Here is a 243,793-nt window from a genome sequence, read left to right on the forward strand (position 1 = left end):
TACTGAAGATATGGGCTGTGAGTCAGCAAGGTATTTAAGCTCTTGTATAAAATTAGGCACTTCAGGAGGCACCAGGCCAATGGAACTATTAAGTCTGTTCCTGAATTGGGGGCTCATACTCAGGAAAATACTTTCAAGTACTCAAAACTGATGTAGGAATAACAGGTAAAATCCAAGCCCCAGTGAAGTCAATAGGAGTTTTACCATTGACTTCACTGGGACCAGGATTTCATCCAACATGTATTTCAAGCTCATCTTTAATTGAATCAGGATTTTGTCCATTTTTCCAGGACACCACAAATCTCAAATCTAGAAATGTTTAAGCATAATCAGAAATTAAAATCCATAAACACATATTTGACTTTACCTAGAAGAACATGAACCTTAAGAGGACAAAGAGCAGCAATAGTATTCCTAATTCAAGAAATAACCTTGTTATTATTAATGTTGTTAATATCGTTCATTTATTTTTCACTTCCCAAATGCATGTTAGATATTTTGAATAACTACAGTATCGTCTCTTATGGAGTTTGGGATAAGGCCCAGAAAAGAACATGAACCAAATCCTGATCGCCTGACTCATGAGTCATGTGAGCAGATACTAACCTTAGGCTGGTTTGTCTCGCCTGGAACACAAGCATCTTTCACTTCACAAGTACTCAAACCCTGTTTTTATCACAGAAAGATGAAGATATTATGTTCAGGAATTGAGAGTCTCCTGTGCTATCCCAGAATTTTTTCTCAGTCAAATTCAGTTGTGGGATTCAAGAAAGAGCAGAAAGTCTAGATACATTTTCAGTAAAGACCAGAGTATCAAAAGTTGTTTTCATTATTTGTTTGAAGTGTTGCTGTAGCCATGTTGGTCCCAGAATATCAGAGAAAGAAGGTGGGTAAGGTAATATCTTTTGGTGGACCAACTTCTGCTGGTGAGAGAGACAAGCTCTCGAGGTACACAGAGGTCTTCTTCAGGGACCTGTGTAGCTCGAGAGCTTGTCTCTTTCACGAGCAGAAGTTGGTCCACCAAAAGATAAGTCTCAGAGTAACAGCCGTGTTAGTCTGTATTCACAAAAAGAAAAGGAGTACTTGTGGCACCTTAGAGACTAACCAATTTATCTCTAAGGTGCCACAAGTACTCCTTTTCTTTTCACCAAAAGATATTACCTCACCCACCTTCTCTTTTTAATAATTTTTTCAGTTATAACCAATTATCTGAAAATAGTCTCAGCTCTTTCAATTCCCTCCTCAACCTCAAAACTCTGATTATTAATAACGTGTTTGATTTTCTAAAATTCCTACTTTTGTAGGCAAAAATTTTTGGTAAGAAATACTAAGGATGAATCTGACTTAACTGACTAAATTTCAGATTTAAAGCTCTCTGGGGTGGTATTCACTCATAAATTATCCTGCACTGTCTCAAATGCTGTTTCCAGTATAGCCAACCTGCGGCCATATGCTTCAGTCTTGGCATCCAACAGGATCCCCATGGAGTTGATTGCAAACAGAATAGTTTTCATGGAGATCTGAATTTCTAAAATTCCAGCAGTAGCAAGTTCTAAACGGATAGCAGAGCAGGTAGGGCTAAGTCATTATTTAAACGTATGGTTTAGCAGCTACCACAGATGAACTACTATCTGTAACTGCTTCTCCAATAGTGTTGGACCCTGTCCTAAAACAGAGTTCCCGGGAGCAGTGTCTCTGCCAAGGCTTCTCTAGAGACATTCATCTATAGATAGCATAAAGGTAATTGGCTGATTTGTCTCTCTCACACAATGGATTTATATCAGCATAACTCCAATGACTTCAATATACTTAGTCCTCAGTTAAACCAGAGTAATAAAAGTCAAGGCCAATGGGTATTGCAGAGCTCAAAGGCAATTTCCACAAGTGTCCCAGTAGCAGAACAGGACTAATAGGCCACAGGCTGCAAATCCACAGCCTAATGGAACACTTACAGCCTCTTTAAACCCTCTTCCTAATACAAGTGGCCTGATTTCTGATTTCATACTGATATAAATCCAGAGTAATTCTATTAGAAGTACATTGGTGTAAAGCTGGTCTAAATGACATCAGGACCAGGCCCATAATACCCAGCATGCAGCTCTCTCCCATCGGTGAGCCAGAAACAGCCAATGCCCTAAGGCCGTCCCGCCACTGCTTCCCTTGAGCAAAGAAGCTGGTTTTATACAGCCTCTGGAGTAATAGCAATAACAAGTGTTTCTCATGGAAACTTGTTGGTCCCAATGGCAACTTAATTTGTGCATCTTGTTTTCAAAGGAAAACGGACAGGCGCAGAAAGCTGCCAGCTATTTGGAATCTATGATAATAATAATGAAGGAGTGGAAGAGTGTTTGCCAACCCCTCATCTTATGTCCTCTTAGTTTTTGTTGTTAAAGTTTAGAAATAAGGTGGTTGGCACAAACATACAACCTAGATGGAACTGTATAAGGTGGGTGTGTAACCGTTTGGAAAATTGTTCCCAGAGAGTAGTTATCAGTGGGTCACACTCAGGCTGGAGGGGCATATGAAGTGGGGTCCCGCAGGGTTCAGTTCTGGGTCTGGTTCTGTTCAATATCTTCATCAATAGACTTGGAGTTCAGAAAAGCAGACTTTGACTACATCAATGGACTTCAGAAAAGCAGACTTTGACTCCCTCAGGGAACTGATGGGCAGGATCCCCTGGGAGAATAACATGAGGGGGAAATGAGTCCAGGAAAGCTGGCTGTATTTTAAAGAATCCTTATTGAGGTTACAGGGACAAACCATCCCAATGTGTAGAAAGAATAGTAAATATGGCAGGCGACCAGCTTGGCTTAACAGTGAAATCCTTGCTGATCTTAAACACAAAAAAGAAGCTTACAAGAAGTGGAAGATTGGACAAATGACCAGGGATGAGTATAAAAATATTGTTCGGGCATGCAGGAGTGAAATCAGGAAGGCCAAATCACACCTGGAGTTGCAGCTAGCAAGAGATGTTAAGAGTAACAAGAAGGGTTTCTTCAGGTATGTTAGCAACAAGAAGAAAGTCAAGGAAAGTGTGGGCCCCATACTGAATGAGGAAGGCAACCTAGTGACAGAGGATGTGGAAAAAGCAAATGTACTCAATGCTTTTTTTGCCTCTGTCTTCACGAACAAGGTCAGCTCCCAGACTGCTGCACCGGGCAGCACAGCATTGGGAGGAGGTGACCAGCCCTCTGTGGAGAAAGAAATGGTTTGGGACTATTTAGAAAAGCTGGACCTGCACAAGTCCATGGGGCTGGATGTGTTGCATCCGAGAGCGCTAAAGGAGTTGGCGGATGTGATTGCAGAGCCATTGGCCATTATCTTTGAAAACTCATGGTGATCCGGGGAAGTCCCGGACGACTGGAAAAAGGCTAATGTAGTGCCCATCTTTAAAAAAGGGAAGAAGAAGGATCCTGGGAACTACAGGCCAGTCAGCCTCATCTCAGTCCCTGGAAAAATCATGGAGCAGGTCCTCAAGGAATCAATTCTGAAGCACTTAGAGGAGAAGAAAGTGATCAGGAACAGTCAGCACGGGTTCACCAAGGGCAAGTCATGCCTGACTAATCTAATTGCCTTCTATGATGAGATAACTGGCTCTGTGGATGAGAGGAAAGCAGTGGACGTGTTGTTCCTTGACTTTCGCAAAGCTTTTGACATGGTCTCCCACAGTATTCTTGTCAGCAAGTTAAAGAAGTATGGGCTGGATGAATGGACTATAAGGGGGATAGAAAGTTGGCTAGATTGTCGGGCTCAACGGGTAGCGATCAATGGCTCCATGTCTAGTTGGCAGCCGGTATCAAGTGGAGTGTCCCAAGGGTCAGTCCTCGGGCCGGTTTTGTTCAATTCATTCATTTATTCATTCATTAATGATCTGGAGGATGGTGTGGATTGCACCTTCAGCAAGTTTGCAGATGACACTAAACTAGGAGGAGAGGTAGATACGCTGGAGGGTAGGGATAGGATACAGAGGGCCCTAAACAAATTAGAGGATTGGGCCAAAAGAAATCGGATGAGGTTCAACAAGGACAAGTGCAGAGTCCTGCACTTAGGACGGAAGAATCCCATGCACTGCTACAGACTAGGGACCGAATGGCTCGGCAGCAGTTCGGCAGAAAAGGACTTAGGGGTTACAGTGGACAAGAAGCTGGATATGAGTCAACAGTGTACCCTTGTTGCCAAGAAGGCCAATGGCATTTTGGGATGTATATGTAGGGGCATTGCCAGCAGATCGAGGGACGTGATCGTTCCCCTCTATTTGACATTGGTGACGCCTCATCTGGAGTACTGTGTCCAGTTTTGGGCCCCACGCTACAAGAAGGATGTGGAAAAATTGGAAAGAGTCCAGCGGAGGGCAACAAAAATTATTAGGGGACTGGAACACATGACTTATGAGGAGAGGCTGAGGGAACTGGGATTGTTTAGTCTGCGGAAGAGAAGAATGAGGGGGGATTTGATAGCTGCTTTCAACTACCTGAAAGGGGGTTCCAAAGAGGATGGATCTAGACTGTTCTCAGTGATAGCTGATGACAGAACAAGGACTAATGGTCTTAAGTTGCAGTGCGGGAGGTTTAGGTTGGATATTAGGAAAAACTTTTTCATTAGGAGGGTGGTGAAACACTGGAATGCCTTACCTAGAGAGGTGGTGGAATCTCCTTCCTTAGATATTTTTAAGGTCAGGCTTGACAAAGCCCTGGTTGGGATGATTTTGTTGGGGATTGGTCCTACTTTGAGCAGGGGGTTGGACTAGATGACCTCCTGAGGTCCCTTCCAACCCTGATATTCTATGATTCTATGATTCTATGATCAATGATTTAGATGATGGCATAGAGAGTACACTTATAAAATTTGCGGACGATATCAAGCTGGGAGGGGTTGCAAGTGCTTAGGAGGACAGGATTAAAATTCAAAATGATCTGGACAAACTGGAGAAATGGTCTGAAGTAAACAGGATGAAATTCAATAAGGTCAAATGCAAAGTACTCCAAACTTAGGAAGGAACAATCAGTTGTGCACATACAAAATGGGAAATGACTGCCTAGGAAAGAGTATTGCAGAAAGGGATCTGGGGGTCTGTAGCAGGGCGGTCACCCCGCTCCAGCTCTGAAAGGGTTAAAAGCCAGTCCTTGGAGAGGGCTGGGGCTGAGAGCCAACCAGGAAGAGGTGGGAGGCAGTCAATCAGAGCTGGCCAAGCTGGTATAAAAGAAGGCAGACTAGAAGGGGTAGTCAGTTTCTCTCCAGCCTTGGAGAGAGAGGGACCTGCCTGCCTGAAAGAGTACCTTGGACGGTGCAGTGCTGGGGTAGGGCAGGAGGAGCTGGGGGAGCCTCAGCCTGTCAAACCCCCAGGCAGAGGCCTTGCTGTCAGGGCCAGAAGAGGTATTGGGGCTCTGGGGAGGCAGCCAGAGGAGAAAGAGGCAAACAGGTCCAACCCGCTGGCCAATGATGCTTGGCCACTTCAGACTGCAGTTTGCCCTTGAAGGAAAGAGCTAGATGAAGACTGGAAGTGGGTCACTGAGGCAAGGTGGGTTTAGGGGATTAGGGTTCCCCAGAGAGGGGAAGACCCTGAGTCTGAGGGCACTGCTGCGGGGCAGTACCCATGAGAAGGGGCCCCATGGGCCAGTGAGGGACGTGGGGCCTGAAGTACAGTGGTGGAGATTGACTAGGAAGCAGGTACTGGTAGGTAGACACTGGCCAGCAGAAGGCACTGTGAGGCTGGGATGAGCTAATTCCCGAGGTAACGAGCAGGAGGTGCCACAGTGTTACAAGGTCATAGTGGATCACAAGCTAAATATGAGTTAACAGTGTAACGCTGTTGCAAAAAAAGCAAACATAATTCTGGAATGTATCGGCAGGAGTATTGTAAGCAAGACATGAGAAGTAATTCTTCCGCTCTACTCCGTACTGATTAGGCCTCAGCTGGAGTATTGTGGGCAGTTCTGGGTGCCACAATACAGGAAAGATGTGGACAAATTGGAGAAAGTCCAGAGAAGAGCAACAAAAATTATTAAAGGTCTAGAACAGTGGTTCTCAAAGCCGGTCCTCCACTTGTTCAGGGAAAGCCCCTGGCTGGCTGGACCAGTTTGTTTACCTGCCGCATCCGCAGGTTCAGCCGATCGCGGCTCCCACTGACCGCGGTTTGCCGCTCCAGGCCAATGAGGGCTGCAGGAAGGGCGGCCAGCATGTCCCTTGGCCCGCGCCACTTCCCGCATCCCCCATTGTCCTGGAGCGGCGAACCACGGCCAGTGGAAGCCGCAGTCGGCCGAACCTGCGGACGTGGCAGGTAAACAAATCAGTCCGGCTTTCCCTGAACAAGCAGTGGAGCGGCTTTGAGAACCACTGATCTAGAAAACATGACCTATGAGGGAAGATTGAAAAAATTGGGTTTGTTTAGTCTGGAAAAGAGAAGACTGAGAGGGGACATGATAACAGTTTTAAGTACATAAAAGGTTGTTACAAGGAGGAGGAAGAAAATTGTTCTTCGTAACCAGTGAGGACAGAACACGAAGAAATGGGCTTAAATTGCAGCAAGGGCAGTTTAGGTTGGACATTAGGAAAAACTTTCTGTCAGAGCGGTTAAGCACTGGAATAAATTGCCTTGGGAGGTGGTGGAATCTGCATCATTGGGGATTTTTAAGAGCAGGTTGGACAAACACCGGTCAGGGATGGTCTAGATAATACTTAGTCCTGCCTTGAGTGCAGGGGACCGGAATAGATGACCTCTCGAGGGTCCTTCCAGTTCAATGATTCTATGACTCTGTTTGCGTGCCCAATTCTGAGATTTTTGTATGTGTGAAAATTTGGACGTCAGACAATTATTCGTGCACAATTGTACTTGCATCTTTACAAGCTACTGTTTGAAAATTTGACCCAAATGGTCTGGAAGGAGAAAAACAAGTGGAGCAAGAAACACAGAAGCTTAAAATAAGCTTGGAGACATAAAAAATAACTCTTGTCGCCTAGAATAGGAAGCTGGTGGGTGAAATCCTAGCACCCTGAAATCAATGGGAAAACTTCCACTTGACTTCAGTGAGGCCAGGTTTTCACCCAGGATGTTTTATCAAAAATCCTAATTTGTCCCAGATATCTGTTTAAACTACTGACTCTGTACAGTGGCCAGCAGCTTGTCTAGTCAGGGCTGAAGATGACTACTGTAACTCGGATCAGTCTACATACTTACAATATACCTTTTCTGTTGCAAAGAGATACAAGGAAATTGAGCTGCTGGGATCATTTGGGCAGCCACCAGGAAGAAAAGTTTTTCTTTTTAAATAAATGAAAAAAAAAAAGCACTAAATGTATTATGATTGGCAAACAGGAGCCGCCAATCTGATATTTTTAGAAACAACAGTAAGAAAAAGACTTTAGCTGCACGGATCCCATTAAGAAACCAACTAAAATCTGAGATGGGGGGCAAAGAAACAGGAACTGTACGGGGCAATTATGGATCCGGCAAGTTTTGTCCTGCTGTTTTCAACACCTTTTGTAAAGAGATTACGGCCCAAATTCAGCAAGGCACTTGAGCCCTTCCCTAACTTTGAGCATGTGAATAGAACTAGTGATATCACTGCTTGCATGCTTCAAGTGAGGCACATGTTCAAGTATCTTGCTGAAGGGAGGGCCAAAACAGCAAGTATTTTAGTTCCTCCTTGTTACTTAATGCAGTATCACACTTGCGTAGAATGTAGGCCCCTAGTCTGTACTCCTTACTCATTTTGATGGGAGTTTTGCTTGGGTGAGGAGTGCTGAATAGGGCCCTTAAATCTTAAAACCGAGTCAGTACACTTAGGATTCTTTACTGAACGCACATTAGAACTGGTTGAAAAATGAAAAGCCATTTTTGCAAAAATGTTTGACATTTTGAAAATCCAGGAAATTTTGTTGGGATTTAAAAAAATTGAAATAGTCTAGTTTATAAATTGAAAAATTACATTCTCCAAAAGACTTATTTGCAAAATCTGGAAAACAAAATACCACCCACCATTTCCATTCTTTAACCTAATAGTGTTTTACTGGTAATTTGCTTAGGAAAAATAAAACTCTTAGCCAGACTGTGGTCCACCACTCGTGCTGCACAAAGGAGAGTAGAGAAGTTCACTAACAGGGCAATTGGAGTCTCCCCTTGCGTAGGTGAATCCAGGGGTGGCATAAGGGCCATTTATTTGGCTCTACCCCACTTGCTTCTGGCCCCACCAATGTAGGGGGTGGGTGTTAGGAGTCAAAGAGAGTGTGGCCAGAGACTGCAGTGCTCCAGTAATCCTGAACTGGTGGAAGAGCCTCTGTTGCAAGAGTGTCTGTAACTGTACATATGTAAATAGTTAATAGTTCAAATGCTGACAGGTTCCACTCAAGAGCATGTACTATATTTCCTAGATTTCATAGGACCAAAAACATATCGTTGTACAATGTAAATAGCTTCCTCTTTTCAGCTCTTTCCATGAAGCCTTTTGCAGCCCCTACAGGACATTCCATCTCAAACTAGAACGCCCCCGAGGCTGAACCAGTTCCCAACTGCTCTAAGGACTGGGGAAGGCAGAAAGGTGGTGGAAAGCCCTAAATGCTGCTCCACCTACCCTTTCTGCCACTTGGCAGGGCTCAGACACACCTGGAAATGTAGTACAATCTGTGAAATTGTGGTGGCTTCCTCCTCTCTGCCACAAGTTTGGTGAATCTGAGCCAAGGAAGGTATAATTTGTGCAAGACGTTGTGAGAGCTGCCATGAAAACCACACATTGTCCCAGATTTGAATCCTTTTGGTGATACTAAACATTTGGAAACAACAGTGGAGGTCCAGAAGAATTCTACTTGGAAAACATTTAAAAGTTAACCTACCCCTCAGCCTATTGAGCGTGGATGTAAATTAGTCATTCCGATACAGGAGTAACAAGGATGGCTTTCACACTGGAAAAGAAACAAGTCTTCAGTGCCCAGATCAAACAACAAGCCCAGTGATCCGGCTGACTCGAGCTGATAAAACTCAGAGCTGAGTTGCGAAATGGCCAAAATTCCTCATGTCTTCTTGTGACTAGTACTTGGAAAAGCTGGGCAAAGCACTATAACCAGAAACCTTAGTAATGTAACAAAAAAGGGGGGTCAGGAGGACCCTGTCACTAAAAATAACAAGCAGTTAAAGAAAGTGTTAATACCGTGACCAAAGTTTGATGTTAGATGTTTCTTAGCTGGAGTTACAAAGAAGTGCAGTAAAAACCATTGACTGGAATTTATATAATCCAACAATAATGAAACTGGTAATTTTAAAGAGTAATCTTTCCATTAAAAAGGAAAAGACAGGGTTTAATGTAAATGGGTTATAGTGCTCACATGGAACATGCATAAGTATGGAAGCCTGGAGGTAAAAAGCAGGAGAACCCATGGCTAATTATCTGGTTCTCAAAAGAAATGCTAATGTATCTTCAAAGACGATGATTAAGACACTCAAGATGAAATTACATCAAGGGAAAACTGTTCCAGTCTATACTCAGTAATCCTCTCCCCTAAGCCCTGCAGGCACAGAGGCACAGGCAGTGGAACTGGTGCAGTTTTGCTGGGTGGAGGGACCAGGATGCAGGAAACCCAGATGGTGCTGTGCTTTGCAGGGCCTTCATCTCTCAAACAGTAGGTGGGGTGTGGTGTAAGGCCAGAGTGGGGATGGAAGTTTGTCTGATGGACCTTTAACAATGTGGATACATTGTGCAACCCGGTGTGTGAGTGAGAGGTTCACAGCTGCTCGGGGGGTTGCTGCAGCCATGACAATCTTTTTGTTGGTGCTCCACAGTTGACTTCAATGGGAACAGAGTTAGGCCAGGGCTGTGTTCTTTTGAAAATCTCACCTCAGTGTTAAGAAAGTACTCACTGGGGAAATGTGAGCTTTAGATATTAAATTATTATTCCCACTGTTATTTCCAGTGTGAAAAGATTAGCAGTATCCATTGGCACCACCCAATTCTGCAGCTGCAAACCTACAAAATAAGGCCCAAGATCTAGTCACAATTGCACACTTACAGCTTCCTGTGCAATTGCCACATACGCACACACAGCTAGCTGGTGCCTAAATGGACAATTACACTTGCAGTTGACCAGTTTGTCTGCTCACTAGCAGTAACTGCATGAACAAACGTGGGTGTATAAACTCATGTCTCCTTTGTCTTGGACTTCAGGCCTTTTTTATCTTGACAGTTTGTCCAAAGCAACTCAGCATCTGAAGTTCTCTCTGCTGGAATTAGTGAGGGCCCCATGAATGATTATGATGTTGGACTAGAACTACGCATATTCATTGCACTGTTCTACAGCCCCCTGTCAAACTGCTCACAAAGTAGTATCCCCAAGGCATTTATGAATTTACATTAAGAAGCATGTTTTATTCAACTTACTAACTGATAATCTGCAGAAAATGACCTAAATGGAACTTGGCTTGTCATTGACTAGCCTTTTAAACAGTGGTGACTTTAGGCATAGGTTCTAGTCATCCCCCACACTTCCTCATTGCCTGTCTTCATGCCTGTGGCCAGTACTGGCCAGTTGGAAGACATCTTTCACTCCTCCAGCCTGAAAGTATAATCTGTTTCTGCCTGCAGAGAGGCACTATGCAATGCTGGGTGGTTCTTGCTCAGCCCTTATGCTACAGACCCAGGCAAGAAGAATTAGGGGCGATGAAGGGGATTTGAAAAGTGGGAAAAGGACAAAGAAACCTGGAAGGGGTTCCTCAGGGTAATGGGGAATCTTGGAAATGTATGCCTGGTTCTGAGTTTCATCACAAACGTTTTGAGCAGAGCATCTGCAGATTCCCCGGTAACATGCTGCCAAGAGCATATTGGAGGGAGGGTTGCTTTATCTTTTATCTTAACACATAGGATTGACTTTCCGTTGGTTATAGGACTTGGGGGATTTTTATGTTTTGCTTCAACACCTAGAGGGTATTTTTTTCCCCAAATGACAAAAAAGGAAGTTGCTTGAATTTGCTTGACAGTGACACTGAACTTGGCTACAGATTAGAAGCCTTTGGCAGCTTCACTGAAATTAGCAACATTAACAACATAAAAAAATGTTTGATAGATGGATATGACAAGACCTCCCCCATCCCTGTACATTTTTGTTGAAGTAGCTTCAATTTGGTTAGTGAAAGAGCATGTTGGGAAGTAAAGAAAAGAGACTATTTTCTTAGATTCATAGTTTCAGGCCAGATGGGCCCATTAGATCATCTAGTCTGAGCTCCTATATCTCACAAACCATTACCCTTTGCCCAGTCTGCATGCATAGTCTGTGATGGGGTGTTTATCCCACACTTGCCCTGGAAGAGTTAATGCAGACTGAGAAAGGGGCTAAGTTACCCAACAAGCTGCAGCTGAGGGGAATCAGGTAGCTCAATAATCCCCTGATTGAATGAGGGAGCCCAGCTGAGGAGGAACAAGCTGGGTTGGATTTACAAAGGCAGGAAATTAGTAGCAGAAAGGAGGCTGCTAGGAAAGCTGATAGTCATGCCCTGGGAGGAGAGTTTAGGGACTGCAGAGATGTATAGCCTGCCATTACTTCCTAGGAGGAGGGAGCAGTGAAGTTGGCAAATCCAAAGAGAGAGGGAGTGCCAGATGGTAAGGAAAAGGCTCCAGGAAAGGCAGTAAGGTCCAGGAGGAAACAGACCTTGACTTCTGGCGAGAGGGTCCCTGAGCCAGAATCTGGATTAGGGGCTGGGCCTGGGTTCCCCTGCTAGCCCCCGAGGAAGTGGCGTTATGAGGCAGTGAGTGAAAAGATTGCCTGGGACTGTGGAAGAAACCCTTTGGTACTGCAGAAGGGGAAAAGTGACCTGACTGGAGGGCTGACTCACAAAGAGGTAGCTCCTGGAATGAGAGAGAGGCTGTAGTAAGAGAGAAGGATGGAGAAATGGTGTGCAACTATGGGATGGGTTGTTGACCTCATGAAGCTAATCCCCAGAATGGCAAGAAGGAGCCACCATCCTAACAGTGAGTAAAGCACCCTATCACAAAGCCCAGTAACTCGTGTTTTTGACTAAAGCATAATTTATGCCTAGCTAAAGCATCTCTTCTGTAAATGCACACAGTCTTGATCTGAAAACTTCAAGAGATGCAGGATTCACTACTTCCCTTGGTAGTTTGTTCCAATGGTTAATCACCCTCACTGTTATGAATTTGTCCTTAATTTCTAAAGTGACTTTGTCTGGTTTCAACTTCCAGTCACTGCTTCTAATTTATGGGAATTAGAATCTTCTTTATAATTTTCTTCCTTCCAGTGTATGTTCTGGATTTTTAGCTTTAGGATATTTCAAAGGACATAGTCAATGTATTTAATAACTTCACACCAATATTTTCTCCCTATTTGAATATCTCTTTGGAAGTTTGCAATACATTTCCTCGCTATTCTCTCCTCTTCTCTGCCCATTTATCAGTCATGCACACTAGTTTGTTTTAGGGCTTCTCACAAGCACAGAACTGCTTCCGCTGATTTCATCGCTTAGAGTAAAAAGCGAACAATCATTCATTTTTGAAAATAAAAACGTTAAAAATGACTGCTTTTGCGAGGAAGAAAAGGCATATCCCATTTTAAACCTTGACAAAATCCCTTTCAGCTTGTGATGCTATAGTTACATGAAAATGAATTCCATGTTACAGATACATATTTAACCCAAACAACTAAAAAACCCTTCACTTTTTAAAAGTATTTTTGGCAGTGCTCAATATTAAATTATTGAGATCACTTTGCAAAGCAATGACTTTGGAATCAGATAGCGGGTATTATTTGCACTAAGCAACACCAGAGCTGGTGTACAAGGGGTAAAACCAAGGAATGGGTTGACCTAGTACTCAGTGGAGTGTTATGCCATACCAGCACAAATCTGTTCTTTCAGAATGTAGGTTTAAACATCTATCCTTTCAAACGTGAATGAATGACCATATAGTATTGCCTTATTGAGTCTATAAGCAGACAGATTGAAACAGCCCCCAGAGAGGTGTGAACTGCTGTATTCCTCTCACTATGTTGCTCTCTCTGAAACCTAATTATGACAATTTAAATATCAGCATGTCTAGCTGTTTCATTGCTGACCATTTGAGGAGAAACAGCTGCTGAATGAGGGACACCTGCAACTATGGATCGAGTCTGGGTTTGTGGGAGTAGAATGCTGCCACTTTATTTGCCCTGTGTTGTCCCCTGTGTAAAGTGCTTATTCATCAACTGATATTGACATGTAGCGTTTAGAACTCGGAGGTCTCTCTCTGCCTACTCTGGGACAAGCTGAGAATGGCGGGCAGGAATCCTTCCTTTGAATTAGGAATTGTTCACAGAGCAGTCCTATGTCACTCTTCAGAACCAGTGATGATAGTGTCTTATCTATTGCAGTTAGCGCTAGAAGCTTTATGCTGTTCTTTTGATTTCTCTACTAACTAGCGTTGGCCTTTATCTTTGTCAAAGGGAAGTGTTGTCTAATGGTTAGAGCAAGACTCGCTCGCACATGCGTGCGTGCGCGCGCGCTCTCTCTCATATGCACTTACATACCCCACCCCCCTGGCTGAGAACACTGCCTCCACAGTACTGGTGCTGCTAGACCACTTCGGACCAAGAGTTCTACTAGTTGTAAGATGACCAAAGGCAAAAGAGATCCATAGAGTTCCATCAGTTTCTCCTGCCCTTCAGCCTTAGAAAAATGTTAGTGTTCTTAAAGGAACACACACCCCATCTACATATATGCAAAATTTCTGGGGTTACACCTTGTGAAACATAAATGTAATGGTATATTTTTTTTTCCAGTTTGTAGAATAAACACACAGGGCCATATTAAGGCCAGGTTCACATTTATTTCCACTAGTGGAATGCCAGGAGCAGGGCCCTGGAGGCAGAATGTCAGGCAGTGGCCGAAGGCAGCTACAACCTGCTCTCCACTTTTTTTTTTTTTTTGGGTGGGGGGAAGTGCACATAAACCAGAATGTCAAATGCACTGGAGGGGGAGTAGACACAGCTAGGGTAGCTGGGGATTATGCTGATTCAGCACATCCCATAAGGATCCCCCTCTCCCACCTCCCGCTGATTCTAGAAGTGCCTTTTCCCAGTAAAAAAGACCTACAGGGAGGGCAGGTATCAAACTCCCTCTTCTGCCTGTCCAACTCCCACATACATCAGTCTGGCTAGTTTGGTAGCTGAGGTGTAAGTTACCTCTCTCCCCCAGCTTCAGTAATATGGCCTGCCATATAGAATATTTTATTATCCTTATCTGTTGCTTTGAAGCTTCCCACTTTTTCACTGTAGTTTCTGTAATTGATTCCATCAATTTTGTTCAAGTTCCTTCAGGTTCCATTAGCATTTGCCCTTGGAAATATAATTTTTATGAATAGATCTCTGCATACATCTTACATTGGATTATGCTTGATCGCTGGTCCCTAAAAGTTTACCACAGTTACATTCATTTACTAAATCTGGTTTGTTCCTTTGGATTAAGTCAAAATAGTTTCTAACTTCATTGGTTGCTCAAAAATCTATAAAAGAAAATAGTCTTGCATACGTGCAGAAATATGGTTGCTTCATTTGTCATTTTGTGGTTTTTAATGCAGTCAGATTCGGGATCATTGAATTCTCCAAAGACTAGTGAGTCTGGTTCTCTTCTCCCCCCCCCCCCCCCACGCCCCACTCCCCTTTTAGGAAACGTTTACATATTCTCTTATGCTTTTTGCCAAGCTATACTTGCATATATATTTAGTATGCATATAAAATGTGCACATACAATATATTTGTGTATACATGGGTATACACTTATGTATTGTACGTAGGTATATATAAAATGTATATTACATGCACGTGTGTCTGTGTTCTATATAAACACACACACACACATACGCATTTATTTTTATATATATATATATGAAACATTTGACTTCAGTGCAAACTGACATAGCAGGAGTAAATATGTGATAGATATCTGAAGTGATGAGTCATCCCTGAACTAAAGCCTGATTAAGCCACATGCATTGATGAAAGAAGAGGAGTACTTGTGGCACCTTAGAGACTAACAAATTTATTTGAGCATAAGCTTTCGTGAGCTACAGCTCACTTCATCGGATCCATTCAGTGGAAAATACAGTGGGGAGATTTATATACACAGAGAACATGAAACAATGGGTATTACCATACATACGCATCCGATGAAGTGAGCTGTAGCTCACGAGAGCTTATGCTCTAATAAATTTGTTAGTTTCTAAGGTGCCACAAATACTCCTTTTCTTTTTACGGATACAGACTAACAGGGCTGCTACTCTGAAAACTGTAACGAGAGTGATCAGGTAAGGTGAGCTATTACCAGCAGGGGAGAGAAAAAACCTTTTGTAGTGATGATCAAGGTGAGCCATTTCCAGCAATTAACAAGAAAGTGTGAGGAACAGTGGGGGGCAGGCGATAGCCCACCTTGATTATCACTACAAAAGGTTCCCCCCCACGCTCTCCTGCTGGTAATAGCTCACCTTACCTGATCAGTCTTGTTACAGTGTGTATAGTAACACCCATTGTTTCATGTTCTCTGTGTATATAAATCTCCCCACTGTATTTTCCACTGAATGCATCTGATGAAGTGAGCTGTAGCTCACGAAAGCTTATGCTCAAATAAATTTGTTAGTCTCTAAGATGCCACAAGTCCTCCTTTTCTTTTTGTGGATACAGACTAACATGGCTGCTACTCTGAAACCATGCATTGATGAGTCATTCTTGTGCTAGACTCCAGGCAATCCACAAACCAGGAGCTGGTCTGGTGATTATCAGGGCATGCCTATAAACTTCACAGGAGAAAGAGCCACTCAGTCTGCCCAAGATTACTTCATGGCTTGGAACTCTTCCCTGCCTGACAGTGATGACAGACTCCACAGGCCTGTTCCAACTCTAGCCTGGTTCCCAGCCCTGCCCTGGCTCCCAGACCCATTCTTGCTTTGTTCCAAACCTGCTCTTGACTCCTGATTCTGGGTTTGACCTTTGGTATGGTAGCAGCCAGGCCAGGAACCAAAGCCAATCACTAGACCTGATTGCCACTGCTCCAACCACTAGGTCTGACCCTCCATGTCTGTTTCTTTTAAACTTTATTTTTATATAAAATATAAACACCTAATGAAACAAAACCTATAAATCCATGCACAGATAGAAATAGCATATAAATAGCAAATTTCAATATATATTTTTTTGTAAAAGAATAAAAAACAAAAAAAACCTGAACCTGTAGAGGCCATGCAGGACCTCAATCAAAGTGACTGAATAGATAAATGAGAACATAACCTATGAGTATTGGACTAATCTATAATAAATTGCAAATGTCTCAGTACTTTCACGTGTGACCAGCCACCCTCCTTTTTCCAGGAGTGTCTATTCGGCAGACTCATTTTTTCATTAATGCAGCAGTGGAGAGCTCACTAAGCCAATTTGTGTATGAGGGAGAAATTGCAGATTCCCAGTTGCTCAGAATAACTAATTTAATGGCCAAAAGAATTATTGCCATCTTAATGTTAACTGGCAATACCAACTCATGCAGCACCCCTGAAATACACACCCTTGTAGAAGAAGGGAAAAAAACAAGAAACACTCTGTTTTTTAGAGCATTGACTATGCACATTTGAGAGTACATGGATTGTTTGACAGATATAGAGGATGTGTGAAAGATTGGCACATGGCTGTTTTAGAAACACAGTGAATGTTCAAAATGCAATCTAGCCTTAAAAGTTCTGGAGTCCAGTAATACCTGTTTAAGAACTGGAAATTTCTTTCACGTTAAGCCAGATGTCCTCCCAGCTTTCTGTTGTGATAGTAAGGAAAAGTTCTTTTCCCCATTTTTCTTTGAGACTGAGATTGAGGGGGTAATACAGAGCATTAAACCACCTGCAAGTAATTCCTACAAAGTGACTCTTGTTTCCATATTTCTTAACATGCTCTTCTAGAGGTGAGAGAGTTGAAACAGACCAGTTGTCCTCTATCCTTGCATGAATCCTTGAGCATAGCTGCTGAAAGAAGGAACTGTGAAGCAATGGTAGCTGATATTTGTTACACTGGCCTCCTTCGATTACAGGTATATCATCTGGTATTATAGCTTTAATTTTTAATTCTTTTTTCTGTTCAAATTGTCTTATGGAGTTGTCCTTGATCGTGAGGCATGGGTTATCCTATAGTGGTGCCAGAAGAGAATTCGTAGAATTGGCTGTTGTAATCATTTTAACATGTTGCAGGATGCCCCATGTATATGCAAAAATTGGCTTTTTTCCTTAAGTTTGTGGATAGCCTCTTAAACTTATCAGTTACTGATAATTACATGTCCACAATTCCAACAATTGTGAGATTACACTCAGCTGAATAAGATGGTCTACTTTTGATCCTATCTTCTTACATCCTAATAATTTACTGACGCATTTTCATACAGTGAGGTCCAAAATCTGTGTGGCTTTTTATGTATGCATTTGTAGGGCTACTTCTCTGTGCATAGATAGGATATTTGCGTGCATAAACAATAGTCAAGCACCTAAATGTCCATTTGCTACTGTAAATGCAGTACAGGCCCAGGCACGCAAATGCATACTCAAAACGTCATGTTCTTTAGTTCTCGCTTTGTCCATAATGTCTGTCCATTATGTTTAGACAAATGGCAGTTACCTCCCTTCTTTCTTTTTCTTTAAATGCTGTATGTTTATATTCCTTTAATTTATGTAGCTGAAACAATCGGTGAATAATGCCTTGTAATGCTTTGCAAAGAGATTGAGTGTTGAAGGAGGGGTCATCTCACAAGTTCTGTAGTAGAAGGAATTTTTTCCTTCACCCCCGCAAAAAGGAGTGGGGTCAGCTTATATCCATTAGTCTGTCTCTAGACCCACAGAGAGCCCTCTGCAGGCCCAGTGGCCCACATGTTGGGAGGGAACAGAAGAGGTAGGAGAGGGGGATCATTCCCATCTCCAGCAGTCAGCTAGGATTCTGGGCAAAAAGGAATATAACCCCGGTCTGTGTTACATTTTGTGGGCCCCTCTCTATACTGTGAAGTTCAGCTGAACAATAATAGCAAAACTAGGGTGCTGTGATGCGTGGTTTGTCAGGCTGGTATTATTCCTTGCATTTGTGTAACATGGTCTAAAATCTTAGACCGCTTGTCTGCTTTACCCTCTAAGACCATCTGTCCTTTCTTTATGCTGCATAAATCCTACAGAATTAATACAGTGTTGCAATATGAAATTACTGTACTAGTTGATGCCCAGATACCACAATGATGGGCAGACTAGAAATATATAGATACGGTGTTGTAAATCTGTCCCTGTTGCATACATAATTCTATAATGTATAGTACGTGTTTGTACATTGAGTTTTATTCCCCACCACACTGTACTTAGTATATTCATTTCCACTTGTACAGAGTGGGTGCTAAAATGATTCCAGATCAGAGTAGTAGCATTTTATGTCCACTCTGTTTTAGGAGTAAACCAGTACATTGTGGAACATCAAGAATCCAGGCCTATATTTTTTCTTTATCTTCCTTACCTTCTGGAGTTTTGTAAAAAGTGAGAATTTCCCTATTTATTGTATTTCAATACCTCTTAAATATGGCTGTAAATCATCCACCTCAAGGCTGTCAGTCATGCTTGTTATGGAAGATGAAGCACTTACGGGTTGCAAGCGATGTCTTTTGAGACCTTACTCTTTCAGAATTGCTACCCCAGTATTTCCTAACTGTAAAAATAACTCACCCAGACCACACTTGCAGATGGTTCACACAACTTTATCAGAGCCTCACACAGATTTATTCAGTTATTCCTCTTATGATAGTCTCTGTAATGGAAATAACTTTCAGTAATGAATTGCTTTCATCAGTACCATCAACACTGCATGAAGCTGTTTAAAATAAAATCCAGTTAAGCTTGTACAGCAGGCTCCAAAATATTCAGTTTCAACTAGTGCCCTGGGAGTGAGTATTGTAATATACTGTATATGGAGAAGACATCAAAGAGCCTGATCAGATTTTACAGTAAACAAAACAATTAAAAATAAAAATTAGTTACCAGGCTAATGTCTGTCAAACAGATGAACGCTTACACTTCTCCATGACATTATATCCCCACACATTACAAAAGAAACGAAATTTCAGTTCTAATCCAGAACAAGTACCAAAATCTAGCATAACTGTAATTTGTGGGATAGCAGAAGGAATGAAGGGCCACCATATTCTCTAAAAATCCAACAACCTTTCATAGCACCAGAGCCACACCACTCACCAAAAGGACTTTTGGTTTCAATTCTGTGATTCCCCCCCCCCCCCCCCGCCTCTCTCAGACCACAGCCACCAGCAGTCCATCTACTGAGGGAGGGGAAGCCCATTATACAGCTTCCCCACCGCCTGCCCAAGAAACATTCAATCCTGACCACAGTGCTGTCCGCCCACAAGAGAGGCAGTAGTTAGTTCTATGGTAGGCAGGCCACTTAGGGTATATCTACACTGCAGCTGGGAGCCATCCTCCCAGCCTGGCTAGACAGACACACACTAGCATGCTAAAAATAGCAGTGTGGACATTTTGACACTGGCAGAGGCTTGGGCTAGCCACCTGAGCTCAAGCCCACTCTGCCTCCAGAGTCTGAGCTCAGGCAGCTAGCCCAAGCCTCCGCTGGTGCTGCAACATCCCCACTGATCACTAGTGTGATTTCCCCACTACCCCAAGTCTGTCAACCCAGACGCAGGGTAGCTCTACCTTTAGAATCCAAGCAACATGGGCATGTCCTGGGTGGCCAGCAGATCCTTTGGAGTCATCCTGAGGGCTGTGAATTGCTCACTGGGTGTACATTTGCCTCACACTGGATTCCTTGAAGGCCTGCTCCATTACCCACTCAGACACAGCTGGTGCCTTACAGAATCCTATTGGCGTTGCAGTGAACTGCCACAAGCCCCGCCCCTTGGTAAAGGCAGTCTGCGCACAGCGTGATGCTTCTACCTCAGCTTACCAGCACCGATTCTGGAGACTCAGCCAAGTGAACCATTGGGAGCTACTCATGCCTCCAGCCTACTGTCAGTGCATGGGATTGGGTGCGAATCCTTGTGGGTCACATCATTCAAGTGTTGGTGAATGACACTGAGCCATGTCATACCTTCCTTCTTGCCTGGCAGTACCCTGGGGGATGCCCAGGGACTGCAGGATGGTTCAGTAACTCCCGAAATTGCCATCCAACAAACCTTCTGTTTGGCCTCCTCTCTGTGGAGCAGGCACATGTGACATGGGACTTGCTTAATACGCTAGGTATTACCTGTGCTGATCTCACATTTAACCAGGCTAGGTTGCCCCAAATCATCTGGCTGCTGGGAGAATGCCTCTCAACTCCACAACAACTGCTATAAAATCATTCTTTGACCTTGTCTGCTGAGTTGCTGCATGCTGATGTATCTCCATTGAGCCTGCCAGAACCCATGTGCCCTCTGTTTTGAAATGGGACTGCACTATCAGCAGACAGACGTCCCTTCTGACCATTATCACCAAAACATAAGTAGGTTCTGCAACAGCATGAAACAGCTAATAAGTTAATTTTTATTTGTTTGTTTTTGCCTGTTGAAAGTCTTTTGTGTTTAAAACACAAAAGACTGTTGCCAAGCAAGTGATTGGGCAGAAACAAGCAAAACTATCAATGTAAAAAATATGGAAGGAAATATTTCCCTAAAGCAGTGAGAGCACAGAGAAAATGCAGAAATGCAGCCTAAAGCACTGAAACTTAGGCAATTAAGCAGAGACGAAACTAGGGAACAAAAATTCACTGAGAAGATTTCCCAAGAAATAATGATAGAGGGCTTTTTTCTTTGTAAGCAATTCCCATCAGTGGCTATTAAGAGCTTCCTACTCAAAATAAGTCTCACTTAGAATCCTAGCAATGAAAAGATAGTTGATGTGTTTTCATACATGAACTAGTTTCCATAATTTCTGTATTTTATTCCCTTTAGCTCACAGCTGAGTAAACTCTTTTATCAGCATAACATTTTCCTAGTAGAGTAGTAGAACTGGTCTAACTTTTCTTTTGTCAGTTGAAATTCACTTATGAAGTCTATAGCTGGATCTCTTTTCCCTCTGTTTTATCCAACCTGACCCTCTCCTGTGCTATTCACCAGCGCAGAGTCATAAATTTATAGGATCCATACAGCAGAACTCCCCATTGATTTCAATCTCCTAGACCACTCCAAGCTCTCAAAACCCTTTCCCCTCTGTGAAATGTATCACCCGTTTGTCAACTCAGAGCTGGTCGCCCTACTCAATTTCAATTTAGTCAATTATCTCATACCCCTTAAATTACTTGACCACCATCTTGCTCACATTTGCCCTTAGAAGCATATTTTTTGACACAGCTGTGTGTGAAGAGAGCTTTCTCTGTACCTGAGATCTGAACACCAAGGCAGTTACTTATTCCATACTCTGCATCCTTAAAATTGGAGTGCACATTTTAGTCAAAAGCAGGGACAGCAACTGTCCCAGATCACAGCCAGATACCATTTCCGCTTGGCTTAAAGAAAAGGGACAAATCCTGTCCTTGGTATTCCTGTGCCATAAAGCCTGGCTCCCACAGATTATTTTATCTTGTAACAAAATGTAATTTTTCAAGCTTCAGACATATGTCATGACTCATTCTTGATCCCATGTGGAGCCCAAAGTTACAAAAAACCCTCTGGGAAAGTCCTATGCGATGTAATAAGGAAGAAAACATATAAATTACTCTCTTGAACTTCATAGAGAATGGTGTCCTTTCTAAAGGGCTTTTAAAAACAATTCTATAGAATTCTGTAAAAGGAATCTCATTTTATGATGAGATTACTGGTTCTGTGGATGAAGGGAAAGCAATGGATGTATTGTTTCTTGACTTTAGCAAAGCTTTTGACACGGTCTCCCATAGTATTCTTGTCAGCAAGTTAAGGAAGTATGGGCTGGATGAATGCACTATAAGGTGGGTAGAAAGCTGGCTAAATTGTCGGGCTCAATGGGTAGTGATCAATGGCTCCATGTCTAGTTGGCAGCCGGTATCAAGTGGAGTGCCCCAAGGGTCGGTCCTGGGGCCGGTTTTATTCAATATCTTCATAAATGATCTGGAGGATGGTGTGGATTGCACTTTCAGCAAATTTGCGGATGATACTAAACTGGGAGGAGTGGTAGATATGCTGGAGGGGAGGGATAGGATACAGAAGGACCTAGACCAATTGGAAGATTGGGCCAAAAGGAATCTGATGAGGTTCAATAAGGATAAGTGCAGGGTCCTGCACTTAGGACGGAAGAACCCAATGCACAGCTACAGACTAGGGACCGAATGGCTAGGCAGCAGTTCTGCGGAAAAGGACCTAGGGGTGACAGTGGACGAGAAGCTGGATATGAGTCAGCAGTGTGCCCTTGTTGCCAAGAAGGCCAATGGCATTTTGGGATGTATAAGTAGGGGCATAGCGAGCAGATCGAGGGATGTGATCGTTCTCCTCTATTCGACATTGGTGAGGCCTCATCTGGAGTACTGTGTCCAGTTTTGGGCCCCACACTTCAAGAAGGATGTGGATAAATTGGAGAGAGTCCAGCAAAGGGCAACAAAAATGATTAGGGGACTGGAACACATGAGTTATGAGGAGAGGCTGAGGGAGCTGGGATTGTTTAGCCTGCAGAAGAGAAGAATGAGGGGGGATTTGATAGCTGCTTTCAACTACCTGAAAGGGGGTTCCAAAGAGGATGGATCTAGACTGTTCTCAATGGTAGCAGATGACAGAACGAGGAGTAATGGTCTCAAGTTGCAGTGGGGGAGGTTTAGATTGGATATTAGGAAAAACTTTTTCACTAAGAGGGTGGTGAAACACTGGAATGCGTTACCTAGGGAGGTGGTAGAATCTCCTTCCTTAGAGGTTTTTAAAGTCAGGCTTGACAAAGCCCTGGCTGGGATGATTTAACTGGGAATTGGTCCTGCTTTGAGCGGGGGGTTGGACTGGGTGGCCTTCTGGGGTCCCTTCCAACCCTGATATTCTATGATTCTATGAATTTCTTCTCCAATTCTACAGGGTGGCTTAAAGAAAAAAAAAGTCCTATGGAAAGATTATATTTTCCCCTTCATGGGACTTTCCCATATAAAACAATTCTGGGGAAAATAATAGAATCTGACAGTAGAGTACACTGAATTGTGAAGGATTTTTTTTAATCTGAAGCAGATGGAGTTCATAGGTAGCTAAGGCAGTGGTCCCCAAACTTTTTCCATCTTGCAGCCCCCTTCCCCCATAATGTAACGTGTCCACACCTGTGGTCGGGAGCCATGGGACCTGGTTGGGGAGCTGGGGGTGGGGCCAGAGCAGAACTGGAGCCAGAGTGGGAGTTGGGTGGTGCTCCCTCCCTGCCCCCCAAGGGGGCTGGCCCAGATCCTGCCAAGTCCCTCTGAATGTTCCTCTGCATCCCTCTAGGGAGGCCCATCCCACAGTTTGGGGACCACTGAGCTAAGGCATTTAATACTCAAAAAATTATCAGAAAGCTTATTCTTATCTATAAAGTTGGGAAATCTAAGAATTCTATCATCACAGGTTTTCACTAAGTTTTCCGTAACCTCAGGCTTACTGTGTACTAAATTCAACCTGAGTTCTCAACTTGAGGGTTTTGAACAGGTCCCCAGAGGTGGCAATCATCCCCCTTTTCTTGATAGCTAGATGAGAGAGGAGATGGGTCCCAAAATCTTTTTTCTGATGTACTGGGGGAGTCCCAGAACACAAGGATAAAAAACATTATTTTTGGTTGCTGATTCTGTTTGCTGTTCAAGATTTCTCATTTTTAGGAGAAACCAAATCTAGTCTTAACCCAAAGGACCTACTTTGCAGTGATTGAATCCAGAAAAATTATTTTCCAGGGAAACTTTTGACAGCAGCTATATATATATCTTCCTAGAACCTCAAAACTCCTGTCTGCTAACTTGCCTAGGGCATTGCAGCCTATGAGACAATGAGAGAGACTGGTGCTGGTGTGGGGCAGGACTATGACATGCTTCTCTGTCCCCTTTATGGTGACATGCACTCCAAAGGGCAGGGAAGCCCTTGTGCAGTTGCTCAAAGGGTCTCTGGTGCACCCCATCACCCTTGTGCAGACTCTCACAATGGCCACTCACAATCTGGTCCTCAGCTTTTCTTGCACCCATTTGAGAATCGGAACCCAATCTGGTCAACTACACAAAAGGTTGTTTGCATGTTGAATTGAGTTGAGACATCCATGTTGTGTCATTTTCTATAACAGGAGTTGTGAAGGCCCCAGGCTGGACAGCCAAAGAAAAACAATTATGGTACATATTGCATAAATCTCTTGCCCTTTATCACATTACATTATACTGTGTATTGATTGTATAATTTATAACATAGGGTGACATGTTTTATGCACTGTACATCATACAAGGTTTTTGACTGGTCATCTTACTGTCTAGCCTAGGGTCTCCCTAGCATAATGAGAACACATGTGACATGGATGATTTCATCCACTCAGATGCACTGCAATAGACTGCAGAGATGATTGAAGATTACAGTGGTAGTTGCATATATTGTATGCTTCTCAAACAGGCCCCACTGTGCAAAGCCAGGCTGAGGCATTCATTACTCTCCAGTGATCTTTTTTTTTTTTTTCCAACGTTGTGCAATCCATTGTAAAGCACCAGCAGCTTGTGGAAATGCTTGGGATTTGGTGGGTCTCCTATCTGCTTTCAACATGGGCTATTTACAGAGAAGATTCCACTATGAACAACTAACTATCCTGTGAACTCCTGCTGCTTTTCAAAGGATTACATTAGTTTAATGTCTGTCTGATGCTATTCTGACATGCTATGGCATGGCATGTTACACACTACCTCTACTGACATCGCATGAACTATGTAAAAATAATAAGAGAAACGAAGAGAGAATTTTCAAAACAAAACTTTCATTGTGAAGCAAAGTTTTGAAATTTCTCCAAAACTACATTGTTGGAAACAATACTTTTATTAATTTCAAAACCAATTGTTTTCCATGGGAAATTTTGTCAAAATGTATACGATTTCAGGACAAAAACTGGTTTCTTCAGAATGGTATTTTCCGATGGAAAACTGTTATGAAAATTTTCTGAACAGCTCTTACTGTAAATTCAAACCCTACCCTTGGGAGCAATCTGAGAATGATCTGCAGGCAAGTTGTTACTGTCTACCTATCCGTCATAAATATAAAGGGAAGGGTAAACACCTTTAAAATCCCTCCTGACCAGAGGAAAAACACTTTCACCTGTAAAGGGTTAAGAAGCTAGGATAACCTCGCTGGCACCTGACCAAAATAACCAATGAGGAGACAAGATACTTTCAAAAGCTGGAGGGGGGGAGAAACAAAGGCTCTCTCTGTCTGTGTGATGCTTTTGCTGGGGACAGAACAGGAATGGAGTCTCAGTACTTAAGTAATCTAGCTAGATATGTGTTAAATTCTGATTTCTTTAAATGGTTGACAAAATAAGCTGTGCTGAATGGAATGGATATTCCTGTGGATATTTGTGTCTTTTTGTAACTTAAGGTTTTGCCTAGAGGGATTCTCTGTTTTGAATCTAATTACCCTGTAAGGTATTTACCATCCTGATTTCAGAGGGGTGATTCTTTTTACCTTCTATTAAAATTCTTTTTAAGCATCTGAATGCCTTTTTTCATTGTTCTTAAGATCCAAGGGTTTGGGGTCTGTGGTCACCTATGCAAATTGGTGAGGATTTTTATCAAGCCTTCCCCAGGAAAGGGGGGTGTAGGGTTTGGGAGGATTTTGGAGGGGGGGAAGATGTTTCCAAAAAGACTCTTTCCTAATAAAATACCAGTTAGACGTTTGATGGTGGCAGCGAAAGAGTTTTACCAACTTAGGTTAAAACTTTCCCAAGGTACAAAGTAAGCTTAGGAGGTTTTCATGCAGGTCCCCACATCTGTACCCTAGAGTTCAGAGTGGGGAAGGAACCTTGACACTATCTAAGAGGGTATTTTTAATTTTTGGGAAATGTGCCCTCCTAATTTGTACAGCTAAATTAAGAGGAGCTCACTCTTTTTGAAAAGATAATTTATACATGCTCTGTGTAGATATTTGAGAATGATAGTGGAGCATGTTGTTAGTTTTCCACCTGTAGGGGGGATTATTACAACACACAGCCACCATTGATTAGTCAATTAGCATTGATTAACTAGAGGGAAGTTGAAAGACAGGATAATATAATCTTATTTCCAGTGTGCTGATGATCAAGGAGTTCCTGATCTGCAGCCCCTAGTATGAGCTTATAACTTTTATGGTGCAGAGCTAGGGAATATGGGAGATTGGAGCAGTGAGGGGGCATGTGGGAGCAATGCTGGGGGGGATTGCGAGAGTTCAAGGAAGGGAGGGGATTAGAGGGTGGAATAGATGAGGCAGTTCAGCTGTAGAAAGGGGAGAGGGGATTAGGAGAAGTGGATAAATGGGGATGGGTTGTAGGGGAGAGGTCGAGGGGCTCAGGCAATGGGGAGAGAATTAGGAGAGTGGTGGGACACTGGGTGTGGGGACATGGGGGAGTGACAGAGGGAGGTGATTGGTTCAGGGGTGCCTGTCAGCTCCACATTTTCTCATCCCACGTATATGCTGGAAACTGATAGGGCTCTGAGCCTCTCTCCCTGCTCTTCCATGTGAGTTGGCGCCCGAGGAAGCCCTGCCCCTCTGGGGGTGGGGTCTGAGCCCCCCTCCCTAATCTCTTGTGTGAATACAGCTGGAGTGCATGAGGAGAATTCCAGTGGCTATTGCCAGCTCGAGGAGGCAGAGTTAAAGTTATGTTAGCATGTACCTTAACTCTGTAATTCCTGGTTCTCATAGGTTTAAGTTTAACTGAACTGAACATTCTGGAAGGGCACAAAATACCAACAGGCAACCTTAACTCTGCTCTTAAGGTGTGTTTTTGTGGGGGTGGGGGACTGGTGAAGAGTATATATTGTCAAATCTGCCACTTAAAAAGGTTTATATCCTTACTATTATGTCAATATTTAAGTACTCCTAAAGCCAACATTTATTTAGCTAATTAACATATGTATATTAGAGGCTCTATTATTCTGTCGCTAGCTTGCTGTTTTGTTCTACTTGTGTCATTTCAGCAGAGGAATTGCAGTGTACTGTAGTACTGGGGTTCTCTTCTGGAAAAAAAAATGTCCCAGGTGTCCACAATCATGTTAAAGTATCTCAGTGGGATTTCTCTCTCTAGCTAGGTATTGATGCTGTGCTCATCACTTTAGTATGTCAGCATCAATGTTTTCATTACATATCCACAAAATGGAGAATGGATTTTAAGGGAGTAAAAAATATTGTAGGGAGCATTACTGGATGTTTGCCCATCTCACAGAAGTTTACATTGTGGGAGGAGGGGAGGGAGAGAAACTGCATAGATATCAGAATGGTAAGTAATTCTGTAATGCACATGAGCACTGAATTTACAAAAGTCACCTGGTGGTCGTTACATGTCTTGCAGTGTAACAAATCTTGGGGAAACCACAAGCTGAAGTTTCTCAAACACCTGCACAAAATTAATCTCTTTTCTGTCCATTTAGATTAAAGTATAGCTGTGGGGGATGGGGAAAAAGTTGGTCATATGGAAGGGATAATTTATTTGGTCTTTAGGAAAAAGATGCATGAAATTCATGATTACGGGACCCTGTACTCCTGGGACTAGTGAGGTGATGTCTGCCTTAGCAAAGCATTAAAGGAAAATTGTATCAATTCAGATCCTCATAGCCTTTTCTTCAGATAAAGATACAAGGAAACAGACCCAAGATTACTAATCTTGTTACAGGTAAACATTTGCCCTCTGTGCAATTTAACAGTTAATATTTGTATAGTAAAGTATGATCTAGTGGTTAATGCACAGGACTGGGAGTCAGGAGATTCTATTTCTAGCTGTGCCATAGACTTCCTATGCAACCATGGTCAAGTCACTTAATCTCTCTGTGCCTTTAATTCTCTATTTGAAAACTGAAGATAATTACCTACCTCACATAAATGTTGAGAGACTTAATTCATCAAGGTTTTAGAAAGTGCTTTGACATTCTCAGATGAAAGTTACTATGAACCTATCATTAACAATTATAATTGTCAATTGTCATTATTGTAAATTCACTGATATCCTTCTAGTGCCTGTGGTAAGGAAGCTCATGACAAGGCTGAACAGACTTTAAGAAATCATTATATGCAGGCTTGATTGGATTCCTCTGAATCTTGGAGGTGTATATATTTCACTACTTGATCATAGAGAAATCTGAAAATTGAAGGCATTTGTATTGCTTTTTAATGTTGTCACTTTTAAAACTTGTCCCTAATCATTAATGAATTAAATCTTAGAGCTATTGTGTTGCCATGGTACCTGATTTTCAATATTTCTTATGTCTGTCTCATACTCTTCAGTCAAAGTCAAATTAATTTTCTTTCCTAGTATCCGTTAGAACCCCTGTATCCCTATAATCAGAAACTGCAGTACAGAGATAGCAAGTTATTACTGTATTATGGAGATATTGCTACGATTGTAGAACTATAGGCAGACAGACTGCTACAAGAGGCTGCATTAAGTTTGCTTAAGATACGATGGGTTTACATCTATTTGACAATCTTAAAAATATGAATCCTTTAGAAGGTTCTAAATGAGGTGACCTGTGTCGTTTTACCGAAGGAGGTACACTGGTGTCTTTGCTAGCTAGTACTGTGGTAGGGTATGTTTAGACCAGGATAAAAGATGTTGGCTAACACTTTCACCAACAATTTTTAAAACCCTGGTGTACATAGGGGTGTACATTCCCATCGGGGAATCCAAGGGTTCATCTTGACCAGCTAATACATGTTAAAATACAACTTGTGCTGTCTACACTAGGGTTTCAAAATGTATTAACTAACATGTCTTTTTAAAACACCTTTTATCCTATTTTAGACATACCTGAGCTTCTGTAGCGGTATGAAAATAATCTATAGGTCTGTACAGACAAGAATATTGAAGAAAGTCCCTTTATATGACTGTTTGCTGCAGGTGTTTCACATGAATTGTGCAAAACTCAACTGATAAACTGTAACTGTCAAGAAAATCTGTGATATAGCTTGTCAGCTGGCAGTATCTGATAGGACAATATCAATTTTAAACATAGCCATGTGATGTTCGGGTACCGGATTGCAAAACAAGATAAACTTTCTGTGGGAAATATTTGACACAAGTGTCAGTCCAAACAGCACTGATAAAATTGTCTTTTCAAAATTCACATTGGCTTCACCATGCTTTCCAGCCTCCTGTGCAAAACCACAGTGAACCTTCAGTATAATTAGGAAAGTGATGTAGCTCGGATTTAAGTCTCTGATCATAAAGAACCTGGATGGTTGGGTAGCAAGTTATGGATGTCAGGACTTTGAATCTTAGTAGATGCAGTTAAGAAGGCAATTCTTATTTATAAATAGAAATTGGCCAGACTTGAGGTAGTATTGTTTGAGTTGGCATGACGACTAATTTATTAACAATAAGCCTGTGATGCTTTGAGGGCCCACCCAGACCAGTAAGGGGTTCTGTCACCATCTTCCCTGTAAACCTGGTTGGTCCTGTGCTGTGCAGCTTTGGCTCCGAACCCTGATACCGGCAGCCTGCTTATACCTCAATGGCCTCACTCTGGTTTGCACCATTCTGGTTACTCATAAGAACATAAGAATGGCCATACTGGGTCAGACCAAAAGTCCATCCAGCCCAGTATCCTGTCTACCAACAGTGGCCAATGCCAGGTGCCCCAGAGGGAGTGAACCTAACAGGTAATGATCAAGTGATCTCTCTTCTGCCTTCCATCTCCACCCTCTGACAAATGGAGGCTAAGGACACCATTCCTTACCCATCCTGGCTAATAGCCACTAATGGACTTAACTGCCATGAATTTATCCCGTTCTCTTTTAAACCCTGTTATAGTCCTAGCCTTCACAATCTCCTCAGGCAAGGAGTTCCACAGGTTAACTGCACTGTGTAAAGAAGAATTTCCTTTTATTTGTTTTAAACCTGCTACCCATTAAGTTCATTTGATGGCCCCTGGTTCTTATATTATGGGAACAAGTAAATAACTTTTTCCTTATTCACTTTCTCCACACCACTCATGATTTTATACAGCTATCATATCCCCCCTTAGTCTCCTCTTTTCCAAGCTGAAAAGTCCTAGCCTCTTTAATCTCTCCTCATATGGAACCTGTTCCAAACCCCTAATCATTTCCAGTTGCCCCTTTTCTGAACCTTATCTCAAAAAAAGATATACTGGCATCAGAAGAGGGGACCACATCTGTACGCAGTATTCAAGATATGGGCGTACTATGGATTTATATAAGGGCAGTAAGATATTCTCCGTTTTGTTCTCTATTCCTTTTTTTAATGATTCCTAACATCCTGTTTGCTTTTTTGACTGCCGCTGCACACTGCACTACTCCTTGAGGGTGACCCCAACAGCCCTTCCAGTCCCGAGTCTCCCCTGCAGTGTCTAGTCCCTCTCACTGGACTCTGACAGAAGTTATCAAGTTTGCTGCCTCCAAAGGAAAAGCACACACCAGCCTGTTAGTTTGCCTTGAGGATTTTACCCTTCAGTTTGAAGCAAAGGGCTGAGAAGTTTTTGTAGTAAAACAAGATTGTTTATTAACAAAGAACAGATTTAAGTGATAAGTGAGAATAGGAGACAGGAAAGCTTACAAATAAAGCAAACACAACTTGCTTTCTAGTGAATAAAACTTTATTCTAGCAATTTACAACCTTTGCCAAAGCAATTTCCTTACTTCCATCCAGTTTTCAGCATCCTTATTCTGCCAGACTAGGGGAGCCATCTTTCATAGGCTTGAAGGTTGCTGCATCCTATCATCCCCTAAGTGATGAATACCCCAAAGTCAGTTAGCAGTTCCTTATGTCCCCACAGTTCATCTTTGTTTTCAAAGTCAGGCAGACCTCCTCCTGTTTGATTTCCCATCCTCCTGCTGATTTGATATAAATGTGGATTCCATTGTTTGGATTCCACAATGCTTAATTTACACTGGAGACAAGTAGATGGCTACCTTCCCTCCTGCCTGTGAGAGAACCTGTTTTCACCCTTTATTTAGTCACAGACTTTAAAGCATAATATCAAGGAATATCCATAATTCCTCATGTGTGTCAATACCCACACATTTCGCAATATCATTGATCATCCATGTCACCTGCTTAAATAAAAGACACTTCATACAATATTACTTTACTGTAAAAATCTCAGTTGATTCACTTGCATATTCTTTAGGGTTCAGACCCTCTGTTCTCCTGCTGGATGTCTGGATCCTGACTGCCAAAGACAATATTAAGTCCATAGTCTTGTCCCAAGGTCAGATTACTTGTAGGGCTGATAGTTCAGTATTCCTCAGACCGAGGAGCTGCCCACTTTTTATAGCTTCCAGCTAGAGGGCCCTTCTCTTAAGACTGATATTCCTGGCAGGTACTGAAGTACAGGGCTGACTTCCACCTGTGTCTGCAAGAAATCATAGATCCCTTCCTGCCTTCAACCAGTGGTGGTGGTGGGTTTTTTCCACCACCCCCATCATTTACATTTTTTGCATGACCATAGTATCCTGGTGCAGAACTTCAGTATGGAGACTGCTGCTATCTCCTCCCACATATATATTGTTCCACTTTGCGTTGAGAAATAAGATTCTCCAGCATCAGAATGGGGTTCATCGGCAATTGAATAAATCCTTTGGTATTTGTGAGAGAGGTGTATCCCCAAAAACTAAAAATGCAGTGAAATATATACATATTTTTACACAACATTCATTACATTTAAATTCAAGAACACATATCCCCCATGAAATGTTTACTCATCTGAAGATAAAATAGTTGATAACCAAGGAATAACTATAAACAAATCACTATGAAAGAAACAAGTGAATATGGAAAGAATACTTTCATCTTGCTTTTTTAAAAAAAAAATCTTTATTTTGGTCTTTGTGCTTTTAACTGGCTTTTTGAGTCATCTAATATAACTGACATCCTCAGGCACAAGTGATACAACTTTTCATTTTCTTAACATTTTATTAACTTCAGTTTTTTTCTCTTCTCAGATTAGTGTTCTGAAACAAAATTAAAAACATGATGGAAAGGCAATCATGAGGCTGGCAGAAAGGAGACGACAACAGAGACACAGGCCTTGCCTATATACAAAAGCTGCATTCGTTTAATTAAATCAACTAAACTGGTGCAAACACAATATAGGTGCACTTAAACCTGGTCAACCCATGTGTATATTTGTTTAGCTTACATAGGTAATTTACTGACTCAAGGTAAACTAGTTTAAGTGAACTTACATTAGGATTTTAACATGGTTTAAGTAAATTAATTTTAAACTGTTGCAACTTTCGTGTACGGACAAGGCTACGCACACTCGAGCCACAGACACAAGCTTAATGTAGGCGAATGCTAAAGATTGCAATGTTAGAATTACACTTATTTTAACATGCACAATGGAGCAAACCCTGCCCTTGCTTTTGTCAGCGTGGAAAGTCTTCTGGTAGTGGAATTGGTGATCTGCTCTGCATGAGTGGGTAAAGTCAGTAGAAGCTGTGCATGCATTCATGCCCACACAAACCTTTAGCTTCAGGCTGTCTTCCCTTAGTTTACTTGCCCCAAATTCCACTTTAACATTACATGCATTCCTTAGTGGCTTCCCTCTTGGGACCCTGCTGCATGCCCATTCAAGAGAAGCGCCCAGTGACAGGACGAGCAGTAGGGTATGGAAGAGTTAGCACAGCAAAGGAGGTTCTTCCATTGGCTGTGTGCAATGAGTGTGCAAGTGGCGGCTACAATCAGCCACAAGACGCTGATCGCTAGCTGCACAGTGACAGGATAAGCCTGTGTCTCTTGCTGTGCAGCCAAAGCTCCTAGTTGTCCAGGGCCTGCTCAAAGTCCTATAGTGTGTGCTTCTAGGCCCCCGGTGCCCAGTTGTATTGAGAGAATGTAAACCTAAAACAACAAAAGATCATGGGCAACTAGGCCGCAATGTGCAATGCAGTGGGACGATCTGACAACTGCTGTTCCACTTGCAGTTGCCAGTGCTTCAGCTTGAGCTCTGGCTAAACCATGGAGTGTGAAATCTTGAGACCCAGGACCTAATACAGATATCTGTGCCACCTCTGGAGGTGGAGCCAGAGTTTTTATGTCCCTGGCCCCTTCCTTTCTTTTCTCACTCCGTGTGTGTGTGAGAGAGAGAGAGAGAGAGTGTGCAGAATTCAACCTGGTGATTGGAGTCTGTTTTAACTCCAGAGAAGTTGTATAAACTGAAAGGAAAATGTCTAGCACGTAAGGCTAACAGACTCTTGAAAACATTAAGAAAACTCAGCTGAATCCAAAAGAGAAATGCACTGGCCAAGTAAAAAATGAAAAGACAGAGAGCATTGATTTGAGTGTCAGAACAAAAAAGCATATCCCTTCAAAACATCAAGTGGAACAGGCTGATAGATTTAAATGGAAAAAATATCCTGTAAAAACTACTTGAATGGATGACATGACAATCCAGTACTTCCCCATTTCCTAGACATTTTAGTAGAGAAGACCTGCAATGATTTTTATTCTACACTCCCACTTAGTCAAGGAAACACCTGAGGTTAATATTCATCATTGTTTCCAATACCAAGCTAAAGACCTTCACAGTTGCCCTCTTCAATACTTTCCCTCATGTTGAGAGCTCAGCCATGTGGCAGCGTGCCCTGAGCTCACTTGGGAAAATGTCTCTTCTGTTAGCTTTTGTTTTTCATTACTGCTAGTGCAGCAGGGCCTGAACTCTCAATGCCAAAACATCAGCTTGGGAAAAGGGGAGACCTTTTGCCATTTAAAAGTAAAAATGATACCCCATGAATTTATGGAGCTCAGTACCTGCAAGGAGATTGTGGCCATGAGTGCACTGTCCAGACCTTCGCAGGCACACCTCTAGTTTAGCTGAGCTTTACTCAGCACAATACCAATTTCTGGCCCCTCAGTACTCGTTCAGTCAGCATTGGACCAATCTCCCAGTAGAGCTCATTGCTGCCTGATATCTGCTCTAAACTACCCAGGCTGCCAAGAGCCCCTGGGGCTGCCTGGCAGCTGGGAATCACAGTCACACCCACAGTCCACCTTCTTTTCAGCAGGGAGGCTGGAGGGGGGTAGTGTAGTAGTCACTAAGGCAGCTGAAAATGACCTGGTGATCCCCCCCCCCCTCACAAGTGATATCCTCCACAGGCTGGATCCTTCCTCTTTAGGGCAGTTTCACACCAGGATGCCAGAACAAACCTATCCGAATTGACTGTCTAATCTAATTCTTTGTCATTAATTATTGCCTTTATGTGAGTAAGGGAGTACAGCACCCAACGTTTCTGACATGTACAATGCACATAATTAGGTAGTGCAGAGATTACAGTAGTGTTAGCACTAAATTCTGCCCTCATATACATGTCTTACTCTATTGAAGTCTGAGAGAATTTGACAGTCAGTGATGCACCGGAGGGGGTCTCCTATTCACACAGCAGAGCTAGTTCAGCTATAGAGGAGAGACCGGGCCTCCGTTCAGCCTTGCGCATCATCAGGGGGCTGTGTCAAGGTTCCTCCCCCACTCTGAACTCTAGGGTATAGATGTGGGGACCTGCATGAAAAACCTCCTAAGCTTATCTTTACCAGCTTAGGTCAAAACTTCCCCAAGGTACAAAATATTACACCCGTTATCCTTGGACTGGCCGCTACCACCACCAAACTAATACTGGTTACTGGGGAAGAGCTGTTTGGACGCGTCCTTCCCCCCAAAATACTTCCCAAAACCTTGCACCCCACTTCCTGGACAAGGTTTGGTAAAAAGCCTCACCAATTTGCCTAGGTGACTACAGACCCAGACCCTTGGATCTTAAGAACAATGAACAATCCTCCCAACACTTGCACCCCCCCTTTCCTGGGAAATGTTGGATAAAAAGCCTCACCAATTTGCATAGGTGACCACAGACCCAAACCCTTGGATCTGAGAACAATGAAAAAGCATTCAGTGTTTTACAAGAAGACTTTTAATAAAAAAATAGAAGTAAATAGAAATAAAGAAATCCCCCCTGTAAAATCAGGATGGTAGATATCTTACAGGGTAATTAGATTCAAAAACATAGAGAACCCCTCTAGGCAAAACCTTAAGTTACAAAAAAGATACACAGACAGAAATAGTTATTCTATTCAGCACAATTCTTTTCTCAGCCATTTAAAGAAATCATAATCTAACACATACCTAGCTAGATTACTTACTAAAAGTTCTAAGACTCCATTCCTGTTCTGTCCCTGGCCAAGACGACTACAGACAGATCCAGACCCTTTGTTTCTCTCCCTCCTCCCAGCTTTTGAAAGTATCTTGTCTCCTCATTGGTCATTTTGGTCAGGTGCCAGCGAGGTTACCTTTAGCTTCTTAAGGCTTTACAGGTGAGAGGAGCTTTCCCCTGGCCAGGAGGGATTTCAAAGGGGTTTACCCTTCCCTTTCTATGCACAATAAAGATGCTGTTCATACAGCCTGTCATAAATATAAAGAAAAGGCCACTGTTTGTCTTTCAGAGCCCAGATGAGTATGAAACGTTGGTAGTTACAAGGCAAAAATGCTTTTTTTTTTTTTTTTTCTTTTAAAGCTGAGCAGATCTTCTATGGAAGTCCATTGAGAGCATACTTATGACAATATTTTATAACCACTTATCTAAGTAAAAGCTGACTTTTATAGACTTCATGAAAATAATAGCGCATGGAACACTGTAGCAACAAAATTAACTATGGACATTTCCAACTGCTCCAGGCTTTTTGTATAGAAATGTAAATGTAAGAAGAGCCGAGGAAAAGAATGTACAACTCTAACCATTTACTTGAATTAGATTCTTAATAGATGGTCATGAAAGTATGCAAACTGGCTCATGCATAAAATTGCTATCACCCAGAGGTTTAGTTAAACTATAACCTGCTCGCCTTGGGACATCAGTAAGGTCTCAGATCAGATTTCTTTTAGGGATTTGTTAGTCAAAGTTCAAGGAGGTGGTTAGAAAGAAAAACAAAAAGGATTTAACTGTGGAGTGATTTTGCTTTTTCTTGTGAACTGCAATTTTTACGCTATAATTATAGGAAAAGGGGGAGTGCTGAGTTGTACAGAGTTGCCCATCTGCTTATGTCCATGAGAAGAGGTCATGTTTGTATTCCCGTAGCGCATAGGAGCCCTAGCCATGGACCAGGAGTCCAAAAGTAGCATCTAAACAAACACCACTATCCTACTACTAGAAACCTTGGGGGGAAGAAAAAACAGGTGCAGGCGAGGGTTTTTCCTGGGCGTTCATGTTTACAACACAAAAACAAACGACATCCATTTATTCAGAAAGATGATAGAGAAATTCTGCAGCATAGGATTCAAGCTAGTCTCCACAAGTATGGAGCCCTAGCTCTCTGCTCCCTTTTGTTTCCCGAACAGTTCTCTCTAGCCTTTCGCCTAAACGCTACAAGGGGAGCTGGAGTTAATGCCTTTCTCTGGAGCCTGGGTAGCACCAGTACACCAGGAACATGCTGTATTTTATACTAATTAAGGGATTTGTGATTAAACTTGTAATTTAAAAAAACAGTTTAGAAAGCAATTAAGATGAATATTGATTTTTTGCACCAGATTTCTCCAGGATCATAAATGTGTAACTGATTGTACAAGCAATTATTGTCCAAAGCAATTATTGTCCATTAGTAAAATGTAATTTTGATTAACTGAATTTTGCATATTAATGGTATAATTAGAATAATTACACTTACAAGTATTCTGATATTAAGTGATAGGGAAAAAACTATGCAAGTCAGAGCCCAGAACAGAGCTGGGGAAACTAAATTTAGAAGGCCAAGAGGCAGTGAGGTAGGGTACAGATGACCCAGTCTTTTTGTAACCAAGAATCATATCTATGGCTTGCAAGGCCAAGTAAAATATGTGCACCAGATGCAAGCAGCTCAAAACTCTGGGTACCCAAGTGGAGTGTCGCAAGGCTGTGATTGCTGACAGGGAAGATGCACAGCTGTACAGTGAGGGAATCTGTGGGTATCCTAGAGGAACTCGTGGACAGAACTGGATGCCATAGTTCCTCAGATGAGTGAACCAGAAACTTATTTTATTTAAACAATCAACAAAAATCTTATTGGTTCTTCAAAAGATTTTGTGCAATCTTAAATATAGCAGTTTAGCTAAGGGCCAAATCCTCCTTCCCTAGCTCCTGGAAAGTCTCACTGAAGTCATTTGCACTGTTCGACTGAGCAAATGTGTAAATTTCTTTTACACCCATAATTGCTCTGCCGTTCAGTCAAATGATTGTTTCAAATGGAAAGAAACAACATGTGAGGAATACAGTTCCTGAGGTTTTGAGATCAAAATGCAGTGTAAGTCAATGGGTATAGAAGATAAATGTGAATGTTTTTAATTATTGAACTATTTTTTCAATTAGAAACATAAGAGAAATATATTGATACACTAGAACATTTATAGCTCAATGCCATAAGTTGGCAAATCATTGTTAATGTTTCTATTTATTCTGTGAATGAAGATAGTTTAGTCTTCTGACTTTGTTTCTGGTGTTCTGCCAATTATATTTTGTTTTCCACTGACCAGTTAAATTCTGTAATATCTTCCGATCTGTTTTATGCCTACTTTGCCAGAAACTTCGCAGCAAGTGATAAAATGTTTTCAAAATAGGAATCCTAGCAACCCTGTGAGCTAATCTTCATAAATAATCTCCTAAACCAATTGAGACAGAAGGAAGATGTTCTAGCTGAAATTGACTGGCTGTAAGTAATAGACAAAAATAAAATTTCATTTTTTACGTCATTATTTCAACTGCTCTTCAAAGGATCTGTCAGACAAGTCAACTAGTTCCAGGTCAAGAGTGCAATAAAAAACAACAACCCAGGTCTGTTGTTAAGAAACAGGTTATCCCTGGCATATTTTGTCTGTATCTTTATAGCTCAGCCTGTGCACTGGCTGCAATGCAGAGCCTTAATCTGACCACTTGACTCCTCCTGTCTGGTGTACCATTTAATTGCAGAGTTATTGGGACATAAAATGCAGTCCTATTACAGAAGCTTCGGAAAATATTGCTGTACCTATAGGTCTGTATCATTGCCAGCATTGATGCATTAGGAGTGCATAAGACATAGGAGTTTGCTGAACTGGAGATTTTATTGGTTTAAAAGAACAAAAAAAGCTTGGTGGGGGTGCGAGGAAGGTTTGTTGAATTTTACAAATCATTTGCCAAATTCTGTTTCCACCAAAGTCAGTGTAGCAAAATTGCCATTCAGTGGTATCAGAAGCATTAGCGTGCGTTGAAAAATCTACCGAGCAAATTTGCTAACGTTTTATCACAATTTTTAATATATGTGTCAATATATAACAATTACCATTTATAATTGCATGCCCCTCCCCACCGCCTTTGTCTCTTTTCTGTGTCTGGATTGCAAGCTCTCAGGCTGGGGACTCTGACATTTAATAACCTACGCCTTTGTAGCACAGTTGCCAACTTTCACAGGGTAAATAAGCATCCCAACCTTCACAATAAGCCAAAAATCAAGCTAATCCCATTTCAAAACAAGCTAATCTCTAAGAACCCCAACACCCTATGTGACTAGATTCTCCCCAGTGTGCAGTCTGGGACTGTGGTGGGCCCACTGTGAACACTTGACTCTCTCTCCTCCTTGCCCCTGCTTGCTGGGAACTGATCTCCCCTCTGCTGCCCCCCCACCCCAAAAAAAGGCGAGAAGCCAAAAACTAGCCAACAAGCAACTCCCAAGACAATTAAGCCAAAAACAAGCCCAATTTTTGCATTGGAAAAAACAAACACACACATGGGTTTGGCATGTCTGCTTTGTAGTTGTGATGGGTCAATAAACTTCCTATCTGTCTGAGCTACATAATATACTTTATATGTAGGGGAGAAGCTGTGGAAATTACCCCTATACTCCAACTATACGTGGTCTCTTCCATTACTCAAAGGGCTTCCTTCTGCAGCCCATACTTGGGGAAACCTCTGACATGCATAGGAGTTGTGAGTCAGAAGGCATCTGGCCTTAAATGTTCATTCAGTTCCCACCCAGAATCCATCTATTTCTCTCTGTTTCTGAGGTTTGCATTACAGTTTACTGAGTACATTGCACACTATTTACTCAGTACTCTTCTGGTATTTGTGCAGTATTCTCCTCTGTACAAGGGACCTGAAGAAAGTCTAATCTGATTCAGAAAGGATAAGTAACACACAGTCTTGCCCAGATAGAATCCCTCTGTGGGGGGGTTGTTTTTTTTTTTTTTAAACCTCTACTATATTTCTCTTCAGGATTTACTTTTACCTTGTGTTAACAACTCTTAGCTTGATGGCAAGGGAGGACATTCAAAACGTGTTTTTGAAGACTTTGATGAGAAGATTTGAAATGACACATAAATTTGAACAGTCAGACTTCTTAGCACTTAAGAGAGGAGAGAAACACCTTTAGATCTTTAAGGATAAAGATAAATATGGGATAAATCTTTAGCTTCTCTAGCCTGCAGGTTCATCATATTGCTCCTTTTCTCTCTGGCTCCCAGAACATAGACTGGCTTGGCAATCAAAGAAAATCTTGTTCCATCCATGTCCGAAGGTTTTTGCTTCAACCCAGCTCCATTGATTTTTCACCTGCAGCTGGTGGTAGCATGTGGCAAGAAGAATACAACTAGAATACATTTTCCAGTGATGCAGGCAGATGTGAATGTGGTCTATAGGAAAGCCTTAGCAGCTTGAGATACAGAATAGGACACCCAAATGTTCCTCTGTTACAGCTGCATGTGCCATCTAGGACTTGAAGCATAAATAGGGGGATTGGATTGGATTTAAAGAGGGAGTTCCACTTCTGCTAGTGATGGGAGCCCTGCTGGGAGGATGATGAGGTTGAATAACACTTGACTGTTCATTTCAGACATATATGGAATATATTTAACTTAGACGAATGTGATTTAACAATTTAATATCTTTAACTTTCCTTCCTTGTCTTAAAGTGCTTCCCTGACACCTTTGTATTTAATCAAGCAGAATATTGTCTCTGAGAGTTAGTCATAGTCTTCTGATTACATCATTGTATTACCAAGTGTTTTTTTCAAGTAAAGCTAACTTAACTTCTCTCTGGGTCAACTTAAACCAGAGTAAGTGTATTGTTACAGCTGGCAGCTTTTTGACTGAAGTGGTGCAAAATGTCATGGTCCACAGCATCCACAGAAGGCATCCGGTTTTGATTGCGCACAGTGCAATATGACTTGAACCAAGTGCTCTTGAAAGGCCTGTGGATTTTTGTGCCTATCTTACAATGCTCAGCCCAGCTCCCTGCAGTAAGTGTGTGATATGTATGCTATTTAGCATGCACTTGCATTTTTAACTTGATCTGTCTGCCTAGTTTGAACAGTCCTGTCCTGCACATACATTGTAAGAGGCAGGGGCTAGACCCTCACTATTCCAGGTACCATGGCTGAGAGTTGGCAGCTTCCTCCATAGCTTGGATCCTACGGGAGGGTTTTTATAGTGAGCACCACCACTTTTGGGTGGTGAAGGTCAAGAACTTCCCACTTCAGTTGCTTTTGGGACACCCCTAACAGGGGTGTTGCGCGGGGGGGAGAACCAAGGTCAACCATGTGTGATCTCAGCTGCTTTGAGGTAGCCTGTTGTTGGGCCTTCATGGAAACACTTGACAAAGAATGTGCTCTCAGCTGTCATCACTTATGGGTGGCCATACAAGAGCATGATAGGATTGCAGAGGGAGGGCTAATTGAACCAGTGCTGCTGCTCTGCCATAACTTGCTGCCTACACTAACACTCCACCTGCTGATTAGCCTTGTTGAGCACAGGGGCAATCCAATCAGTGAAGCAAATATTTGTGCACCATTGGTGTGACTACTTTGTGTGGGGACATATAGTGTTTTACAGGCATGATGGGGGTCCAGACAATGATTAGCATGCGTCTTTGGTTGGGGTGTCATTCTCAGCTTTGAACCTGGGACCTGTAACACTCGTACACAAATCTCTACTGCTTGAGCTAACAGAGCAAGTCTTTTTAAAAAGGACAATATCAGATGACTATAGCTATCCTCTGAATTGGCCACAGAGGAGGACACACACATTGTCCGATGTATAACATGCTTGCCCTGTTCAAGGAGGTTAGTCTCAAGCTTTTGAAGTCTACAGCAGATCAAATCCCTGTATGTGCTGCTAATTGTAATGGAGTGCACCTGCACCCACCCCCACCCCAGGTCAGTGGGAATTGAACCAGGAATATCTAGTTTGTTTCTGATGCAAGGAGTTTCCTTAGAAAAAGAAGAAAATGGGTTAATCCTTTGCTGGTGTAAAGTGGCTTAGATATATCCACTTCAGTGGGGGCTCTGCCAATTTATACCATGTGGGGATTTGGCCCAATGAATTTAGTTTTGAGACAGATGTAGATTCACAGGCACACTGGAGGTGTCTGCACTAGGCTTTTGGTATGTCTACACTTACCGAGTTTTTGCACTGTAAGTTTCACCGGTGATAGGGAACCAGTGAAAGAAAAGCGCTGGTTTGTGTACTCACTCAATTCCTCCGGCGTCCAAGAGTGTTTACACTACCAGCATTTCTATTGCGGATAAGAGCAGCGTTGTAGGGCAGTTATCTCACAGTGCAGCTCTCTCAATAGGTCTTGTGGGAAGAGGTGAGTGAGCAGAAGGCACTCTGGGTCTCAGTTCGGTGCCCCGTGCTGCCCTGCTTCATGTCCCAGCAGCCCCATTACTTCCTGGTTTCTTCGTGGCTTTTTTTTTTTTTTTTAAAACCTCCTGCTGTCTGGCTGCTTTCCCAGCCACAGCTACAAACAAAGGGAATGGGAACTTCAAACTTCCCTGGGCTTACAGGGTGAGGGGCGGACATCCATGTGTCAGAGCAGTGGAGATGCTGGCCAGAGTGGTCACTTCTGGAACGTGGGATATCCTCCGGAGGCCAAAGGGTGTTTATACTGTTTATACTTTCACAGCAGTGCAAAAAGAACAGCGGTAAGAGGTGTATGCCTCTCATGAAGGTGGTTTTCTTTTTGTGGTGAAACTTCCGAGTTTCATTGCAAAAAGTCATTGGTAAGTGTAGATGCTCCCACGGTTTTAGCACAGAAAGGATTTTTTTTTTGTCCTTTAAATGGTAAGTGTAGACATACCCTTTTTGTTAAAACATTCTGCTTCTATCACTGGTTCAGCTCCATTGGGGTGGATAGCACAAATAAGGCATCTGACCAAGTATGCATATAACATACATTGTTTGAGAGACCCAAGATGGGTGAGGTAATATCCTTTATTGAACCAACATCTGTTAGTGAGAGAGACAAGCTTCTGAGCAACACACAACTCTTCTCCTGGGACCAACACAGCTACAACTACACAGCATACATTGTAAGAGAGACCTTTGGGGGAAAAAATGTTTAATTTGGTACATTCATGAATCATGCCAAGAAACCTATTCCTTCTGCTGTGGTGCAGATAGGCTTGTCAATAGCTTCTGTTGTAGAAGTTTATGGATTAGAGCTAATAAAATTAGAATGGCAGCAAATGACTGGGTTTACAAAGTTTTCTCAGCATGTTAAAAGATCATGACCAGCCAGGTTCAGGCAGGTAACAAAGTGATGATTGGTTATCTCACAGAGGTGCAGGGTTCCATGTCCCATAGATAAACAAAAGAGAACCACAGTGAGATACAGGGAAAGGCAATTAGCCTGGCAAGACAGTTTCTTCAAAGGCAGAGCATGGTGGCCTCAGCCTATTCTCCTTTTTTGCCTCCCAACTTGGAGTCAGATTCTGCCACCCTTAGGGTATTGTTTACACTGGATCTGGAAGATGCCACTTTAAACTCAAAAAGATGTACCTGCACTCATTTTGATTGCACTAGCAGCTAAAATGCCAGTCTCATTGTGGAAGTGAGCGTGGTGGGACGGGCTACTCTCAGTACGTACTAGCCACTCCAACCACTCGCAGCTACACTTACGTTTTTAGCACACTTGCTCGATCAGCGCTAATGTAGGTATACTCAAGCTGCAAATTAAACCTTCCAGCTCCAGTGTTGCACTGAATGGTAGCTTACAATGCAATCAGTAGTATAGAAATCAATACAAGTATCTATGGAGCAAGGCGCTACTCAAGGTGAATAGGGAGAGCAGAATTTGGCCCTTAAATATTATTCAGCTTAACATTACTAGTAACAATATGACTTTTCATTTAATATCCATTGTAGATTTTGTTTTTGTTTTTAAAACTAGTCATGTGATATTCAGATAAACAATCTCTCTCTCCCTCTCTTATTTATTCTTGGTATTGTGGTAGCACGTAGGGACTCCAGTCATGTACCATGACCCCATAGTGCTAGGAACTGAATTATTTTCAGTTATTTCTGTATTTGTACAAACTAGTTTCTGTTCAATTTCCCTTTTCGACTACTGATTGAAGACTTGGTTTTCTTTCTTCTGAACTGATCAAAGGCAGCATCTTGATATGCAGATATTCCTGTTGAGAGACTCTATTTGTTACAAGATTAGTGCTTGTGTTTTAAAACAAATACAAGTAGATTTAATACATTGGTTGATCATGTAGAGTGAGCAATATCAGGGGGTTTGGCAAAACAATGGCCCTCTTGGGTCATCTCACATTATTTAATAATACATAATAAACAATAGCCCTGGAATGGAGGGAATACTGACGGCTGCCTCTCTGTTAGTACTAAAGTATTATGGCAGAGAATTCGCAGTCTTCACTGTCTCTCTTCAGAGAGAGCTAGGTAAAGATCTTGCTCTTTGTTGAAAGTCAATAGGACAAAAGCTGCTTTCAGTAGTCCTCACATTGGGAGGGAAATGGACCTGTTAGCTGTATTTCTCCACCAGAGCAGAATGACTATAAAGTAATGAATTAATGATGGCTCATTTGATATCACCACATCAGTACCTCTGCCCTCAAATAAAAATATTAAAGTGATGAACAATGATGGTGTCACTGTTTTAGTGTTCCCATTTACAGTAATTCAAGGGTCAAACACAGTCTTTACCAGACTGACAAACACACCTCTGAATTTTTTGTCAGACATTTGTAAAGAAGGTACTGAAAAAAAAACCCAAACCTGAACAACCCCAGACTGTAGGGAAGTTCAGATCTGATTACAAACTGAAGTTGTATATAAAAGTCTGTGTTAACATCTTATAGGAAATTGACAAGATATGCAGCAAGGATCAACAGCAATGAGAAACTCCCATTGACTACAATGGAGATTTTTTCCCCCCCGGTAGTCTGTCCATTTGTCTAACAGTGCAAGTATTGTTGTACACAATACAAGTATTGTACACTGCTGCTGAAGAAGCATAAAAATGGAAAATGGAAAATCTCCTAAGAGGAAGAGCCACTTAGCCAGATGGACAGATTATTTTTGCATGCCCCATTTCCTTTTTCTAGGGTATCTTCTGGTTTCAACCTGTGCATGAGAGTTCTCACAAAAGGTAAACTGAAACAAATGAGCTTCCCAATTGAAATAGTCAGCATTCATTAGGATTTAAATGAACAAAATATTGTCCCAGTAGAACAAAAACAGTTGTCATACCGCAAAAGACCCCTTCAGCTCAGTAGTCCACTTCTATCACTGGTTCAGCTCCATTGGGGTGGATAGCACAAATAAGGCATCTGACCAAGTATGCATATAACATATGCATATACATATAACTCACAATCAATGGGAATAGTATTATCAGAAAGCTAGCTAGACTGTGTCATGGAAATTCCAAGCTGTTACAGAGTTATGATCTTCTGCATTTTTTGGTATCTTTAACATTTTCTCCAGTACTGTATCTAAACTTTTCTTTTTTTTTTTTTTTTCAGAGGTGCTGAGCCCCAGCAGCATTTATTGGCTTAAAGTAAAGTTCTGGATGCTCAGCCCTTCTGAAAATCAGGCCTTAAGTTTCTAACCTCTACTTGTGAAAATATTGTTTTAGATGTGAAACCTGTGTGTCTTCTAATTGAATGGGACTGTGATAAGATATAAGCCCCATAATGGCAAATAAATGGTTAACATGGAGTCTGAGGGACCAGTTAGCCCATTCTGTGTCACCTGGAGGGGAGATTTCTAATTAAGGCTTAGATCCAGCTGGGGAGAACCAGATTGGGTGGGTCTTATAAAGAAAGGACTTCAGGCCCAGTGGGAGAGAACTGAAAGAGGACAGCTGTGGTAGGGATGTTATACCTTGAGGCTGGTCCTGAAGATAGAGGACACCAAAGGTGAAGGGGTTTCAGGTAGCTGCCAGAGAGGCTAAGATATGCCCAGAGGAAGCTCCTTAGCAACAGACTGGGAAAAGCTGTACAGAGACATGAAACTCCAGGGAGAGGGGACTAGAGAGTGAAGCTCCATGACAGATGCCTGCAAGCAGGTGATGGTAGGAGGAATATGCAGTAAAGACGCTGTGTAGTGCAACTGATATACTATAGGGTGCAGCTCACTTGTCTACCGCTGGGGACTCCTGGCCCTGCCGCACACAGATTGCAGGCCTCAGTAAGAGGAAGGGTAGAGGATGAGGAAATGCAAACCTTTTAGGTGCTAACTCAGATTTCCCCCACTGAGGCAAAGAACGGATTCCTCCACATGCTCCCTGGAGCCCCTGAGGCGCACAAAGAAGGGATAGAAATTAAAATTCAACCAGAACACCCCAAGCAAGACAGTATAGGTTTCTGTGCACCTGCTCCCCCAGTTCTTCCCTTCCACCTCTGCCCCTGATTCTCCAGCCCTCAAAGTAGGGCTTAAACTGGATGTAAGTGGTGCAGAGGAGGAGTGCTGGCCCTCTGTTCAGTGGTGAATTTCAGCCATGTTTTGGGGAAATGTCCTCACAGATTACAATGCTTTTGTAATGGCTCTTCAGTGTTCTCTCAGCTATTTGTGGGGTATCATACACCAGGACCAAACTCTAAACCACCTAGGAATACAATGGAGCATTTCAGATATGCAACTACAAATGAGTAGAGCTGGTAATTATCAGCACAAACTCACAGTACTGCTGTACAGTAGGAAAAATCCTGTTCAGTCTGAACAAACAGGGTAGGTAAACTGACTGTTAATTGTCAAGTAAGTGAAAATGTAGTTTATAAATCCAGTAACCGATGGTAGGTTCATTATAGTCCTTGGTTTTTTTTAAATAGGATTTATTACCAGAGATGCTTCTGTCGATCAGCCTTCTGCCAATAATCGCAGCAGATCTTTATTTGAATGTATATAGAGAAGAGCTGGGCTTGATGCCCTGAATCCAAATCAGCTCACTGCTGGTTTAGTAAATATGATCCTATGTACTTATCCTTAATGCACAGTACTGGACCGAAAGTTGCAATGGTATGAAAATAATACTCATGGAAATGATCTATCTAGTCAGATGTTCATATCTTGACCATCACCGTGAAGACTTTGCATCTCTATGGAAAGGGTTAAAAGCTGCTACTGGCCGTCCAATACGTTAAATGTTGGATTAACAGCCAACAGCTTAAGCCCCCTTGGGATGGATTGGTAGATATGAAACTAATTTTAGTTGCCATTCCACCTTTTTTCTGTCCATTTCTCTCCCACTTCTCCCATCAGCTAGCCAACTAACAGATTAGAGAGGCACAAATGAAAAATAATACTTGCCATAAACATACTCTGTTCTGCCAAATAGAGTGCAGTCAAGGCTGCTTTTAATTCCTGGAGAGGAGGAACTTATCACCATGGTTTGGGACTAGGCTGCAGTCCCTTCCTAACGTGGCATCAATTGAGCATCAAAATCAGGACCATAGAAAAGAAGAGTAGGAGGTGTTTTCATTTTCTTTCTCAAACATTCTGCAGCTTAACAGGTCTGGGACTGAGAGCTCCATTTCTCTTAAAGAAGACTTAAAGCCAGGTAATGTCTGACTTTAGGTGCTGCTGCTGTACTAAATTTTGAAAGACCTGCAGAACACACAACTTTTCTTCATGCACTAACCAATTTCATGCAGCTAGGTGCTTGTGCAGTTGCTGGAAGAGAGCAGAGCCTGTTCTGGGTGTCAGAGTAGCAGCTGTGTTAGTCTATATCTGCAAAAAGGAGTACTTGTGGCACCTTAGACTAACAAATTTATTAGAGCATAAGCTTTCGTGGGCCATAGCCCACTTCATCAGTAAGAAGATATATACACACATACAGATAAGTTGGAAGTTGCCATACAAACTGTGAGAGGCTAATTAGTTAAGATGAGCTATTATCAGCAGGAGGGGAAAAAAAACTTCTGTAGTGATAATCAAGATGGCCCATTTAGACAGTTGACAAGAAGGTGTGAGGATACTTAACTTAAGGAAATAGATTCAATATGTGTAATGACCCATCCACTCCCAGTCTCTATTCAAACTCAAGTTAATGGTATCTAGTTTGCATATTAATTTAAGCTCAGCAGTTTCTCATTGGAGTCTGTTTTTGAAGCTTTTTCTGTTGTGAAATTGCCACCCTTAAATCTTTTACTGAGTGGCCAGAGAGATTGAAGTGTTCTCCTACTGGATTTCAAATGTTATGATTCCTGATGTCAGATTTGTGTCCATTTATTCTTTTGCGTAGAGACTGTCCGGTTTGGCCAATGTACATGGCAGAGGGGCACTGCTGGCACATGATGGCATATATCACATTGGTAGATGTGCACGTGAACGAGCCCCTGATGGCATGGCTAATGTGATTAGGTCCTATGATGGTGTCACTTGAATAAATGTGTGGACAGAGTTGGCATCGGGCTTTGTTGCAAGGATAGGTTCCTAAACTGCTACATGCCACAAGGAGCCACAACAGTAGTTCCCTTAACCCACCCAACAATATTGTTAATCTTTCCAGCTATACTCTTAGCCCAGCAGGAGAATCTGTCCTATCTCGGGGCCTCTCCTTCTGCCCCTCCACTCCCACGAACATGATACAGTTCTGTGGTGACCTAGAATCCTACTTTCGACATCTGACTCAAAGAATATTTCCAACACGCCTCTGAACAACATACTAACCCACAGAATCCTTCTTACCAACACTACAAAAAGAAGGATTCTGCGTGGACTCCTCCTGAAGGTCAAAACAACAGACTAGACTTCTACATAGAGTGCTTCCGTTGACGTGCACGGGCTGAAATTGTGGAAAAGCAGCATCACTTGCCCCATAACCTCAGCCGTGCTGAACACAGCACCATCCACAGCCTCAGAAATAACTCTGACATCATAATCAAAAAGGCTGACAAAGGAGGTGCTGTTGTCGTCATCATGAATAAGTTGGAAAACGAACAAGAGTCTGCTAGGCAGCTCTCTAACTCCACATTCTACAGGCCATAATCCTCTGATCTCATGAAGGATTACCAAAAGAAACTACACCATTTGCTCAAGAAACTCCCTGAAAAAGCACGGGAACAGATCTGTGCAGACACATGCCCAGAACCCTGACCAGGGATATTCTATCTGCTTCCCAATATCCATAAACCTGGGAATCCTGGATGCCCCATCATCTCAGGCATTGGCACCCTGACAGCAGGATTGTCTGGCTATGTAGACTCTCTCCTCAGGCCCTACGCCTATCTTCGAAACACCACTGACTTCCTGAGGAAACTACAATCCATCTGTGATCTTCCAGAAAACACCCTTCTGGCCACTGTGGATGTAGAAGCCCTCTACACCAACATTCCACACAAAGATGGACTACAAGTCGTCAGGAACAGTATCCCCAATAATGTCATGGCAAACCTGGTGGCTGAACTTTGTGACTTTGTCCTCACCCACAGCTATTTCACATTTGGGGACAATGTATACCTTCAAATCAATGGCACTGCTATGGGTACCTGCATGGCCCCACAGTATGCTAACATTTTTATGGCTGACTTAGAACAATGCTTCCTCAGCTCTCGTCCCCTAATGCCCCTACTCTACTTGCACTACACTGATATCTTCATCTTCTGGACCCATGGAAAAGAAGCCCTTGAGGAATTCCATCATGATTTCAACAATTTCCATCCCACCATCAACCTCAGCCTATACCAATCCACACAAGCGGTCCATTTCCTGGACACTACTGTGCTAATAAGCAATGGTCACATGAACACCACCCTATACCGGAAACCTACTGACCGCTATGCCTACCTATATGCGTCCAGCTTCCATCAAGGACACATCACACGATCCATTGTCTATAGGCAAGCTCTAAGATACAACAGCATTTGCTCCAACCCCTCAGACAGAGACAAACACCTACAAGATCTCTATCAAGCATTCTTAAAACTACAATACCCACCTGCTGAAGTGAAGATACAGATGGACAGAGCCAGAAGAGTACCCAGAAGCCACCTACTACAGGACAGGTCCAACAAAGAAAATAACAAACGCCACTAGCTGTCACCTTCAGCCCCCAACTAAAAACCTCTCCAACACATCAAAGATTTACAACCTATCCTGAAAAATGATCCCTCACTCTCACAGATCTTGGGAGACAGACCAGTCCTTGCTTACAGACAGCCCCCCAACCTGAAGCAAATACTCACCAGCAACCACACACCACACAACAAAAACACAAACCCAGGAACCTATCCTTGCAACAAACCCTGGTGCCAACTCTGTCCACACATTTATTCAAGTGACCCCATCATAGGACCTAATCACATTAGCCACGCCATCAGGGGCTCGTTCACCTGCACATCTATCAATGTGATATATGCCATCATGTGCCAGCAATCCCCCTCTGCCATGTACATTGGCCAAACCAGACAGTCTCTATGCAAAAGAATAAATGGACACAAATCTGACATCAGGAATCATAACCTTCAAAAACCAGTAGGAGAAGATGTCAACCTCTGTGGACCCTCAATAAAAGATCTAAGGGTGGCAATTTTGCAACAGAAAAGCTTCAAAAACAGACTCCAAGGAGAAACTGCTGAGCTTGAATTAATATGCAAACTAGATACCATTAACTTGGGTTTGAATAGAGACTGGGAGTGGCTGGGTCATTACACATATTGAATCTATTTCCCTAAGTTAAGTATCCTCACACCTTTTTGTCAACTGTCTAAATGGGCCACCTTGATTATCACTAAAGGTTTTTTTCTCCTGCTGATAATAGCTCATCTTAACTAATTAGCCTCTCACAGTTTGTATGGCAACTTCCAACTTATCTGTGTGTGTCATCTCTTCTTACTATACGTTCCATTCTGTGCATCCGATGAAGTGGGCTGTAGCCCACGAAAGCTTATGCTCTAATAAATTTGTTAGTCTGTATGGTGCCACAAGTACTCCTGTTCCTTTTGTTCTGGGTGAGTTTGGTCTTTGAGTAGGTTCCTAAGACTGGGAAGGGGGTCCTTTTGATCTCCCAGTGCCTAGTGTTCACGCATGTACTTGCTTGTTCATACCGGGGCTGGCTACCATCTGAATAAACCGTCATGGGATGTGGTGAGAGCCATGTTAATCCTGGGGTTGGTAGTGAGGAGTGGAAGGTGGAGCTGGCCTGCTGAATAGTAGGTCAGAGGGAGAAAAAAATAAAACAAAGTATTTTAACAAAATCCCTGAAGGAAGCAAGTGTGTTCTTCATTTATTGGTGTTTAATATTGTACTTCTATCGATTACTTTTAAAAAAAAGTCTGAGACTTCTGGATAGCCATGAATGCTTACAAATCAGAGAAAGCTTTTGTTTATTTCAACAGAGAAATGAACACATCAGTCATGGGGAGAGACACTTGATAGACTATTACTGACTGACCAAAGCCATATATTCTTTACACACACACAGTTATAGCCAGTAAAAACCAATAAATTCCCTCTTCTAGGGGAGGTAAGAGACATTTATTACATTTGGTATTTAAAAGAGCTAATGTCTCAGTCTGTCTCTCTCTCCCTATCAGGAAACACAAAAGGCAAGATTTACTGGCCAACAGGGCTACTCCTCACACTGAGATGATTAACAACCAAGCAGGGAGAGGGAAGTGAGGTTGTAAATGTGGCAACAGTGGAGTCATAAAAGGTAGATCAAAGGAGAAAAACCATGAAATAGAAAGTACTTGGTGTGCCAGTAGCATTATCAGACTAAGGACTCGGGAGTCCCCAAAAACTCAATCAGCAGCACCAGGATGTGTATAAGGTTTGTTCTTTTTATCTTATGAAATTTCAATAAAGATAGCTTTATAAATTTTACAATTACAGAGGTGGAAGTACTCTTGCTTAGGGGAGACTTGCTATGGTGAAGCTTAAGAAACCCTGTATTAGCTTGTGGAACAGTGCAGTGGTAAAAGGATTTTTATCAAAATTAATTAAAATGCCAGTGCAGGAGCAACTCGATATATTTACCTTCAGCTCTAAATACATTTTTCCATGTTGAAGTTTTCAGAGGGAAACCAGTCCAATGTGTTTTTTATGGATTTATTAAAAGGATATGACACTAAGCAAATATCTCATGAACCAATCTACTTCTAATTTCTCTAATCCAATATAATGCAATGATCAAATTAGGGTTGTAATTGAAATTAAATCAATAGATCAATGGTTCAATTTATCTGGCTGACCAATTACTACAATGAGTAGTGACATCAATTTATTAGGTTAACACAAGAATTACTTCAATGCTTCACATGAAAGGTAAGAAAGAATGCCTTTATTTTAGTCTAATCAATTGGGCTAAGAGTCTGCAAAAAGCAGTTGCTGACTCTCCCCTTTGTTTTAAGGAAGGCTAACAGATTTCTTTATAGCTTACCACTTCCGTGTTCCAGCTGAGGCTGTGTCTACACTGCACACCTTACGATGGCACAGCTGTGCCACAACAGCCATGCCATTGTAAAGTATGCAGTGTAGCCGCTCTTTGTCAGCAGGAGAGAGCTCTCCTGGCAACAAAATAAAACCACCCCCAATGAGAGGTGGTAGCTTTGGCAATGGAAGAATCTCCCACTAATAAAGTGGTGCCCACCCCGGTGCTTTTCATTGTTAAAACTTTTGTCATTCTGGGGGGGTGTTTCTTTCATGCTCCTGAGTGACAAAAGTTTTAACGATGAAAATGAAGTGTAGACGTAGCCTTAGGGTCAAGCAGTCTCCATTGTCTATGCTCTCTCTCTGAGAAGCTTTCTGGGATGGCCAGTGGGAGAGTGGATTCCCTTTAACGGGCCATCAGCGCGCCTGGCTATTCTGTTGTACCTGAAAGGCTGGTTGTAGGTGTTCCCAACTTCACAACATATTACACCCACCCACCCACACCAAAACTGCATAACTCCACATATGATAACATATACAATCCAATAGGATATTAATGTTCAACAGATAGACTTTTTAAAATGATACCTCACAAGGCATAGTTTGTGTAAAAAATAATAATATATAAAATATAGACAGTGGTAAATATGGGTGTTCTAGGGTGCTGCTTTGAAGTAGAGAGTCACAAAGCTATTAACTGTCTTTACCTTGCAGGTAGAGAATAGGTGCACCCCAGTCCAAGAGTGCCTTTGGAGCATTCCCCTGTGATATCCAGACCCTGACACTGGCTACTCTCAGAAATCCCAGCTCCTCTGCCCCAAAGGAGTAAGGTACCCCTGTTTTACTTTAAATCACTGCTCCTGTACAACGCACAACACCAGAGGTGGATTTACAGTGAAACACAGGGTGCCCTGGCATGGGGACTCAGGGCTGGGCAGCTGTGGGGGCAGAAGTTTAGTCCTGCTGGCTCCTGGGGCTCCTGCTTCAGGCTCAGCAACCAAGCTTCCCCACCTTCTCCCCTGACCATGCCGCGTTCCCGCCCCTCCTCCTCCCTCCCAGTGCTGCCCCCGTCATTGAACAGCTGTTTGCCAGTGCTCCGTGTGCTACGGGGGGAGGAGCAGAGCTACAGTGCACTCCAGGGAGGAGGCGGAGAAGAGCAGGGGTGTGGCCTTGGGGAACGGGGTGGAATCAGGGCAGAGCAAAGTGGGGCCCCCACACTCCCCCTACACATACCTGCCCCCTCCCCCAGCCATAAGCCACTCAGGGCAGGGGGATGGGATCACCCCCATGACCACAGCCCCCTGCCCTGACTCCTGCAACCCCACCACACACCCCTCGCACCAAATGGAAGCTCCTGCACCCCCCCCCATTCATTCATTCATTCATTCCCACCTGCACCTCTCCAACCAAATAGGAGCTGCCCCAGGTAATCGCTCCACACCCCAATCTCATGCCCCTAACTCCCTCCCAGATCCTGCACCCCTAGCCCTGATTCCTGCACGCGCCCCTCCCCACCCACACACATCCCCACCTGCACCCCTCGCACCAAACAGGAGCTGCCCCAGGTAAGCACGCCACACCTCAACCCCCGTCCCAGCCCTGAGACTCCTCCCACACCGTAACTCCTAGCCATGAGCAGAGGGTCCCAAAACCTCCAATTGCCAGAAGCTGGGATTGGACTACAAGGCATGGATCACTTGATTGCCCTGTTCTGTTGATTCCATCTGAAATGTCTGACATTGGCTGTTGGAAGACAGGATACTGGGCTAGATGGATTACTGGTCTGACCCAACATGGCAATTCTTATGTTAATCCCCAGGAACTGGTTTTGCTCTGAATGCAAAATCAAAAAATTAGAGAAACTACATTTGGAAAGGCCTGCTTGGTCATCCAAAAACTATATTCCCTGCCAGTGCTGGATTTTTATATTTTGTACAGAATTTGTACATTTTGTGCTGAACAGAGACCCATTGCACTGGTTTGTCACATAGATCTCTGTTAACTTTAGTGTTCTGATGATGATTCTAATGACAATACATTCCCTTTGTGTGCCACCATTGCTGTTTGATCTTGATTTTCTATTTTGTTGGGGGCAAGTTCAAACTCCTTTATCTTTGTAAATGTTTTATTTCTTGTCAAAGACCTCTTTTTTTTTATAAGCACATAATTAATTGAATACTTTTGATTTTAAGGTGCATTTGTTATCTTTTACCCTCTGTTAGACATTGAATTCTAGAGACCAGTGAGAGTAGTTTCTTAGGATTCTTCTGTGTATCAAATAAGTTATAATTAGTGATTTAATTCAAATCTTTATATATGTGGAGAATGTTATCAAAAGAAAATATCAAGGTAAAAATACCCTTTCCCTTTAAACCACTCTGACAGGTACTTTTATCTACAGGTACTGCCACCATGCAAACAATGGGGTGTGAAATGCGAAGTGCACCAAAGAGTTGCACTGTAACTGCCCCATGTGGACATTACTGGCACAAGCTAAAAGCTACCTTGGTTTTTTGTCAACATAGTCCTCTTTCAAACAGGACTGCATTAATGTGACCAAAGTATCTAGATGAATAGAGAAGAGTTGCAGCATGCTCTGAAGATCACCGTAGTTAGGCTTCCTTAGACAAGGGGTTGGTGGGGAAACTATTTCTGGACTCAACAGCCATCTGTTGAGAATGCCTTGTGCCCAGTGCCCTGTTGTACAAATTGGCAGCCTGTCAGCTCCTGTTCCCCAACTCTAAACCATTGCATAAGAGGATGGAGATGCACCTACCTCCCTGTAGCAATATAGTCATATCAAACCATCTATATTTCACATAGAAAAAGTCATTACCCCATTTTATAGTTGGGGAAAATGTAGGCAAAGAGAAGTTAAGGTCTATGTTTTGAAACGAGTTTGCTAATTTTGGATGCCCAAATTGAGACATCAAGGAGTCTGAGTTTTGAGAATGGCTGAGCACCTACAACATACATTTGAAGAAAAAAAAACAAGTTGTGAATTCTCAGATCTCTAAAGCTGACTCTAAAGGCTAGACACACAAAAGTACTTAGGTGCCCAGCTGCTGCTTTAGGTGCATAAATTCCAGAATTAGGCACCACTGGTATTCACAAAACCCCCACTCAGATGCCACCAAATGCTGTAGGCACCTAAACTTGCTATGTGCCTAAGTTTTTTTTTTTTTTGCCAAGGCCTCAGTGCCCATGTTTCTACCTCTGAGCAGGTCTACTACTGCCTCACTCTAGGTGTGCAGATACTAAGCCCCAGTGTGATCCCCAAACTGGGGATAAGATAGGCATTCCCCTGCTTAACTCATCTGTGGACACCAAGCTTGTAAGTATGCGCAGAGCAAGCTCATACAAAAGGGAGCAGCAAGCCCCCTCATAACTTTTCGCCCAATGGCTAGGGTACTCACCTGGAATGTGGGAGATCAACAGTTCAAATCCCCCTCCTCCTCTCTGTCTGAAAGGGGAGAAAGAATTTGAACAGGGAATCTACTGCCTCTCAGGTGAGTGCCCCAGCCACTGGGCTATGGGATATTCTGTTGCTGGGCTTCTCCAGCCTCTCCTGTAAAAGTTGTTGCACTGTGGATAAATAATTGAAGCAAGAGCACTGAATCGTGGATCTCCTACATTTTGGGTAATTACCAGGCAATAGCGTTCTTCTCATTCTTGTGTGAGCTTTCACTTTTTGTCTAGTCCAGTGACTCTGTATTTATCCATATTGGAACAGCTTCAACTGGAGATTGAGGGACTAAAAGGGAGAATGAGGGGCTAAAAATCATGAGGGAGATCTCTTCCCCTCTCCCCCAGAGTTGCAGTGCCTAAGTTCCTTTGTGAATCTAGTCCTAGGTGTCTCAAATTAGGCACCTAAATTAGTGAGTATTCCTGAAAGTGTATCTGTAAATTACTTAGGATGCATTGTGATCTTGTGGCTACCTGTAAAAATGGAAGTCAAGAGGCCTGTGTCCAAATCCTCGTTCTGACAGTGATTTAATGTGTGACATTGGGCATTTCAGTAAACTTATCTTCGCTTCAGTTCCCCCATTTGTAAAACAGAAGAAAATATTTACCTCTTTGACATTGGCAATTTGAGGCCCAATGAGAGAAAATACTTTGCTGTTATATAGGAATATTAGAGCAATGGCAGAAGAGAGAAGATTGGGGGGAGAAGAACTCTAGTCTCTCTGCTTATTCACCTCTCTACCACAAGGCTTTTGGGGCAACTCCCTCTTTTCCTCCAATTTTTCAAAACTCCTATGTTCAAATTTTCACACACAAGTAGCTCTTCAACTTTTTTGTATATTTCACTGAAAACAAGTTTTATAAAAATCTGAAATGTCATGGGTGAAAAATCAAAAGTGCAATAAAGTATCACAAAAAATTTCATTAGTTTTTTGTTGGTTTGTTTGCCATTTTCACCTGGGTATACTCTTCTGGTATATTTCAAATTATAATGTGTATAGATAATAATTCAAACAATTCTTTATTATTTCTACTCTGTACTTCAGTGCTGCATATATAAGCTGAGTCTCCCCAACAGATAAAGGGTTTGCTTTCTGAGACCTCCAGATCACTCCATAATTTTCTTCTATCTCTTGTGCTTGATTCCAAACAGGGGAGGCAATGGATCACAAAATTTTAGCAATCTACAAATTAATATATTCTCTGAATCATGAATGAGAAATACTGAATAGTACTGTTCCTACTACTGATTTTGTTGAACCCTATTTCTTTACCTCTTTCCAGTTTGATGTACTTTGACCAGTTATTCTGAGTTCATGGAAACCAAGTCAACTGATCTTGTACCTAAACTATAGAAGCAAGAGAACATGTTTATGATTTCCCTATTTTCATGTAGATTTTTTAACGAAATTCTGAAAATATGGGAGGAGAGGTACCTAGCTGGTGACTGGTAAAAAGCAAGCCAAGTTTTAGGCATATTCAAGGCTTAAGCTGAGGTTCAGGCCCATCTTTACTTTGTCTGAACCAGTTCACCTCTGTTTGTCTACTCTCTTTCCTGTTTTTAGTAGAAACTGAAGGAAAGCAGTTATTGAATACTTCACCAACACCAGTGTCCGCCAGTTTTTGTTTCCACTCATTATTCCACTCATTAACAATTATTTCTTCCTCATAGACACGTCCCCTAAGAGCGGAACCATCATGTTCATCATTGATCCCATCATGATTGAACATTTTACATGCAAGTTCAAAGCTTAAACTGATAAAGCTTAAGCAACAGCTACTGAGTTCCATGTTCTATCCTGGGGATTAATGACTGGTGGTGAGATGTTGATGGCCCATAGAGAAGTTGAGGGTCATTAACCCTACCCTCCCTATTAATTTCCAGGAAATGTACTTCATGGAAGTCCATTAAAAGTATTAAGAACAAAAGTTCTACACTATCATTTTTGGTGGGCTTTATATTGTTGCTTGCTTATAACATATTGAGCATTATGGGATGCCTAGTTTTCTGGGCACTATTACAGAATTAATTGTTCAATGCACCAGTCAATCTGCTTGTATGAGTTGTTTGCTGTTCATTCATAATTTTTTTTCCAAAACAAGTCATAAAATTAATGTTAACCAATAAATCTTTCTGCACAAAATGTATCATTTCAATCTACACGCTAATGAACAGACTTGAAAAATTATATGTTCCAGTAAGAAAATAAATTGCCCTATTAAAGGCTTAATATCATTCATCAATATTTGATTTGTAGCAACCATCAATAATAAATGTCAGCACAGTCCAGTGATTTAAAATAATTCCTCAGTAATTTCTTACATTTTTACTCAAATAATCATTATTTCCGCATCCTTAGTTCTTAGACTCTTTAAACTTCTTTTCTAAGATGAGAAGAATCCCAACCAATGCAAGAAACTGCTTTCCCTCTATATAGTTTTGGGACCTCATTGTCTTTGACACCCAACCCCAATGCATCATCATCATTGCTTTGTCAGTAGAGGTGCTATTGATTACAGTCTGTTGGTGTGTGTTCTGCTAGGCTTGAGTCAGGGCATTCATAATGGAGGGTGACTGACAGTGGAACTCACTCCCTCCGCTGGTCTGTTAGCACCTACGGCTTTTTGCAGTGTGATGAAAAGTTCGTTTTCAGCCAAGCCTTTGCCAGATGGGTCTAAACTAATGTCTACACATAAATAACAATAGCAGCATAGCTGCAGCGCTCAGTGCAGACACTACCTATGTCAGTTGAGGGATTCTCCCATTGGCATAGGGAATCCACCTCCCCAAGAGGTGGTAGCTATGTTGATGGGCAAATTCTCTTGTTGATCTAGCGCTGTCTACACTGGGATTAGGTCGCCAGAGCTATATCTCTCAGAGATATGGCTTTTTCACAGTCTTGAGACATGTAGCTATGCTGATGTAAGTTCCCAGCATAGTCTAGCCCTTAGGCAATGTCTTCTGATCTCTCATTTGCTTGGTGTCTGATTATGTGGAGCAAAGTTAGTACTGACAGCCATTATGTTTGCCTTATGTAAGATACTCCTGGATGCACTGTGGGCCTCAACATGTTTCCGCTGAATTCAAGTAAGGAAAGGGAAAGAAGATAATAGAAAGAGATTTAATAGAGAAGGGAGAAGTTTGACAAAGGGCAAAAGCAAAAATAAAACCAAGCAAAACACCAAATTGGAAAGGGAGAAAATATGGAACCTAAATAAGAAATTAGGAGTGTATAAAAATGGAAGAAAATATCGGAAAGGAAAATAGGACCTTGAAGGTAGAGCAGATATAAGGAAAGTCTTTGAGGGGGACAAAAAGAAATTTAGAAAAATGTTAAAACAGAAAAATTACTGAGGTAAAACAGATTCTAGAGAGGATGGAGGTAAAGATGCACCAAAATATACTTTTAAAATTAAAAAAAGAAAGAAGGACAAAACCCAATGGAAACGGAGCCAAATTCTTTACTTATCTTCATCCGTGCAACCCTATGGAATGCTATGGATTTGTCTAGGTGCAACTGAAAGCAGAATTTGTCCTTCTGAGTTTATTTTATAAAGGTATATCACAAAATGTTGTCAAAACACACATTGGCTTTTACATACTAGAACATGAGGACATGGAGGAGGAGGAGGAGGGGCTAGTGAGATCAAGTGTGGGGTTGTTGAGGGCACATGAGGACAGGAGTTCAGTCTTCCTTCTCTTTAAGGCCGAATAACCAATCTAACTATTTCTGTCTATTTAGGTTCTTTTAACGATTTTAAGGCTGATTCCCAAGGGTCCTGGAGGGACAGAATTTTTGATAGTAGGCCTTTACCTCTGGAATTAAGAACTGCAAGAAATTCATTTAGGCCTGAACCTACCTACATTCAGGTAAATTACTTGCTCCAGGTTTTAAATAAAATCCCTCATTTTCCTCCTCATATTGTTAAAAGGTCTTCCTTTTCCTGTCCTTTTTAAAGTGCTTTAGGAAGTAGTTAGATGTTAATTTTTATATGAAGGAAATGTTTTAAACTTAATCTAAGCCATGTATGGTGCCCCCAGATACTGCCTGACTTAGTGCTGTATAAAAGCTTGCGATGAATTATTTTTGATTGTAAAGTACAAACAATTCCTACCATTTATCCTCTGATCAGGGCAAGTAAGGAGAATCAAGCATCTTTATCATGGAGTATCTCTGCGGAAATATAGATGTCGTGTTACTTAGGGTTCAAATACACGAAGATTCAATTGCTTCACTTTTTCCTCATTAATTACAACATTTAAAATGTGGTGTAGCATGCTAATTTATAACAAAATAGGTAAGTAACATGTGCCTCCCTGGAAAGAATAACAAAGTTAACGCAGAAATCAATAAACCGTCATTTCCTAGAATGTCAGTGATGTTAATAGTCCAATTAAAAGGAAAAAGATTTCCAATGCCTCTTAAAGCAACCTATTGGGACACAGCTAGGGATCTTGGAATTCTGCAGTAAAGAGGAGGGAATACTGTGGCCGATATTTGGTGCAATGATAATGAGAAACCCGAGGATCAACTGTTCGCTGAAGAATGGCAGCTCACCTGAAACAAGTGAGTGCCTACTAATTTATTATTATTATTATTATTAATTGTTTGTCTTCTGGTAGCACCTACAAACCCCAGTCATGGACCAGGACCCCACTGTACCCCAAAGAGCTTGCAATCTAAGTAAATTATAGTGGACAAGAGGATCATGCACACTATCATTAAGACCAAGTGCCAGGGGTTCCCTATATTAAAAACCCTGCTACTCAACCTTAGTTACATGCACACAGCCTACTGAAATTCCTTTTCTATGCATAATTAGTTTTCTGTTTACATAATGTCCTTTACCTGTCTGGCCTTTAGAACAGATACAGAAGATAGACATAATTAAAACTAGCTTTTATACAAGTTTTAGAACAAGCATTCCAAGTGTTTTACAAAAGGGCAAAATCACAGAGCCAAGTTGGCCAACTGAAAAGCTTTAGGAAATGAACATCTTCATTACAAGTCTACTTATAAAACAAAAGATAGTCCAGTGCCATTGAGCAGGGAACTCAAAAATCTTAGTCTAAAAGGTTTAGGCTCTGATAAACTGAAGTTCATATTTAAGAACCATAGAGATGATCAAATATTATGGTCATGGAAGCCATCTAGACAGATTGATAATAGATACAAAACTAAGGGGAACAAATCATTCATTGTAGATCTCACTGCAAAACACATTTTAGATGAACATATCACAAAAAGATTACTTTGTATATCTGTGAGATGAAGTCAGAGGCATCATACTATGATTATTCATAGTATACTTCCCATTATTAGACATGAGTGTGGGAGGTTCTTTTGAATGTAACAGGATATTTGAACACAGCATCATCTTAGAAAAACAAAGCACTAACACACACTTATGTTTCTTCTGATATACTGTAAAATTACAAATTCTAAACTCTTCACTATCATAATCCTATCGATATTGTGGAATTCTAGTTTCAGAGCTATAGACTGGAGATAACTGGCTCAACCTCCAGATGATAAATGTTAACATTTTCAAATAGTGACAATCTTTTATTTCCTCAGTCGAAAGCAAGGTGTGATTGGAGATGTCATGCTTTGAGTGTAAATGAACAAGAGTGCCATCATGAGACATTCCTAATTATTTATTTGATTATTGAAACTGAAAACATGTACTTAAACATGCTGATTTTAGAGTAACTGCTAAATATCTAAATGACTTTTACTTGCAAATTGATTACTGTTACATATTGAGGGTTATTTAGTTTTATAAAGTACAGTGCCTTTGAACATACTGTACACCGTAGAGAGGGAATTCAGAAATATGCTAACGGAGTCCATTGAAATAATGTGAAACAAACATAATATGCACCTGACAGTACTCACTAGAAATCCCTGCAAAATAATTATTATTCATGCAGAAAATTCTTGACCGGCGGTGTGTTCGTTTAAATTTTCATTGAGATAGGTACCTATCTCAATCTTCAAACATCATCTCCTGACTTCTGAATTGGTTGAAAATAATGCAGTTTTTCAAGATGTGCATAGCTGCATTTCTTGTAAACATCCTACCTGGCCAAGGTGATTTGTCCTTTGTTTTCTAAACACAACATGTAAAAGGAGAAATTATGCTTAAACCTGTGGTGTTTTAAAACAGAAAATAGTTTGAATAGTTTTCTTTGTCAGTCAAATGACTTATTCATTCTCTCTACTTTTTCTATTTATTTGACGTTTGTCAGATACAGGATCAAATTCATTAGACATATGTATAAACACTGATTAAAAAGTAAATTGATTTAATGATTCTATAAACTCAAAGCAATTTCCAGTTTGACAGGCATAATTCATTTAATTTACATGTATCTCAGCTTAGAAGCAACTGAAACTGATATGATCTGCTCTCCGAGGCTGTTTCTATAATGGAGAAGAAGATAGTGGTAAAAACATCGGAATTTACTGGAGTCTTGTATAAATTAAAGCTCCCACAACTAGGAATTTTTGAGCAGAGCTGGTCAGAAATCTTGGGGGAGGGTGGTTTGTGAAAAATCTTCATTCCCATATTTGTTAAAATTTCATTTTTAGGAATTTTCCAACAAGGTCTACAGCTAAGTAACAACTGGCAGTCCACAGATGCTTTTGTCTCTTATTGATCAAGAAGCTCAATCTATAAAAATTTAATGAGACTCCCCTTTACCAAAGATGATATTACCCTTTAATCCTCTCATTGCAACAAACACGTTTAGGTTCTTACAAACAGATGTTTCACAGGAGACAACCTGGACAATTAGATCCAACCATATTTTAGAATAGTCTCTGAGAAAGTTATTTCCTTGCCATCTGCTAATATAACTTCTTCCTTTCTGTTGTCTCTGCTGTTATCCTTTCCAGTCTTATCTCTAGGGTACCACATGAGGCAGGAGCTCCTCTAGCTCCTGTGTGGGAGAGAGATAGCAAAGCCAGGTTTCCCACATAATTCCTGCAGACCCAGCACATCGTCCTAGCAGTCCACCCCCAATTTTGGGGGTACCACCTGGGGTGGGAGCCCTAATCTTATTGGGGGAAAAGAAGGCCAGGTCAAGCTCCCCCTAATCACTGTCTGGACCCAAGCCATAGCAGTTGTGGCCCATTTAACATGGGATTACAGCCTTCCCCAGGTGCTAGTGAATTTAGTAGTTCAAATGAGAAATTAGTAGCAAAGTGCTGAAAGTTCAGGGTTCAAACCGTGCTGATGACGCGTGATGGGGTTTGTTACAGTTCTAAATGATATGATTTGTACAAATTTCCTTTTTTTTAAAAGGAAAGGAACCTAGTAAATTACATACAAAAATATCCTGCATTAAATAAACACACATTATTTGTGTTGCAAAGACAAGCACTCAAAAGGTAGGAAATGCCAGATTCCGAGTTGACCATGCAGCCTTACTTCAGTCCCTGCATGCAACTACATTATAATACAGTGTTTTTAATTCCATGATCCTGTCCTATTTTTGTCCAGTGGACCACTGCTTCATTCAGTGCACAGGTGGACCACAAGGGGGCAGAATAAAGGTACACAGGCAACCATAATTCTGATATTTCCTAACTTTCAAGTGCTTGACTTTACAACCTAAATGTTTTTAACAGTGTTTTTGTATGTCATACGTGTGTGTGTGTGTGTATATATGTGTATGTATATATATATATATAAAATATAAATCACATTCTTTTAAAATGCCTTAAAGAACATTTGGTGAATATAGGCAGAGTACACTCTCATTTTTCTACTGGGATTATCCCAAGGTCTAAGCGTTCTGAAGTCTACCATCTTTTGGGAAGATCCCTACTTCTTGCTGGAGGGTGCATAGTGCATTGCTACCTCTGCTCCACATGTCTCTCGATTAGGTCTTACATGGCCTGCATCACCATAGTATCTGAGCACCTCACAATCTTTAATGTATTTATCCTTACAACGCCCCTGTGAGGTAGGGAAGTATTATCCCTGTTCTACAGATGGAGAACTAAAGTACACAGAGACAGGTTGCACAGGAAGTCTTTGGCGGATAAGGGAATTGGACCTGTCTCCTGACTTTCTTGTGAATGCCTTACATGCTGAACCATCCCTCTTTACATGAATCTCTGCCATACGCAGCGTCTTTTGCAGGGGTTGAGCTCTGGGGTAGAAATGATCCTACTCAGATGGCTCTTTCCACTTCCACGCAGGGTGGGAGATACCCATACACAGGTGGTCTGTTGCCTACACTCAGGTGAAATGATCATGCCCTGGATTGATTACTTCTGCATGCTCTTACGCTATCGGACAGAGTGATATACATCAATGATGCATACGTTTGCATGGAAGGTTGAGATAGAAGTGGAAGGCAAACCTGCTGAAAGTCTCTAGGAAAGAATAAAAGGGGTAAAAAATAAGCCTGATGTCATGGTGGGTGTCTACTACAGACCACCTAACCAGGAAGAAGAGGTGGATGAGGCGCTTTTTAAACAGTCAACAAAATCATCCAAAACAGAGGCCTTGGTGATGATGGGGGACTTCAACTGCCCAGACGTAACAGCAGGACACAGATTATCCAAGAGGTTCTTAGAATGCATTGGGGATAGCTCTTTATTACAGAAGGTGGATAAAGTGACTAGGGGAGAGGCTATTCTGAGAAATCTATCCTAGATGAACCTCATATAAATGGAAAAGGAGTACTTGTGGCACCTTAGAGACTAACCAATTTATTTGAGCATGAGCTTTCGTGAGCTACAGCTCACTTCGTCGGTATGCATCTGATGAAGTGAGCTGTAGCTCACGAAAGCTTATGCTCAAATAAATTGGTTAGTATCTAAGGTGCCACAAGTACTCCTTTTCTTTTTGCGAATACAGACTAACATGGCTGTTCATAGAATATCATAGAATATCAGGGTTGGAAGGGACCCCAGAAGGTCATCTAGTCCAACCCCCTGCTCGAAGCAGGACCAATTCCCAGTTAAATCATCCCAGCCAGGGCTTTGTCAAGCCTGACCTTAAAAACCTCTAAGGAAGGAGATTCTACCACCTCCCTAGGTAACGCATTCCAGTGGTTCACCACCCTCTTAGTGAAAAAGTTTTTCCTAATATCCAATCTAAACCTAAACCTCCCCCACTGCAACTTGAGACCATTACTCCTCGTAAAGCAGCTATCAAATCCCCCCTCATTCTTCTCTTCTGCAGGCTAAACAATCCCAGCTCCCTCAGCCTCTCCTCATAACTCATGTGTTCCAGTCCCCTAATCATTTTTGTTGCCCTTCGCTGGACTCTCTCCAATTTATCCACATCCTTCTTGTAGTGTGGGGCCCAAAACTGGACACAGTACTCCAGATGAGGCCTCACCAATGTCGAATAGAGGGGAACGATCACGTCCCTCGGTCTGCTCGCTATGCCCCTACTTATACATCCTAAAATGCCATTGGCCTTTGTCAAGGTTCCTCCCCCACTCTGAACTCTAGGGTACAGATGTGGGGACCTGCATGAAAAACCTCCTAAGCCTATCTTTACCAGCTTAGGTCAAAACTTCCCCAAGGTACAAAATATTACACCCGTTATCCTTGGACTGGCCGCTACCACCACCAAACTAATACTGGTTACTGGGGAAGAGCTGTTTGGACGCGTCCTTCCCCCCAAAATACTTCCCAAAACCTTGCACCCCACTTCCTGGACAAGGTTTGGTAAAAAGCCTCACCAATTTGCCTAGGTGACTACAGACCCAGACCCTTGGATCTTAAGAACAATGAACAATCCTCCCAACACATGCACCCCCCCTTTCCTGGGAAATGTTGTATAAAAAGCCTCACCAATTTGCATAGGTAACCACAGACCCAAACCCTTGGATCTGAGAACAATGAAAAAGCATTCAGTGTTTTACAAGAAGACTTTTAATAAAAAAATAGAAGTAAATAGAAATAAAGAAATCCCCCCCTGTAAAATCAGGATGGTAGATATCTTACAGGGTAATTAGATTCAAAAACATAGAGAACCCCTCTAGGCAAAACCTTAAGTTACAAAAAAGATACACAGACAGAAATAGTTATTCTATTCAGCACAATTCTTTTCTCAGCCATTTAAAGAAATCATAATCTAACACATACCTAGCTAGATTACTTACTAAAAGTTCTAAGGCTCCATTCCTGGTCTATCCCTGGCAGAAACCAGCATACAGACAGACACAGACCCTTTGTTTCTCTCCCTCCTCCCAGCTTTTGAAAGTATCTTGTCTCCTCATTAGTCATTTTGGTCAGGTGCCAGCGAGGTTACCTTTAGCTTCTTAACCCTTTACAGGTGAGAGGAGCTTTCCCCTGGCCAGGAGGGATTTCAAAGGGGTTTACCCTTCCCTTTATATTTATGACCGCCTTCTTGGCAACAAGGGCACACTGCTGACTCATATCCAGCTTCTCATCCACTGTCACCCCTAAGTCCTTTTCCGCAGAACTGCTGCCTAGCCATTCGGTCCCTATTCTGTAGCGGTGCATTGGATTCTTCCATCCTAAGTGCAGGACCCTGCACTTATCCTTGTTGAACCTCATCAGATTTCTTTTGGCCCAATCCTCCAATTTGTCTAGGTCCTTCTGTATCCTATCCCTCCCCTCCAGCGTATCTACCACTCCTCCCAGTTTAGTATCATCCGCAAATTTGCTGAGAGTGCAATCCACACCATCCTCCAGATCATTTATGAAGATATTGAACAAAACCGGCCCCAGGACCAACCCTTGGGGCACTCCACTTGATACCGGCTGCCAACTAGACATGGAGCCATTGATCACTACCCGTTGAGCCCAACAATCTAGCCAGCTTTCTACCCACCTTATAGTGCATTCATCCAGCCCATACTTCCTTAACTTGCTGACAAGAATACTGTGGGAGACCGTGTCAAAAGCTTTGCTAAAGTCAAGAAACAATACATCCATTGCTTTCCCTTCATCCACAGAACCAGGCTGTTACTCTGAAACCTCTCATATAAATGGGGTGCGCAACTGACTGGAAGGCAATACTCAGAGTAATTATCAATGGTTCACAATAGAGCTGGAAGGGCATATCAAATGGGGTCCTGCAGAGATCTGTCTTGGATCCGATTCTATTCAATATCTTCATAAATCATTTGTACAATGGCAGAGAGAGTGTATACGTATAATGTTTGCAGATATCCAGTTAGGAGGGGTTGCAGGAGCTTTGGAGGACAGGATTAGAATTCAAAATGATGTTGACAAACTGGAGAAATGGTCTGAAGTAAATAGGATGGAATTCAATAAGGACAAATCCAAAGTACTACACTTTGAAAGGAATAATCAATTGCACAAATACAAAATGGGAAATGATTGCCTATGAAGGAGTACTGCAGAAAAAGATCTGGGGGGTGTAGTGGATCACAAACTAAGCATGTGTCAACAATGTAATACTGTTGCAAAAAAAGGAAACCTCATTCTGGAGAACATCATAACAGGAAAATTTGTAAACAAGACACAAGAAGTAATTCTTCCATTCTGCTCAGCACTGATAAGGCCTGAACTAGAGTATTGTGTCCAGCTCTGGGCATCACACTTCAAGAAAGATGCAGACAAATTGAAGAAAGTCCAGAGAAGAGCAATAAAAATTATTAAAGATCTAGATTGGAAAAAATTGGGTTTGTATAGTCTGGAGAAGAGAAGACTGAGGGGGGTCATAAGTCTTCAAGTACGTAAAAGGTTGTTAGAAAGAAGAAGGTGATAAATTAGTCTCCTTAACCACTGAGGACAGGACAAGAAGTTAAATTCCAGTAAGGGAGATATTGGGGTAAACTTCCTAAATGTAAGGGTAATTAAGCATTGGAACAAATTATCTAGGGCGGTTGTGGGTGAAATTTCTGTCACTGGAGGTTTTGAAGAATACATTGGACAAACACCTGTCACAGATGGTCTGGCTAATACATAGTTTTATCTCTGTGCAGGGGACTGGACTAGATGATTTATTATGGTCCCTCACAGTCTTACACTTCTAAGATTCTGTATGTAACCTGGATGCAGAAGTTCTGAAAGTACATGTACTCAACAGGGAACTACAACTATGGCTAAAGTAAATGTATGTATTTTCAATATTAAAGGACCAATAATAGTATGTCAGAGTAGGCAGCTAGGTCCCCCTTTCCTTGAGCATTAAAGTAGTGCAGCCAGGCAAAAATCTTAATCCTAACAAGTTTTGCATTCCTAAGGGAGTAAGAAATATTTAGTAACACACAGAAAAAATAATTACTAGCTATAACCAATTTTGTCTACTGTGCCTCTCTGTGGAGGCAAAAACCAGAGTTTGATAACTTTGCACAGTAAAAGCTGTTTTTATCTGCATGTTGGGGGAATGGGAGTGCCGGTAAGTGAAAAATGCCAGTTAACTAAGAGGGAGCGAGTTTGGGTGCTGGAGAGGGCTCGGGGTTGGTTCACAGGAGGGGGCTCAGGGTGGCAGATCTGGGGGCACTCACCTCGCGTGGCTCCCTCCAAGCGGAGACCTGTCCCGGCTGCTTCTAGTTGGAGGTATGGTAGATGGCTCTGCATGTTGGCCCTGCCCAGAGCGCTGGCTCTGCAGCTCCCATTGGCTGGGAAACACGGCCAATGGGAGCTACAGGGGTGGCGCCTGTGGGTGGAGGCAACGCACAGACACACCTGCTATGCCTCTACATAGGAGCAGCTGGGACAGGTCGCCACTTGTGGGGAGCTGCCTAAGGTGAGCACTCCCGGATCTGGCACCCTGAGCCCCCTCCCACGAACCAACCACTTGCTAGCCCTGTGCCAACCAGGCTATAAACCGGACTTTCAATGGTGATCAGAAATGCCAGTGTCTAGAGCTTTCTGGTTGGTTAAAAGAAAATGGGTTAACTTCAAATCATTTAATTAATTAGCAGGTTGATTAAATCATCTAAATAATATGTAATAATATGCAAAGGCAACAATCTTGTTTAGTTAAGAATCCCAAAAGTAATAGGATATTACCAATTTAAAAGCAAGTTCCTATATTTAGAATCCAGCCAAATAACTGACACAGTTAAGATCAAATAACTCAGAGGTTAAGCTAATTTTGAGATTACAGCTGTGATGCCAATTAAGGCAGCCTGTCCAAATAACTGATGGTTAGAGAATAGCCAATCTCTTCTCCCCCAACATGGAGTTCAGTGAAACAGTCCAATACAATTCAACTTGTTACAATAATGTGCAAATGAAAAATTTAGGTGAAAATAACATTAAACGTACCCATAAAATATATATGTGATCTTTTGGAGAGCAAAGTTGTTTAACTTTGAACTGCTTTAGGTATTTGAAGAACTATTTTATAGGTGCCTTTCTCACATAAATCCTGTGGGTTTGAGAAACGTTCTCTCTCTCAGCCACCTGCTGGAGTCAAGAACAAATGTAAGAATGCTGGTGTGTGTTATTTGCAGCGGCAGGAAGGAGCAGCACTGCTGCACATCGACCTACTGGTTTGGTCCCACGGTCCCTTCAGTGAATTGTGATGAGGGGCCTGCTGGAACAAAACTGCGTGAGGGGCATTGTAACCCCTACTTGCAGAGGAGGAATGCAGCACCACTCACTTAATTTTGGCCCCACGGCCGTTAGGACAGATGTGCTTTGGAGGCAAGCCTGAGTGAGCATACTAGACAGTGGGGAGGTAGGGGGCAGTGCTGCTGCTTTTCGTTACTGCCATAAGGCTGACTCCTGCCCAGGAACCTGCCTGGCTTTGCCCCACTTCCAGTAGCCCGGGTCCTCTCTTAGGGGTGGGGAATGATACTGCATCTGGGCAGACTGGACTGGAAGGTGGGGACTGAGCATGCCCTGGACTTGAGGCGCTGGGGCCAGTGACTGCAAGCAGGGATGGCTCTATTTGGATTGATGGTGGGTATCATTGGAAAAATCCAGAGGGCATCCCTGGTTGATCATGCTTCCATGGCTACACTACTATTTTTTGCACACTAGTTTGATGAGAGCTAACATGAGTACTGTATTTCTCCTCGAGTTTAGAATCCCATTCCCAGCTCCACAGTCAGACATACCCAGAGGGACATTCCTCTTTTACAGACAGATGCTTAAATCTTCCCCTTTATATTTTGCTACTCAGCAGTTCAACTTTGAACAAAACTTTCTCTCTCTCACTCACACACACACACACAAAATCTGGGAGAAAGGCCTGCAATTTTCAGGTTGATCTGATTGTGCGTGGAAATGAAATGAAGGCAAATGTTTTGTTAAATAAGCTGAAGACCATCCCTTTTCTGTACAGAAAAGACTACAGATATTTGGAGTTAAATCCAAATCTAATTTGGCAGGGTAATTATATTACTATGCAATTCTGGAAAGCATGATCTCCCAGGGAAGGGGAGGAAATTACGTTTTGCTACAATTCGCTTTGTAACCAGAAACGTTCCTAAACTGATGAGTCAAAAGTGAAAATTAGGTATGCTTTCCAAGAGGTAATGAAATGCACACAGATTATCATTGACACAGAGTAAAATATGATATTTATTAACCCAGAACATAATTCCTATCTCTCAAGCCTAACTGCAGTAAGTAACCACTCAACAGTAATAGTTAAAGTGCTTAGATATTGTGAGGGGGCCCTAGAAGTTCCTACCTAATAATAAGAAGATAAGCAAGCATCATTGCCTACTATTATTAAATTTGGTTGGGGTTGGTCCTGCACTGAGCAGGGGGTTGGATTAGATAACTTCCTGAGGTCTCTTCCAACCCTAATCTTCTATGATTCTGTGATACCTAGCTCTATGTGGAAAAGAGAAATCAGAAAGATTTAGGCTAGAATTTTCAAAGGGGCCTACATGAGACAGGCACCCAACTTGATCTGAGCCTTGTAAATTTAAACCAGTTTAGTTAAACAAGTGCAAACCCCTGTGTTAACACACTAGGATTTCAGTTGGAGAGAGGCGTATTTTGGTTTAGGTTAAATTGATTCGGAATAGATTTAGGCTACACAATAGATTTAGGCTACATCCAGACTTCTCAAGTTGCAGTGGGGGAGGTTTAGATTGGATATTAGGAAAAACTTTTTCACTAAGAGGGTGGTGAAACACTGGAATGCGTTACCTAGGGAGGTGGTAGAATCTCCTTCCTTAGAGGTTTTTAAGGTCAGGCTTGACAAAGCCCTGGCTGGGATGATTTAACTGGGAATTGGTCCTGCTTTGAGCAGGGGGTTGGACTAGATGACCTTCTGGGGTCCCTTCCAACCCTGATATTCTATGATACACCTAGAGCTAGTTGAAATTTTATTGATGATACAGTTTTCCTGCAGAAAATGCTGATTGTTCAGAATCAAAACATTCCCTGGGATGTGTTAATTTATATTGAAACTTTTGATGGAAACCAGCCCGGATGGCTGCCTGCCTATCTGCCTGGTTTCCTGCCAATTCACACACCACTTCCAGCTTCTCTGCAGCTTGCCTGGAAGGCTGTGGGGAGTCCAGACTTCCAGGTTCCCCAGCTCCCAGAGTGACCAGCTCCATGGCTAGTGGGATCCTTGGCTCCACAGCTGGTAGGATCCCAGGGCTCCCCAAACTGCCCTCTTGGCAGACTGCCAAGCTCCCTGAGTGGCCAGCTTTCCCAGCTGGGGAAGCAAATAGTGCATGCATACGCACTCACCAGGCAAGCAACCAGCAAACCAAAAATGTCCGTTTCAGTTATCCCCAATTCAGAACAAAAATCTTGAATATTTTGTGGAACAGAAAACCCTCCTGTCCGCACAGCTCGAGCTAAACCAAAATAAGCTACTCTGAAACCAAAATAAGAGTGTCCACACAGGGATTTAACTAAATGAGTGCATGTTGTGTGTGTAGACAAGGCCACGGTGTGCCTTAGAACAGCACGTTGGCTCCCCACAAGATCAGATTTCTGGTGACCTAGTGATCAGACTTGTTGCCTAAAATTCACCACCTGGCCTGAATCATTCATTACAATTAACACCCTTTCCAATAATTGGCCAAGATTTTGACCAAATCTTCTATTTTTATTCTGCTTTGAACAGTGATACGGCATAACTAAACTAGCGTTATGGGAGATTGATTTACAGAAAAGGAAAACAAACAGTGACGCTGTTGATCACTTTTAAACAAGGAGCTAACTTAAGCTCTGCTTTACCAATGTTAAAGATTACTGTTTCCTCCAAGGGAACCAAGCATGCTGGGCCACCCACAGTAGACTCCTATAGCATGCACCCGCAGTAAATTCTTCCCACCCTGCCCCCGCCCTCTCTTTCAAAGCCCTGCACAACTTCAACTCAAGCCTATATCTTTATTTCTTATCATGTCCTTCCTCACTCCTTCTGCTCCCTCTGTGATGCAAGTCACACAGCCCCCTTCATTTCTTTTTCCCATTGCCGTCTGCATGGCTCTTCCCCCAGGGTCATCAAATCCCAGTATTCTATGTAGGGCCCCACCCTTTCCTTATTCCTTCCACAATGCCTACAACCACTAACCTATTAATTGTTGCAAGGAAAGGGGAGGGAGAGATGAAAACAAAGAAACACACAGACAACTACAAAACAATTAGCAAAATAATAAAATTTCCAAATGCGCTCCACTCCCATTCATCCAGTATCTCACTGGAGTGGACCCTAAACTAATTACAAAAACAGGTGTAGCCTGGTCTTTAATTAACTCCTCCTCATTTTTCTATTTGAGTTCTTGTTTCTCTCTCCTCTTTAAAGAAACTAGTGAGACCCTCTCCTTAAGTGCCTGTTAACCCCCAGCAGTTCAGCTCTCATATATTTCTTTTGTATACTGCTTCTTTCAGTTTTACTTTTTAATATATTGTACATTATTTAAAATTATTCCAAAATAATCCTCTCCAGCTTCTATGGACAATGACTATTCAATCATGTCAGAGCCAAAACATCTTTCAGTTATTTTAGTGAGCAACCAATGTGCTTTACGGAGCAACGCAGAAGCAATTAGCACAGCATCCCAACAGTAATCATCACTCTAGACTCACAAAGGACCCTGATGATCCTTCTTTTCGGAAATAAAAGAGACAGCTTTTGTGAAGAGGGAGTAATAGCTCGTTGACTGAGATGCAATGAGATGGAAAAAATGGTTTCGGAGCTAGCTCATTTTCAAAGAAGTTACCATGCTGTTTAATTTCTGTGACGTTTGAGTTCACAAACTCAATAATGTCTGTGATGTCTTTCCTCTAAGCTGCAATAGCTGAAAGCAGGGCTATTCTGGTAGATCTACGCTGTGGTGTTGCTCAATATTTAAAGCACAATAGTGTCCAAAGGCTCTAATGAGGATTGGGGCCCCATGTGCTAGGAACTGAACAAATATATACAAAACAATTGTCTCTGCCCCAAGAAGCTTCCAATCTACATAGTTATGTTGTTACCAGAAATCTTGTCAGAATCACAAGGTGGCAGATAGCACTGTCAGTTTTTATCTGTAATTTAAACAATGGTCTTCACATATTGCAGCAGCAGAAATTTCCCCAAAAGTTCAAGAAAGTAAGAACTCAGAAAACTGACACTGTGTAATGTTGTGTAAACTGTGACTTGTTCCCAGCTGGGAGTATTAACTGTCCAATATGAGTAAATGTGACCAAAGGCTATCTTGACCTGTCAACACATTATATAAAATTGTTTTATAAAAATGAGCACAGGTTATAGTTAAAGAAATTATTTGGAAACAGAAATGAGAGAAATTGTCTAAAAGGTGAAAGTAAGGCAGCCTCTTCCTTCAGCACAGAAGCATCACCATGAACGAGGCTGCCAAAGGGCTCTACTCTAATACGAGGAAGGAGCCCTGAGCCTCAGCCCTGCTCCTCCAGCGTTCGCCACCACTTGCTGATCAGGAGGCCACTTTATAACTCCCTTCTCTCCACCTCTCTTCCAAAGCAGGAAAGGGCGACAGGGCCATCATGACCAGACAGACTACTTATTTGAAGGAAGTGGATGTCTGATGCCACTGATATTTCCTCCTGCTGGACTCAACCCTACCTGCTATTGTTGTCATTGCTGTTACTATTTCCATTGCTGGTAAGCTCATCTGTTCAGGAGACAGAACTTTCTTGGGTGCCAGGCCAAAATCGTGGAATGAATTTCTCCAGGAACTAAAGACCCTCACAAACCTCACAAAGTGCAAGGCTTATGTCTTTGACCTTGCCACCTTTTCATAAATACATAGCAATGTGACTTTTGAGACACCACAACCACAAACAAACAAAAAATTCCCCCACCAAACCATACCAAAATAAGACACTGTACTGCACACACTTCTCCCCCTGGAGAGAGGATAGTAAACCAATACATGACAGATGTTTAATCATGTTGCTTAACACGCTACTGGAAATCGCTCGGCTCCTACAGTGATGAGTGTGGTGGTATAAGAACCTATATAGAATAGAATGTACTCTGGATGGGTTTGAAGTGAAGACCTGGGATTAGGAGTTTCAAAAGCTCCTGGTAAAGTCACAGAAGTGTTATAACAGGCCAAAATGTTATTGAGATGTAAGGAAGTTCCCATATATGGATGTTTGGTTTTGGTTGTCTAATTTCAATGAGACAAAGTTGTCCCCACTTTTTGAACAGTTTTTTTTCTCCAGATAGCACTTGGCAACTTGGTTGGGAAGGAGGAGAGGAAGAAGAAAAGTGCAACTTTGTAACACCAAGCTTCACCATCATAGTCCTCACTTGCTGAGACCCTAGGCTTTGCCATCTCACCATGTTCCTGATCCTGAGAAATGTCCAGACCACTCTAGGTGAGAAGGGAGCCAGCTGATAGCACCTTCTCCATTGAATCAAATGAACCTTGAGCGACACCTGGGATGTGAACCTGAGGTTGCTCCTTGTGGATGTCTGGCCATCACTTCAAGCTCAACATGGCTAAAACAAAGCTCTTAAACTTTCCTCTGCCCAAGCCCTCCCTGCTATCTCTTTCCTCAGTCACTGAGGACAACCCCTACCCTCCTGCCTGTCACTTACCCCGGTAATATGGGTATCACTTTCTACTCAGACCTTTCTGTAGGGCTTCACATCCAGGCTAAATCTTGCCAATTTTGTTTGCATAACATCTCTAAAATATGGCCTTTCCTATACTTCCGCATAGCTAAAGCTCTTGCCCAGGCTTTCATCATCTTACATCTCAATTACTAGAAAATCTTTTCTCTGGCCTTGTCAAATCAGTCTTGCCCCATTGATATCCATTCAGAATGCTGCTGTAAAGATCATTTCCCCAGCTAGTCACTTTGACCCTGTCACCCCTTGTCTGGCTTCCCCCACACCCTACTGCATCAAACATTAAGCTACTTATATTCATTTTTAAGGCTCTTCACAGCCTATCCCCATCATACCTATCATCGCTCATTCACTATCAGGATAGCAGCTCCTGCCTCCAATCGACCCATTTTGCCAGCCTCCATCTCTCACTTGCAATTTTCCAAACAAGCACCTTTGTGCTTTCTCCCAGGCTGCCTCTCATTTTCCTCTTCCAAATCCCTTGTTAAAACTCTCCTGTGCTGTGATGCCTATTAAAAAAAAAACTCAAATGGTTAGGCTGCTGGTATGCGGAGATGAATGCTTATCATACTGACAAATACTGTTTCCTTGTACTCCCCCATTGGTCTGTCTGTCCGTCTGTCGGTTGTCTCTTGGCTTAAACTTAGTCCCTGCCACAAAGAGCTTACAATCTATCTTTTCATTCTGTTTGTACAGCACCTAACATAATGGGGTCCTGGTATATAATTAGTGCTCCTAGATGCTACAGTAGGACAAATACTATACAATAATCATATTATTTTCTCTCTCATAAACCTCTTTCTTCTGATGCCTCTCTCCAATCTTTGGCTCCTGGCTGATAAAAGCTTGGCTTAGCCAGTCTGGACAATTCTCCTGCTATGACCAGAAAAGCAAACTAAAAAATGTCTTAATCACCTGCTTGAGTTTGCCAAGTTCCGGTGTGACTACTGCAATTGTGCATAGGATTCTCTAGCAGCGTGAGATTGTGAAAATGAATAATCTTTTTTGATTTGAGTGACTTGCCAAATTCAGATTCTTGTATTTTTTTTCTAGTTTGAAGGAGAGATGATGGAATCTGGTACCTTTTGATGCAATCGTGTTTGTTTACAAAAAATGTACAAAGTCTTGTTTTCCTGAGGACAGCTGGAACCAAAATAAGGGGAGATTGTTTCTTTGCTTACAGCCCCAACACACACGCTTACCCAAACAATGCCCAGCCAATTTCCTCTTCCTTCATGGTTCAAATTCCTGGGTGGTCTCATATATGCCATTTTTTTAGATGGCCGCTTAACTCTCACACAGCTATCTTAAATGAAGGGTAGCTGCCATACCCACCAGCTTCAAGGATGCTTCACTGAACCCACAACATTACAATTAATACACTATCTCCTGTTTTACTTATTTAGGCCATGTCTACACTAGTGAGCTTTCAGCAACACAACTGTAGTGGTGCAGCTGTGCCGCTGTAAGATTGCTCGTGTAGCCGCTCTTTGCCAATGGGAGAGAGCTCTCCTGTTGACATAATAAAACCACTTCTATGAGCGGCAGTAGCTGCATTGGTGGGAGAAGCTGTCCCACCAACATAGTGCTGTCCATACCTGCACTTCTGTCGGTGTAAGTAATGTTGCTCAGGGGTGTGTTTTTTCACACCCCTGAGCGACATAAGTTATACTGACAAAAGTGGTAGTGTAGACATGGCTTTAGATTTCAAATTCCTCACGAGGAGAGAGGTGGGAGGCAGTTTGCCATTGGGAAAAGCACAAGCTAGATATTTCTTGCTAAAATTATGAGTAGTGAAATAGTTAAATGTTGAGATTTAAAGTGTTTTTAGCTTGCAGAGTTGGTAACCTATTGTGATGAATGGGGATAGCTCACACCACTGAACTATAGTTTCAGTGTTTGTGAGATTACAGGAAAATAACAATGCATCAATTTTTCATGTTCATGTTTTCAAGATTTTTCTCCACAATCAGAAGGGCCATGAACATTTTAAAAAAACTAGAAGCTTAGCTTCAGGATCAGTCTTCTACAGGGAAGGGAAGAATTCCATGGCAATTGTCATAAATATAAAGGGAAGGGTAAACCCCTTTAAAATCCCTCCTGGCCAGAGGAAAAATCCTCTCACCTGTAAAGGGTTAAGAAGCTAAAAATAACCTCGCTGGCACCTGACCAAAATGACCAATGAGGAGACAAGATACTTTCAAAAGCTGGGGGGAGGGAGAGAAACAAAGGGTCTGTGTCTGTCGGTATGCTGCTTTTGCCGGGGATAGACCAGGAATGGAGTCTTAGAACTTTTAGTAAGTAATCTAGCTAGGTATGTATTAGATTATGATTTCTTTAAATGGCTGAGAAAAGAACTGTGCTGAATAGAATGACTATTTCTGTCTCTTTTTTGTAACTTAAGGTTTTGCCTAGAGGGATTCTCTATGTTTTGAATCTAATTACCCTGTAAGGTATCTACCATCCTGATTTTACAGAGGTGATTCCTTTATTTCTATTTACTTCTATTTCTGTTAAAAGTCTTCTTGTAAGAAAACTGAATGCTTTTTCATTGTTCTCAGATCCAAGGGTTTGGGTCTGTGGTCACCTATGCAAATTGGTGAGGATTTTTACCAAACCTTTCCCAGGAAGTGGGGTGCAAGGGTTGGGAGGATTTTGGGGGGAAAGACGTGTCCAAACTACGTTTCCCAGTAAACCCAGTTAGAGTTTGGTGGTGGCAGTGGATATTCCAAGGACAAAGGATAAAATTAATTTGTACCTTGGGGAAGTTTTAACCTAGCTGCTAAAAGTAAACTTAGGAGGTTTTCATGCAGGTCCCCACATCTGTACCCTAGAGTTCAGAGTGGGGAAGGAAACTTGACAGCAATTTTACAACTCTAGAATATATTGGCCTCTTTTTATAACTCATTAACCAGCCATAGAATATCTATGATGGGAGTTTGCAACATCAGAAAGTCGATGCATACCCCCCTCCACTGGAGGGGGCTCTGAGTATTCAGCACAACCCCAAAATGTTAGTGGAATTTTTCAAGGATGAGGGATGTAGCAAGGGCAGCTGATGAACATGCTGGTTGACTGGATCTGCATGACAATCCATCAGTGAGGTTCCTAGTCTCCAGAGAGTCATACAGCCACAATCTCGAAGGGAGGGCAGTGTAGTGATGGAAACCACCTATCTGGAGTGCAAGAAGTAAGACTGGCAGAAGGAGTTGGAAACTGGGTCTTCTTTACAAATTGGAACTTTCCAGCCTCAGGTCCTATTCTACCCCACCCTTCCTTGCATCAGGGAAAAATGATAGGTAACTATATATTTAAATATTTACCAGCAGACCACTCTATCCTACAACGGGAAACGGATGACTTCATCTTTAAAAGAGGATTTTTTTACATAAACCCCTGTGTGGGAAGTGACTTTACCTTATAGCACTGTAAAAAGATGCCAGGTTTGATCATTAACAAGTTTTTAAAGATGTTGGGGACACTGGGGCATGGCCACTAGGTAACTTGAGGGGATGGAAGACCACGAGTGTCGATGAAGCCCCCTCGCACTAGGCCCAAGTGTCCTTGGCCCCCACTCCCGCTGGAGGCACTCGCAGCAGCTCTGTGTACTGGGCCCAAGTGTCCTTGGCCCCCCCGCCTGGAGGCACACACAGCAGTTATGCTGAGAATCTGCAACAATATACTGCAGAGTCAGACTGCCTGAAACTAAGCAAGGCCAAACAGGGCAGATATGGAAGAACAATGCTGAATAAAGGAGATTTATGTATGGTTTAAGAAATGATACAGAGCACAAGGGCACTAGCTGGGAACTGGATTGGCTGGCTATATGGATACTAAAGGCAGCTTGCTATTGGATAAGTATGCTGGGAAAAAGGATGTATAAAAGCCTGTGTAACTTCCTGCTCTGTGAGCAGGATTTGAGATTTTATTCTCCCTGTACCTTTTTGCAGCTGCAAATAAACTTTTCTGCTTCTCCACCCCGTTGTGATTATTGGGTGTAGCACACCAGGCAGCGAACCAACTTCAGCTGTTGTTTAGCCTCTCGGCACTGGGTGCTGGCAACAAAGACGAAAAAAATAGAAGTAGCTTGCAAAATATCTGTACAGACACTGAATGTATAGTCCAGGATGAATGCAAACTCAGGGAGATTAAAATAATTGAGACAGGGATGGAGTAAGGACTTCTATAAACTCAGGTTCATGATTTAGGATTTAAGCTATAAATATTTTTTGAACAATAGATGATAACAGCTGTTAGGATATAGATATTCAGGCCTGTCTGTAAAGGCCTATACTCTAAGAATTTAGGTGTATTCTTATCACTTGGCTAGTTATAGAGGTATAAAAGAATCAAAATCATGATCTGCTGGTGTAAGAGCCTTCTCTTACTGTGATAGTCTGAGGCCCTGTTCTTAGGCTAAGGCCTTTGGCTAAGCAGCAGAGGTAGCCATAAACTGGGAAGCGAATGGTCACATCCTCACATTCCAAGCTAGTCACATTCAAATAAGGTGCTATTGGGCTGTTAGGAATACCATCCTGTCCTGATAATGCCTATCGCCTCCAGAGAAAGGGAAGTGCCTAGAAGATGTAAAAGGAAACTTAGTTTGATAGCATCCTGTCTGGCAAGAACTCACTTATCAATAGCTGGGATGTGAAATCCTCTCTCTGTGTATATATAAAGTCTGCTGCAGTTTCCACGGTATGCATCCGATGAAGTGAGCTGTAGCTCACGAAAGCTCATCCTCAAATAAATTGGTTAGTCTCTAAGGTGCCACAAGTACTCCTTTTCTTTTTGCGAATACAGACTAACACGGCTGCTACTCTGAAACCTCATTTCTGTGTTTGTTCTATCACTGTAGTCCCCATTTCCCTATTGTCTCTATAATCTCTGTCTGGTTCTGTGATGGTTTCTGTCTGCTGTATAATTAATTTTGCTGGGTGTAAACTAATTAAGGTGGTGGGATATAATTGGTTACATAATCATGCTACAATACGTTAGGATTGGTTAGTTAAATTTCAGGAAAATGTTTGGTTAAGGTATAGCTAAGCAGAACTCAAGTTTTACTATATAGTCTGGTTTCAGAGTAACAGCCGTGTTAGTCTGTATTCGCAAAAAGAAAAGGAGTACTTGTAGCACCTGAGGGTATGTCTACACTACGGAATAAGGTCGAATTTATAGAAGTCTTTTTTTTAGAAATCGGTTTTATATATTCGAGTGTGTGTGTCCCCACAGAAAATGCTCTAAGTGCATTAAGTGCATTAACTCGGCGGAGTGCTTCCACAGTACGGAGGCTAGAGTCGACTTCCGGAGCGTTGCACTGTGGGTAGCTATCCCACAGTTCCCGCAGTCTCCGCTGCCCATTGGAATTCTGGGTTGAGATCCCAATGCCTGATGGGGCTAAAACATTGTCGCGGGTGGTTCTGGGTACATATCGTCAGGCCCCCGTTCCCTCCCTCCCTCCGTGAAAGCAAGGGCAGACAATCATTTCGCGCCTTTTTTCCTGAGTTACCTGTGCAGACGCCATACCACGGCAAGCATGGAGCCCACTCAGGTAACCGTCACCCTATGTCTCCTGGGTGCTGGCAGACGCGGTACGGCTTTGCTGAGCAGTAGCAGCAACCCATTGCCTTCTGGCAGCAGACGGTGCAATATGACTGGTAGTCGTCCTCATCGTGTCCAAGGTGCTCCTGGCCACATCGGCTGGGAGCGCCTGGGCAGACATGGGCGCAGGGACTAAATTTGGAGTGACTTGACCAGGTCATTCTCTTTAGGCCTGCAGTCAGTCCTATTGAACCGTCTTATGGTGAGCGGGCAGGCGATACGGACTGCTAGCAGTCGTACTGTACCATCTTCTGCCGAGCAGCCATGAGATGTGGATGGCATGCAGTCCTTCTGCACCGTCTGCTGCCAGCCAAAGATGTAAAAGATAGATGGAGTGGGTCAAAACAAGAAATAGACCAGATTTGTTTTGTACTCATTTGCCTCCTCCCCGTCTAGGGGACTCATTCCTCTAGGTCACACTGCAGTCACTCACAGAGAAGGTGCAGCGAGGTAAATCTAGCCATGTATCAATCAGAGGCCAGGCTAACCTCCTTGTTCCAATTAGAACGATAACTTAGGTGCACCATTTCTTATTGGAACCCTCCGTGAAGTCCTGCCTGAAATACTCCTTGATGTAAAGCCACCCCCTTTGTTGATTTTAGCTCCCTGAAGCCAGCCCTGTAAGCCGTGTCGTCAGTCGCCCCTCCCTCCATCAGAGCAACGGCAGACAATCGTTCCGCGCCTTTTTTCTGTGCGGACGCCATACCAAGGCAAGCATGGAGGCCGCTCAGCTCACTTTGGCAATTAGGAGCACATTAAACACCACACGCATTATCCAGCAGTATATGCAGCACCAGAACCTGGCAAAGCGATACCGGGCGAGGAGGCGACGTCAGCGCGGTCACGTGAGTGATCAGGACATGGACACAGATTTCTCTGAAAGCATGGGCCCTGCCAATGCATGCATCATGGTGCTAATGGGGCAGGTTCATGCTGTGGAACGCCGATTCTGGGCTCGGGAAACAAGCACAGACTGGTGGGACCGCATAGTGTTGCAGTGTTGGAAAAGAATAGAGTGTGATCATGTAATTAAGGACTCTTTCATAACAAAGGGGGCCAAATTAAAATTGCACAGGCAACCTTAATTCTCATATTTCCTAACTTCTGAGTGTTTGACTTTGCACCTTTAATTTTCTTTTAATGTAGTTTTGTGTGTGTAATATCAAACACTCTTAGCTGTTTATGACAAAGTGCTAAAATCCAATAAAATTCTCCCCAAAATGAAGGAAGCTATCAATACTGATGGAGTCCCAAAATCAGATAGGATAATCAGAAAAAGAAAACCATAGGCCAATATCACTGCTTATAATTATCTATTAAATAAATTCCACAATATTAGCTACTAAACTCAAAGTAGTAACTCAAAGAGGATACCCCGGATGAAGTAATCTCTTGATAAAAGTTGTCAGAGATTATTTCTAGACGATATATGAACAGTTAAAGACTCAGAAGAGCCAAAGGCTATCTTTTCACTAGATTTATAAAAGGCTTTAGATTAGCAGGAATGGATCTATTTTCTATTTGCTATTCACTCCCCAATACAGACATCAGGGCAAGATTTTAAAAAAATCAAAATCTCTCCTAAAACCCCATGCTAGAGTTTTCACAAATTATATCTATCCCTCTTCAATCCCGTTCTGTGGACGAATGCCACTCCTTTGTTAACAGCAGGATTAGAACTACTAGCCACAGTAATCAATCCCAACAAAAAACTAAAGGGCCACATGATTAGCTGATGTAAATTGGCATAGCTCTCTTTAAATAAATGGAGCTGCTCTGCTTTATAATTGTGGATGATCAGGCCCAAGGTAAATAAATTCATATATAGCAGTCTAGGAACACAAGATTCTGTTTCTATATATTAGTATATATGCAAATAAATAAACACAATAATAAATGCTATACATCAATGGCACCTTAATACGACGGCTCTCAACCTTTCCAGACTGCTGTACCCCTCTGAGGAGTCTGATTTGTCTTGCGTACCCCCAAGTTTCACCTCACCTAAAAATTACTTGCTTACAAAATCAGACATAAAAATGCAAAGAAGTGTCACAGCACATTACTACTGAAAAATTGCTTATTTTCTCATTTTTATCATTTAATTATAAAATAAATCAATTGGAATATAAATATTGTACTTCCATTTCAGTGTATAGTATATAGAGCAGGATAAACAAGTCATTGTCTGTATGAAATTTTAGTTTGTACTAACATTGCTAGTGCGTTTTATGTAGCCTGTTGTAAAACTAGGCAAATATCTAGATGAGTTGATTACCCTGGAAGACCTCTCCCTACCCCCAGGAGTACATGTATCCCTGGTTGAGAACCACTGCCTTAATGCACGTTATTGACTCAAGAACCAGCCCCCTTATACAAGATACCAGAAGTATATCCATCTGATACATCAGAAATGCTGCCCTGACTAATGCCTGCTGCCCCTCTTTATTCTCCAAATAAAATATCAAATGCTATGTTTATAAATCCAGGAACCTAACTTTTCTATTGCACATTTTACCCAGTCTGGAAGAGCTTCCAAGTTTATGTGCCATATATTGCAAGTATATTGAGAAGCAGCTGAATAATGTGATTTCTGTTAAATAAAGACACATTATACTGTTAATCAACATTCACCTATGTATTTGTTTCTTAGAATAGAGCTTTTAGAATCAAATACAAAGGAAATTATTAGAAAATTAGGTACGGGAGATAACAACTGTTTAAAAAAATAAAGCACTTCATGGCCCGATTAATTTAGTTACTAACAAACTGCTAAATCCATAGATCCTGGTGCACCCACTAAACTTGTAATCAGGTAACTGCTTTAAGTAACAGTGTGCTTCTGGTTCTGCAGACAGTAGACAGATTCTCTGACATGTATTCCTTCGTACCATAGAGAAAATATAAATAGCTTTTTTTGATCTGGCAGAACAATGTTTGACCTTGTCTACACTACAACCAAGCATATTAGGACACTAATTTTAAAAATAGTTTCTCTGCCAGGGCAACTTCTGTCTTATATATTTATATTTCTTTCTTTCTTTCTTTCGTCTGTTCCAGAATAGGCCACTGCATAATCTTAAAAGTAGTTTTAAAATTATTTTTCTAAAATGCTGGTTATTGTAGTATAGACCAAAGTATATTACTGTGTTACTATGGTAATAATGTGAACAACCAAAAAGAAGAAACAAAATTGTAATGAACAAGTGTTTGTAACTAAAAATATTTCCAGACAGCAACAGAGCCTCAAAACTGTTAAAGTTTTACTAATGCACTTTAAGTAATTATAATCATCCACCCACCTTTCATTCTGAAGTTGCTGGATATAGGACTAAGCCATTGCAGCATGTATAAGGTATGAAACTCAGCAGGACAGATATAGTTCTACTGCGCTGGAAATAGGGGAAGGGAGGAAGTACCACAAACATGGCAAATGGATTCCTTACAGTCAGATCCTCTGTCCATTAGTGGAGGAGCTCCAGAAACTACAAAAGTTGCTTTGCTAATGCACTGCTGACTGGAAAGAATAGATTCTGGCTTCTTCCTGAGGTCCACTGAGAAGATCTGCACAAAGTCAATTTACTCCAGTTTTGCACTAGAGTCAGGATGTCTATCTAAATGTTTATATCATGTTCATCAACTTGGTATCTGGTCTCAACATTTGTTCCTAAAGTTTCCACCTCTCCAAGTCTTCTTTACTTATTATTTAGCTGCCATTATGTGTTCCACCATGAGTTTGAAGTGAATGCTTTCTCTCAGGGTATGTCTACACTACGGAATAAAGTCGAATTTATAGAAGTCGTTTTTTTAGAAATCGGTTTTATATATTCGAGTGTGTGTGTCCCCACAGAAAATGCTCTAAGTGCATTAAGTGCATTAACTCGGCGGAGCGCTTCCACAGTACCGAGGCTAGAGTCGACTTCCGGAGCGTTGCACTGTGGGTAGCTATCCCACAGTTCCCGCAGTCTCCGTTGCCCATTGGAATTCTGGGTTGAGATCCCAATGCCTGATGGGGCTAAAACATTGTCGCGGGTGGTTCTGGGTACATATCGTCAGGCCCCCGTTCCCTCCCTCCCTCCGTGAAAGCCAGGGCAGACAATCATTTCGCGCCTTTTTTCCTGAGTTACCTGTGCAGACGCCATACCACGGCAAGCATGGAGCCCGCTCAGGTAACCGTCACCCTATGTCTCCTGGGTGCTGGCAGACGCGGTACGGCATTGCTACACAGTAGCAGCAACCCCTTGCCTTGTGGCAGCAGACGGTACAGTACGACTGGTAGCCGTCATCGTCATGTCCAAGGTGCTCCTGGCCACGTCGGCTGGGAGCGCCTGGGCAGACATGGGCGCAGGGACTAAATTTGGAGTGACTTGACCAGGTCATTCTCTTTAGTCCTGCAGTCAGTCCTATTGAACCGTCTTATGGTGAGCGGGCAGGCGATACGGACTGCTAGCAGTCGTACTGTACCATCTTCTGCCGAGCAGCCATGAGATGTGGATGGCATGCAGTCCTTCTGCACCGTCTGCTGCCAGCCAAAGATGTAAAAGATAGATGGAGTGGGTCAAAACAAGAAATAGACCAGATTTGTTTTGTACTCATTTGCCTCCTCCCCGTCTAGGGGACTCATTCCTCTAGGTCACACTGCAGTCACTCACAGAGAAGGTGCAGCGAGGTAAATCTAGCCATGTATCAATCAGAGGCCAGGCTAACCTCCTTGTTCCAATTAGAACGATAACTTAGGTGCACCATTTCTTATAGGAACCCTCCGTGAAGTCCTGCCTGAAATACTCCTTGATGTATAGGCACCCCCTTTGTTGATTTTAGCTCCATGAAGCCAACCCTGTAAGCCGTGTCGTCAGTCGCCCCTCCCTCCGTCAGAGCAACGGCAGACAATCGTTCCGCGCCTTTTTTCTGTGCGGACGCCATACCAAGGCAAGCATGGAGGCCGCTCAGCTCACTTTGGCAATTAGGAGCACATTAAACACCACACGCATTATCCAGCAGTATATGCAGCACCAGAACCTGGCAAAGCGATACCGGGTGAGGAGGCGACGTCAGTGTGGTCACGTGAGTGATCAGGACATGGACACAGATTTCTCTGAAAGCATGGGCCCTGCCAATGCATGCATCATGGTGCTAATGGGGCAGGTTCATGCTGTGGAACGCCGATTCTGGGCTCGGGAAACAAGCACAGACTGGTGGGACCGCATAGTGTTGCAGGTCTGGGACGATTCCCAGGGGCTGCGAAACTTTTGCATGCGTAAGGGCACTTTCATGGAACTTTGTGACTTGCTTTCCCCTGCCCTGAGGTGCATGAATACCAAGATGAGAGCAGCCCTCACAGTTGAGAAGCGAGTGGCGATAGCCCTGTGGAAGCTTGCAACGCCAGACAGCTACCGGTCAGTTGGGAATCAATTTGGAGTGGGCAAATCTACTGTGGGGGCTGCTGTGATGCAAGTAGCCCACGCAATCAAAGATCTGCTGATATCAAGGGTAGTGACCCTGGGAAATGTGCAGGTCATACTGGACGGCTTTGCTGCAATGGGATTCCCTAACTGTGGTGGGGCTATAGACGGAACCCATATCCCTATCTTGGCACCGGAGCACCAAGCCGCCGAGTACATAAACCGCAAGGGGTACTTTTCGATAGTGCTGCAAGCTCTGGTGGATCACAAGGGACGTTTCACCAACATCAGCGTGGGATGGCCGGGAAAGGTGCATGATGCTCGCATCTTCAGGAACTCTGGTCTGTTTCAAAAGCTGCAGGAAGGGACTTTATTCCCAGACCAGAAAATAACTGTTGGGGATGTTGAAATGCCTATATGTATCCTTGGGGACCCAGCCTACCCCTTAATGCCATGGCTCACGAAGCCGTACACAGGCAGCCTGGACAGTAGTCAGGAGCTGTTCAACTACAGGCTGAGCAAGTGCAGAATGGTGGTAGAATGTGCATTTGGACGTTTAAAGGCGCGCTGGCGCAGTTTACTGACTCGCTTAGACCTCAGGGAAACCAATATTCCCACTGTTATTACTGCTTGCTGTGTGCTCCACAATATCTGTGAGAGTAAGGGGGAGATGTTTATGGCGGGGTGGGAGGTTGAGGCAAATCGCCTGGCTGCTGGTTACGCGCAGCCAGACACCAGGGCGGTTAGAAGAGCACAGGAGGGCGCGGTACGCATCAGAGAAGCTTTGAAAACCAGTTTCATGACTGGCCAGGCTACGGTGTGAAAGTTCTGTTTGTTTCTCCTTGATGAAACCCCCGCCCCTTGGTTCACTCTACTTCCCTGTAAGCTAACCACCCGCCCCTCCTCCCTTCAATCACCGCTTGCAGAGGCAATAAAGTCATTGTTGCTTCACATTCATGCATTCTTTATTCATTCATCACACAAATAGGGGGATGACTACCAAGGTAGCCCAGGAGGGGTGGTGGAGGAGGGAAGGAAAATGCCACACAGCACTTTAAGCACAGCACTTTAAAAGTTTACAACTTTAAAATTTATTGAATGACAGCCTTCTTTTTTTTGGGCAATCCTCTGTGGTGGAGTGGCTGGTTGGCCGGAGGCCCCCCCACCGCGTTCTTGGGCGTCTGGGTGTGGAGGCTATGGAACTTGGGGAGGAGGGCGGTTGGTTACAGAGGGGCTGCAGTGGCAGTCTGTGCTCCAGCTGCCTTTGCTGCAGCTCAACCATACAGTGGAGCATACTGGTTTGGTCCTGCAGCAGCCTCAGCATTGAATCCTGCCTCCTCTCATCACGCTGCCGCCACATTTGAGCTTCAGCTCTGTCTTCAGCCCTCCACTTACTCTCTTCAGCCCGCCACCTCTCCTCCCGGTCATTTTGTGCTTTCCTGCAGTCTGACATTATTTGCCTCCACGCATTCGTCTGTGCTCTGTCAGTGTGGGAGGACAGCATGAGCTCGGAGAACATTTCATCGCGAGTGCGGTTTTTTTTCTTTTCTTTCTAAGCTTCACTAGCCTCTGGGAAGGAGAAGATCCTGTGATCATTGAAACACATGCAGCTGGTGGAGAAAAAAAAAGGGACAGCGGTATTTAAAAAGACACATTTTATAAAACAGTGGCTACACTCTTTCAGGGTAAACCTTACCCTGTTAACATTACATACATAGCACATGTGCTTTCGTTACAAGGTCGCATTTTGCCTCCTCCCACCGCGTGACTACCCCTTCAACCTTCCCCCCTCCCTGTGGCTAACAGCAGGGAACATTTCTGTTTAGCCACAGGCAAACAGCCCAGCAGGAATGGGCTCCTCTGAGTGTCCCCTGAAGAAAAGCACTCTATTTCAACCAGGTGACCATGAATTATATCTCACTCTCCTGAGGATAACACAGAGAGATAAAGAACGGATGTTGTTTGAATGCCAGCAAACATACACTGCAATGCTTTGTTCTACAATGATTCCCGAGTACGTGTTACTGGCCTGGAGTGGTAAAGTGTCCTACCATGAAGGACGCAATAAGGCTGCCCTCCCCAGAAACCTTTTGCAAAGGCTTTAGGACTACATCTAGGAGAACCGCAAATGCCAGGGCAAAGTAATCCTTTCACATGCTTGCTTTTAAACCATGTATAGTATTTTAAAAGGTACACTCACCAGAGGTCCCTTCTCCACCTGCTGGGTCCAGGAGGCAGCCTTGGGTGGGTTCGGGGGGTACTGGCTCCAGGTCTAGGGTGAGAAACAGTTCCTGGCTGTCGGGAAAACCGGTTTCTCCGCTTGCTTGCTGTGAGCTATCTACAACCTCCTCATCATCATCTTCTTCTTCTTCGTCCCCAAAACCTGCTTCCGTATTGCCTCCATCTCCATTGAAGGAGTCAAACAACATGGCTGGGGTAGTGGTGGCTGAACCCCCTATGATGAGCTGCATGCCATTTTAGAAGTGGTATGTTTGGGGCTCTGACCCAGAGCGGCTGTTCGCCTCTCTGGTTTTCTGGTAGGCTTGCCTCAGCTCCTTCAGTTTCACGCGGCACTGCTTCGGGTCCCTGTTATGGCCTCTGTCCTTCATGCCCTGGGAGATTTTCACAAAGGTTTTGGCATTTCGAAAACTGGAACGGAGTTCTGATAGCACGGATTCCTCTCCCCAAACAGCGATCAGATCCTGTACCTCCCGTTCGGTCCATGCTGGAGCTCTTTTGCGATTCTGGGACTCCATCATGGTCACCTCTGCTGATGAGCTCTGCATGGTCACCTGCAGCTTGCCACGCTGGCCAAACAGGAAATGAGATTCAAAAGTTCGCGGTTCTTTTCCTGTCTACCTGGCCAGTGCATCTGAGTTGAGAGTGCTGTCCAGAGCAGTCATAATGGAGCACTCTGGGATAGCTCCCGGAGGCCAATACCATCGAATTGTGTCCACAGTACCCCAAATTCGAGCCGGCAACATCGATTTAAGCGCTAATCCACTTGTCGGGGTGGAGTAAGGAAATCGATTTTAAGAGCCCTTTAAGTCAAAATAAAGGGCTTCATTGTGTGGACGGGTGCAGGTTTACATCGATTTAACGCTGCTAAATTCGACCTAAAGTCCTAGTGTAGACCAGGGCTGAGAGACTAACCAATTTATTTGAGCATAAGCTTTCGTGAGCTACAGCTCACTTCATCGGATGCATCCGATGAAGTGAGCTGTAGCTCACGAAAGCTTATGCTCAAATAAACTATATAGTCTGCAGTCAGTCAGGAAGTGAGTGTGTGGGTGGGTGGGGGGAAATGGGAACAGGGAATGCGGAAATTGGAATCATGTTTTGCTAAAGGGGAAAATGGGAACAGGGAATGGGTGTGGGGAAATTGGAATCATGTTTAGCTAAGGGCAGGAATTGGAACAGGGACACAAGTGGGGCTCTGTGGTGTCAGAGCTGGAAATGGGGACACTAAGGAAGGAAACTGGAATCATGCTTGCTGGAAGTTCACCACAATAAACCTCGAATTGTTTGCACCTTTGGACTTCGGGTATTGTTGCTCTCTGTTCATGCGAGAAGGACCAGGGAAGTAAGTGGGTGAAGGAATAAGCCCCCTAACATCTTGGTGCCGGTGACTTGGATGCATCGCATCGGTTAGGTGAGTGGCAGCCTGTAAATCCCCCTCCCCAACAGTCCATGCAGCTGCTTGGAGGGGGTATAGCAAAGTCTCATGATGATAGTTGCAGGTTCTGGCAAGCCAGGGTAAAGGATTTTTTGGATAAACGGATAAGGAAGAAGCAGGGCCCATACCAGGTGCAGGGGTCAATCTGGGATGAGATTAAAAAGGAAATGGAGGAAGTGTTAGGGGACTCAGAGGGATGGGGGGTGGCTGAGAAGCCCACCCTCCTTTTGGTATATGGGTAGTGGAAGAAGGTCCCTGCCCACTGGGACTGAATGCCTTCCAGGGAAAGGAGGCCCTTCAGTCTGCTTGTGAGAGGTTTGAAGTAAGGACAGCATTATGGGAAGCTGCCAGTAATCTTTCAAGTTTGGTGCTGCTTCAGCAAGGGCTGCTGAAGGGTTGTAAATTAGTTAGGGGTAGTTTAAAGATGATTTGGCACAATGGGGTTTAAAGTCAAAAGCAGAGTTAACAAACTACCTTTAGAGACTGGAGCTGGGACTTGGTCCTGAGGGAGTGGAGAGAAAGAAGGGGAAGGGGGAAAAAAAAAGTTTCAAAGTGCAAAATGGCAGGGTTTGCAGGAGCAGATAACAACCCTCACTCTTCTCCCGGAGCTAGAATGAGAACCTGGGGATACGGGTTCCCAACTGTTTCAACCCAGGGAACCTACTCTTGGCTCAGAGCTAGCTATGTCCTTTTCTTCTTTTCCGTCTTCTTTTTCTCTGTTTACTTAATTTGCTGCTGGTAGCCTATACTTTAAACTGACCTGACAGGCTTAATTCGTTTCTTTCCACCTCTCCCCCTGCCTTTCCACACTTGTGTTTTTCTGGCGTTTTAATGGAGAGTACTTTTGGATACTTATGTGAAATGTTTTTGGTTATTTTGGACAAAGTATGATGGAGGTCTGCTGTATTCCACTGGAATTTTTGGAGTAAAAGATCCATGGGCATCCATGGAGACAAATGTTTTACTGCTTCTTTGAACAGTCTCAAGGTAAAGACAAAAAGAAAAAGGAGTACTTGTGGCACCTTAGAGACTAACCAATTTATTTGAGCATGAGCTTTCGTGAGCTACAGCTCACTTCATCGGATGCATGCCGTGGAAACTGCAGCAGACTTTATTTATACACAGAGAATATGAAAAAATACCTCCTCCCACCCCACTGTCCTGCTGGTAATAGCTTATCTAAAGTGATCATCAGGTGGGCCATTTCCAGCACAAATCCAGGTTTTCTCACCCTCCACCCCCACACAAATTCACTCTCCTGCTGGTGATAGCCCATCTAGAGTGACAACTCTTTACCCACCTGCTGAAGTAAAGAAACAGATTGATAGAGCCAGAAGAGTTCCCAGAAGTTACCTACTACAGGACAGGTCTAACAAAGAAAATAACAGAACGCCACTAGCCGTCACCTTCAGTCCCCAACTAAAACCCCTCCAACGCATTATTAAGGATCTACAACCTATCCTAAAGGATGACCCAACACTCACAAATCTTGGGAGACAGGCCAGTCCTTGCCTACAGACAGCCCCGCAACCTGAAGCAAATACTCACCAACAACCACATACCACACAACAGAACCACTAACCCAGGAACTTATCCTTGCAACAAAGCCCGTTGCCAATTGGGCCCACATATCTATTCAGGGGACACCATCACAGGGCCTAATAACATCAGCCACACTATCAGAGGCTCGTATACCTGCACATCCACCAATGTGATATATGCCATCATGTGCCAGCAATGCCCCTCTGCCATGTACATTGGTCAAACTGGACAGTCTCTACGTAAAAGAATAAATGGACACAAATCAGATGTCAAGAATTATAACATTCATAAACCAGTCGGAGAACACTTCAATCTCTTTGGTCACTCGGTTACAGACATGAAGGTCGCTATCTTAAAACAAAAAAACTTCAAATCCAGACTCCAGCGAGAAACTGCTGAATTGGAATTCATTTGCAAATTGGATACTATGAATTTAGGCTTAAATAGAGACTGGGAGTGGCTAAGTCATTATGCAAGGTAGCCTATTTCCTCTTGTTTTTTCCTACCCCCCCCCCCCCAGATGTTCTGGTTTAACTTGGATTTAAACTTGGAGAGTGGTCAGTTTGGATGAGCTATTACCAGCAGGAGAGTGAGTTTGTGTGTGTATGGGGGTGGGGGGGATGTGAGAAAACCTGGATTTGTGCTGGAAATGGCCCACCTTAATTATGCACATTGTAGGGAGAATGGTCACTTTGGATGAGCTATTACCAGCAGGATAGTGAGTTTGTGTGTGTGGTTTTTGGGAGGGAGGTGAGGGGGTGAGAGAACCTGGATTTGTGCAGGAAATGGCCCAACTTTATTATCATGCACATTGTGTAAAGAGTTGTCACTTTGGATGGGCTATCACCAGCAGGAGAGTGAATTTGTGTGGGGGGGTGGAGGGTGAGAAAACCTGGATTTGTGCTGGAAATGGCCCACCTGATGATCACTTTAGATAAGCTATTACCAGCAGGACAGTGGGGTGGGAGGAGGTATTTTTTCATATTCTCTGTATATAAATAAAGTCTGCTGCAGTTTCCACGGCATGCATCCGATGAAGTGAGCTGTAGCTCACGAAAGCTCATGCTCAAATAAATTGGTTAGTCTCTAAGGTGCCACAAGTACTCCTTTTTCTTTTTGCGAATACAGACTAACACGGCTGTTACTCTGAAACCTGTCAATTTATTTGAGCATAAGCTGTAGCTCACGAAAGCTCATGCTTATGCTTAAATAAATTGGTTAGTCTTTAAGGTGCCACAAGTATTCCTTTTCTTTTTGCGAATACAGACTAACACGGCTGCTACTCTGAAACAGTAAGAAAAGGCTCTTACACCGCCAGACTGTGATTTTTATTCTTTCTTTTTATACCTCTATAACTAGCCAAGTGATAAGAATACACCTAAGTTCTTAGAGTATAGGCCTTTACACACAGGCCTGAATATCTATATCCTAACAACAGCAAGTTTGGGTGCAAGATAAAGGCAAATTTGGTATACATTGAGTTGATGTAGACCAAGGAAAGAAATATAGGCACTAGGAATATACTACCGATCACTTTGCCAGGATGATGACCGTGATTGTGAAATGCCCAGGGAGCTTAGAGAGACTACAAAAATAGAAAATTCAATAATAATGGGGGATTTCAACTATCTCATATTGAATGGGAACATGAACCTGAGGATGAGAGGCAGAGATAAAATTTCTAGACACTGTTATTGACTGATTTTTGGAGCAGCTAGTCCAGGAACCCACCAGGGAGAGGCAATTCTTGATTTAGTCCTAAGTGCCCCCACAGGATCTGTTCCAAGAGGCGAATGTAGCTGAAGTGCTTGGTAATAGAGATCATAATGAAATTAAATGTAACATCCTTGTAGGGGGGGAAATGCCAAAGAAACCTACCAGAGTCTTATTTAATTTCAAAAGGGGGAACTACACAAAAATGAGGCTAGTTAAACAGAAATTAAAAAGGAAGAGTTACAAGAGTGAAATGCGTCTAAGCTGCATGGAACTTTTTAAAAACACCATAATAGAGGTTCAAACTATATCTATCTATCTATATATATCCCCCAAATTAAAAAAACAGTAAGAGGACCAAAAAATGCCACTATGGTTAAACAGAGTAAAAGAGGTGGTTAGAAACAAAATGACATATTTTAAAAATTGGAAGCATGGGCAGCGGGTGAAGCCCCACTTTGGGGAGGCTAGCCCCCAGCTCCACCCCTACTGCTCACACCCCCCCCCCAAACTGGAGGAGCCTGAGGCTGGCCAGAGGCCTGAGCTGCCCTGCCCCGAGGTGCCCTGAGCCACCAACACTGTGCCTCCCCAGACCCCAAGCTGCTGTGAGGGGAAAGCATCTTGGACTCTCCTCGGAAGAAGCTTTTGCTATGCCCCAGGCAGGTTCCAGGGCAGCTGAGGAGGAGGTATTTGCTACGCAGCTTCCTGGGTTCATCAGTAATCTCTCTGGAGGCCAGGGAGATAACTGATGAGCCCAGGAAGCTGAATAGCACATACCGCCTCCTCAGCCACCCCAGAACCTGCCTGGGGCATAATAAAACAAAAACTTCCCCTGCCAAACCTTGCAACCAGGAGTCAGGCAGCCGCTGCGGTGCTGGGGAAGCAGAGTCTCCCCTGGCCTATTATACCCACCGCCCATGATTGGAAGTCAAATCCTACTGAGGAAAACAGAAAGGAGCATAAACTCTGGCAAGTCAAGTGTAAAAGGGCAGACAGAAATGATTCGGGGTATGGAACAGCTTCCATACAAGGAGAAATTAAAAAGACTGGGACTGTTCAGTTTAGAAAAGAGATGACTCTACTGCGGGTGGCATAGAGGTCTATAAAATCATGAATGATTTGGAGAAAGTGAATAATGAAATGTTATTTATCCCTTAACGTGAAAACCAAAGGTCACCCAATGAAATTATTAGGCAGCAGGTTTAAATCGAACATAAGGAAGTACTTCTTTACATACTGCACAGTCAACCTGTGGAATGTATTGCCAGGGCATGGTGTGAAGGCCAAAAGTATAACTGGGTTCAAAAGAATTAGATAAGTTAATGAGGATAGGGCCATCAATGGCTACTAGCCAAGATGGTCAGGGATGTAACCCTATTATCTGGGTGTCCCTAAACCTGTGACTGCCACAAAGCAGGACTGGATGACAGGAAATGGATCACTTGCTAATTGTCCTGTTCTGTTCATTCCCTCTGAAGCATCTGGCATTGGATACTGTGAGAAGACAGGATACTGGGGTAGCTGAACCATTGATCTGACCGTAGAGCCATTCTTATGTTATACTCTAAATGGATGTGAGACTTGGACAAGCTGAATGAGGAAGATTTGTTTAAAAAGCCTGATGGGAAAGTTCAAATGTCCCATTGAAACAGCAGTATTTTTGCTGTATGTTTATTGTGAATTATTGAGATATTTGGTGTTATACTTAAAACCCCAGCTCCTGGAATCCTGTGATTACATGAGACTCTGCTTTCATTAAAAAAGTATCTAGCTCTAGTAGTTTTGAAGAAAAGCTTGGAAACATGACTCTGGTGCACCCTGATGGCTCAAAAACTTGAAGGTAAATAAAATGAACCTAAAAGTTATTACTATTACAAATCTCATGTGTTTTATGCCAATCATGATTTTTTTTTTGGAGCCTGCCTGATGATTGGCAACACAACTCAGAGCCAGTTTCTAATAGGGGATGTTTATATGGGATGATTCCTACAAAAAACTTGACTGACGGTTAGACTGCTGTTGTGCTGTGATTCCTGCCTGTCACTGATAATGTCTCTTTGTTTTCTTGTACACCCGGCTGCGTCTAGCCATCTGTTGTCTCCTGTGGTATAGTCTGTAAGATGTGTAGGGATTGTGTGTTTGTACAGCGCCTAGCCTAATGGGGTCTGGTCCTTGACAGGGGCTGTGGGACACCAACATTAGAGTGCCTTCATCTGCTCCTCCATCCAAATGGCCGTTAAACGTGCAGCTGACCCCAGGGAAAGGATCTAGACCCCAGCCCTAAAACCTATGCCCAGTCCAGCTGAGTGAAGGGCCATCTTGCGCTGCCCTGTTGTCTCCCCCTCACCCCACGAGGCGCGCGGAGTGGGGGGGGGGTTTCACACACTGGAGCCCCCACCCCGTCTCCCAGCCCCCGCACTCCCCGGTGCAGCAGCGGCAGGAGAAAGGGCAGCAGCCTCTGCCCCAGCCCCGGCCCGCCCCACATCCCGCGTGGGTTGGGGAGCTCCCCGCCGAGCAGCGCTCGCGCTCGCCCTCCCCCCCGGCCAGGACTCCGACCGGCACGGAGCGCTTTTCGTTGCTGTTTGTCTCCCGTCTCTTCCCGTCGGCAGCTGTTGCGCTCACCCGGGATCTCCGCCAGTACTCGGCCCCGCGCCTGCTCGAGCGGCCGGACCGACGGACACCCCCGCCCGGCGAGCCGCGAGCGGTAAGCGGGGGCTCTGCTAGCTCCGGCTGGCCGGCTGCCCCGGAGTCGGGGAGGCCGCGCCAGCCGGGACACAGCCGCCCGCAGCCCTGCGGGGCAGGCCCCTCCTGGGGGGGACGTGCGTTGGGTCCGTTTCTGGGTGCGGCGCTCCGTGGGGCGGGGAGGGTTTGGCCGCCAAACCGGCGGGAGTTTGCCGAGGCCGCTGCTGCTGGGTCACCGCCCCCGGGGAGACGAGCCACAGGTTGCTTGTGTGGTTGGGGAGGGAAAACCCGCCTGTGGCTCCTCTCCCCTTATCCCCCCACCCCCGGTCTGGTCACCCTACCCCCGGGGCTGTGCCTCAGGGAGCTGGTTGGCGTTCGTGATCTCACCGCTTTGTGCAATGAAGAAATAGCTCAGCTGTCAGTGGGTCCCCGAGGCCAGCGTGAGCGACCCCCGGGATCCCTCGCCAGCGCTGCTGGTATCCGCAGGCTTGGCGAGCTCTATGGGTTTCGGGTTCCCTTCTGACCAAATGCAATTCAAATGTTTTATGCCTTCCTGCTGCCTAGAAGAAGGGTGGTAAAGACCAGAGAGTTGGGGCTTGTCTAGCGCTACAGCTGCACCGCTGCTGTGCTTAAGGACAGGACTACATTTGCCATTGAAAGCGGAGAAAGTCTCTCTTTTGCACAAAAACCGTGGGAGCATCTACACTTGCCAATGACTTTTTGCAGTGAAACTCAGAAGTTTCACCACAAAAAGAAAACCACCTCCATGAGAGGTGTACAGCTCTTACTGGTAATGCTTTTGCGGTGATGTGCAAGTGAAAACACATTATTCCTGTTTACACAGCTTTTAGCCTCCGCAGGATATCCCACAGTGCCTAGGTGACCACTCTGGGTAGCTGCTCTGCACCAGGTAAACAGACATCCACCCCTCCCCTTGTAAAGCCCCAAAGACTTTGAAACTCCCCCTCCTGTTGTCTTGGGTAGTACTCACTTATCCGGCCAGGTGACAATGCCTGCTCCAGGGAGCAAAGGATCCCCTCCTTGGAGCAATGCTGAGCTACTGGAGCTGATCAGTGTTTGGGGAAAGGAGGCTGTGGATTTCTCCATTCCACCTGTGTAACAGTATTATAATATTTTCAGGGATGTCTTCACTGAGCTGTCCACAATGCTTACAACTCGTTTAAGAGAAATTAAACTAATTCAGAATGTACTCTGGTGTATATTAGTTGTTAAATTATGCTTTCCAATTTGAATTATTTTGCACTTGTCTATGTTGAATTTCATCTTCCATTGTATTGCCTAGTTACCTAGTCTTCTCTGGTCCTTCTGAAGGTCCTCATGGTCATTACAAGTCTTGACTAAGCTAAAAAGTTACTGGCAAATATTGTCTCCTTGCTATTCACTCCACCTTCTAGGTTGCTAGTTACCTACATTGAACAATAGTGCGAACACTGATTCTTGGGGTACCTCACTACTAACCTCTCTGCATATAGGGGTGGCTTGAATTCATATTCTGGCTATGATTAGCCTTTTAAGTTCACAGTGCTCTTCAGCTAAAAGTTTCTGAACATATGAGACAATGATTTAAATGTGAAGTTCTACATCCTGTTATTAATTTTAGTCAGCTATTATAGTACAGCACTGTACAATTAAAATTGCTATGGTACTGCTGTGGAAGTACTTAATAAAGAAGCAGTCACCCTAAACACTACTCATTTTAGTATAGACTCACTGCAAAAGAACAAAGTAATCTATTGTTAAGACTGTACCTGTTTTTCCCTTTATCCACTTCTGTAAGAATTCATATTCTGCTTCTGCAAAATACAAACCCCACAGACACATTTGTGCCAAGTCTAGCACTAATGAAGAAGAGGTCATTATGGAAGATTATATGCAGGCATTTACTTTAAAAAAAACCCAACACCGTTTGTTACACAGATCTTTATTTGCAACAAATTGGGTTATAGGTTGTCTGTTTCCTCCATAGTGAGAACTGAAGAAAAGCACAGGTGTGCAGAACTTTAATAGACCTTCAGGAATGTTCTCATTAAAAACAACTGCTAGGGCAAAATACTGCAAACTGCTGTAATCTGTTCCTCCAAGTTCAGAGGGAAGCCACCCTGGCTCCCTACAAAAATAGACAAGAAAGACTATCATCAGTCAAATAGATCAAAGCTAATTTTGTAATGCATACTTTGGAATTACATTTTCACAATGCATTTAAGGTGTGTTCAAAATTATATTTGTAGCAGCACTCCCTGAGTGGTATTATTCATTACATTTCAAAACCTGCGTTTGAATTGAATACTTTCTTGAGAGAGACATTTAACATTTGTATACCCTTTAACTGCTGCTTTCAAATATGTCATATGCTGATGGGCTACTAAAATAACTGTGCTGACTGTAACTGTGTAAGCAAAACTCAAGATACAGGGATGTTCTGTGTAGTTCAAAGCATTTGCATTTTTCAAATTCTTGCCATGTGCAAGACAAGGTCTTGAATGTGAATATTTTCTTTTTGCTTAAATGCATCTACCATGATCTTTCATTCAACTAATATTGATCTGAAGCTCCTACTTACTACTAATACTAGTCTATTAGTTTGTCTAGAAATAAAAGAATACTGGAGTTTTAACATAAATTCATACTTTACCTGTGAATTGAAAGCTGCAAAAAAATATGAAAAGCACTTAAGCGATCTGTCTTATTTCAGTGTCTGAGCATGGGTTGTTTTTTTAATAGTCTGGTTGTATGTTATAATCATAGTTACCATTTAAGTAAACAGAATACTGTTGTAACTAAAGCTTTGGTAAGAGAGCAGAAGCCTAGTTTACTGTGGAGGAAAAAGCAAAATGAAGAGCAAGTACTTTCTGCTGAAACAAGTACTCAGTTTTTGACATAAATATGTGGATCATTTCATCGCTTTTCCTTTAATCAGATGATCTTTCTTCAGAAACCAAGCAGATAGATGACATGTAGCCTAGGCTATTGCTTGTTAGAGAGAAATGCAAAGGAAGGCAATAGGCTGTTCAAACAATTTCTTAGATATCTCCAAGTTTGTATTAGTGAAAAGTCAATAGAAATAAGCGTGAAATGGTTGACTCCATTGCAAATTAATCTTGCAGGAACACACAGAATCCTTCTGTGATCTTTTGCCAATAATTTTAAATGCCGATTTTAATTGCAATGTAATCTTTCAATGCTTAGAGTAGGGATGGCCAGAGCACCATGATCCAAGGGACCCTTTACACATACATTTTAGGTTTAATTTTCAAGTAGCTGGCCCAAGGAAGTCAGAAAAAGTAGGGGACTGGAACCGGAGGTGGATTTCTGGGAGGACAGGGGAAAGGGAGAGTTTTATGAGGTCCCTGACAGAAAGATTGAAAGAGAAATTGGGATGGGGAAGAGTCTTCGGGGAAGGATCAAAGAAAATTATGGACTACAGTGGTGAGCAAAGACCGAATATCAACTGTCATCTCTCTCTGTTTGGTGGTGTCTTAATGTAAGTCTCTGTCTTGCAAGTGGGCTGACCCTTGGGCCGGAGTGATGTCCCTGTTCACTGTAGTGGTTGGGATCCTCTCACATAGAGTAACTTGCAGGATCAGAGCTTTAGATAGTAAACTCATTAGGGAAGGGACCTTGTCTTTTTGGTATTCTAAAAAACCGTGCAGATATATGGTGCTATATAACTGTTTACTCCCGGGGGAAATCTGCAATATTGCACAATCTTGCAGAAATTAATGTGCATGCTGAATTTCCTTTCCCTCACAGAAATGGGCTGCAGTGCTGCTGGCCCCCACTCAGGGCCTCTGGACCCAGCAGAGCCCAGCTCGCATATAGAAGACACTGCCAGGGGGAGGGGGAAGGAGCTAAAGGCAGCTGCAGTTCCCCACATGCCCTGAGGGAAGGAGACAGTGACATACAGGAAACCCCACACAAGCTTGGGACCAAGCATCAGTCTATTTCTTCCTCTGGATCCCTGGGCTCTGAGGGGTAGGGGGGCGGGTGTCTGGGCTGAGGAGCTCTGCGGCTGGGCTCTGGGAGGTAGGGGGTTTGGGTGTATTGGCTGGGGGGGGTCCCATAGCCAGATTCTGGGAGGGAGGGGTTATAGGTGTCTGGCCCCCCCGACTGAGCTCTGGGGGAGGGAGGAGGGAAAGATACAGGAACTGGGCTGTCGTAGAGGTGTCTTTAACACTCTTCTCCTGGTGGAATTTTTGTGAGTGTCTGTATTGTTACAGACATACTTGCTGACAGGTATTTTGAAATAAATTACTGAAATAATTGAAACTGGTGTGATTATGTAGTGTTATTTTGACACATGAAATTTGCAGAATTTTTAAATATTGTGCTCAGAATTTTTATGTTTTTGATGCAGAATTCCTCCAGGAGTAATTAACAAACTGAATGAAGGGTACTATATAAAATCAAAATAGTAGTAGTATTTGTTGCTAGTGTGATTAGGGACTGCTCATGTGACTAAGAATCGTAGGCTGACGCCCTCTGTAATTTGAACAGATTACAGGTGCTTAAGAAAATTATACATTTTTACTGTCTTTATAGCTTTAACAGATAAACAATTGAAGAACCAGAAGTTAAAATGAATACCCTAGAAGATGGCATGCTTCGTTGCTGGAAGTGTAGAAAATACATAGCAAATTCTGATTGCATCATAAAATGTAATGGAAAACAACTATCTGAAGTAAGTATAGCTTCTTTATTTTTCCATTGTCCTTGATTTAGTATCTACATATAAAAAGATTCCAGGAATGTCTCTGTGTGTCACTCTGCAGTCAAATTGTCTGTACAGTCAGTGTGAAGTGATGAAAACAGCAGCAAGCATGGTTCAGGGCTCTTTCTGTTCAGAATATCACCAGGTTGAATCATCACTGGGTTTTGTTGTCTGTTACCATCCAGATTTTATGTTCTTAGCCATTTTGATTTAACAAATTACTCCTGTGTGGTGTACAGCTACAGTAAGGAATGTATCTATGCCATGCCAAGAGTTTTAGACCAATGCAATGTCAGAGGCAGCTTAACCACCGCCCTTACTCTGCAGCTAATTTGCATACATCAGTTTCATTGGTAGTATGAGGGAGACTGCACAGATGGTAGACTACTTGACCCAAGTGCCACCTGCATAAATCAACACAACTCTCCCAGAGCATAACACCCCCCCCAAGACACAACAATCCAACCCAAGCACAATAACACACACACTTACCCCAAATACACATAGCCCCTCACCACAGCACACACCCCTCATTTGCGACCTACAGAAATCAATACAATTATCTGTCAACCTGGGCTGGGACGCTCGCTCCTGCAGGCGGTGTAGACATACCTTTTGTAGCTTTGCCCATTTCCTCCACATTTCACTCTTGGCTAGCTTAGGCAGCTCTCTATTCAGTTTTCTGGCTTCTGAGAATCCCTTTCTAAGGGTATGTCTACACTTGCAGAGTTTTTGCGCTGTAAGTTTCACTAGTGATAGGGAACCGGTGAGTGTAAAACGCTGGTTTGTGTATTTACAGGGATGGGGTGGATGTGTCTTTACTTGGCATCAGAGCTGCTGGCCAGAACGGTCACCTAGGCACTGTGGGATATCCTCCAGAGGCTAAAAGCTCTGTAAACAGGAAGAACGTGTCTTTACTTGCACATCACCACAAATGCATCACCGGTAAGAGCTGTACGCCTCTCGTGGAGGTGGTTTTCTTTTTGCAGTGAAACTTCTGAGTTTCACCGCAAGAAGTCACTGGCAAATATAGACACTTGTATGGTTTTTGCACAAAAAGGGACTTTTTCCACTTTAAATGGCAAGTGTAGACATGCCCTTAGGCTCCTAACTCTCCCCATATAATGCATGGGGGGTCTGGGGATCTAACTTGGGACTGTGAATTGTATTGGGCAGCAGGGAAACTAGGAGTTAGGTGTTGCAATGCATAAGTTCCCTTTGTGACTCTAGACCTTAGTTATTACCTTTGTTCTGTGGCATGATGAGGGTTGATATGCCTTATACCAGAGATCGGCAACCCTTTGCACGCGGCCCGCCAGGGTAAGTCCCCCGGAGGGCCGGGCCAGTTTGTTTATCTGCTGCATCTGCAGGTTCGGCCGATCGTGGCTCCCATTGCCCACGGTTTGCCGCTCCAGGCCAAAGGGGGCTGTGGGAAGCAGCGGCCAGCACATCCCTCGCCCCGCGCCACTTCCCGCAGCCACCATTGGCCTGGAGCGGCAAACTGTGGCCAGTGAGAGCCGTGATTGGCCGAATCTGCAGACGCGGCAGGTAAACAAAGTGGCCCAGTCCGCCGGGGGCTTACCCTGGTGGGCCGCGTGCCAAAGGTTGCTGATCCCTGCCTTATACATTTGTATGCTAGCTTGTGTAAATGTAGATATTTTTATTATTCATGTAAAAGTCCAAACCTTTTTTAGAATCCCGATAAACTCGTTGCCTTAATATATCGTAACAGCGAGTTTTTTGGTGTCATAAAATATAAAGGGAAGGGTAAACACCTTTAAATCCCTCCTGGCCAGAGGAAAAACCCTTTCACCTGTAAAGGGTTAAGAAGCTAGGATAACCTCACTGGCACCTGACCAAAATAACCAATGAGGAGACGAGATACTTTCAAAGCTGGAGGGGGGGAGAAACTAAGGTTCCGTCTGTCTGTGTGTTGCTTTTGCTGGGACCAGAGCAGGAATGCAGGTCAGAACTCCTGGCGAGGAGGGATTTAAAGGTGTTTACCCTTCCCTTTGTATTTATGACAGTGGGTTTCATACTGACATGCATTTTAAGTAAAGTTAAATTATATATGCCAGATACTTCTACGTGTCAGATTGACTGCTGCTATTTACTTTAAAAAGGTGAGGCATAGAAGATGTGATTTAAAAAAATATCGTAACTCACCAGAGCTGATGTCTCTTACAACAGAATTCACAACATCTTAATTAAAAATAATCATACAGAAAACAATGAATGAGCACCTCCTGCTGCTTTACAACAGCAGTTAATTATCAAGCTGTCTTTCCCAAGATATTCACCATCCCGCTGACATCTTTTTGATGTTGGATCAAAGAGAAAAGTTAACAAAATACACTATATTGATTTTCTGATGTACCAGAAACACTCCAAAATGCCAGGCTTGCCAGTGGAGAAGGATGTAATGAGTAGGGATTGAAATTAATTTTCATTCTTTTAAGAGAATAATATAAACAGTATAGCATTAAATATTGCTTTACAACCAGTCAGTGATCAGTGATTTTATACAGTTACAAACTCACAAATGCATATTGGTTTCCATAACTACACTATTTAAAGCCCTAGAGTCTCATAGGCTATTGTTCTCAGAACTCATCATTCATATGTCCATAAAAATATGGCTGTCTCAATATATCGATTTTTTTCCCAACATTATTTTTATCTCAATTGGTAGGCCCAAGTTCTGGCCTGACGCATATCTGCAAAATGGAGCCCAAACACTTCTGCAACCACAGAATCAAATGGGAATGCTGAGAAGGGGTAGCGTTGCTAGGTGTCCAATTTTGACCGGAATGCCCGGTCGAAAAGGGACCCTGGCAGCTCCGGTCAGCACAGCAGAGCAGGCCATTAAAAGTCCAGTCAGAGGCGCAGTGGGGCTAAGGCAGGCTCTCTGCCAGCCATGGCTCCATGCGGCTCCCGGAAGCAGCGGCATGTCCCCAGTCCGGCTCCTATGTGTAGGGGCAGCCAGGGAGCTCTGCATGGTGCCCCCACCACAAGCGCCAGCTTCGTAGCTCGCATTGGCCAGAAACCGCGGCCAATGGGAGCTGCGGGGGCGGTGCCTGCGGACGGGACAGCGCGCAAAGCCACCTGGCCGTGCCTTTGTGTAGGAGCCAGAAGGGGGACATGGGACATGCCACTGCTACCGGGAGCTGCTTGAGGTAAGCGCTGCCTGGAGCCTGCAATCCTTATCCCTGACTATGCCCCAACCCCCTGCCCCAGCCCTGATCCCCTCTCGCCCTCCAAACCCCTTGATCCCAGCCCGGAGCACCCTCCTACACCCAAAACCTCTCATCCTCAGCCCCACCCCAGAGTATGCACCTGCAGCTGGAGCCCTTACACCCCAACCCCCTGCCCCAGCTCAGAGCCCCCTCCCACACCTGAACCCCTCATTTATGGCCCCACCCCAGAACCCACACCCTAAGCCCAGAACCCATACCCCCTCCCACATCCCAACCGCCTGCCTCAGCCCAGACCCCCCTCCCATACTCTGAATCCCTTGGCTCCTTCCCCAGCACAGAGCCCCTCCTGCACCCCAAACCGCTCATCCCTGACCCCACCCTGGAGCTCTCATCCCCTTCCTCAGCCCAGAGCCCACTCCCGCACCCTGAGCTTCTCATTTCTGGCCCCACCCTGGAGCCCGCACCCCTAGCCAGAGCCCTCACCCACTCCTGCACTCACCCCGCTGAGTCAGCCTGGTGAAAATGAGAAAGTGAGCAACGGGGGGGAATGGAGTGATTGAGGAGCGGGGCCTCAGAGAGGAGACGGGGCAAGAACGGGGGCAAGGGTGTTCAGTTTTGTGCAAGTAGAAAGTTGGTGACTCTAAGAAGGGTGAAACCCTCTAAAGGTAGCTAAGTAGCCCCAATAGCAGCCACTCCATCCCATGTCCTCTCCCAGGATGGAGTCACAGATTCTGTGCCCACAGTTAAGATACGACAATCAAGGTGATGAGGAGCGATGTCACGGGAGACAGGGCTTTGCTGGCTTGCCAGCATATGAGGCTGGAAATTCTCACCAGTTGTCTCACAACTGGGGAAAGTGAGCAGGCCTCCGCATCCCAAATGTTCCTGGCAAACTTGGCAGCCAGTAAGTGAACATGGAGCTATTGGGCCAAGAACTTACCAACTATCCCCATGGGTCCTGGTGGTAGTGGGAAGGCTGAGAGCCTGATTTTTCATTTATGATAATGCCACTTTACATGCATCTAATCATGTGAAGGGGCCCTAATGTGTGTGTGAATATTGTGTGCTCCCTCTTTAAGGCTGCTTGACATGGCCAGAGCTGTGTAAAGTGGCCTTAGTGTAAATGAAATTAACCCTGACTGTATTGTTACAGATGTTGGGGGGAAGGAGGGGGGCGTGGGTTGTTAATTTTTTCTGTTTGACGGCTTTCAAACAAAAGGGGATCTCTCTGATTTAGGATTAGATTAAAATGGATTGTTGGAAGGACTTTTAATATAGAAACTTGTCAGAGTAGGGTCCACTATTTTTTCAAAAGAAATAGTTTAAAACTACTGTAGCACTAAAGGGATTATTAAGTACAAAACAGCAGTTAGAATCCTTTTTTTTTGCTGTAGGATTTTTAATAGCTTTTGAAGCATGCTTAGTTATTGGGTTAGAAAAGTAGTATGTGAATAAACCTGTTCACTGTTTCACAAGAAGATTAGATAAGAATATATTATTTCCTCAACAAATCCATGTAACTCTCATTGAGGAGAATGGAAGTTATGGTAGGTGGTTACATTAAGAATTTATTCTGTCCTATACTGTATCATTGGGACTACATAAGAACGGCCATATTGGGTCAGACCAAAAGTCCATCCAGCCCAGTATCCTGTCTACTGACAGTGGCCAATGCCAGGTGCTCCAGAGGGAGTGAACCCAACAGGAAATGATCAAGTGATCTCTCTCCTGCCATCCATCTCCACCCTCTGACATACAGAGGCTAGGGACACCATTTCTTACCCATCCTGGCTAATAGCCATTAGTGGACTTTACCTTCACGAATTTATCCAGTTCTCTTTTAAACCCTGTTATAGTCCTGACCTTCCCAACCTCCTCAGACAAGGAGGTTCCACTGGAGTTCCACAGGTTCCACACTTCAATTTATGATAAAATGATATGTTCCAAGTTTTCCCAATTAGAAAATGTCTTTCATAGTACATTAAGTACTGCATCTCAGAATGCCACTTTTGTTGTTTCTCATGTTCTGAAGACATTTTTGTGTTGCCTTTGTATATTCTGTGTTCTTTAATTCTTTAGTTAAATTATTTTTAAAGTCCTTTGTAATGATTTGGTGAGGATCTATGATCCCCAAAGAGTGTAAAGAAATGCACTATATCTAAAATTCCCAAACTGCTTTTGTGTGTGTGTGTATAAGTAAAATATAGTGTGGGCTGCAAGACAGATGGCCATATTTTTAAAGGTATGATGCAGATAAGCACGTAGTAGGATTTTCAAAAGTACCTGGGCACCTAACTAATTTCAGTGGGAGATAGATGCTTTTGAAAATCTCACTAGGTGCTTATCTGCATAATTGGGCACCTAATACTTCTTAAGATCTGACCGTGAGGTCTTAGTAGCAACTCTTATTTGGTGAGAACACCTTAAGTAAATTGGCTTTGTTTAGAGAAGTGGTTTCCAACCTTTTTATGCCCAAGATCACTTTTGAATTTAAGAGCAACCCTACCCTGCCTCTTCCCCAAAGCCCCACTCCACTCACTCCAGTCCTCCCCCATCACTCGTTCGCCCCCACCCTCACTCACTTTCACCAGGCTGGGGTAGGGGTTTGCGGTTTGGGAGGGGTGCGAGCTCTGGGCTGGGGCCGATGGGTTCGCGGTGTGGGAGGGGGCTCTGGGCAGAGTCTGGGGAAGGGTATTGGGGTGCAGGAGGCGGCTCTGGGCTGGGGCAGAGTATTGGGGTGCAGAAGGGGGTGTGGACTCTGGGAGGGAGTTTGGGTGCAGAGTGCAGGAGGGGGCTCCAGGCTGGGGCAGAGTGTTGGGATGCAGGAGGGGGTACAGGGTGCTGGCTCTGGGAGGGGGGTGAGGGCTGTGGCTTGGTGTGCAGGAAGGGGTTCGGGGTGCTGGCTCCGAGAGGGGGCTGGGGGTTGGGGTGTGGCCTCCATCCGGGCAGCACTTACCTCCAGTGGCTCCCAGTCGGCAGCACAGTGAAGCTAAGGCAGGCTCCCTGCCTACACTGGACCCACGCCGCTCCCAGAAGAGGCCAACGTGCCCCTGCGGCCCCTGGGAGGGGACAGGTGGCCCATGGCTCTATGCGCTGCCCCTCTCTGCAAGCACTGTCTCTAGCTCCCATTGGCCACAGTTCCCCATTCCCAGCCAATGGGAGCTATGGGGGCAGTGTCTGCAGGCAGGAGCAGGGTACAGAGGGAGATCTGGGGCCGCGGGGCGTGCTGGCTGCTTCTGGGAGCGGTGTGGGGTCTGGGCAGCCCTGCTGCACCACCTGAGATTGCAATCGAATAGGAGATCCTCTAGAGGATTGACTGGTTGGTGACCACTGATATAGAAAGATGTAGGGGGAAACACATCCTTAGACCCTAGCTCTGTGCCTCTCCAATGTAGGAATTTTGTCCAGTGCCACTGTTTAGTAGCATATCCACCACCAGGCCCAAAAACTGTCCTCCAAGCTATGGTGGACCAAGGCCCACCCACAAGACTGTACTCCAATATGTTCTGGGGTCTGTGTCCCTTTCACATACTGCATTCCTCCCTCCTCCAGCCTAGCAGAACTGCACTTGTTCCACTGCATTCCAGTCGTTCTGTGATCCTTACTTGGACTGGAGGTTGTGCCTACTATAGTGGTCGAAGGGCTTTGGATTTTTTGGTGTTGGGGGCATTGCTAATAGAGAGTTGGCACTATACCTGCTATTTATGGCAACCAGTTTTCATGGACTCCACTTAACCCTCCTAGTCAACAGCTAAACAACTTATTCCATGTTCTTACTTCATATTTAAATATTTAAATTTAGGTAGCCTCTAATTAGCTTTGAAAACTTATAATTTGAAGGTGATATACATCTCTGAGTAGAAAAGCTTATTGTTAGCTTATAGAAATAGAAAACTCTTCAATGTTCCTTTAACTTTCATTAGAATATTTCTTGCTATGCCTTTAGGCTATAGAGTACATATGTAAAAGATTTACTCTTTGTTAAATCTGTTTTTAAAGGTCTTTGTTTTATAGACTAATTTACAGGGGAGAGGGCAAGAGAGGGAGACAGCCTTTTGAATGAAAAATTGTTTCTAGTAGAAGAGTATGTACAAGTTAGTGTACAAGGCTTGGAAACTTTTTTTAACATATTTAGGATTTAGGGCTTTTTTCATTTTTTTTCAAACTTGGAAATTCCTACTACCTTTCTTCATGAGTAAGGTAGATTTTTTCCCCCATGTATGATTTTTGTTGTGAGTTTCAGTGAGGCTTCATGCCTGACCATGCTGCCATTTGATTTTTCCTTTTTATTTACCAAAAAATCCCCAAATAAAATCCAGTCCTCTGCACAAAATGAGGAGTTTCTCTCACATAAGGGGAAGCTAAAGTTTTAAAACTGCGTTATAATAATTATATGGCAAAATAAGAATATTTCAGAAAGTTGAAATTCTTTCCAAAGTCAGCACTATTTGAGAATTTAGTTTGAGTCCTTCCAGATGGCAGTCATGGGCATCACATAAACACCTAGAGAGATAAAAAATGATAGTATTAGCTGTCAAGAATAACTTTTATATTTTCTTACCAAAGCCTTTTAATCTTTGCAACTATTCTTTTAATGCAACTGTTTGAATTTGTTCTGAAATGCTATAGCACTAGCATTCTCTCAGCTCTCTCTACAGTATAAACCTTTGCAGTAATTTAGGAGATTATGAAAGCTATTTGATTCCTAATATTTTAATAATAAAGGAATACAATAAATGAAATATGAATGCTTTCTATTGTTGTCATCTTAGAAAGAAAAATAAAATGCTAACAGAGGGAAAATGTACTACAATTATGTACAGCAGATGTACTTCTTATTTTCTCTGTATAAAAATTCCACCAGAAGAGTTACTCTGCAGACTGCATAGTTGATAAAATAACTCCTCTAAAAAGAAAGCATTATTGTTATTTTTAAAAATCAACAATTAAAGCTGCTATTTAAAAAAAATGTTTTAGCTATAGATTTATTTTATCCTTTGAAATATTTCTGTAGCAGACAAAAACTTGACACAACCAAAAGATAAATGACTATCTAGTAGTGTATCCCGTTACTGGTGTTAAAAAGGAATGTGTATATATAAATTGTAATTACTTAACATTAATCGGTGAGTTAAACAATGTAATTAACTTTTCAAGAGTTACTGAAATGACATAGTAATCTTCTCTGGATGGTGCGCTAAAATCTCCCCCCAAAATAATCAGAACTGTTTTGAGTGAATTTGTATGTTAAAGACATAATGCACATAACTTGTTCAAATATGCCATAGTACATTCCTGTATGAACCTTTTTGCTATGCACATTTTTGATAGTCATTTAGGAATAATCTTTCTTTATACCAATCTTTTCTCAGAACAGTTAGGGCCAAATTCTGCTTTCAGTAAGATTAGAGTAAATTCAGAAGTACTCCTTTGAAAGCCGTGGAGTTATTCTGGATATGCACAGTTGTAACTGAAATTGGAAGGCTCGATTATCACCACATGAAAACCAGGAAATTTAATAAGAAAACCTCAGTCTTGTTAGACTTCTTCAGCCTGGCCAGCATCCCATCTCTGAGGCCTTAGCTGTCTGAGGTAGACATAGCTCCCATTTACACTTAATGTGTTATAGAAAGTTTGTTTGGAGCAAGGGAATCCAGACTTTTCCACCATATAGCTATCTTATTTTTGGCATATCTTTTCTTCTGGTGTATGTTTTAAGAGATGTGTTCTTTCTTTATCAAAAACATCAATATTTATTGAATGTATTCCTTCACTCAAAAATCTCCTGTCTGTCTGCTGTTAAGTACATTAACCTTGTTTGCAGTTCCTACTTCCTGTTGCATGGTTTTCTTACATTGATGCCTTGTTTTATAGAGACATCCTTGGAACTTTTTAGTTTCCAAAGACTAGGGTTATATATCTTCAGAAAAGAGAGACTTAATTGTCTATTGCTGTCCTTTAAGTTACTGCACGTTATAAGAGATTACCTCTCTCCCTCCACTACAGAGTTTGAGGTTTTGAAATATTTTTGTTAGTTTATAATTCAGGTATTTTTAATATTGTGGGAGTAGTTTCACCTCCTCTGGGAAAAGAACTTGTGGTCAGAGCACTAGGGGGCATCAGTATTCCATTGGCGCATGCTGGATGCTTTAGAAATTAGTGCTTAGGGAACTCCATTTTCATCATTCATAGGAATATGGAATTGAAACTAGTGCTCTGCTGTGACATGTCAACCGAGGACAATTAAAAGTAAATAATTTTCCCGGGACATTGAAAAGCGAGTACTGCACTGAAATAATAAGTTCATCAGCTACAGGTTGTCAGCCAAACTGTTCTTTAAGTACCCAGGCTAAGCCCTGGTCTACACTAGGACTTTAGGTCGAATTTAGCAGCGTTAAATCGATGTAAACCTGCACCCGTCCACACAATGAAGCCCTTTATTTCGACTTAAAGGGCTCTTAAAATCGATTTCCTTACTCCACCCCTGACAAGTGGATTAGCGCTTAAATCGACGTTGCCGGCTCGAATTTGGGGTACTGTGGACACAATTCGATGGTATTGGCCTCCGGGAGCTATCCCAGAGTGCTCCATTCTGACCGCTCTGGACAGCACTCTCAACTCAGATGCACTGGCCAGGTAGACAGGAAAAGAACCGCGAACTTTTGAATCTCATTTCCTGTTTGGCCAGCATGGCAAGCTGTAGGTGACCATGCAGAGCTCATCAGCAGAGGTGACCATGATGGAGTCCCAGAATCGCAAAAGAGCTCCAGCATGGACCGAATGGGAGGTACGGGATCTGATCGCTGTTTGGGGAGAGGAATCCGTGCTATCAGAACTCCGTTCCAGTTTTCGAAATGCCAAAACCTTTGTGAAAATCTCCCAGGGCATGAAGGACAGAGGCCATAACAGGGACCCGAAGCAGTGCCGCGTGAAACTGAAGGAGCTGAGGCAAGCCTACCAGAAAACCAGAGAGGCGAACAGAGAGGAGGAGTGGTAGATACGCTGGAGGGGAGGGATAGGATACAGAAGGACCTAGACCAATTGGAAGATTGGGCCAAAAGGAATCTGATGAGGTTCAATAAGGATAAGTGCAGGGTCCTGCACTTAGGACGGAAGAACCCAATGCACAGCTACAGACTAGGGACCGAATGGCTAGGCAGCAGTTCTGCGGAAAAGGACCTAGGGGTGACAGTGGACGAGAAGCTGGATATGAGTCAGCAGTGTGCCCTTGTTGCCAAGAGGGCCAATGGCATTTTGGGATGTATAAGTAGGGGCATAGCGAGCAGATCGAGGGACGTGATCGTTCCCCTCTATTCGACATTGGTGAGGCCTCATCTGGAGTACTGTGTCCAGTTTTGGGCCCCACACTTCAAGAAGAATGTGGATAAATTGGAGAGAGTCCAGCGAAGGGCAACAAAAATGATTAGGGGACTGGAACACATGAGTTATGAGGAGAGGCTGAGGGAGCTGGGATTGTTTAGCCTGCAGAAGAGAAGAATGAGGGGGGATTTGATAGCTGCTTTCAACTACCTGAAAGGGGGTTCCAAAGAGGATGGCTCTAGACTGTTCTCAATGGTAGCAGATGACAGAACGAGGAGTAATGGTCTCAAGTTGCAGTGGGGGAGGTTTAGATTGGATATTAGGAAAAACTTTTTCACTAAGAGGGTGGTGAAACACTGGAATGCGTTACCTAGGGAGGTGGTAGAATCTCCTTCCTTAGAGGTTTTTAAGGTCAGGCTTGACAAAGCCCTGGCTGGGATGATTTAACTGGGAATTGGTCCTGCTTTGAGCAGGGGGTTGGACTAGATGACCTTCTGGGGTCCCTTCCAACCCTGGTATTCTATGATTCTATGAACAGCCGCTCTGGGTCAGAGCCCCAAACATGCCGCTTCTATGATGAGCTGCATGCCATTTTAGGGGGTTCAGCCATCACTACCCCAGCCGTGTTGTTTGACTCCTTCAATGGAGATGGAGGCAATACGGAAGCAGGTTTTGGGGACGAAGAAGATGAGGAGGAGGAGGAGGAGGAGGAGGTTGTAGATAGCTCACAGCAAGCAAGCGGAGAAACCGGTTTTCCCGACAGCCAGGAACTGTTTCTCACCCTAGACCTGGAGCCAGTACCCCCCGAACCCACCCAAGGCTGCCTCCTGGACCCAGCAGGCGGAGAAGGGACCTCTGGTGAGTGTACCTTTTAAAATACTATACATGGTTTAAAAGCAAGCATGTGAAAGGATTACTTTGCCCTGGCATTTGCGGTTCTCCTAGATGTAGTCCTAAAGCCTTTGCAAAAGGTTTCTGAGGAGAGCAGCCTTATTGCGTCCTTCATGGTAGGACACTTTACCACTCCAGGCCAGTAACACGTACTCAGGAATCATTGTAGAACAAAGCATTGCAGTGTATGTTTGCTGGCATTCAAACAACATCCGTTCTTTATCTTTCTGTGTTATCCTCAGGAGAGTGAGATATAATTCATGGTCACCTGGTTGAAATAGAGTGCTTTTCTTCAGGGGACACTCAAAGGAGCCCATTCCTGCTGGGCTGTTTGCCTGTGGCTAAACAGAAATGTTCCCCGCTGTTAGCCACAGGGAGGGGGGAAGGTTGAGGGGGTAGTCACGCGGTGGGAGGAGGCAAAATGCGACCTTGTAACGAAAGCACATGTGCTATGTATGTAATGTTAACAGGGTAAGGTTTACCCTGAAAGAGTGTAGCCACTGTTTTATAAAATGTGTCTTTTTAAATACCGCTGTCCCTTTTTTTTTCTCCACCAGCTGCATGTGTTTCAATGATCACAGGATCTTCTCCTTCCCAGAGGCTAGTGAAGCTTAGAAAGAAAAAAAACCGCACTCGCGATGAAATGTTCTCCGAGCTCATGCTGTCCTCCCACACTGACAGAGCACAGACGAATGCGTGGAGGCAAATAATGTCAGAGTTCAGGAAAGCACAAAATGACCGGGAGGAGAGGTGGCGGGCTGAAGAGAGTAAGTGGCGGGCTGAAGAGAGTAAGTGGCGGGCTGAAGACAGAGCTGAAGCTCAAATGTGGCGGCAGCGTGATAAGAGGAGGCAGGATTCAATGCTGAGGCTGCTGCAGGACCAAACCAGTATGCTCCAGTGTATGGTTGAGCTGCAGCAAAGGCAGCTGGAGCACAGACTGCCACTGCAGCCCCTCTGTAACCAACCGCTCTCCTCCCCAAGTTCCATAGCCTCCACACCCAGACGCCCAAGAACGCGGTGGGGGGGCCTCCGGCCAACCAGCCACTCCACCACAGAGGATTGCCCAAAAAAAAGAAGGCTGTCATTCAATAAATTTTAAAGTTGTAAACTTTTAAAGTGCTGTGCTTAAAGTGCTGTGTGGCATTTTCCTTCCCTCCTCCACCACCCCTCCTGGGCTACCTTGGTAGTCATCCCCCTATTTGTGTGATGAATGAATAAAGAATGCATGAATGTGAAGCAACAATGACTTTATTGCCTCTGCAAGCGGTGATTGAAGGGAGGAGGGGCGGGTGGTTAGCTTACAGGGAAGTAGAGTGAACCAAGGGGCGGGGGGTTTCATCAAGGAGAAACAAACAGAACTTTCACACCGTAGCCTGGCCAGTCATGAAACTGGTTTTCAAAGCTTCTCTGATGCGTACCGCGCCCTCCTGTGCTCTTCTAACCGCCCTGGTGTCTGGCTGCGCGTAACCAGCAGCCAGGCGATTTGCCTCAACCTCCCACCCCGCCATAAACATCTCCCCCTTACTCTCTCAGATATTGTGGAGCACACAGCAAGCAGTAATAACAGTGGGAATATTGGTTTCCCTGAGGTCTAAGCGAGTCAGTTAACTGCGCCAGCGCGCCTTTAAACGTCCAAATGCACATTCTACCACCATTCTGCACTTGCTCAGCCTGTAGTTGAACAGCTCCTGACTACTGTCCAGGCTGCCTGTGTACGGCTTCATGAGCCATGGCATTAAGGGGTAGGCTGGGTCCCCAAGGATACATATAGGCATTTCAACATCCCCAACAGTTATTTTCTGGTCTGGGAATAAAGTCCCTTCCTGCAGCTTTTGAAACAGACCAGAGTTCCTGAAGATGCGAGCATCATGCACCTTTCCCGGCCATCCCACGTTGATGTTGGTGAAACGTCCCTTGTGATCCACCAGAGCTTGCAGCACTATCGAAAAGTACCCCTTGCGGTTTATGTACTCGGCGGCTTGGTGCTCCGGTGCCAAGATAGGGATATGGGTTCCGTCTATAGCCCCACCACAGTTAGGGAATCCCATTGCAGCAAAGCCATCCAGTATGACCTGCACGTTTCCCAGGGTCACTACCCTTGATATCAGCAGATCTTTGATTGCGTGGGCTACTTGCATCACAGCAGCCCCCACAGTAGATTTGCCCACTCCAAATTGATTCCCAACTGACCGGTAGCTGTCTGGCGTTGCAAGCTTCCACAGGGCTATCGCCACTCGCTTCTCAACTGTGAGGGCTGCTCTCATCTTGGTATTCATGCGCCTCAGGGCAGGGGAAAGCAAGTCACAAAGTTCCATGAAATTGCCCTTACGCATGCGAAAGTTTCGCAGCCACTGGGAATCGTCCCAGACCTGCAACACTATGCGGTCCCACCAGTCTGTGCTTGTTTCCCGAGCCCAGAATCGGCGTTCCACCACATGAACCTGCCCCATTAGCACCATGATGCATGCATTGGCAGGGCCCATGCTTTCAGAGAAATCTGTGTCCATGTCCTGATCACTCACGTGACCACGCTGACGTCGCCTCCTCGCTCGGTATCGCTTTGCCAGGTTCTGGTGCTGCATATACTGCTGGATAATGCGTGTGGTGTTTAATGTGCTCCTAATTGCCAAAGTGAGCTGAGCGGCCTCCATGCTTGCCTTGGTATGGCGTCCGCACAGAAAAAAGGCGCGGAACGATTGTCTGCCGTTGCTCTGGCGGAGGGAGGTGCGACTGATGACACGGCTTACAGGGTTGGCTTCAGGGAGCTAAAATCAACAAAGGGGGTGCCTATACATCAAGGAGTATTTCAGGCAGGACTTCACGGAGGCTTCCAATAAGAAATGGTGCACCTAAGTTATCATTCTTATTGGAACAAGGAGGTTAGCCTGGCCTCTGACTGATACATGGCTAGATTTACCTCGCTGCACCTTCTCTGTGAGTGACTGCATTGTGACTTTATGGAATGAGTCCCCTAGACGGGGAGGAGGCAAATGAGTACAAAACAAATCTGGTCTATTTCTTGTTTTGACCCACTCCATCTATCTTTTACATCTTTGGCTAGCAGCAGACGGTGCAGAAGGACTGCATGCCATCCACATCTCATGGCTGCTCGGCAGAAGATGGTACAGTACGACTGCTAGCCATCCTCATCTCTTGCCTGCCTGGCAGAAGATGGTACAGTACGACTACTAGCCATCCTCATCTCTTGCCTGCCTGGCAGAAGATGGTACAGTACGACTGCTAGCAGTCCGTATCGCCTGCCCGCTCACCATAAGACGGTTCAATAGGACTGACTGCAGGCCTAAAGAGAATGACCTGGTCAAGTCACTCCAAATTTAGTCCCTGCGCCCATGTCTGCCCAGGCGCTCCCAGCCGACGTGGCCAGGAGCACCTCGGACACGACGAGGACGACTACCAGTCGTATTGCACCGTCTGCTGCCAGAAGGCAATGGGTTGCTGCTACTGCTCAGCAAAGCCGTACCGCGTCTGCCAGCACCCAGGAGACATAGGGTGACGGTTACCTGAGTGGGCTCCATGCTTGCCGTGGTATGGCGTCTGCACAGGTAACGCAGGAAAAAAGGCGCGAAATGATTGTCTGCCCTTGCTTTCACGGAGGGAGGGAAGGAACGGGGGCCTGACGATACGTACCCAGAACCACCCGCGACAATGTTTTAGCCCTATCAGAGTGCTCCATTGTGACTGCTCTGGACAGCACTCTCAGATGCCCGATTGTTTGCCGTTGCTCTGACGCCAGGAGGGGCGACTGAGGACACGGCTTACAGGGCTGGCTTCAGGGAGCTAAAATCAACAAAGGGGGTGGCTTTACATCAAGGAGTATTTCAGGCAGGACTTCACGGAGGGTTCCGATAAGAAATGGTGCACCTAAGTTATCGTTCTTATTGGAACAAGGAGGTTAGCCTGGCCTCTTATTGATACATGGCTAGATTTACCTCGCTGCACCTTCTCTGTGAGTGACTGCAGTGTGACCTAGAAGAATGAGTCCCCTAGACAGGGGAGGGGGGGAAGCAAATGAGTACAAAACAAATCTGGTCTATTTCTTGTTTTGATCCACTCCATCTATCTTTTACATCTTTGGCTGGCAGCAGACGGTGCAGATGGACTGCATGCCATCCACATCTCATGGCTGCTCGGCAGAAGATGGTACAGTACGACTGCTAGCAGTCCGTATCGCCTGCCCGCTCACCATAAGACGGTTCAATAGGACTGACTGCAAGACTAAAGAGAATGACCTGGTCAAGTCACTCCAAATTTAGTCCCTGCGCCCATGTCTGCCCAGGCGCTCCCAGCCGACGTGGCCAGGAGCACCTCGGACATGACGATGACGGCTACCAGTCGTACTGTACCGTCTGCTGCCACAAGGCAAGGGGTTGCTGCTACTGTGTAGCAATGCCGTACCGTGTCTGCCAGCACCCAGGAGACATAGGGTGACGGTTACCTGAGCGGGCTCCATGCTTGCCGTGGTATGGCGTCTGCACAGGTAACTCAGGAAAAAAGGCGCGAAATGATTGTCTGCCCTTGCTTTCACGGAGGGAGGGAGGGAACGGGGGCCTGCCGATATGTACCCAGAACCACCTGCGACAATGTTTTAGCCCCATCAGGCATTGGGATCTCAACCCAGAATTCCAATGGGCAACGGAGACTGCGGGAACTGTGGGATAGCTACCCACAGTGCAACGCTCCGGAAGTCGACTCTAGCCTCGGTACTGTGGAAGCGCTCCGCCGAGTTAATGCACTTAATGCACTTAGAGCATTTTCTGTGGGGACACACACACTCGAATATATAAAACCGATTTCTAAAAAAACGACTTCTATAAATTCGACTTTATTCCGTAGTGTAGACATACCCTGAGAGAAAGCATTCACTTCAAACTCATGGTGGAACACATAATGGCAGCTAAATAATAAGTAAAGAAGACTTGGAGAGGTGGAAACTTTAGGAACAAATGTTGAGACCAGATACCAAGTTGATGAACATGATATAAACATTTAGATAGACATCCTGACTCTTGTGCAAAACTGGAGTAAATTGACTTTGTGCAGATCTTCTCAGTGGACCTCAGGAAGAAGCCAGAATCTATTCTTTCCAGTCAGCAGTGCATTAGCAAAGCAACTTTTGTAGTTTCCGGAGCTCCTCCACTAATGGACAGAGGATCTGAGTGTAAGGAATCCATTTGCCATGTTTGTGGTACTTCCTCCCTTCCCCTATTTCCAGTGCAGTAGAACTATACCTGTCCTGCTGAGTTTCATACCTTATACATGCTGCAATGGCTTAGTCCTATATCCAGCAACTTCAGAATGAAAGGTGGGTGGATGATTATAATTACTTAAAGTGCATTAGTAAAACTTTAACAGTTTTGAGGCTCTGTTGCTGTCTGGAAATATTTTTAGTTACAAACACTTGTTCATTACAATTTTGTTTCTTCTTTTTGGTTGTTCACATTATTACCATAGTAACACAGTAATATACTTTGGTCTATACTACAATAACCAGCATTTTAGAAAAATAATTTTAAAACTACTTTTAAGATTATGCAGTGGCCTATTCTGGAACAGACGAAAGAAAGAAATATAAATATATAAGACAGAAGTTGCCCTGGCAGAGAAACTATTTTTAAAATTAGTGTCCTAATATGCTTGGTTGTAGTGTAGACAAGGTCAAACATTGTTCTGCCAGATCAAAAAAAGGCAAAACTAGCTATTTATATTTTCTCTATGGTACGAAGGAATACGTGTCAGAGAATCTGTCTACTGTCTGCAGAACCAGAAGCACACTGTTACTTAAAGCAGTTACCTGATTACAAGTTCAGTGGGTGCACCAGGATCTATGGAGTTAGCAGTTTGTTAGTAACTAAATTAATCGGGCCATGAAGTGCTTTATTTTTTTAAACAGTTATTATCTCCCGTACCTAATTTTCTAATAATTTCCTTTGTATTTGATTCTAAAAGCTCTATTCTAAGAAACAAATACATAGGTGAATGTTGATTAACAATATAATGTGTCTTTATTTAACAGAAATCACATTATTCAGCTGCTTCTCAATATACTTGCAATATATGGCACATAAACTTGGAAGCTCTTCCAGACTGGGTAAAATGTGCAATAGAAAAGGTAGGTTCCTGGATTTATAAACATAGCATTTGATATTTTATTTGGAGAATAAAGAGGGGCAGCAGGCATTAGTCAGGGCAGCATTTCTGATGTATCAGATGGATATACTTCTGGTATCTTGTATAAGGGGGCTGGTTCTTGAGTCAATAACGTGCATTAAGGCAGTGGTTCTCAACCAGGGATACATGTACTCCTGGGGGTATGGAGAGGTCTTCCAGGGTAATCAACTCATCTAGTTATTTGCCTAGTTTTACAACAGGCTACATAAAACGCACTAGCAATGTTAGTACAAACTAAAATTTCATACAGACAATGACTTGTTTATCCTGCTCTATATACTGAAATGGAAGTACAATATTTATATTCCAATTGATTTATTTTATAATTAAATGATAAAAATGAGAAAATAAGCAATTTTTCAGTAGTAATGTGCTGTGACACTTCTTTGCATTTTTATGTCTGATTTTGTAAGCAAGTAATTTTTAGGTGAGGTGAAACTTGGGGGTACGCAAGACAAATCAGACTCCTCAGAGGGGTACAGCAGTCTGGAAAGGTTGAGAGCCGTCGTATTAAGGTGCCATTGATGTATAGCATTTATTATTGTGTTTATTTATTTGCATATATACTAATATATAGAAACAGAATCTTGTGTTCCTAGACTGCTATATATGAATTTATTTACCTTGGGCCTGATCATCCACAATTATAAAGCAGAGCAGCTCCATTTATTTAAAGAGAGCTATGCCAATTTACATCAGCTAATCATGTGGCCCTTTAGTTTTTTGTTGGGATTGATTACTGTGGCTAGTAGTTCTAATCCTGCTGTTAACAAGGAGTGGCATTCGTCCACAGAACGGGATTGAAGAGGGATAGATATAATTTGTGAAAACTCTAGCATGGGGTTTTAGGAGAGATTTTGATTTTTTTAAAATCTTGCCCTGATGTCTGTATTGGGGAGTGAATAGCAAATAGAAAATAGATCCATTCCTGCTAATCTAAAGCCTTTTATAAATCTAGTGAAAAGATAGTCTTTGGCTCTTCTGAGTCTTTAACTGTTCATATATCGTCTAGAAATAATCTCTGACAACTTTTATCAAGAGATTACTTCATCCGGGGTATCCTCTTTGAGTTACTACTTTGAGTTTAGTAGCTAATATTGTGGAATTTATTTAATAGATAATTATAAGCAGTGATATTGGCCTATGGTTTTCTTTTTCTGATTATCCTATCTGATTTTGGGACTCCATCAGTATTGATAGCTTCCTTCATTTTGGGGAGAATTTTATTGGATTTTAGCACTTTGTCATAAACAGCTAAGAGTGTTTGATATTACACACACAAAACTACATTAAAAGAAAATTAAAGGTGCAAAGTCAAACACTCAGAAGTTAGGAAATATGAGAATTAAGGTTGCCTGTGCAATTTTAATTTGGCCCCCTTTGTTATGAAAGAGTCCTTAATTACATGATCACACTCTATTCTTTTCCACAAGACCCTGACTCATTCAGTGCACAGGATAGACTTGTTCTGGGGATGAATCTGGATTGTGAAGTGAAGGAGATTAGTGGCTGGAGGACCCCTGCCTCATTTGTTGCAAAAGTCTGAATGTAGTGAATGAGGCAAGGGATTGCAGGAAGAGAAGGGCGGGTCTCATGGTTAAGGTAGTTGAATTGCATTCTATCCCTGTCTCTGCCACAGAGTTCCTATGTGATATTAGGCAAGTCACTTAAACCAAACTTTTCACAGGTGGCCACTGTTTCCTCATTTTCTGGATGCCTGACTTGAGACTCTTGGTCTGATTTGCAGAAGTGCTGAGCACTCACAGCTGCAGTTGGGCTCAATAGGAGCTGTGCTTTGAACATATGAAGTACTGTATCATGCTAAGTACTCTGAAAAATCAGGCCATACATGTCTCAAATTGAGCGTCCAAAATTAGTGGATACTTTTGACCTTAATCTCTGTGTGCCTGAGTCCGCCATCTGTGAAATGGGGCAATAACCTCTCATCTCACAAAGGTGTTATGACAATAAATTCATTAAAGTTCGTGAAGCATTCTGATACCGTAGTGTTGCACAGTATAAGGAAACCTATGAGGAAATTAATAATTCTGTCTTCAGAGCAGGGTTTGGATAGTGTTCAACAAATAAGGCAATGAGGCCACACATTGAACAATGAGGAGGAAACAAAATATTAAATAGGTACTTATTAAGTGAGTACCGTCCAGTCTATTGCACTGAATGAGACATGGGTCTTATGAAAACAATAGTATGTGATCATGTAATTAAAGAGTGTTTCATAATATATGTGCATAAGGGGAACAAATTAAGGTTGCACAGTCATTTCCTAATTTTGAGTGTTTGACTTTGTAACCTTAATGATGATCTTTTAACAGGTTTTTGTGTTTGTAATCTCCTAGGTTTTAAAAAAAGTAGACGGAAAAATCAATAATTCCATCATGTGGCATCATACTGACACTCACAAGATTAATCAACGGGGTTGGAACCTTTAGTTCTTCTTCAAGTGCTTGCTTATGTTGATTCCATTCTAGGTGTGTGCATGCCACATGCACAGTTGTCAGAGACTTTTGTCTTAGCGGGATCAGTAGAGTTGGCTGTGGCACCCCTGTTACCAGATGTTACTTTGGGGTATGCTCATTTATTAGGGTTACTCTTCTCGGGGGTCTGTAATTCTGTTAATGTACTGCTTATGCCACTTGTGTGTTCATATGGAGCTCTACTCTTTCCTTCTGCAAGTCTCTGCCCAATGGAGCAATCCTACAGGACCTAGGTTTCCCAGGACTGGGTTCCTCCAGCCCTGGAACTGTGTGTGTGTGTGTGTGGGCGTGCGCGCACACATACACACGTCTGAGCGGACTGGGCAATCAGCACTCTTAAGCTGATCCCCTCATATGTCCTTGTACGCAATGGGCTGGGTTAAGCAAGCTGTCACTCTTATGTGCCCCTGGTCTCAATAGGCTGGGCTGAGCAGCACTTTCAGCTGCCCCAACTCTTATGTGCCACAGGTTTAACACGTCCGTATTCCGTTTTCATGTTACAATTGTACTGGTAGTAACCCACTTGATGAGCAAACCCCACAGTATTTTTGGGCGCTACAGGCATCTTTAGCTTAGGTAAAAGAAGCATTGCTGCAGAGAAAATGCGGGAAGCTAAAAACACAAAAGAGTAAAGTTCAGAGAGAGAGAAGCAACCAGCTTAACCATAAAAGTTATTTATTGAATAATAGTGATAACTACACAAGGAGGGCTAAACCAACGTACCATACATTATTAAAGGTTAATACCTGAGGTAGAAAGGAAAACAGAGAGAGAGAAAGAGAGGGATCTCAGCCACTCCACGAGGCTTGAACTGGTCGGGGTTCCCAGATGATGGTGGTAGCTCAGGGTCCTGAGTGCTGGAGACAGGCAGAGCCCCCAGCACAATCAGTCAGGAGAAGATGGACTCTCAGTGGAACTGATGCATAGTTTGAATCTAAGCATCAGACCACGAACTGGAAGGTAAGTAGGGATTTTTGTAGAGAAAATACAATGGTTCAAGGGAGAACACTAGATTTGTTTATAGGTAAACTGATGACTTAAGGGTTTTCTTTAGGCTAGACAATAGGAACTGATCACTCTTGGCTGTGGGTGGTGCTTTCTTCCAGGGAGCTCACAATACAACTAGGCTGCTTCAGTATTTTGGATATCAATCAAGGATTTATTACTAGAATTGATCTGATAATTGCTGAGCTCCGTGTGTGCAGGCATAGGTTCATTAACATCTGGAGCAGAGATTCCCATGATGCCATGCTTCCCTGTTTTTCTGATCCCAGAGTTCAGTGCGGTTCTCTGTTCTCCATTCTGTATGCAAATTGAGAGGTCTCCCTGTCCCATCTTTCACGCAGATGAGGCTAGGGGAGTTGTCTCTGTTTTCTATTCTGCATGCTAATGGAGATGTCTTAATCTTGTCACCCTTGTCAGGAGGGGTCTAGGTGTGTCTCCCAACGCTCTTCACTGCTCTCTGCAAGCCTTTTCTCTGATCGATTTTGGTTCAAGAAGACACTGGTCGGGGGTGTGTGTCTTTCATGAGTCCGACAGGCTAGAAACTGCGCCCTGGTTCCCCAAAAACACAGAGCTGACTGGTATCACCCCCTTGAGTGCTGCACTCATGCATTGGTATATTAGGTGCCACTGACCCTACCCTCTCTCAGTTCCTTCTTACTGCCTGTGATGGTTGGTTGGAGCTCCCTGTGTTGCAGATCGCAAGAGCATTAGCGGTTCTTTACAGCCTTTGTTATCTTCTTTGTATATACTTTGTAGGTACTTAGTTAGCCATTAAGTTAAGAGTTAGGTTAGTTGGTAGTTAGAGTCCCGGCTGGGACTTCGTCCCAGAACGAGACATGCCCCGCTTTCCCGTCTTCAAACCATGCTCGCCATGCAGCAGGCCGATGCCTATCAGTGCCCCCCATGACAGCTGCTTGAAGTGTTTGGGGGAATCCCATAGAAAAGACAAGTGTCGAATCTGTAAAAACTTTCGACCTATAACCCAAAAGGAGTGGGATATCCACTTGAAGGCCCTCCTCCTGGAGGTTGAGCTTCATCCTGCAGTGCAGCACTCCCACTCGGACACCATGCCGAGAACTTTGGCATCAGTGCAGAGTGCACCACTGGCAGCAGGTTGCGCCGGTCCCCGTACCATTGGTACTGGCAAGCTTCCCATCAGAGATCGCTGTTGCCCAGGTCACCTTTGCCCAGACGGCCTCCCAAATGTTGGTCCCTGCCTGGGTGGGGCCGCTCCTTGTGACGGCACTGGTCCCCTTCCCCTGTACCATTCATCAGGCAGGTGTCATTCCTCACCCTCACCTTGCTGGTTGCAGACCAGAGTCAATCAGCAGACTCAGGCCTCGATGACTCTGCCCTGGTTGCTGGAAGGGCAGTGGTCCGAGATGGACTGGGAGTTCAGCTCCTTGTCAAGAAGAGGTGATTGGCCACTGACTCATGAGACCAGTGCGTCACCTGCAGTGACAACATGGCAGCAGGAACAGTGGCCTGCTCAATGGCCATATTGGTAGCCGTGGGGCGTGCCAGTAATGCCAGTCCTGTGTTCCCACCAGCCCTCCTGGCTGCTTCGGAGAGGGAGGGGGAACCTGCTCCTCCACAGGTGGTGCAGTCGTCATCCTTGGACCTTGCGGTGGCAGGTCCCTCCCAAACGGGCAGTCCCCCCGATGACTTCAAGTGGCACTGGGCCCTCCTTCAAAGGATGCCTGCTAACTTGAACCTACAGATTGAGGAGGTCACGTAGGAGTCTGACGACCTCTTTAACATTATATCCTCCTCCACGCTGGCCCAGGTTGCGCTGCGTGTCCACCCAGGGATCCTTAAAATGGCCAAATCACTGTGGCAAACCCTCTCTTCCATTCCGCTGACATCTAAGAAGACGGAAAAGAAGTATTAGGTCCCTGCAAAAGAGTTCGAATACTTCTACATGTACTCTCCAGTGGTGTCACTGGTCATGTCCGCTGTGAACGAAAGGGACAGGCAGGGCCATGTTAGTGGTACATCAAAGAACAAAGATGTCAAGAGACTTGATTTATATGTCAGATTTATTCAACGTTCAGCCTGCAGTTCAGGGTATCTAACCACCAGGCCTTGTTAGGCAGATACAGTTTTAACCTGTGGGACTCCTTTAACAAGTTCAAAGGGGCCCTCCCACAAGATCGAGCCCAGGAGTTTGCTGCTTTGGTGGACAAGGGCACAGCGGGCGGGAGCCCTCCAAATGGCCTGGGATGCTACTGGCTCCGTGGCCAGGGTGGTCACCTCCGTGGTGGCCATGAGGTGCAGCTCCTGGTTGCAGTCCTTTGGGTTGTCCCAGGAGATGCAGGCCACTATTCAGGACCTCCCACTTGAGGGGACGGAGCTTTTCTCCAAGCTCATGGACTCAAGGCTCCATGTCCTTAAAGACTCCCATGCCTCCCTCTGCTCCTTGGGCCTTCACATTCCTCAGCAGGCCAGGAAGCCATTCCGTCCTCTGCCTCCTCCACCCCCACAGTCTAGGTCCTGGGGAACTCCCCGATTGGGTTCCTACAGGAGAAAGGACAAAGGCAGAGGCAAGGGGTCTACGCGGTGACACCCATCATCTTCCTGCTCATCTGCTCAGCCTGACCCTCTTAGAAACTGGGAAGGCCAGATGCAGTCATTTTGAGGGTGCGCTCAAGGATGATGCCCCAGTCACTTCACTGGATCCACCCTCCCTCTCTTTCCTTGACCGCCCCTTCCCTTCTGATCGGCCTGGTCTCGGCTAACCTTGGACCGTTGGGTTACACCCTGCAATTTGTAGCCGACCCTCCTCTCGCCCCCCTCCCCGTCCCTCTGGAAGGTCGCGTTCCTGATTGCAGTAACATCTGCCCTCTGGGACTCTCAGATTGGGGCATTCACCTCGGAACTGCCTTATATGGTCTTTTACAAAGACACAGTCCAGCTGAGGCCATACCTGGCTTTCCTGCCCAAGGTGGTCTCTCAGTTTCATAGAAGCCAGGACATTTTCTTACCTGTCTTTTTTCCAAAGCCGCATAAGTCGGAGGAGGGGGTGCATAGGCTGCATTCCCTAGTTGTCAGGAGGATGTTCGCTTCTGCATGGAAAGAACCAAGCCATTCTGCAAGTTGACGCAATTGTTCGCCGTGGTGTCCGACAGTATGAAAGGTCGCCCAGTGTCCACTCAAAGAATTTCTTCTGGGATCACCACCTGCATTCACTACTGCTATGATCAGGTGAAAGTGCCACCCCCGGCAGTTGCAACCACTCACTCGATCAGGGCCCAGGCCTCTTCAGCAGCTTTTCTGGCTCAAGTGCCTATCCAGGACATCTTTAGGGTGGCTACCTGGTCATTCGTCCACACGTTCATGTCCCATTACACACCTACCCAGCAGGCCCGGGACAATGCTGGCTTTGGTAGGGCAGTATTACAAGCCACTAAGCTGTTAACTCCAAGCCCACCTCCTAGGATACTGCTTGTGAGTCACCTAGAATGGCATTGATATGAGCAAGCACTCAAAGAAGAAAAAACGGTTACCTACCTTTTGTAACTGTTGTTCTTTGAGATGTGTTGCTCATGTCCACTCCATTACCCGCCGTCCTACCCCTCTGTTGGAGTTGCCAGCAAGAAGAAACTGAGAGGGTGTAGGGTCGGCGGCACCTAACATACCGATGCATGAGCTCAGCACTCAAGAGAGTACCACAGCTGACTCTACGGATACCACTAAGGCACAAGTCTCTGACAACTTTTGCACGTGTGCATGCACACACCTAGAAAGGAATGGACCTGAGCAACACATCTTGAAGAACAACATTTACAAAAAATAGGTAACCATTTTATCTATTGCACAGACCTCTGTCACTTCAGCTAACCAAAACTCACAGCAGCAGTAGGTTTTCATCATCCACATGGACTGGCAGTACAGGGGATGAGTCAAACACTTTGTCACTGATTTTCACAGATATTTCTTTATTTGGGACAGCAGAGAAATGATGAACTCTGGGATCTTGGGTTCCCTTCCACACTCTACAGAGAAGTGTGTTCTAGTGGACACAGACCCTTCTGTCTGCTCCCTAAGCTTGACCGCTTTTGCCTGGTCACCACCAACCTGTTTCTGTCCCAGTCCCCTCTCTTCCTCAGCCCTGGTTCCAATCCCATGCTCTCTTGCCTCACCAGTCTGTCTCCATTCTTCAGGCTTCTCAACACTGTTCCAGTCTCTTTGCTCAGCCAGTCCTACTCTCCCCTTGAGTCCCATCTGAGTTCCAGTCTACCCCCACTCTCCCAGTCTGTCACCTTTCCTCCATTCCTGGTTCCTCATCCAAACTCTCTCCTCTCCCCCCTGGACTCCAGTTGTTTTCCCCCTCCCTGACTTCTTTTCTTAGTTTCTTTGTCCAGCTAGTTCCAGTTGTCCCTCTGCAGCCTAGCTCCTTATCAAAATCTGTCTCTCCTTTCACCCGCTCCCCAATTCTCAGTCCTAATCTCTTTGCTCTCACTACTCTAAAGCATGGAGGCACTAGAGCTTGTTAAAGAAAAGGTCTCCAGAAAAATTTTTAACATTGTAAAACAATTTATTTTTCCTTAACCTTGTTCCCTGAAAGGGCATACCTTTTTGGCTGGAACTTCCCAAAACAATTCAGCCTGAGGCAGAAACTTTCTGCCCAAAGTTTGTCAAAGTTATAAGCAACAGGCTGAATAATGGGAAGTGTCAGGCAACCTTAATAATAGGCAGTGCTACCAGCTCCTCCTATAATATAACTTTAGGTTCCTAAGTTAGAAATATCTAGCTTATGTCTATAATATTGTCTAATCACTTGGGCCTTAATTCTGCAAACACTAAAACGTATGTTACAAATAGCTCCATTGAATAAATTAATATATTGATTTGAACTACTCCATTCGTAAGTAATGAATGTGCATGAGTGTTTGCAGGATTGGAGCTTTGGTATGTATTTCCCTTAAAAAAGGAAGCCGTGACGTAATAATGATAAAATATTATTGATAATTTCACTTAATAACTTCATGTTAAAACTCACTGCTTAGAGAATGTGTTTTAGTACCTACAGTGTTCAGCTTACCTTTACTGATGCCAGTTCTGGTATGGATTTCTCATTTTTAGTGTATGTGCTTGTACCTTACATTGTCACTTAAAGTACAAAATAACTCTCTTGAATTTCTATGATATGTGCAGCTTTATTCATTTTTGTGGGAAATCTCTTCCCACTGTGTTTGGTATGCAATAGGTATATCAACACCCAGAAAACTTAACTGTGAAATTATACCTGCTAAATCACAATTAGCTTTGTGGACTGATTTAATCATTTTAAAGAATCTAATGTTTTATTAATGATACAGTACCATCCTCACTCTATCCACAAAATTTCTAGAAATATTTAAGAATATTTTTAAGCAGCTATATTTTGAAATGTGTTGTCTTTCTAGAGGTTTTGTTTCTCGCCCTCTCCCCCTCCCCCATTTATAAAGGACCATTTTCAAAGGTCTAGTTTGATTTATGTTTGGTTTTGTTTTTACTGTGCAGTCTGTTTTTTGTCACTTGCAAAATAAAAAGTGGACCCCTTTATTGGAGGAAAAATAATCTATCAGTTTTTCTTTTTTATTTACAATTAATTCATTTTTTTTCTTTCTTCTATAGGCAGAGTGGATGATTGGAAAACTGAACTGCCCATTCTGTGGAGCCCGTTTGGGAGGGTTTAACTTTGTCAGCCATACAAGATGTTCTTGTGGCCTGTTGGCAAATATACATCTCTGCAAGAGTCGGATTGATTATCAGCCAGCTTGTTCAGTTAGATTAGCGAGATCATCAGTAAAACAGATGTCACTTTACAAATTTCCATCTGGTTCTAATAACAAAATACAGCACTGCGTGACAGGTGGAATTTTGGGACCCAGAAATCAAGGGCTTTCATACATGGCCAAAAACACGAATGGTACTGGAAGATTAACAGAAGCACTTTGCCTGGAGGTGAGATCAACCAGCTTTGAGATGAACAATAAAAAACTGCACTTGAAAGTGTTTAATAAAAAAAAAAGTCGTTCTGCTTCATGGCCTGTGAATGAGAGATGCACTAGAAAAACTTGTCATAGAAAAACACATAGTTTGGATTTGAATATCAGAGAGAGACTTGTCTTGTTGCCTAGTTTGTATGGAGTTTCCAGTAAGGGGCCTATTTACCACAGGCAAAATGAAACACAATCCATTTACTCAAGAGGTAGCTTGCAATTAGAGTCCAGTAGAAATAATAATTCCTTTCAGGGCCTGTGTAATTCTGATACTGATGAGCTACCAAAAGAGTTTTCAGTTACTTCCTGCAATACATTAACCTGTAGAGAGACAGCATGTGACTGCTGTTTTGAAGCTTCTGATCAATGTTCTGGGAGTGCCACTGCTGACCAACTGCCTTTCATGATGGACCTCTCTTCATCTGTGACTGCTGTAGAAGAGGACATTGGACAGCAACACATCACATCTGTTGATTTTGTGCAGCCTGCCAATTTTTCCTTGGTTGCTGTCAATCAAAAGCTAAGCAAAAGAGAGAGAAGCAAGTTGAAGAATTTGAGGAAAAAACAAAGAAAGCGAGAAAGGTGGCTTCAGAAGCAGGTGAGTGTATGAAAAATGACCCATAGCTTTGCTTGTACAATTTGGTGCGTCAGTAAGAGAGGAGCTTTAAGAGATGTTGTTTTTTTTAATTTTGCCTTTTAGTGCCTGTGAAAGATTAATAGTACACAACTACACCGATATAACGCGGTCCTCGAGAACCAAAAAAATCTTACCGTCTTATAGGTGAGACCACGTTATATCGAGGTAGGGAGAGGAACCGCTCCCTGCCCCAGCTCACGTCTGCTCTGCCTCCGCCTCTGAGAGCGCCAACGCCGCTCCGCTTCTCCCCCCCTCCCTTCTAGCCTTGCCGCGCCAATCAGCTGTTTGGCGCGGGAAGCCTGGAAGGAAGGAAGTGGGGGGGGAGAAGTGGAGGGGTGGCAGTGTGCTAAGGGGAGGAGGCGGAGCAGAGGTGAGCTGGGGCAGCGAGCGGTTCCTCTGCGCCCTTCTCCCACCCAGTTGCTTGCTGTGGCCCTCCCCGCGCCCTCCCCGCACCTCAGCTCACCTCCGCTTCGCCTCTATCTCCTCCCCTGAGCATGCCGCCACCACTCCGCTTCTCCCTTTCTCCCTCCAAGCCTTGCTGTGAATCAGCTGTTTGGTGCGGCAAGCCTGGGGCAGGGGGTTGCAGCAAGTAAGGGGGGATGCAGAGGAACCACTTGCGGTAACATGAATTCAGATATAACGAGGTAAAGCAGCCCCACTCCCAGAGCGCTGCTTTACAGCGTTCTATCCGAATTCGCGTTCTATCGGACCGCGTTATATCGGGTAGAGGTGTGCTGTCCACAGCCAGGCACCATGAAAACAAGAGTTGTGGAACCTTCATACATACTTGGTTTTTCCAGTTCAATTTTCTCTCTGCCTGCAGCAGGACTGCTTTTTGACTACAGAACCACATTTTCATGAATGGAGATTGCTAGTCTAGTCAGTTTCTGTCACATTTCTTGTAGTTTTATGATGTAAAAACAAATCTGCAGTAGGATTCTAATACCACAAAACTTACTTGATGTGACCAAAGCAAACTTGAACCCAGTTCTTATAAACTGAAAGCACTGACTCTCAGGATTTCCTGGCTACAACGTTAGCTTGACCCACTTTTTCACAAAAGTAAAGACCAGACAGGTAAAATTTGTAAAAGCTGTGTCAGAAGACTTACATTTAACTATTACTTCTTATAAGATTATATATAACAATAGTAACAGATTATTTTTAATATAAGAGATAACAGCCTTTAAGAATTTTTAAAAATTAAAGGTGTCTGATTCTCTGCTGCCTTGCAGCTTTTGTGATATTTACCCATGTGCAAAGGGGGGTGAAATCTTACCATTGATATCTGATAACATTTTACACTTGCTTTACACAGGTATGAAAGACTACATAATGTGAAAATCAATAGAGAATTAGCCCCAAGAAGTTTGTTTTCATGTGTAATCTTTACATTCTAGCTATTTTTCCCTTGAAAATATCTCACTGATGAATAAAGTGTCCAGCTACACTAAACTCTTTCTGGTTAATTTTTTTTTAAATTATGTAATAGCAGTGTGATTGCGATTATAGTTTTCCATTTACTGAAACTATAAAAGGAAAAAACAGAATTAAAAGGTGAAACTATTTTTGTTGTGCCAGGGATGGGCGTGAGATGTTTTACAAAGTGACCAGGAGCAGGTATTCTAACAAACAACAAAGTTATTGCTAGGTCCGAGGAAATGAAGGAATGAGATTAATTATAATCTACTGTGTGATACAAATATTAATAGAATGTCCTCATTGTAAAATTCAGGCAGGATTTCTAAAACTTCCAGCAGTAAAATAGCACATGCCTGGTAAGAGGTAAATATAGATATTGTTCAGGTCAGAGAAATAGTATCTACTCAAGAAATCACTGCTGTGTTTATGGGGGTATGTAATTTTAACAACGCTAGGTAGCAACACCATGCCACTATATTTCAGCTATGGAATGTAAAGCTACTGAAAACCCAATATTTCAGGAGTTATAATTGTTTGGTTTAAACTTCATAATGCTTAAATTTGGTACACTATATATACCATAATTTTACACTCAAAACAAACTATTTGAATTGGCAGTACTCTTTTAGTAGTAGATATCAAAACGTAATATTAATTTTAGTAGTTTCAGATTTTTTTGTGTTGATTTTCATTTAAGACAATACTATACTCTGGAGTGAAATTCACCTCTTTGCCAGATGCCAGCACAAGGCCTAAGCACCACTCAGGCCCTACTCATGGGGACTTAAGTGGTATATAGGCCTTGCACTAATCCTCTGCACAAAGTGTAATTCACCCTTAATATATACCATTGTATAGGCATAATTTCATTCCAGGTGGATTAGGTCCATGAGTCATTTGGACTCATTACAATGCAATGTAAATGAAGCCACTAAAATACCACAAAAACTCATATTAAAATCAATTAATTGATTTCAAAATTGATACACAGTGGAAAAAATCATTCTGGACAAATGACTATGCAGGTGCCCCTGCTGTGTTTCTAAATTAAATACAATGTTCCAACTTGTATCTGTGGTGGGCCGTGGGACAAATCACACAATTATGCACTGTCCCATGAGACCTGTCATATTGCAGCTGCAATTTTATATTTCTTGCCATTATGTGATATTTTAAAATTTTTGTTTTGGCTTTAAAATGCCTCTGTAAAATGAAGAGAAAAAAAAGCTTTTAAAACTTTGAGTGGGATTTTCAAAGCTAACTGAGGAGATTTGGGTGTCCATTTCCCATTAACTTACATGTAGGTTAGGTATCCAAGTCCCTGAGGTAACTTTAAAAATCTCAGCCTTAATTGCTACTGTGGAAGGAGTCCAAAATGGCAGCTACAAGGACATTTTATGTGTGGAATTTCACAGGTTCCAGAGTGCAAAACCACATAAGACCTACACAGCCACCACACTTTTTAAAAGTGATTTCTGTTAAGTTTCTCTCTGCAATGATTTGTTGTTGTTTTTTTCTACTTTGAGGGCTTGAAGGAGAAATACATTTACAAAATTATCTTTCCTTTTTTAACCCTCACCTCCCCAATTCCTCTCTATTTATATATTTGATGCATCAGATGATGTAGTTACACATGATAAATCTACTTATTGAATGTACAAATTCAGAAGAAGGTATTTAGCGATATATGTAATCATGTTTACTTTAACTGAGCTGGTATTAGTCATATTTTGTTATGTTTGTTTTTTGCATGGCATTGGTCCTCAATTATAGCCAAAACTTGATTTAGTATTTTAATTTTAATCTTAATATTTAACATTTTACAGTGTGATGCAGTGAAAACACCAGTTTTTATTTTTAAAGGATTATCTGTATTATGGAAGCCTGACTGAAGCCTAGATTATCACACCTCTGAGGGAAAAAATAGTGGGTGCTCATCACTCAGTGGCAGCCCCACTGATCAGTTCCTCCCCCGTCCCTCCCCAGCGCCTCCCACCAGCCAGTGATCAGCTGTTCAGCAATGTGCAGGAGGCCCTGGGGGAAGAGGGGGAGGAATGGGGGCTGGAAGAGGCAGAGCAAGGGTGGGGCGTGCTTGGGAGAAGAGATAGAACAGGGTGGGGGCAGAATGGAGGCAACAAGGGCCTGGGCAGAGCAGGGGTCAAGCACCCTCAGGGACACCAGAAAGTTGGGGGTCTGCATCTCATGGTGTCATTGTAGCCACATAAATGGAAGCAGATTCAGTAAGCATCAGGATAAATATTAATTGGGAAGTTATGTCCAGTATAATCTGGGAAAAACCTAAATTGTAATGTCCTTGAATAAATTATTTGTTAGTTACCAGATGTAGGCCTTGCTGGAGCCGCTGACATGACTATAAGTATGAACAAAAGTAGACTGTAAACCAAAGTAGGCCTTATTAGAATAGTAACACCAGCTGACCAAGCAAACATATTTCTGAGAGGATGTTGCAAGAACACACAGACCCCTCGCAAAGATAATGCTGGGATGTCAGGATAATGGATGAGGATGTTTTGGTCAAACTATGAGTTACACAGTACAAGGATGGTAACTAATATGGAATGTAATATGTAACTTGTTTGTATCAATGTATAAAAGGAGAGTGGAAGAAGATGCATCTTTGTATTGGTTAGGGGACATTACGTTGAATGAGCTGATACCTTGTCACAGGCATACAGGCATTTGTGTGCTTATAACCAGTGAACCGTGGTACTGATACCGTGTTTTGTTGACAATAAACTTGTCCGAGTCTTTGCCACTGAACCAAGCCTGTGGTCTTTCTGTATGATTAACATCGAAGTCTTCTGAATCAGCAAGTGCAAGCTGCGCTAATGCAGATAATACTGGAGCTCCAGAAATAGCACAGGAGCAACAGACACAAGAATAACACCAGAAAACAAATTGTTTCGTTTTATATATACAGTAAGGCTAATTTTCTTATTTAAGCTGGCACACCTTTTATGTGAGTTTAGCAGGAGAGGCCATTTAAAATGTGTACTCTAGATACTCAGGATGAAATTCTGGTCCCATTGAAGTCAATGGCAAAACTCCAGTTGACGTCAGTGGAGCCGGGATTTCACCCTCGGTGCTCTAGTTTTCTCGAAAGATACAAGCAATGTTCACTTCTTTGTTTTAACATAACAGCTTTGAGAAAGTGATGCCTAGTATTAGTTTTTAACCTGTAATAATAGAGTTTACCGGCTGGGTCTTCAGATCTTTGATGTGAATGTGAAAGAAAGAGGGATGGAATTATTTTGTTTCAGAAAGTGTGGGAATTATTATTGAAATCTGATCACTAACATCGCTGAGGATATTTCTTTTCAGTAACTTGTCTGTAGATACTGTCATTCCACTGAAATCGCTTATCTCAGAAATGCCTCACTTGAACACCCTCACATTTGGGCAGGAATCTTCTACTGCTACAGGTTAAACAATCAAAACTTGAAATGGAAATTGCTATTTTTTAGAGATTTTAGAAGCAGACAAGATTGGGCTAAAAAAGGAATGCAAATCTGGTTTTTTAGTTGGAGAAGCTACCACCTATCCATAGTTCTATTTTTTCATTCATTTATAATTAGAATGGACAAAAAGTTTGGCTGAAACAAAAACAAAATTTTGACATTTTCCAAATGAAACATTTTAATTTGAAATGAGTTGACTTTTCTAAATTTACGCTGATTTCATTAAAATATTAAGACTTTTTTAAATTGTACACAATGTTTCATTCAACCCCAAATGAAAGGTATATCTGCTGAATGGGAGAACTAAAAATTAGATTTCAATCTTAGCTCTAAGAACGAGGAGTACTTGTGGCACCTTAGAGAGTAACAAATTTATTTGGGCATAAGCTTTCGTGGGCTAAAACCCACTTCGTCAGATGCATGCAGTGGAAAATACAGTAGGAAGATATATACAGACAACATGAAAAAATGAAGTTTTTTTGTTGAAGAATTGTGACTTTTAGGTCTTTAATTGAGTGTCCAGGGAGGCTGAAGTGTTCTCCGACTGGTTTTTGAATGTTATAATTCTTGACATCTGATTTGTGTCCATTCTTTTGCATAGCGACTGTCTGGTTTGGCCAATGTACATGGCAGAGGTGTATTGCTGGCACATGATGGCATATATCACATTGGTAGATGTGCAGGTGAACGAGCCCTTGATAGTATGGCTGATGTGGTTAGGTCCTATGGTGGTGTCCCTTGAATAGATATGTGGACAGAGTTGGCAATGGGCTTTGCTGGAAGGATAGGTTCCTGGGTTAGTGTTTTTGTTGTGTGGTGTGTGGTTGCTGGTGAGTATTTGCTTCGGGTTGATGGGCTGTCTGTAAGCGAGGACTGGCCTGTCTGTGAGAGTGAGGGATCGTCCTTCAGGATAGGTTGTAGATCCTTGATGATGCCCTGGAGAGGTTTTAGTTGGGGGCTGAAGATGACGGCTAGTGGCGTTCTGTTATTTTCTTTGTTGGGCCTGTCCTGTAGTAGGTGACTTCTGGGTACTCTTCTGGCTCTGTCAATCTGTATCTTCACTTCAGCAGGTGGGTAATGTAGTTTTAAGAATGCTTGATAAAGATCTTGTAGGTGTTTGTCTCTGTCTGAGGGGTTGGAGCAAATGCGGCTGTATCTTGGAGCTTGGCTGTAGACAATGGATCGTGTGATGTAGTCTGGATGAAAGCTGGAGGCATGTAGGTAAGTATAGCGGTCAGTAGGTTTCCAGTATAGGGTGGTGTTTATGTGACCATCGCTTATTAGCACTGTAGTGTCCAGGAAGTGGATCTCTTGTGTGGACTGGTCCAGGCTGAGGTTGATGGTGGGATGGAAATTGTTGAAATCCTGGTGGAATTCCTTAAGGTCTTCTTTTCCATGGGTCCAGATGTTGAAGATGTCATCAGTGTAGCGCAAGTAGAGTAGGGGTGTTAGGGGACGAGAGCTAAGGAAGCGTTTTTCTAAGTCAGTCATAAAAATGTTGGCATACTGTGGGGCTATGCGGGTACCCATAGCAGTGCCGTTGACTTGAAGGTATACATTGTCCCCAAATGTGAAATAGTTATGGGTGAGGTCAAAGTCACAAAGTTCAGCCACCAGGTTTGCTGTGACAGTATCCCCGATAATGGATCTACAACCTATCCTGAAGGAAACCTGTCCTGAAAAACGATCCCTCACTCTCACAGATCTTGGAAGACAGGTCAGTCCTCGCTTACAGACAGCCCCCCAACCTGAAGCAAATATTCACCAGCAACCACACACAGGGGCAGCCCTAGACTAGCTGCCAGCAACTGGTGCCCTCGGCAAACCATGCAATCGGCGCTCCCACCCCCAAACCTCAAGGGCAGATATAGGCTGAGGTTTTTGGTAAACTGGGAAACATTTTACCCCTTTTTTCCTTTTAATGTTTTTTAAGCGTTTTGGTTTTTTTTAAACAGAGACTTAATTATTCGGTTTGTCCACCCGTCTGTCCAACCAATGTTTCTGAGATCAGATAAAATAGAAACGCGAAATTTTCAGAATAGATTTGTACACGACAGTTAGTTGATATTTTAATCCGATTTCAAATAAAAATGCATTAAAAATGTTAATTATAATTTTTATTACTACAAATCCAAAATAATCCATTACGCTATCCTGCTTTAACTGCCATTACCACCACATCCAATATGGAAAGAAATAAGAAAAAACTCTTCAATGAACTTTAACCTGTATTTACAAAACACTCTGAATAAAAAACACTCTGTGCTCTTAAAACATGACTTTTCTTGCTTTAAGTTTTGAAAATTCAGTCACTAGTTCTTTTAGATCCAGTTTTCGAGCTATTTCATGCTCTATTGACATTGTGGCAAATCCAACAAGTCTCTGTTGCACCATTGTTGAACGCAGATACGTTTTTATCAATTTTAACTTTGAGAAGCTATGTTCCCCACTAGCAACGGAAACTGGCAAAGTTAAAAGAATGAGTAGAGCTATAAAAATGTTTGGAAAACTGTCTGTGAGTTTATTTTCACAAACAAACTTCAGTACTTCTTCAGGAGTGGAATGTTTCTTAAGTCGTCTTGAGAAAGCCTAAAGCTCACTACACAAATCTGTAGTCAATGCCGACTCTCTGCTCTACATGAATTTCCGGCTATGTGACCTTGATGTACATTCGAGTTAGGTGTCACTAGCATTGCAGCTCTTGCTGCTGGCGGATATGTTTCATTGTGGCTGAGTTATTGCTTATCAAAATTGCAGAGTGGGTCATCTTGACCCTATGTCGCAAACTGAAAATTTTTTTTTGCTAAAATATTATTTATTTTGCAGTAAATAAAAGATTTGACATTAATAAATTCTGATAAATGTAAAGAAACTAAGTATAATTCATTCCCTCCAAACGTGCATGGGAATTGAAATAATGACATCTTCGTTATTTTATTTGTGTTTTTTCATCTCTTTCAATTTTTTTCCATTTTTTTTTTAAATTAGATTTTTTTCCACTAATTTGGCGCCCCATTTAACTTGGTTCCTTATGCAACCGCCTAGTTTGCCTATATGGATGGGCCGCCCTTGACCAAACAACAAAAACGCTAACCCAGGAGCCTGTCCTTGCAACAAAGCCCGTTGCCAACTCTGTCCACATATCCATTCAGGGGACACCATCATAGGATCTAATCACATCAGCCACACTATCAGGGGCTCATTCACCTGCACATCTACCAGTGTAATGTATGCCATCATGTGCCAGCAATGCCCCTCTGCCACGTACATTGGCCAAACCGGACAGTCGCTACGCAAAAGAATAAATAGACACAAATCAGACATCAAGAATTAGAACCTTTAAAAAAGCAGTCTGAGAATACTTCAACCTCCCTGGACACTCAATTACAGACCTAAAAGTCACAATTCTTCAACAAAAAAACTTCAGAAACAGACTCCAACAAGAAACTGCAGAACTGGAATTAATTTGCAAACTGGACACCATTAAATTAGGCTTGAATAAAGACTGGGAGTGGATGGGTCATTACACAAACTAAAAACTATTTCCCCATGCTAATTTATTCCCTACTGGTCCTCATACCTTCTTGTCAACTGTTTGAAATGGGCCGTCCTGATTATCACTACAAAAGTTTTTTTCTCCTGCTTTAGCCCACCTTAATTGATTAGTCTCATTAGAGTTGGTATGGCACCCCCCATTTTCATGTTGTCTGTATGTGTGTGTGTGTATGTGTATATATATATATATATACACACACACACACACACACACACACACCTTCCTACTGTATTTTCCATAGCATGCATCTGATGAAGTGGGGTTTAGCCCACAAAAGCTTATGCCCAAATAAATTGGTTACTCTCTAAGGTGCCACAAGTACTCCTCATTCTTTTTGCTGATACACACTAACACGCCTACCACTCTGAAATCTTAGTTCTGTATTTTCTGACTTCAGAGTGCTTGATTTCTCAACCTTAATGTTGCATTAAGGCTAGTCTTATGTGTGGAATATTTAAACTATCATTTATAAAATGTGCTTTTCAGGTTCTCTAAGCACATATGGAAAGCTGTGCAGTCATCACACCCCTGCCCCTGTGATATCACCTTCCCATAAGAGTATGGACGCAGAAGTGCAAACCACACTTACAGAAGTACATGACCTAGTCCGACGTGTCACAAAAGAAAATCCTCCCTCCTTACCACCAGACCTCTTTCCATGACACCCCCTACCCCCAGTTAATCTGGGAACCTGGCCTTTCTTCCTAGGCTTCCTTCACTGACCCTACCATGTCACTCCACTTTGTACCATCCTAGTTAGGACCAGAGAATGTGTGTAGTGTCACAAGTGGACTGGTGTTTTGAACAATGAATTGTTCTGTGGTGTCTCAGTGCCATGATTTTCAGCTTGCTTGTCACCACACACTTAGCAATCAGATGATAAAAATTCACAAAAATGAAAGTGCATAAGCTTATAGGGGGTTGATTGAAAGAGATTAGATCGGGAACATCTCACTGCAGTGCTCTTTGTGGGAGTCTCTGTGTAGGACTTTTTCCTGATGTGAGGTGAATTTATCCTAATCCTTCTCTATACAAGTATATTGTGTGTTTCATTTTTATTTATTTTTAATTCAACCTTTCCCTCCCACTATCAGCTTGAGAGAGAGAGAGAGAGAGAGAGGATATATTTTCAGACTTTGGACAAATTCATCTGTAAATGCAGAGGTTTAGTCTCTGGGTTTAGCCTATTGAAGGCAAGTGAATTTTTCCTGTGGTACACTGTGTCAGTCCCTGTGGAGCCATCCCCACTGCAGCCGCTGGCCCCAGCACCTCGCCTCTCTGATCCTTGCCACACTCAGCCCCTGCCTTCCAGCCCATCCTACCCAGGTGCCGTGTCACTCCTCATTCCGGAGAAGGCCACAGGTTGCTGAAAGCGGGGCAAGGCTGGGTAGGCCTCCAGGAGAGAGCCCTCATGCAGAAGCTGGCCCCACAGCTGTGGTGAAAAGTAGCAGTGCTGGCTGCCCTACTGCCAGTGTGCCCGCTCAGGTTTAACCCTGTGGCTGCAGGGCCAGACCTGAACAATGCTGACACCCTTCTTCCCCCTACCCCACCGTGAATACAGGGGTTCCAATGCTACTCACTCAGTTTTGGTCCCATGACAGAGGGACTGCAGGGCCAAACCTGAGTGGTACGTAATGTGCATACGGCTTGGAGGTATCACTGCCAGCTATTGTGGTAAGACAGACTATATCAGTACATATTGTGTGTTATAACAAGGTACATGTTACAGTGTTTATAATTGTGTTAAAATTCATCAGCCTTAAATCATAAGTAGTCTGTATAGAGAGTTCTATAGAGGACTGCATGGAATGAGATGTAATGGCTAAACTGTGTTTTTTAACAGCAGGGGGCACCAAACTTCCTCTAACTGCAAAATGATGGAAAACTGTTAACTTCTATCAAAGAACAGCATACAGTATAGTTCAGGAAACAGCTTTGGTACAGTACTATATATTGTTAGAAAGGTGATAGAGTACAACAGTTAGTATTTACTTCTAACAATCGTATGTTTTAAGAATAACGGTGGTGCTTCTTATAGCCAAGAATCTGCCAGCATTTCTATTATAAGATGTCTTTAGTAAGGATCTTGTTACATATGTACTTATACTGAAAGTGTGCCCTGGCCTGAAGCTTGTGATAAAATAGTTAAAAGGGCTGAGCCAGGGGAGTGTCTTTTTGCCTTTCTTTAAATTTGGTTTTATTTGGTTTTACAGTTCTTTAGTTACAGAAAGAATATATGGCTTGTTTAGAATTTACAGCTTCTCATTGGAAAGGATCATTGAAACTCAGGTCACGGAAGAGTGTTGGGCTCTTGGCTTTAATTTATAACTTGACAACTGATGTGTGTTTTTGTATCTCTTCGATAATATATAGAAGCTAAAAAGTATCTGTCTTACAAAGATACATGATGATCACTTTTTAAAAGGTTAATTTTCATTATGCTACTAATGTTCATTTAAACTCAGATTAAACAGGTAGATGAGAAATTATGACAGCTTTTAAAATGCAAACCTCGGCAAGATGGTCTTGTAGTTAAGATGTTGGACTGGGACTCAGGATGACAATCCAAAAATTTGGTCATTTTGGATGAACCAGAATCACTTCTACTGATGGGTACTGAAAGACTCTTGGTATTGGACTCTCGTTTCTTGCTGGTACTGAACCATTCCCTGACACACATGCTTTCTGGTGCCCACTCAAATGGGTAGACTCCCTGTCCCAAATTCATGATCGTCTGCCCTCTCCGTCATCAGATTACAATAAGGGAGCTCCTCTGACTGCCAGATTTCTGCTCAGGAGTCACTCGATTACCGGTCCAGAGCTGCCTCTCCCAACACCCTCTCCATAAGGGAATCCTCAAGGCACAGGCCACCCCTTACTCCTCCTGGTCTGAGCATTCCTGTGTGCCCCTCCCTTCCCATATGAACCTATGATTGGTCATTCTGGGTTGCATGGGCTATCTGTAGGGAACAGTTCTCCTGAGCTTCTAGCTACACTCACAGGGAGCCTCAGAGGCACCAGATCTCTGCTATCGGTCACCTCCTCAAAAGGAATCTTGTGAGGGTCAGGAGATAGATGTAGCTTTTTATCAGCCTCTGACACTAATCTCTTTCTCCTCACCTGATGATGCTGTGATGCCACGATCCCACTCAGACATGCATGATTTTAAGCAATATCAGGATCTCATGATATTGCAGATTCTCTCCAGATCTTGTTGGAAGAGATTAATAAGTTTCAGCATAAACTGATTAACATCCTTCACACTGCCTCCACTGGTAAGATAACTCTGCCTACAAACAAGGTTCTGCTTGAACTTGAAAAGACAATTTGACAGAGTCCAGCTACCATACCCTCGACTGCAAGAGAGCTAATAAAAACTACTGTGTTTCCCTTAAGGGATCAGAGTTCCTGTATTCAACCTCATGCTTCTTGGTAGTTAATGCAGTCAATGAATGTAATGGGCAACAGCACTCTAAGATTCACCTCTCATGATAAGGACCAAAAGAGGTTAGATTTGTTTGGCCACAAAAGTTATTCTTCTGCTTCACTACAATTTAGAATCACCAAGTATCAATTCCTGATTACAAAATACAACTACACCAACTATGGGAACCTTTATTGACCGTCTGCCACAAGAACAACTGGAGCAATTTCAGGCTATCATCAGTCCGGGCCAGTTGTTAGTGAGGACTTCTCTTCCAGCATCCCTGGAAGCAGCTTACATTGCAGCATGCTCAGTGTCAACAGCAATTGTTATGTGCTGTGTTTCTCGATGTCAGTCATTGGGGATCCTGAGAGAGTCCACAATACTGTTGGGATCTCTCCTTTGACAGATCCAAACTATTCAATGAATCCACTGATGAGTCCTTGCACTCTTAAAAAAGATTCCAGGACTTCCCTCCAATCTCTTGGTATTTGCACTCCTGCAAAAAGGAGAAAATTTAGCAAGTGACAAACAGCATAGATGTCTCATCCCATTCACTTCCCAGTTGCCATGGCCAACATGCCTTGGACCTGGGTCCGTAGGATTTATGGGAGCAGCCACACTCCAACCCTCCACCTGGCAGCCTTTTGACAGTTGCTTACCTGGGACCTACAAAGCCCAGCCCCAGGGTGAGGTCTGCCCTTGATATCCAGTTGGCAGAGTCCCAGAGCAGCGGATTGGCTGCTGGCTGTACTTAAGCCTGCAGCAAAAGCAGGAAGCTGTCTGGACAACTGGGCTACACCCTGCTCTGGACTGTGCTTTGTGCATCCGGCTCCTGCAGCTTGATTTCCTGGCATCCCGACTGAGCATGAACCCTGGCATCTGACATGTGGTTCTCATCTCCACTTTCTCTTATGTCAGACTGCCCGGTATCCTGACCCAGCCAGTTCTTGACTCATGATTCTGGCTCTGACTACTAGGTCTGGTCGACTGCGACCCAGTGACAGCTTTTTAGGACCACAATAACTCTGCAGGGCTGAGCCTGGTACAAGAAGGATAGACCCAGCAGCACCACTGCGGCCATCAGAAACTTCAGACTCTCCTAAATGGGCCCTCAGCCTTCAAGTGGATAATCAAGCACTGCAGGCCCAAGTTGTGCAGCTGACCTCTGACAACCAGCAGCTGCAGGAGAAAATGGGGCAGTTCTGTATTGAGAATACTGTGCTTCAAACACAGCCTGCAGAATCTTGCCCAAATAGTTCGAAGGGACTGCCAGCAGTTCCCGGTTTCATGAACCAATGTCACTTTCTGTTTCTCATGTGTTCCCAAGGTGGCCTTGGTAATCAGCCTGCCTATAGGAGATGCATTAGACTGGGCCTCCTTCTTGCTGGAAGGCCATATCTCAGCACTGTTGAACTGCGATGCTTTTCTTCAGTCAAAGTCAGCCATCTTCGATGACCCACACTGAGCTTGAATGGCCAAGGCTGCCCTCACAGCAGATACAAAGTGGAACCAAGAAGTGCAGGTGTACCTGTTCTGATGGGGCTTACAGGAAGAAATCAAAGATGAACTGGCCTCGTAGAGATTCCTACAGGGCTAGACACTTTTGTGGACCTTACCATCCACATAGATAATCAGCTGCAAGAATGAAGGGAGTTAGCCAGGAGCACTTTCAATATCAATTGTTCCCCCTTTGCACTCTCCACCACCCCCAGCAACTTTACAAAAGTTTTAGCGGTTGTAGCTGCTCAGCAACGTCAATGGAGAATAGTTGTCTTCCCCTGTCTTGACGATTGATTTCTCAAGGCCCCCTCTTACAGCAAACTGACAGGTTTCAGAGTAACAGCCGTGTTAGTCTGTATTCGCAAAAAGAAAAGGAGTACTTGTGGCACCTTAGAGACTAACCAATTTATTTGAGCATGAGCTTTCGTGAGCTACAGCTTACTTCATCGGATGCATACCGTGGAAACTGCAGCAGACTTTATATACACACAGAGAATATGAAACAATACCTCCTCCCACCCCACTGTCCTGCTGGTAATAGCTTATCTAAAGTGATCATCAAGTTGGGCCATTTCCAGCACAAATCCAGGTTTTCTCGCCCTCCACCCCCCCACACAAATTCACTCTCCTGCTGGTGATAGCCCATCCAAAGTGACAACACTCCACACAATGTGCATGACAATCAAGTTGGGCCATTTCCTGCACAAATCCAGGTTCTCTCACCCCCCCCTCCCAAAAACCACACACACAAACTCACTATCCCGCTGGCAATAGCTCATCCAAAGTGACCACTCTCCCCACAATGCGCATGATAATCAAGGTGGGCCACCCCCAGCACAAATCCAGGCCTTCTCACCCCCCCCCACCCCCATACACACACAAACTCACTTTCCTGCTGGCAATAGCTTATCCAAACTGACCACTCTCAAAGTTTAAATCCAAGTTAAACCAGAACATCCGTGGGGGGGGAGGTGAACAGCAAAGTTCACATTGCAGTGAGAAAGGCCATAACTCTATTTGACATGCTGGGACTTCAGCTTTACAGAAAAAAGTCCACTTTGCACCAGTCCAATGTATAGTTCATTGGAGCTGTCATAGACTCCACAATATTCAGGACTTACTTACCGATGGACTGGTTTATAGCACTAACAGACCTCATTTCTTGGGTTGAAATGAGTCCTCAGACAACAGCCAGAATGTATTTGCCACTCCTAGGCCATATGGCAGCATGTACCTTTGACACTACACACCAGGTTACACCTTCATCTCTTCCAGGTTTGGCTCAGGACTGTTTACAGCCCCAGTAAACACCATCATGGCAAGTTAGTATTGATTCTACAGGAGGATCTAGGTTCCCTCAGTTAGTGAAAGAACCCAGTCAAAGTATGTTCCAGACTTTCCTTCACTCCCCCATCTCCCTCTGGACAAGTGACAGACGTGTCTCTTGTAGGATGGGGAGCTCATTGTCAAAGTGCAATTGTCCACTCAGTAATCCATTCTTCACATCAACTTACTGGAACTCAGAGCAGTCAGATAGGTCTGTAAACAGTTCCTACCTGTGATCAAAGGCCGATCTGTAAGAATATTGACAGACACCAGAGCCCCCAAATACTATATAAATTGCCGGGGAAAAGCAAGATCAATTTTTGCTCAGCATTAGAAAATAAGCAACTGGAAAGACATACCTGCAAAAGTGGAAGAGGTTCCATCACTGATGTTTTGAACAACACCTCTCTCCTGTTGACTCTCCCTATCTGATGTATTGGATTACCTTCTGAATTTGAAGAACTCTGGGCTGTCTCTGAGTTCTGTTAGAGTTCATCCAGCAGCAATTACAGCTTTCCACTCCATAGTCATAGGGCTCTCAGTCTTCGTGCACCCCACCGCCTCTCAATTTATTAAAGGATTATCAAACCTTTTCTTCCATTCTAGACAACCTTAGTCTGTCATGGGATTTACATTTGGTCCTTAATTCCCTGATAAGGCCTCCCTTCGAACCTCTTGTTAAGTGTGTCCACTTCTATACCTCTCCATGAAAATTGCATTCTTAGAGCCTATCACCTCTGCTAGGAGATTTCGAGAATCAGGAGCTTTAATGGCTGACCCTCCCTACGCCACCTTTTATAATGAAAATGTATCTTTCTGGACATAGCCCTGCCTTTTACCTACGGTCACCTCAGACTTCCACATTAACCAGGTTGCTAAGCTTCCAGTTTGTACCAGAAACATCTCCAAATTAGGGAGGAAGCTGCTTGTCCTACCCTAGATGTCAGAAGAGTCTTTTATTTAGAAAGGACACAACCCTTTAGGACCTCCCCCAAACTGTTCATCTTTCACAAATAGAGTTAGAGGGTAGTATTCTGGTATATTTTATACACGCTTGTTTAAAAGTCAAACATGGACCCGGGAAAATTCCCTTTTTCAAACATTGTTTGGGATTAGGCCATGGTATAAAATTTGGCAAAATATTCTAATCTTATGTGGTGCTGAGCATCCTCAACTCCTATTGAAGTAAATGGGAGTTGGGACACTTGGCACTTCATAGGAGTGGGCTTCAAAAGAAGCAGCTTGATTTTAAAAAGGGACTTGCAAACTTTAAGAGCATACATTTTTGGTCAGTAATAGTTTTCTCTTTGGCTCTGGGAATAGGTTCTTTTTTCTATGACCCTTTATAATTTAGGAGGCACTGCACGCTTCTTGCATATAGAACAGAGTTGTTATAAGTGGAGAAAAGAGCTCAACAGATGGTAAAAAGAAAATCTGCAGTACTAAATGAATTTTGTAGAAAGAGTGTTTTTGCAGAAGTACTTGTAATTTGATTGTGTGCCAACTAATGAATGTTACTGTTCTCAGTAGTATATAATTTATGAGAAATCATTTTGAATAATTTTTCTTTGTTTTGAGGCTTGGTTTTCAGATCTGGGCTCTGTTTTTGTAGGCATAATTTTGTACACACAATTCATGTATACTTTCTCCAAACAAGTCACAAGTGTGTATGCATAATATTTCATAAACAAAATTCCATTCACAAAAATGAAGCCATGGCTTGAAATCCTTGAGGTAAGTGGAACATTCAAAGACTGAGATAATATGTCTTTGAATACATACATGTGTGGCTTCTTTGTATCTCTTGTTTTTGTTTTTTTGATGTGAGATTCTGAAGTTAAACTGCAGTATTCTCAAGAGTTACTTTTTCAAATGGTGGGCCAAATGAACCCCTGGTGTAATTCCAATTATAAGCTTTGTTATATTTCTTATTTATATATTTTCAGTAGTTGTGCAGGTGGTATGGAGTCTCGCCATTAGAGCAGGAGCTCTGAAAGGCATTTTTGTGTAGTGTATGCTCACCTCTTGGGGGGTTGCACTGTGTGCTCCTCGCTGTGGCAGGCCACATTTGCTGTCTGCAATGGCCCTGTTTCCTTGCTGCCGCTTTCTGGGCTAGTTTAGCATTGCTAACACGCTGCTGCTCTTGTCACCAGAATAGCACAAATATTGCAGTTGTGGCCAGCACTGCACAGGTTGGGTAGAAGACTCCATCATCTACCACCTTTCCCATCCTTGGAGAGCCTGAGATCTTGCTGGACATAAATGAGTCAAGGAAGAAACTAAGATTTTTTGGGGCCTTACCAAAGTTCTTTGATATCAGCATATATTTCATGAATGGCAGTCAGCTTTGAAGTCAGGCAGTTTATGAGTGACATATTTGCTGACTCATTGCTGTTTGTCCAAGATAGTGTTGATGAAGAGTTTAGGGCAGTGGCTGTCAACATTTCCAGACTACTGTAGCCCTTTCAGGAGTCTGATTTGTCTTGTGTGCCCCAAGTTTCACCTCATTTAAAAACTACTTGCTTACAAACTTAGACATAAAAATACAAAAGTGTCACAGCACACTGTTACTGACAAATTGCTCACTGTCTCATTTTTACAATATAATTATAAAATAAACCAATTGGACTATAAATATTATACCTACATTTCAGTGTATTGTGTATATAGAGCAGTATAAACAAATCATTGTATGAAATTTTAGTTTGTACTGACTTCACTAGTGCTTTTTATGTAGCCTGTTGTAAAAGTAGGCAACCATTTAGATGAGTTGATGTACCCCCTAGAAGACCTCTGCAAACCCTCAGGGGTATGTCTATCCCTGGTTGAGAACCACTGGTTTAGGGTTCAAGAAATGTTTTAAGTGAATACTGTATACCTCTGACTTGTGGAAGCATTAAGTATTGGAAACAATTATTTTATGTTTTTAAGCAGAAAATAAGCAACTAATGTATTTTAGAGTTTTAATACTTTTTAGTAACATGGTAGGTACTGAATAAATGTAACAGGGGCCTTCAGAGCTAAAATCTGGACTGCATAGGAGTGTAATAGAGAGCAGGAACTCAGTAGCAATACTGCATGAACATGAAGGAAGTCCTTAGAAAATTTGTTGAGATCTTTAATTCTTGTAGTGGTCAGGAGATACCTTCCTCCCCAGCAAAAAACAATTTTGTTTTACGTTTGGAGAGCCAAGTTGAGCTTAGAATGTCCACACCGCTCAGTCATGTGGGGAATGTTGTCTGGCTTGCCAGGGAAATGGGTATACCTCCTAAAGGGGTAGAGAAGCACAGAGGTTGCTGCACACACTGTGGGTGAATGTGGGGATGCTCACTCATACCCCAGGTGACCAGAAGAAAGGGAAGATTATATAGGTGCAAGCTGGGCGGGAGAAGCCCTCTTTCACCCAGACCAAGCAGAGCAGCAGCATGGAGCAGCAAGGACTCCAGCTCTGCAGCGTGCATGATGCTGCGTGGGAACAGGACGTTGAGAGTGGGGAAAGGGGATGGAATTCCCCTCCCCCCCTCCGCCTCCAGACCACAGAGGGCAAAGCGGGTGGGAACAGAAGGGGAAGAGGAGTCAGTTAGTGAAAGAGCTCAGAGCTGTATCAGATCAGCAGGGACGGGGAAAGGACCCCAACCCAGCCCATGGCGGCTGTAGCAGGCAGGCTGTGGGAGGTGAGAGGGATTGGGTTTCAGGCTTTGCTTCAAGCCAGAGCAAGGGGTAGGATGGCTTCCCCCTTCCAGCTAGGCATAGCAGAAGTGCTAGAACAGGGAGGGGAGGGATTTGCAAACCCAGCACAGGATAAACTGAGTGGGGCTAGAGAGGCCATGGAGGACCAGGCGGTGGGATCCTCACCCCTTGGGCAAGGGCTAGACTGAGGTTGGAGGATCTCAGGGTGGTCTGTTGGTTTTTCAAAGGGAGTCCCCTCCAGGAGAAACAAACACGCTTGTGGGTGAGCTGACTGTGTTTGCAGGTGGGACAGGCACCAGAGAATTGATCCCAGGCAGTTGCTTTTCAGATTGTTTCCTCAGCACTGCAGGGCTTGCTGGGTGTAGTGAGTTGCCCAAGAGCCAGCACATTCGGTTCAACAAATTGCAGGAGAGACGGGCACTACTGGTGGCAGAGGCGAGTTTGATCAGCACCAGATGGAGCTTGTACGGGCAGGGTGTGTAGGTGAGCCGTTGCCACCCAATGCGGCAATGGGTGTCTGTAGGGGGGACCTCAGTGGGGTTCAGGGATCTGGCTCACTTTCCCCCTTGGGGCACTTATGTGGGGAAGAGGAGGTTGGACTTAGCAGAGAAATAAATAGGCCTGGGGAGGATTGGGAATCCTTAGAGCTGTCTGGGGTACACACACCTTTTGTGGATGCTAATGATATTACACAGCTGCTGCAAGCTAACCTGCAGTTATTGCAGCAGCTGGGAGCACCCGTGGGTGTGGGGTCGGGAAGGGGGAGCCCAGTAATGGAAGCCCAGCACATTCCCGAGTTTGGGAGACATGTGATAGGTGGCATCGACCCCTCGCTAGAGGATGGGAGCCCCTAATGGGGAGAGATTTCTGGGCATCTTTCGATTCACCCATTAACAGAGACTGTACATTTTTGAGATAGAGTTGCTGCCCCAACGGTTACTGCAGGGGGAGGCAACAAGGCCCTGAGGGTTCCCCAACAGTCAGTCATCAGTATGATAGGGTTGCTGGCCTAATGGGAGTTCACCTGGTCAGTAGCACTAGGGATAAAATTTTGAGAGGTGATTATGTAGACATATTATCATTGTTGCACAGGGAGATGCTAACAGACAGTAAGCCAGGACAGAGCAAGCAGGACAATGAAATGCCTGAGCAGCCAAGGGTAGCTAGAGCATGGGGAAAGTTGGGAGGCTGCCTTCCTGATCTATACAGGAGTTATTGCAGCGGCTTACCCAGACAGAAGCCCAGCATTGTTTATATATATGGTTATAATCAGATAATTATATATAATATATTGGGGGCGTATCTTGGTTTAATTATGAGGAACAGTTTAGATTGAGGGCGACAACACAAACTGGGATCCGGTGGGACATACCACATCATACGCTGGGGTTGGAATGGATAACACCACGAGGACCCAGAGTCCAGTGGCCTGTTCATTCCACAGCAAGCCCAGCAGAGGCCTGAGGCGCACAATGACATTTGCTGGGCATTCAATGAAAGTGGTTGTTTTCATAGCATCTGCAAATTCAGACATGCTTGCAAAATGTGCTTTGGGACCCATATAGCCCATTTTTGACAGAGCAATAAGGGAAGATCGTAGTGGGGGAATGAGCCAGGAGATAGGTCAGGTGCCACCCACAGGTCCATGGGGGCATGAGCAGAGTATGGGGGACAAAACACAGGGAGGAGTGGGGGGTGAGCTGAAAGCAATGAGCTGGACAAGGGCACCATCCTCAGTTAAGACGGAGGTGTTAAGGCTGCTCCTTTGGGATTACCCTAACAAAGTAGGTGGGGCATATTTGTGGGATGGGTTTATTGCATGATTTAGGATCCTCTTTATGGGGAAAAGGAGTCATGTGATGTCTAAAAATTTGAAGTCCTTGGTGGGGATGTGCCATATTGTAAAGAAAAAGATTACACAGGAATTAAATGAGAACAGTGTAGCAGGGCCATTCAATCAATTATGTATACAGAATGTATGGGTTTGCCCCCCTTGGCTTGGTCCAGGTGAATATCAATTAATTCATTACCTGTCATACGCACGGGGATAGCTCAGTTAACAATGGAACAGATCCAGCTTTGTGTTCTGTGTGCTATTCTTCTATTGATGAGGTCGTGCACATGGTTAGGTCTTGAGGCCCAGGGGCAATGATGGCTAAATGTGATATCAGTTATGCTTTTTGACTGCTGCTAGTGCATCCATCAGACTTCAATCTTTTGGGTTTCTCTTTTAAGGGACAATTTTTATTTTCATAAAGCTATGCCCCCTGTTGGATGTGCAATATCCTGTTTAGCATTCGTCATAAATATAAAGGGAAGGGTAACCACCTTTCTGTATACAGAACTATAAAATCCTTCCTGGCCAGAGACAAAACCCTTTCACCTGTAAAGGGTTAACAAGCTAGGATAACCTCGCTGGCACCTGACCAAAATGACCAATGAGGAGACAAGTTACTTTCGGAACTGGAGGGGGGGAAACAAAGGGTCTGTCTATCTGTCTGTGTGATGCTTTTGCTGGGACCAGAGCAGGAATGCAGGTCAGAACTCCTGTAAAGAGTTAGTAAGCAATCTAGTTAAATATGTGTTAAATTTCTGTTTTGTTTAAATGGCTGGTAAATAAGTTGTGCTGAATGGGATGTATATTCCTGTTTTTGTGTCTTTTTGTAACTTAAGGTTTTGCCTAGAGGGATTCTCTATGTTTTGAATCTGACTACTCTGTAAGGTATTTCCCTTCCTAATTTTACAAAGGTTTTTCGTTTACTTTTTCTTTAATTAAAATTCTCTTTTAAGAACCTGATTGCTTTTTCATTGCCCTTAAAATCTAAGGGTTTGGGTCTGTGTTCACCTATGCAAATTGGTAAGGATTTTTATCAAGCCTTCCCCAGGAAAGGGGGTGTAGGGCTTGGGGGGATATTTTGGGGGGCAGACGTCTCCAAGTGGGCTCTTTCCCTGTTCTTTGTTTAACACGCTTGGTGATGGCAGCATAAGGTTCAAGAACAAAAGGTAAAAGTTTGTACCTTGGGGAAGTTTTAACCTAAGCTGGTAAGAATAAGCTTAGGGGGTCTTTCATGCAGGTCCCCACATCTGTACCCTAGAGTTCAGAGTGGGGAAGGAACCTTGACAGCATTTGAAAAATTTAGTACATTGCTACACTTAACAAAAAATGGTCTAAAATGTACTATTTGCTGTACATTTTTTAGACTATATTTTACTCACATGCAGGGCGAAGTTGGAGAAGTGTGTTAACATGTTGGACACCTTTCAGGCCTTTGCTAAAAAATTGGGGGGTATTCCTATCAGAGTTAAAACCAGAGGGACCTTCCATTACACTAACCTACCTGTGAAACGAGATACAAAGGCTGCCATGTTGTGGCTCCCTCAGGATAAGCTTCAGGAGCTATTGAGCTTGCTTAGGAGAGGTATAGTGGGCCAAGAAAGTTACACTTGGTGAGCTACAATCTGTTACTGCGCACTTTAACTTAGCCTGCCGGGTGGTGGCCCAGAACAGACATTCTGTGCCTGGCTGGCAGTGGCCACTACAGGCATAGCAAGATCTCACCATTTTATGAGAGTTACTAGAGAAAGGAAAGAGGATTTGGAGGTGTGGAAACAGTTTGAGCCATTTTAACGGTGTGTTGTTATGGAGAGAGGAATGGTTACTGGAGGCTGATTTAAAATCAGCGCGGGTGCTTTGGGAGTTGTGTTTTGGGGTATTTTACCAAGGCAGGTGGTGGACCTACCAATGGTCCTCCACTTGAATGCAAAAAGAGAGAGTCAGGGCATGATGTTTCTGGATTTTTTTCCCATTTTGGTTGCAGTGGTTATTTGGGGGACCAGAGTTTGCTAATAAAGAGTGTGTTTCTGGTGTGACAACATGGTGGTGGTATGTTATTAATCGCCAGTCCTCCAGATCACCCAGAGTCATGAGGTTGGTAAGGGCTATAATGTTTCAGCCTCAATATCTGTTCCTCTTATAAGCATGTGCTTAGGGTTGATAACAGCATAGCAGACATATTGATTCATTTGCAGATGGACAGATTTCGGGAGCTGGCACTGGGAGCCAGCAAGGAACCTGAGTGGATGCTGCTAGCACTACATAATCTTGGCACATGATCATCATCAGGTATAGCAACGTTAGCACAGAGGTTAGTGACTCTGCAAGCATTGCGGAACTATGAGAGAAGTTTTAATGAATTTGTGCAATTTCAGGATCTGGAAGCTCGGTCACCTATTTGGCCTCTGTGTGGCCCATTACAGAGGAACATGTGCTCCAGCACATAGTTAAGAATGCCAGTCTTCGGGTTGCTAACAACACCATCTCCAGTCATCTATCAACCCTTATATTTGTTAGTAGATTGAACAGTTACCCAGATCCTTGCAGCAGTTTCTTAGTTTGAAGGTTTCTAGCGGGGTGGTCCCAGGGAGGATACTATGACTATGATGTCATCCCATCATAGTTGAAAGGCTTAGGGATCTGTGTTGATCCTGGAGAACATAAGTTGTTGTGGACAGGAGGTGGTGTTGTTCAGGGTAGCATTTCTGGTAGTATGTTTTAGAGCTTTTAGGATCAACGAGTTAGTACCTGGGTCCCATAGGGATTCTTCTGGAAGGGCCTTGGAAGGAGATAGAGACACTGGGATGGGCAAGCGGTTATATTACATTGCAGAAGTCAAATACGGATCAAGGAGGCCAGGGTGAATCCATAATCTTACAGGCAGGATGGTGAGCCCTGTGGAGACTTTGAGGGCATACATGGCTATAAGACTGGGAAGGGATGGGCCCTTCTTCATGCACCGTGACAGGAGGGCCCCCACAACATACCAGTTTGTTACAATGTTGAGACAGGGATTGACAAGGCTGTGGCTCCCAACCCAAGAATTTGTTTCCCACCCATTCAGGACTGGGGCAGAAACAGCAGTAGCTCAGATGTGTATGGGGGCTAGGGCAATTCAGGCAATTGGGCATTGGCATTCAGAAGCATACACAATGTACGTGAGAGCCCAGGTGGGGAATCAGTGTTAATTTTCTGTTGTGTTTTCTTTCTAGAGGTGGGAGGACTGGCCAGACAGGCAGTGGTGTGGTTCTGCAGACACAGTATTGCTTACTGAGCCCACAGGCAGGTTGTCTGAGGGTTTGCAGGTGGGGCTCAGTGATGAAGCAGTCCTGAGCTGGCGTGGAAGGAGGGCATGTTATGGGACCAGCTGATGCCTCTTCTTTATACTGTGGGAGCCTGTGAGTGGGCAACAGATATAATTGTGGTGTCCCTAGGGGACAATGATCTGGGAACGTACAAAGGGATAGGCTTAATGCTTAGTGCAGAGAGGGACTTGGGGCAGACTTTGGAACGTTTCCCAAGAGTAAAAATTGTGTGGTAAGACCTGCTGCAATGCAGGGTGTGGCTGGGAGCTATAAAGCCTCCTTGGGTTGACAAGGCTAGGAGCTGTTTGAATAGGGAGGTAGCCAAATTCATGGGAATCATAGCATGTTAGTAATTTCGCATCCCGACATAGCAAAAGGGGTACCATAATTATTCAGGCAGAATGGGGTTCACATGTCAGACTTGGGGGCTAACATGTTTTGCCGATATTAAAGGGGACATTAGGAGATGTCTGGGAACCCGGCTAAGTGTATGGGGAGGCAGCTAAGCTAATTGCTGGCACCTCCTTATGGCGGATGTCCAGTGAAGGTACTCCATAGGGAAGGGATACAGTGCTCCGATAAATAGCTTAGTAAAGGATTTAGAGTGGTTTGTTAAAGAAGTGGAAATGGGGGTTTGTGGCACCTATGACTGGCACAGCAGGGAGTCAACTCCCCCCTCTTTTATAGCCCACCTTTAACCCTCATTCAAGGGTGGTGGTGGTTAGGTCCCAGCAGTGGGTTAGCTGGGAAACAGGATGGAAAGGGGGATGCTGAGGAAGCCCCCTGGGTAGATTTTAAAATGATTGTGGAGTTATCTGCACTGTATACTTTTATCTGCCAGGTACTCCCAGACTGCTAGTAATAAAGTTGCAGTCTAATTAAACCACATCCAGTATCTCCTGTTCTCTTTCCATTGTAGCCAGATGATAAATAGTTTTGTAGTAACTAAACTACCTGTGAATTTTATTTAGACTCAGTCATTTTCCTTGGAATCTACACTAACAAAAGTCCAGACCTGGGCATTCCACAGTTACAGTGAGTGGGAAACTGTGGTTTTAGAAAAAGGATCATACTAATTTTTACATTTCCTTAAAAATTACCACTTTGTGTAAACTGTGAATAATCACTGAGAATTGTAAGAAACTGCAAGCATCAATAGGATGTCAGACAATAAAACAGAAAAATCATGTAAAAATTAATTGCAACTGTACATTTGATAATATAGCAGAGGTTCCTATAGGAAATGGAATAATTTAAAATAGCAAATTACTGGAGAGGAATTGTTGCATATGCCACTGAAAAAGACTAAAGATATGTTGCATGGTAGTCTGCATCTCACAATTAAATATGCTGTCAATAAGCTGGACTAATTAAATGGAGTTTGGGTCTGATTAATCTAGTGATCCTGTACAACACAATAATACATTTATCTTATACATCTGGCATTAAACAAATGAAAAAGGTTATTGCTTAGCAATTTATCCATAGTAGCTGAGGAGACATTTTTAAATTAGGCCTTTTGACTATAAGATAACTGCAACCCTTTTCCCCTTTCCCATAAAAGATTTGGTACTTTTAATTAAAGCAGTGATGACAGGATAAATTTTGGCTTGGTGATCTGTTTGAATTCAGTTGTCAAAAATCATTCTTATACATGTTTTTTTAGTAATTAGTCTAGCTGCTTTTGTGCAAAACTAATCAAAATATGTTCTAAATATGGATGCAGTAACTGCACTTTTTTCTTGCGTTTTTTTCCTATGTATGCCTTCATTTGTGTTTTTGACTTTACATAAAGAATATGCATTTCTGCGTATGCCATAGTCTGTTTATTTGCTATTTTATATTGTTATTTTCTTTTAGATTTATGAAGTATAGAGAAGTCATAGCTCAGAACAAGGAAGGACTTCAGTACTTACTAAGATTCAAAAGCTATACAACAGCAGGGAAAGTTTTCATTTGCAAAACCTTCCAGTGAAAAGTCTTGGTTAATAACAGATTTTCACATTTATGTTAAGTTCCAAGTCTCTCAACTACTTGTGAAATACTTTAAAATCACTTACAAGATAGTATCTGTTTCCTCTGGGAAATAGGTAAAATTCAGTCAGAGGTATGTAAGTACCTGTCAGATGACCCTGAGCTGCTAGGGGTAAGTCAAACAAATATGCAGTCTAGATACTAAAATTAAGCACCCCATTGTAAGGTACTAAGGCCTGGATCCTCAAAGGGACTTGTAGTTGCAACACCTAACGTTAGTTGCCTAGAAAATCACAGGAATAACAATGTAATCTACAAAATGTTACTTAGAAGCTGAGAATCCCTGTACTTTGAATTAGGAGCCATAGGGCCTAAGAGTGTGATCTACAAAAGTCAGCACACTGGATAGGCCCTGGTCTACACTACAGGGTTAGGTCGAATTTAGCTGCATTAGGTCGATTTTATAATGAATGCGTCTACACAAGCAACCACGTTCCATCGACCTAAAGGGCTTTTAAAATCGACATCTGTACTCCTTCCCGGCGAGGGGGGTAGCGCTAAAATTGACCTTGCTGGGTTGAATTTGTGGTAGTGTGAAAACAAATCAACGTTATTGGCCTCCAGGAGCTATCCCATTGTGCTCCAATGTGACCTCTCTGGACAGCACTTTCAACTCCGATGCACTAGCCAGGTACACAGGAAAAGCCCTGGGAACTTTTGAATTTCATTTCCTGTTTGGTCAACATGGTGAGCTCAGCAGCACAGGTGACCATGCAGTCCACCCAGAATTGCAAACGAGCTCCAGCATGGAGTGAATGGGAGACACTGGATCTGATTGCTGTATGGGGAGAAGAATCTGTGCAGGCAGAACTCCAATCAAAAAGAAGAAATGCTAATATATATGCCAAAATCGCACGGGAGATGATGGACAGAGGCTACAACAGGGACACACAGCAGTGCCGCGTGAAAGTCAAGGAGCTCAGGCAAGCCTACCAAAAGACAAAGGAGTCAAACGGTCACTCTGGGTTAGAGCCCCATACATGCCACTTCTATGATTAGCTGCATGGCATTCTATGGGGGGACCTTACCCCACTACCCCACCACTGTCATGGACACCTGCAAGGGGGGAGTCTCACACAACACGGAGGAGGATTTTGTGGATGAGGAAGAGGAGGAGGAGAATGCACAGCAGGCACGTGGTGAATCCATTCTCCCTGGCAGCCAGGACCATTTCATTACCCTGGAGCCAATACCCTCCCAAGGCGGGATCCCCGACCCTGAAGGCGGAGAAGGCACCTCTGGTGAGTGCACATTTGTAACTACAGTACAGGGTTTAAAAACAATAGTGTTTAATGTTTGATTTGCCCTGAAGACTTGGGATGCATTCACGACCAGTACAGCTACTGGAATAGTCTATTAACGTGTCTAGGGATTGAACGGGAATCCTCCAGGGATATCTCCATGAAGCTCTCCTGGAGGTACTCTGAAAGCCTTTGCAGAAGGTTTCTGGGGAGGACTGCCTTATTTCGTCCTCCATGGTAGGATACTTTACCATGCCAAGCCAGTAGCAAGTAGTCTGGAATCATTGCAGCACAAAGCATGGCAGTGAATGGTCCTGAGTTTTGGTTGCGTTCAAGCAACATTCGGTCTTTATCTTTCTGTGTTCACCTCAGGAGAGTGATATCATTCATGGTCACCTGGTTGAAATAGGGGAATTTTTGTAAGGGAACAGTAAAAGGACCCCACTCATGCTGGGCTGTTTGTGCTTGGCTAGAAGGGATCATCCCATAGCCACGTGGCAGGGGTAGGGGTAGGGGTGAAGGGATCATCCCAAATAGCCACGCGGAGGAGTGGGGGGAAATGTGTGCTGCACATCAACCCGAAAACCGCAGCCCCTCCTTTTAAATGGCAAACCCAATCAGCATTGCTTGCTATGGGAAAGGAGGACACTGCAGTTTGAAAACATTCCCACATGTTCTGAAGGCGTTAGAAGCCAAACTCGCGTACCCTTTGGCTTACCATGGCTGCCTGGAAACCGAATTCTGTTGCCCAGCCATGTGTGATGTGTCGCCATACCGGCAGGTGCTCAATATAAAAGGCAAAATGCGACCTTGTACCTAAAGCACGTCTGCTGTGAATTGCTTGATTCACTGTGAAAGAGTCTCCCTTTTGTTCTCAGAAATGTATCACCTTAAATTTTACTCTCCCTTTTTATCCCCCTACAGGTGCAAATGTTTCTATGCTTCCCCTATCATCTCTGTCCCTGAGGTTATCGCAGATTAGAAGACAAAAAAACGCACTCGCAATAACATGTTTTCCAAGCTCATGCAGTCCTCCCGCACTGATAGGGCACAGCTGAATCCATGGAGGCATTCAGTGGCAGAATCCAGGAAAGCATTAAGTGAGCACAATGAGAAGAGGCAGGATGCAATGTTGAGGCTAATGGGGGAGCAAATGGACATGCTCAGGCATCTGGTGGAGCTGCAGGAAAGCCAGCAAGAGCACAGACCACCGCTGCATCTGCCTGCCCTCCTCCCCAAGTTCCATATCCTCCTGTCCCAGACACCCAGGAATGTGAGGGGAGGCTTCAGGCACCCTTCCTCTCCACTCCAGAGCATGGCATAAGCAACAGAAGGCTGTCATTCAAACAGTTGTGATTTGTAGTGTGGCTACAATAAGCAATGTGCCTTTGTCCTCCCCTCCTCCCCCACCCCACCCAGGCTACCTTATCAGTTATCTCCCTTTTTTTAATAAAGAATGCATGGTTTCAAAACAATAGTGACTTTATTTCCTTTTCCAGCTATGATTGAAGGGGGGAGGGTGGTTGGCTTACAGGGAATTAAAATCAACAAAAGGGGCAGGTTTGCATCAAGGAGAAACACACACAACTGTCACACCATAGCCTCGTCAGTCATGAAACTGGTTTTCAAAGCCTCTCTGATGCACAGCAAGCCTACCTGTACTATTCTAATCGCCCTGATGTCTAGCAGTCAAACATTGCAAGCTTCCACAGGGCTATTGCCACTCGCTTCGCAACTGTCACGGCAGCTCTCATATTGGTATTCCTGCGCTTTAGGGCGGGGGAAAGCAACTCACAGAGTTCCAGGAAAGCGGCCTTACGCATATGAAAGTTTCGCAGCCACTGGGAATCATCCCATACCTGCAACACTATGTGCTCCCGCCAGTCTGTGCTTATTTGCCGGGCCCAGAATCGGTGTTCCACTGTATCAACCAGCCCCACTGCCGCCATGATGTCCCAATTGCCACATGTCGTGCTTTCAGGAACGTCTGTGTCCATGCCTTCCTCACAATCATCCTCGTGCTGCTGTCTCTCAGCCAGGTTCTGCACATACTGCAGTATAATGCATGAGGTGTTTACAATGCTCGCAACAGCAGCGGTGAGCTGAGCGGGCTCCATGCTTGCCGTGGTATGGCGTCTGCATGGGTAACCCAGGAAAAAAGGCGTGAAATCGTTGTCTGCAGTTGTTTTCATGGAAGGAAGGAGGGAGGGGAGACTGACAACATGTACCCAAAACCATCCGCAACAATGTTTTTGCCCCATCAGGCATTGGGAGCTTAATCCAGAATTCCAATGGGCAGCAGAGACTGCGGGAACTGTGGGATAGCTTCCCACAGTGCGCTGCTCCCTGAATCGATGCTAGCCACGGTAGTGAGGACGCACTCCACCAACTTAATGCGCTTGTGTATGTCCCCACTAATCGACTGTATAAAATCAATTTCTAAAAATCGACTTCTATAAAATCAACCTAATTTCGTAGTGTAGACATACCATAGGGAAATATCTAAGTTAGCCAATAGGAGATGCTGATGACAGGGTGTATCTTAAGCCCCACCATTTTCATGGAGTTAGGTACCTATGTCCAGACTGCAAGGAAGTGCTTATCTCTGATTGCAGTTCACAGCCTGAAAAACCTCTCTGGGAGTCAGGAGGCTTAGGGGCCTACATCATTTCTTGTGAGAATGAGTTAGACACCTGCTTCGCTCCACACAGTGTTTCTGTAGGAAGAGGTGGTGGTGATGCCTACCTCATAACTTTTTAGCTCCGTCTTTAGAGTGCTTACCTAGGAGATGGGAAACCCAGGTTCAGCTCTGCCTGAGAGGGACAAAAGAGTTTTGGAGATGTTTGTTCAATTCCTTTCTCCCATTCAGGCAGAATTTAACCTGGGTTTCCCACCTCTCAGGAGAGTTCTCTATCTACGGGCTATTCCGATGTGATGGGGCTCCTTCAGTCTCTCTTGTTGCAGCTGTCCTGTTTTTCAAGAACCATTGGATCGGGGTACAGGATCGTTGAGTCTCCAATCTCCCAGGTGGGTGTCCTAACCACAAGGCTACAGACTCAGTCTCACTCTCTCACCCTCTGGGCCTTAGGCTGGAGATAGGCATCTGGATACCTAGAGTGTGGCAGCAGAATTTAAACTGAGTTAGCCATTTAGGGCCTGATTATGTGAGGAGCCAAGCACCATGAACTTCTGTTGACATCACTAGGGATTGAGGGTATTCAGCATCTTACAAGATTGAGCCTTTGGTACTAAACCTAATTCCAAGGGCTACATCCTGAAGTCTTAACGTAATGCAGCACAGAGCAGAAAATGTGCTATGGGCACTGCTGTGAGCCATGTGCCATTTTGTGCACTCCCCTGCTATGAACTGCATTAGGGCTACTTTGAAGAATGGGAGCCTCTAAGAGCCATAGAGTGACCACCTACCTCAGGATTGGCATAGCAGAGTTGTGACCTAGCCACAACCGGTTTTCAGTAATCATTTCCCCTCAATATCAACAGTAAGGAGGGCATGTAGTGTCTGAATCCCTGTGAGCAGCATGCCACTGTAGCATCAGCCTTGCACATGGTTGATGCTGTCTGGGCCACTTACACAGCTTTTGTGACCAAAATACACAAAGTTGTGGTGGAAAGCAAGTGCAACACATCCCAGGATCTACCTCTGAATATTTTTAACCCATTCAGTTTATAGTATAATACAAAACTTACATTTGTTATTTGTGCTGACTACTGGTTTTGTGTGTGTGTGTGTATTTAAATCTCTTTGGATTGCAAGAGCATCATTGTAACCAGGAGAGTATCAGTAAGAGAGACTTGGTCATTCGCCATTATAGTCTCTCATTGATATATGTCTTCAATTGAATCGTTTTGTTACTTCCATCTACATGAATCATATTTGTTCTCAGTGGAAATATATAAGACATTATACCAGTGATTTCATGTGAATGAGAAATTATGCTGAAGCTGCTTGTACAATCAGTTCATTGACATTTTGCAACATGGGTACAGAAATGTAGTTTATTGATCCATTGTCTACAGTTTGCTAAAGTGGACTTCTATGTCTTCTTTGGAGCTGCTATAGTCTTACGTGCTCACATGTACTTAATGAACCATTAATCCATGGATTATTAGTACATTGTGTATCCTCAGGATATGTTGTATTGGAGCATATTGAGGGAATCTTTATTTTATGGCTCTAGCTGTATCTCTGTTTTACTGTGAATATCCGTTACATTTTTAAAGGAAAACAGTGATCAGTAGCCGCATTAGAAATAAATTTTTTAAAAATTGTTCAGAAATAAATGCCCTCATATACAATATATGGAATCTGACAATATTCTGTAGAGGGAGAAAAAAAGAGAGACTACTATGGCAAGAAAAATATGTTAGAATTCTTTTAATAAATAAGTCCTTGATTAGGTCTGAGTATGTTTAATTCAATGAATGTATGATAGATATTAGTGAAAAAATGTTGAATTTTTTTTTATATCTGATGGGACGGATCCTAGCTCCCAGTTCCATTCCCTTTATGCCACTCTGCAATCTCAAAGATGATGGACAGTTGCCTTAATGTACGGGAATCCCCGGCAAGTGTAAAACCTCAACAACTATGCTATTCTCTCCCCCCAGGCATAGGGTGTGGCAGGGGGCAGAAACAGTTGTAACCAGAGTGGATTGCACATCAGACATCCCCAGCCAATGGAACAGTTTCTAAGGAACTGGTACAACTAGCACAACTGAGGATATGTCTTCACTGCACAGTTAACCTGGGCTCTTACCCAGGTTTTAACCCAATCTCCCCTACTATTCATATAGGAAAAATCTCTGACCCTGGTTAGAAGGCTTTAAGCCTGGCCTAATTTACATGGCTGGGTGGGACAGGTTAGAGCCTGAGGTTCACTTTAACTTGGATGGGAGCCCACCCACTTTGCAGTGAGGTCACAGGCTAAACCACTTGAGTGTTGATAGTCCTTCAGTGCCTTCCCACTATTCCCTCTTGAAGGACAGACAAGTTTCCCTGCTATTGACACAACTGACTGGGAAAGAATCTTAGACTGTCTCAGCACAAGAACCATGGGATATGACCACAGACATATGGTCAAGTGTAGAAACAATGAGGACACAGTAATGTGGTTAGGACTTTGCTGTGGGAATGCTTTCACCTGAACTATGTGCCAGTCACCTGGGCTAACTGTTCAGTGAAGACATACCCAGAGATGAGATTTAATCCTCAACTGGTCCCAGAATCAGGGGACCTCAAAGGCATATTAAGGCACTCTTTCTTCTGTCCCTTCCCTCAAATCTTAGGTCCTCTGCTAAGTGTTGCCTGAGTAGAAGTGGAGAACTGACCATAAGAATATAATCAACATTACAAGCCATCAATCTAGGAAAGATCAGTTATAACAGATTTACAAAAATAATCTGAAATTGCAAAAGATATATATTTGTATTTTATTGTGATATAAAAATGTCCAAATGGTTTTTGAATAAAATTCAAAAATCACTGATTGAAGTTCTCTCTCTGGCAAATTTTTAACACGAAAGTTAGAAACTTCTGAAAATAAGGGTGTGTTTTGGGAATGTTGACACAACCTTAACTACAGCATTGACCCATTAATAAAAATTATGTTGCATAATAGTGCTGTTCTCTTATTACATCTCAGTGAGTACATTTTTCTTCTGCCATTGTTTTTCATAGAATCATAGAATATCAGGGTTGGAAGGGACATCAGGAGGTCATCTAGTCCAACCCCCTGCTCAAAGCAGGACCGATCCCCAATTAAATCATCCCAGCCAGAGCTTTGTCAAGCCTGACCTTAAAAACTTCTAAAGAAGGAGATTCCACCACCTCCCTAGGTAACGCATTCCAGTGTTTCACCACCCTCCTAGTGAAAAAGTTTTTCCTAATATCCAACCTAAATTTCCCCCACTGCAACTTGAGACCAATACTCCTTGTTCTGTCATCTGCTACCACTGAGAACAGTCTAGAGCCATCCTCTTTGGAACCCCCTTTCAGGTAGTTGAAAGCAGCTATCAAATCCCCCCTCATTCTTCTCTTCCGTAGACTAAACATCCCCAGTTCCCTCAGCCTCTCCTCATAACTCATGTGTTCCAGTCCCTAAGTCATTTTTGTTGCCCTCCGCTGGACTCTCTCCAATTTATCCACATCCTTCTTGTAGTGTGGGGCCCAAAACTGGACATAGTACTCCAGATGAGGCCTCACCAGTGTTGAATAGAGGGGAACGATCACGTCCCTCGATCTGCTGGCAATGCCCCTACTTATACATCCCAAAATGCCATTGGTCTTCTTGGCAACAAGGGCACACTGTTGACTCATATCCAGCTTCTGGTCCACTGTAACTACTAGGTCCTTTTCTGCAGAACTGCTGCCGAGCCATTTGGTCCCTAGTCTGTAACGGTGCACTGGATTCTTCCATCCTAAGTGCAGGACTCTGCACTTGTCCTTGTTGAACCTCATCAGATTTCTTTTGGCCCAATCCTCCAATTTGTCTAGGTCCCTCTGTATCCTATCCCTACCCTTCAGCGTATCTACCTCTCCTCCCAGTTTAGTGTCATCTGCAAACTTGCTGAGGGTGCCATGCACACCATCTTCCAGATCATTTATGAAGATATTGAACAAAACCGGCCCCAGGACCGACCCTTGGGACACTCCACTTGATACCGGCTGCCAACTAGACATGGAGCCATTGATCACTACCCGTTGAGCCCAACAATCTAGCCAGCTTTCTATCCACCTTATAGTCCATTCATTCAGCCCATACTTCTTTAACTTGCTGGCAAGAATACTGTGGGAGACAGTGTCAAAAGCTTTGCTAAAGTCCAGGAACAACACATCCACCACTTTCCCCTCATCCACAGAGTCAGTTATCTAGTCATAGAAGGCAATTAGATTAGTCAGACATGACTTTCCCTTGGTGAATCCATGCTGACTGTTCCTGATCACTTTCCTCTCCTCTAAGTGCTTCAGAATTGATTCCTTGAGGACCTGTTCCATGATTTTTCCAGGGACTGAGGTGAGGCTGACTGTCCTGTAGTTCCTAGGATCCTCCTTCTTCCCTTTTTTAAAGATGGGCACTACATTAGCCTTTTTCCAGTTGTCTGGGACTTCCCCTGATCGCCATGAGTTTTCAAAGATAATGGCCAATGGCTCTGCAATCACATCCGTCAACTCCTTTAGCGCTCTCGGATGCAACACATCCAGCCCCATGGACTTGTGCAGGTCCAGCTTTTCTAAATAGTCCCAAACCACTTCTTTCTCCACAGAGGGCTGGTCACCTCCTCCCCATGCTGTGCTGCCCAGTGCAGTAGTCTGGGAGCTGACCTTGTTCATGAAGACAGAGGCAAAAAAAGCATTGAGTACATTTGCTTTTTCCACATCCTCTGTCACTAGGTTGCCTCCCTCATTCAGTAAGGGGCCCACACTTTCCTTGACTTTCCTCTTGGTGCTTACATACCTGAAGAAACCCTTCTTGTTACTCTTAACATCCCTTACTAGCTACAACTCCAGGTGTGATTTGGCCTTCCTGATTTCACTCCTGCATGCCCGAGCAATATTTTTATACTCTTCCCTGGTCATTTGTCCAATCTTCCACTTCTTGTAAGCTTCTTTTTGTATTTAAGATCAGCAAGGATTTCACTGTTAAGCCAAGCTGGTCGCCTGCCATATTTACTATTCTTTCTACACATTGGGATGGTTTGTCCCTGTAACCTCAATAAGGATTCTTTAAAATACAGCCAGCTCTCCTGGACTCCTTTCCCCCTCATGTTATTCTCCCAGGGGATCTTGCCCATCAGTTCCCTGGGGAAGTCAAAGTCTGCTTTTCTGAAGTCCAGGGTCTGTATTCTGCTGCTTTCCTTTCTTCCTTGTGTCAGGATCCTGAACTCGACCATCTCATGGTCACTGCCTCCCAGGTTCCCATCCACTTTTGCTTCCCCTACTAATTCTTCCCGGTTTGTGAGCAGCAGGTCAAGAAGAGCTCTGCCCCTAGTTGGTTCCTCCAGCACTTGCACCAGGAAATTGTCCCCTACACTTTCCAAAAACTTCCTGGATTGTCTGTGCACCTCTGTATTGCTCTCCCAGCAGATATCAGGGTGATTGAAGTCTCCCATGAGAACCAGGGCGTGTGATCTAGTAACTTCTGCGAGTTGCCAGAAGAAAGCCTTGTCCACCTCATCCCCCTGGTCCGGTGGTCTATAGTAGACTCCCACCATGACATCACCCTTGTTGCTCACACTTCTAAACTTAATCCGGAGACTCTCAGGTTTTTCTGCAGTTTCATACTTGAGCTCTGAGCAGTCATACTGCTCTCTTACATACAGTGCCAATCCCCCACGTTTTCTGCCCTGCCTGTGCTTCCTGAACAGCTTATATCCATCCATGACAGTACTCCAGTCATGTGAGTTATCCCACCAAGTCTCTGTTTTTCCAATCACATCATAATTCCTTGACTTTGCCAGGACTTCCAGTTCTCCCTGCTCGTTTCCCAGGCTTCGTGCATTTGTGTATAGGCACTTGAGATAACCCTCTGACCGCCCCTCTTTCTCAGTATGAGGCAGGAGCCCTCCTCTCTCACGCACTCCTGCTCGTGCTTCCTCCCGGTATCCCTCTTCCCCACTTACCTCAGGGCTTTGGTCTCCTTCCCCCGGTGAACCTAGTTTAAAGCCCTCCTCACTAGGTTAACCAGCCTGCTTGTGAAGATGCTCTCCCTCTCTTCGTTAGGTGGAGCCCGTCTCTGCCTAGCACTCCTCCTTCTTGGAACACCATCCGATGGTCAAAGAATCCAAAGCCTTCTCTCCGACACCACCTGCGTAGCCATTCGTTGACTTCCACAATTTGACGGTCTCTACCCAGGCCTTTTCCTTCCACGGGGAGGATGGACGAGAACACCACTTGCGCCTCAAACTCCTTTATCCTTCTTCCCAGAGCCATGTACTTTGCAGTGATCCACTCAAGGTAATTCTTGGCAGTATCATTGGTGCCCACGTGGAGAAGCAGGAAGGGGTAGCGATCCGAGGGCTTGATGAGTCTCGGCAGTCTATCCGTCACATCGCGAATCTTAGCTCCTCTTAGCTCTTCGAAATAATGGCTTTTAGAAACATGTAGCCCATTGCAGTCTTTTGAAAAATTGGCAAAGGATGCATAGTTGATACATTTCACCACTGCATAACTGTGATAGTGGGTGCTGCTTTTGTGAGTAATTTAAAATGCTGCCATAATATGCAGTTACAAAAACTCACACAACTGAAGTAAAAAAAAAAAATTGTCAAAAAATCAGATCTAATTCTTGCCACACTATGCCTTGTTTTATTCTTTGGAGATTGTCTGGCTTAGCTTCGCTGTGCAAGATTAGAAATTCCTCTCCTAAACATAAGAAAATGGTTTTGTACTCTTTCTCCAGCTAGAGAAGTAAAGAGTTAAAAGGTTGTGCTCTGTCTAAACTGTAGCCCTCTTCATGGATCTTATCTAGACCAGAATTTACATTGCCTTCTGAGGTGCATAAGCACCACAAAGTTGCATAACCTAGATACATTCTAGGTTGACCTATTCAGGAAAAGGAGTAGAGCAACATAGAAGCGCTAAAACAAAATCATTGGCTGTGTGCTTAGGATCTCACGAGCACATGTAATTATATAGAGTCCCTGTATGAATAGTAATAGTTTTTTACTAAAGTTCAAATCCAAAAAGTTCTATTTATAGCCAACATTTATTTAGGTATGTAGCTTTTCCTTGGGAATGATTTATAGCAGCTTATTTTAAGACTTGAAGAGTTCCAGTATTCTACAGCCATCATTATTCTTTTATAAAACCGAATAATGTACCTCACGGTATAGCTAAAATACATGGCATCTGCTTCAAGGACAGTCTGCTTCAGGGGTATACAATCTGCTTTCAGAAATGACTCAGTGGAAGTGAGCTACAAAACAGCAGGGAGGAGATAATAGGAGAAGGACATGAGTTGGAGTAATACAATTAAGCAGTTACTCAACAAAGGCTTGTATGTAGCATGGGGCAGCAAAAATAAATAAATAAATAAGCCCCAAATCCCCCCAAATAAAATAAATCATTATTTCTTGTAGTCAATTGTGACAGAAGTCGGAGTTAAGGAGAGGGTAATAGCTGACGATACCAGGTCAGGAAGGGATATTCAGTGTGTACAAAGCAGTAGAGGAGGAAAATATTCTTACACAGTTGTTTGAGAAGCAAACAAACGGTGTAGAGTAGGAGGCATCTGATAAGAGACATAGGCAGGGTGAAGCGATTTAAATCAACAATTAGGGTTGCTAATTTTGGTTGGATGTATTCCTGGAAGTTTCATCACACATCATCATCTTTAATTAAAGATTAATCTTTAATTCCTGGAGATTCCAGGACAATCCTGGAGCATTGGAAACCCTATCAACAATCAGGAAAGTTTGACTAGCATCATTGATATTAATCATGTTTTACATTTGTACTTTGTAGTGATTTTCCTAAAGAAAGGTTGATTCTTCTGGGTTGGTAACCATTGAAACGTTGATTAGCAAACTCAATATAGTCTTTACACTGAATTTGATGCATCTTTTTGCTAACCAGGAGGATACAGTAGATCTATACAAAATATAATTGCTAAAATAAATGTGTAACTTACATTTATTTAGATTCTTAATTTTTGCATTTTTATTATGCTAGAAAATGGTGCACTTTTTATCTACTAGATGATGATTTACTTGTGATTTGTGTCAAGCTCTGCTTGGATGAAAATTCAAACAATAATCGCCAAAGCAGCATTTTAATTTTTTTATGAAATAAAACTACCTTAAATGTGCTGGATATATAAGAAAAAATGTGTTTGTATTTTAAAATGATTTATTAAACAAAGGAAGTATTATCTGAAGTTAGTGAATTAAACTGATTGTTTCTGTTTACCATGTCCTTCAATATTTTAGAACTAGTAAATCTCCTCCTCTCACACCTAGCTTTTATTCATAGATAGGGAGCAGAAAATAAGCTTTCCTGCTTTTTCACCTTCCAATTAGTTTCTTAACTTCAAATGAACAAGTCATTGAACTGAACTAGTTTAATAAACTGAAATGAAGAAAATATTTTCTTTGCACCTGTAGAAGAGGCTACTGCTGTCAAAAGTTGGTTTTGCACTTCAACAAAGTCTGGTTCTAGGTGGTTAGCCTGTGACTTCCATCAATGTAGTGGTTTGACTTATTTTGCTGCCAAGTTTTAAAAATCTCCTGGTTGATATTATTTTTTGTGTACAATTTAAATGAAATTAAAATATTATAATAAGCTTAGGCCTTAAGGTAGTGCAGCGGGGTGGTTACCCCGCTCTAGCGCCGGAAGGGTTAAAAGCAGCCCTGGAGAGGGCTGCAGCTGGGTAAAAGGGATTAAGAACAGCTGAGGAAGCTGACTGAATAGCTGACCACAGGTGTGGCCAGCTTAATTAGGGCCCAGCTGTCCCCGATAAGAGGGATGTGGGCCAGAAGCTATAAGAGTGTCACTGTAGGCCTGGAGTGGGAAGGGCTAGCTGTCCAGGAGCAAGGTACCTGAGGTGGAGTAGGGTTGGGGAAGGGTAGAGGGAGCTGGAGAGTCCAGCCTGGTAAAACCCCAGGCTGCAGGCCTTGGTGAAGGCCTACAAAGGTACTGGGGCTGTAGAGGGGCAGCCCAGAGATTGGCAAGACAGCAGGTCCTAACCCCTTGCCAATGATGAGTGGCCATTATACTGTAGTCTGCCCCAGTGAGCAGGGGTTAGATGATGACTGGCAGTAACAAGGTGGATTTAGAGGGTTGGGGGTTCCCTGGGCGGGGGAGACCCAGAGAGTGGGGATGCTGCCAGAGGGCAGCACCCAATGTTAAAGGGGCACTGGGGGAGGGACACAGGGCCAGCAGCAGGTGAGACACCGGCCTGCAGAGTGTGCTCCAGGCTGGAAAGAGCTAATTCCCAATATGACCAGCAGGAGGTGCTGCACCTGTGAGTCCTCACTTTGCTACAGGTAGGTTTCCTTTTGAAATTTCGTTTTAAATCAGAGGTTTATTTTTTTAAATTCAATGTTAATTAAAAAAACTGTTTTTTAAATCATCAATTTTTATCCACCATGGACCCAGAATCAGAAACACTGTGGGGGAAGAACTATAATGGGCCTTCGCATTTAAACTTGATCTGGTGAAAAAGGAAAAACAGGTGTTCTTTTTTAGGCAAAAAACTGCCATTGTGAGCGTGTTGAATATGGAATGCAGAATTAAGCCGGTGGGGGAGAGGTGTGGCAGAATGCATTTAGTGATTTTCACTGATTAGAAATAGGAAAACTTTTCCAACAGGCATTGTGCATTATAAATGTTCCCTAAAATCATGTGGCTGACTTAATTAGTATATGAGCTACTTATTGCTGCAAAGTATTCACTGAGGCTGGTAATTTCTCATTTTATTTTCTTCTACTTGTTAGCAGCCACAACCGTTTTGTCCTCTAATATATGAGAACTGACTATTTTTGATGTGCGTCTGGTGCAAAGCAGGCATTAACGCCACATCTTATAAGGTATTTTTCTCCAGTTGAGTTAAAAGAAGTTGTATTGATTGTGGTGTTTTGGAGCAGTCTAAATTATTAATTTGGCAGGTAAAAGTTTTCAATCAATGATCTTATGAAAGACTGCCCTTTTTCAAGAGCTGTTATCTTCATTTTTAAGATATACTAGTATAATAAATATTTTATGTAATGTCTGCATAAATAAGTAACTATGGTTGAAAACAAAGTATGATCTCAATCTAAAAATGCCTATCTGACAAAAGAACAGCTCCATGGAAAGCAAATCTTTCATTAAATTGCCAAGTGCCTAAGATGATGTTGAGATAATGGCTTTCAGAGTTAAACAGTTAAGTTTTTTGCCAGGTGACTATTCTGAACTCTTTAGAATGTGTTCAGTTCAAACTTTATTTAAATTAAAAATAAGAGAATTTTCTTCAAGGTGGGCTCTGCAGATTCTTACTTGTGAAATGCACCTTCCGGTGCTGCTCAACTTTAGTAGATGTCCAGAAAAGTAATGGCAGTTGGTACTGGATAGCAGCCTCTTATGTCACTGAATATTTCCAGCTGAGGTTTATAAGAGGCCGTGTACCTCTTTTTCCTTCCTTTCTCTGTGCACGCAGGAATATTCACTTTTTGTTCTGAAAGTTTTCCTTAGAAGATCTAAGGTTTTTAGGAAGTCAGCAAGACTTTGTAACTTTTCTGGATCAGTGTAAAGACTTACTCATTTCCACTCCATGCTTGTCTAAATGGATTAGATTGTGCATTAAGACATGTTATGCCTTTAGTAGGGTGACACTACTTGTAGATCAAAAGATAAGGCTTCCTGCTTCTGTAGTGTGTGTGACATATTTAAACAGCACTATTTTTTTTTTATGTGGAATCTAAATCAGATGTTCGTTTTTTTAGGAGGGTAGTTCTGCAATCTTTGTTTAAATAGGAATCCCAAGTCTTTTTCTGCACATTTCCACCTATGGGAATACAACTTAAAAATACAATCTAAAAGAAGAAGGTGTGACTATGCAGTCAGCAACTGATGATGATGGCAAATAACCTATCTACCCACCTTCTGCAGCCCAGCACCTCCCACAATTCTGTGATGCTTAGACTGTTAGTGTCACTGAAGCCAGGCCCACTTCCCCATTGCCCTCCAGAATTCCTTTGGAAGTCATCTGGAGTAGAGGGCCAAATTCTTTTTAATTATGATCCATGGGCTGGGGTATAAATTCAAGACATGGTATTCCCCATAATGCACAGCGCTTAGTAGTAGTAAATTTACATTTAGTTATTAAATATTCAGCACCTTAATGTCACATTTATCAGTCAGAATATATTATTTCCTTTAGCCACGTTGCTATTTCTGCCCTGTGTTTCTGTTCTTTTCTCATCCTCTTTCCTGGTTTTGTGACGCTTCTATGTTCTTGTTTCTGTGCTTTCTTTCTTTCTTTTTTTTTTTTTTTACCCTGCAGCAACTCCCAGTACCCAACTGAGGGCAGGTCAATACTTAAAATGCTGCATCGGTGCAGCTGCACCACTGTAGCGCTTTAGTGAAGAAGCTCCTATGCTGACAGAAGAGCTTCTCCGGTTGGTGTGGTTAATCCACCTCCATGAGAGGCGGTAGCTATGTCGACAGGAGAAGCTCTCTGGTCGATATAGCACTGTCTACATGGGAGGGTGGGAGGGGGAAGGTTAGTGCAGTATAACTACATTGCTGAGGGTGTGGATTTTTCACACCACTGAGCGACATACTGATAAAAGTCTGTAGTGTAGACCAAACCCCAGTCTGCTTCACTCCTATCCTATGTCCATTCCATCCAAAATAGTTAATGCTGACATTTAATTGCGATCTGGGCTTTAAAGTTAATACTTCAATCAAGTTAATGGAGAAGAGACGTTCACGCCTCTGAATGATTGTTTCAGGCTGTCTGCACGCTCGGGTTACTGCATCGGTTACCTTTGGTTCACATTTGAAAGGTTGTCTCAGCCGCTGTGAGGGCAAGAAACTTAACTACTTTTTGTAATGACATCTTGGACTGCGGGAAAGTCTGAATGTCATGTGAGCCGCATTAATATTCATGTATGCTAGATCCTGTCCATGGACTTTGTTTCCTGAACTAAGGCCTTAGCTTGAAATCTGAAGACCCAAAGCACACTCTAAAACTACTAAGAGTTGGTGTGCCAGTAATACAGGTTCTGTCCCTTAGGGAGTAATTATCACACACTTAACATTGGCCTAGGTACACTTACACAATAAACTGAAGAGGTTTGGAATTTTTTTCATAAAACTGTGAAAAGAGTTCCAGGGATATTAAACTACAAAAATGATTTCAGATAACATTCTATTTGACTCTGTATGGATACCATGCTCATCCTGGTGTTTGAGTGCCTTCCAGTAGCCTATTAAACGTGATGTTTGTGCTGGGGCATGGGCAGGCTGGCCTAGGGATTCGTGTCAGGCATAGGTCAAGCTTCCAGGAGCCAGTTACCAGGAATCAGGCTGGGTTGGAATGCTAGAAGATCAGAATCGAGACACACAGAATCGAGGGAAGGGATCAAGAGTCAGTTACTGTGAGTCAGGCAAAGTCTGGGTACGAGGGGGGGGTCAGGTTTGGGCAACAAAACCAGAGGGCAGAAGGTAGTTACTAAGAGTCAGGCCAACTCAGGATGCGAAGATATCGGGTTCAGGGTACAGAACCAGATGGTAGGAAGCAGTATCAAGAGTCAGACCATATCAGGATACCAGGAGGTCAGGAACAGGTAAACACCAGACTAGTGGTCAATGGCAAGATGAAGCTCAGTTGTACAGACAACTTTCTGTTCCGTTCCCTGGCTTAAATAGGGACTGCGACCCAATCAGGAGCTGTGGAACTCTTCCAGTCAGAGTGCAGGAGCTGGGCTTGTGCCCCAGTTCCGCTTCATGGATCCCAATCACAGCTCTTATCTGTGAACTGTTGGTTGGAGGATTGGAGTGAGATGAATCTTAAGACCTGCATTTGAGACCCACGGGGCCTGGCACATGACTACAAATCTGTCAGTTGTTGTTTGTTTCTCTCGTCCTCTTCCCCAAGGGGAGAATTGTCTCAGGGGAGTAACTTGTTTTGGTAGTGTTGGGAATTTTAATTTTTTTAAAAAATTAGTGTACCTGCTGCTATGTATTTGTTAGAGAAGGCCAGGTCAAATAAATGTGGCTTGGACTTGAAGCAGAAAGTGGTGAGATTTGTGATGGTTCCTGGGGGAGTTCATTCCAGCATCTCTTACTGTCCCTGAGAAAGTTCTGGCTCCTGCATAGACAATCTTATTATTTAGAGCTCTATTGTGCTAGAGGAGTTTAGTTGTCGACAATGGTCTCCATCCTGGTTTTAAACGGTCTTTTAGATATCCTAGGCCCCGGCCATACAAAGCTTTGAAGATAAGGACCAAGACCTTTAATGTGATTTGAAGTGCTATGGGAAGCCAATGTAGAGAGCCATGGACAGGCATGATGTACTTTCAGTAGCCTGTGTTGCTGAGGAGACATGCCACAGCACCCATAATTAGCTAGTGTTTACTAAGAACTGAAGCCTTCATGCCAGGTATGTTGAATAGCTGTAGTCCAGCCCAGGGGTGACAAAGACCTAAAAATACAAGAGCTAAGAAATGGGGTAATATGGTCATGGCTTGTTAGAGATGTTCTTTCATCCTTAACTTTTGAATTTCTTTGCTTTCATGGATTTTGTGTTAGACACTTAAAGCTTGGATGTGCCTTGAAGAGTCAGGGCTGTGTTGGTGATGGTGCAGAGATGATCCTTCCAGAACTCTACACAGCATGGGGGTGCATGATGACTAGCTCTGCTGGCTGGGAGTTGGCACGGCCCCACTCCTATTTTCACCAATGGAACTATCCTCAAAGCTCTCATAAGAACTGACTTTTTGTCCCTGGATGGGAGGCTCCATCAATACACACTAACACACACCTTTAAGGGTACATTTACACTGCACACTCCTTACAGCAGTGTGTAGAGTACGTACACTATACACACCCCAGCACAGATATAAATAGCAGTGTAGATAGTGAGGCACTACTTAGATGAGTAAAGACATGCTTGAACCCTGTGGGTATGTATCCTACAGAGCACTCTAAATGCCAAAGAAGTGTCTTCTCCATCCACACTGCTACTTTTAGTAGTGTAGCTCCCACTGCTTCCCTGTTGCTGGAGCCTTTTCCTGCCACAGGGAATTGGGAAGAACCTTTCCCTGCTTCCTGTCCATCAACACTCCCCAGAGCCTTTCACTGACACATGTAGCTACACATTGCAATGTGGACGCAGCCTGCTTGTCACTGTGATGTATAGCTACACATACCCTACATGCCGCCACCAGTGGTATGCAGTTTAGATGTACACTAAGACTGCACTTGTTCTGTTAGGTAGTATTCAGTAAAGTGGAAAAAGACACTTGCATTGAAACCACAAGATGAAAAGCGTGAAGCTTTAGTGCATTTTACTCGTTTATATTTGTCGGATTCAAGGAGTTTGTGATTAAAATGTAAAAGTAAACTTCACTGCTATAAACATGCTCTGTTTTTGATTAAGGAACTGAAATACATCACATGTCTGATAATTTCTTCAATAATTTTGTCAGGCAGGCAGCCAATCAAAAGCTTGTGCACTAATGATGGTGATGCTTTATGGAATTGGGGTATTTGTCTTCCTGGAAGTTAGTTCCTTTTCAGAACAGTTTTTCTCTGTGGAAGAGTGGAATTTGGGGTGCTGCACTCTGGAAATACACTTGCAGAATAAGTTTCATTTTTATTTAGAGCATCTATTTTAACACCTTTACGTGTTTGCACAGCTTAACAGTTTGTTTAAAATATAAAAAACTAAAGAACACTCTTACCTTTTAACCTAAACTGTCAAAATATAATTTACCCAGCAAAAGAAAGCCTTCCCTCATTCAGCCACCTGAGACTCTGAGCACATCCACTCACCAAAAGTCCAAGAGAAAAAATGTGAGTCTTACAGCATTCCTCAAGATCATGCATCAGAACTCCAGTGGACTAGAGGAGAGGGCCAATTTTAAAGTTGAGGCGTTTAAAAAGAGGCTATTAAAGAGCTATCTGTGGTTGCAAGTGCCGTGATATTTCGTGGGGAGGAAAGAAGTAGCTCAGTCCCAAACTTCTGCCTCACAGTAGTCACATCTGAGCAGTCTAGACAGTTTTGATATTAATGTTTATCCCAGAACACGGTTCAGCATTCTATATATCTAATTTTGGAAAGTTTAAAGGATCTCACTTGGGAGGCCTGAGTAATGTGGGAAGTTCTCATGGGAGACCTTTCTTCCGCAGAGTTTTAATAAGGTTATTTTGGATTTTCAGGAAAGATTATTTTTTCTGCCTTTTTCTAGGTGTAAATTTGGGAATAGGGTCCACTTGTACTGTATGTATAAACAGATTAAAAATGAAAATACACTTTGGTGTCTGGCATGTTCACATATTAGTGGAAACTGCCAATGTTACCTTTTCACATTTATACAAATCTGAAATCTGTTAAATTCTGGTAATCTGAATAGATTTTTTTTTTTTGTATCAGATTGGTATATAGAGCTTTAACACAAGAAGTAATTTAATTTTTCAGGGAATCTGTTTAGAGAAATGGTTCTTTTCTATTAAGTCCCTCTCATCATGGAGCAGATTTTAAATAACTGTACATAACATTAAAATGTTATATAACAGTTGTGCATTGCAGCTAAAGCATTTCCCCATTAAGTCTACAAGTTTCCAAACTTGCTTGTATCTTCTTAGTGTCACTTTTGAAAGGGCTTTCAGGCTGGCAGCAGTGAAATTTCTATTCTTCTGTAACCTTTCATGGCTGAGACTGCAAAAACTGATAAATACTTCTAAGTGGAAACGATATTCATAATAGGTTTATGTGAAGTATGGTAAATATCCTTCCATAGAAGCCACTAATGTGCGACAGTTCTGACAGTCACTGAAAATATTTTGAACTGTTTTCTCTCTAGTGAAAATACTTATTGTAATTCTAAATAATATTGTTAACATCAATAAGTGTCTGTAACACAATGTTTTAATAACACATTATTTTTTGTAAGATATATTGGTTATCCCCAAGCACTCACTATCTAGCCATCATCAGCCAGTTTGTGGTTTTTTTGTTTTTGTATGCTTCACAATAAAAGTGTGTCTTTAGGAAAGACTTGAACCAATTTGTATCCAAGCATTCATATCCCAGCCTTCCAGAAGACTTGCTTCTACTGCAAAATGTTCATTAAACTAAATGGTTGATTATGACGAGGATGGAGTTTCTTGAGGATCATCTACATATCTTACAAAACAAAACTGTTTTGTCATTAAAATATTTTATTACCAATTTGGTATGTGTTACTCTTTTTCCTTAGCCATTGTCTGTTTCAGTCTTTTAGATAGTTTGCTCTCCAGGGCGCACTGTGCTTTCTTTTATGTTTGGAAAGCACCTAGAACATTGAAAGCAAACTACTGGAAATAATAATCTGTAGCTAAAAGCATTTTACCATAGAGAGAGATGTATTGGGGCTACATCTTAAAACCATCCAGAAGGTGAAGCCAGGGAAGAGTACAATAGCCCACTTCTTAAATTGAAGGCCTTGATGTGATCATATTCAATCAGTGCTCAATAATCTGCATTGGGTAGCAGTGGATTTTTAATGACCATTAAGGAGTTTGTATAAACTTGTAAATCCTTAAATTGCTGAGGGCCAAACTCACTGAGAGAGAACCAAATTCCCCTAGCTGAAATCAGCAAAGGCCTTCGAGCTGAAGCCCAACGTTAATGAGAAGGGTCTGCTAGCTGGGCATTTTCTAGAAGGGCCCAGCTTCTGGAATTTGCTCTCCTAGTTCTGTGTAATACCCCAAATCTTGGCATGCTGCTAAGATTATCTCTTCTTCTGTCCCCCCCAGGCATTTGGAAATAGGAAGGGAATTAAAATTTTTGAGGTGTCTTGTCTGCTGGTAATGAGTTGCATTGCATTATGCTGTTGTGTTTTAGTTATTTGGATATTTATTTTTGTTATATATTTAAGTAATGTAAAGGTGCCTAGAGTTTATGGATAAACCCCATTTTTAACATTTGTATAAATACAAAAAAGTGGAGCTTTATGAAGAATATATATATATATATTTCTTACTATCTCAAGGCTGACATTCTAGACAGCGAATTGTTTGGGAGAGGAAAACTTCATGATGCTCGTTACAAATTACAAAAAGGTCACTTTAAAAGTTTGCCCTTCCAAAACAACTACTGAAACATTAGTTTTAGGCACGGACAAGATTTTTCTATCACAAAAACATTTTATAGGAATACATTGTCCCTGTTAAGTTAGGGGGTTGTCAAAGCAAGATTGATAATGGACTCCTGGTTACAGCCTAAACTATGAGGAGACAACCTGTAGCTGCATTAGTAGTAGTAGTAGTAGTAATTATAATTAGTAATAAAGTAACTGAAGCAGTAATTAGATAAAAGTTGAACTGCTTAGGCAAACTCATTTCCAACTTGGTGAATTCCCTATCCACATTGAAATAAATGGTAAAATTCTTATTGACTTCAGTGGGGCCCAGATTTCACCCACGACATCCATTAAAATGTCAAGAGTAGTTTGGTTTGTAATTTCATTGTTATAATGAGAATTACACACTACAGAAGATTTTATACATTTTGTAAACTTATAGTCTGAATCTGGTGTCAGGTTATGGAATTGAATTATTTTACTAGGTCATTCAAACCTATTCAAGCTATCTGTGTTAATTACCTGTTTTTATGAATCTTCTGGGGTCTAATCCAATGTTCACTGACATCAGTGGGGGCACTTAGTCATGGCCCAAGTCTGCATCAATTGCAGCCTCTGCCTATGCTGCATAGTAAACCTGGGCTCTGACATGGGTTTAAGCCCAACCCCTTGAGTCAGACTGGCTGTGCCTGTGTGATAGAAGTGAAAGAGTCCTTAGGCCTGGGGCCATGGACCCAGCCAGGGATATCTGTCTGAGCCTGAATCCCACTATAATGCGGGTCCAAGCCCAGGCATTTACCAGGGTGAATGCAGATCAAGTCCAGGTTGCCAGACTCACCAACTTTATCCCCACAGTCGCCTGAGCCAGCGTTTCAAAGACCTTCCATCCCAAAACTTCACACTTGATTCCCAGGAATCTAAAGCAACCCCCTGGTTCAAATACAGGTGCTCAGCATTTAATGCTTCATTTCCAAATGGATTGTTCAACAGGAAACACAGTTAACCCTCCTGTGTGTGAGCTATGGCCTGCATCAAATGCATTGCCAGCTTCAGAGGAATGCAGACAGATTCTGGTTAATCTCCAGTGCGAGGCAAGCAAGATGGTTGACTTCAGCAAAAGCACAAGAATGATCAAGTCTACAAAGCTATATTGGAGCAACTGGTGGCTTTGGAGGGTCAATCAATCCAGAGAACAAACGCAGCAGCTCAAGGCAGCCTACCAGAAAGTCAAGGTGCGTGACAGTCTGCTGAGCAGGAGTGGCACTGGAGGAGAGCGAGCTGATACATAAAGGGCAAGAAGTGACTCTCTCTTGCTGAGGTTGGGAAGGCTATTACTCTGGAGCAGTTGCAGCACATCCAGGTTTGGCATTTGGAGGATGGTGGCTGCCGATCAGCTGTGGCTGGTGGGTGCTGAGCACCCATTTTTTATTAATATAATATATATATATTTTTACATGGGTGCTCCAGCCCCGGAGCATCCACGGAGTCGGCAACTATGAGCCCATTGATAAGAAGTTTCATCTTTTGACCTTAAAGAAAAGCAGCTCCTTTAAAAAGTAGAAAATGTAATTTTTTTTATCGTGGTCAGACAATGTGCTCTTTCATTTTTTCTTTCGAGGCCCCTTCACCTGCACAGGATAAACATATGGTGCCAGGAGCTTGGAAGAGCAGACTCTCCAGCTATGGGCAAGGAGAAAGAGTTTTAAATGCATTGATGGGATAGATTCTCAATAAAACCAATCAGCAGAAAGATCAGACTGAGTACCAGAAAGATAAGGATGTAAGAAGGGTGAAAGAGAATGCACAGCATGAGGAAAGATTGGAGGCATAGTTCTTGGGGTGTGACTGCAGGTTGAGAGAGGAAGACAGTGCACAGCAGAAGGAGCTGTTTGAGCAGTTACTTGCATTCCTGGCCACCTAAGTGCAGGCTCTGGGCCAGCTGTGCTTCCTACACCAGCCCTACTACCTGAGTACCCTCCACATTGTTGTATTCTGCAGACTATTCAGCCTTTGGGCAATTCAGTGTTTGGTTGTTCCATATATTAGCCTGTGATATGGAACAGTTGTGGCTCACATGTGCAAAACACACTAGAAAGGCCCAAGAGAACAGAGGGACTGGGCACACCCAGAAATAGTTGTCCATCTCATTTGAAATTATGCATCTTTCTCTGTTTTTGCACTGTATTTGGTTACTGTGTTGTATGTTTGGATGGCAGCTGGTTTGCACTGGGAGTCCTTGGACTCCGACAATTTCTAACTCCAGCGAAGCTGTATTGGTGTTAGCACTGATGGGAAAACTTTGCAAAATTTCTGTAGTGTAGACAGGCCAATGTTTGCAATGTTGAGTAGCGTTCTGGGTGGGGAAGGTCTTAATATACAGTGTGGCAAGTAAGCCTATCTATGCTTGGTTTTGGTTTGTTTTGGTTTTTTTCCTGCAACTTCTGATCCACCAGGAGTACCTGTTTTTGAGTGCCAAACCCCTGCTCACCCACTTCAGCACTAATTATCCTTACTATGTAGGAACAACCTCTTGCTGAGATCTTGAAAAGAATTAATAGAGCCACTTTCAATAAAATATGACAGGTTTTTAGTTTTTTGTTAAGTTTGGCTTTAAGTACTTTGTACAAGCATTTGTTCTTGATTTTTATTCCATTGTAGAGTTGACTTAACTATTTTTATATGACTATTGATTTTATATAACATGATTTTTCTATATCTATTTTTAACTGACATGAGTTTGTTGAAGTAGCCACATTTTTTTTTCTTTTATGCTCTGGCATCAGTAATCTGTCTGGTTGCAGCCTTCAGAATGGGCACTTGTGTCAAATTCTGCTCATTCTTTTGCACAGCAGCTGTATTTCCCTGAAATACCAAAAATATGTTTTGGTATTTTCTTCTGAGAATCTTTTCAGCCATTTAAAATTCCCAAAACCTATCACTGGATTCAGTGGTTTGCTGTCTTCTGTTTTTCCCTGATCCAGGAGACAGTGTTCAATTTATGTTCTGGTTGGCCAAGATTTTTAAAAAAGAGGCCCTAAATTTAGGAATTTCAATAAGTGGCCTGGGTTTCAGAGGTGCCTACCACCCAGCACCTCCCATTGAGCGGAACTATTTAGGTACCTACTGATCTGAGCTCTGAAATCAATTCAAGCAGCTGGGTGCTTACAACATTTTCAAAAGGTGTTTATATATACACCTGCCTATCAAGATACAGAAATTGTATAAACGCTGAATTTTACCTTTAAAGGCCTCCCCATCCCACTTTCTGTTTTTTTACTTCCTGTATGTGGCTTCTTACAATGTCTTCATTTTTATTTGTTTTTGCTTATGCAATGCTCTTGATGGAGGAGGGCCAAAGAAGGGAGCTTTATCACCTCAATTATTTGAGCAAGAAAATACAGGAAATCAATTGTACATCTTACAGGCAGTGTACATATATACATGGCATTGATCACATCACTGATGTTAATACTTTGGTAATTTCACAAGCCTTGTAATTTTACAACTGCAGCAGACTAACAGATATGGTAGCTTAGTCTCTCAAGAAATTGATCTGATTAAAAAACACTGTGTAATGGAAACTTTATTAATGTAATTAGTATAAAATGTTCACTGTACAGCTTCCCACTACAGAGTGATTAGTTTTTCAGACAATTGTAGTTGAAAATAATGAGAACAGTAGGAGCATCTATATAGGTCCTTTCATTAGTGAAATATGTTGCTGTTTAAAACTCTGCTAAAAATGGAATGATTAGGAGAAATTACACATTGGCATGCAATATGTCTAAGTGTTGTAACACAAGAACACAAACACATCAAGGAGAGAACTCGAAAGACAAGAGAACTGTGCTCCATCCCTGCGAACCAGTTCTGCTTACAAAAAGGGCAAGAGTAATTTTGAATCAATTAGTTGCGCCTTGTGATATGAGTATATATTTCCTGTAATGACAATAGGCTGGCATCACAACATCCTACTTGGTATTCACCAGACTGTGTCATTGTGACCAGAATTTCTTTGATTATCTCATCTCTAACCTCTCTGACCTTTTTGTCAAATGGCATACATAAGAGTCAGAGATAATTCAGACAGGCCTCTTTTGCAGATTGTAGCTATTAGTGCTCATAAAGTGCCTAAAAGTTAGGGATTGGAGTCACTGGCAAAAATGGATGTGACTAAAATTGCATTTTCAGTGCCAGCAAAAATAAAATAACAATGGGAGTAGATTTTTATTTGTATATTAACTATTAGTAAACGCAAACTCTTATTGCAAATATCGTTTAAATGAAAATGTAGGGCACAAAAGCACAGAAGTCATTCTAACAAACAAGTACATGTATCCTACATGCAGCTGTGTCCAACTGTTTTATACTGGTTTGTAATGTTGCTGTGCATTGTTAAACAGATTGATGCTGCGCTGGCATCATTTTAGTGGTGGGCATCTAATCTGTATAAAAGATGGGGCTGCCTACAGGGTCTTTGTTAGAACCCCCTTTTCTTGAGAAGGTGCTCCTCTTATAAAATAGCCTGAATCACTTGGCCATAAGGACATATTGCAAGGCTCATCTTTTTAAAGGGTTTTTTGTGGAATGAGATGCTATATGAGAGCAGAGCTGCTAGTTAGGGATGGTGTGGTATTTCTTATTTTATCTATGGTGTATAATGTATTTAGTTATTTCTATACCTTGTGGAATTGCTGCTGGTTCTCTTTTGTTTATATTAATTGTGATTTTAGTTTATTGTCAGGGGGCACCTAGAGGGAGAGACTCTTGTGGTCTTTTAAATCTAAATACAAAATATAGTAACAGAAATATATGCAGCTTTTCATCTAAGGATCTCCAAGATGTTTTACAAAGGAAATAAACATGAAATCCCCATTTTACAAATGGTGAAACCAAGGAGCTGAGGGGACTTGCCCAAGCTCATACAGCCCACCTCAGGCAGAGCTAGGAATAGAATTGATGTCTCCTGGGCTGTAGGCTGATACCTTAGCCACTGTGCCAAATATGTTGTTTTTAAAGCAGTTTGTGATCCTTTGGCACAAAGATACTATGTAAATGTAACGTCGGCTACATATCTGAAAACTGAATTATTTTCAAGACGCAATTATGAAATGATGCCTGAAAATTTGAGTGCCTAGTAACACAAATTTGAATAACCAGTTTTGCAACTGTGTACTTCCTGAACACCTGAGTATTGGTTAATCAAAGATTTCTAGTGGGAAAATTCGGTTATACGTCTTCTCAGCACTTAGGGTTTGCATGTTTACTTCAGAGATTTCTAACATAACTGTAAATTCCTTTCTATAGTGCTCACTGTATGGGGTTAATTTCTGAAGTTAAATCCTAAATATACTCTAAATTTGTTTGTCATGCTTCATGTTTTCAACTAGTCTGCTTTAAAGTTGCTCAAATACACATTTCAATAATTATACAGATTTATTTTTATTTGATTATGAAAATATAGCTCATAAACCAAAAGCATAACCTCTCCAAACACCTCTACGTTTCATTTGTAAGGAAATAAACAATGTAACTGTTTAGACATGTTTATTTGTTGGAGCTGAAGAAATTATCTATATGACTTCACTGTATAGATCATGTAAATAATATAATGTCCTGAATATCATGCATGGTTTGCTATTGCCGTTGTTTGTGAAAGGAAAACGAATTACTCCTTTTGGAATAGTACTTCTGAATTGACAGTGTGTTCAATTAGCAAACACATTGTATTTAAAAAATGGTAAGACTGTGTCAAGGCTGATTCCCCATACTGGCACTTCAAGTGCAGATGGTAGGGGGCCTGCAAGGATTTTAAAAATTAATACTGGCCACTCCAGGCTTGTATTAAATTCTCAAGGTTACAGGTTCTCTCTGACCTTCGATGGGTAGATGCTGCCACCACCCAAGTGCAAAACACCCCCTTTTTGAAACCCAGGAAGGCGCACTTAAGAATTCCTTCCTGTGGGGAACACTCAAGCCATTTCACTCCCCCTCTGGGGAAGACCTGAGAAAGAAAACAAAGGAAATTAGCTGTTGCCACCAGCTAATTAAACGATATGCACAAGCCTCTTAGGGGGACACAAATTCAATCCTGTTCTTAAAGGTAAATTTTATTAAAACAATACAAGGATTAAGCATCAAGATAGCTTCTTGAGGTCCAGCGTAAAGTTTACAAGTAAAACAAAAGTATCTGGGGTTAGCACAGAGGCGTCCACAAGCATTACAGAAAATAAGAGGTAAACCTAATTGTGTCTTTCTAGGCATTCCTTATCTACTTACACATCTGTGGGTTTCCAATAAGTAGTTCTAGGTGGTGGTCTGATTTTTTCATACCTGGCTTAAAGCTTCTCATAGCATAACTGCTGCCCTGTTCCCCTCTTCCCTGGAGAACAGCAGACACGGGAAATTTTTTCCGATCTTTAGAAAATTCTAGCTATCTCATTGGCTCTTTTGGTCCGGTGCGCGCTCCCTTTCTTTTACTTAGCCAGGGAGACTTTTTTTAACCCTTTACAGGTAAAGCCAGCAGAGAACAGCCACCAAGAGGGACTTTATGGCTGGCTGGGTGTACAGAAAAGGGAGCTTCCCCCCCACCCCCTCCTTTCATTTATCTGGCAGGCTGAAAGTGTGTTTCAGGGCTGGTCTACATACAGATGATGCACTAGTTCTAATTAAGTGTGTCATTAAACTCATGCAGCTTTGTGTGTGGACACTCTTCCAACAGTTTGAATGCAGATTACACAGGTTTGCTTGCTCCTGTAATTTATAGGTGCAAGCTAACCTAATATAAACCAAGTTTAAACCTACTTAAGAGTATCTACACACAGGATGTACAGGCATAAAACCACACCTGGGTTAAACCGATGAAACTTCTGAGTGTGTAGGCTCAGGCCTCAGTGAAGTCCAGCTAAAACTCCCAAAACCTAATCTCCAAGAGTCCTGCCTCTTGCTTTTTTTTTTTTTTTTTCCCCCAACTGGAAATTAACCATTAAAGGATCTGGCCTGTTCCTTATACCTAAATAATCCGTCCATATTCAATGTTGCCTCACCCAGTTTACACTGCACATCAGACATAACTTTGACCCTCAAAAACTGCAAAAATAAATGCAAGGATACACCATTCAAAATTGTCTTGTCTGTCTTTTGTCCATTTCACATTTCAAGATTATATCTAGTTTGCTGTCATCTGTCACCCAGATGTCAGGTTTGACATTACTGCTTTTTAGATGTCATCCATCACAGAGAAATTCTGAGTTTAAAGACAAAAACAAGAATCCCACTCCCTGATGTGAGGCTATAGGAGGTGTCTTCGTGTAATGAATGCCTGGGCTTGGAGAGAGAAGTAGCAATTATTCATTCTGTTAGTACCGTCTAGTAATTGATTCACAAAACAACTTTTTGGTGTCTGTATCTTTCTCAGACAGAAGTCACTGCAAGGCAAGACATCCAAGAGAAGCAATGGTTGAAAGCCCACTGATGGATGCAAACATAGGCAGACTCCGTGGGTGCTCCAGGGCAGACTGTGGGATTGAGCACCCCCCCAGGCCCAGAGGAAGCCAGTACCAATGCATGCAGAAGTTGACCACAGAATGAATGAGTACAGGAAAGCTACAAACTCTGCCTAGACTGGCCTTCAAGTCGGGGCTGTAGCCTTTTTATTTTATTTAATGTTAATTATACTACAGTGGGTTCAGCTCTGTTGGCTACAGTTTCAAGTTCAACAGAGTTCTCTTTGTTCTGGATTTAGAGCCCATAGGAACCATAGGCAAGTAACACACAAGAACAAGGTCCACTATCTTTTAGCAGTTTCATTAAGGTTGCCAACAAAGTTATAAATGTCACAGCATATAGAATTCCAAAATATATCCAAAAAGAAAAGGAGTACTTGTGGCACCTTAGAGACTAACCAATTCATTAGAGCATAAGCTTTCGTGAGCTACAGCTCACTGTAGCTCATGAAAGCTTATGCTCTAATAAATTGGTTAGTCTCTAAGGTGCCACAAGTACTCCTTTTCTTTTTGCGAATACAGACTAACACGGCTGTTACTCTGAAACCTGTCAAAATATATCCATGTACTAATGATAACTACAGACATACTCACATCTTCCTAGATGGTGTTAGTCTGATAGTCCTTTCATGGATTGATCATTAATACGGGGATGGTTCCTGATGGAGGTTTCCCATAGGAAGCTCTATTTTCCTGTTCTGGGCACCCTTTTTTAATAATGTGATTCTGTCTATGCCTACATTCTGCGCATGTACATGAAAGTGTCAACTTTCTTATTGGTCTGTGTCCCCCTAGAAACACCAGGAATCCTAAATTCTATAGGCTGTGCAGGTTCTCATTAATGTTGATGTACCTGTATCCTGTGGTTAAGACACATGTTGGAGTCCATATTTGTTTTTCCAGCAATTTTATAATTTAAAATCTTCCTTCTAGACTTCTGCAATATTATCATTTGGTATCTCTGTTCCCATAATCTTAGAGCATGGGATTATTTCTGGGTTATTTTCTTATGTCCACATTTCTTGTCTCCAAGGCCTAAAATAGTTAAGCTAAAATCTTGCAGGCCTCCGCCTACAGGTTCTTGTATTTCTTATAGCTAATACATGTTTCCTTTAAATACTGATCAATCTTATACATCTATAATCCTACAAATTAATTCTAACAGACAATGAATATAGATGATAATATCACACAATAAATGAATGATAAACGAAAATCATTGGATACAGGGCCAAGCACCAGAGTCCATGGCCCAAAAAAACTTAAAATTTGAGAATTATTCTGATTACTGTATCCACAATCCCTGTATGGAAATATCCTCTTTATAACATGATCAACAATACTGAGTGTGACCTGAAACTGGGGTAACACTGAGCCCCCTGGGCTCCCACTCACCATATAATGCTGTGACAAGCTGCAGACACGCTCCCGGTCTCTCACTTTCACCAGCACACAGGTAGGGGGACACACAGCTGTAGTAAAATGCAGACAGACTTTCTGACCAGTCCCTGCATGGGAAGGCTATACAGCTAGGGCACTTACCAGCTTCTCAGGTGCACACCCCCTCTGGAGGGTAAACCCAAAATCATAGTCTTGCACTGCACGGGGAACTGCACAGCGTAAACTCATTACATTCACCCCCCTCCCTCAATGTGGAAGAAGATATACAACAGCTTTCTGCCTCAAGTTATGATTTCCACACACTGGTTTTAGACCAAACAAAAACAAGTTTAAGTACAAAAGATAGCAAACAGATCAAAGCAGATTATCTCGCGAATAATCTTTGAGCAGGGGGTTGGACTAGATGACCTCCTGAGGTCCCTTCCAACCCTGATATTCTATGATTCTATGAAATAAACAATAATGCAATCTAAGATTAATATACTAAAGAGATTGGATATGAGTAGCAAATTCTCATCCTAATTGTTGATTTAGGCAGCTTGCAGAGATTCTTGAGGGCAAGCTGCACTTATCTGGAGTATTTAAGCTACAAGCATTCCTTTCACAGGCTAGAAATCCCTCTAGCCAGGGTCCAACACTTCTCGTCCAGTCCTTTTTCCTCAGGTGTTTCCAGCTGTCTTCTTGGGTGGGGAGTCAGTGAAGAACCCCGATGAAGTCACTGTCTTGCATTAAATAGTTTTTGAATATGGCGGGAACCCTATGTCTTTAAGCTTGGTTCCCACACCTTTCAGTGGAAAAACACTGGTATTCCAAGATGGAGCCCAGTACCAGGTGACATGACCCCATAGTGTCATAGTAGCCATGAGTCAGAGGCTGTTTGTAGTGTCCCCAGCAAGGCTCCCTGGTGGGAGATTAGCTTCTTCTAAGACCAACTGTTCTCCCTAATGGCCTTTCCCAGCCAGCAGTCTAGACTGATCCTATTTTTGCCTAGTGGGCATTCCCCAGGTGTAAACACATTTGTAATAGATGCATAGACAATATTCGTAATTTCAGATACCAAAATGATACATGCATACAAACAAGATAATCTTATTCAGTAAATCATAACCTTTTCAATGATATCTTACATGACTTATCATGCATAAAATACATTATAGTTAAGCCATAATCACATCATAATGATATTACTATGAAAAATATGGGGCATAATGCCACACTGAGTATTCTATACAGGTTCCACCAGCATTTTATATGGCAATACAGTATTTTTTCTTTTGCATTGTTTTTAAAAATTAACCATGTTTATCTTTTTAAGTAAACTATGCTTACGTTTACAAGGACTTTGATACATTAATCATTAAATCCTTGTCTTGGTCAGTATACTGCGTCAAGGTTAAATGTAATATTTATTCCCTGTTCTTTCCTGAGTCCAGGCCAACAAGTGTAAAATAGATGTTAAACTGCATTTCCCATTTCCTTTCCCTGCCACTCAAAAGTCTTAAATCATCAGAATTTGGCTGGAATCGCCTATTTAATTTTTGAGCAGCTTTGCAAGAAAGCTCACAGGATAAAATTCTGCAATATTAGCTGTAACCGGGCAGAAAGTCTTGAAATCATTAGGGCTCATTATTCAGTCCCTTAGAGGATTTTGCAAGAAGGCTCTCAAAGAAGGGAAACTTTGCCAACCTAAACCTGAAAGGGATGACATGAAATAAGATGCAATATGCTAATTATAAGCCATAAATATATTACACTTGTTTAAGGTAAGTGACATAATATTCATATTCTCATAATATTCATAATCGTACATCAAATATAGCTTGTGTGAGAAGATGTACAAAGTTGCTCCATATACTAGAAAAGCATATATGTGTATAGGTGTTTCCTATGTCATTACTAAAATGCAGTGGCTTACTTTTTATTTCCTTTTAGTATATTATTCTTTGTATGGTATTTTAAAAAAAAAATTGTAATTGAATAAGAAATACGTTTTAAAAAATAAACTTATTTTGGAACAAAATATAGATGACTAGGTTGATTTGGTAGGCTGTTCTGGAAGTAGAGGTTAAAATATATTGGGCCTGACTATTGTCACTTATCTCCACTCACTTCACTGAAGTTAATTCTCCTTTACCCCAATGGAAGTGAGGAAATTCAGGCTCAGATGCTTTAAAACGTTTGGCCAGATTCATTGGGACTGGCTGCTTGGTAGCTGGCCTCACTCAGGAAGGAGCCACAAAGGACTCTGATCTTCAGCCAGCTGGCTTCCAGTCAGATTACAAACAACAATTTAGAACAATCCCAAGGTTCTCTAAATTATCCTGGATGCAACAACCACTAAGGAGTTGCTCTGGAAAGAGAACTCCAGTGATGCCCCTTTTTCTTGACCACGTCTCTCTGCCAGGAGGATGGCTGCAATGAATGTAGTACCGCAGTGGGGTGTGAAGTAGAGCCAGCTATCTGGCTTCATGCCACTGAAGGATTCCCCTACACAATGGGAATATTCAAGAAGCCACTTAAAGTGGCATTTACATCTGTTTTGCACCACCAGAGCAATGGAAAAGAGGGTTGTGGTCTTTTCTCTTTGTATTTCACTTTTTGCTATTGGTTTAGTATATTTCAGAAATACTGTGGATTACTGGCAAGAACTCAGTGCTCTTTATTACTCTTGGCATCTTCTGATTGTCTACCACACATAAAAATTCTACATTTTGTTTAATCAGAAAAAAGTACAATTGCTTAAGCTATAGTATCTGAAAGCCCCCACAAACAATGAAAGGATACTAAAGGTTTGAAGGGTGTTAACATTTATTAATATCCAATTAAATGTTTTAACCCTTTGTATCGTATATTTCTTTAAAAAGACACACCCTTCTGTGTTAGAAGCCAAAATTTTCAAAATGGGCTAGTGAGTTTGAATGTCTCAATTTGAGTATCAAACTTGAGTTACCTAAAGGGACCTGTTTCAGAGTAACAGCCATGTTAGTCTGTATTCGCAAAAAGAAAAGGAGTACTTGTGGCACCTTAGAGACTAACCAATTTATTTGAGCATGAGCTTTCGTGAGCTACAGCTCACGAATCCAACACTGAAAATCCAGACTCCCTTTGGGTATCTGTCCCAAGTTCAGCACTCAAAACTCAAGGTACCCATAGGTTATGTTCCATGAAAACAAGTTTTTGCACAGAGTTTGATATCCATTTGGATCACTTTGACTATCACTGAATAGAACAGCAAGGAATGAAATTAGAGCCAAGTAACTACAGGAAACCTGATATCTCTTTGTTGTATATTCAAACTTTCCGACAATTTCCGATGTTCCACTGGAACTGAAGAAGACCAGGTAGTCCATCTGAGAACACGGGTGTCGTTCCTCAGATTTATTTGTTAGGAGCATTTGGACTGCATTTTCTTACTACTAATCCATCTGGATTTGTAAACAGCAACAAGATCACATTTCAGTGTCACTCTTTAAAGGTGACCAGAAAATAACATGGGCGGGGGGGGGGGGAGGATTTTTGCCTTTTTTATGATATAGCAAGAAACCTGGAAGATTTTTTTTTTCTGGCTCCCCTCACCTTGATTTTACACTAGAAAATCTGGTCATCTTTATTCTAGAAACCTCAAGGAGGAAAATGGATGCATAATCAGTACATAGAAACATCTAAGGGTGGCAGGACAGGCCTGCTGGGTGTGAAAAGGACTTCAATACCATGCTCTTGGGAAGGGACATTAATGGGACAGATGAACTAGAAGGCTGCTGGTATCAGAAAAAATACACAAGTGAAACTTTATTTAAGTTGAGAAGAGATTTTGGTTCAGATGGTTTAAAACTCAGATGGTTTTTTAACTCCGATTTTATCTCAAACACTTGGAAGAAAAGTAACTTAGTTAAGGATTCACCTGGCCCCTCAATTTAGAGCTGATAAATCTCCCAGTAGAAGAGTCTCAGTTCTCCAAGTTTTCTACCAAAATGTTAGGAAACCTGACTCAATATTCCTGATATCTGTAAAGTAACAAACATCCAGAAAAAAATTTCCTTTTTTATTTGAAGGAAAAGATAAACAATTCTTTCAGGCCACCTTTAAACAACATAAAAACAAAGCGCAAAAGCTTTTGCAAAAGCTTTTTTATTATTTTTGCAATTGTTTTAAAAATCCAGATAAGTTAGTTTGTTATGGGGGGGGTATACTATTCCATAACCATTAAAGCATCAATATTAATTTACAGTGATAGGATCTGATCTCATTTCTTCTAAGTTTCTCAAATATATCCTTCTTTATGAGATACTTTCCTTGCCTTTATTTTCTTTTGATGTAGGTTAATGTGATATTTGTAAATACTGTTTGTAGGTAAATCTATCCATGAAATAAATTGAATATTTTTTTAGAAACCTCAGCCAAGATTTTTTTTAAAATGGGCACCTGAAATTAGGCTCTTAAATATTGTGGGGGTAACCTTTTGAGAGCTCATCCACTCAGGAGTATGTTGGGGCAGCTTCTGAGACCTTATCTGCTCACTAACCTCCAAGACTTTATCTACTCAGTTCCCGAGAACTCAACTCTGAATTCATCTTTATTAGCATACAATCAAACTACACTTGAGCCTGATCAACTCAAGTATATAGTGTCTGGGTACAGGGCTTACCACACATCCAAACTTACACAAACTCCCTTCCTTTATATATATTTATATTTTTACACATGACATTACATTCACCATTCATTGTATCACATTTTTGGGATTGGCTTGGTGACTTTGCAGGAAAAGTCAAAACTCTGTACAAAACTCACTGTCCATATTCGCTTTTACACTTTCTCATCTTTATATTCCCAAATTCTCTTGCCCATTATTACCTTGTTCTTAGGTTCCCTAGGCATTCTCTTCTCTTCCCCACCCCCCCGACCCCTTACCTTAGCTAGCTCAGACATTCTGTCTTTTAGCTTACTGACCCATTTACTTATTTTAGCAGAAATATTTCATTTTCAGCCTGCTGATTGTTACCTCCCCAATCTGTCTTTCAAGAAATGAGGCCTCCCTTATGTTTAATTACTAATGCTTAGCCAGGCCTATGAATAGGTGGCCTGAATTTTCAAAAGTGAAGATCACTCAGTAGCTCCCACTAGGTACTCAGAACTTCTGAAAATCACGTCACTTATTTAGGTGCCTAAATATTGGTTTAGGAACCTAACTTTATAGAACTATTTTTGAAAATCTTGATCTCATACAAATAGTGTTGGTAGATCTATCTCCTGTGAACCTGGTTGGATGAAGTTTCCTGCAGTAGCCCCAACAATCTTTACATAGGTTGTACTCTGTAAAGAATAAAATGAGCTCTACAAGAAACGTTCCATTTTATTTTTCCCATCTTCTTGGAAAACTGTCTGAATCTTGTCAGTGCCAGTAAAATGTGGATGAATAGCTATAGGTTAACCACTAGTAGTAGTGACTATGATCAAGACTGCATGTTTTTTAGCTGTAGCCATATAATAATTAAGGTTGAAGTTTACTCTCTTCTCCCTCAGCTCCCCAGAAAAAGCCTGTCATCAGGCTTTGGGTAGGGAAATTAAGGTTAGCACGGATTCCATTACTTTCCTTAATGTTTTTAAACGATGGACACAGTACGGCACTACAAAACATCCTCTCTGTGGCTGTTATTACAGCCTTTTGGCTAGAATAGCGGCAGTTATGCGGGGCTGTGATTGCTGGCTAAGCATAAATGTGAATTCTTTAGCTCTGTAACAGGGTTGCTGAGTTCTTCTGTTGACCCATTGTGTTTTCAGGTATTGGAACCCTGCAGGAAGTTGCTGACTCTTTTCTTGCTTGTGCTTGGTAGTCTGTCATCTGAACAGAGGTAACTGGGATCTAGCCTAGAAAAACCCTAGAAACAGTGAAGCCTGGGCAGAAGACTAAAATTTATGTTTTTACTTCTAAAGCTAAAATGCAGAAAAAGGGATAAATTTGGACTGCATTGATGTGTAGATTCTGTTCAGAACAGGGTGGGAACTCTGGTCCCCTTCTCTCTCGGTCTGCTATGTGGAGACATCTTATGATAAGAGGAGTTGGTATTCTGCATAAAAATAACCTTCATATGCGGTCTATTAGCTGAGATTATTCCATGTATGGTGTATAAATGACAGTTGATATTATGGTGGATGACAATAAGATCAGATGCATTGTTTAGAATGCTGGGATTATATTTATACAGAGCTGCCAAAACTGTTCCAGATCTCATTTCACAACCATTTTGTTCTATTTTTCCTGGCAGAACGATCCAGCATACTGAGAGAATGCCAGAATAAATGCAAATACTGAGCTACAGTGCAGCAGATCTATTGATAAACTTGCAGATTCCGAGGCCAGGGGGTACTAATGTGACCTAATCTCACACATAATACACGGGCCATAGAACCTTATAAAAATAATTCTTAGAGCATATCTTTTTGAAAAGCATCCTGTGTCATGACCTTATGATTAATATGCAGGCTATTTTCAAAAGTACAGAATTAACATTTCAGCACAAATAGATTGTATTTTATAGTTCTTCATATAAATGAAATGGATAGAAAGCCTTTTTTATCATATAGCAATACTTTTACTAGTTGAGGAAAATATATATTTTTAGACAGAAACATCTGAGCAATCGCTGTCTATCTATTAAACCAGAGGTTCTCAGCTGGTCCACGGACCACCAGTGGTCCGCACGCTCCATTCAGTGGTCCATGGATAGTTCCCTCGGAGATGCACCTTGGCGGCCGCACATGAGAGAATGAAGGGCCACCCACCTAATTAGTAGAGCTCTACAGGCGTGGCTCCACTAATTAGGTGCCTGGACCCTGGAGAAGACACAGTGTAAGGTGAGGTGGTGGCCTTGTGGGGAATAGGAGGTGGGATGGGGCAGTGGGGTAATTTGGGACATGCAGGGTTGCAGTTGCCAGAGAAAGAGGCAACTTTCCCCAGCTCCAGGACTGCAGCTGCCGGAGAGAGACTGCTCTCCTTCCCAGCCTCAACTCTGGCTGCTATGGTGGGGGAGAGAGGGAGAGTCCACCCCTCCTTCCCAGCCCTAGCTCTGGGGCTGCCACAGCAGAGGAGAGGGCACATCCATCACATTAGAAAGGTAAGACTACTGATATTAAAATGAGTTGTGTGCTTTTATTTGTAAAACAAAAAGTTTATTATTAAGATTTTTTTATATCGCGCTTTTATCCAAAGTGCTCTACAATAGTTAGCTAATGGTACAAACAACATTTGGAAAGATCATTAAGTGGTCCACCAAGACACACAGCAATTTTCAAGTGGTTCACGAAAAAAAATTTGAGAACCACTGTACTAGACTCTAGTCCTGTTTGCAGAGTGATTATTACTTCGTCTCTCATTTAATCTTCCTGTTTAAATACATCTGAAAATTTCACCAGTATGTTTAGTACATATGTAGCTCCCAGCACAGCATCACATCAATTTGTGAAATGAAAAGACATTTAAAACTAATGATGAGGAGCAGTATGCTGCTTCATACTGCAGCTTCTGCTAAAAAATCCTGTGCGTTCTCTTTGGGTGAAATTCTCAGAGTCCATGCAAGGTTTTAAGCACTATTTAAATGCTGTATCAAAGCTTTATGTGGAAGATAGGAGCTTGTGCAGGATTCTGTTCTGGGATTAATTTCACCCTCTGCATGAAACACTGAGATTAAATTTAAATTATTGGTATTAAGTATTTGCTTTACTCCTACATGTCAATAAGTGGCCTCCTCTTGGGCACCCTCTCCTGGCTTCAGGGCAGACCTGTAAGCAGCGCTGCACCTCATTTTCCCTTTTTGGTTCCTCAGTTAACTCAAAGGCTTTTTACAAGTTCAGTAGAAGCAACCCTCCTTAGGCTCTGGTTTGTTAACTTCCAAATTTAAACACACATCTTCCCTCCAGCCTTAAGATGGACCCAGCCCCAAACTTCCTTGATTTCTTGGTGTTTTTCTACATTAGCAGTCTACTCCCAGCCCTTCCTAGCTGGGACTTAGGATCTTGGTTTTAGGATCTTCCCTGGAGGAGCCGCTCACTCACTGCAGTCTCTCCACAGATCCCTTCTCCTCCCCCAAGTTGCAGCTTCCTATTGCTCATATAGTGGAACACCCTAATCCAACCCAGGTGTGCCTCTAGTAATTTGGGTTAGCTAGCTAGCCCCAGGCCCTCCAGCCATTAAGAGCTGAGCCACTCTGTAACACATACAACCCTTTGAACCTTGCCTACCCTACGGCAAGTTCTACCCAAGGGAATGTTTTATTTCTTTCATTGGCCTCTGTTGGGCTCACTCTGCAGCCTCTGCCCCTCTCCTTTCATCTGACTGCTTTCAGCCAGAAACTACCTTCTCTCCAAAGGTGCCTCCATCTCTGCCACCTAAAGATGAAGCCTGTTCCTTTTGTCCACCACCACCAACGTATCAATTTGCAACTCAAAGCCCTTCTTATCCATGGCTAACTCATCCTTTCCTTCAGGGCCACCTGCCTGGCTTCTTCAAAAGCCACTTGTTCCTTCTGATATCTCTTTCAAGGAGAGCAGCCCATTAATGTGTCTTCCCAAGAGCATGCTATTGACTTCCCTTTCACACCCAGCAGGCCTGTCCTGCCACCCTTAGATGTTTCTTTGTACTGATTATGCATCCATTTTCGTCCTTGACAGTGGGGGGGCTTGCAAATCCTGTCGACTTCTCCAATGTGAACAAGTGGCTGCCTCCCAGGTCCACCCTTGTGGCCTCAGGGTAGCTGTGCAAGCAGCCCCTCACTTCAGTTTCCCTCTTGGTTCCTCAATAAACTTAAAAAAGAAAAAAAGGCTTTTACAAGTCCAATAGCAACTGTCCTCATTAGGTTTTGCTTTATTAACTTAAAGTTCAAATTTAAACACAGATCTTCTTCTCTCCATCTTAAACTGGGCACAGCCCCAAACTCCCCTGATCTCTCAGTGCTTTTCTGCTTTAGCAAACTACTGCCAGATCTTCTTAGCTGGAGCACCTCCTCTGGTCTTACGGTCTTCCCTGCAAGAGCCTCTCTCACTCACTGCAGTCTCTCTCAATCACCTCCCCCTGGGTTTCAGAGCCTGGGCTCCAGTCCAAGCAGGATCATTGACACAGCTATTTTTAGCGCTGTAGCGGGAGCCAGGCAAGCTTAAGCATGCAGAGCTGGGCTCTGCGACTCACTGCTACAGGTACATTCACTGAAAAGTTTCAGTTGCCAACATCAGAAATAGCTTTAATGGTCACCATAACTCATTTTAAGTTCAAATTAATATTTATTTTATTAGTTTCAAAATCAAGGTCAAAATGATGAGGCTCATAGAATGATAGATACTTCCTATTTTCTTGCTATATGAATGGTAGGCATAAATGCTCACACATTAACAAGGATTTGATTCTAAATACTCAGTATTTTTATGGCCCCCCTCTATATTAATCTTGATTTAATTCTTTTAATAGAAATAATACAATTTTTATTTATTCAGTGAAACAGTTGCCACTAGCTTCAGGAAGAGCTGTTTTCTCAAGAGTTTTAACGTGATAAATATAATTCTTCTAACTGCAATTTTCAGGAAAGTAATAGTATCTTGAGGTGCCAGTTTAGATGTGTATTCTAAGAGAACAGCTCAGTTAGTGCATGGAAAGATCCAGAGGGATTAATCAAGCAACATAACAGAGTGCCTAAATAACTTCATATCTAATTACTTGGATTAAGCTTCTTTAAAAAAATAAAGCACATCGGTTTTTGGCAGGGGCTGCGTCTTTAAATGAGTACAGCATGCATCACAATGCAGCCTAATCCTGATTGGGAATTTTGGGCACTACCATAATATAAACATATAAAGTGTTGTTGTAGCCCTGTTGGTCCCAGGATTGCAGAGAGATACGGCCCAACTTCTGTTGGTGAGAGAGACCAGTTTTGGAGGTTACTCAGAGCTCTTCTTCAAGTCTAGGGAAATGTACTCAAGACTGTCACAGCTAAATAAAAGATGAAACACAGATTTTCCCTTTCCCCCTATGACTGGACTGGAGAAGGGTCCTCTTGAATGGTCTTTTGAAATGTGTGTTAACTACTAATGCTAAACAATGATCAACATTCCCCACATGTGTCCTACACATGTCTGTCACAACATGTGGTGCACTCAGTGGCCCAAAAACAACTATGTGGGTGAAACAAGACAATCACTATGCTCTCAACTGCGCTCATACAGAAAAATGATAGAGGAAAATACCATATCACAGGTAGCTGAACACTTTCTACAAAGCAGTCACTCTATCTGAACTTTCAGTCCTCATCCTCAAAGGAAACGTACACAACATCTTAAAAGATGAACCTGCAAGCCTAAATTCATAACTTTCCAAGATACTAAAAATCATGGACTGAATAGAGACAGGTTTCAGAGTAGCAGCTGTCTTAGTCTGTATCCACAAAAAGAACAGGAGTACTTGTGGCACCTTAGAAGCTAACAAATTTATTAGAGCATAAGCTTTGGTGGGCTACAGCCCACTTCATCAGATGCATAGAATGGAACATATAGTAAGAACACACACACACACACACACACACATATTCAAACTGTGAGAGGCTAATTAGTTGAGCTATTATCAGCAGGAGGAAAAAAAACTTTTGTAGTGATGATCAAGATGGCCCATTTAGACAGTTGACAAGAAGGTGTGAGGATACTTTAACTTAGGGAAATAGATTCAATATGTGTAATTTATGATTTAGAACAACCTTCCTTGGCTCTTGTCCCCTAACACCCCTACTCTACTTGAGCTACATTGATGACATCATCTCGACCCATGGAAAAGAGGTCCTTGAGGAATTCCACCATGATTTTCAACAATTTCCATCCCTCCATCAACCTCAGCCTAGACCAACCACACAAGCAGTCCATTTTCCTGGACACCACTGTGCTAATAAGTGATGGTCACATAACCACCACCCTATACAGAAACCTACTGACCGCTATGCCTACCTACATGCCTCCAGCTTCTATCCAGGACACACCACACGATCCATTATCGACAGCCAAGCTATAAGATACAACCGCATTTGCTCCAATCCCTCAGACAAAACCTACAAAATCTCTATCAGGCATTCTTACAACTACAGTACCCACCTGCTGAAGCGAAGAAACAGATGGACAGAGCCAGAAGAGTACCCAGAAGTCACGTACTACCGGACAGGCCCAACAAAGAAAATAACAGAACGCCACTAGCTGTCACCTTCAGCCCCCAACTAAAACTTCTCCAGCGCATCATCAAAGATTTACAACCTATCCTGAAAAAGGATCCCTCACTCTCTCAGATCTTGGGAGACCGAACGGTCCTCGCTTACAGACAGCCCCCCAACCTGAAGCAAATACACTCCAGCCACCACACAACAAAAACACTAACCCAGGAACCTATCCTTGCAACAAAGCCCGATGCCCACTCTGTCCACATATTTATTCAAGTGTCACCATCGTAGGACCTAATCACATTAGCCACACCATCAGGGGTTCATTCACCTGCACATCTACCAATGTGATACATGTCGTCATGTGCCAGCAGTGCCCCTCTGCCATGTTCATTGGCCAAACCGGACAGTCTCTACGCAAAAGAATAAATGGACACATCTGACATCAGGAATCATAACATTCAAAAACCAGTAGGAGAACACTTCAGTCTCTTTGGTCACTCAGTAAAAGATCTAAGGGTGGCAATTTTGCAACAGAAAAGCTTCAAAAACAGACTCCAAGGAGAAACTGCTGAGCTTGAATTAATATGCAAACTAGATACCATTAACTTGGGTTTGAATAGAGACTGGGAGTGGATGGGTCATTACACTTAACTTAGGGAAATAGATTCAATATGTATCCTCACACCTTTTTGTCAACTGTCTAAATGGGCCACCTTGATTATCACTACAAAAGTCTTTTTTTTTTCTCCTGCTGATAATAGCTCATCTTAACTAATTAGCCTCTCACAGTTTGTATGGCAACTTCCAACTTATCTGTGTGTGTATGTATCTTCTTACTATATGTTCCATTCTATGCATCTGATGAAGTGGGCTGTAGCCAACAAAAGTTTATGCTCTAATAAATTTGTTAGCCTCTAAGGTGCCACAAGTACTCCTGTCTCTATTCAAAAAGAACACTGGATTTATGGCTTATAACAGTCTATACCCCATTTAAACAGGCCCCTTCCCCAGCTTTTTTTCCCCTTTCTCACCTGTGACTGGAGGGATGTTAATGGGCCACTTTACCTTGAATGGTCCCTTGAAATGTGTTAACTACTTATGCTAAACAATCTATTCTATATTTCAGAGTAACAGCTGTGTTATTCTGTATTCGCAAAAAGAAAAGGAGTACTTGTGGCACCTTAGAGACTAACCAATTTATTTGAGCATGAGCTTTCGTGAGCTATAGCTCACTTCATCGGATGCATACCGTGGAAACTGCAGAAGACATTATATACACAGAGACCATGAAACAATACCTCCTCCCACCCCACTCTCCTGCTGGTAATAGCTTATCTAAAGTGATCAAGTTGGGCCATTTCCAGCACAAATCCAGGTTTTCTCACCCTCCGCCCCACACACACACAAACTCACTCTCCTGCTGGTAGTAGCCCATCCAAAGCGACCACTCTCCCTACAATGTGCATGATAATCAAGGTGGGCCATTTCCAGCACAAATACAGGTTTTCTCACCCCCCCCCCCCACCCCCATACACACACAAACTCACTTTCCTGCTGGCAATAGCTCATCCAAACTGACCACTCTCCTTACAATGTGCATGATAATCAAGGTGGGCCGTTTCCAGCATAAATCCAAGTTTAACCAGAACGTCGGGGGGGGGGGGTTTAGAAAAAAACAAGGGGAAATAGGCTACCTTGCATAATGACTTAGCCACTCCCAGTCTCTATTTAAGCCTAAATTCATAGTATCCAATTTCCAAATGAATTCCAATTCAGCAGTTTCTCGCTGGAGTCTGGATTTGAAGTTTTTTTTGTTGTAAGATAGCGACCTTCATGTCTGTGATTGCGTGACCAGAGAGATTGAAGTGCTCTCCGACTGATTTATGAATGTTATAATTCTTGACATCTGATTTGTGTCCATTTATTCTTTTACGTAGAGATTGTCCAGTTTGACCAATGTACATGGCAGAGGGGCATTGCTGGCACATGATGGCATATATCACATTGGTGGATGTGCAGGTGAACGAGCCTCTGATAGTGTGGCTGATGTTATTAGGCCCTTTGATGGTGTCCCCTGAATAGATATGTGGGCACTTAACTGTGACACTATGATAATCTAGAAGCTTGTCCGATAAAAGATATTACCTCACCCACCTTGTATGTCTCTAATAAAAATATGAAATAATACATTTTGATTTTAAAAAATACTATAAACCCAATTGCAGGTGTGCATAAAGAAGGCAAGAAGTAGGTATATATGTTCTCTGCTCCTTTATAGGTCTTCATGGAAGTTGTTTCATTTGTTCCACAAAAAGTGCTTTGTTATTTAAAATAGACTAAAATTGATTTTTTTTCTTGTATCAAACTGTAATAATGGGGGTACATTTACATTTTCTTGAAGTAATCCAGTCATGTCTTCAGATACTATTTTCGCTGAAAATAGATTGTTAATGATAGACTCGCTTAACTGATACTTTTAATAGTATATGGCAGTAACAGTTCATTGGGGTTATCACATTTCCTGCAGCTCTAATGAAGCTTTAAATTAAAAATTTTGAAATGTTTTTTTCCCAAATGATTATAATTATTTTGATAGGAAGTTAGAACTTCACTGAGAATGTAAAAAGGACACAGTTCCCTAAGCAATCAGAAAACAGACCTGCACTTACTTCACACTGAAAGCCATTTAGTATCTCACTTCCTTGCAATAGTTTTAGATAGCTATTTGGGGAATAAAAGAGTTAGAATAAGATACTGACTGTAATCCATCCCAATGTTATCTATTGCCACATCGAGGCTCTGTGAACCTTCTGGGCTGCACAGTATGTATGCTATTCCCTCTTCTAAGGAGGAACTTCCACCTCAAATTTATTCATATAATGCTGATTTTGGCCTTATGTAGTTGCCCAAGCATGCCTATATCAGGTCAATTACCTTAACACAGAACTGACAACATGCTCATTAATGTCTTTGTTATAGGACATCAAGGCAGGTTCTTCTGTGGCTGAGAGAAATGATCTTTAAATGCAGTTTTAGTGTAAGAAATTCATAGATGTTTTAAGCCCAAAGGGGCCATTATGATCTAGTATGAAATCCTATAGGGTGATCGTTATGGAAGCACTTTCAGGACTAGAATGCAGCACTACAGAGATCTGAGGCAGCCAATGCTTCCACGTGATCATCAGGAGCTCAGGCTATATTTCTGCTGGGGGACTCCATGAAGCTAGACACTGCATGAAGTAGTGCCCTGCGGGGTTTGAATGGCGGCCCCCTGCAGCCCACTAATTGACGCATGCCAATTTTGGGGGGGGGGTGGAGGGGGAAGAAGTCCATTACAGACAGCTGTCTGAGAAATGATGTAGATCATCTGCTTGCTTCTGCTCCAAACCTTGCCTTTCTGTGAACCTTAGACTCCGGCTCCTGTCCCCAGTTTGTCCCAGATTCTGCTACTACTTGCTTCCTGTCTGTAACTAGATGCTTGACCCTGACTTCCTGGTATCCTGACCTAGCTCGACCCTGACTCTGCTACATGTCTCCTGATTATAACTTGGTAACTGACCAGTACACACAGGCTGCCTGTGGCCTTACCCTGACATAATATCTCTGCAGTAATCTTGCAGAAGCTTTTGAGTAGGAAAAGGATAGAGCTAGTAATGGCCTATGTTTACAACATGGTCTGACCCTTCCCCAATACTGTAAGGAACATTTTCTCCTTGTCTGTCTGTACAGTGGCCAGACACAATCTGGTCTACAAGGTTCAAATGAACATTGTAATAACTGGTAGCTCCCAGAACAAACATCTACTAAGAAGGAAAAGCTGTTATAAATTGGCCCATTTATCCAACATACCAATCCTAATCACGATCAGCAGCAAAGAAGAGTTAGGACTAATCCAGTTTCCAGTTGGAATGTCTTGCTGTGCGTTTGTCTTGGTTTCTTACTTCTCATCACACGTAGAATAATACACCACCACAAAACACAATTTATTTTGACAGTATCCAAATCTCTCCAAAAACAGATTATATTTATTTATTTATTTGCCATCAAATGCTCAAATATTTCCTTACAGCTTACCCCCATGCAGGGGGCTGGAAAATCTGTGGTTTGCATTCACTTAGCTTCTACTTGATCATTTTGTAGATGGAGTTTGTCCCCTCACTCTGTATCATGGGATATGAAGACGTTCATCCAATGAAACTATCTTGGGAGGTCTGGGGGAAGGCCAAGCTAGTTTATGCAGTGGCATACCACCTGCCCTCCAGTCATGGCTTCCATGGCATGGCAAGGCAATACACTCCTTCAAATATAGCCCATGCACTAGAATGCATAAATTTCAATGAATTTGAACTCTGAAAAGTTTTTCTATTATTAAATCATTCAGGACAAAGAAAAGACTGACACTGATCCTAAATTTCTTAAAAGACCCAGTTTTTAATCTACTTTAATTCAGAAACTAATTAATGGGCTTACTTTTAAATTCTTGGGAAAAATCATTCTGTGCCCAATGAGTTAGTGCTGTAAATTTGGGGAAAAGATGCTGTAGTTTTTTCATAGAAAACAAAGAGGTTTAAGTGGAAGATGGAACTCAACTTTAGCTATGGAGCCATGACCAGCCTTTCCATAATTCTGTTTCAGAATTGGCGGCACAATGAGTTCTCTGGGATGTCAGTTTATACATTCCTTGTGAGTGGGACAGAGCTCTGAACAGCGGTAATCATAAATATATGCACTGTACATGGGGTTTGGAGTACGGCTTTTGGTAGATCTCTGTAGAAAACGTTAAATTTTTTTATTTCACATAAAATTTTTGTTCAATTAAGTAATCATCTGAGCTGTCTTTTAAATGTTGACATGTTTTATATTGATGTCTTGTTTTAGTTAAGCATTTTATGAGTTTCAGTTTGAGTGTTTACCCAGTGTATTTGTTGCCCTTTTTTTCTTGCCTTATAAGAGATTAATCAAGTTTATGCACACTACACATAATTAATCATTGGCTCAGAAACTGTGGTCTGTGAAGTATTTCATCATTTTAAATGACCAATCCCATTGCCTACAGCTTCTTCTAAATATGAAAACAAGAAAGAAGAAGATATGGTATCTGCTTTAAACAAAAGTTATCTGTAGAAGAAGGTAGATTTTGTTTTTCCCCTGAGCAATTTATCCAGCATAAACTGAAGCAGAAAAGCCTGAAAGGAGGACATGGCTCCTGGCAATAGGTAGCTCCTGAGAGCTGCTTAAGCTACTTTGCTCTGCTTTGAAGTTTTTAACTTGTTTTTGGATTTTAGTGAGAATGGCTGTATAGGGAGAAATTTAGAGTGCAAGTAGCATAGAGTGAATTATTAACTTATAATATAGATATGTAGGCCAGAGGCATTGGCCTCTCTGCTCCTCTCTGATCTATAGGTTTTAAGCTTAAGTTTTCCAGAAGCCTATGAAAAAGGAGGTCTCCACTGAATATACTTGTCAACCAAAACAGTGTCTGAAGGTACACTAACCTCAAAGGGCCTCTTGGCCTAATTTGGAAGAACTTGAAGAGCTCTGTGTAGCTCAAAAGCTTGTCTCTCTCTCCCCAACAGAAGTTGTTCCAATAAAAGATATTACCTCACCCACCTTGTTCTGATAAAATGTGTGTTTTATATTTAAGGGTTTGAGTGCTTACATGTTGATGTATCCGTTTTGTTATTAAAGTGAGACACCCTTTTTACTTGCATAATTAAAACTCCAATTCCAAAATACTAATCTTACATTAATTAGCTGGGAGGGTGCAGTCCACTGCACCCTGTATCAGATTTTGGTAAATACAAAGTCTACAGACTAGGAGCCTAGTAATAAATAAATGGTGCTGACTTTCTCCTCGCGATATCAGTCCCTCACCATTTCAGGACAATTTATGGACATAAATATCATGAAATAGTAAATTAGCTACCAGTCAGGCTTGGAGCGGTGCTTGCATTGCCCAAAACATATGCAGGTATCTTTAGGCTTTTGTGTCTCTGTTTCAAAAGTGACTTATGTGGAACACATTCTCTAATGTTGTTTTTACTCCAAGGCCATTTAAAATATTCTAACTTTGATTATTAATTTTTGCTAGGTTAGTATTTTTTCCAAAATTTGCATGTTTTCTCCCCTTTTCATTTGGGACAGGTATTTTTGCAAGATTTTAAGTGTAATACTGATATTTTTTTTTCTCTTCCCTTTTTTATTTCCTGCTGAACATGAACATTTTTTGAATTTACTCAATACATTCTAAGCAGGTAAAATGTGTGTTTAAAAAAAGGAGTCTCAGTGGAGTGATTTTGGTATCCTAAGATAAATGTTTCATGGGACTTATTGCATAGTTTACCTCTTTTTGGTTTCAATTACTTGGTTGTAAGTATTATCCCTCTACCGATATTTCTTAAATCTGGTACTCCACCTCAGACTCCTCCTCCTTCATTCAGCCCCTCATTTTCAGTGGTCTTTCTAACATTTCTACCTGGATGTCCAGCTGCCAATTCAGACTGAATATGGTGTAAACAAAGCTCCTCCACCATCCAGCTGCCCCACTCCCTTCTGTCACTAGATCTATATATATCTCTCTATATCTATAATTGGTACCATCCTTCCAGTTACCCAGGTTTACAACCTCATTCTTATTCTAGACTCCTGTCTCACGTGCTTAATCTCCTAGTTTCCCCATCTACAATTTAAATGTATCCCCTCATCTCCGTTTCTGTTTCTGGGGAACGTAGTGGATAGAGCACTGGACTGGGACTCAGGAATTCTGAGTTCTGTTACCAGCTGTGCTACTCGCCTTTTGGATGATCTTGGAAAAGTCACTTCTTTTTCTGTCTAAGTTTCCCTATCTGTAAAATGGGGCTAATGCTACTTACCTCTTTTTATAAAGTGTTTTGAGATCGCTGGATCAAAAGTGTTATATAAGGCTTGAGTATTATTATTATTATTTATTATTGCTTTGGATACTGTCGCTGGCTGGCCCTTTAAGTCAAGCCAGGTTCAGCCTTGCCTATGACCAAACAGCTGAGGGTGATGGAGACCTAATTATAATGACTAGCTCTACCAGTGGGGACTAGAGAGCAAGAAACTGAACTGTGAACTCAGTCTAGAGAAGAAAAGACCGAGGAGAGATGAGCAAGGGGAGGAATATCTCTGGGAAGGACCTAGGGAAGTCTGGTTGGAAGAGATACAAAGGGAGCAGATCAGTGAGGAAGGACTTGAGATGATGCCTGTAAGGAGCAGGGAGACCCCTGGGGCAAACTGCTGGAGTCCCTGGGGAAGGGCAGCAGTGGCGGGGGATCCTGCTGAGGATGCAGCAGTGTAGGAGGAAATTGTTAGGGCCCAGGAGTAAGGGGGAAAACAGAAGACTTTAGAGTAGTTCAAGAGGGCAAAAACTACTATTAGTTTAGCTATTTATTTGGACTTACAGTTGGATCTTTTGTTACCCAGGAAGGGAATTGAACTTTTAATTTGCAAGGACACTGGGAGGACCACAAAAGTGGGGACCTGGGTAAGCAACCAAAATGGTCCAAATTTGAGTGGTGGCGTGACCTTATGTGGCAGGTTGCAATGCTAATCACTCAGCTTTGTCCTGGCATCTCATCTGTCATGATGGAAGGGTGGCAAGGCCAAATCTGAGTTAGTAGCATTGTGACTTAGTGCAAGGGGCCCCAGTGCCACTCACTCAGTTTGGCCTGGACTTCCATCTGTCATTCCAGAAGGGAAGGAACTCTATTATGCCACTCAGCTCCAGTCAGGAGCCAACAAGGTTCTGCCCTCTTTCTCCCCTCCCCCACCCCTCATTGCCCCCCTGCTGAGTTCAGTGCTCAAAAGTGAGAAGTATAGCCCCTCTCTTTAAAAAGTGGGGGTGGCAATGGCCCTTACCTCTTTGCCCCCGTTGCCCGTGCCCAGCCAGAGGGCTGGGCCATGGAAGACTTGGATAGAGATGTGCCATTGCTGGGCTATGGAAGTGACCACCAGGGGATGCTGGAGCAAAATCCCCCACAGTGCTGCATCCGGGCGTGAGAAGAGTGCACTAGTGGTGACATGTTCCTATCATTGGCATTCTTATCTTTTCCCCCTTCTACTTCCATAGTGTTCTACAAGCAGCGGTCATATCTCATCCCTATTGTAAAATCTTTAAAGCTGGAACAGTCACCTGATTTACTCTTGTAAAGCGCTCTGCACAGTGCTGATCTCGATTGGAGCATCTGGGCATTGCCATATTACAAATAATGAACAACAATAATGGTTCAACTTGAGACTTTGGTTAGGTGATCTTTTAAACTGCTACTTTGCTCTCATTCAGCTTATGTTGCACCAGTTTTTTTACTGTATGTTGGCAATTCCCTGTGCTTTTGACTTCCATTTTGTGCAGGGTGTGTGTAGGTAAGTAGGCAGGGATTGTAGGCCTTTTACAAAGGGTGTATAAGGCTGTGGGGTTTTATATATATGTGTGTGTGTGTGTGTATTTTTTTTTAAAAGTGAACTTACTGTCCTGATCCACTACATTAAGTTACTCCTAAATAGGGTCTCACTGCACATTAGAGTAACTTCATCTTACTAATTGCAATGGGCTCTGGGATTTCTCTGCATGCACATGTTATAAAGATTCCAAACCTTCCTGTCAACCTCCCATTATTTTGGGATCTTCCAAGTCACTTTTGCCTCCAGCTCACTGAACTGCTTAATTGACCCACACAACATTTCTAATTCGCAGGTAGTCAGACGATCTCTACCTTTCTCCCCCAGTATCTCTCCTTTTCTCCCAAAACTCATGTCCCTTCCTGGGACAGCAGAGGGTTGACTCTTTTCCAGTTCTCTGGGCTTCATAGTAGATTTTCTTCATGGGTTGTCACATGGCTGACTTCTGGTTTTCCTCACTGCCACAGTGCTGCTAAATTCCTGCGAAGCCTTTTCTGTCTTCTGCTAAACACCAATGCTACTTCATTGCTTCTCTTTTCTAACTTGTCTTCTGACTTCATAAAGGGTCAACCCTACCGTAAGGGCTCCTTAATTGTTAAATTTCCACAGCAGTTCAGAGACAAGGGAAATCCTAATGGATAGGCCCACATTACCAGGTGGCTAATGTACAGGTCCCATTTCTGAGCAAGAATGAGAGGTTGTCTGAGGCTAGTACTTGGCATAAGGTGTAAGGCTTTAGTGCTCATGCAATCTGCAGACCATATAGAAGGACCAGGTTCGTGGTCCTACAAGCAGATTAGCTTACAAAAATGCATAGCAACTGGTTTTGGCAGTGCACTTGCCAAAATTTGAGTTGTCCTCCTCGCTGGAGCATGCCTTCCACAAATGGATAATGTTCTTTCAAAGGCAGAAGAAATGCATATAGTGTTTGTTTTTTTTATGGTTACTAAATTTGTGTTTAAACTTAGCAGCTCTTTGTTATAAAATTACTGAAAATATTTATAGGAAGGGCAGGAATCTGTAAATTGCTATATTTTTATCCAGTTTTTTTGGTTCCATGTTTCTCTTTACTTTTAGGCTCCCCGGTCTGATGTCTGTACTTGTTTCCCTCAATATGCTTGTTGTAAGAGGCATTTCTGTCACTTGACGATGCTTCATCAACTCTTTGAAAGAATTATGTATTAACCATTAGGAATCATACCTTTATTTCTCAGATATAATAGACCACCTTCCCTCCTACTTGACTGATCTGAAAGTTTTAAACTGAGCTGTGAAGAGATTTTTCTTTTCTTTTTCCTTGCAGACTCTGAATGATGACCTGAATACAGATGACGAGCATGAACAAAGAGGAGATAAAGAAAGCTACCTCTGTGCAGTGTGCTTGGATGTTTATTTCAATCCATATATGTGCTATCCATGCCACCACATCTTTTGTGAGCCTTGCTTGCGGATGCTTGCCAAAGACAGCCCAACCAACACTCCATGTCCACTGTGCCGTACTATAATTGCCAGAGTCTTTTTCCAAACAGGTATACAAATGATTCTTTTTTAAATATAGAAAACACTTGTAACTTTTCCTGGTTTTGGTCTGAATAAATATGCAGCTAAAAATATAGCAAGAGCCCTGCTAACAGTATACAGTCAGCTAAATTCTGTTGTCTCGTATAAAAATAATGTACGTTTTGGTAAATCCAGAATAAGTATATTCAGAGCAGAATTTGGCCCAGTGACACATCATTAATGACTCCATAGTTAAGAGTGTGTTGAGATTTGTTTGCATTTGAAGTGTGACTAAAATCTCTCTATTTCAGACTTTAGTGGTTGCATTTAATTTCCAGTTTTGGTGCAATAACTCTTCCTGTGCATTCCTTCTTAAATATTTATTAGCTTTTTCAGAGGAAACACTTTAAAAATGTTTCCTTTTTGAAATTTACCCTTGATGTCTCTTGTTTCTTTGGCTCAGTGAAACTTAACAACCACAAACTCCAAACTTTATACTTGCACGCATTGTCAGAATATGTCCCTAAAAAGCTACTTTCCAAATTTTACACTTAATCACAACAATTATTTCTCTATTCATCTTAAACTAATTTCATCATAGACTAAAATAAAACCTGACAACTGTCGAGGTCCACCATCTACTTCTGTTCTTAGACCCAGATTCTCAAAGGTAGTTAGATGCCTAACTCCCATTTTGCATATAAATACCTTGGAGGATCTGAGCCTTAGACACTGACTAGCCTGCCCCCCAGACTCCTGAGCTCTGCTCTTCTGATCCTATAGAGCTAGGGAGACAAGATGAATAGTAGCTGGTGTTCAAGGTGAACAGGGATGTGGGGAAAGCAAGGGCTGAGTAGTACTATGTGAAACGAGTGAGGTCTTTGGGGAAAAGGTGGGGCAAAATTGTAAGTTCAAATATTTTAAAAGGCAAACTCAAACACTAGGTAAAATTCACTTGATATGGGGGCAAGGATCAGATCAGTGTGGCCAGAAAGATCATACAGGCATGCCTGTATATTCCTTGCATGATGCAGAAAAGGTCTCCGCACCAACCCCACATAAGCTGGTAGGGAGGGGTGTAACGGTGTCAGGACAGAGATTCAATGCTTACGCAGAATGAGTGCCTCTAACACCCTGTGCATCTGGTACATAAAGGCTGCAGTCCCTCCACACTCAACATGTATAAAACTTAATAATCCTTTGGCTTTATGAAGATGAAGTGGATTTCATCCACAGTACATAAGTGCTGTTGGCATAAGAAGTTACCTGTGTAAAGAGGAGAAGCTTTTCCCCAAAGTATGCTATAATAAAGTTTCATGGAGCAAACCTGAGTAAATGCTAAAATGTAGTTGCAAAAATGTTAAGTTTTTGAGGTACGGTATGTATGTAATTCCTTAAAAGTGAAATGCAGCATTTTATTTTTGTAATTGTGTCATTATTCCAATATGTGGCTTTATAAAAGTCTGACTCTTGAGGTTGTATTACAGCGTGGCCACACACATGAATAGGAAGGCACAGCAAGCTTGAGATGTGATTAGTATGAATAATTTTAATGGAGGAATTTTGTAGTCAGTGTAATTCATATACTGTTACAGTGTAATATCACTAACCTGCTTACTTGAAAACAGAAAATCTAGTTTGCCTTGTTAGTATAAAAGTACTAAGGAAAATGTTGCCAGTTCATTATATGTTGAGCAAGCATTAAATCAACAAAGAAATATTGATACAATATTCGTAGGGGAATTAATAAATCAATACATATGGGGAAATGAGTGGTGCCGTACTAATCTGAAGGTTACTTATAGGCTTTCTCATGGGAAATTCCGTAAGACTTTTAAAAGCTATGTTAAAAAGTGATTGCTATAAATCTATGCAGGCTACTGAAGAATTTGCCCTTTTTTATATATATATTTTACACTAATACTAAGGACTGGAAACCTGATTTCCCCTACTAGGGTATTATGTATGCTGAATAATACTTTCTGCAAGTGTCTTTTAGTATCTCCTTTTTGTTTTAAAAAGCCCTCTTCAGAAACAGTTAGCGAGGTGCTCAGAATTTCACCTTTTTTTTTCCTGTGCAGTTTTGAATACTAACCACAACCATAACTGAAAGTTGCATGTCACAAGGCAAGAGAGGTGTAGGTAAATGTTCAAATCCACCTTGCTGCATCACTTAGTGTTCCATATCGAGGCACCTAAATAAGTGATTTTTTCAGAGGTGCAGTGCTCCTGTAGCTGGAGCCAATGGGAGTTGTTTGAGCTAATCTCCTCTGAAAATCAGGCAACTTTTAAAGATACCTAAATATGGATTTAGATGCCTAATTTTGATCAATGAGGTTGAAATGTTTTGGCTAATGTTACTCCTGGGGGAATTCTGCATCACTGTGCATATGCAGAATTCATGGCCCCTGCAGATTTCTTTGCTTACCTGCAGAAAAATGACTTCTAATGGGGAAGCAGCAAGAGTGATCATGCATCCACTCCCTGGCAGTGCAGACAGGTCAGTTTGGGCACCCAGAGTAGTCAGTAGAGATGTAAATCACTGCGTTGGGGGTGGGGACCTGGATAGTCATGTGTGTGAGAGACACTGTCCCTCTCTCTCGCTATTGCCGCACACACGGCATGGAAGAGCAGGGCTTTGGGGTATTTTTCAAGAGGTAGGCATGGGGCAGGCTCTGTCCTCTGCCTGAGGGAACAATGTAGCAGCCTGCCTGCTTAGTGAATTGTTTTTAGTGAATTCCCCCAGGAGCATAAAACAGGTATAAAAATTGTAAGGCTCCTTTACATTGCCAGAATGGTGTAAAGGACAGGTATGGCCTTATAAATGCTTATGGTGCTTTAGTGATTAGAGCTGGTCTAAACTTTTGGACTGAAAAAATTTCCGATCAAAACGTGCTCCGTGAACTGTTTGCTGCTGACCTTTTTGGAGATGGTCAGCCATTATAAACTGTGAGTTTGAATCCCCAGCCCTCACTTGCTCTTCAGTTGCCTATGATGTAACACTAAGCATATGGCTACATATATTTGTTGACTAATAATTAGAAGTAAAGGGTCAATACTAGCTACATTACTGTTAGATGGAGTGGGTTTGGGGATTTCCCCCAAAGCTCCCCACACACATTCTCCATCCACTGTATTGTAGTTTAAATAAATTACCAAAATAATTTAAACTAGCTGGATTACATCACTTTTTTTTTGTCATCAAAAAAACGCAGAATTTATTTTTTTGGTGCAGAATTCCCCCAGGAGTATAATATGTATTGTCTAGTAGGAGGAAACTAGAACATACTGTGTGGATCCAGTTAGAGTCCAGTAGAATCTCATCTGAGGCTATTTCCTCTTGATCCCAATAGTATTTTAATCAAAATGTATTCAGTTAGTATGTAAAGCTTTTGCATACATTGAAAATCACCAGTGAAGAAGTACGCAAGTTGTTCATATTATAAATTGTCAATTTATTTAGGGTCAAATCTGGTCCCTTCCTCCTCATTAGTGGCAGTTTCTAGGGATGGTGAAAGGATTTGGGGATTTCGGTACTCTCTGGGTGCCATGAAGATTAGCTCTAGGAGACACTGCATCCTTGCTCACTAGAATTTCAAGGGGCAAGCTTGGGAATGACTGGGAACAAGGCCAGTGGATCTTCTAATTATGCAAATCTGCTGACCTTTACCTCCAATAGCAAGGGTTACTGCAGCCCTAGTCTTCCTCCCTAGTCTTTTTGGAACCTGCCTACACCAAGCTTGGCTTTCTCTGCTTCAGTACAGAGGAAAAGATTTGGCCTTTAAAAAGTTCATAAAGCATCCATCACTGACAGGGCATCTAGGGCTGTACATAAAACTATATCAGTTTTTAAAGTGATAAACTGAGCCCAATGACTCAGGTACATAACTCTGTGTGCATCTGGGGCTTGATTTTTCATCTGAGCCTTATGTGGCCTCTGTCTTTTAAAGGCACAATTTTAAATTGTGGACACAACTGTTAGTAGTCAATGGGAGCCACATTGACTTGGCCCTGGAAAGGAGTCCCATAGTTCTGATAGCCAGTGTTTGGATTTTAAAAGCCTTTCCTCTTATCTACTGATTCTGCAAACCTGTCTCTTGAATCTGCAATCCTGTTCCTTGCTATGCTAGGGAAAACATTTTAAAGATTTTTTTTCTCATTGTTGGTTTCTTTGGGTGTATTAGAATCATAGAATATCAGGGTTGAAAGGGACCTCAGGAGGTCATCTAGTCCAACCCCCTGCTCAAAGCAGGACCAATCCCCAACTAAATCATCCCAGCCAGGGCTTTGTCAAGCCTGACCTTGAAAACTTCTAAGGAAGGAGATTCCACCACCTCCCTAGGTAACCCATTCCAGTGCTTCACCACCCTCCTAGTGAAAGTTTTTCCTAATATCCAACCTAAACCTCCCCCACTGCAACTTAAACCATTACTCCGTTTTCCGTCATTTGATATCACTGAGAACAGTCTAGATCCATCCTCTTTGGAACGCCCTTTCAGGTAGTTGAAAGCAGCTATCAAATCCCCCCTCGTTCTTCTCTTCCGCAGACTAAACAATCCCAGTTCCCTCAGCCTCTCCTCATAAGTCATGTGTTCCAGTCCCCTAATCATTTTTGTTGCCCTCCGCTGGACACTCTCCAATTTTTCTACGTCCTTCTTGTAGTGTGGGGCCCAAAAGTGGACACAGTACTCCAGGTGAGGCCTCCTCTATGTCGAATAGAGGGGAACGTGTCTAGGTCCCTCTGTATCCTATCCCTACCCTCCAGTGTATCTACCTCTCCTCCCAGTTTAGTGTCATCTGCAAACTTGCTGAGGGTGCAGTCCACACCGTCGTCCAGATCATTAATGAAGATATTGAACAAAACCAGCCATAGGACTGACCCTTGGGGCACTCGCTTGATACCGGCTGCCAACTAGACATGGAGCCGTTAATCACTACCTGTTGAGCCCAACAATCTATCTAGCTTTCTATCCACCTTATAGTCCATTCGTCCAGCCCATACTACTTTAACTTGTTGGCAAGAATACTGTGGGAGACTGTCAAAAGCTTTGCTAAAGAACATGCAGGGAACAACATGTCCACTGCTTTCCCCTCATCCACAGAGCCAGTAATCTTGTCATAGAAGGCAATTAGATTAGGCAGGCATGACTTGCCCTTGGTGAATCCATTCTGACTGTTCCTGATCACTTTCCTCTCCTCTAAGTACTTCAAAATTGATTCCTTGAGGAGCTGCTCCATGATTTTTCCAGGGACTGAGGTGAGGCTGACTGGTGTGTAGTTCCCCGGATCCTCCTTCTTCCCTTTTTTAAAGATGGGCACTACATTAGCCTTTTTCCAGTTGCTATGGGCAGGTTAATGTGGTCAGCAAGATCCTGCCCATGCTGGGCTGGGTTCCTATTTTCAAAACACTTTAGAAGATTTAGGACAAAAGAAATATTTTGGGCGCAAATTTATTAAAGTAAGTAATAGCTTCTTGGGATTAATAACTCTTCATCCCAGAGGGTTATTAATCCCATCCCCCAAGAAAATGTCTTTGGTTCCAAACAGCATTGGTTAAATAATAATTCCTGTTACCCACAATATGGGTGACTGTAAATCAGGGGTGGGCAAACTACAGCCTGTGGGCTGAATTCAGCCCGCCAGCCGTTTTAATCCGGCCCTTGAGCTCCTGCTGGGGAGCGGGGTCTGAGGCTTGTCATGCTCCAGCCGGGGAGCAGGGTCGGGGGCTGCTCCATGCAGCTCCTGGAAGCAGCAGCATGGCCCACCTCTGGCTCCTATGGATAGGGGCAGCCAGGGGGCTCTGTTCTGCATGGTGTCCACGCCCCAAGTGCCGCCCCTACAGCTCCCATTGGTTGGGAACCGCAGCCAATGGGAACTGCAGGGGCAATGCCTGTGGACGTGACTGTGCAGAGCCTCCTGGTCACACCTCCACATAGGAGCCAGAGGAGGGACATGCCACTGCTTCCAGGAGCCACTTGCGGTAAGCACCGTCTGGAGCCTGCACCCCTGAGCCTGCCCCAGCTCTGATCCCCTTCCTGCCCTCCAAACCCTCGATCCCAGCCTGGAGCACCCTCCTGCACCCCAAACTTCTCATCTCCAGTCCCACCCCAGAACCTACACCCCAGCTGGAGCCCTCACCCCCCACTGTACCCGAACCCCAATTTTGCGAGCATTCATGGCCTGCCATACAATTCTATTCCCAGATGTGGCCCTTGGGCCAAAAAGTTTGCCCTCCCCTGCTGTAAATAAATGTTCTAGACAATTTTTCAATCCCCAGTCCTGTCTACTAGTCTTGATAACTGATATGGTCTCACTGCGTTTAAAGGAAATACCAGAATGTAACGTGAGTAATGGAATCACAATCAGATGTATAGACTCTGTTTAATAAATATAAAAGCACTTTCTTGATGTTTACCAAGATTACCTAATTGTACATGCTGTACATTGGCTCTAATGGTGTATGTCTGTATATTGGATCTACTTTGTAATAGGGATTGTTCAAGTAAGTATGTGGTGGACGCTGCCTGTGGTCACTTACAGCTTGTGTGCATCTATTTTTAATATGTGTTCCTGCTTAATTTTAAAAGTGGAATATTTGTAATTCCAAAGAATTTTTCCTTGGTCTTAATTTCATTTGTCAGTAGGAAGCTTGGAGATAAGGAGGTTGAAGAATAAATTTAAGAATTATGCTTTCTATATCTGCAAAATCTCATTCTCTTGTGATCTTCATAACTTGAAAAGATCTAAAGACATGTAGTAATTACAGATATGCTATACAATAGATAAGGCATTTTTATTTTTTGTACGATGCATTTGTCCAAATACATTTTCTGAATGTATTCATTTTATAATTATATCTTCTTTTCCATTAATTACAGAACTGAACAACTCCACAAAATCTTTCTTCCCAACAGAATATTTAAAATTAAAAGAGAGCTTTCAAAAATCAAGTTCTGCAAAATGGCCCCTGCCCAGCTGCAGGAAACCATTCAGAGTTTGTGACGGTAAGAAAATCATTGCAAAAAACATTACTGTTTCTACAGTATAACAGTGCAGACATGCAGAGCCTAGTTTTCAAGCATGTTCATGTGCAGTTGCGTCTTAATTTTCATGTGCAAATGTTTAGTTATAAATCTAAACGTCCAGTGTGCATGCAGTTACAGCAATTGTATATACAATTGTACACACTTTGGAAAATCTTTTGTAAACAGAGAGGTATTTGTTTTTTTCTTTGTGAAAGTTTTCTATTCCAAACCAAAGAATCACTCTCTTGTAAAGGGTAAAAGGCCAGTTTAGAAATCTATTAAATAGGGCCCAATACTGCTGGTTTTCTGCACATGAATAAGAATTGTTTAACCGTTACTTTATGGCCCTTGTTGTTTTTTTCACTTTGCAATACTGTTTCTATTGTATGCAGGAAACAATAGTCCTCTTGTAACTAATTTTAACACCAAAATATTGTGTGTTAACTAAAAATTTAGTGTAGACTAGAGGATTAAAATGTCTGATTCTCCCTCTTTCCCAGTATATCCCTTTATTTCAGTCCAAGGTCTCTTCTTTCCTTGGGCTCCATCTATATTTGCTGTTATAGCTGGTGGTGTGATAATGCACAGGTGATCAGAATATTCTAGTTGTGAGAATACTTCTCCAGAATACTGTCTTACCAACAATATTCCAATAATTTTTCCTGTTTTTAAAACCAAGGCTCTTTGATTCTAAAAACATGTCCAAAATGTCACCTATTTCTAACTTTCTTGGTGACTTTATTTGACCTGCGAAAAGGACTGGATAAGGTGCATTTTAGGTTACTACTTATAAAACTGGGTCATCCAAGGTCATCATTTTGACACTGAAAACAACAAGAAATGCTCCAGGGCATTGATATTGTGCACACAGACTTGTGAAGTTTAATGGTTTGGCAGGACGACTTTGGTATTGCTCACGGGCAAAAGCTCTTGACAGCAACCAAGAAATAGCAAGCACATGACTGACTTTCCTTTTTCTCTCAGCCATTTATATTTTTGTATTATGTTTATGCTGAGCTTATCGTATTATTGTTGTAACACAGTAAAGAACAAACATGGGCATATAGTTGGTAATTATTATTTCACTCATTTATTAAGTACCAATTGCATGCTCAGCTCAGACAGAACATAAATAAATAAGGACAAGGTCACTGCCCTTAGGGGACTACAGTCTAAGATGCCTAAGATACTGGGCAAGATGCTGAGCATAGAGGGAGTTGGGCACTCTTGGCACCTATCAGAATTGCTGTTTGCAAGATCAAGCTGTAAAAGACAATGATCAAACAAGCGTACCATAAGCTCTGGAAAATGGTGATTACTTAGATTATATCTTTTTGTTAATTGGGGCAGTAACAGTGTAATACTGAAATAGGTCTGTGTTTGTCAGCTTTGTGGAAGAAATGGATTTTAAGGAAGGATTTGAATGAAGAGTCTGAGTTTCTGGGATAAGGATTTCAGGCAGGAGGTGAAATTAGAGGAAGAGAGAAGGAAACAAAAGACATGGTGAGGTTGGTAGTACTGGTGGACGTAATGAGAAAATAGCAGTGATGTAGGCAGGGACTGGAATGTCCAGACCTTTGAAGGTGAGGGTGCCTTTCTTTTTACAGTACGGTACTTTACTGCATTGCGTAAGTATAAGAACACATTCTGTGGCTATGGAGGAAGTGTACAGAGAACAACGGTATTACATACTAGCAGCTGTAGTAGTTACTGTAGAGCTGGTGGTTGTCTTCTAATTTAATGCAAGATAGGCTTCCCACAGGACAGCAGCACCCCAAAATAACATGTTCAGCTTTAACAGTGTGGAAGTCAGAATAAATGAACCTCAAAGATAATTCTCCCATCAGAGAATATCAGATCTGATGAGTGTGTGAGTCCACAATGGATTTGGCTAGATATCAGCAGAAGGAGGCTTTTGACAGCTGAACAGACTTTAGATTATGTAGGAAGATTTATTTTATCTAAACTGATCCAAACTTTGTATAAAGTGCAGGATTATTATAGGCTTGAGGTCTGGACCAACAGTTTTTTATTTTGTGAATTTATTCACTGATCTAAAATGATCCTTAGGCAGCATACAAATCATAATTGCTGTGAGAATTGTCCTGAAAAATGTAAAATTGTTGTCTTTAGAATCTAAATAGCAAAGAAGAACATGTTCACAGGTTCCTATTTTCCTTACACAGAAATACTCAGTATTGTAGCTCTTCTATTTCTAGTCCAGTGAACTCCTTGCTAGCTTTTCTTTTCCAAGCATCAGTATAGCACATCTCCGCTGTGATTGTTTCTCTTAGAACAGATAAAATATTTATTATACTCTTTATTTTGGAAACCTTTTTGTCAAATGCAACCAATTGCTGCATGAACCATATTTTAAATGGAGTGCATTGTATGTATGGGTGCCCAGATGTCTGGTCTTTCAAAACATTCAGTGTTCAAGAAATGATATATTGTTCTAGATGGAGTGTAAATTTTCATAATAAAACACCCAATCTGTATGAAAGAACATATTTTATTTAAGTCTAATCTTTTTGAAGGTTATATTAAGTACATAGAACATTAAAATCTATAGGGTCATGGAAATAGTAAGAAGGGTTCAAGCAAAGGGAGTTATTCATACAAAGTCCACTCTACCAAACGTGCTTGCATTTGCTTAACCCGTCTTGTTTAGAGAGCTCATTCTCCTGGGAGAAAACAGGAAGGGAAACAATGAGTATATGCCACAATTTTGGCAGATGCTTTGATTTTGCTATTATACTCATCTTCCAATTTGTCATGCTGTGTGATATAAATTTTAACTGGTAGGAGCCAAGTTAGAGCTTAGAGACATTTTTGAGGGCCTCCCTTTTATACATAATTCTTTTGAATGTATAACTCATTTGCATGTGTTAATCAGTAATTAGATGCCCTGATATTCAGTTTGCTTATGCAAATGCCCATTTGTATTTGCAGATGTGCTAACTGCTCATACAAAAGAGGGACTTCAAAATGTGCTGAAATATTTCACAAGAGTGCATAAAACCTGTACTATAAGTATACAATTACCAAAAAATAAACTCATCAGAAATCTTTTGATGAAAGATCACTTTTGTGTTATGTAAGAGCTAAACCAGAAGATTATATTCTATTCTAGCATTCATTTTTGCTTTATTTTTGAAGATGAAATTGTAAAGTAACTCTTTCTGGAATTGAGGAGCCTCTGCAAAACCAGAGTTTTTAAAAAGATTTAAAGAAGGGACCAGATTTTTTTTTTTTTTAAATTGTGGTAAGTGGAAGTAACTACATGCCTGTATAGACTTTTTTTTTATACATTGGACATCATAAGTCAATTTCTGCATTCATTTATATTTATGTAAGCCCCTTAAATTAAATGAGACTATGTAGATGTAGTCAAGAAGACAACTGAACATACACTATATAAAACACTCATCAAAGCCAGATTTGCTTATATACTATATTAACTGGTATTCTAATATTCAATTAAAGCAAACTTCATTGTAACATAACCCCCTTCTGGCAACAAAAATTACAACATGACCCCAGGAGTGGGGACTGAAGTCTGATTTTATGGTATCTCAGTCTACCTGACTGATAAACCAAATGGGTATTCGATCCAGTCGTTACTGACAATGTTGGCAAGAGGTAGCTCCTAATGAGTTAAACATCATTATTTCATGCAGTACAGAAAACACTTGCAATAACAAATACCTCTTATCAGTCACAGAACATAACTGGATCATAAGTACCCCTTATAAATTACCCAGTCGTCTTTATTATAACATACTTCTAGAGCGGGGCAGGCAACTTTTTGACCTGAGGGCCGCATCGGGTTTCTGAAATTGTATGGAGGGCCAGTTAGGGGAGGCTGTGCCTTTCCAAACAGCCAGGCATGGCCCAGCCCCCGCCCCCTATCTGACCCCCCCCCCCTTTCTGAGTGGCCCCCCCAGGACCCCTGCCCCATCCAACCACACCCCCGGTCCCTGACCACCCCCTGAACTCCCCTGACCTCTAGCCAACCGACCCTGCTCTGTGCCTCCTTACCGCTGTGCCTGGAGCACTAGTGGCGGGCGGTGCGGCCAGGCCGCACCAGGACAGGACAGGGCAGGCGGTGCAGCCGGGCCGCACCAGGACAGGACAGGGTGGGCGGTAGTTTCCCCACCTCTGTTCCAGAGGGATCTTAGCTGTGCAGGAGATAAGTATAGTATAATGCTTAACACGCATTCCTGAGCATTGCAGACACCTCCAGTTCAGTTTAAGTACAGAACCCTTCAACTTCATAGGTATAGGGGACATAACATAAAAGCTAATGTGTCAATTTTTAGAAAGGCTCAATGGGATGACCCCCTGGCAGCCTGACATCAATCCCTGCCAAGATAATGGAGTAGCTAATACAGGACTCGATTAATAAAGAATTAAGAGGGTAATATAATTAATGCAAATAAACATGGATTTATAGAAAATAGGTCCTGTCAAACTAACTTGATCTTTGAGAAGATGACAGGTTTGGTTGATGAAAGTAGTGTTGATGTAATATACTTAGACCTCTCTAAGACTTTGGACAACATTTTGATTAAACTAGAATGATCTAAAATGAACATAGTGCATTTAAATGGATTAAAAACTGGCTACTTATAGGTCTCAATGTATTTTTAAATGTGGAATCATCATTTGTGGAATGATGTGGAATTTGTGGAATCATGGATGTGTTTCCAGTGGGGTCCCACGGGGATCAGTTCTTAGCCCTATTCTACTTAACATTTTTATCAATGACCGGGAAGAAAACAGAAAATTGTCATTAGTCTGCAGATAACACACAAATTGGGGCAGTGGTAAATAATGATGAGGACAGGTCACTGATTCAGAGTAATCTGGATTGCTTGGGTGCAAGCAAACAATATACATTTTAAGTGTACGCATTTAGAAACAAAGAATGTAGGCCTATACTTACAGGATGGGAAGCAGTGACTCCAAAAAAATATTTGGGAGTTGTGAAAAATAATCAGCTGAACATGAGCTCCCAGCACGATGCTGTGGCCAAAAGTGCTAATCCAGTTGTTGGGCGCATAAATAGAAGAACCTCTAGTAGGAGTAGGTAGATTATATTACTTCTATATTTGGCACTAGTGCGACTGCAATTGGAATACTAGGTCCAGTTCTGGTGTCCACAATTCAAGACGGATGTTGATAAATTGAAGAGGGTTCAGAGAAGAGCCATGAGAATGATTAAAGGATTTGAAAACATTACGGTGATAATTTCAAAGAGCTCAATCTATTCAGTTTAACAAAGAAAAGGTTAAGGAGTGACTTGATTATAAATATTAACATGGGGAAAGAAATAGTTAATAAAGGGCTGTTTGATCTAGCAGAGAAGGGTATAACCTGATCCCGTGGTTGAAAGATGAAACTTGACAAATTCAGACTGTAAATAAGGTGTGAATTTTTAACAGTAATTGTAATTGACTGGAGAAGAACTACATTGGAGAAAATGAGAACAAAAAGCTTGAATTTGATGCAGTAGGAAAGGAGAAACTGGTGGAGGCATTCGGAGAATGGGGTGACGTGATTACAATGATGAGCAAGGAAGCTGAATTTAACAATTCAGGAATTGTATGTCATTGTATGTAAGCAGGAATATGTATGTCATTCATGGAAGCCAGAAATGCTAAGACTACAAGTCAAGTCAGGACATAATGAGGATTTAGGTTAGCGTTTTAGCTGTGTGGATAGAGAGAAAAGTCTGAATCTTAGATATGTTTAGAGGAAAAAGTGACAACATTGGACATGATCTGGATTTGCAAAACAAATGTTGGGAGAGTCAAAGGTAACAGTCAGGTTACAGGTGGATAGGGATTAAGGCTTTGTCAACAATGTGAGAGGAAAATAGAGTATATGGTGATAGACATTTTAAAATTTTAATATTTGTTTTAAATGAGTTCTGTCTTGATAAGGTTTAAATTTTTTTTCTATCAAAATGAGTTTTGCAAGATGAGCTGTTTGATTTATGGCCTTGCTCCTAAATATATAAAGATTACTACATTGTCTTGTTTGCAAGAAGAATGGTGACATCTGGTCATAAAATGTTCAAATTTAATTTTAATTTTGCTGATGAAGGAATGCTGAGTGCCTGGCTGTTGCCAAATCGTTTCAATTTATATTTATAGCATTTTGGTCAAACTTTCCATAAACTGGTGATATGTCCTCTCAAGACGTTTTCACTCGGACAAGACCCTATCAGCTTATTCAAAAAGTGGCCTTACATTTTGTATTTTTGATATTTTGGGGGGATCCCATACTTACAATCTCTGGTATTTTAAACGACAAATATTTTTAAAGATACTGGCTTAAGCAGGACTTTTCTGGGTTGACATTGGGTAAGGATAACCTAATTCAAACATGTTTGGACCAAGTTACATGCCTCCAAGGTAGACTTTGCACCTCATTTCTCTACAGTCTTTAGAGGACAGCACTGCTAAATGGAGGGAACAAAGCTCACAAACCAGAAGAATCAAGGATCAGGCCAAGAAGCTTCACCTTTTGGGTCAGCAAGTCATCCAAGGGAAGACTGAAGTTCCAGAACCCCAAGACCACAGGTGCTGGAACTAACGGTGCTCGGGGTGCTGTGCTGTCGCACCCCCTATATTGAAGTGGCTTCCATCGTATACAGGGTTTATAGTTTGGTTCAATGGCTCTTAGCACCCCCACTATACAAATTGTTCTAGCATCCCTGACCAAGACTGATCACTTCAGGGAGAAGAAGTCATGACCTCAATGAATAGGCTTCTGCAGCCTTTCAACAGGCAAAGGAGGGTAGAGAAATAGTGTAGTTCGATCAGGAAGATGGCAAAACTGAAGAAGGGAATGACTCTGTAATGGAAGACGTCAGCATGATTGTGGGTCCTTTCAGAGAAAGTCACTGAGAAGTGAGCTGGAGCAGATGAAATATGTTAGGAGTAGTCTGTGTTTTGAGAAACTGACCTTGAGATAGGAGAGAGAGACAAAAGAATAGAGGGTAGAGGAAATCCAGAGAAGAAAGCCAGTGACTGAGTCAATGGAAGAGGAGGAGCAGTGTGTGAAGAAGGGATTGAGACTAGAGAAGTCATGGAAATCTGAATGTTAAATATTTTCCTAGCATTGCTTTCCTGTGGAAACGCATCAAGAATTTACAAGGTAAAGTAAAGTGGTTGTGAGATATAAGAGAGGTGACCTGTGTGATTGTTAGTTATAGAGGAGATTATCTGTACAATCACAAATGGAGGGAGGGTTTCCACAAGAGCGTGTCATTATCAGGATGGGGTCCACTCCATAGAAATGTTTGAGAACCACCTCCTAGAATGAGACTATATTTATCTGGATTTTCATAGGTAAATAATCCATATTATACATCTAATAAAGTTGTGGTGAAACATGTTTCTTTAAAATGCAAAATGTTAATGTGTTTATCCTGGGTTAGATTGTGCCCCATCATATTAGACCTGTAACATGGTGCTACAGGGGGAGTAAGCAGCTTATCTCTGAGCCGCTTGGATTGTCTTAAGGTGCAGGAGCAACAGCAGGGGCTGCAGATGGGCAGGGAGTAAGAGGAACCAGGCCCTCATGATCGACTCCACGGGGGAATATAAGCTGCACCTTGAAAAGGGGTGAGGCAACTTATTTCCATCCCAGAGTGAGGGGAGCAGGGGAGGAATTGTAACTTTTGGTGCTGCTCCTGGTATGATGCAGCTCTATGCCCCTTAAACAGGGCTAAGACTAAAAGTTCTATCTAGCCCTATGTGGGCAGAGTGACCTATTGTATGACATACTTACCTGTTTATTTACTTGTTTTAAGTATTTGGATATTGTAAACTGTGATACATAATTTATATTATTGTTACTTAGCAACCTTAACTGGTAAAGTTTTGTGGTTTTAGAAGAGGAAAATAGGATTTGCCATGCAATTAACGTCTGGTATGCTGCCTTTAGGGCAGTCAATACCGTATGCTTCAGAAGAAGGGGGGGCGGGAACCAAACCCACCACACAATTCACCTATTGCTAGTTGGACAATCATGTGCCTGGCAAGTGGGTGTCAGAATTCCATCCTGACTCCTTCAATAACTGTTGCATCCTGAAGTGTGAAATTCAGTTACCCCTATTTTAGCGTGCATTCCAAGATGCAGAGAAGCCAATAAGGTCATATCTCTCAAAGTATTAATCACAGAATTAGCACAGATGTCTGGATGTACAAAGTATGGGTATTCCAGCAATTCTAGGCGCATCTCTTTCCCCCCCACAACCCTCAGTTCTTCATTCATGAGCTTATGTCCAAGGGAAGAAAGTCTGAGACAGGAAAACAAATTGTTGCTAGCTTTACATTATGAATGTGGGGAGGGACTGTGCACAGCCACTTTCCAGTATGGGCTAAATATTTTTAATGAAACTGGTCAATGTGATGCACTGGAAAAATAGCAAACAACTTTTTATTGACATTAATAATGCTAGATTATGGAAGCTCAGAGCTCAAGTATGAAACTGCAGAAAAACCTGAGTCTCTAGATTAAGTTTAGAAGTGTGAGCAACAAGGGTGATGTCGTGGTGGGAGTCTACTATAGACCACCGGACCAGGGGGATGAGGTGGACGAGGCTTTCTTCCGGCAACTCGCAAAAGTTACTAGATCACAGGCCCTGGTTCTCATGGGAGACTTCAATCACCCTGATATCTGCTGGGAGAGCAATACAGCAGTGCACAGACAATCCAGGAAGTTTTTGGAAAGTGTAGGGGACAATTTCCTGGTGCAAGTGCTGGAGGAACTAACTAGAGGCAGAACTGCTCTTGACCTGCTGCTCACAAACCGGGAAGAATTAGTAGGGGAAGCAAAAGTGGATGGGAACCTGGGAGGCAGTGACCATGAGATGGTCAAGTTCAGGATCCTGACACAAGGAAGAAAGGAAAGCAGCAGAATACGGACCCTGGACTTCAGAAAAGCAGACTTTGACTCCCTCAGGGAACTGATGGGCAAGGTCCCCTGGGAGAATAACATGAGGGGGAAAGGAGTCCAGGAGAGCTGGCTGTATTTTAAAGAATCCTTATTGAAGTTACAGGGACAAACCATCCTGATGTGTAGAAAGAATAGTAAATATGGCAGGCGACCAGCTTGGCTTAACAGTGAAATCCTTGTTGATCTTAAATACAAAAAAGAAGCTTTCAAGAAGTGGAAGATTGGACAAATGACCAGGGATGAGTATAAAAATATTGCTCGGGCATGCAGGAGTGAAATCAGGAAGGCCAAATCACACCTGGAGTTGCAGCTAGCAAGAGATGTCAAGAGTAACAAGAAGGGTTTCTTCAGGTATGTTAGCAACAAGAAGAAAGTCAAGGAAAGTGTGGGCCCCTTACTGAATGAGGGAGGCATCCTAGTGACAGAGGATGTGGAAAAAGCTAATGTACTCAATGCTTTTTTTGCCTCGGTCTTCATGAACAAGGTCAGCTCCCAGACTACTGCACTGGGCAGCACATGGGGAGAAGGTGACCAGTCCTCTGTGGAGAAAGAAGTGGTTCGGGACTATTAAGAAAAGCTGCACGTGCACAAGTCCATGGGGCTGGATGCGTTGCATCCAAGAGTGCTAAAGGAGTTGATGGATGTGATTGCAGAGCCATTGGCCATTATCTTTGAAAACTCATGGCTATTGGGGGAAGTCCCGGACGACTGGAAAAAAGCTAATGTAGTGCCCATCTTTAAAAAAGGGAAGAAGGAAGATCCTGGGAACTACAGGCCAGTCAGCCTCACCTCAGTCCATGGAGCAGGTACTCAAGGAATCAATTCTGAAGCACTTCGAGGAGAGGAAAGTGATCAGGAACAGTCAGCATGGATTCACCAAGGGCAAGTCATGCCTGACTAATCTAATTGCCTTCTATGACGAGATAACTGGTTCTGTGGATGAAGGGAAAGCAGTGAACGTGTTGTTCCTTGACTTTAACAAAGCTTTTGACAGTCTCCCACAGTATTCTTGCCAGCAAGTTAAAGAAGTATGGACTGGATGAATGGACTATAAGGTGGATAGAAAGCTGGCTAGATTGTAGGGCCCAACAGGTAGTGATCAATGGTCCATGTTTAGTTGGCAGCCGGTATCAACTGGAGTGCCCCAAGGGTCGGTCCTGGGGGCCGGTTTTCATAGAATCATAGAATATCAGGGTTGGAAGGGGGACCTCAGGAGGTCATCTAGTCCAACACCCTGCTCAAAAGCAGGACCAATCCCCAATTAAATCATCCCAGCCAGGGCTTTGTCAAGCCTGACCTTAAAAACGTCTAAGTTTTTGTTCAATATCTTCATCAATGATCTGGAGGATGGTGTGCATTGCACCCTCAGCAAGTTTGCAGATTACACTAAACTAGGAGGAGAGGTAGATACGCTGGAGGGTAGGGATAGGATACAGAGGGACCTAGACAAATTGGAGGATTGGGCCAAAAGAAATCTGATGAGGTTCAACAAGGACAAGTGCAGAGTTCTGCACTTAAGACGGAAGAATCCAATGCACCGCTACAGACTAGGGACCGAATGGCTCAGCAGCAGTTCTGCAGAAAAGGACCTAGGGGTTACAGTGGACGAGAAGCTGGATATGAGTCAACAGTGTGCCCTTGTTGCCAAGAAGGCCAATGGCATTTTGGGGTGTATAAGTAGGGTCATTGCTAGCAGATCGAGGGACGTGATCGTTCCCCTCTATTCAACACTGGTGAGGCCTCATCTGGAGTACTGTGTCCAGTTTTGGGTCTCACACTACAAGAAGGATGTGGAAAAATTGGAAAGAGTCCAGCGGAGGGCAACAAAAATCATTAGGGGACTGGAACACATGACTTATGAGGAGAGGCTTGAGGGAACTGGGATTGTTTAGTCTGCAGAAGAGAAGAATGAGGGGGGATTTGATAGCTGCTTTCAACTACCTGAGAGGTGGTTCCAGAGAGGATGGTTCTAGACTATTCTCAGTGGTAGAAGAGGACAGGACAAGGAGTAATGGTCTCAAGTTGCAGTGGGGGAGGTTTAGGTTGGATATTAGGAAAAACTTTTTCACTAGGAGGGTGGTGAAACACTGGAATGCGTTGCCTAGGGAGGTGGTGGAATCTCCTTCCTTAGAAGTTTTTAGGGTCAGGCTTGACAAAGCCCTGGCTGGGATGATTTAACTGGGGATCGGCCCTACTTTGAGCAGGGAGTTGGACTAGATGACCTTCTGAGGTCCCTTCCAAAACCCTGATATTCTATTCTATGATTCATGAGTTTTTTACATGGTTTTGTAAATTCATGCACTACAGAAGGTTCTGTAAGGGCATGCACTACAGAATCTCGGTCTTTCACTATATTCTTTATCAATCTGATCCATCATTAAGATATACTATTCAGCCTTCTGGCTTGTATTTTAATCCATGAGAACCAAATTATTACTCCATAAAACAGCATGTGGTTATTGCTGTCACTTATTTGTATTTGGTTATCTATTTAATGTTCAGAATATTGCTGCTTTGTGTGGAATACAACAAAACAGACAAAAGCATTCCATTGAGGTCCATGGAATTTAAGTCTATAAACTCAAATTAATGATTGCAAGAGTTAGTGTGCAAATATCTAACTTATAAATAGGAGAATAAACCTCACTGAATGGCAGTTCATCTTATTTACACAGAAAATCTCACTTTCATTTCTGTCCAAACTAAGGCTGCCAGTTTTCTGTGGCAGCTGTAAAAGTTTGTAATTTTGAATTAAATTAAATTAATCTTGCAATATTTCAAAGAGCAACAGACTTCAAATGAACAATGGTGCAAAGCTATTTTGAAGGCCTATATATTACTTATGAGAGGCATAAATTGCATAAGAGTTTGGCTGTGCACTTAACAGTGAAAAGCCAAAAAGGATGCTGAACTCAAAGTGAGTTTTTTAATGTTTTGGCTTTTAGGGTTTAAAACTTGGAAACCTATGCTGGAACTCATTGTAATTTTATACATGTTAAGTACTGTAGGAACACTACAAAAGAAATATTGTTGATCCTTTGTAAAACCTCAAGTACAAGTCTTGGAAGTTACAGCAATGTGAAATAACTGTGTATGGGAAATTACATACAAATCTTATAATTAAAGTTAACAATGCATAAGGCCCTCAGGGTCCAGAGCCCAGGACTGCAGCACTACCAGGCAACTTGTATCACCAGGCTGCCACCCAACAGTAACTGTAACCAGCTCCATTCCCATGACCTGCTGTGGACACAGACCCTGGGAAGTTCTACCTCAAGGGTTTGACAGTTCTACCTCATGGCTCCTGATTGGCTCCCTGCCCTATGTAAACCCAAAGAGCACCGAGGAAGTGTTCAGGCAACAGTGTGGATCTCTTGTAGTTACCATGACCCTTCCTGCTCCTCAGTTCCTGGCTTTGACCTCAGCTTGATTTGGACTTTGCTTCCAGACTTGGACTATGACCCTGAGTATTGACGCAGGCCTTGAACCTGACCATGAACTCCTCTGCTAGTCTCAGGTTTGCCCCTGCTCTGACCCTTGCTGCTGACTGCCTTGTTGGGATCCTGCCACAATAATTCGATACTTTACTTTTTTTATTTTTTTATTTTTAAACATTGAGCATTTTCCAGTATAATTATGTAGATTCTAATCTCTCAGTTCTGTGGGCTGTATAAAACAGCAAGAGAATACAAGATTGCTTATGGAGGTACCAATAGTTATGAGGTTACTCAATAAGAATCAATGTTTTTCCTATCAATTGATATCTGGGGACTAAATTTCTCTAAATTGCCTAATTACTGCTTTTCTTGTAATGTCCAAAGAATCAAATCTATGTCAATCATTTTAGCAATAGCTTTGATAAATTTAAGGGTTACCACCATTTTTACTCTAATTTGATTTTCTTTCCATTATGTTAGTTGCCTTATGACAGGGTCTCAATGAATGAGCTATAACTGTCGAACATAGTGGATATTTGGCACTCCTACAGAATCAGAATGATTGATTGGGAAAGCAGGTATAAATGATATAAGCCTAACAGAATGTCCATCATTTGGTATCGCTACTGCTCAAATCCTGATGAAACACATGACTATCAGAAGTCAATTTGGAGGTTATTTAAGGATGTCTGGCAATCTACAGGTTAACAGAGCTCAACTGAATTTGCAAATGAGTAATAGTAATATATATAAGCAAAGATAATAACTTTTTCTGCCCCTAATCAAAGTTAATCAAATAATGATAGATGGACATCCAGCATATTCTCTGTGACTATGCCAGACTCCTTGTGGCTGAACTGGTGTAATGCTGCTATTGAAGGGGGTGGGTGACCAAGCAGGAACTGGGCATGGGCAGATTGTAGGAGGGGCAGTGAATCTATCACTGCACAGATCCACCCATCCTCCCATTCCTCTGGGGACTACATAAATCCCCAAGAAGGCTGTTTTACCCATTTGCTTTGAGTAGCTTCCATGAAGTGGCTCTTCAGCTGAGCTCTAGCCTGCCAGACTGGGAGGAGGATTCCAGATCTTCATGGCCCCAGGCATCTGTCCAGGTAGTAGGGCCAGGTATTGGGCTCTGGACTGAGACAGATCAACTCTGGACAGGACTTGATACTGCTGTCAATGTAAACAATGTCAAAACACTCATCAGTTTCAAAGGGGTATGGTTGGGCCAATAGTGTTAATATTGACTTTATGATACAATAATTAACTGATGTGCAAAAGAATTGTCAAAATTTTATTTGACTGATTTTGATTTATAGAAATGCTAAAAGGGGTACACATCCATATGGTGTAGGTGCCTTTGTCATAACTTAAAAATATATATAAGATAACCTGCCAGAGGCAATTCACTGCCCTGACAATTACAATTCTCTTCTCCGCCCCCGCTCCCGCCACACACACCCCCACGATCCATTTTTAGATGCCTGGAAAGGAGATCAGTCTTGCAATGATCCCTGATGGTTTTCTGATTCAGGCCTTTTCAGATTCAAGGGGGAATTGAATTTCAAAATCTTGTATCCTTCAGAACATGCCCTGCCAGCAGCCCCTCTCAATTTTTGTATATCAAAGCATATTCCTGATACTCTGTATTTCAATAAATACATTAATTAAAATAAATTATTCATTTTTTAAACTATGGTTTTAGCTTACAAATTCTCCATTGTTAAGAGTGAATGTGTGTTTTCGTTCATACAAGTCACAAAATTGTAATGTAACAAAACAATAAAATGGGTGATATTTTACTGCCAGAAAAACATCAAGTGATATAAAAAGTACATGCTTTTACAATCATTCTGTAATTCTGTTAATGATATTTGTTATAAATGTAATTTCATAGTGAAACCAACAGACTATTCTGAGGGATTTCTCACCTTAAATTATTTTAAAGGGCAATTATAAAATAGCAATAAATCAGAGTGGTGGTATTACCTATATCACCACATCAGTGCCTTGCATTTCACACTACTGGTAGGTGTAGTTTTAATTGGGAGAATCACCACCTGCTTCCATGTTAACTTCATTACTCCAATGTTGCACAAGCATGTCCAATATAAGTATTCTTTTTCAATTGCATATTATTCTGTCAAACTACTTTTTTTTAACTGAAATTTTCCTCAGCTCAGAGTGACTTATTTCTTTTAAGCTGGAGCAAAATGGGTTCAGACAAATTAAAAAATGAAGAGTAAAATTTATTATTTGCAACTTTATTTTGAATACCACTAGCTCTTCAAAATGAGGATGTAGAAACTTGAAATTTGGCAAGGATATATGTAACAGATGTGCCTTTTTTTGTGGTGTGTGAAAATCCTTTTTGATTTGTGTGACTTATAAGGGCTAAAAAGCCTACTTTGCACATGGACTTGTTTCTGTTACCCAGGAACAGGTTTTTACTGAATCTGCCAATGTTCCAGTGGCACTGTGCATGCTTGTGGTTTGAGTGGAAATTCTCATTCCATGTCTGATTGTGCTGGCATATTTATGAAAGTTGAGTAAAATTTGTTTTAATGTACAGGTGCCTGGAGATCATGATTTGTGAGGATGTTTATGGAATGAGACAAGGTTCCTTTTGGAGTCCTCCAACTTTCTGCTGCACTCCAAAGAAACCCTGCCTCGTTCCATACAACATGGAAAAGTGACGGAGCAAAATCAGGATCACAAATCTGCTTCACTTAATTCATAAAATTGGGCACTCAATGAAGCATGTCTCCACACAGAGGCTCTTCTTGCAACGTCTCCTCAGAATATTCAGGACAAAGTTCTACTGCTGTCTAACAAATAACAGCTGCTGTGGTATGCTACTAAGAACACGATAGAAATATTTTTAATTGTTTTAAATATCAGTACTTGAAAGTCAGTCCACCTATTTAGGCATCTAAATATGGACATCACCTTGATTTTAAGACTCTTACCTAAATATTGAATAGCAGCATCATTCACTAAAGACTGTTCAGCCTTCACATGAATGAGGCAGGGGTTCTGTGGATAAAGTATTATATCCCCTTGTTAAAGACTGTATCAAAATGTGTACATACAAGGGAGCAGAGTTAAGATTTCACAGACAACCTTACTTTTGATATTTTCTAATTTAGAGTGATCTACTTTGTATTCTTCAAATGTGTATATTTAAATTAGGAAGGTCACTGATGTCCCACAGTGCACCTTCATGAGCTTTAAGAGGAGTTAGATGGGGTGGGATGGGGAACAGGTCTCAGCCGTAGTATGGTTCTTTGGACTCCCACATGAAAACATACATCACAGTCCCTTTTGCCCCAAATGAACAGACGTGGTTTCAGTGGAGACTTGCGATCCTACAAAGGCCAGTAGGGTTGAAGGTGGCTCCAATAGCCCTCTTACAGCTTATGGGCATTAGGAGTGGCCCCAAATGAGCTTCCGAAAGATAACTGAAGATTCTTCTCTTTCACGCCTTGATAGGTCCACAGGAAGACGAAAGGGAAGGCCACCCTGATCACCATCTCCTAGGCTTTCTGCTCACTCCAGTCATCCCCTAAAGTTTGCAGGATCAGGGCACTAGTCCTACAGATCTCAGGTGACTTGTAGAAAGTGGGGTTGGATGAGAGCAGGAGGCTAGAGGAAGTGATCAGGGAGTTTTTCCTCCCTCCTTTGGAAATCTTGACGTCTGCAGGCGGAAAGAACCCCCCCCCCCCATGACCCTTTGGAAAGAGATTTTTTTTCTGTTTGACCAGCCTCCCTCGCAATCACTTATGCTTTGAGTTATATCTGTGCAAGGAAATAAGAGACTTCATTTGTATCTTTTCTTTCAGGTCTAGATCTCTAGCAGTAATCTGACATTTTACACTGAGCTTTTCAAGCTGAAATTGCTGAGCTATGTTCAAAAAATCCAAAGTTATGAACTTTTGAAATTAGATTTCAGTCCGCTAAATTTTGGACCTGGGCACCAAAAGAGAAATTTTCACAAGTACTTAGTGCTTCCGTCCCATTTTCAAAATGACACCGGCACCTGGGAGCCTAATTCTGATTTGAAGGTCAAAAGGATGTAGGCTCCTAAGTGCCTGAATCACTTCTGAATATTATACCCTAGATCTTAGCTGGATGAGTCTTGTAAACTAGACTTTATAGTCTTTTCACTTCTCTACTTTTCTCCTTGTTTTGGGAGGCTTTTTGAATAGGATGGTTTTGGGAGGGGTGGCTGGTCCAAAGCAGCAAAATCTGTTAGGTGTTTTCGAACACCAGTAAATTCCCCTATTTTTAGGGTGAAATAATTCAGGAACCCTTGTTCATGTCATGAAAATTTAGTAGAGCCTACAAGCTTTGAGACTAATTACTTTAGTAGGTATTTTAGAGGGATTGCCAGAATCAGAGACTTATACTCAAAACTTATTTGCAACCCTAATTATGCAGTGATTGTCAACATACTAATTTTTGTAAAATGGCCCAAATGACCGTCTCATCAGAAATTACTCACCTAGAATCACTCTTCTAAAGGAGACACCAAGCACAGTGTGGATTAAATGATTTTGCAGTAGCATTTTTTCACAGTGATGTAGCGTGGAAAATTGTAGCCCACAATTTCTATGAATTAAACATAATTAAACATGTTCTTTTACTAGCACGTGTTGACAGCAAGGATTTAGTTTCTAGAGTAGAAACTTTCAACTGATGCTTAATTGATTAACAGATGGTAAGTCAGGGTATGTCTACACTGCAGCTGGGAGCAAGTCTCACAGTGGAGGTAGACAATTTGTGCTAGTGTGGCTCAGAATAGCTAGTGGATGTGCTAAAAATAGCAGTATGGATGTTGTGCGTCTGGCAGAGACTCAGGCTAGATGCTCAAGATCAGACTCAGAGGATAGGGTGGGTTTGAGAGCCGGAGCTACTACCCAAGTTGCAAAATCCACACTGCTATTTCAAGTGCACTAGCTTGTAGACTCACCCAAATAATAGGGAATTAAAATCTCTTCCATATGTTGGGTGTCAAATCCTGATTGCTTTACTCATGCTCATGGAAGTCAGTGGGATTACTCGTGTGGGTAAAGTGAGCAGGATCTGGTTGTATATATTCTTAATGCAGTATCAGAGGGGCGTTTCTGTGGATTTCTACAGCAAGAATAATTGTACAGCAGTAGTTTCCTATATTAAAATTGCTGTTCAATGTAGAATGATTACATTGTAAAGTCTAAGCCAGGATAAATTTAATGCAGGTTCGCTTAAAGTAAATCACATAGAGATAGAAATCAAGGATTATATTTGTCTAAATCTTTTAGGCTCCAGCAACTACCCAGTCATAATTAATGTCAATAAATGTTTGCATAATTATACTTTGATTACAAGATGATTCAAAATTGTTGATGCAAAAATAGCCTTCTGGCATTTTGTGTTTACGATAAGAGTGGAAATAAATAAAAGCAAATCACACATAGCAATCTTAATTAGGACCCTCTGGAGAGGATAATATACACTGAGGATTTATGTATAAAAGCACATAGTTATAACACTGGTGATAGAACTTAATGTCAATTGCAAATTCATTCCAAAAAATGGAAATCAGATCAAATAAATCCAGATTTATATTTGGAAATGTTTAACAAGTGTTATAAAAGAGAAGCAGATAATGTTTCTAAATATCAAAACTAGATTTGAAATATGGGTTTCGTATCAAGATGTGGTTTTTATGTAAATCACATCTTTGTAGTGTCAGGAAAAGTTGTAAACAAGACTCCACTATTTTTCAATAAGTAAAGGTAATGGTTTCAAATGTAAACATAAGCAAGGCCCAGGTCCTGCAAAAATTTAAGCCCCTGCTTACTTTGAAACATGCGAGTAACCTCATGGATTTCAGTAGGGCTACTTACTTTCTTAAATGGATATACATAAGTCTTTGCAGGATTGGGGCCGAAAATAGCTTCCAAGTACAAATCCATAGAATATTTTTTCTCTTCACAGTAGCTTGGCATTTATTTTTAACTATGGGTTGCAATCATATCCTTTATGAAGTGAATGGGAGTTTTGACATTCACGGCATTGGAGTCAGAATTTCACCCATGATCTCTTAAAATGCATAGGGTTAAACTGTTAGGGTGATTTACAGACTAGTAAGCCTTATCTGTCCATGGTAAATTGGTCAGTTATACTTCTAGATGTTTTATAATTCTATTTAGATTGTTATATAAGGTCTAACCAGAACTGATTCTATAAAGGAAATGTGTGCATCACTAGTAGACTAGCACTTTTTGAATGAATCAATAAAATAGTGGATATCGAAAAATCAGTTGATTTAATGTATTTGGACTTGCAAAGGGGCTTTAAGAAAGTCCCTTACAAGAGATTACTGAAGAAACTGAGTAGTTTTGGTTTGAGAAGCAAAGTATTCTCATGGATCAAAGTCTGGCTAAGAATCAGAGGGAAAAGAATAGGAATAAACGGTCAAGTTTTGCCCTGCCTGTGAATAGAGACAAAACTGTTACAGTATAACAGAGTTTAGGGAAAGACATTCTACATCCATTTAATGAAGGGAAAACCCCTGGCAGAGGGGAGTGCTTTCATAAATGTTTGTCTCCTGGGTCTGCAATGGACTGTACTTTTGGGGGGTAAATCTACTTTACTGGGTAGGAAAAGTAACTATTGATAAGCTTAGAGTCAGATTTGTGTTAAGATTTTTTTGTATTGTGACCACTTGCTTCCACCACTCTATTTATAGTAAAATTTGTATTCTTTTCTTTAAAAAAAATCTTGTTTTATTATAAATGCTCACAAGGGCTTTGTGGTTTACAGGAGTAGTGGGTTAAGGTAAAACTGCTAAACTGAGATACACTGCACCTTTGGGGATAGAAGGTTTGGAATTGCTGTGGGTAGCCAATCTCTCTGGAGCTGGATATCACAGAGGAATGATTCAAAGGGATTCAGGGATTGGGGTGCACCTATTTGTTTACCTGCAAGGCAAAGACAGGGCTGGCATAAGCCCAGAGGAGAATGCTTAAGTGGCTGAAGGGCTGGCAGCGTCAGGAATACCCAGCTACCATAAGACAACTCTCATTAGCGACAGTGGGTAAAAAAGTGACTCTGTGCTCTGAGATCCATCAGTCTTCTCCAGGAAAGAGGGATATACACTCGTGGTGAGATGTGTTGCTTCTAGTCTGAATTAGCTCTTCAGATAGAGGCTATCCATTTCTGATGCTCTCAATCCAGTGCCTTTCATAAGCATTGTCTTTACTTAAAATATTTTTTTTAAAATGAATACGTGGACTGAAGTGACATGATCTGTTTTCCAGCAGGTTTCCAAAGGCATACAGATCCTGTAGCAAGAAGGCACTTCCCACATGCTGCTCACAGGATGGACTATATGGATTTTGAGGATGATAGCCGTGGATGGTGGTTTGACATGGACATGGTGATAATCTACATTTATTCTGTCAACTGGGTCATAGGATTCATTGTTTTCTGTTTTCTTTGTTATTTTTTCTTTCCTTTTTAGGGGACTGCATTGGTTAGTAAAACTGAAGAATCATGCAAGCAAAGACAATGTAAATAAAAATGGTTTGAAGTAATGAATGCAGATTTTTTTTTGTGTGTGTGTGGGGGGTCTGGAGTGTTTATGATTCCGAATTGTATTAAGCTGCACCAAACGTGACATGGGCCTAACGATCTAATTACTGGATGCTTCTGATATAGGTATGAAAGACTTGAGCTTTGCTGAAAACATAACGTGAAATCCTGGCCTCGTTGAAGTCAGTGGGAGTTTTGTCATTGATTTTAGTGGGGTCAGGATTTCCACCCGTAATGTGTACACATTCTTCACCAGTATGTAGAAATGGACCATCAAGATTTGTTTTGAGTTACTGCTCAGAGGGATGCAGCATGGTCTGGTAGACCAGAGTTCAGTTTTTGGCTCTGTACTGATATACTGTGCAACTTTAAGCAAGTCATATCATCTACTGGTGCCTCAATTTCCTTGTGTGTAAAAGGGGGATGATGGAGGGAGGATCCTCCAACACTGACAATGTGTCTCAAAGTTAATTATTAGCACCTTTCATGTGGAAGGATCCCAAAGCACTTTAAGGTCTGTCTATATATGGATGCAACCACCATTTAATGCTAGCCACGCTACAAAACATTTTTTAAAGTAGAAAAAATAGAAGAACTTCTCCAACTGATGCCACTGGAGGGATTTCTGATATTTCTGATATATAGTAAAATGTAAGTACAGAAAGATAGGTCACAGTGGCTAAAACTACTTCTACTTCTGAGAAGTACAAGGAAGCATTTAATTTCAAGGGACTCAGTCCTGTAAGCTACTGAGAATGCTCGCCTTGATCCAGGAAAGCACTTTAGCATGAGTAGTCCCATTAACTTCAGGATTTGCATTGGTAACCTCAGGAGCTGCTGCTGGTTATTCAGTATGCAGCACTCTTTCAGTGTAGCTAATACCATTCCATTAGATTGCTAGGAGATGAGGTGGACTTGAATAACTGTAATGGGACTGCCCAGGAACTTGAAGTTCAGAATGTGCATAAGTACTTTGCTGGCTCAAGGCCAGAAATAACCAAGGCCTCAGACTTGTATCTTATCTGAAAGATGGCACCTCCAGTAGCACATTGGCTCCTAGCTGTTTTCCTCAAGCTGCATAAAATAACTTCTTAAGATTAGACTGCCCTTTGAGGATTTTTTTACAGTTAAAATACCTGTACAGCTGAAATTATGTTGACTGAATGGATTTGGTCACTTTCTTTTAATATTGCTCTAACGGGTAGGGGAAGTGTAGTAATTTCACTATCAATATAGTTGTGGGCAAAAGAAAAATTAGTGTATGCAATTACTTTCCCTCTAATTACAATAGGTTGTCTTGTACTATTGATAGATCATTAGGCATAACTTCTCTTTCTCCCCCCCCCCTTAAAACTTCAGAGGTTTTAATAAAACTCACAGTACAATAAAACTCTCAGCAAACTTAAAACATGTTTCTCAGCTATGCCAGAACTCAAGTTATACCTTCTGGTTTCTTAAAACTTGCAAATCAGCTGTTCCTGCCTCAGTGAAGAGAAGGGATTAAAGCACCTTTTCAGCCAAAATGCACTTGCACTTCCTGGGGTCGGAAAGCGTTAGACTGAAAGGATGTATCATGAAATGATTACTTTAGCTAATTTAACTAACTTGGTGCTATTTTAAAATGTGAAACACGATTTTTGGGGGAAAGTATTAAATGAGATTTAAGAATTTAAGTAGGGTGTTTCTCAGATGAATATATCAATTAGCTAATATTTCAAAATGTACTTGTATATAAGAAATCTATTCCAGACACCACCAATTAAGTGAAAGTAAACTTACATAGAAAATTTCTAGTAGCATTGTATCATGGATTTATTCTGAAAGATGAAACTGGAAGGGAGACAGTCAAATGTAGTATTGTCTTCTGTATAATTACAAGAGTTGATAATTGTGGGTGGATACACTGTTCTAAATTTAGTATAAACATTTTTATATAACATATATAACATTTCTAAGGTGCATATACATATCAGTCAAGCTATATATTTTGTCTCTACTGTTGTTTTGGTTAGTTAATTTGGTTATGAATTGCAAAGAGTAATGAATAATCAGATAATAAAGGAGATGGACTTAGTGTTTCAGATTTTTATATAAAGCTGTTTCTCCTTCAGAGAGAGACCCAGAAGGGGTAGAATAGTTGTAAGCTGCTTTTCCCTATTGCCTCTTTCCAAATAAACCCTTTGAAAATGTTAGTTCATTATTACTGTCTCAAACGTGCTTCCATTAAAATTTTGTCACAAAAATCCTATTGACTTCAGTGGGAACTGGAGTAGGTCCTTTTGTGAGCAGTTTTATTCTTAAGCACTTGGTCTTGTTCTGGAATGTATTCTCATCTATGAGGTTATTACAGTGTTTTCAATAAAATCTGAAGTTGTTTGACACAGCTGTAAAATATTACAATAGATATTGGGTGGAATTAAATTTGAATATTTTTTTCAACCCATGTTATGTTTCTGTTTTAATTCTGTTTTTGGGAGGGAGTAGAGATTTTTGTGGGGAGAGGCGTTATAATGAATACAATTATCTCTTTTCATGCTAGCATTCTTAATTGTGTTTGTACTTTGTGTGGAAACCCAAAGGGACTAGAAACATTAAACTATCAAGTTTGTCATAACCCACAGTGGCATATCAACTCTTTATTCTGGATCTGAATACATTCTATGGATGATTTAGTACTAAATGCCCATGTTATTCTTCCAAACATATATAACTGCATTAAACAACGGCATAATGCGAGAGACCGAATGAGATTTTAGTGGCTGGTGCACAGTTGCTAATACATGAGGTTTCATGCTCAGCTGCTGACAAACTTTTGATTAGCAGTTGCACTTTTACCCACCACAGGTCCTCCCCTGCACCCCCATAGTCCCCTACCTCCTCCCCACCACCACCATTAAATACTTTTAAAAACTAGGAAATTAATACACACATTGTTTTATGAAGCACATAGGCTTGCAATGCACAACATTCACAGAAATATACACATAATGTAAGTGACAAACCACAAAAGCAAGAATATGAAAAGTTCACACCTTACCATTGCCACAACTATCAACGGCCCCAGACCATACTCCACTCTAGCCCCAGAGATGCCAGATTTCCATCAGCCCCCTGTGACTCAGGGAGCCCCTTAGTGCCAACTGGCAGAGGGTACACCATACCATAACTCTCATCTGGCCTTACATACTCATTGCCCCAACTCGCCATCATCTGTATCTGAAAGTTGTCATGTAAGGTGTCCTATGCAAACTGGTAACATGCTGGTCATTAATCTTCGTCTTTGTACGTACGGGTGGTATATAAAGAATTCTAGATGTTTGCTGGAAATATGTTCCCCAAATGTGACTCGTGGACCGTGCCAAAGCACAACAAAAGGAATGTTGTTTTGGAGGCTTGGCTGTGTCTCCAATGTAAATTAAGCAAGGTGTGACCTAAGACTATGAAAAACACATTTACGTGCAAGGTAAACAATGCCATCAGGCAAGCGAATGGGGAGGGAAGATGACCAGTTAACAGTCTTGACAAGGGATGGAGACCACACCCCTAGGAAGCCTTTCTGCCTGTTGAAATAGGGTCAATGAACTTTGGAAGATATAACAGAGGGCAAGAAGCCATTTTGTCATCCTTCACCTGAGGAGACAAAGAAAAGTGCTTTGGGCTCCATGTTGGATCCTGGCTAAAGATGGGCCAGCCGAGCTGGAAGAATGACACTAGTGAAAAAACTATTTTGAACAAAAGACTCTAGTTTAAATTCAGTTTTAGTTCTAGAATTGCATTTTTACTTTTGTTTGTAACCATTTCTATCCCTACTCCTTCTATTTGGTATCACTTAAATCTAGATTCTGTTGTTAATAAACTTGTTTTACGTTTACAAAACTACCTCAGTGCTGTGTATTAAACAAAAGAGTAAAACCCTCAGCTTATCTAGCAGGCTTGTGTGTATTCCGTCTCTTCGGAGGTAGCAAGTTTAACTCCTGTGAGGGTCCAGTGAGAGGGACTGGATGCTGCAGGGGAGATGGTTTTGGGGAGACTCGGGACAGGAAGGGCTGTTGGGGTCACCCTGCAAGGAGTAACCAGGTTGATGGAAGCCAGGGTGCTGTGCTGTGAGCCTGCTACTGGCAGCAGGGCCAAAGTTGCACAGGGCAGGCCATGACACAACCCTCTCCTGGTCTGGATGAACCCCTGAAGCATCACAGGCCCTTACTGTCCGCCTGCACTCATCTCTTTTTAACAAACTACTCTTGCCCAACACAACCAACTCCTACACCACAAGTACTTGTGCTGGGGGAAAGTAATCTGGGTAAGAGGTGTGTAAAAGGGTGAAAGAGGAGCAGAGGTTAGGCTACATTGTATGGTCTGTGATAAAAGGTAGTTGTGATAAATGAATCTTCACAACTGGACCCACTTTACAGAGGGGGAAGTGGAGCTGAGAGTTTGATTCTCCCAGTGCCACAGAGGGAGTAATTGTCAGAGCCAGTATTAGAATTGTGACGTGTTTGCCTCCCGCTCCTGTCTTCGGGCTAAGTCCGTCACTTTGGTTTCTCTTGTAGTAATAGAGAGTATGGGGAAGCTCACATTACCACTCCCTATCAGGTACCTCTTCTCTGCCTAAATGGAAAAACTGAGTTTCCAGTGCCATCAGCACCTTTTATATTTCACTTAATTGTTTTTTCAAGCCTGCAAAAGAGCTAAAAATAAAAAAGCAACTCAGAGCTGAAACGGCTTGTCATAAAAAGCCTTCTGTGAACAATTAATTCGTCTTCAGAGTAAAAAGCGAACCTGTTTGAGTCATCAAAAGAGCATTGGCAACAAGAGCAGGAATCTGAAAGAAAGTTTCTACTCCAAATCCACATGGTCCCTGGTACTTCCTTGGACACGATGGAGTCTTCATACCTAGGCTGTGGGAGTAGGGGAGCAGGGATTGTCTCCTTCATGGTATGCTCCCTCAACCCTGTAGAAACCTTTCTGAAGTTCCAACTGCGTAGGTGGAAAGCGGTGCGGGTCACTGTCAAGTGTGGGGTGCAGAAATCTGAGGTGTTTTTTTCACACCCCACCTCCCACCCACTTTTTTCTGAGGTTTTGGGGTGGGGGTGAGAAGTACTTTGGATTGAGGGGGGGACATTCTGGGGGCTGTCCTGCTTGGGGGGGAATCCTTGGGCATGCAGGGTGCAGTCCAAAGTACAGTCGAAAGGTAAGGAGCTCTCCTTGTGGAGGCCCCTTCCCTCCTGTTGTTCACACACAATCCTCTGATTAAGGATTGGAACCTTGGCTTTTTCCACAGTGGGGAAAATTACTAGGAAACTGGGTAGAACATATTTTCCACTTAGTTACATCAAGCAAGTACAAGTAGGGGGAATTTGATCCATATTTTCTTTCTTTATTTCTGTTTTAAAATGTCTGTACTTCTCTGGTTGAAGCAACACATGGTGCTTTATAAATTTTCTTTTATTGATACCTTGACTGGCTTCATCTAGGCAATACATCCAATTTCTTGTCAAATGCCAGTTCAAACTTTAAGTGCCACATTCTGGTCTCATACTCATAGTAAAAGCTATAGTTGCTGTATTTCTCCAACTGTAGAGTTGAGGAGACTAACAAGGAAAACCTCATGAGGAACCAACAGTTCAAGTTGGATTCATTTAATTGCCAGAAAATAGTTCTTTGGGGCTTACTGTTTTTATGTATTTATTTCTGAAAATCTGAAGTTGGCAATTTAGAAAGATTTAGGTCAAGATTTTCAAACGTGACTAATGATTTTGGGGAGCCTCAACTTTTGGTGCCCAGTTTGAGAGACATTAGAGAGGCCTGATTTTCAGAAAGCGCTGAACCCATCCCCCTAAAAATCAGGCCTTTGTAAACTGTTTCATGGAGAACACCCAAATCTTGAAGTATCCAATATAAGGCCGCTTTGAAAATCTTCACTTTAGGGGCTGATCCAGTAGTCATTAGTCAATTGGAGTCTTTCCAGAGTTGTGTAATTACAGCAAGGGTCTAACTCCCCATTTATGCAAGCAACTGGACTTCTGCCTTTACAAACTTTAGCCATTACTGTATAGGATGCTCTTATGGAGGGGTTTTTTTCAACATCTTCTGAAATTAATTTGCTCATATTTCCTGTAGCGCACAGATGGCCAAATTCTGCCTATAGTTACACTTGTGTAATCCCAACGATTTAAAAAGGGGAAAATCTGATGATCCACTGGATTAGAAACATGCAGGATTCTTTAGCCATTTATCTAACCTTAGTAATTCTGGTAAGCATATATTAACATCCAACAATAAAGTAAATAGTGCTCTTTGGAATTACTTTCCTGCATTATACAGTGAAAGCTTAGCTGTAAACTATCATCTTTAATCTAGGACACTATACTTTTTACTTGATTGTATTTTTACATTGTAAATTATCAGGGGGGAAATTGTTCCTAGAATTGGGTTGCAGGGGTTTCTGAGCCGGTGCTGGGATTTCATTAAGCTTCTTTAATTAAAAATTAACAGTCAAATCTTATGGGACAAACAGCTTCATTTTTTATACATTCTGGCAAAAAAATGCTGAACAGGCCAACAAATACGATCTGAAAAATTATCCTGGACTTGTTAGTAGACATGTACTTAGTAACAAAAAGTCCAGGGCTTGCTTCTCAAAGAAATCCTATCAGCAGGACAGAATTAAATTGGAATTCAAAACCGCTTTATATTAGGATCAGATTGTGCCATCTGATGCATGCATGTAATTCCCATTCAAGTCACTGGGAGTTGAGACAGGGCATTTGAAGGAAGAATTTATTCCTTTGAAGTTCCTTATGAAAAAATTCCTGAACACTGTCAGTGCTTCGAGTGCCCTCTGCAGAGTGCCATTCATGGGATGCACATCTGGTACAGCTCTGACAATGGACCCTTTGATAACAGTGCTGCTGGAGCATGCTCACACCCCATCATGCCCCTTTCCTCCTGTTTGTGAACATTCGGAGGGTGAGGCTATGTAAGAGGTGTGGATGCTCTGGCTGCTTCAGTTCCTTTCAAAATCCAGCTGGCAGATCAGGAAGCATTCTAGGTCCTTGGCCTGAATTCTTATCCTTAGGTGGTGCCTTTTACGCCTTTATCCTTCTCATTAGATTAGGTTTTAGTATAAAGAGTTAGATTTTTAGTGTTAATGATCGGTTTTATTTCCTTTAAAAAGAAACAATGTATTTTAAACAGTTGTTTGAATAGTTTGTGGTTAGAACTTTGGTTCTGCTATTAGGATCCGATGGTGGATCTGAAGATTAAGAGGCCAGAATTCAAGAGGCGTGCCTCATGTCCCTTGTTTTCTCTGGCATTGGATGCTCACACATGATGCCTAACCTGCCTCAGGGAGAGAGAGACTCCCTCCAGAAGCTCAGTCTGTAGTATTTTCACCCGGAGGGTTTGGAATGAATGTCAGAATAGACTTCAAGCAGTGCATCTGCAGGAAGCTCTGGCAACCAGGCCTTTCAGATCTGACACATCTCTTGGACACATGAGTGAGCATAGACCAGCATCATCTCCTGATACTCCTAGGGAGAAGAATCTGGAGAAAACTTTGCAGAAGGTTTCAAATTCCAAGAAACCTGTAGTACCCAAGAATGATCTTAAACAATTGGATCCAAGATTGAAAAGCAGAGAAACCACACAGGTGAGAGCCTCTGTCAGCCGAGTCAATACATGGGAGGGACACGATTGGATCCGGTCACTTTGGGTCTGGGAAAAGACAGTGCACAAGAAGGAATCTGTCTGCAGAGCCAAAAAGCACACTCAGTGGATGTTACAGAGCCATTATCTATGGACCCTAGACCATCAGATCTCCTATAGTAAAACAGAAGGATTCTGGTCTTATAATGAAGCAGACAATGAACATTTTGGATATTCTGAATCCAGCTCTCCATTCCAAGCCTACTCAACAACTGGCCTTGATATTTGTGACTCCTATCCATCCAGATCTGCAATGCAAACTTAACTTAGAAAAGAACTTTAGATCCCCATACTATTGATTCTCCTCCAGAGAAGAGAAGAAGAGTGGAGAAGCTTCATGAATAACCACCTCATGTTTCTATGGGTATCCTGGTAAGATGTTAAAGACCTATTCTGTCCCTGAGATCACTGATCTCTCATCTGCTATTGGAGTTGAATCCAAGGTTGAATCCTCAATCAGAAGTGGAGTCTGAGCACCTAGTCAGCCAGATAGGGCTTTTCATAAGGACAGATATTCTGCAAAACAAACATGCAGAGGATCCATACCATGACAGATACCGTGAAATGGAACTGGGCATAGATTTCTGGGTGGATTAGCATGTATCCCTTGGGCTAGATGGCCCTTTCCCAGACATTCCTCAAAAAATCGCTATTCTACTAGAAATCTTCCCTCTCTAAGAATGCAGGCAAAATTTCCATAATCAGATCTGACACTCCTGGATTTGTCTAGAATATATAAATAAAGAGCAATTACCTATCATCATACCAGACACACTCTCAGAAGGGGGGGGGGGGCAGAGATGCCTGAGGAATAGAAGCAAATGGATCCTGAACTGAGAATGCATTATTATTTCACAGATTAGTTGACAGGATGGCAGATGCATTGAAGATCCCCTCTGTGACAGTTGAGACTTCAAACCAATCTTTGGCATCATTGGCTCTCCATCCGAAAACAGAATTACACTTCTGGTAAGTCTGTAGCAACCGCCAAAAGCAGTATCATCTACTCCTGCTTCTGCTCAGTCAGTGAAAAAAATGGTGGATAAATTATACCAATTGCCACATGAAAGTTTCTTGTTTTTTCACACTTGCCTAGAGGCTACTGTCCAAAGGTTTTAGAGTGGTTAGATTCACTCCACACCTTCTGAAAAAGCAAGAAGGCTGGATGGGATGGGCAAAAAGGTATTTTCTTCTGCTATACTTGGTATAAGAGTGGCTAATTATCAAGTTGTTGTCACATGAGCGAGCATAGACCAGCATCATCTGCTGCTGATACCATTTCTGGGAAAAGATGATGGTATTTGTACAATCTTTATGAAGGACAGCTTATTGCAAAACATGGGTTAAGGGGTTTATTTGTTTGCCTCAGACACTTTTGCCAGAGCAGCTGCTTCTGCCACCTCTCTCAGATGATATGCATGGCTTAGATCATCAGACTCCCTCCAGAAACAAAGACTAAACAGATGAGGTCCGTGAGAGGATGAAAGATACGAGATCTATAGCCAGCTCTTTTGGGAAGATACCAACAGCTCGGAAGACCTGGTGCACCATTGTTCAGATATCGGAGGAAACAATAACTATCAGTGCACTTACCGAGAAAAGAGATTCAGGTATACCTGTACTTAAAACTGGCTAATCAAAGCATCATCAGAAGAAAACTGTATTGGGAACCATGGCTTACACATGCACTTATTCAAGAAGTTAGACCTAAGGATGAACTGGGAGAAATCACTATTGAGACTTGCACAGAGGATTCCTGTCATAGGGGCAATACTGGACTCCCACATTGGCAAAGCATTCCTGACAAAAGAAGGACTTGCAAAGATTCAAGCAGCTATAGTCCTGCTGCACCAATTCTCAGTCATCTTTTCAGACTAATGGACCCTATATCCTCAGCCACATCTATAACACCTTACACCTGACTCAAAATGAGGTGTCTCCAGCACTCGCTGGCAAAGAATAAGAGACAGAACTTAGACAGTATGTTTGTATCATTGATCATCCTGAAGGCTAAGGTTTTGTCACGGTTATTTTTTGTAAAAGTCACGGGCAGGTCACAGGCAAAAAAGAAAAATTTACAGAAGCCCTGACCTGTCCCTGACTTTTACTAAAAATATCCCTGACAAAATGGGAATTTGCGGGTCCCCACACCACCTGAAGCGGGGTGGCCGTTCCAGGGGTCCCCCTCTGCCCATGGGTGCCAGGAGCTGTGGGGTGCCCCCGACTCCTATGTCAGCCAGGAGCTGCAGGGTACCCCTGCCCCAACTGCAGGGGCACACAGTGGCTGGGATCTTGGGGTTCCCTCACAGCCGCAGCAGCTGGGAGCTCAGGGATTCCCCCGCAGCCGGGAGCACTGGGGTTTCCTGACGCCTGCAGCTGCGGAGAGCTCGGCGGTTCCCCACTGCCAGTGGCTGCCGGGAGCTTGGGGGTTCCCCCGCCTGTGGTGACCAGGAGTTCAGGGGTTCTCCCACCAGCAGCAGCTCTGGGGGTTCCCCCACCGCCCATGGTGACCAGTAGCTGTGGGGTTCCCCCACCACTGGCAGATCCGGGGGGGGGGCCACTGCCCGCAGCATCCAAGAGCTGTGAGGATTCCCATGGAGGCCGGGAGCTGCAAGGTACCCTGTTGCCCGCATCAGCTTGGCACTCCAGGGGCTGCCAGAAGTGGCGGGGTAACCCGCGGCTCCCTGCCACTGCAGGAGGTGGGGGACCCTGCAGCTCCCAACCACTGCAGCCTGAAGTCATGGACGTTGCTTTGACTCCAAGAGGCTCATCCAGAGGTAGACCTCTTTGAAACCAGCAATATGCTCAAAAACAGGAAAAGAACACTAATCCATCTTGGATGCATTCCTGAAAAGCTGGAGAGAGGGTCTTCTCTTTCCCCCATTTCCCCTCATCCAGAAAGTGATAAGAAAGACAAAACAGGACAGAGCCAAAGTAATTCTGGAGGCTCATGGCCTAGTTCCCAGACCTCTTTCATCTATGGAAGGGGGTTTTGTCAGTCTTTCCCTTTTATTCTAGATCTGTTGATTTTAAACAGAATGGAAGTCTTGTCACCCAGACCTATATTTGCTACACCTGATGGACTGGGATAGACTGAGAGCAATCTACCTCTCTAGAGGTACATGTCCTATTTATCTGGAGAAGAGAATCAACGTGTGAGTTATAACCTGAAATGGAGCAGGTTTATTCTCTGGGCAAAAAGTAATAATGTCGTCCTAACCACAATTCCAGATCTGCTACAGCTGAAACTTTTAGGTCTCACTATCATCAGTTAAGGTGCATTTGGCAAACATGTTGATGCACTACACTCTTAATGATAACAAATCTGTATTCATATCTGAGTCTGTTAAGTGATTTATGAAAGGGCTAACATCTACCCAAAGTCCCTTCTGCGGTATGAGACCTCAGCATGGTCAGCTGATGAATCCTCCAGTTGAACCAATGAGAGAATGTTCTTTATTTCATATCTCAAGTTAAAACAGTTTTCGCTATATCAGTAACACCTGCTAGAAGAGTGAGTGAACTACACACCCTCAGCACCTCCCCCACCCCCTCCCATTTTACTGTTTTTCATAAGAGCAAGGTGATGCTAAACCCTCATCCAAAGTTCCTGCCTAGGGTGATATCTGAATATCACATTAACCAGTCAGGTAACCTGCCAGTGTTTTTTCCAAGGCCACATGTACATGCAGGAGAAAACAGGCTTCATACTTCAGATGCAAAAGGACTTTAGCTTATTTTCCTAATAGGACTAGCCAATTCAGGAGGTCCTATGCTGACAAGAAAAAAGGTCAAGCAATCACATCTCACTATCAAAATGGGGTAGGATGTGCATTCACAAAGCTTACACTTTAGCTTCAGTCCCTGTTGCTGAAGGAATTAGGGCACGTTTCACTAGAGGGCTAAGATGTCTTCAGTGGCATGCCTTAGGCATATACCACTTATAGGCATCTGTAGGGTGGCAACATGGGGTTCCGTGTATACATTTATAAACCACTGTTTTTTGGACTTAGCAACCAGATTGGATGCTCAGTTTGGCAGGGCAGTACTTCAGTCCCCTTTAATTTGTACTCTGTGCCCCATCTTTCACAAAGGGGAGTAAAACTGGTCCAACTACCCCATGAGTGTGAACGTGCAGAGGACACTCAAAGAACTCCAGTAACAGGTGAGTAGCCTCCATTTTTTTCATACTGTGTTTAGCACGGCCTGTGACTGCTAAACTCTGTTGCCAAAGAAAATAAAAGAATGATGTGGTGCCATTGGAAAAGGTTAAGCACCACAGAACATATTGGAAGCCCTCTCCCATTTAGGCATGTAGGCCTGTTGAAACACATTATATTCCCCGGGAAGTTATGGCCCCAGGGCTGAGCATTCATGACCAAGTTTCTTTTACAGTATTTAATGATAGTTAGATTAACCATAAGGAAGAATGCTATGCTGTGTAATTCTGTAAAAATGCCAAACAAGCCAAAGTGCCGCGTGAAAGGCCAAAGCATCAGAAATAGTGTTTAGGCAACTAGGGTTGCCAACTTTCTACCTGCACAAAACTGAACCCCCTTGCCCCACCCCCTGCCCGGCCCCTTCTCTGAGGCCATGCCCACCACTCACTCCATCCCCTCCTCCCTCTGTTGCTCACTCTATCCACCCTCACTTACTCACTCATTTTCACTGGGATGGCTCAGGGCATTGGGGTGTGGGAGGGGGAAGAGGGCTCAGACTGGGGGTGCAGGCTCCAGGGTGGGGACAGAAATTAGGAGTTCAGGACATGGAAGGGGGCTCCGGGATGAGGCAGTGGGTTGGGATGCGGGAGGGGTGAGGGCTCCAGCTGGGGCTGCGGGCTCTGGAGTGGGGCCAGGGGTGAGGGATTTGGGGTGCAGGAGGGGGCTCCAGACTGGGACCAAGGGGTTTGGAGGGTGTGTGGGGGATCAGAGCTGGGGCATGGGGGTCGGGCCCAGGACGGGGTCAGGAGTGCAGGCTCTGGGCAGCGCTTACCTCAAGCAGCTCCTGGAAGAAGCGGTATGTCCCCCCTCTGGCGCCTACACGGAGGCACAGCCAGGCAGCTCTGAGTGCTGCCCTGTCCGCAGGCACTGCCCCCATAGCTCCCATTGGCCGTGGTTCCCAGCCAAAGGGAGCTACGGACCCGGTGCTTGGGGCAGGGGCAGCATGCGGAGCCCCCTGGCTGCCCCTATGTGTAGGAGCCAGACCGGGGACATGCTGCTGCT

At 42.6% G+C, this 243,793-nt stretch overlaps 1 protein-coding gene across 3 annotated transcripts; it reads left to right on the top strand.

Moving 5' to 3' along the window:
* Positions 1–94,650: 94,650 nt before the first annotated feature.
* Positions 94,651–234,662, top strand: RNF180 (ring finger protein 180). 3 transcript variants are annotated; one of them, XM_084629662.1, is made up of 7 exons: positions 94,651–94,802; positions 99,341–99,479; positions 116,952–117,047; positions 126,226–127,191; positions 203,646–203,871; positions 210,721–210,846; positions 230,591–234,662. In XM_084629662.1, the coding sequence occupies exons 2-7, from the start codon at positions 99,378–99,380 to the stop codon at positions 230,791–230,793; spliced, it is 1,719 nt and encodes a 572-aa protein (XP_084485788.1). In that variant the 5' UTR covers positions 94,651–94,802; positions 99,341–99,377; the 3' UTR covers positions 230,794–234,662. The 3 variants fall into 3 exon arrangements, with proteins under 3 accessions (XP_084485788.1, XP_084485789.1, XP_084485790.1); XM_084629663.1 differs by having other exon boundaries at positions 230,594–234,662; XM_084629664.1 differs by lacking the exon at positions 116,952–117,047.
* The last annotated feature ends 9,131 nt before the right edge of the window (positions 234,663–243,793 follow it).

The sequence above is a fragment of the Lepidochelys olivacea genome (assembly GCF_965140295.1).
Source record: "Lepidochelys olivacea isolate rLepOli2 genome assembly, chromosome: 5".
Lineage (NCBI taxonomy): Eukaryota > Metazoa > Chordata > Testudines > Cheloniidae > Lepidochelys > Lepidochelys olivacea.

Bases quoted from the DNA above. Each gene is read 5' to 3' on its own strand.
- RNF180 (XM_084629662.1), top strand. From the start codon at position 99,378: ATGAATACCCTAGAAGATGGCATGCTTCGTTGCTGGAAGTGTAGAAAA. The intron at 99,480-116,951 runs GTAAGTATAGCT...TTTATTTAACAG, and splicing joins ATGGAAAACAACTATCTGAA to AAATCACATTATTCAGCTGC. The intron at 127,192-203,645 runs GTGAGTGTATGA...TTTTCCTTGCAG, and splicing joins AAAGGTGGCTTCAGAAGCAG to ACTCTGAATGATGACCTGAA.